This window comes from Pithys albifrons, chromosome 2, assembly GCF_047495875.1.
Source record: "Pithys albifrons albifrons isolate INPA30051 chromosome 2, PitAlb_v1, whole genome shotgun sequence".
Lineage (NCBI taxonomy): Eukaryota > Metazoa > Chordata > Aves > Passeriformes > Thamnophilidae > Pithys > Pithys albifrons.
Window position 1 is genome coordinate 60570766 of NC_092459.1, and position 231408 is coordinate 60802173.

A 231408-nucleotide genomic window follows, 5' to 3' on the forward strand; every position below is an offset into this window, starting at 1 on the left:
CTATAAATAATAAATGTCACACACTAATTGTCTACCTTTACATGCTTACCTTTAAAGAATACAAAAATCTGCTGAAATCTGTCAGATCTGTATTTAAGTCTCTTCACAGAAAATGCACAGAATATGAAGATTTAGCAGTAATATTTTTTACAAAGCATTAAAAAAAAATTCCGTAGGATAAGTGGCATTTATTATTGTGCCTGTGTACGGTCTGTCCACATGTGTCTGTGGACAGTGAACACTACTCTTGAAACTTATGCCTTGAACAGTGTGGGAGGACCCTCTGAGGGAAGGAGCCCGGTTTTTTTTTTTCCAAGTAGGATCTTGGCAGATGCCAAACTTGTAAGGAGTGATTTGCAGCATTTGTGGGTGGATTTATTTTTCTCCTCGTTTCATCACTTTTTAAATACCAAGAACAATTTTATTTTAATCCTCTACTGTTAACAGCTTCCTACTGTAACCCATTGAGTTACATAAAATGCCACTTCATTTTATTGCTTTGAAAGGCTGATCTATAATCAGATACATCTATGTAACCGCAGGGACAACTACTGAGTTACAGGGCAGCAATGTGTCATTCATGGAGTCATTATAAAACTTTTGTGTGCAGTTACTATATATAAAGACTTAAACCAATATATGGGTCAGCAAATTGGGCAAAGTGCTTCGAAGTTAATGTCAGGGAAGTCAATCATGCAAACCAGCCTGCGGAGCAGACATTTCATGCCCAGTGCTCCAGCTGCTGCTATGTCAAGGAGGCTTTCCCCTTCAGCCTCCACTTAGAAGCAGGTCTTTGGTTACTCGATCCATTTAATCTCCAGATCTCCTGGCACCATCATGGCACCTCCATACTCAGGAAAATTGTTTACTGGAGTGATAAGGAAAGGGAAAGTGAAAAAGAAAGAAGAGAAGGAGAAACTGAGAGACAAAGAAGGGGAAGGGTAGTAGTCAAGGCCTGCTCTGCATCTTCTTCTGTTTTCTACAGGATTTCTTGCCCCTTCCCTACAATATGTCACCCTGACCAGCAACGAAGGCAGGCCATTGGAGTAGATGGAGCACACCACCATGGTTATTTGTGCCTCTGTCAGTGTAAACTAATATTTTTGACCCTCCAGCTTTAAGCTCAAAATCTGTCATGGTTCTTCAAGGTGCCAGCTCCAGAATTTCCATGTTTGGAGACTAGCCTAGCATTAATACACTTGTAGCTCAGGAAAAAGCTAATGTCCCTCTGTGATAAGAAAACAGTCTTGAAATAGCTAAATAAATCTCAGGGAAACCTTTGCTGGAAAGATAGTCCTTCCTCAGATACTTCTGCAATGTCAAAGCCAATGCTGCTGTTAGTCTCATTAGATTACGCCCAGAGGAGTGCACATTGTGGTGATGTCCATATGGATAGTATAACCACAGCTATCTGATAGCAGTCTGAGTGAAGTGGTTTTCTTGTGGTCCAATGAGTGATCTACCTTATGGAATAAGTGCCAGCTTCACTCTTTACCATGTAACAGATAGCCTAAACTGGGCACTTTTTGTTCAAACTGTTATAGTAAGGATTCTTAAAAATCATAGCTTTAGGTAAAAAAACAAACAGGTTCTCAAAAATCCCAACTGAATTCCATAAATGAATAGTAGAAGACAGAGGAACTACTGATAACTCTGGTTTGATGTTTTCTTCCACTGCGAGTTTTTTCCCATCCTGGGAGCGCTCCAAAGCGACAGGAAAAAGTGGCCATTGGTAGGGGAGTGCATGCTGCTCTGCCTGGCTGGCAGAGGGCTCCCACTGTCCCTGTCCTGCTGCGTTTCACAGTTTTGCAGTGCCAAGTGTGGTAACTGCAATAATATTACTCATTCACAAAATTACACTCTGGTTTTCTTTTCTGCTCACCTACCTCATGCTTTTCCAGCAGAGGGCAGTGGCATATTTCTAGTTGTAAAGCTATTAAAATTCAGTGAAAAATGCAGAAAGATTCTTCCATATGCACACCAGCACAGAGAGATAAGTCACGGAGTTCATACCAGGTTTGTCTATTATTTAGCAATCGGTTACATCACCGGATAAAGCAAACACTGTGCATTCGGGAAAGTGGGGGAGAGAGCTGTCTGCCTGCATTTGAGTGTACTTAGTGGCAAGAGCAATACAGTGTCTCTCTTCTCTGCTTGTTTCTAGATTTTCTCTTTTTTTGCTCTGAGGGGATGCAGTGGAATAAGCAACTGCTATACTGTTGTCAGCTGAGCAAATAGAACCAGGTCACCGTTTCAGGCTTGTACACTGGCTTATTCCAGTACTGGGCAAATGATTTGACCTGCAGGGGTGCCAGCCTGTGACTCACAAATGCACTGTATGCATAATTGTCCAGGAAGGAAAAAAACCCAGCAACCCTCTGTTGATAGTGGCACGCAGGTCCATACCTCCCTACCACTTTTTCCATCAAGAGCATAGGAGCAGATCTGGTGTCAGCTGGATCCTCTGCTCTACATACTCCCTCCCCACTGCAGGTATTACCCAGTCAGCTCAAGCAAGATACAGAACCATGGGGCTACAGATTCTCTTGTACAGCTGCCCCATGGCCATTCTGCCGTAGGACAGAACTGACCAGAAAACCACTCCATTGAAAAATGGCACTGAGTTTAAATTAAAAACTCTCCTCTGTAACTCTGGACTCTCACTGGCATATCACTCAGATTCCACACCTGGACCAGCACCAAGCTAAAGGAAGAGGGATGGTCTAGGGTAGATGGGCTGGGGAAAGCACATGACCAGCTTTAGCCTCACTTACAACCTGCTCTAGGCTCACTTACTCTTTCTGAAGGCAGCCCACAGGCAGGCTGCTGTGGCTATGGGAAGAAGAAGCAGTAGAAAGGGAGGCCGAGGAGCAGTCAGGACTTGATGTACAGAGCAGGGCACAAGACTAGTATGACAGATGTCATGACACCATCACTTCTTCAAAACACTTGTGGTGTTGTTTCACACGTTCAGTCAAGGCCCAGCTGTGTTACTGGCACATCAACTTTTCGTGACCTTAGACAAGTAAAGTTCTGCACAAGGCAGGTGCCAACAAGAGTTCCCCAAAGTTTCTGTCCTCCCTAAAACCAGTGCTCACTTCCCAGGAAAGCAGACATCCTAGTATGCCTCTCAGTCTGGCTGCAAAAATCTCCTTGCTCAGACATGATAACTTTCTAGAATTGTCCATCATACAGGGTGATCTGGGGATTATGCAGCACTACCCAGGTCACAGAGCTCTAATCAACAGTGTAGGAGAAAATAAGAACGGAGGGCAAGCATAGGAAACCAGCACTTGCAATGCTTTTCAGGAGCACTGGGTGACAAAGGCTGAAATACTGTGGTTTTCCATGCAGAGTGCAACGTAAAGAGCTCTCAAGAAGTTCTTCATGTGTTTGCAGAGGCCTGGGCTGACCTCTGCAGGGGGAGCAGCTCAAGGGTATGCAGCTCCAGCAGCCTTGCTGGACCTCAGCCCATGGGCATCTTCTTCACCCTGTCTGGGGTGTAGCCTAGAGATAGTGGTAACTGTGGAGGAAGATTTGGAGCAATGCAGCTAATGCCTCTTACATGTTAGCAGGATGTATTCAGACAGACAGGGACTTAATAAAATGGTCATCTAAGGCAATCCCCACCTCTTGCTGTAGTTACGTGGCAGTTACGTAGTTACGTGGTAGTTACGTGTAGTTACGTGGTCATCTCTTACTAGAGATGATGAACTTACAGTTATTTTAGTTTAAATAGATCCTCAGATCTTTGCACCAGTTTTAGCCAGAGGCATGGTGATGTAAGTCTGTCATGCTACTCCTGACCTGGCAGGGCAGAACCGAGAGAAAAGCCAAATGCACATTTCATTGCAGACAAGATCAATCGGCAAAAGACCAGCACAGGCAGATGCAGCCTGTATCTGAGAGTGTCACTGTTCCATACTGTTGCTGGGTAACAACCAGCTGATTTTAATGTGTTCCTCTCCTTTATTCTCATTGGTTTTTTGGTATTTTCCAAAGGTGGCTCTTTTCACTTTGCCTGTTACTTTCATCCAAACTGAAGCAAATAGGCAATCCTCTGAGCATATTTTATCCTATCAGATGCTGTATATGAAGTTTCCTACATTCAAGCAAAGAACAGGCTGAACATGGGCTTCCTAAACCCATTCATGTGGGTGCCACCATCAACACCGACAGCAGTATCAGATGACACACAGAGGCAACCTCCTGCCCTGTGATGATCATCTTTAATTTCATGTAGCTATTTTTACTATCTCAGTATGCTGCCTGAGGAGGAAGGTGCTCCCACAAAAAATTCATCAGTACCCTCTCTCCATGGCTTTTCTTCTTCCCTCTCATTTTCTCAGCTGCAAACCCTTTGCCCATAACAACTGCCTCATCAACCAAACAGCCTCATCCTCCCTAAGGAGGACCCCACAGCCATCAGGCTTCCACACTACCATTAATCACTCCAGTCACCAACCCCCTTCCACTGCAGCAACAGCCTATCCCTTCACTTACCAGAATGTCTTGCTGTAGGTTTAAAGCAGAGACAACCACAACGGCAACATCTCCCAGCTCTTTAGCAGCCTGGCACTGGCATGCTGCTGTGGTGCAGCTGGTCAGCAGTAACCTGCACATGAGGAGCAAGTGTAGACACCATTGCCACACAACTTCTGAGTTCTGGTCCCTTTTAGAGGTGGGTTGCAAATCCTCTGGATTAGGGTTAGCTGAACGTATCTCAGCGTTGCTTTTGACAGAGGTAGATTTGTCTTAAACAGGGGCAGGAATTAGACACCCTCCTGAGAACCTTTCTGGTTCCTTTTTCATTATTATTTTGCTCAGATTAACATCCAGTATAGGCTTGTAGGGACTTTTTACACCAGAAACCAGGGCTTGCCTCTGGCACCTTTATGGACTCAGTTAAATATGTGCCAGAAGTTCAGGTATTTGTTTCACTTCTTACCTTTTATGCTAAATTCATGCAGTTGCTTGTGTGAGCTTGTCAGCTGACACCTCCTTTGATTCTGCCAGAAAAATCAACAAGCCCTTTATTTCCCCAGGTAAAAAAAAGAAAATCCATGGCTGAAGATGCTCCAAATGACATTTCTGTGTTTTCTTTTGATTAAACTGAAAAAAGAAGGTGAGAAAGAAGCTTCAGGGGTAATGTTCAGATGAAGTTTGACTCAAAGTGTTGGGTTGACTTAAAAGCTGACATTTGCCAGGGATGGCAAGAAATAACTTCTCAAACACTTGGACATGCAAGGCACAAAATCTGCTGTGGTGCTCCCTGTTAAAGCAGCCATTTCAGCAGGTAATCAACAGGCAGTGGGATGGAAAAGATCGAAGGAACAACACACATTGGTACCACGTGTGTAGACAGGAATACCCCAATACACATACACACATCCCAGACAGGTCTGAAAAATGGGCCATATGTTTGTTCACTGTTTTTTTTCTGAACCACTATATAAACAATCCATTACAAAAGTAAAACACTAGCTGCAATTGTCCCAAAGTCAAGATGCAGAAAGTAACAGGTAGTTTTCCAGGACATTGGCAAATAAATGTATCAACCCAGTTCCACATTTAAACATTTAATCAAAAATGGCTTGATTTTTGTTATTTTTCATACCACAGGAAAAAAAATCTCTTTTTGGCAGAGAGTCCTTCCTCCTTATATTGTAATCTCAGCCTAACAGAGTTTTTTATGCACACAAACCTTGAATTGTCTTAGCGTGTACAAATCATGATGGTTTTGGCCGCCTGATGAGAGGAGCTGCAGGGGTTTATTCTCATAAACCAGATATTTCAATGTGGCTAGAGCAGCCCTGTGATTGTGATTGGCATGTGGTTACTTTCAACCAGCTGGTTTCTTCCTTGACTAGCACAATGCCAAGAGAAGCATTTTAATACTAAGGTGGTTGTGGAAAAGCAGCAGATGCAATAGCTGAGGAACAAAACAAATACTGTTTTATGAAGTGTTTTGGCTCTTTTACCTGTCCTAAATAATTACTGATGACTAAAAACCTAAGTTCAGAAAGCAAAGGTTGTTTGTCTAACACAATTTCCTTTGTCCAGTGTGGGATGGATAGGATCCATTTAACTAACACCCACAAGCAAGATAGAAAACTCACAGAAACAGTTTTCCTTACGTCAGCTGAGACAGGATCAGTGTGCTTTGACTCTTTTGCCATACATTTGGCATTTATTTATTAAAGTATGCTATTAAGCCAGGAGGATGAGGAGCATCAGCTTCACTCAGGTTGATCAGAGCCCTCCTACTTTCCCCAGATGAAGGGCTCAGCCTGAGCCTAGTACTGTGCAGAGCCTCATATATATTTTTTTGTTTTCTACCATGGGTGTCCTTTCAATGTGGCATTAGTGCTGTGGTTCCCTGGAACTTGCTCATGCATTGCAAGAAAAATGCACAAACAATACCTATAGGTTATCTGCTTTAACATTTTATCAGGGTCCATTTAACTGCACAGTGATAACTTTTAAGTTCAGGTAGTTACATGAATATATTTTCACTGTAGAGCAGCAGAAGATTAAAGCCATGGGTGGATGCTTCATGACGTGTTATCTCCTTGGCTGGCCTCTCACATCCACAGTTTGACGTCTTAAGCACTCAGCTTTCCCTTTCCATAAATCTTGGGGCTCAGGTTTACAATGAAGTTATTGCCATTTTAAAAGTTTTCCCTATTCTCCTGAATCATCAAGACTGCCAAGGTGAAAGTCCTTCATCCATTTCTTTTTCTCTCTAACATGTTTCACTTTTCAGTTGCAACAAGTTAAGAACTGAGCTGGCTGTTGCCAGTCCTCACTCAGCTGACACACACTGAATTGCTGTAACAGAGCTATATGCTCCAGACCCAAATGCACTGATTTGTCAAGTGTGACATGCTACTGATGGCTGCTTTTTGTGCCTCTGAATCGGGGTGTAACTAGCTGTATAAAATCAACAACTGATTGCTTGTCTTTGCAATGATTTTGGTCATAAGAATAAATTGTTTCAGAGTGAATGAGTGAAGCAACACTATTTGTAGCCTTTATAGGAGAATAATTTCTAAATGTCAATGAAATTATCATTTTTTAAAAGCAGGAACATCAACTTACAAGTCCATTGGATAAGATACACTTAGTGTTTAAAAGTACCTGAACTTTTTGTGGGGGAGAGAAAAAAAAAAGATATCCTCTGTCCTACTGAATTCAACATCCTTTTGTCAGCAGACGGAATGCTGCTTACAAGTTTATGACAGTGGAGTTTTGGATGAAAACAGATGTCAATATCCTGAGTAAAGAAAAGAGAATTGCAGCTGGTCAGTCACTGCATGAGTGAATGAACAGCACATTTGCACTTCTCTATCTGAAAGGATAAAAAACCATTTGCAAGTATACTTATTGAAATGTAAATCAGCTGTCTCCACTTGTCCTGATAAATCTATCAATTGCAAGAAACTGTCAGATAGCTTAAACTAAAAGCAGATTTATGGTTAAAACTCAGTAATGAGCCAAAACTAAAAATCAAGGCAAAGGGCAGCTTAAATTGTGTCATTTATCTTCTGAAAACATGAAACTCTGAGGTAAAAGCCATTCCAGGTCTGGCCCAAAGACTGCCCCCAGGATGGGCAGTGACTGACCCCTGTGACACTGGGCACCACGTGGATGGCCCTCTGGGTTGCTCTGCTCCAAGAACATCAGATTTACAATGAGTTGTCCAGAGTTGAGCATGGTCCTGTTGGAACAATTTTTATTTAGTGCTCAGTGAGGGGCTAGGTACACAGCCTGGCCTCTGAGGAAGAGACCTGCAGGGCACTCCTCTGAGCTGCTATTCTTCTGAAAAACAGGGATTGAAGGAGAAGAAGGAAGTTGAGCACTCAGTGTGCATCCTAACACAGATACCACATTCATCCTTACTGGGGATATTGGGAGAGCTGCTGCATTCTGCACTGAGACCAAATAGAGTCTGACATCAGACAGGCATCAAGGTATGAGGGCAATAGTGCACTAATAAATCCCGAGTTCTGTGAGCCCAGTTCAACTTAGTCCGTGGGAGTCCTTCTAGAGCAGCACAGAATTTCCCTGCACCAGGAAACTGTATTGCAGTGAGACACCATCTCCCCTTTCCCTCTCATTCCTGGCCCTTTTGTGGTTGCTATGCCACTGAAATAAGACCTTCCTCCTGACTGCAGTGCTAGGCAAAGCTCAGTTTGTGCAAGATCATTATTCCAACTGTTATCTTGTCCTCAAACTTCCCATAGATGTCCTGCTGAGCACTCTGGCACTCGGAGCACACCAGCACTTGGAGGTAGACACAGGCAGAAAGGAGATCATGATATCCAAGTGCCCCACTGGCACCCTTAGAGCCTCATGCTCTTTATCTCAGCCCTAGGCTTTGTGAACCTCAGCACTATCTGTTTTCCTCCAGCCACAGTTTAGAGATAACTCCAGCTAACAGGGCACTATTCTTAGCCAGGAGCCCAGAGGCAGGTGCAGCCGTGGGCACAAAGCTGCATGTGGGAAGGTGGCAGAGCCACAGTGATACCATCCCTGTGAGTAGCCCCAGGGCTTCAGGCAAGCTGGGGGTGCTCGGGCATGAGCAGATGATTAAAAATAAGCTAATTCAGGCCCAGGCTACTGAACAGTTAGAAAAAATCCATGTAGAGGAATAATGAGAGATGAGCAGCCATGGAGTAAGTAGTGATAAGCCATGTGGAAGCCTTTGCCACCAAAAATGCTGCTGGTGGCTGCTGCAGCTGTGCCTGGGCTCACTGTGCTTCTGTAGCCACAGCAGTGTCAGAAATGCAAAAGTAGAAGGTTTGTCTTTCTTTGGAGTGTTTCCTCTCTGTGAAAAGTGCTGGTGGACATGATTGGCTCAATAAAGCCAGTTGAACTTCTGTATGGAGCAGTTCACAAAAAAAAAGCATCAGAGGGGAAACAGGGAAAGGCAAATGTCACCAAGATTCACCTGTGACATTAAAGAGCCCCAGACTCATGACCAAAGATGTTCCTATGAAATCTGTCACATGCCAAATGTTAAACTTCTGTCTGGTATAACTGGCTTTAAATCCAGGTAAAGACACAGAGAAATTGATGCATAAGCTATAAAGCAACAAAGCCATGCAAGAGAAGTAAGAGAAAATGTTGGAAAAGTCTCAAAATTTTTGCTAGAATATGTTAACAAATGATGTATTTTTAATTCTTCAGCATCTTGTTTCAATTTAAAAGAAAAACTGTATGTACAAAAAACCTGCAGACACTGGCAGATGTTTTCTCTTTGTGTATTTATGCTGATAAAAAGAAAACCACTGTGGGAAATAGTGGTCAAAACAAAGTCTTATTTTTGTCAGAAATCACTTTTTATTCCACATTGGTTTCAAACCTGTGCTTTGCTGTCTTCAGAGGAGTTCCTCTCTGCCCAAGCAGTGCCACCTGACTGCTAGCAGCACTGAGGATAACACATTTTTCTCTTACTGTAAAAACATGTAGAATTTTTCCTTCCTAATATAGAGAAAATCCATTGAAATAAGAATTCCCAGCAGGAGATCTTATAACTTAAGGCACTAGCATAAGTTCTTTCTGAACTGATCCAGTGCAGAGATCCAACAACTGAGGACATTGCAGGCTACAGTGTATGGCTAAATTAAAAATAGTTTTACTGTCCTTTGAGTGGGTAAGTAAGGCTACAGTAGCCAGTCTGAGAGCTGTGTCTACCTCCTACCATCCCCTCAGGCAGCTTGATGAATAGCCTTATCTATTTTATAGGGTTTCATGTGGCTCTTCACATGTATGAATTTTGTCTTGCCTCGTGTCTGCAGAATTACTGTTACATGTTGCACATGAAAAACTTAATTCCCAACACATCTGCAAAACCACTGCCTGTATCCAACTTCCACATAGCTCTGGAGTTGCAGGGAAGCCACCTGGATCCTGTAGCAGCATGACCTGCAAGTCACTCTTCAAGCTTGTCACCCAAAAACATGATTTGCCTTGTAGACCATTCTTTCGAACACTGTTCTTTGGTATTGAGGGAGTGAGTCAACCCTCTAAATCCTGCCTGCTGTTGGATACTGTTGGGCTCAGCAGAACTGGGACATCTTCAAGAAAAAGCGAAGGCGGTGGGGATGGGGGGGGAGAAAACCATGTGCTGGGACTGAAAATAAATAGCTGCAGTAGAAGCACCTGATGAGTTACAGCTGTAAGGTCCCCCAGCAATGGAGCAATGAACAATGGCAGAACACCACTAAAGACATCCATAAAAGTAAGAGAAGGTTTGGTAGACTGTAAATGCTTCTTCTGGTTCTGTATCTGTCTGGTGAATGGAGAATTCAATCTCTTGTATGGCCAAACCAGCACACTCTACAGTGTTAAATTGCTTGGGAAACCATCCTTCTGTAAAGAATTAGAAGTTTGCAACTAATTTTTATGTGGCCATGGATTTAAATTCTTTGCTTTCTGGTTGTACAGTCAAAGGAGGTTTCAAAAATTTTGATGTGAAATTATGAGAAAATATATTTGCAAATTCACGAGTCAAAAATTCCTAGAAATTTGTGCAGGATGCAACCAATCAGTTTCTCCAGATAAGCAGACTACTAGATTGGCTTCTGTCAAAATTGCCTAATTTTTATGCTAAGGATTTCTTACCTTAAGTAATGGTTACTGCCTTTTGACACTGTTTGAAAGATGCACTAAAAAAAGAGGGGAAAATACTATTTTTTACAAAACTCCTATCAAGTTCTCAAAATAATCAGAAAAAAAATAGGAATAATTTTGTTTAAGTACCACAAGATTAAGTAATAATACTATTAGACTGTTTTATAATTACATTCTGCTTCTTTCAACAATTAGATACACTTAAGTTTTCAAGCACTTCTCTGCAAACATGAGGATTAGAAATGAATACTTTATTTTTAAATTCAATTAACACAAGCAAACAAACAATCTCAGCTTCAGCTGGCATAAATCAGCATAGTTTACACTGGTGGAATCACAGTCTATACTGAATTGTTTCAGTTAATAATCAAAGGTTCTTACCATACAACTTTTAGTCACTCCATTTGTCTCACATGATGCTTCTTTCCCAGACCTGTATTAAATTCTAAAGAATTATGATATGAATTATTAGAAAGCAATGTGTTTTCACTGGGATAGGCTGAACCCTTTGCTTCAAACCATAAGTGATGCAGCTACAGGCTGAAATGTTTGTCCTGCAAGAGGTCTCATCCTGGGATCTGTAAATACCATCAGTAATTATTCTCAAAACTTAAGCAGTTAACTTAGGGTTTCACTGTGGTCTTGCAACACATCACAGCTGATGGCAGTGTTAACAGCAGTGTCATAAGACATCAGGTAAGGTGGGATTTAGACCCACAGGCTCCAGTAACCTGGTATGCAACTGTATGGGGCAACCAGTTGTAGAGGTGCAAACATGTCCATTTCTGCCTCTCTGCTAAGTCTGCCTTGGTTTTGGTTGTTTTACTCATCTTTCTTCTTTTATTTCCTGAGTCACTTAGAAGGTCAAGGTGGGGAGTTCCAGGCTGGATCCCAGGTTCAGAAAGCTGCAGTTCCTTTGGTGTTTATCTGTGTGGACCTGCTGGTCCTCGACAGGCATTGAGGGACCTGGATGCTGTTTTCTCAATTGAAACTGAGTTATTCCTTCTTCTCTCAAAAACAAAACCAAAAACAAACAAAAAACACACAAAACTGAAAGAAAAAAACAAGCAACCAATGAAACAAACAAACAAAAAAACCCCAAAACAACCTAAACCCAAGAGTTGAAGAACTGAAGATAAACTGAAGTCACAGATTTTTGTGGCCTAGGCACTCTGCTTCTGCTCTCCTTTTAGGGAGCTTGTTCTGTTTTTCCATTCTCTATCACCATTGCAAGCCTAAGTGGTGTAAGAGGACTTCTCAAAAAGTTTATTTTCTCAACTTCATTACACTGTAACATGACTTTCCTTGTAGCATTTTACTGCCACAAATATTAACTTTTCTGGTGCACAGTTGCCAAAGTAGCAGACCATTGCTAAGTGAATGGCCTATTTTACATTAGCCATAATCCCTTTTAAACTGAGTGCTTCAATTAGTAATTTCCTGCCATACACTACTGTTGTTTATTTTTGTTTAAATTCTATGTTGAAAATACCTTATTTCAGATATTTCAGCACAGTAATAACTCTACATGTGTGTAAATATTCCAATTGTAATATAATTTTAGAGTCCAATACTGTTTTATGGTCTGGCTCACTGCACCTTTTTTTTCCTTCTTCTTTTATTCTTTTTTACAAAGCAAATTCCAGTTGTGAGTTCATAAGCTGTAATAAGAAGAAAATACAGATAAAATCTTTGTTCTGGGCTCAATAAACTACAATATATAGTCTATGGAGGGGAATTCTTACCATATTTTTTTCTATTTCACCAGACAGAAACAATTTTCTGATTTATTCTTCCTCCCTTTCCAGAAGTTCTGTTTCAGCAATAGGCTGTGTTCCACTCACTGCCACACAAGGATCGCAAAATGCTGGCAACCCTTGAGCTTATGCTTTACACAAGATAATGCTTTTCAAAGATGTGCAGCACATTCCAGTATAGAAGTGATGAATTTTAGAGGAAAGCACGGAGGAGAAATAAAAATCAAGAAACAGGAGAAAAGATGACCATCTTTTCATGGTACTGCCAGCCAAGAGGGCACAATAAACAGTATCTATTTCACCCTGGCTCTTCATATGCAGATGGTGGTCTAGGGAGAACATAGAAATTCTTTATCTCTGAGGGCAGGTAGGACGTTTTGGTGTCACCTTTCCACCCAATACTGTGCATGGACTACAGCAGAGGAAAAGGAGAGCTAAGACTTTTCTAGAAGACAGCCCTGAGTGAGGACATGGATTTCACGTGGCCAATCTCTCCCACACCCTTGCCCCTTTAACCATCAGTGTTGGTGCATAAAGGCCACAGCCAGACAGATTTTGGTGCATGACAGATTGGGAGCATCAGATTGAAAGGCCCTGAACAGGGCACCGATGATGATGCTTTTCACTCTTGCACTCCAGAGAAGCTTGATCCTTCTCAAAATGGCACAGGAAGGAACCTCTTAAAGCTGGGGGTATATCACAAATTCGAGTGCAATACAGCATCTGTAGAGGAACACAGAAGAGTACTAGGAGGAGAAAAAAAACACACAAAGAAAAAAGTTAAAACTTTATAGTTGCATAAATAGAATATAATCACCCATGACAGATTTAGCCATGCTAGCATTAAAATTCATTTCTTGTCCAAAACATAACATTTTACCTACATTTCACAGGATTAGAAGTGAACTCTCTAGAGATTCAAAGCATGATGTTTTTAGTATTATATAAAACAGAAACACACAGGTATTTACATATGCATTTATTCCCAAATCCTTTTACGTTTGCAACCTCATCTGAGTTTCCTCTGCTTTTTTGATTGTATGGTGAGAATGGCACAATTTGTATGTATTGTCCTATAAGACAGTCAGTATTATGGTAGTAATGGCTCAAACATTCTAAGATAAAATCCATCATCATAGAGGTTAAGAAAGCAGAAAGCATTTAAAGTGGACTCATGAAGTTTGCATCTCTTCCCAATTTTCCCATTAAAATTTCTAATCACAACAAAATGCCATATTGGCTCAGACTTAAAATTCATCAGTCTGTTGTCTGGCAAACAGAAGCAATCTACAGGTACTTTGGTAAAAAGTATAAAAAGCAAACCATATCTGAAGTGAGCGCTGGTAGCTCACCCCTCCCCTGTGCAGTACTTTACGTTACATTTCATCTATAATTTGATTCCCCTGTTGCCCAATACTGTGATATCACACTCCATCTTCTTATTGTCATCTTTCCTCTGAGTATCTCAAATCATCTTCAGACTTCATCAGCTCTCTATTTTCCTCACAAATCATGTATGGGTATATTTAACAGTACAGCCTGTAGTAATGCATCTCTCATGGGGCCACATTAGTAACCTCATTCTATTGCTAAAATGTTCAGTTATTTGCCCCAAAGTGGCTTCTTTCATAGTTGCAGAGTTTTAAGAGTTTTTAGGGTTTTTAAGTCATCTGGCTAATGGTCTTGCTGAAAGCTTTTAGAAAGTCCATATATACTACATGGATCCACATGAATTACGACTCCAACATCTCTGTGAGGCATAACCGCCTTGATAACATCCATATTGTCCATTCCTTTCTTTAATATATTATACAGTATCTGTTTATTCTACTCTTTATGAATTTTTTCAACTAATTTTCCAGAATAAAGAATTAGACCACTCTTCAGTGACTGAAGTTATCTTTATCAGCTTTCCTTTCTTTGGTATTGCTGAAGGTTCAAACTGTGTTAGTGCCATGTGCAATAGTTTAGCAATTTTATGTTTGAGTGTCTTCAGCATCATCTAGACCTGGTGACCTCTAAAGTTTTTCATGCTTCACTCACAAGCCTGAAGTGGAAATACCTGCAAGAAATTCTGTTACGATTTACATGGTAGCCTGACCTGAAAAATACATGTTGTTTCCTACTTTAACAAAGTCTTTCTCATGGTTTATGTGTAAGGCATTCTTCTGCCAGTGAAAGGGAAAAGCAGCATGTCTTTTTCTGGGATCCTCCCAGCTATGCCTCAATACACAGACAGCATCACCCAGACAGTATCTGGCCAAAAGTGCTGCACAAGAGCCGTTCACCTCTGGGCCCCCCACAGTGCCTGAGCAGCCTTCTCTCAGTGGCTATTACCCCACAGCATCACGAGAAGAATGGTTTAATGACCTTCTCTATTGATCTAATTGCTTTTTGTTTGTGGCTACAAGGTACACCAGGCATTTCACCTCTAAAAATCTCTATATAATCTATATATGCTGTTGCTGTAGCTACAGCATTAACTGTAATGTCAATAAAGTCTGTGTCCATCAAGGTCTGCTTCTGCTGCTGTCCCATAGGTATCCCACAGGTAATGGGGTACTGAAGGAATCTTGAAACAACTAATCACAAAAAAACCCATAATTTGTCTTGGGACGGGGTAGGAGCGGCTCCCAGAATAATCCAGACACATGCAGGGGTCGGAATCACACCAAAAGCCTTTCTTTTCAGTGGGGGACTGGATTTAAGGATTAGGATAGGGGCAGGGTTTGGAGGGGATTGTCTGAGGGCAAGATTAGGCTTAGGTACTGGAAGGAACCACACCTGGACATCGAGGGCAGGGTGGGGGAGAAACCATGGGGCTGACTCACGGGAAAAACCTCGGGGAAAAAACACACAGAGAGGGGAAAGGAACATGGAGGGTGTGAGTTTTGGGTGTTGACATCGACAAATTTAGGCTTGTTTTATGGAATCCTTAAGGTACAAGATATCAAGAACAAAGACAGCTGATGGGCAGATGGAAAATAAAACCACCTCATTTTTAAATGAGAAAGGATAAAGGAGCATTCTGCTGGAACTGAGCTATGCATTCTGAGGCAATAAATGTCCACTTCTTAACAGTTAAGCCTGGATTTCCACTTCCTATAATCATGATTCCTAAAAAGCAAGGGCAAGTAACAACCTCATAGATATGAATTCCAGTGAGACTAGATGAGCCACTAGAAAATACCATGAGAGAGCCTTCCTGGAGTGATAAATCTGAATTATACAGGTTAATCAGATCTTTCCATTTCCAGCTTCCATGCCTTGACTAAGATTTTCCACAGTTTACTCAGACTAGTAATTCACAGCTTTCCCCTACATACACACTCTTCTTTAGAAAATCTAATATTAGCTACATGAGGAGAATGGATGTGGGTTTTCCTAAGTCTTTGACCTCATTCAGGTTCATCTACTCCCTCTTCCTCAGAGGTGTGGAGAGCAGTCTGTAACCTGACTATAGATGGTAACCGTGTAATTTTAAACATCATGGAGGAGCACGTTCTGGACTTTTCTCAGCTCTTCTCAATATTTTCTTCAACTTTCTTATCATTCTCAGTCCAAGATAATTTGGCTTTATTTTTAATTGTCCTGCAAACCCCCTTATTCAAGGAGAAGAAATAATTCACAGCTGGCATGTTCCTTAGTGCCTTTGCCAATCAAAACATAAAGTTTGCCTTTTACTGGCAACATGGTTATCGTGGTTCAAGACACTTGGCTCTCTCTGGTGTGTAAAGGAAAATTCACACCAATGAAGAAGAAAACCAGCAAGTCATTAAATATATTTATTTGAATATTTACATCTTTGTCTGCAGAGAAGTGTCTAGGGAGGGTTCCATATTTGTCAAAGGGTCTTACTGAAACTATGGTCACAGCATTTCTGACACCTTTGCTGCACACCCTTCTGTAAAAGAAAGAGGGAACTCTGTGTTGCAAGAGACATTAAAATATGAAAAACAATCCTTTCTAATTTGGGACTGCAAAGTGTTGCTGGTGTAACAGGAAATCCAATTCCTAATCATACTACATGTGGTGTTAAGAAAATTATTATCCTTCCAGTCAGTGACATAAGCTGGATGTCAAGTCCAATGATCCAGGGCTTCACTGAAGTATAGCATGGCCTGTCATGTCTCACACATCACACACTGAACACATTTAGACTTAGACAATCCATGCTCTTTGGGGTCTTTAGCCTTAAACTGAACCTTTCCCATTTTCAAAGAAACTGTTTAGAGCAGAGGATCAGCAGCTGTAGGACCACTGGGCCACAATGTTGAAAAAGTTATAACACAAACTAGAAACTCTACCTATTGCAAGTGCTGCCTGGTAACATGGTCCCTGTTCATTCATCCTCCTTTGTGTAACTGCTTATGAGTCAAGGCAGCATCCTTATGTGTCTTCTTATGGCACTATCTCCTGACACAAAGCAGGTGAAATCTTACAGGTCTATACATAAGATAAAAATAAGAAAGGCAAAATCAAAATCATCTACTAGACATGCAAAGCAAATAAAGCTTTTTTTTTTTTTTTGCTTCATTCAAATGAAATCTGTTGGACCCTAAGAATTATTGCAACATCAAAGAGAGAACGTAGGTAAAATCAAAACCCAGACAGGAAATACAGAAGAGGAATAATTTTTGATTCTTCCAAAAGATTTCATTTTGAATTAGATTTTAAACATAAAAGAACAGGCAAATAATAATTTTGAAGTTGCATTTTTTTAGCAAATCAAATGGGAAAAACTCAAAAAAATAATATTTTCCTAGGGAATAATTAAGTAAATCAGTCAAATGCTTGGGAAAGAAAGCAGAAAATCGGGTGGGTCTTCTTAGGAAAACTTCACTGGTTTGTCTAGATGAGAAAGAATAGTACTGTGATGACATAAAAACCTTTCTTTTCTCCTTCTTTACCCATGTAAGTTTTAAGGGAAAATTTGTTTCTTTTAGGACTCAATGTTATAAATTTATCTATACAAATCTTAACTGACATGAGTGACAGCTATCAAGTTCAAATCCATTTTCCTAATGAGTGTCGTCTTATTAATCATAAGGAAACAAGTCTAGTGGCAGAAACCCACTCCTTAAAACAATCTATCCCTACTGGTTAAAAAGTTCAGTTATTCTTAGAAAGTCAGTCCTGATTTTCCAAGAAAGTAGAACAGATGCTGGTCACTGGCACCACTGAGTTATTGGTCTCTGAGCTGACATTACCAACAGGAGTTGATGGATTTTTGCTAGACTGACTGGTCAAAACAACCCCAAATGCACTATGTTCAAGTACTCATTGCCACACACTTAATCATAACCATAGTGCCACGCTGGCACAGCTGTGTATTAATGCAAATAATGCCTATAGAAAGCTAAAAGTAAAAAAAGCAGAAGAAATATTATTTATTTGTTTTATCTTTGGACAAAGTCTAGCCATTAGCAGGCCATCAAATAAGTAAGTTTAAGTAAGCTTTTAGGATCTATTTATTTTCTTCATCATTAAAGGGCAAAACAAATAAATATTGGAAATATTCCCCTCTGCCCTAAAATATCTCATCAATCACAGACTTGTGTTTGTGTTGACATCTTTTTCTTTTCTCTCTAAAGAAAAGAAGTTGGCTAAACAGAACATCTGCCTAGAGCAAATCATTTCCCCAAAGGTATCTGGTGCTTATTCGAGTGAAATGAAACTACCAGATTTCAACAAATATTTTTGAGAGGGGAACAGGAGTAAAGGCATTAAAAATAATTGCATGGTCAATTTAAGCACTTGCATAAGCAAAACTTGTCTTTCCCCAAAATGGCAATAATTATAATTTTAAGTCTCTTGATAGTAAATCTCTCTTTGCTGCCTCACAATTTAATGTGGGGCTATAGATATGCTTTCTACATGTTCAACATATGTAATAAAAAGCTCCATCCCTTAAAAGAATTTTCTAACAGTGAGGGACCAAGCTTGCAGAAAATGAGAAAAATACACAGGAAGGAGACATCTATGTCATTTCTGTTATCCATTGCACATGAAAGAGAAGTAGATCAATTGGAAAAGGGAAGGGAAGGCTTAGGATAGAATGTATAATAGCATATAGCTGATTCAAAAGACCAAATCCTGCTTCGTGAATCAGGAACCTAAACCTTACTGTATTTTTCTATAATGTGTTTTTAGAGTTAATAAAAAATATAATGTCAAAAATTTAGACAAGGACAATCAGTAATATAATACCTCCATCTTTGTGCATGAAAACATTGGAGAACCAACTAAAAACCTTTTCCAGTTGCCTCCTTTGAGTAAAGAGAGGATATATTCACAGGCAGCATTGAGCACAGGTGAAAGACATGGAGGAACAGAGGCTCTGCTTGTCATTTTGTGTTTCCTTAGCTTTTGCCAGTTACCACCAGAGCTTCTATATATTTGCCTCTGGGCAGTGCAAGGCTCCCCAAGCCTGGGTCATACTGAACTTCCCATCACCCACCTCACCCCCAAGCCTCTTGTGATCCACAAATGGGTGATCCTGGACATGGGTATGCCTGCAGGAAACGTGGTGGCATTCTCTCCACGTTTTACTCAGTTTGGCAGTTAAAGCACATGGGAACTGTGAGGCTGTGCTTCAAGGTCTTCTTGACTTAGACAAAGTGAAGACTAATTGTCTTCATCTAAATTGAGGCCCCATGTGAGCTATCCTCCTGTTGCCCAGGTTGGGAAGTTTGAGGGTTCTATATCTGATCCTGCACCCTCCCCACACAAACCATCAAAGCAGTTTACATCCCCCTGCCTTCGTCCCTTTTTTTTTTTTTTTTAATCTGTCCCCATGGTGCATTTGCCTTGTCTCAGTCTCCTGGCTATCATCATGGGTTACAGCTCTAGTTTCAGCACATGGAGCTGAGGTTTGAACAGGTATGAGGAGGGACAGAGATGTTCTCTGCTGCTGCTGTCAGCAGCGTGGTTCATGCTTTCTTCTTACTCTGCCTGACCACTGCCACCTCCATTCCTACAGGCCTTGCCCTGGATATCCACACCAATGGAACGACTATCAGGTAGCTGAGAGAACATTGTGACTTTCACTTACGAACTGAGTGCCCCATGAATATCTTGTATATATAAAAGTTTTGCCTGCAGATCTCCTAAAGCCTGATGTATAGAAGATTCAGTGACATTTGCTTGCTGTGCACAGTGAGAGCAACCAGTACTGGTCAGGTGCCAGAATTTTGAAAACAAATCTCTGACCACTAATAAGCTTACTGTGAAGTTTCCCTCCACATTTCAGCATATCTCGATAAAAATCTTGTAATTTCTAGGGCCAAGTCTTTGAACAACATTATGCTCTCTTTTTCATTTGCTCACAAATTCACTGCTCTGGGACTTGAGGATGCATGGCATAGCTCAGACCAAAGCATATTATTGTTAGTCTTGCTGAAGAGAGACCCATGGTAGTGGACAAAAATCGTTTCAACCACAAATGAACTGTCCTACCCACAAGCTGCAAGACATCATCATTTTTTGTCTTTTGAAGGCCATACACATTTTGCTATACAGAAAGCACTATCACCTCTCGTGTGGTTTGACCAAGAGGAGATTAGCAAAATGATCACAGATAGCTGAAGGAAATCTGCTGGCACTCAGTTGTACCCTGAATTTCAGAGCTGCTCTGGCATTTGAACACTCATGTCTGTCTCTCTGGGGCGCTCACCAGACCCGTTATCCCTGTTAGGGAGCACATCCAGACAGCTCTCTGTCCAGACAAGCCATCAAGGCAAAAGTATAAGTGGGTTAGTGCCTAAATAACTGTTCCACCATGTGATTTCATACCCTGATCATTTAATTCTGCATAAATAAATGTTTGCTGAGCTGTCTGTGCAGCATATGACCTTTCCAGTGTCAGCAGAGATTTCCATCCTTATGATCTGGAGCAGGTGAAAAGTGGCTGCCTTTCTGGCTCTTCTATTTGGACAAATCCCTTAATTCAAAATTTAACACTGAGTATACCTGCCTGTGCTGCCATTTCTTTAGGCAGTATCTCTTATAACCTCCCAGGATGCGTAGTGACTTTGTTTGGTTTAGTCATGCAATTTGAAAGACCTCTTACAACTGCAAATAATGTTATCATATGACTTTTTTTGGAACAAGTTGAAATGCAGGAAAATAAACCACAAGATAAGAAAACTCCTTTTTTTTTTAACTGTTTGGCTGTCAGAACATGGGAAGATGCCCAGAGAGGTTTTGGCATCTCCACCCTTCCAAATACTCAAAACCTGACTGGTCACGGCCCTGAGACTCCTGCTTCAGCCGACCCTGCTCTGAGAAGGGAATTTAAACTAGATGATCTCCAGAGGTGTGTCCCACCTCAGCTGTTCTGGGATTCTGTTTTGCATGAGTCATTTCATGTAGACAGAACACAAGAAAACCGTGTGATAGCCTTTCACACTCTACAGTGGTCAGTAAGAGTCCCAGTGAAGGCTTTACCTTACTCTTGATGTTGGAGCCAAGGTCTCAGCTGTGGTTAGATGCTAGAAAAAGTTTCTTATGGGGAAGGAAAGGAATGCTCTGTGGCAGCACTGCAATGAAAACATGAAAACATGTGATACAATGATTTTAAAGTCTCCAATGCATCAGAATACAAAGCATATGTGGAAGAAGTTTTAAATTAAAAAAAACTTATGGATATTTACTATTTCCAAAAAAGATTGATTTGTTTTTTTCAGACCAAAAATGTTTCTCCTGCTGCCATCAGTGAAAAATGTGTTAATGAAAATAAAGGTCCAATGGACATTTGATGTCATCTGAAAATAAGAAGAGAAATTGCTGTTCCTATTCAGACTAGTTTTCATGACGCAAACTGTCACTGGCAATGATGTTACACCGCCACTTCCTCAGTGTATATTTTTCCATAACTCACATGTCCGGACCGGGTTGTAAAATTTAATTAATTCCTTCTGCATCCCCCACAAAAATGCCAGTGTCACTTGCATTATGAGAAAACGATGACAATTTCTTGCATGTTGTTTGTACTTCTATAAACAAAATGTGATTCCTAACCTTACCTCTCAAATTGTCTACCAAGGTATTAGATAGTAATTTCATACACTTAATACAATATTTACATTATTCCAGAATATCTTGTCTGATGCTTGTGTTTCAATGAACTGAAATTACTTACAACATATTTTTAATCTTAAGCAATGAAGACTACCATTGCAACGGACAGCAGCAAATTAACCCCATGTATTGCCTTCAAAACAGGAAAATATTTGGTAAGAAATGTACTACTGAGTCAAGTCTGCTTTCAGAGACATTTGTAAGTAATTCATATAACTTCATACTCATTGCAGTAGCATAAAAACTGAGAAAATCTGGTAAAATATACTTTGAGAAAATAAGCACCTTATTTTTCCACAGCTGTAATTTTTTTCTCCTTGCCTACTATTTTTAAATTCTCTGGAAAATATTTCCCTTGCATTTATTTGCATCCACACCAGAATTGATGCTGATATTGGGATAAACTTTGGAACAAGGTTTGTTGAATATTGTTAGCCTAACTCTGTATTTGCTAAATGACTAAAGTTTCTTTTAAAATTAATGTGAGATCACTCTTTAAGAGAACTTACCATAATTATTGTACTGCACTACGCTTCATTGTTCCAGACATCATTAAGCATGGTGCACAAATACATGGTGAAAAACTTTCATGAGGAGCAAGTCCTTGAAAAGCCACAAAAATATTCATTGCTGGTGATGCCTAACTCTACAACTCTAATAATCATTATAATGATAGGTACTGCTTAGGAATGTTGGTGTATAATTTTTATTGCTAGGTTTAGCACACACGTAATCAAGAGTAATTTTTTTTTCCTTCTTAGAGGAAATAATTACAAAAATAAAAGAAAAAAAACAACAAGCAAACCCAAACACCCATATAAAAACCTTCTATTATTTTAGCTATAGAGAGAAATAGTCCTTTGTCTTACTGGAGAACAAAAGGTGGCATGAATGGGGCAGGCTCTTCACAGTATTGTCAGAAGTTGAAATGTGTGGAAGTATGAATGATCTGCTTATACCGTTATCTGGAGTGCTCACAGCCTGCAGCTTGTCTGCTCCAGTGAAGCAGAAACAGAACTTTAGGTAGGTTTCTAGTGATAGGATGCAGCCATTTATACAAACAGCCCATGCAACACCTCAGACAGGATAAGCTTTAAGATCAGATAGTTCTGATCTTTCAAGGCATAAATGCAGTCACCACCTGTGCCAGTAACCTCTCTCTCTGCACACTGCCATTCTACCAGCGATGGTGAGCTTTGGGATGTGCAGCTTCCCAGTGTCAGCCCTTTTGTGGTGCTGCATCTGGCAGGGCCTTTGGAGCTCCAGCTCCTTGGACCACACTCTACAGTCCTTAGTTCCATATAAAAATCTCAGTATCTCTTATACACTTTGCCTTCTGTGCCTCTGTCAGCTGGGGAAGCCCAGCTCGGATTCCAGTGTCACAGCCCCTGCAAGAACAGTGGTTTCATTCTGTGTCCTTTCCCCTGGGATTGAGGTTTCAACTGAATGGATGCTATTTAGGCCTTGGGAATCTGGGCCGCTTTAGTGAGCCATAAATTACATGCTAAGGAGTGCGTAATAGGAAACCAGAATTATTTATCAGAAGAACAACTTGAAGTTTGTTCTCTTTGATGATGTTTTTATGAAATTATATGATTTCATGTTTTAAATAATTATAAGTATTTGAAATACTGAAATTACAGGACCTTTTTTACTTGATATACAATCCTTCTGTTCTAAAATGGATAGACTGAGAATATCTCTAATCTGGACTGGGCTCTTCAGTTCCAGGCATCATGCATTAGAAAGTAGTTCTAAACCAAAAGAATTTGTCCTCCCCATACTAAATTTCCATGAATGTTTGCACAACTCTAGGATTCCTGAATGCCAGACTTTGAGTTAGACAGAAACATTAGTTTCTGAGTCACCATCTTAAGAGACTGTGAAGTATCACAGTGTCACAAAATTTCATATCAGATTTAGACTTGGTTTCTCTCAATAAATTATTTCCAATGTAAAAGTCTAAAGAGTCAATAGACATAGGACTCCATGCCAGTTTTGATAAGAATATCTTCTATTTTAAGAATGTACAGAGAAATCTTCCAGTGACTTACGGACGAAATTTTATCTAGCAACCAATGTTGTTTTGTCTGTATTGTCCACATCCTTCATAATCTACTGATTAATTAAAATTAATTGGATAATAAAAACAAAGGGCAGGGATTTGTTTCTAGAAATTACGTTTGCCATGCAATATGCCTGATTCAATGGGCCTACCACTCGGTCAAAATCTCATAAATCTACACCAAATTAATCCTTAAACAAGAATAACTTAAGGATAAAGCCCTTAAAATTATATAATCTGTAAACTAAAGACAAGGAAGATAGCATAACTTTCTGATTAATCATTTGAGCTTTTGCTTAGTTCAATACTACCACAGATGCTGCTTTATAGTAAATGTCATAATGGATTTCAGACCCTGTTGAAAAGTAAGTAGTTTATTCTGAAATGTCCTCCTAGCAACAAAAGGTACAAGAGAAGGAATTTAGCATTCAATATTTTTCCAAGTAAAAACTCTCAGACTGATTCAGAGTTAGTGAAGACATATGATGTCGTTCCACTGACTGCATAGGAGATTGGATCAGCTTTTAAGAGTGTTATAGAGGCCATCAGAACTAAGACTGCGTTCAACTGAAACATAATAGACTCAGAAGCCTACAATAATTTGATTCTGCAGAGATTTTTTAAATATTTAAATATGAAAATTCTATTAATAAATATTTTCTTTTGTACAATACGTTCACATCATATTACTGTCCTATAGTCTTTTTCACTTGAAAATTTCAAACTGCTTGAAAAACATTAATCAAAGTTAATAGAACAATATGGAATCTCACTGTCTGAATGGGAGTCAAATAACTGATTTTCAGATTGATTGCAAAAATGGGGAGGAAGAGTTGTAAATAATTTTGTTCCAAGTTCTTTAACATGGAACAAAACATTCCAAGTTCTTGAACATGTGCCTAACACATTTTGGACAATGACATTACAGTTTTGAACAGATTTGGTTTTATAATTACATAACTATGTTAAAAAAAAAAAGAAAATGCTGACTCTACAAAAAAGCCTATATATAGGTTGAAATATTGGATTGAAAGTTGCCAAATAATAAAGTCTTGGATCTTTTCTGGTTGTCAAGCTCATACATAATGTAAATTAATTTTTAACTGTTTGAAACAATGTTAGTTATAACCACTTATAAAAATCACTTTACTACAGAAATCAATTTACCAACAGCAAAAGCCACTTGTGTAATGCTCATTCATAAGTAATTTATTTGACCTCATTTTAAAACCTCCTTCTAGCAAGACACCAGTGAACGTCGTTGTATTATGCAGGTACTCTCCAACTCAACCTAATGTGATAAAAAAGTGAATTTCAAGGGTCTGTGGCACTAGGACAACCAGCAATTCCAGGGCCCCCCAGCACTCTGCCATGGAGACAGGTACCTGCAAACCCACAAAGTTTCCTGCTAGCTGGAAAATGCACATTTTTCAGAAAACAGCCCTCTCTTTTTGGCCAACTATTTAAAGTAATGATTGACCACAATCATCAGAAAGCTTTCTGAAGGACATTTCTCTCTAGAGGAATAAAGTTATAGCAGAAAGAGTGAAAAGGAACAGGCCTAAAGACCCAGAAAATCATAGCTGATAAATCCCTTCAAATTCAGAAAATATAATATTACATCTTTACCTGTCCATGTGTTTGGTCTAGTACATCATGATCTGCAATATTATTTCTGATCTGTGATTTGAGGAAAAGTGCATTTGATAAATAGTGGCATTTGATTCAGTGGTTTTGGGGTGGTGTTTAGTTTGTTCAAGGTTTTTTGAAGTGATTGCTGCTGACAAGATATCAATGTCTATTTGGAGGAACTGATTGGAATACTTGTTAGAAAAATTCTTATGTTTCCAAGATAATGAATACCCATCTCTCTCTTTCTTCACAGAAATTAAGATACTGGTAAGGATTGATACCGAAATTATTGATTAGCCAGCAATTGCAGAATCAAATGATTCAGAAGCCATATGGGACAAATAATGGTGATAAAATTACATTTAGCAACCAAACAACCCTCCAAACAACTTTCTGTTTGAGCTGGCTCACTGGAAGAGAATGCAAAAAGAACCCTGCCATTGCCAATGGAAATCTGGCTGGTGGGGGCTTCCCCTTGCTGAGCCTCTCTGGGTATACTCTATCAAAGAGTATCTCCGGAGACCAGAACTCTCTGTGTAACTTCAGAGTGTAAAATCCCACTCTCTACAAAGTCCCTCTTCTGACTTCACTGGAGTTACTGCAGACTTTAAAAAATGTACATGCTAGAAGAAGCCATCTGAGCCTACTGGCATGGGGCTCCACAGATATAATTTTGTGGTTTAAGATGTTTGCTCTAGGAGGATAATCAAAAATAAATATTTAGATAGATAGATAGATAGATAGATAGATAGATAGATAGATAGATAGATAGATAGATAGATTTTAAAAACAAAAACACAAAAGAAAGTGGAAATTACCCGGAGAAAACATAATACAGACCTAAGGATGCCTAGAAAATACCACAGGGTTCTAATGTCTATGAAAAGCAAGTGAAATGTGAGCAACAGATAATTCTTCAGTCTTCCAGAAGATGTAAATGTGCAGTGTTAAATCAGAGAAAGGAAAATAGAAATGTATTTTCTGTTGCCTCATCTGTAATAAGTTAGACTGGCATCCTAGATTGTCAAATAACTTGATGAGAATTTATGCAATGGGCAGTTAAAGTGAGTCTTGAACAGTCACTGCAGTGAGTAACATGTTTTGAGCTGGAACAAAACAGATGTTCTCAAGTAATTTCTAGTGTTCACCTGCCACAATTTCTTATTCCCTTTCCCTTACTCCAGGCAAGCTGTCCAACAGACTCCTTACATTAATGTAGATTAGTGGTAGAATTCTGTCAAATGCCTTGAAAGTTATTGCCCTTCACTTCAAAGTAATTGGAGTTTTCTTCTAGAAGTGATGTTTGGATTACTGCTGAAGCTTGCATTTTTGGGTTTATCTGAGATAGTGGTTCCTTCTTTTTTATGTCAAGGGGAAATATTTGTATTTAAAAATTCTTTCATTTTTATTGAAAGCACATTCTGCATTATTGCTTGCTGAAGTAGTCTTTAATTTCTTTGCATAGCTAGTTGATGAAGGGCACTAGCAAATAGAAATGCAGAAAACCACCATGGTAATGCAGCGTTCTTGTCATAACACTGTATACATAAAGAAGACATCATACAGGGAGATCCCCAGGACACCTGCCCAAATTTGTTCATAACATCAGCTCTGAAGATGTCAGCAGCACTACATGGGAGGCAGTCTGAAGGGAACTGACTGTGCTGCACTCCAAAGCTGTGCAAAGTGAATGGGCCACATCTCCCAGGGTGTATCAACTTCTATGGCTGGGAGAATGCCATGGGAACTGTGCCTCTCATTGCATAGACCTTATAAAGGTGTGATGATCACAGCAGATGTCTTACAAGTCTTACAAATACACTAACCCGAGTGCATGTGTGACTATGTGCATATATGGCAAGAGAGAGGATCAATCAGTCTTTCTGAAGCACTAATTTTTTAAGCAAGCCTGAATGAAGGATCTGCCAGGAAATGTACGGTCCTACATTCAGGCTGTGTCGTTGTGAGCTATGCACATGCTATAACAGAGAGAGAACAGCCTTAGATACTTACTAGAATACCATGAATTGTACTAATGTACTGAATACATTTGTGGAAAAATCCAATCCAAACATCTGACTACCTTCTAATGTAACTGCAACACAGCAGATATCAAGGGAGTTGAACTGAAGCCGAACAGTCCATCTCAGTTGTACCATTTCCTAAATTTTGCATGCTTGACATTACAGTTAGTGTTTCTAATGAAGTTTTCTCATTTGAAATAAATGATTTCCTTAGATAATGTTATGGAGATGATTCATAGCAAAGACCCATCATCTGTATTTGCACTCCACATGTTGCCACAAGTGCTAGTTACAGGCAGGACTCATTGCCTTACACTCCTAAAGGTCAAAAAAGAAGGAAGAGCATTATAATGGTCTTTCTGGGTGAAGTCAGATTTTATACTCTGTAGCTTCATTAGATGGCATTACATCACAGGATACAGACAAGCAAAACCTGAATTGATCCTACTTGACTGAATTCTAAATTAATGGAAAATGACCACATGGTGTGCCAAGGAGCAAGAATAATGGCATGACAAAGTTATGATTTCTATGAAGATTTATGTCTTTATAGCACTTGTTTTCAGTTTATGTGTTTCAGCTGTGGTCATTGGATTTGAAAAATGAAGATCCTTTTGCAAGATGATTTTCCAAGCAAACCAAAAACACACCCTGTTTTTCAGTGTGTAATTTTAGAGTTTTTTCATTTCACTTAAAGAATCATGCCTTATCTCAAGCACAGAAACTTCACAATATTTTGGGCATTTATTTTGTTGCACTGATAATTGCCAGCTATCAAAACACCCTCATTCATCTCCCTCCTGAAAGATACTGGAGCAGAAAAAAACGCTGGCATATATGTTGTAGGAATACCTCTAGAGATGATGAATCCTTTAATTAGCTGTTATTTAGTACAAAGGGTTAGCAATCTGGTCTTGTGGACTGTAGTATGATTCTGAGTAGTTTATCTCACTGATTCTGCACTTCTCCAGAAAATCTCATAAGAAGAATATACTTACAAAAAAAAATCTCCAGAAAACCAAAGACAGCAGCTTATTCAGAGGATGTAGAGATAAAAAGACATCTCAGTCTCTTTCACTTAATGCTATATTATATCAGGCAGATTCTGATCACATGAAGTGAAAACAGTGTCCTGAAAACAGTTTTATTAAATACAGTAACTGGCACGTCCACTTGCAGAGTCATCTAAATACACAGATCTGGGTAGGAAAGGGCAGAAAAACCCTCTCTTTTGACAACACTCATTGTCAGATAAAATCTCATGTTTTTCTCTCAAAGTGAATGGTTTATTTTGGAATACGGGAAGCAATACTTTACAACCACTTGACATGGCAGAGGGTGGTTTGGTAAGAATCAGTCATTAAGGAACCCTTCCACTGCCCAGATTAATGTGCTTTCACATGCTGGGATTTGAAGTTCTACTTTTTTTTTGCTGGTCTCCCTTAGAACATGTTTTGACTAAACAGGGTGAAAAGAAATAACAAGATGTCATTTGGTCATGTCCTATGGATGTATTAAGGCAGTTAAATGCCACCCTGATGCCTGATCCCATCAGATCTCAGAAGCTCAGCGGTTAGTGCTTGGATGGGAGACCTTCTGAGAATACCGGGGGCTGTGGGTTCTAGTCCTGAGGACTTCACTGTCACTATCCAAGCTCACTTGGCCATGGCAGATGAACCTTAGGAGAAAAAGGGTGGTGCCAGTTCCGCATACGCTGTGCAAAATCCATCGCGAAGGCTCAAAGGACGCACACACATGGGGAGAGCCCTTCTCAAATCTTGGTTCATGAAGCCTGGCCATACATACATACATGGATTATTATGAAAAAATCCTTGGCTGTCTATCTATAGGAAACATTTCTCCTGAGCTGCCCTGTAATGCCCCACTGGGCACTAGCCACCTACTCCTTCAATGAGTTCCTTTGAAATCCTGGGAAACAAGGAATGGGGTGTAGAGTCTGTGCCTCATCCTCTGTTGCTCCTGTACTCTGCGTCTTCCTATGAATTCACATACCCTTTCCTTGTGCAGGATACACCGCTCTTGTCTCCGAACATAGAGTACAGCTGAATCCTTATGGAGTACTAAAAATATCTGGCACTACAGTGTGAGTCCATACAATACCTGATCTCATTTTTTTATTTACTTCATTTCTGAATATATAGTGATGTCAAAGCTGAGAGTGAGTCTTTTGGAAATTTTCATCTAAACCATAATCTTTTAAGACAGTGTTTCCCTTGATAGTGTGCTTCTAGTATTTTCCTCTTCTCTCAAAAGGAACTGTCTTGGGCTTGGTAGGCAATGGCCTAATTGCAAATTCTGGACAGAGAATAATGTAGAAATGTCTTGCTGATTTTTGAAAGAATTTTTGAAGGTACAAGTCATTCAATTCTACAGGAAATAAGAAATATTAAGTACAAACAAATGTCCACTTCAAAGGCAGAGGGCTCAAGGTCTAACAGTTCCATCCATCTCAAAATTTTCTGGCAATTCTGGTACAATTATAAGATTCACAGAAGTCAATTCAATAAAAGACTGGTCACATAATGCATAACAACAGCAAAGCCCATATGGCAATTGTCAATATTGATTGATTCAGTGATTACTGCTTCTTTCCTGTCCAGGAAAAAAAATAATCTGTATATACACACTGCAAATTCAAAACCTCCATGATGTAATGGAACTAACCCTGCTGTCTGGTATGAATACAGTCAGGGACTTTCTCACTGAGAAAAATGCAGTAAATAGAGGTCAAAAGAATTACTACGGGAATGCAGCTGGAAAATAAAACCAACAGGGGTGGAGGAGGGAGCACTAAGGAAACTATTTATTGAACCATAACCGGTTCCATATAAGTTAAAAAGAGTTTTACTCTTCCCAAGATTTATAAAGTTTATTGATTCACTGATTAAGGTCAGAAAATATATGGTTAGCTAAAATCTTTATTTAATTTTTATCACACTAAACAGGATGTATGTATTTCTTCTAGCTAGCATGTCTATTTGATCAAAGACTTTTTCTGTGTCACATTAATTTCTGAACGAAATTCCCACTTAATTTATGAATGAAGCACTTCTGTTAACTGGCTTAATGTAACCTTTGTGTGACTTTTGAGCTTATAAAATATTTCTTAAAAAATTTAGCAGCCTTTCCTTGGACTTGTCAGAGATTATTTATGTATTTTACACTTTTACACATATGCTTTTAAAACTTGCCAGGTGAATAACAGTTATGAAGATCTGTTTGTGTCCTGGTCTCAGGTGGGGTAGAGTTAATTACTTCTTAGTAGCTGGTGCAGTGTTGTGTTTTCGATTCAGAATGAGAATAATGTTAATAACACACTGATGTTTTGGTTTTTGCTAAGTCAAGAAATTTTTTATCCTGTCACGGAATTTTTTTCTTTATGTCTCATGTTCTGACAAGGAGCATGCACACAAAAGAGAAAAACTGGGAGCAAGAATAGCCACGACAGGTGACCAAAACTGGCCAGAGGGATATTCCACGTCATAGAATATCATGCCCACTACATAAACTGGGGAGTTACCTGGAGTCAGGGCTGATCTGGGTTTTGGAATAAGGTCCGGCACCAGTCAGCAATTGTGTTGTGCATCACTTATTTGGTTTTTCCTTTCCCTTTTTATTATCATTATTTTTATTATTTACTACTATTATTGTATTTTACTCTCTTATCAATTATTAAACTCATCTTAACCTGCAAGTTTTATTTTTGATTCTCCTCCCCATTCCACTGGGGTGAGGGGAGAGAGGAGGATGTTGAGGGAGCTGCTGCATGGAGCTTAGTTGACAGCTGGGTTTAAGCCATAATAGTGTGTCTGATACTTCAGTACTTCATATAAAATAAGCAGATGAGATTAGCTCCTTTTTATAATGTGCTAAAAGCAAGTGTGGATATAAACATACATACATATATATTCTGAGCCTGCTCAGTTTCCATTTCTAACAATCCAGAAGTCCAGAGCAAGACTTGTCAATGTATACTTAATTTGTTACGGACTTCAGAGACAATCAATAATGCAACTGAGCTGCACAAAGTTAATTTTCTGGGGTTTTCTTCATAGTGGAAATGACAACCAATGTTACAGTGATCATTAGACCACAGCATAACCAGGTTGTAAGAGGTTTCCCCACTGCTGGATAGAGATGTCTTCCTGAAAGAAGAGAAAAAAAGTAAACAAAAATTTGAAAATATTTTAAAGACCATTATAATAGAGGACAAATTTATCACCCACCTTGCTAAACCATCCAAAAGTCTAATCATCTCCACTGATGGAACACATATCCTATTTCAAGACCAAATGTTTCTTCCTTCAGAGTCCTCCTGTGGATCTAAGCCACATTTATGCACTGTAGTGTATGTTTTCAAAATACTGAAACACCTACATTTTTACATGTATAGTCTTCCTGTAAGCAAATATAATGTGTTATTAAGGTTATCTCTCAGCCTTCTCTTCAATCCATTGGTGAATCTGAATAGTTACACTATGCAAAAGGGCACAGTGAAGAGGCCCATGACCAACGACCATTATGGGCACTTGCATGGCATGCACTCTTGATGGAGGTGAGAGCACAAGCTCACAGAAGTCTAGTCACAACTTTGTACCTCTGCTCATTAGTCCAGATGGAAGCAGGAAGTAAGTTATGTCTGTGGGATCTGCATTTGGAAATCTAGATGTAACAGCTAGGTCTGCATTATGACCAGACTTTTACTACTGAAATCACAATAGTAAGTTCCTTTACTACTGGAATCACAGAATATGCTGAGTTGGAAGGGACAAAGATCATTGAGTCCAACTCTTAGCTGTGCACAGAATTGTATAATTTTTCAGATCTTTACAACAGCTCTACAGCATTTCTTAAAAATTGTTAATATCTTGAACTGAATACAATAATTTCCATATAACCTATCATTTGACCAGCAACTGATCCTGGGAAATAGCCTCATATACTGATGTTTATCTCAGGCTATTTTTAAGACTGGGGAAGGTACCAAAGCACAGTGGAGCCCTGCACCTGACCACTGCTGTGGCATCTCAGAGGTACTCAAAGTGACAGAGCACCCAAAAGGAGCAGAACAGAGTGGCAATTTTAAGAAAAGACTGAGCTCAAGTAAGGGGAAAGATAGAGAGTTTTACTTAGTATAATCTTTTGCTCTGCATACATTTAACTCTGAATGTTTTGGTTTAAATGATCTTTGTATGTCACTAGCAGTTTATGGTGACATCTCCTAAACTCAGATCAGTTTTCCATGTAAATAGGGTTCCAAAACTTCTTTTTCAGTTTCCATGCGAAAAAGTATACTGTCACCTGTGCCTTCAACTCAGCGATGAAATTAAGTTAAGAACAGTGTGCAAACATACGAACACAGATCCAGTCTAAAACTCAGATGCCTTCTTCAGTGTTTCATTTCTCCTGCAAAATAAAGAATTTTACAACTGATCATGATCTGTAAAGGTAAGATCCACTACAGAGCATTAATTTTTCAGAACCACAATATAAATGGTCATTTAAATGCAGAGAGTGAAAGGGAAAAAGCAGTGGAAAAATTATATTTAGTGAGGGTGCATTGTTCTGGCACAAAGTTGTATAATTATGCAAACTGAAATACTGGATGGAAAACAAACTTGTCAGGCAGAAGCCCTCTGGGATTGATTTACTCCCAGAGCTAATGCAGCCATGACAGACTTCATACCTAGCTCAGGACTCATTTGAATAGCTATAATTTAATTATGGCTTAATAAATCTACTGGAGAGAACAAATCTTTTTTCATTTACCTGAAAAGATATGTCAACTGAAATAAATCACTTTGTCCTGTTAAACCATTTCACAGTGAATATGTGCAAAGGAGGGTAGAGCCTATTTCAAAGGACTCAGCAGTCAGCCAAAGTGACATCTCTTTGACAGGTGACACATTCCTCCTTGCAAGTTTAGGAAATTTAACACAGTGCGTAGAATGTTGTTCAATAGTTATGTAATGTTCACAGCTCCTAAGGGAAAGACTAGGACATCACACAGAAGGAAAAGTTCTTGTACACATAAACTAAGCCAATATTCAGATTCTGCCAATATAAATGAGTTGGTGTCTGTTTCCTATTCTATTGTAGGAAAGAAAAATTATGCACCCAGCCTCTTCTCTTCATTTCTAGCCTCCCTCCTTTAAGCCAGTCAGCAAGGCAGTACCATACTCAGTGACCTGTACTAAATATTTATTTATGGCAATAGTTCATGAATTGAGCAGTCAGAATGTCTAAACAGTAAGGTTGCCACTTTTAACAAAATGTTTACCATCTGAATTAAATGGATCGTTAAAAAAAAAAAATAAAAAGAAAAGAGATGTAAGCTTACATAACTTCCCAATAAAGCTCTGATTCTCAAAAGGATTTAAGCATTTAACTCCCAGTTTAATAAGTACCTTCCACTATCTTTGGTATAGGTGCCAGAAGCCACATACACCTTTTTTTTCCTCTCAGAGCAGCTTGCATTTTAATGTTTTAGTTAATGGCAATGAAGTAGAGGAATTCTGAAGAGCAGTTTCGATGAATCAAAGAAGGATGTTGGTTAATACAAGCTCAGCAGTTCCTGCTGGAAAGCAAGTTAAGAATAAATAGATTGAAACATTATGTCTCAAAAAAACACTTTCTCTATATGTTCAAATGTTCTCCTTAAGCTCTAATTTGTTTCTCATTTCTGACTTCAGCATGGACACAGGATTACTTCAGTTTTACACTAATTTCGTCTTCCACCTTTCAGTTTACATAATGTGGATTTCATCTCTCTCTTGGCTGAAGTGTCAAGCAGCTAAATAAATAGCAAGTCAGTATTTACCAGGAAAGAGTGAGAAAATAACTGAGAAAGCCATTCTGTATGTAAAGGGAGGAAATACTCTGAAATCTGTGAAGTGTCAATGACTCCTGAAAACACTTTTTTTTCCCCTGAAGTCAGAATAAAACAGAAGGAGTTCAGCCTGTTGTTTGGGCTACTGAAGTCACACTCAGACTATGGTACAAAAGTGATCACCAAACCATAGCATTTTAAAAGGAAGAAAACCACCACTAGGTAATCAGAAGTACTCTAGCGTATTAGGTACAAAATTAGAAGTTCTTTAGTAAGTTTCCATAGGCTTTAGTCAGGCAAGACAACTACTTGAACTGAATTTGGCTGCCTAGAATTATGTTTGACTTCACAAAAGCAAAATGCCTGCAAGACCTAGAGGCATGTGGGATTTCAGGTTGTTTGCAGCTGGTGACTTCAGAGTCATTATTTGCCATTTTTTGAACCATTTCTGCCTGCAGCAGTCATGGATACAGCATTGCACAGAAAATGCTGGATGCTGGCATTTCAAGAATAGAGGCACCAGCTTGAAGCTGTAGAGTTTATTCAGGAGACTGTGCCCTTTTTGCTTAATAAATTAGCATTTCTTATTTCCAGAAATAATAAAAATTTCCCAAGCAGTTGATAAATATTCCCAAGTCAGAAAACTCTGCAATGTGGAAAGGAGATTCATATGCACAGGAAACTCCTCCCTGGAGGCCAGTGACCAGGAGTCCCAGAAAGGAAGGTCTCTGGGGTTAAGATGTGGCTACCCAATTGCTGTTTGACCAAGGCTTACAGGGAGGGTCTCCTGGCTTCCTGAATCCATCAGTTGGTCTTGTTTTTACTGGACTTACCATCTCTGTGCTGGTGTTTGGCTCTGACTGCTCTGTGCTGCTTGGGCAGATGCCTCAGGTCAAAGAGTGACTTCTTGCCATCAGTGCCCAGTTTGGTACAGTTAGGAAGAATAGCTAGAGCTCAGCTTAGTGTTCTTGCAGCTATGGCTTCAAATATATAGTCAATGTAAAAGAGGGCATAACTGCTCAGAAACTGTGGCCTGCAGAGTAAGGATCAGCTGTCCTCTGGTAGGAAATCAGAGAAGCCACCCAGGAAAGGACAACAGCCCACGCTGGGCCGTTGTGCCTTTTTACTCAAGTCATGATACAAATTTTCCATACATACAGACACTATAGTGGTAGCATCTCACTAAATGAATCACAGAATCATCAAAGTTGGAAAAGACCTTGAAGATCATCAAGTCCAACTGTCAAAACCAGCACTGCCACTGTAACCCCTGAACTCCTAAATCACATCACTCAGAGCAATCTAGACGCCTTTTATACACCTCCAGGGATGGTGACTGCAGCACCTCCCAGGGTAACCTATTTTGTTGCCTGACCACCATAACAGTGAAAAAAAAATTCTAATATCTTACCTGAATCTGTCCTGTCTCAGTTTAAGGCTGTTAATCTAGTCTTCTCACAACAGGCACTAGTGCCCACCTCACTACAATCTCCTTTCAGGCAGTTGTAGAGAGTGATAAGATCCCTCCTGAGCTGCCTCTTCTCTTAGACTAAGCAAACCCTGTTCCCTCAGCCATTCCTCAGAAGACATGTTTTCTAGACCCTTCACACAGGCACAAAGCCAGCCCAGCCCAGCCCAGCCTTAAGATCACTGACTAGGACAGTAGGCCAGCTGGTGTGATTGGGGTCATCCAGGGCTCAAACCACACAGATTTCAGCTGTGACAAATAAATACAGTGAATTTAGAAAGAGTGGTTCTCCAGTTCAAAATAATGAGTTCTTACCCAGGAACAAAGGCTGAGATTTTCAGTGATCAAATTGAGTGGATAAATAAGAAAATCATAGAAAACAGCTGTCTGGGCCACTTGATTCATACAACTGACAGTTCAGAACATCCAGAACAGAACAGTTGATGTCAATCTCACAATAAATTGCAATTAACTCAATGCAGGGCAGGCAGATAAGCAGAGAGTCAGACTTGGAAGAGTTAAACCTCAGGAACAGCCAGGCACTGAGAAGATTTACTGTAAATGGAATTTCATTTCACAGAGAAACTCATGGCTAGAATAAGCTGCCAAAGGAAACAATAGACGCTACTACCTTATTTTAAAGACTTAAGAAAATATTTAAAAGAAATAAATATTTGGTAGTACATCTGCCATCTCAAAGGATACCTAGCTTCCTTTCATCCCTACAGTGTTCTCTTTTCCAGCTGTAGGGTATTTTCCTCATTGAACTACTTTCTCCTTTTTTTAGGCTTTAAAGCAGCATCTGCTACATTTTAAGCTGGTTCTCTTGGCTCACCCAAGCTACTGTCGTCCCTATCTCAGCAGAATGGATATTAAAGCAGCTTTATTCTGCCTTTTGACCTCTCCTCAGCTTGAGGATGAAGGAAAATGGCTGTGTCACTCCTGAGGTTATATCCCAACCAGCCCAGAGCTGCTCCACTCTCTGCCTGGGAGCTGTGGAATATATGGCACCCTGAAATCTGCTCCAGGCTGGAGAATACTCTGACACAGCCATTTGTTTCTGCTTGCAATTTGACCTGTAATACTGGAGTCTGGCTCACTTGTTCAGCTGACAAGCTATGCATAAGGCACCATGAAGAAAGACTCTAAATCTCTAATCTCATCTGCAACAGCAAAAAAAGAGTTAAAAAAATTAAGTTCTGAATTTGGAAGTTATGATTAATTTCTGTGTGGGGAAGGAGAATTATATATGTATTAGTTTCACCATGAGAGGAACGTATTTTTGCCATTACCTAAGTAATGAAGCTCCAAGGACAAGGAAAATGAACCTGGAAGCCCTATTTTTCCCATTTTAATCCAACAGCAGCGGGGGTCGATGCCTCTTATGTCAGCTTGTTAAAAAGATGAGTTACTAAGAGGTTTTTCTACTTGTCAGCTTTCTGACAACTCTTGAATGTGGTAAAGGTGGGCTAAGAAATGATTAGTCACCACCTGCCTCTAACAAACAAGTTCTTTTGAGCAACTCATGTGAAATGTTTAACTGTGAATAAACTCATTTAAAGTGCCAGCTCTCACAATATGATCTGATAGCCAACAGGTCCTGTTCCTCTTCCCAGGGAGTGCTTTGAACACCATTCCACAATGTAGATCCACAGCTACATAGTCCAGTTCCGAGTTCATCTGGGTGTCAGCGGGGAGAAAGCCAGGGAACAGGCACAGAGAACAGTTTATGCTTTGTGCATAAAAAGCATTTTACATTTTGCTCCATGTCTCATTAGGCATGTTTAGACACTACAAGAACACCACATGTAGGTCCTGGACACCATTCCTTGATCCTGAATTGCTTGCCCTGCAAATGTGTGCATCCTGACAGCAATACATCAGCTACAGCTGCCTGCATTGGTCCTTTGGTGCTACATCTCACTTCTTGAATGATGCAATGAACTCTAAATGCCCTTCCTGCCAGATATGTTTCATGTATACATATTATGAATAGGAACAGCCTACAAAGTGATACATATTGTTCTATTACTTACTGATTCCATTTTATTCATCATCTCTTCTGCCATCTTTATTGAGTTCTCAGCCTTTTGTTTTCAATCCACAACATTTCTTACCTTCTTTCTCCCATGCCCTTTATTTAGGCTCTCTGGCTCCACTCTGTGTGACATATGTATTCTTCCCAAAGCCTAACATTAAAGTCATAGAGCACCTGCATATATACTCTCTCTCTCACTCGCACATAAAAGCATGGAAAGACATCACAAAAAGAACCTCATGTCTGAAGAACTCAATACGTGTCTTTGGACTTCAACTGTTCTGGCAGAAAATAGTTTTGCTGCAATACTTGTCTAATAGTAGCACACAGTCCAAAATCTAATCCATACATAACACCATAGTCTGGACTGTTTGTACTGAACTAATTCTTTTGCATTTTTTGCCTTAGGCTATATTCAAACAAGTTTGGCATCATTCTTTTATCATTTAATTTGGAGTCTATCATTCCTTTTATCTGCTGGAATGGTATTCTAACATACTTCATAAATACACTGGTCAACAAGGGAAAGTTGGCAGCATTCATGCAAAAGACGTGCTTGAAGAGAGAGTGGAAGATGACTTAAATGATAACTGGTGGCTATGTAAGATGATGAAGAAAAGTCTTGAAGAGCAAACATAAGCAGAGGAATAAGTGGACTTAGGTGAGGATGCTGAACAGAAACTCATCTTTGAGGTGTTCACTTCACAGTTCCCAAGGATCATATGGTTTCATTTGGGCAAAAAGTTTAGGCGATTTATAAAGGACAAGAAAGTACCAAACACGATCATTGCACCAATGCCAATTCCTTTTGAAGCACAAAATGCCACAGCTGCTCTTCTAAGTTTTCACACCTGCTCCAGGATGAGAAAGTGTTCTCAGATCATAAAGGCAAGTGAAACAGCTAAGGAAGAGGAAGTTACATCCTTTGGCAAAGACTACAGGTGCAGGGTGGGTGGAAGCGGGGGCAAGGAGCAGAAAGTGCCATATAAATTTCACCATCAAGGCTGGGGAGATGCCTGTTTTTATGTCAGACCAGTATCTGGAACACTTCTCCATGGAATTCAGTTTGCCATCCATTTTCTAGGGGGCACACTTCTTTGATTCCCACAGAAGTGTATTCTAAAAACTTGATGGTATAATTCTGCCTTTGTGTAAATTATCATCCCTCCATATAAAAAAAATATTTTCAGGATTTTCTGTATTCAGTTCTACTACAGAGTGAGGTTCCTGAACTTTGCTGTCAGTGTTTTAATTCTGCAGCATGATTTATTTGGGAACAATCCATGTCACATCTATTTTATCATACATCAGGGCAGTTATTCATTTTAAAGGCTTTGGTTCCAGGTTTTCTCCCAGATAAGCAGACACAGATGCCACTGAACTGCAAGAACACATGAAAACCAAATGATCCTGACGCCCACTCCTCTGTAATCCATCCCCCCCGCCATCCAACACAGGACAGTCAAACAAGTGTTGGGTTCTACTCTGAGATTAATCCACTCTTGTTCTAACAGGCAGAATACCCCGAGTAGTTTTTTCGGAAGCTGAACTTGGTATTTTCTAATACTAAAAAAAAAATTTAAAAAAAATGTTTTGTTCATAGGAAGTGGATCAAAGAGGTAAAGAAATCTTCTTTGCATTGATTAAAACATTTTAATTTGCTGATTCACTGAAAGATTCACAGACATGCTTTATAACATCCAGGGTCATAGTAAGGGTCTACTGAATTATCTCTGAAAAGGTGTATTAAACAAAAAAATTAGGAACCTCCAGTGCTGGTGAGGTAGAATAATTCATGCTTCTGAAAGCACAAATAGCTTGCAGAGTGAATGAAGATGCCAAAGACAGGAAGGAAGAGATAAATCAAGAAAATCTCAGCTATGCTGAATCCACAAATGCTATGAAGCTTACGAACATGTGATGATTGCTATGGAACTTAAAATTATATTCACTTTACCAATGATGCTTTCAGCTACAAAGCCCCTCAGTCCTGGTGTCAGTGACCTCTTTGTTACAGAAGGCAAAGAATTTTCTCAACACAAATACAAACCATTACATTTTCCTTTTTTACCAATACTTCCAAGAAAAGAAAATAACCCATCAATCTGGATAATGTCTTTGCTCTTCTCTGCCACTAAAAGTGGAAACTGTATGGAAAACATAACAAGCCTTCAGAAAAGCTTGAAAAAGAAACAAAATTTAGAATTTGGGAAGAGAAATGCTATCACTCCAAATGTCCTCCCCTTCCTCCTTCTTCCCCACACTTTATATATTGAACTTGATGTCATATGGTATGGGGATATTCCTTTGGTCAGTTGGGGTCAGATGTCAGAGCTGTCCGTGCTCCCAACTTCCCATGCACCCTCAGTCCCTTCACCACTGTAGGTGTGCTAAAAATAGAAAAGGCCTTGGCTCTGTGTAAGCACTGCTCAGCAATAATGAAAACATCTCCATATTATCAACCCTGTGTTCAGCACAAATTCAAAACACAACTCCATGCTAACCACCATGAAGAAAATTAACTTTAACCTAGCTGAAACAGGTACAATATTCTGTACATTAATTGAACTACCTGAAGAAGAAGAAAAGAGTTTGTTTTATTAAAGGTAAAGGAAGGAAAAGCTCTTGCTCTAAAGTAGTTATACTGTGCTGATCTAAAATCATCTTTTGATGACTTTAAGTAACTTTGAGGTTTCTCGCTTAAACTGATACAGCTCATCTGGTTGACTGAAACCAATACTAACTCAAAGAGAGCTAAAATCTATTACTGCTGTTGTTAATCACTTGGTTTAAAAAGTATGCAATGTGTTTTCCCACTTTCTTTACAGTTAGAATATACAAAGGGATTTTGCGTTTCCATTAGAAATTTAATTTCCTTCAAATGCTTTTCAAGTCTTAAAAGGTATTGCCAGAACATAAAAGTAGTCACTAGATGAGTCCAGGTGTCGCAGCTAATATCTGTGAGCCTACTCCAAAGGCACAGACTTCAGCAATTTTTACATTAGGCTATGTAAAAGGATGGATCAGGATACAAGTACACAAACCTAAAGTAAAAGCTAAAGTTCAATGAATATAACTGCTTCTACAGTCTCATATGCACACTTGTGTTGCCATGCAGAAAAATAAAATATAAACAACAGTAAATGTACAAGAATCTAAATGTCTCTTTAATCTCTAGTACCCCAACATGCTGTTTGCAGTACACAAATGTAATGAACTCCTCATCCTTAATGCTGAGTGTTTTCACAGCATGCTGTTGTGGTTTAGGAATGGTACTCCCCAGTTTAGTGTTCCCAGTGAGACACTCCAAACCATGTGGCTCTTGCTCATTCTTCACTTCTCCTACCTCTCCTCCTGTGGCAGGATGGAAAGAGGAATTGGAGGTAAAAGGCAAAAGGCAAAAGTCACAGGTTGAGATAAGAACAATATACCAGAAACAGCAATGAAATAAGAAAATTAATAGTAACAGCAACAATACTAATTGACAGAGGAACCAGAAATGAGTGATTCACATGTAAGTTCTCACCCCTGACAATACTCAGTCACTCCCTCTGCCATGCTATCCAACCTGGAAGGAACCCCCTTTCCCCAGAAGAAACTCCAATTCCCCATCTCTGGAAAATGAGACAAGATGGTATAGAACAATCTCTGAATCCTAGCCTGTCCCTTCCTGGCTACTGCAAAAAATAACCCTGTAGTGGCCTGAACCAGGACACCTGTCTACATTAAAAGTGTGCTATTTACCTCAGTACTTCCAAAAATAGTCCAAAAAGGACCCAAAGGTGACAAACATGTAGATGAGTTCATTTTATTTCTTTTCGCAGAAAATCTCTGTGAAGTTGATTCAAAATGTGGCTCTTCTCCACAGGGCTAGGTTGCACAACAAAGTGATACAAATTACATATTGAGCAATTCCTAAAGTACCCCTGTTCCAAAAAGAAAGTTACTCTTGTCCTTTTCTGTTTTTTTGCAGGTATGGTCAAGTTGGCAAGGGAAAGATTTCGTGTACTTGTGCTAGGAGTAAGTAGACCTGAGATACAAGCTGACGAGTTTGTGCTAGGCTAAGACATTTTCATGGTATTTCTTTCACTAAAGAAAAAGGAAGATGGATGATTTTTCATTAAAAAATCAAAGTGCCCAACCCATAACAGGCAAATAACTGACGGACCAAGAGACAAGTTCTTGGTGTCTTTAAAATCAATTCAATTCACTATTGTGGACACAGCCTATGCAATTATAGTACAAGAGGCATTGTTGGATCAAAAGCCTGTGTAATGACCCACAAGAGAAACCCATTTAGAGGTGAGTTTCTGGCAGGAGGGAACTGGGAAAAGGAGCTTAGCAGAGACATCTGTTCTTCCTTCTTCCTTGCTACAGCTGTTTTGTGGATCAATGGAAAACCTGTTGCCAGTTTTGCCAGTTTGTAATTTTTTGACCTAAGTAAACAGACCATTGAAAGAAATGTCATTCCATCACAGGAGCCCAGGACTCCTTCTGTTCTGCTAGGTCTCTTCAATGCCAAGTTTAACACCTGCAGTAGGAAAAGTAACATAATCACTAACACTGCAAGTTGCCATTCTCACCAAACCAGAACAGGCTTTCTTTCCCCTCATCTCCTTCCTCCTGGGAAGGAGAGATTTTTGAATATTGAGAGATAGATAAAGAACCTTCAGCTAGTGCAAACTCATGCAGCTTCTCTGACTTGACACAAGCTAAGAAACTGATACCAAGAGCAAAGAGTCGTTTTATGTAGGGAAACAGGACAATATAAATTTAATTATCATGCTGTGTTCCATAGAAGTTGGCATGAGCAGCAACTGCTGAGTGACTGCTGTTTATGTGTCCCACTTCTAGCTGATTGTATGAGCATATGTTTTATCTGCAGGAGATGTATGTAGGGAGCAGAAACAAAGCACTATGGAGGAAACTGTCTTCATCGACTAGAGAAATGTTTTTTAAAAGTACTTTTTACACTTGAAATCAGAACTGCACCAGTGTTGAGGAATGAGTTTTACAGGCAGATTTGAAGACCAAGAGGGCACCACTAGCAGTGAAACCAGAGCAGTTCTGCTTGGAGTGGTGTTGTGGGGCAGGGATGTCCTAAATCTGGCCTGTCAGGAGCCCAAGTTCTTCCATGGAAAAGTCCTCCACATCACTTCAGTAGAAGCAGAAAGGGCCAGAAAGTGTGCAGAAGACCTTGACATTGTAGGATCTGCCAGGGTGGAGACCAGTCTCACCCTGCAGATTGCAGTGGGAGTGTGTTGCCCCCAAAGCCCACGCAAGCATCAGAGCTCAGACAGTGGCTTTAAGCAACCTCCCCAGAGAACCGCAGATGAGCCTGGAAGAAAAAGTAGTTTCACAGTGCCTGTGGTTGTGAGCAGCCAGCAAAGATGAAGATATTCTGCCACTTCCCAAGGTCAAAGCCTGTCTAAAGAAATACTTCAGTCAGACCAATCTGTGACCCTACAGATCATATCAGTCATTTTTCTTTTCCGAGTATTTTGTTACGCTTGCTAGTAACAATATCATCTAAGATTTAATAATGTTTCATGGAAAATGGCAAGTGTTCATTTTCAATGTTATTTGCAATCTGCCAGCAAGTTACTCTTTATTATGAGCATTTGATTTATATTGTGACATCATAAAGCACTAAACAGAAAATAATACCCACTCATGATAGTTAATTTTAGAGGTAAGAGATTCTGCATACCTTGATAAACCCAGATCAGCAGTTTCCATATTTCTTTGGTTCTTTTTCCCCTTAATCAGCTTCACAGGGACACAGAGATAAAACTTGAAGCACAAAATTGTATTTATGTTGTGTTTAAACAGTTGAAGACCACCACTGTGAAGCTTTACTAGAATAAGGACTAAATCCTCCTATCTGATATCTAGCAGAATTTAGGAAGGAGCTTAGCTGAACTTACAGACCCAATAAGCAGCTTTAACATTTTTGAGCAGGCACATAAAGCACATTTTCACTAATTCTCCTCCCTGCCCCCACCAGTGCAAAAGATCTCAAGTGTTTTCTCACACAGAGCTAATTCAAGATTTTGAGGAGAGCTAGTGAAATGATTCATTGGGCAAAAACTCAAATGTAAACGCCTTAGTTTAGGACAGATTTACAAATACAGCCAGGGAACAGTATTCAAATTCCCAAATCAGCTCAGGAAAAGAATGCAAGGCAAGGAGAAGAGGCAGTTGCTGTTTTCTGACCTTGTTTTCCACTTGGGGGGAAATCAAAGCTTCCAAAAGACACAGAACTCCCACACTCTGTTCAGACAATTAACATAAGAGTTCTGACATATGTAGGGAAAACTTGCCAGATTTATCTTTGGAACCTTTCTAGTAACTGCTTCCAGTTATGTAGCATGGCTACAGTATCTGGAAATTGAAGTCAAAACCATCTATCAGTTCAACAAAAATCCATATTTAAAATGGTTTGCTACAGAATCCTCTTGCAGGAAGATTCACATGTTATTTAAAATCAACTCAGGTAAATGAAAACCCTGGTCTAGGACTTGCTTGAAATCCTGTAGTGAGGCCCTTTCAGTCTGAAATGCATTCACATACTCAGGATATTTTCCTTCTTCATAGGAATAACTCCAATATTTCTGTCTACACCTACAATTAACTGAAAAAAAGTTCAACATGGAAAACTCATCTAGAGTATGTGTTTAAAATATCTAACTCAGGTCACTCAAACATGAAATTTACAATCTCTGATATAATTATATAGCCACAGGTGATGAGACTTTTAAGCTACCTTAAGGCGTTTACAGATCAAAAGATCTTTTAGAAGACACCATTTGGCACCCAAATGCCTCTAAAACTGAACTCTGGCATCTACTTTTCAGTGAATATGGAGGTGATGCTTTTGAAAAGCAGTTGGAGAAAGCAGTATCCAAGGGCTTGATTTTCTAGTGCACATAACAGACTTTTTCCAATGAAAGCCATCTGAGCCAGAGATTCTCGGTGGCAGAAACCAGCTATCATCCTTTGATACATCAGCATTAAATCATAGCTCAGAAGAGTTTAACCCTGAAAGACTATACATCTGTTAAACATCTTGGCATTTCTGAAAAGCTGGCTGAGATTACATTCCTTGAATTAACTTCTAGGTATTCATCTTGAGGATTTTTTAACCCAGTTTGGGCAGCACTCTGAATATAGTTCATTTTCAGTAACACATGCTCAGATATTCAGGAATCTGATGGTAAGATGTGAGCCAAGGGAAAATAACATGCATTTGTCAGTAATTACTAAGAGGGAAAAATAAATACCTTGAAACTCTGTAGTATTCATGTACTTCTTCCCTTTTTCTTTTTCACAAACAACTTGCATGTAAAAATGTGAGCTGGCATTCTCTAGTGCTTCAGGACATGAATCCCCTGCTCATAGACTTGGGAAAAAAGTTCTTCTAGGAGTTACGTATAAATATTTCTGATCAGTTTGTTGGGCTTATATTCAGTGGTCTTGTCAAAAAAAGGTGAAGTCAAAACTCAAATAGTAACTGCTCAGCAGAAGTAATTTGTGACCAAGGCCTGGCATGGAGGGCTACAAGACCCAGCTGCAGAATGGGTTGAACTGGAGGAAGCAGGAATGCCAGAGATAGAATGGCCTCATATAGGGGAGTGAGTTTTCCCATAATGTTGGATAAGAAACATCTGCCCCAGTGTTTTGTAGCAGCCTCGAAATGCAAGTGCCAAAGGATCACCTTTGGGTCACTAAGCTGGGCCAGGTGATGGACACAACAGTACCTGTCTGATGCACCTGATGCTGATGCTGGCAGAGTTGGTGCTGGTGCATGTAAATATAAGGTATTGGCTTACATTTAACACATCTTTGCAGACTCCTTGTAGATCCACTTATGGTGGTGGGACTTTTTCCAATGCATTGTTCATCAAATATTTATATTTAAGAAAAACTTGCAACTTACTTTCCTCAAGGCAGAAAATAGAAGTTCCCTAATAGATGGACACAAGACCTGTTCAGTTCAATAGTTCACATCTTGCTCCTCAGCTAATAGCCCTCTGACCCTTCTCTGTACTATCTTTCATATTCTGATGAAAAACTAGTTTTACTCAATCTTTGCATACCTACATATATTGAAACCGTACTCCATTCCAAGTATTTTTATGGTGCTTAGTTAAAGCATGTAACTGGTAAAAAAAATATCTGAATTAAAAATATGGGGAACTCATTAGGTTATGACCATCAACCCATTTCATTTTCCATGTACAACACACTGTATTACTCACTTCTCCAGAACATAACTTGAATTGAGCTGAACTGGTGTCGGTGTCCAATGATGAACTGTTTTTTCTGCCTGAAGTACATACCCCATCCTCGTGGGCTATTGCCTACAATATGGAGGGGTGGAAGACGGCCCTGGAAAGAACAAAGACTGTTTAAGCACGGAAATAAATAGATGTAGACTTATAGAATATAAGTTTGATGTCATTTGGTATGAAATAAGGGATGGAAGTTGTAGTGGTTTTAGCTAGGCCTCAAATTAGCAGGCTCAGAAAATTTATGCAGTTGTTCTGCTCTGTTGGGCCCTGCTCCTGCTGCCCCTACATCATATTTTGTTTTAGTTTCAGGGAAGTAGAAACATTTTGTTGTTATACTTTCTCTTTCAGGGTGTCTTTTAGAGTACTTATGAATCTAGAGTAATAGACTTTGTATTAACTGGGGAGTGGGAGGTTATTTCCTGTTATACATAACTTGTGTAAGTGTGTATTCTATTGTAGTTTTCTTTTAATTTTCTCTTTTCTGTATAAATACATATAGTTAGTTTAAGCATAAACCTAGTTTGGAGGGGATTTTTTTTCCCCTCTCTCTCTTCTTCCCTTTTCACTCTGTCTTGGACAGTTGGCATTTTGCCAGCTCAATCCAAGACAAAGTGAAAATGTGATTCTGCAACATAACCATATACTCTACTGGGGGGCCAGAATATTACCTATTATTTCAGCTTCCATAGAGCCACAAGTGAACAAGTCTTTGTTTTTGTTCCATATTTTTACCCTGATTTTCAGTACTGTGCCTTTAAAATCCAGGGCAGAAAATTATGCTTAAATACAAGAGAGTTACACCACAAGAAAGACTCTGTACTTCCCAATGTCACCTCTCTGAAACCCACCCCAGGAAGAATTTAATACCACAATTACATATGTCCAGTCTGTGGAAAAGACCAAGAACCACAGAGGGAGGTGTCAAAGAAACTGCATAAACACCATAAACGAAGTTACCTAGGGTCAGTCAATAGGAGTCATCAGGCAAGTTTGGTGTTGGAATTTTGGATATCCAAATGTGGCCTGTTGTAGCGTTAAGCTCGAACTTGCACACTTCTCTTTCAAAGGGAGTAAACAAGGAAGACCTAGATCCACAGATCAGCTTGCTCATCTGAATTTTGTGATACAAACAGGCCCTCAGCCTGTGAGAGCTGGGACTAGTAAAAGCTCTGTTATCCATATAGTCCCTCTCAACACCTGACTGTCACATCTGCTCTGTAGCTATGCAGAAGAGCTGGCAGAGTAGCAGGTCTGCCCCCAGCAGGACTATTGCTAGTGTACTGTGCAGGCTTTTTGGAGACAACAAAAGAACTGATGGGTTGATGAGGTGTTAAAGAGGTTTTTAAAAACAAGTGTATAAATCAAAAATGTATGAGTTATAAGTGATTCAAACAAAGTATCTCAAAGCTTTGGAGAAGGCCATCCCCTGAACATCTCCTGTACACAAAAGGATAATTTTGTTTGAATGCTTTACACAAAAGGAACATCTTATGCCTACCACTTGCAACTTTCTACTGGTGACTGTTGCCTCTGTTGCTATGACCATACCTTTATTGCAGAACTAAATTACTTTCCTTGCAGTTTATGCACTGGCCTGGCTGGAGTGAGAGCACACTGTGAAATAACACCTGTACTACACAGTGACTGACTGGCCATGCAGAGAGATTGGATTAGCAACTGGGGAGCTGAGCTAATAAACTGTAGCTAATGTTTCCCTGTGAGCCCACTAATTTGAGTTAAAAATGCCACTCTGCTCTCATTAAGGGGCATATGTGTAGAAGGGATTTGCAATAGTATTAGCATAGAGGTAGCAAAACACTGTAGCAAAAAAAAAAAAACCAAAACAAAAAACCCTATGACAGTTATTATGATCTTTGAAACCCAAAGAAAAAATCTATTATTAAATTTTATAAGCTTATAAAATTATCTAAACTAAAATAGATGATGAGGTATACTTCTAAGAGTGAAGGAGAATGAAGAAGGAAGTGTCTTTACACTCTTGTTAGACCTCTCAAGATGTGCAGTCCTCTTGGGAAAGAAAGGGGTTTGCAGCCTCTGTCAGCGAGGCACATTCCCATCTGCACCAGCCTCCCTGTTCCAAATACTACAGAGCCACCACCTCCTTCTTACATGCCTCAGATAGAAGAAGCCTAAAGATGAGAACAACAGGAGGCCCTTCTGTCTTTTTTCTGCCCTAGAAACCACACACTTAACACACAAGCACAAAGAGGCCCTTTTTAAAAATCTATTTCAACATCTAAGTCTCCTTGTATGTAGAAAAGCCCATTTTTACTCCTGTTCTCTATAATTGTGGCCAGAAATATTTCTGTCTTCTAGGAACAGAAGTGGTTACCAGAAGACATGGGAGTTGCACCTCTGGGATGCATTCACAATTCAAGTTTTGCTTTAAATTAAACCAGCAGACAAAGTCCTATAGGACTAATCGAGTCTACTCAGCACAACAATGCAAAGTACATAGAGCACTAAATTGATGCCAACTGAGTCCACAACAGAAGGGGAGCAGGGTACATGTGGAGGACAGCCACAGCCCTACTTTGACAGCACAGTGCTGCACTACACAGGAGCTTCCAGACCCAACCCAGCAACAACTCCCCACTTTGGTCCAGGAGCAGGACACAAAGGATGCAAAGGATGAAAAGGATGCAGGATCAAGCCCACTGTTTGAGCCACTTTTGGATCATTATACCTGAAACATTCCTTAAAATTCCTGAATAGATTGGTTTTTATCCAGATACAATATCTTGTTACAACTGGAATGGATACTGCACCTGTTTGCAATTAGAAGATTGTGCAAAACTACAAGTTTTACAGAATTAGACTGTGTAAGTGTTTATGATTATGAGTGAGACCTATATTGTTTCTAGGTTGCGATTAAAGTGCAAACCAGCTTAAGAACAGGAAAAAGCTCAGCTGTCTTAGTACATCTGCCTACTTTTGCCTCAATTCCTATTACACTTTATTGCTTTTTAACACATCACTCACCTCATCATAAATAAACCAAGATGATTCTTAACATTATTTATGCTCCTTGCTTCAATTTCCTTTCTTGATAATTTATTCCAAATGCCAACTGAAATTTTTGAAGCAATTTTGAAGCAACAGTTTTTTTGAAGCAATTTATAAATTTTAGTTGTGGCCACAGTAGTGAAAATCTCATCTGAAAAGGGAAAGCAGGATCTGATATCAGAATTTCAAATTATTATTTCCAATTTGACCCAGTTCCCTTTTAGTTCTCCAATATATGAAAATTTTTGCAATAACTATTGGCTATGATGGGCATATGGCTTTTTCTAAAGCCGCATGACCATTCAGAGGAAAAAATACCATTTGGTAATGAGAGACATTATTTAGACACCAGGCCCATATTCATCTCTGCAGACACAGTCTTGAGATATTGTTTATGCTTCCTAGAGTAAAATGTAGGTTCTGGTAATGCTTTTTCATGAAACTGTATATTGTTGAATCAATGTGATTTAGAGGCAGCTTCCTCTAAAGGCAATGTAAGATTAGGAATTGAAAATCTCTTGACTTTCCATTCCTCCAGGTCTAATCTCCTCAAACTGGCTCTTGGGTTCTCAATACAGCTAATCCAAGTATTTTCAGTGATATTTTTTATTTCCAGAATTGACATTCTGCCAAACCTGGAATGTTTTGTTAATCAAAAAACTTTCCTACAGCCTATTGCAGAAGAATGCAGAATAGCTGAAAATGTTATTTATAAGGTCCTCACCTTACCAGGAGTTGTACCAGCTTTTGTTTTCCCATATGTCAGGTTAATGCTAGGTTCATCCTTTGACTATTTTCCTCTCTCCCGATTTTCTCTTAGCAATTTTTTATTGCTAAAAAACTCTGAAATTCCAATTTTCATTTCACCACATGTGGACCAAAACCAAATTTTAAAACCTCACTAAAAGAAACTCCTTTTTTCTGGCCAGGGGTAATCAACAATCTTAACTACAAATACTTTTAGCACAATAACCCAGTAGGAAAGAAGGGGAAAGCTCACAAAGAGTGTAAACGTTCTGATGCTTGCAAAACAGTCCCAAATGTATTTTCAAATATATTCCTTCGTCATTGCTCAGGATGCTGCCTAATGAGTTGACAGTAAGCCAGTGACAGTCTAGCACAGAAAAAGTTTAGGGCTTCCTTTTTTGTACATTCAAGTATTCCCTATTGTTTTGAAACCATTAGTAATGCTGCTGCTTTGCCTTTGCCATCAAAAAAACCCTTCACAAGCAGTGACTCATTCAGGTTCTGGCACTGTGTAGGATACAGGAGAAGTGTTAATAGAAAACTCTTGATAGGAGAAGGGGAGGATAGAAGCAAAACACAGCTCTGGATCTATCTTTTCTCTAATTTGCAGAGTTTTCTACTCTTTTTGGAAACTATAGATGCTGGGGGTCACCATACTACATTCCCCACATATGAAGAATGCTGAAATCCCAAAGAGCATAAGTTAGTGAACACTATGTGACTCCATACTGTTCCTATTAAAAAGATCGTTAATTTCAATGGCCTATGTTTTTGTTTTCTGTGATGCATGTTGGGTTACTTCACTGTCTCCTGTAGCATGAAGCTTCAAAGTTATGGAACTCCTAGGCTGCTAAGCGACACTCTGTTTTTCCAGGGATCTATCAATTTCTAGGCTTTGGTGATTTCACTTGATTGGGATGGGCAAGAACATTACTTCTCAAGTGAGACATGACCATTGCACTCCGTATCATCTGTGGGAAAATGCCAAAATGCACCCCTGAGGAGGGCAGTGCTGAGAAGCAGAGTGGACCTGACCAGATGCACATGCAGGACTTGTTGCTGAAGTTTGGAGTTGATATGATTTCTCTGTGAGGTTTTGTGTTCGGAGAAATTCTGTATCCCCACCCCTCCCTCTGCGGTTTCTACACCCTCCGCGTTCCTTCCCCCTGTGTGTTTCCCCTGCAGTTATTCCCAATGAGCCATGGCACCACGGAGGCACTGGTGCTGACTCTCCTGGGCCAGGCCAGTCCCACCTGGGCACAGTACCCTGCCGCATGTTGCCAACGCAGCTGCCCAACTCCAGCTGCCTCTGCTGCCCTCACTCAGCAACAGTGCCATGGCCCCTCTGTTGTTGTCAGGGAGTGCTGCCGCGCCTGCACCGTGCGGCACAGGTAGCGGGGGCAGCAACCATGGGTGGCGTGCCAGGGCCGTGGCATCCAGGACCCACCAGCAGGTCTGGGCCAGGGCCGCCCCTCCCAGGGATGCTGTCTTTGCTCTGTGCTGCCAGTGATCCACCTGAAATGTGCCCGTCTCTTCTGCCCATTTTGCCCTGATCCCTGAGCCCCTATTGGTCAGTTCTACTGTCACTTGATGGGTGTTTGCCCATTGGCTATTTGGGCGGTCTGTTATCCATTCTGCCCCTCAGATTTCCTCCCTCTTTCCAGGACTCTGTTCTCATTGGCTGTCCCAATCCCTTTTGAGTTTTCACCCCATTCTAAGCACCTCCCCAAACTGAAACCTTATAAGTCGGCTCCTCCACTAATGAAGTGCTTTTTTGTTTCACCCGCATGTTGAGTGTGGTGTGTTTTCCGAGAAGCCATTCCCCCTCGGTTGGTTTCCATTAATCATCTACACTTTACATAAATCCTCTCAAATAAGAGGTAAGAGGTAACTCCTGCTGCCTTTATCTGTGCCAGGATATCACTCTATAAATGTTAGTTTTTTAGAGCTTCACAGCTGGAGCCTGTCCTCTGCCATGTCAGAGCCTTCAGATAAAAGGGTATGACTAAGAACACAAACTGCCTTCAAGAGTTTACCTTCTTTTCTCTTAATATTTTCTCCATGTAATTAAAGAATTTACCCCATTGTCTTCTGTTCCCACTTCAGTTTCATGTAGGACTAACACTTCCATGTTGAAGTGATACCTCTAATCTTCACATTGAAAGGGTCCCCAAAACACTAGTAGGACAGAATTTTTCAGGTAAAATGGATGAGGTTCGCCTTCTTGATATAGTGCCAACATTTTAATGGAGTTCTGTAGTGAGTGGAGTAATACAGCCATGGCATTGTCAATCTAAAATTGATGCAAGAGGAGAGTCAGGTTCTGTATTTTTTATTATCTCTTAAAACTAAAACAGTAAAAGTAGCTTTGAAAAGAGACAGAGATGTGAAGTCAGTCTCCTCTTCAGAGGAAACTAAGTTCAGTTTATTTGTAATGTGTTTCTTGACTGTATGTCACCTTGAACTCCTATGAAAAACATGCTTTTCTGTACTGTTGTAGTTTTTCTCATTTCTGCTCTACAGTCTCTTGGGACACCCAGTAAAAGCATGCCAAAGGGATGGTGGAAGGGTGGGGGCTTAAATATTTTAAATCTATTAAATAAAATAACACTTTTGAAATACTGAAAAACATATGAAAATGTGTTTCCCCTCATGTGGGAATTCAGCTGTTCCCAGGAACAGCCTGGGTGTCAGGAGACCAGAGCAACATATGAGGAATGTATTAAACAAATGATGGAGGGAGGACTGAATAGCTTGGGGAGCTGGAAAAATATTACATAACTTTTCATCTTGAGTCTACCCTGGACTGACATAGCAAATGAAAATCATTAGGCTCTGAAGACAGTTTGGTGGTCCATGTGGAATCACTTGGTGGTTTCTCTGGAGTTACTAATAGACAGCTTTCTACATCACAGAAACTTCCATACATTCATCACCCTTTTCAGCAGTCCTAGTGGAAGCCAAGAACAGGGGTTTAAGAGAGAAAAACATTTAAGCATATGCTTAAAATTAAGCACCTGCTTAAGTACTTTTTTGTATGAGAACCTTAAAATCTGCACTGCTAATACATGCAGAAAAAATATGAAAAGCAGTAAGGGAAGCTGGACTGTTAATGTGGTACCTGTCCTGGAAAAGATTTTATTTTCATTACATAGCTTTTAACAACCTCACACTATATTAAAAAAAAAAGAAAAAAAAAAGAAAAAAAAAAAAAAGAAAAATACTCAAGATTATATTCCAAAGGCCATCTGCAAAGGACAATAAGAAAGAAGCGTGTCAGTATTCTGTGCCCTCTCACCAGGGGCTAAGCATGCTCTCCCCTCATGTGCTTGTATTTCAATGTGGATTTAATGAACCAATATTATCATATTTTCCATTTCTCTGCGCTGGGCAATGTTAGAAATACTGAAATAACTTCCAGGTATGTCAGTAGAAATATACAGCAAGATGCAGTACCAAAGATCTCACTCAAGTCCTACCAACCCACCTGGTTGTGTTAGCACATCTACACTGCTTCTGGTTTCGAAGCCAGCTGAAATATCCTAGATTAGTGCTTCGTTGCATGGGTCCAAGAACCTTCATCTTCTCACAGTTAAGGCGATGAAACTGCTTAGGGGGCAACTGTGCAGGGCCTCACCATAAGTGACAGAAGCAGAGTGCTCACCTGTCTCTTTTTACAGACACCTATTTCTGTTTGTTTATCACATAACTGCGTGGAAGGCTGAATGCAGTGATCCAGCCTCAGCAGGTGAACGCTGAGAAAGGTCAATCGTACTTGCATCCAGTGCAGAGTTTACACTGATGCCAAGCTGAAAAAAGAAATCTAACAATAAATCAAATTGAAAAATGCTGCTCTTCTCATGTCACCTGAAAACTGAACCTAATTACACTCCTGGAAAAAACCTGAAGAAAAATAATTAATTGGCTCTTGATTATTTTTTGACTGCACTGAAGCTGCACTAAGAGTATTTGAAAAATGTAAAAAGTGTTCTGTGGTAAAATGTTTTTTATCTTGCAACTAGATGCAAACTTATTACTAGCAATATTAATTTGGGCAGACCATTCCTCTACCTGAACTCTCTTCTTTCTACAAGTTAACTAGAAACTGAGGAGATGCATTTGCTTCCACCTGACTACCAAGTTCATACATCACATAACATAGCTGAATACACTTGTGATAGGATAACCTTTGGTCACCTTTCCTTACTTTCCCTGACAAAAGGATTTAAGAATCACAGGAGATATCACATTTTTTCATTCTGAAATGCATGGAAAAATTGAAGCATGTCTTGACTGGCTGTTTTCATCTGTGCCAGCTGATAGAAATTACAGTAAGAGAAAAATATCTGTCTCAATTTTAAAATTATTTAAGAATGGTAAAAATAAGACAAAACAAGAGAACATATTAATGTTTATTTAATAATGTGCTATTTTTATATTATACCTTTTTAAAATTAGTCTACTAAAGTATTTGCTGAAATTTATGACCTAATGAATTAATTACATGGAAAATTAAGGAATTGATGACAAATTATCTGGCTATAAAATGTGATTTTTACTTAAAAAAGCATCATGACATGCAGAAAAAAACCCCACAGACTTGTCTGCATAAATGATGCCTGACCTTCCTTACTTCACTTTTCACTCTTCCTAGTAAAGTTATTCTACTCTTCAGCCAAATTCTGAAACACAAAGGAAGTTGAAAGCATGGCCTTGCATCTTGTCTTGAATAACAGGTCTGAAAGGCATTGCAGACTGTATTGGGGTCAATGCACAGTTCTCTTTGTCCCGTTCCAGCTCTGGAGGCTGGACCATGCTTGATGCTTGGGTGGGTGCATGGTCTTCTGTCTCTTTTCTGTCCCAGTACAATGCCCTTCAATTCCTTCCTCCTGCTCTGTTTCCTGACCTCTTCCCTCACCAGTGCCATGGTCTGCTTGCTGGGTTTCTGGACCGTGTCCTCTTCCCAAACCCAAGACAAGCCCAGCCCTAGATTAAGACTTTCTCTCTGGTCTCCATCTAATCTCAGCCTTTGCACACCCTCCCTTTCTGGCTTGTCCTCCCAGTTTCTTTGCCAAGTTCACATATCTCCACCCTGGAGTCCCCAGTGACATTCTTCAGTCCTTAGGTCAGCTTCCCAACCCCGTGAATCCAGCTACTCATTTCATTAGTCTCCGTGTCCTTATCTGCTCCCTTCCTCTCAACTTAAATCACACAGTCCCCTCCTGTCCTACTGCCCGGACTGACCATAGCAGGATATTACAGGGGCAAAGGGCCAATGGTCAGGATTATTCTGTGCACCCTCCTTGGCATGGCGCTGTGGGAAGCTGTCTTTGTGAGGAAAGCCTGGTTTCTTTGCTCCACCAAAGACAAGACCTGTCCCAACTGCTCCCTGCAGCCACAGGCACTGAGATGCTCACACCTGCTTCCTGCAGCTGCAGTTTTCAAAGCACTTGCTTGAATTGTAGAGGTCTGTAATGATCAGGTATACAGAATATTTCTTCCCCCAATCTTGTAGCTTCAATGATTTTCATGGGCGATTTACTTGGCATTGGGAATGAGCACATTGTGACAGGTTAGGCACTACTGACATGAGAGTCATGCAACAGTAGGTGATGCTACTGGTAACTCATGGCTGCTCAAGTTTGCCTGGTTATACTTAGTGCTTGAAAAATGTTTCTTGAATCTAGGAGGGAACTCTACCAACCTGTCTCCTGCTACATGGTTTTGTGTATCCAAGTACTCACATAGGTACACAGCTCCAGTCACCATCATCTTGAAGTTTGTCAAGGAGATACCTAGAATGGAAGTTGTAAGACTATCATCATCATTTTCCACAAACATTGCAACAGAGACTTTATAAATTTAATTATAAAGCCTGAAACAAACTAAATAATGTTTAGCTGTTGCAGAATATTGTGGAAGGACAAGCAGAAGATGGGAAGTTGCAAATATAGAGTAGCATTAGGAAGAGTGTAAGAACACCTTGATTATCAATGTATATCCTCTTGATTCCCTGAAATTACTCCCCATTTATTCCTGGCAGGCATTATGGATCATGCAAGTGTGCTATTGACCTGGCAAGAGCCCCAGCAACATGCAGCACTGCCCTCTCAGCTACAGGTGGTATATGACCAATAGGTCTTCCATCTCCAAGGATTAATAGAAACCATTCACCTTGCTGATAATACACTCATTTTTGCTGGGATCGTTCAGTACAGGGAGGCATATATCCCAACTCCTGCCTCTTCTTCTCCTCCTCTATTTAATGTTAATCTTTGCTGACCTGAACATGCAGAGCATCTGGAAAGCGGACTAGAGTTTTCAGGAGGATGTTGAAAAAAATAAGAAAAATATTTTTATTTACAGGCAGATGTTAAGAGCACTTTAGCTGACAGTCAGGTGCCTACCCTTTCTTTCCTTGCTCCAGGCCTTGCCTAAGGGAACAAAGAGTCAGGGTGAGCCTCAAGTGCATCAGTTATGAAATATCTTCCACCAATTTGGAATTTGCCTCAGCGTCAGCAGCTCTAGTAGGGTCTAGTAGCTCCTGTAGGAAGTTAGTGAAGCTGAGAACCTGGCCTCCACTGCCCCCTCCCTCTTCCTGACCTCCTCAAGCAAATCAAACCACTGGTACACCCCAGAGTTTCAGCAGTGGAAAATCACATTCTAAAAGAGAGAGGAATGCAGTCCTGTATTTACAGAAATACAGGATGGAAATTATAGTCTGTTCAGGAAAGAGTTAAAGACCAAATACAAGAGTACCTCTACCTTCAGCCAGAACACTGTGATTTTATTACACTCTTTTCTGAAAGTTGGCAGACTGTGTGCCAAGCACTTTTTGATCTGGGGTTTTTTTTAATTTTTTTTTACTTTCTCACACACAGAAACTGTCCTCAAAACCTCTTACTTTTTAGCAAAGTGCCAAAAAATTCTCAAGTGCCAGCCAATGACTCATCTTTTAAAAGCCTAGCTTTTGGAAGGTGGTTTTCATTTCAGGAATTTAGGATTGCTTCCTGGATACTAAACATTGTGGGATCAATAATTAGACCAGAAAAATTTTGAGAAAGACGGATTTTAAATATTTAAACATCAGTCATATTTGGGGGTTCTTTTAACTGCAGAGATGTGGGAGTTCCAAGCAAAGGAAAATACAGAAAGGCCAAGAGTCTGGCTGATGACTCAAAATGGCCATCATCCTCATTTTTTTTTAATACTGAAACATATTTTAAATCATTTTAATCTTTTTTTAATAATGGAACCAGACACATACATCATGTTGCCTTGGAAAGAGTAGAAGCACTATCCCTCTTTTTTTTCTCACGTGGGTGCAGATGGAAAGCATATGATGACATTCCATCTCCTCCTCCTCTGTGCTGTGTTTCACCCATTTCTCAACACAAAACGTAGACATACGGCCCATATTAGTGCTGTAGTTACATGTCATCATTTTGCCATCATGCAAGTCAAGCTTCTGAAGTGCTCTTTTGCTTTTAGGCATTTCCTTGTGTACACACCCCATAGAACCTTACTTGCACCACAATAAAGGCATGTGGAAGCACGGAAGCCTGTACACAGGTGTGGGCATTTATCAGGAGTCAGGGTGGAGGAAAAGCACAAATCTACTTTTAAGCCTGGATCATTTCTTTTGGAAGGCAATAGTGTTTATCAACCTCAGCAAGACAGTGGCTGGATGGCTCAAACAGCTGTTTCTCAGGGAATAAACAAAGTGGCAGAAGAAAATTTAGAAAGCTGAGGGGAAAATTAGATATTTATTAAGTCCAAAACTAGATAAGAATTACCACTTCCTATGTTTGCTCCAGCACAGTATTCAGGGTATCTGTCTTTTATTTATATATATGTAATTTTGCTGAGGTCATTCATTCTTTATATATCAAGGCTAGCAACTATGACTTTCAAAAGTTGCTTATAAACACACTTCATATCTTATGCATAGGGCAATCTGACAGCATGCAGGTGCCCTTGTCTATGGGTGTTGGGTGAAATATATATATAGCTATATGGTTATTCTGGGATTGGTAACATCCTGAACTGACACTGCAATCTGTTAAGAAGCAGTTTTGAACAAGTTTAGTGAGGTGGTATAGATTTTCTGGGAATAAGAAAGGCTATCAGAATTCTCTCCCACCTAATCTTTTCTTTTGTGTCAAAGAGGAACTAGTCCCAAATGTTTCAAAGTAACATCAAGGGGCCTTAGTTTAGCTAGTTACAGAAGTAACTGACGCTAGAGAAAAGTATTCCTCACCACTCAGCTGAAGCATATGCATGTTTAGCAGTTACACAGTTCACCACAATTTAAGCCCAACACTGGTGTGTTTTGGAGCAACTGCTAATGGAAACAAAATACTTCTTCTCCTTACACAAATCAGCCACCAAACAGAAATTTCTCTTATCCTGTCGAAACCAAACCAAACAAATCAAAACAAAATCCAAACCCAACCATCCAACTTAACAGTATATCCACTTAGCCATGCTATAGTTTTATTTGCAGGAATAAAAACTCAACTCATGCCATGTAGTGTCAGAATGCAAACATCGCATGCTACCTTCTTTTTCCTAATGTGTTGACAACTGCAAGTTAGATAACTTTAGTCTTTATCAGTTAAAACATGTGAAACCACAGGCTACACAGTTCTCTCTAAAACCTTTCAGAGTGTCATAACACAAACACAGCCAAGCAACAAACATCACTTACTGCCATAGTACCGGAGGCAGGTTTTTACCCACACTGGTGAGATGGTTCATAGAGTGGCAGGCTTCTGACCTCCACTTAATTACCTGCTTAATCACCTCCGGTTGCAGAGCCCAGCCTCTCAGGATGCACAGGTCCCGGAGTTGCTACCAGGATCAGGGAGCTACTCAGCTTCCTACACTAGGTGGCATGGAAGGACCAAGTTTCACCACCCACACCACTGACCGGTGGCCAATGATGCGGCGTCTGTGTCTTGCAACCTCTCTTACTTCTTGCGCTCTGCGGAAATATTTATTTATTAATTTAATCCCCTGGCAGATTTTTGTCGGGATAAATGCTGAAGCTCTTCTTGGAAGAGTTCCCTTGTGACTGGGTAAGAGCTCTTCAAAGTCACTGAATGGGAGCTCTTCAATGTCCTTGTTGACTTTTCTTCTTGACTTTCTAATACTGACTTTCAGCAGCCGTATACTATACACCCGAACTCTGTACCTTACTCAGTTAAGTACCGTGTTTCCCACTAGTTCTCATTTTCCCGTTACTTCATGTTCATACATGTGAAAAAATAGCACTGATATCTTTGAACATTTTGTAATTCACAGGGCAGGAACTTGGTACCCTGTGCCTGAAAACACTTTCAGCTCCTCAGAATCACACCACTTTTGTTGTCTGAAATAGTCAGGATTCTTGAAGAGGTCACTTTGCTTACCTTGCTCAACTACTGAGCTGATTACTGCAACTTATTGACCCTATAAAGCAACCAAGCTAGATCCATCAGTGCTGTCATTGGGAAGGGCAGCATTGCTCAACACTGCGATTGCACTAACAGCACAGCATGTGCAGTTATAGTCCTGCTGCAGCCCTCCCAGTCCTTACTCCCACCCCACTGCAGGTACGCATTTGCAACGAAGAACATCCCAGTCAATTCAGGATGTCCACCTGCGTCTAAATCATTTAGATGAGAAAACTTACAGCATAGCCATTAACCTGTATTATTGCCTCTCCGCTGTCACCAGGAAGTACCTCGTTTCTACCTGGCAGTTTCCAAACCCTCCTGCGTGCAATGCCATTACCTCACCATTCCCCCGACATGCTGCTTCCAGCAAATAAACCCTGCCTATGCACTCAACCCCCCACACCCTAGCCCATACATATGCAATTTGCCTTCCACTGCCTGGGGCAAAACAGGGGTTAGATTATCTCTGGAGGTATTTTCCAACCCTGTTTTAGGTGATTCCCTGGGGACAGGCTTATCTCTAAAATAACATCTTGCAGGACTCCAGGGTTACACTGGTGAACATGTTAAGGCCAGAAACTGGGAGGGAGATGGTTCGCTTTAATGGCAGAGACATGGCTTTTCAAAGTGAAAAATTTTCCCATTATGTGAATGAGGCTCCGTAACTCAGGGTTTTTTTCAGCTTGGGATTCATAAGTTAGATCTCAAGACTATTTACTAATTTTTTAAAAATCTGATTCTCCAGTGCCAGCTGTTTAACTCTGTTTTGCCCTTTTTTCTGCTCTAATCCTTACTGAGGTGATTTTTCCTTCATCTTCTGCCCTGTTGTACTGAGCTGCCTTCCTCTCTGCCTGTCCTGACCCTCCATGGCCCTTGCCAGGATACAAGGAGAACTAGAAAGACCACCTGTGTGAGGAGGAGGAAAAGGAAAATTCAAAAAAAACCCTGGAAGCAGAGTGAAACCAAGGAAGGTTTGAGTCAGGCACAAAGCTCAAGAGTATGTTTAACCCTAGTTTTGGTTCAAGGACATGTCCAACAAATATAGTTGCTGTCATGTTGCAGTGACATAGTTGCTCTCACAGAAACGTGGTGGGATGACTCACATGACTGGAGTGCTGCTATGGGGGGCTACAAGCTCTTCAGAAAGGACAGGCAGGGAAGGAGAGGTGGAGGGGTGGCTTTATATGTTAGAGAGTCTCTTGACTCTGTTGAAGTTGAGGTCAGCAGTGACAAGGTTGAGTGCCTGTGGGCCAGAATCAGGGGCAAGGCCAACAAGGCTGACACCCTTGTGGGTGTCTGCTACAGACCGCCCAACCAGGATGATGAAGGGGATGAATTATTCTACAAGCAGCTGGCAGATGTCTCAAAATCTCCAGCCCTTGTTCTTGTGGGTGACTTTAACCCGCCAGATATCTGCTGGGAGCTTCATACTGCAGAGAAGAGGCAGTCAAGGAGGTTCCTGGAGTGTATAGAGGACAATTTCCTTCATCAACTGGTAAATGAGCCTACCAGGGGGAAGGCCCTGCTAGACCTACTATTTACAAACAGAGAGGGGCTGGTAGATGATGTAGTGGTTGGAGGCCGCCTGGGGCATAGTGACCATGAAATAATAGAATTTTCAGTCCTCAGGGATGTAAGGAGAACCACCATTAAAACCTCTACCTTGGACTTCCGGAGAGCAGATTTTGGCCTATTCAAAGAACTGATTCAGAGTATACCCTGGGAAACAACCCTTAAAGGTAAGGGGGTCCATGAGGGATGGACATGTTTTAAGAGGGAGATTTTGAATGCACAGCAACAGCCTATACCAGTGTGCCGAAAGGCCAGCCGGAGGGGAAGACAGCCAGCTTGGTTAAATAGGGAGATTCTGCAAGAAATCAGGGATAAAAATAAAGTTTACAGACTATGGAAAAAAGGGCTGGCTACTTACGAAGAATTTACAGATAGAGCTAGGTCATGCAGGAAAAAAATTAGGGAAAGAAAAGTGGAATTTGAAGTAAATTTGGCTATTTCAGTTAGGGATAACAAAAAGTCCTTTTATAAATACATTAATAACAAAAGGAGGGGCAAGGAAAACCTCCATTCTCTATTGGACTTGGAGGGAAATATAGTTAAGGAAGATGAGGAGAAGGCTGAAGTACTTAACATGTACTTTGCCTCAGTTTTTACCAGTAAGACAGGTGGCCCTCAAGACAACTGGCCTCTGGAGCTGGTGGACAGGGAGAGGGAGCTGAATACCCCTCCTGTATTCCAGGAGGAAATAGTGACTGACTTACTGAGCCAGCTGGATCCTAACAAGTTTATGGGACCAGATGGGATCCATCCCAGGGTGATGAGGGAGCTGGCAGAAGAGCTTGCCAAACCGCTCTCCATCATCTTCCAACAGTCCTGGCTCTCTGGGGAGGTCCCAGATGATTGGAGGTTGGCGAATGTCACCCCAATCCACAAAAAGGGCTGCAAGCAGGACCCTGGCAACTACAGGCCTGTCAGCCTGACCTCCGTGCCTGGCAGGGTTATGGAGCAGTTCATCCTGAGTGCAATCACACAGCACCTTCAGGGTGGACAAGGGATTAGACCCAGCCAGCATGGGTTTAGGAGGGGCAGGTCCTGTCTGACCAACCTGATCTCTTTCTACGATCAGGTGACCCACCTGGTGGATGAGGGGAAGGCTGTGGATGTGGTCTATCTGGACTTCAGCAAGGCCTTTGATACTGTCTCCCACAATATACTCCTGGAAAAGCTGGTAGCCCATGGCCTGGACAAGTGTACCCTCTCCTGGATTAAGAGCTGGCTGGAGGGTCAGGCCCAGAGAGTGCTGGTGAACGGACCTGCATCCAGCTGGCGGCCAGTCACCAGTGGTGTTCCCCAGGGGTCTGTGTTGGGTCCAGTCCTGTTTAACATCTTTATTGATGATTTAGATGAGGGGATTGAGTCCATCATCAGCAAATTTGCTGATGACACCAAGTTGGGAGGGAGTGTCAACCTGCTGGAGGGCAGGAGGGCTCTGCAGAGGGACCTGGATAGACCTGAGAGATGGGCTGATTCCAATGGGATGAAGTTCAATAAGGCCAAGTGCCGGGTCCTGCACTTTGGCCACAACAACCCCCTGCCGCGCTACAGGCTGGGTACAGAGTGGCTGGAGGCAGAAAGGGACCTTGGAGTACTATTTGACAGGAAGCTCAACATGAGCCAACAGCGTGCCCAGGTGGCCAAAAAGGCCAATGGGATCCTGTCCTGTATCAAAAATAGCATGGCCAGCAGGACCAGGGAAGTGATCCTTCCCCTGGACTCTGCATTGGTGAGGCCACACCTTGAGTACTGTGTTCAGTTCTGGGCCCCTCAGTTCAGAAAGGATATTGAGGTGCTGGAGCGAGTCCGGAGAAGAGCAACAAGGCTGGTGAAGGGACTGGAGCACAAGCCCTATGGGGAGAGGCTGAGGGAGCTGGGGTTGTTTAGCCTGGAGAAGAGGAGGCTCAGAGGTGACCTCATCACTGTCTAGAACTACCTGAAGGGAAGTTCTAGCCAGGTGGGGGTTGGTCTCTTCTCCCAGGCACTCAGCAATAGAACAAGAGGGCACGGGCTCAAGCTCTGCCAGGGGAAATTTAAGTTGGATATCAGAAAAAAATTCTTTCCAGAGAGAGTAATCAGGCATTGGAATGGGCTGCCCAGAGAGGTGGTGGTTTCACCATCCTAGAGATTTTTAAACACAGATTGGACGTGGCGCTGGGTGCCATGATCTAGTAAATGAACTAGAGTTGGACCAAGGGTTGGACTCGATGATCTTGGAGGTCTTTTCCAACCCAATCGATTCTATGATTCTATGATTCTATGATTAATATATTGTGGCCATTATAAACATCAATATTTCATTGCTTGTTATACAGTGATAAGCACCACTGATAAATTTTGGTTTCCATGGTATCTACAAAGTATACTTTCTGGAGGATAAGAGTTCCTATGAAGAGCTGCAGACTACAGCACGGTCAGTGCTTGGCACAGGGTAGACCATTGTGTAGCACAAAAGGAAGCAGGCAATGCTACTGCACGGTTTCTTCCTGGCTGTGTACCACCCTGTGTATCAAAATAGCATGAAAAAAACCAAGTAACTTCAAGGAAGACCTGAGAACAAACTAAACAAGGTCATGCTTCTTGCTTGACTGTATGTCCTCAGTTTCACCAGTGCAGGTGTAAACGAGACAAAAATTACACACAGGGCACAAACACATGACAGTGTGAAACACTAAAGTTTTAATTGCCACTTATTTGTTAAGCCTTACAGAGCTCTCTGTTGGTAAGTATTGAGCAATGTGGTCATTCCATTCTCAGGCTCATAAAAATTTACTGCACGCCTTCACGTGTTCTCCCTCTATAGCTCCGTTTTATTTCACTGGCAAAATACAACCAGCTGGAGCTGCAGCTCTGATTAACTGAATGCTTGGGATGCAGAATGCAGTCTCCAGAATACATCATATTCATGGTAATATTCTGACTGTAAAAAAGGCTCGACTTTTTAAGCTGCTCCAGAGACGTAGATAAATGTAATGTGTCAGAAATGGAGACCACCTACACATCAGATCACACTTACAAGGATAATATATGCAGGCATATAAACTTGCCAAGGACCACGAAGTCACCCAGAAAGGGGTACTTCCCCAGGCTACTGACTAGTTTATTCCACATTTCACATTTATAAGGCAGCTGAGTGACATTTGGTATCAGCAGAGCAACCTGAAGGGATGAAATTGCACTGTTCTTGGACAGCCAGCACCAGGAACATCATGATTTTAAAATATCATGCCAAAAGACAAAGTCAGAAGCAAAGATCATTGCAAATTTGAACCTGCTTATTTCCAAATTATAACCAAAACCAGTGAACATAAACTTTTCAGTAGAGACACTGAGACAGCTCCATTCACTTTTAAGATTCCAGTTCTCAATATTGCCAAAGCCGTTTTAGAGAGAGGGATTTGAAATATTTTTCTAAAAGGAAAGAAAAGAAGGAAGAAATGAGGCTCAGTGACTCAGAGGTGCAATTGAAATAAAAATCTAAACATTGTCACAAGTGGCATCACTGAAGCCCAAAGCCAAACTCCACATCTTGGAAATTTCCAGAGGATCTTGGAAAACTTTAGTCCTTTTATACAAAGAGCAGCAAAATGAAAAGAATGCCAAAAAGAGAACTTAAAGATAAAACAAAAAATGGAGTTGTTAAAGCTAAATTATTACTATTTTTACATTCTAGAGAACAGCAAAAATGGATTGATACACAGCTTGGTATTGCAAACTTGTATTTCATGTTTATTGCTCTTACTATACACAGCTGAAGAGCAGAAGGAAGGAAGAGTATGGGGCTTCCCATGATCAATGTACTTGGCAATCTGTCACTTTTCTTAATAAACCTGAACATTGTTCTTGTTTGGTTTCCCATTGTTCATCTGAAGAGCCCTCAAAAAAAAGTAGCCAGCTTTGCTTAATCCAGTTACGTTCATAGAATCATAGAATCATAGAATCATAGAATCGATTGGGTTGGAAAAGACCTCTGAGATCATCAAGTCCAACCCTTGGTCCAACTCCAGTCCCTTTACCAGATCATGGCACTCAGTGCCACATGCAATCTCAGTTTAAAAACCTCCAGGGGTGGTGAAACCACCACCTCTCTGGGCAGGCCATTCCAATGCCTGATTACTCTCTCTGTAAAGGATTTTTTTTTCTGATATCCAACTTTAATTTCCCCTGACAGAGCTTGAGCCCGTGCCCTCTTGTCCTGTTGCTGACTGCCTGTGGTAAGCCTTTGGAAGAAACAGCAGGAATGGAAAAGGCATTGTGTCACCCCAGTTCCTACCTCAGATACATATGTCCATATGCATGGGCTGTTTTTTTCAGATGCATGGTGTTGTCAAGTTATCATGATGAGTGAAATCTTGGACAGTGCAAGGTGTCACACTGCAGTCTTTCACACACTGCAGTGTCCCTGCACTTCCCAAGGGAGTTTTCCAGCTTCCCTTACCACCTGAAAGTCCTTGCAAAGTGCTGCCTGAGGCACTTGGCTGCTTAATAGCTCAGACCCTCGGCTTCGGAGCATGAAGTGCCCACTCAAAGCTCTGGTGAATCCTTTAGAGGCAGATCTGAATCTAGCATTTTGACCTTGCAGATGAATGTTCTATGAATCCCTGTTCAGTTACCCTAAACTTCACTGTCTCCTTAGATACACCATTTGAAGCCATTCTACTTGGAATAAAATGCTTTTAACAGGAGCTGAAGGAGAAGACAAATGTGAAAATGATTCACGCTCCTAGCAAGGGGTTGTCTGGCTTCGAGAGCATGTGACAGAAATGTAAAATGCTGCACACAGAGTGGATGTCTCATCAGGAGAGACCAAGAAGCAATGCTTCAAGCCTTGAACAGGCACAACCAGCTTGCAGGCTGTTCATGAAAATACTGTCCTAAGTGGTTCATGCTCTCAGAGTTCTTCAGTGATGGAAACTGAACTAGTACTCCTAAAGATTAATGCATGCTTGAGATTACTGAATAATATATCCTCCCATAGCAGCTTTTGTGAATCTAGCATTTCTTGCTTTGGTCTTCAAGGATCTCAATTAAAATCTTTTGAACACTTCAGATATTCTGAGACTTTGCTTCACCAAGAAACAAAGTTTTTATAATTTTTAAAAGGTTTTTTTTCTTAGAATGAGGGCGTGAGTTGGCATCTGAGCCAAAAAAATCAGTGAAATGCACAGCTCTTCTGGTGGCAGATTGTTCCCTGTAGGAGTTCTCTGGTTTTTCTTCACATCTCAGGGGTGTTACAGAAGTCGTTCTCAGGGAACTATGAAAAAAGAGAAAGGAAGCTTGTTTGGCATATTCAGAATAGAGTGTTCATGTAATCAGAAGAAAATATTGCATTGAGTTCTGTGAATGGTACACAGATACTATGGGCAATTGGGGCCTTATACATTTATGTAACTCGTAATTAATTAATTCACTTATTCAAAGAAAATTACTTCACACCCCCACAAAATACCCTGTATCTTACTAAGGAGACAGATATGCCTGGTTTTACACTCAAGTAATGTCACCTCCAGCAGAAGCTCATTTATTAAAATACCAGAATACTGCCGTATGATGCCTATCGTAACACCCACCTCCCACACACACAGGGCAGCATTCGTCTTATAACAAAGGAGGCATTCATAGCTATTATCTTGAAAGGTAGTAGGGGCGATGAATGCTTTAAAGGGACCAGAGAAATGTTCACTTCACCAAAGAAAAGCTGAAATAGCTTAGGGGTGTTTTTACTGGAAGTTGTGGTGCCTCCTTGCTTGCTATCCCAGGACCAACTTTCCCTCGCATTGCCAAAAACTTTATTGAGCTTTGAACTTCACCTGAGAATTGCAGCTACCAAGAACTCCAGCATTAAACACTTCACTCTTTGCTTCTAAAAGGTCTTTGGCTAGGGCCTTTCGGCTAAAGTTTCTTTGCAGCTTCACCTAGACTGGTTACCACTGGGACACCTGCTGCTGGTTCAAGCTCTGCTTCAGGCAGGAGCAGGAGGGGGCTTCTGAGAGGCCCTTTGGTTTGGGTTAGATAAACTTGGTGACTGCATTCACTGCTCCCCTACAGAAGGGTGTTAGCTGCATCACATTTTTATTTTATTATCACTACAACAACTCTCAGTCTATTAATGCGTCTTTTGTGCAAAAAAAGAGTCTGGCACTTTCAAAAAAGAAAAAGTGGTAATGAAGAGGCTCTTAATCTTATAAACTCACTCCAAATTGTTACAAAAAGTATACTGAGAGCTATAAATTCTTGAGACAGAATTAAATAAAAAAATGAAAAAGCAAAACTCAACCTTCGTACTGTCAGGTCACTCTATGCAAAGTGGAATCTCTGATCTTTCCCTCCTCCATTGCCTTTATGGAATATTTTAAAAGCATAATAGATTTCCAGTGAAGCAGCCTGACAAATGACACTTTAGTTTTGGGGTCAACCCTCTGTGCTGGCTACCTGAAGCTGGTGACAACCTGTTTGCCCAGCTGGTAGCTGAGGGTGCTCAGCAGGTTTAACTGCAAAGGGGATGGCTCTGCTTTCTTAGCTCTGACAGTGTTATTCAGAGCAACCAGACATGCCTCTGGTGTTGAAACTCACTAAGGCCCCTGGGACCAGCCTGGGCACAAGTGGGTTACAAGCTGGAGCAGCCAGATTGGTTTTTTTTACATTAGCCACAGGACAGAGATCAGCGGTCACAGGAGTTCATGTAGGTTGCACCTTCATCTTGGTGAATTTAACTCCTCAAGCACAACAGATGCATGCTTCATCTCAATGCCTTGTCCCAGCCAGTGCTTGCAGGAAGCAGGAAAACTTAATGCATGCTATATAAAGCAGCAGAAAGACACACATTGTGTAACAGATGTCTGTTGAAAGGAGATAAAGAGACAGCCTGATTTCTTTCCCTTTTTTTTTTTTTGTTTGTTTGCCTGTGTCCTCATTCCCCTTTGCCTGCCCGCCTTGCTGTCTGGGGAAGGTTTCACATTGCATTAGTGTTACTGCCTGTGCCTGGGCTGGCCGTGGTAGAGGCTTTGCTGCCAAGCCACCGCTTCTGGCCGCCTGGCAGCTGGTGCAGGGACAACCTCCAACAGGCAGGACAGGGACCTCTAAATGACAGACCCTGAGCTTGAGGGCAGGAAAGGGTCTAGAGGCAGATTGGCTGGGGAGCAGAGCAACTACACAGTCTCGCAGCATTTCCCATCACTAGCTGTTACTTCCAGTTGCCATAGGTAGGACAGCTTTAGTAGCTCTCCAAGCTTGCTGTTTTAACACTGATGATCCCCAGCTAGACCTCAATTCTCATCAGTGAAAAGGTATCCTTCTGGATTTTTTTCCTTCAGGGAACTTCATGATACTGCGCAACATCTCTGGTAACTAACCTCATTAAAGGAGCTCATCTTATTCTGCCATACTGAGGAAAGTCTCATCTCCCTCAAAGGCAATAACTTGAGATGCTAATCAGTGCAACAAGGATATCTGAGGGTTTTTCCTTCTACTACTTCAGTCTGGGCTATACTTTTTCTTCCCCCATTATTGTAGCCACAAACACTTCTCAGCTTGCAGAGGAAGACACCCAGCCTCTTGCACAGACTGCCTCAGGTGTATTTAAATTTAACCCAAGTGATAATTAAAATGGGCCCTGAGCACACCCAGAAGAGACTATTTTCTGCCTTTCCATGCTGTTCCCTCTGCTCTCTGTTACTGCTTTCTCTGGTTTCTGTCATTATTTTACCTTTTCAGCCTTTTGAGGTCTGAGAAGAGGAAGATGCCTCTGAAGAAGAAGACCTTTAAAGGAGATATGGCACCTACATTTTGCCCTGAAACATAATCACAGCTGCTGACCATCACAGCTTTATCCCTGGCTGTTGAAGGGATAAGATAGGAACATCCTCAGGATTCAGAAGTATGTCTTAATAAGGCCTGACCCAACAATACCACACTGGTTAAAGTTGCTCTCTTCACATCTCTGGAGATAAGTTGGGAAGTTCTGACCTTGAAGTTATAAGTTATGAAAGAACTGACAGTAGCCACACACAGAATATGGGGATTTTCCAAAACACTGAGGACACTCCCACTTAATTTCCTTGATGGTATCTGTCCCAGTCCTTCAGACCTATGCAGCAAATCCTCAGCAGGACTGGTGAAAGGTCTAGAGAGAGTAAGTCATATGAGGAGCAGCTGAGGGAGCTGGGGTTGTTTTGCCTGGAGAAAAGGAGGCTCAGGAGGGACCTTATCGCTCCCTACAACTACTGAAAGGAGGATATAGCAAGGTGGGGATCAGTTTTTTCTTCCAGGCAACCAGCAATAGGACAAGATGAAATGGTCTCAAGCTGCACCAGGGGAGGTTCAGCTTGGATATCAGGAAGATTCTTAAGTCAAAGGGTGGACAGACATTGAAACAGGCTGTCCAGGAAGCTGGTGGAGTCACCTTCCCTGGAGGTGTTCAAGAAGAGACTGGATGCGGCACTTAGTTCTACAGTTTAGTTGACATGGAGGTGTTTGGTCAAAGGTTGGACTTGATGATCTTGAAGGTCTTTTCCAACCAGGATTCTATGATTCTATGACTCTAGGACTTATTGCTAACAACACTGAACCACCTCCAAAAGGTATTATTATATGTCATTCATTACATTAATTTGCAAGCCTCATTTAACGTCAGCAGACCTTTATCTTTGAGCCTGGGGTGTTATGCTAGCTCCTGCAATTCAAAGCCCAATCATAACAAATGTTTCAGGTTGTAATTACAGGGTGATTTCCAATGATACCAACTGCCTATTTTGCCTCCGTACGTTTTCAAGTCCAAAGGTTACCTCACTATTTCAGTCCCTGTGTGTCTACACAGGAAAAAAATCTTCTAATAAAGAGATAAATTAATGGTAAGAAAAATAATAAATTATGAATAATAAATAAACTGGACAGCCTGTGTTTGTACTCAGCACAGGAGAAAAAATGGAGGCTGGTTGGGGTGAGAGCAGAGAGTGCTCTTGGCAGGCAAGGAGCTCTCTTGAGCAACTGGATGCTCTCTCTTTCCTTAGGAGGGAAAAGGAGAGGCACAATTTCAGAGTTCATTCCTCATTTCTTTGAGGTTGATAAGTTGAAATCAGTTCATATTCCTCCCACATTTCTCCTCCTCCTCCACCGTGGTGAATTAAACCTTCTCAACTCAAAAAATTATGCCTGCTACTCCCCCAGCTCCATCCTGCGCCCTTCAGAGGAGGGGGAAGTTAGCTCAGTGAGCCACTTAGGCAGAGGCTTAAAGCTAAATAAGCAGCTAAGTGTCTGGCCCTCTTAGTTTGGATAAACATACTTTTGAAAGTGGTGTTTTAAGAGAATTAGGTGCCTTGACCATAATTCCCTAGCACAGAGATAGAATCTCTCAAAATAGTATTGCTAGTTTCTTTTTTTTTACTTCCAAAAATAAATTGAGGCGAAATTGTATTTCAAGAAGCAAGCAAAGGAACTGAGGCATATTTATATTCTTATTTACATGATAAGCCAAATAATGAAATCTTAAGTTAATGGAGGAGGGAACAGTTAAGAATATAAACACAGCTGAAACATTTTTTATGTGTTTTCTGATCAGTATGAACAGTTATGTTTAAGCTACGCCAAATTTCAGGAATGCAATAATTTCCATTGAAAATAACATTGTGCTTCACACTATTTTTATGGTTATTGCAATTCTTTGATAAAGACACTTGAAGGACTACAAGAAAGACAATATTTTACCTAGAGAAGGTGTGCTGAGCCTAAGACACAAAAAGAGATAATGAATTACTATGTCAGAGAGTAATTATTGTTTATATACTAAGAATTATTTTTTTCTATGACCTGTCACATATACTCCTGTATTTATATCAACTAAAAAATAAACACCTTTTTTTTAATCCAAGCTCTAAGGAAAAAAAAATATTAAATTCCCTAGAAAGTGGAAATAATTGCAAGAAATTTTTGTTAACTATATTCATAAGGAATGTGGTCAGATGTAAGAAACACACCCGACAAGACAGCCCCAGACTATTTAAAGGTTGTGGAATGCATTTCTCCCTTAAAGAAATTGTTGACAAGCTGCCAAATCTCTGCATTGCAAATCCTCCAACCATGAATAAATCCAAGGAAATTCCAAGAAATAACTAAAGGCAGCTTAAATTACTTATTTTGCTATAGTAACTGCAAATTCTCCATGAAGATATATGGGATCTGCCACAAGTCCAGGGTATTTAAGCCACCCTCGGTGAGTATCATGACTCTGTTGGTAAAGACATGCTGTAAATAAACCATGCATGTCTGCGAGGACCTGATGAGGTTCCTACTGGAGACTGTATTTTGTTGGAGACTGTATTTTGCTGGAGAGTCAATCAGCTAATTAGAGGGAAATGGCCAGTAGGCTGCACTGTTGATCTGGGAACACCATGTACTTTTATTTCAGGGGGTGTTTATGTGTCTGGGGAAAAACTTTTCCTCCTAGGGAAGGGACCTCAGGGGAGTGCACTCAAGGAAACGTATGACTTGGAGTAGCACACTTACTAAGCAGGCTTTAGCAAGTCAACCTACCCTCTTTGCCCTGTGCACTTAGTGCTTGGGGCCATTCAGGGAGCTTCCCTTAGGATGGCTCGCTTGGCGAAAGCCTAGTGTTTCTTGAGCATTATCTCTTTCATTTACAAAGAAGGTGCAAAGACCTGCCTGAATGGGGAGGAAACCGCCTAGAAAGTCTCGCAACTATTGAGAAGTGGGATATGCAAAGTCCCAAAAGCACGGTGCTTCACCATTGAGACATCCAAGCCCCACTGAGCTCTTCCCTCATCCTCTGGGATGTTGGGATAAGTGGACTGCCAATCCCTCATAAACTCACTGAATAACTTGTAGGTTCAAAACTATCTCTGCAAATGCCTTTATCAGATCTGGTCGAAATTTGTATTGCTCTCAGAATCTCTTGCCTCCTTCCTGGAAAAACGTCCATCCATTTTGTAAGCAGTTGGCTCCTGACAGCAAATATTGATTGCCTACTTCTGCCTCAAGCAAAAGCTTACACACATCAAAACCAAAACAAAAGCAAAACCACCATCCATTGATGATCCCATGAGATGCGGCTGCACAAGAGATGCTCTTGTCTTACACAGATCCTTTTCTGTAGCGCAAACATCACCTCTCCTGTGCCAATGCTCTTTAACCTGCCTGCATTTTATGCAGTTCTTTGTGTGATGGGAAATTGCTAAGTGACTGTATCAAGTTTGCTATTGCTGAGGACTTTTTAATCAGGATGCTGAGGGAAGTTGGAGGACAGGGTGAAGTCAGGCCACCTCCTATTTTGAAGAGAGACATTTTCATCTCTTTGAACTTTGTTGCTGTCTTATAAATGATGATTTGTGAAATCTACTGATTCACTTTTTCTTTTGGAGTTGTCATAGTTGTCTTTTATAAAATACATAAAATGTTTGTGTGGATCAAAGGTATTGCAGAAACAACAAGCAGGAGTCCATAACCAGTAAGACTGTCTGATAGTTAAAATTTAAAATTCATCTCTTAACCTGGATTTCAAAATCAGACTCAGATGACTGAGCAGATGACTGGGTTTTTCTTCTTTTTACACTCTTTCATAGAACAATATTACAATATAAAATGTATTATATGTCTTTTCTGAGGCAAGGCCACTTTACCACAGCAGACCATTTGCCTACAAACTATATGCTTTATATGTTCACATAAAAGTATTCTTTTCTGGCATTTATGACATGAATCAACAGCAAAGGAATCTACTTTCACAATCATTCAGAAATTATTGTTCAAAATTCAGAATGCCACTTTCTATATTCCCGTAATTTCCCCAGATCTGAACAGTTGCATGACTCCATGTGACATTCTGTACCCAAGTCTTATTTTCTAGCACTTCTCTGCATGACACTTCTCACTCCAGTTACGTCTTAAGTGAGCCAACACTCATATTCCTGTGCAATTCACAGGTGTTACTACTGCATTTCAGTCCCCAAATTCTCATTCTCAGAGTGTCTTGTGTCTTCCTTCTTTGTCCATTGTACTGGGGTACAATTCCCACAAGAAGCCTTCACTAAGCTTTTGGGATGTTCTGTTGCAAACAGCCCCAACCTCATAGAAGTTCTTTCATGACCTCTTTTTTTCCTCATTGCACTCAATTGATCCATTTGCCTCAAGTTTCTGTAGCATTGTCAATTTTGATGATTTTACTGAAAAAATATAGCTTTAAAAATGAAGTCTTCAAAATATGACAGCCCAATTTTGTATCCTTCTTTCCCCCATGTTTATTTGATAGAAAGTTGCCCTTGCCAAGTTTGCAATGATGGGCTGCTGTCTGAGCAGGGGCTCCTTCCACTTCCACTGGGCTCATTTATGCATTGCACATACTCATGGCACCTCCTCTCATCCTCCTTCTCACTGCCTTTGCTCTAAAAGGCAAAATCTCTTCAATACCGAACAGTTGTCCAGAGTCTGTTTATCCTGCAAATCTATTCTAAAATGGGTAATATTCCATCTAGTACTGTTTCATTAAAAGTGAGACACACAGGAAAATTAGCTGTTCCAAGGGGCCAGACAGAACTCACAGAATATTATTTTCCCAGACTTTTAGGGGAGAAGCAAACATTCTGGTTTATGCATTAACTTGTCAACAACACAAATGTGGTATGTAACCAAACATGCAAAAATTAGTAAATACATACACATTTTTATAAGGGTTTTTTTACCTTTTAAGCTTTAATTGAATTCCAAAGACAAACATTTTCACTGAACAGCTTTTGTCCCTAACTCCTTGGCTCATTCACTGTCTTCAGTGTCCTTGGTAATTCATGTGCATTCAAATGTGCTGGGATTTCCCTTTCTTAATGATTCCCACCTGCAGGCTCTTCCTCAGCTGTATGAGTCAATCAAGGCTTAAAATGATTCAAGAAGGTACATTCTCCATCCTTTGTCAGATCAGTTTCTGATTTATTTCATCTGATGACAACAGTCCCTTGCCAGGTGACAGCATTGCCAAACTGAGTTATGCAGCGATGAACCAGTTTGACTTGACATTGCTCAGCATGAGTGCATTGCAATGGTATACCTAATTAGCATTGCAAGCCCTGTGCCAGGCCCCCTAGGAACTTTAGGCCGAATCAGAGGGGAAAAGGTAGTAGCAACACAAAGATCAGCCTTCTGATACAATGGAGTTTTCCATATCACACAAATTTACAAAATCCATAACCCATAAATTGCCCTTAGACAAACACCCCGAATTATCACTTCTACCATAAACACCAGTTGCCTTCAGCATAACAAAATATTACAGTACTTAATCTCTTTTGTGTCCTGACTAATATACTTTACTTGGCTCACTAGAGTGCCCTGGCTAGTAATGTGCCACAAGTACAATGCAGAGAAGAATCCTGCCAAATACATATTCAATACTATGGAAGTAACCTATCCTCCCATGATATCAAGAAGAATTCCATGGAATAGCAAAGACTTACACCTGTTACCTCTGACATTGCCACTTTAGGATATTCTTTTAAATTAATTCATCTTCTCACTTAGAATTCATAAAACTGAAAGCTGATTTTCTAGTTTGCTCCTATTTCACATATCTCATTTTATCCTTGAGATTTGAATTCTTTCCTTAGTGAGTTATAGTGTTAAATGAAATATTCTAAACAAAGGCTTGGATGTTTTCTTGCTTTTGAGCAGTTGAGTTCTTTATCAGGAACATTCAATATACTCGAAGCTTCCAAAAAGCAATTCAGTACAAGTTAGAAGTTGGTTTCAGATGTTTTACCTGACCTCATTTTCAGCAGCAACCAGCTCCTCACATACAGCTCTTTGTTAAAATGCCTCTTTACAAGTTTGGATATTTGAACTTGGTCTCCACATAGACCTGCTGTACTTCCATTGTTCACGGGAGGGACAGATAGCTGAATGGGAACATCATAAAAAGATCATGTAAAAGGAAATATACCTTGCTATAAGAAAAGATCCTTCCAGCTTTTCTATGGTGTTTTTTTTGCTAGTTCCTTTATTGTTATCTCCCCGTCTTTTGGTTGTCAACTTGCACTTTAAAAATACCAGTGTCTATCCCTGACTCCTGGGAAACAGTGAACTTTGAGGTTTTTTTAGAGCCTTGCTCTGGCCTGGGCATTTGTAGCCTCAGGTTTTGTCTCTCCAGGCCTCCCTAAATGGCTTCCAGATTTCTGTCCTGATGGAACAAACATCCCAAAGCTGGCAGTTTTTCCTTATATGTTATTGTCAGCTGTCAGTAAACTGTCACTAGGCTGGTGATGAAGGGCAACCATGAAAAATTGTACCACTAAGACAACAGGAAACTCTTTAAAAAACTGAAGCTTGCTGTGGCACTGTGAGTTTGCAGCACAGAGAGTTATGACACCAAACACCATCACATTCTTATATTCAGCAAAGTGGAACAAATAGATTTTTAAATACAACTTACTATGGTTTGTTGAAACCACATGTAGTCTAAGGTCAGATATACTTTGTCCACAAAAGTACCAGTTTGGTTTTGGTTATTGTTAATATATTTTGTATTCACCTGGAAACCTCAGAAAGTCAAAGCAAAACTCAGATCCAGGCTTTTTTTTTTTCCCCTCTATCCAGCTACTCATCAAAATTATGTAAAATTAAAACCCAACTTCTCTGTTGAATTAAATCATGGTATCTCTGTTATAGGACCTACATCAGCAGAGATGAGTTGCTGTAGAGGGTTGCCTGTGTATTAGGGACAGGCTTACATCTCCCCAGGGTCTGGGAAGCATGCTCCACAAGGAAATTTGGCCTCCAACATGTGATAGAGAGTTATCTAACCCTAGAGTATGGAAACAACTACTGGGTTTCCTGTTCTAAAGAAATAGGGTTACCCATTACACTGCCACAAGTGTTGTGCTTGGAAGGATGCACTGTCTGAAACAAAATCTTGGCCAAAGAGGCAGACAAAACCTGTGAGTAAAATAGCTTACAAGTTGAGGCACAGACCATACAATGAGTTTAAATATATTTAATGAATGGGGCCTCTTTGGGTGTATTAAGCACATACCTCACTCTTGGTAGGACCAACCCCCTTGAAATTTCTCTCTGTGGGAGTTTGCTGTAGAGACATACTTTTTCCATTTTCTTGGTCTTTTCTTCTTGCAGAGCATTTGCACACAAAACCTCCCACAGTTCTTTCTGAGGTAGGAAGCCTTTGGAGGGTATGCTAGAGAGCTCAGTTTTTCCTTCACAATGAGCAAGACAAATACAATTAATGCACAAAAAGTAAAGCCTTTTCCCCCCAGGAGCTGGAAGCTCCTTTGCTGGCACTCCCAAATCTTCTTAGCAAGCACCAAGCATTAGTCATGAACATGAACTCCCAAAACCTCAGTCCAACTTGGGTGCATTTAATGCTACATAGCACAGCTCTTATTCATGATAATAAACACCCGTTCACTTAAGTAATCCCATTTATGTCATCAGCATGAGCAAGAATTGCAAAATCTATCTGCTTTTAAGTAGCATTGTGTGTTATAGGGTTGGTTTTAGTGCAGGTATAAATTTTTATTTGTTCAGCTTACATAACCTGTCTCATCATCCAGCTGAGCTTTTGGTTCCCAAGGAAGGGGATAGATTTTTGTTCATCCCAGAGGCCAGTGCAGTCTCCTGAATTTCCCTCTACCTTCCCAGAGGATTTCTGTGGCTACAAAGCAACAGCCTTAATAGCAATTCTCTCCTTAGCTTCAGCCCCTGATATCACTTTAAAAATTACTGAGAGCCAACTCTCCTCTATCATGATCCCAGACACCAGCAGAAAACAGGTAAAAAAAAAGAAGGAAATAACATTTCCAACTCAGATATGCAATCTGAATTCCTAAAGTGCAAAAGCTTGTGTGCATGCTGTAATGCAAGCCCTGGGAGGTAATGTTTGCCTGTATTTGACTTTTCACTAAGGAAGGACTAAGCATACGCCTGAGTTATGAGTTGAGCCATTTGCCCCTCTTCAGCTCAGCCAGGCTGCCCATATATCAGATTAGCTCCCAGCTGGGCAGTAGCTTGAACTGCAGTGAGAGAGGATGGAGGTGATATGGCTGTGGCTGGACACTTTGGGTAGGCTATAGCCACACACACAGACTCTGAATGCATTTCCACTCAGAGAAGCAGGTGACTTACTAACCTTGCTGATCAAATAAGGTGAGAGATGCTGCAGGATCAGATAACCACTTAGTCAGTACAACAGCCTTTTTTCCTAAGTACAAAGAATGCCAGCCAAGAAAAGGGCAGTGTTTCAAGCTGTGTTTTAAGCACTAAGGTTTCCAGGTAGGGGACATGAACAAGGCTCTGGGCAGCTCTTATACATCCTACTGGAAGAGGGCACAGCACAAAGTAGATGCCTCACAAATTCTTCAAGGACCTTGCCTACCACTGAGCAGGACTACACCTCTGAGGAGATATGTAAGGGTTGAGCCACATGACAGCCCTGTACTGTGCAAACAGACCCACAGTGGAGGAGCCTTGATAGGTGGGATGCAGGGACAGCCAGGGCTGGGAGGACACATGCAATAGGGTAACATGTTCCAGTGGGGTGTTCACTCTTTACTTGTCATCTGGTGTCCACCACTGAGTGAAGGAGACTGATTTATAGCCTGCCCTATCAATTGGTGTTTACACCTGCACTGTTCGCACTGTGTGGATTGGGTCACCGTTCAAGGGTTCATGACTATTTTCTTCTACAGGAGCATGTAAGACATTCTTTCCTTTTAGACCAGAGCTAGTTAGGCTTTGCCCAGCAGAGAGATTCAACGAAACTGTTTTACCTGTAGTATGAAGGGATTTTATGTGGGAAGGAAGGGAACCTTGATGACTTAAATTTTGACAGTGTCCTTGACATCCTTCTTGTGAAACAGAGAATGAAGGACTGGAGAAGTTAGGAGACAAACAACAGGAACAGGGTGAAATGTAGACACAGGGCTCTGGTAAAAAGAAAATGGTACCTAGGGCTCAAGAGCCAAACTCTTGGAAATGTATGGGCTCCTGTGCTAAAGGCACACCTGTGCTCTGGGTACACAGCACAGCAATGGTTGCACAGGCAGGTAGTTCTTTATGTGGTTGCAGAAAGTCCTTGATGTCCCGCAATGCCAGTAGTCAGCAGGCAAAGAGCTGGGAGCCCTACACTGATGGTGCCGAAATGCACCCAGCCAGCTCACCCCCCAACACTCCTCTGGTTGTCCCTGTTTACCTGTTGCCTCGCTACAGGCAGCCGAAGTTCTTGGCAGAAGACAGCCTTTGATGGCTGCCCTCCCAGTGCTGGTTGTCATTTTCTTGGCATTTGGGTTGGCTGTGTGTGTACAGGCATATGCGCACACGCCCTCCCCGCAGATATGCACAGGGTGTGGTTACAAAGCATCTGTAGGGTTTCTTCCTAGGCAAGGACATACTTCTATTAGTCTGTATTTACATAGGACTTGGAGAACCAACTAAAGGCCAACCCTGCATATGTTAAGAAACACCCTGAAACCAGCAGAGAAACAAACAGTACTGGGAATCATATTTTAATAAGTTGCAAGAAGAAAACAGCTTGTGTAAAATATGAATTAGCTCCACGAGCAGACCTAGTGGACCTATGCCATTGAAGGGCTTTGAAACAGACAGTCCATGCTGGAAAAAAAATGTTCACTAATACACATGTGAAAATTTTTCACAACGAGGTGGAAACATCAGATAACAATAGTGGCATCTGTCTGAGGACAGTTGCTACCTTCTTATAAGCTTTTTTTTTTTTTGCATCTGGTTCCATTTATGACTCATACTTCCCAAACAAGCCATATGTTGCTGCAGAAGGCCTTTAACTTTGCTTGATTCGTATTGAGCTGTATTCCTGGCTGTCAGCCAAGTAAATGTAATAAAACCACTTTTTCCATCAAAAAATAAAAATGAAATCCCATTTGCAGTGAGATTTAATTAGCAGCCAGTAAGTCATTCTGGTGTTGAAAGCATGCACGCTCATATTTTGTTATAGCCTGATTTGCACCTTCAAACTCCATTGTAGCATTTTATTTGTTATAATATAAAAAAAATCTAACTGCAGATCCTATAACATTTGAATGATTGTCATTTTTTGGAAAATGTTGCACCCTTCGAGCTCTTCTTTTCAGATGTCACATTGTTCATAATCTGTTTAGAATACTGGGACATGTATTGGGTCTGCGTGGTAATGTTTTAGTAGCAGGAGGGGCTACAGGGGTGGCTTCTGTGAGAAGCTGCTAGAAACTTTCCCTATGTCCAACAGAGCCAATGCCAGCAGGCTCCAAAATGGCCACACCACCGGCTAAGGCCAAATCCATCAGCAACAGTGGTAGCACTTCTGGGATAACAGATTTAAGGAGGTGAAAAAAACCCCTGTGCAACTGAAGCTGGAGAAGAGCAGAGTCAGAATATGTGAGAGAACTGCAGACATCAAGCTCAATGAAGAAGGAGGGGCAGGAGGTGCTCTAGGTGCCAGAGCAGATATTCCTCTGTCACCCATAGTGAAGACTATGGTGAGACAGGCTGCCCTTCACAGTCCATGGGGTCCATGATGGAGCAGACATCCACCTGCAGTCTGTGGAGGTCCCCATGCTGGACCAGGTGGATGCCTGAACGCAGCTGTAACCCCATGGGAAGCCCATGCTGGAGCAGGCTCCTGGCAGGACCTGTGGCCACATGGAGAAAGGAGCCCACACTGGAGCAGGTTTGTTGGCAGAACTTATGACCCCACAGAAGACCAGCACTGGCACAGTTTGTACCTGAAGGACTGCACCCTGTGGAAGAGATCCTATGCTGGAGCAAGGGAAGAGTGTGAGAAATCCTCTCCCTGAGGAATAACGAGCAGCAGAGGCAACATGTGATGAACCAACTACAGTGCCCATTTCCCACCTCCCTGCACCACCCAGGGAGAGAAGGGAGAGAAAATGGGGAGTAAATTAAGCCTAGGAAGAAGGGAAGGTGTTTTTAAGATTAGATTTTATTTCTCAGTATCTTACTCTGATTTGATTAAAACCAACTTGCCCAAGTTAAGTCTGTTTTGCCCATAACTGCTGAGTGATGTCTCCCTGTCCTTGCCTCGACCCACAAGCCTTTCTTTCTATTTTCTCTCCCCTGCCCAGCTGAGGAGGGGAGTGACAGAGCTGGTGTCCAGCCAGGGTCAACCTACTTCATGACAATGGTAATTTTAACACCCTGAGCACCAAGCTGACAACTGCAATTTCTTCTGGAATAGGCAATCCATCATAAAACTTGTGTATGAAATCAGGAGCTAGCATCCCGTTAAAGCCTGCAGAATACAGATGACTGAATCATCATCACTGCTGATATTTCTGGAACTAACAGGCAAAAGTTAGAGGGGAAAAGAGACTCCATCTACGTATTTAAAACAGTCAGAGACTTTCTTATTCACTGCTCTTTTTAATTTAATGAAATTCTTGGGTGATGTGCATTATGACAATATATTTTTGGTTCCTATCTCATATTCCCCCAGAAAACAGCAATGTTTGACACTCACTGGTATTATTTTGAATACCCCAATTCTAATAAAAAAAGCAAACCAAACCACTGGAGGGTTTAGCTTGTCCCCTTTCCTGGAAAATCAAGACTGCAGAAGCCAGGAAACTTTGCAAGCTCCAGGATACAGAATTTCCAAGTGCTTTTTGGGAGCTTATAGGGCACTGACCAGCCAGAGCAGCCTCAAGCACAGCATACTCCAGGGACAGCAGCCCTGGATCCCCCACCAACTGCCTGATCCGCCCCACGGGACTGAGGCCCCCAGCCAGTGCTTCCCCACCAGTGGCTCTCGTGGCAGTGGCCAAGGCAGTCCACAGCAGCTCAGTAGCAGTCAGAGAGTAAACACAGCCGAAGTTTAGGCTGCCTAAAGCAGCATTAACTCTCACTTGGATTTCTGCATGGAAATCCAGCGGGTTAGTGCAGGGCAGTGCTCTAGACAGTGGCTGATCCTTTGCTCCCACAGCCTGGCAGGAATCCCACTCTGCAGAGAGCCAGAAAAATGTTTCATAGGATCCTGCAGAGCAGGGGCAACACCACGGGGACATTATCCCCCTCAGCTTCACCCCACTGCCAGTGTTAATTGATGGACCTTACAGCAGGAATCCGCTTGTAATATCTCCCAGTCCCCTTCACCGTGCACCCTGAGAGATCAGCTGGATCTGAATCCCTTTTGCTCACAGTAGGGCCAGAGGAACTACAGATGGAAAAAACTATTAGACTATTTAGCTCATCTTTTGCCAGAAAAGGACTGCTCCCTGCAGTAGTCCACTTCTTTGCCTTTTTGATTTTTCTCTTTTTTTTTCTTTTTGTTTTTTAACTTAAAAGACCCCTTCTCTTCTGAGAGTCCAAGGTAAACTTCTGGGAGATTAAAAATGAGTCCAAGATGTCTTGCTGTGCCAGTCCCATGAGTTAAAATGTCCTTAAGAAATACAAAACAGAGAGGAAAATGTTTGTCACAAAACTGGTCAAAGTCTCTGTTTTATCATTTACATTTTTCCTGGCAGTAAAAAGGAATAGGGTATTTCAGACATGAATGTTTGCTCATTGTTTCATTAATTTTGTTTTTTCCTCCTTTCTTTCTGGCTAAATATGGATGTTCTGGAGGGAAGAAAGATTGTGAAAAATAGCAAATGGAAGTTAAGTGCCAGACATCATTGTTAGTCATTAAGAAGTTCTTAAGGGCCAGGTTTTCACATGTGCCCAGAATCCTGCATTTTCTGCTGATAACAAATGCTCAGCACTTCTGAAAACTCTGACCACTTCATCTAAGTGCCTCAGTCAAAGTCCAGCTCTTCTGAAAACCTGGCTTTTCTAATAGTCACTCTTTCAAAGTAACCCTTTGGAGATTAGGAGTGTATATCTACTTAGGAAGGATAAACACACAGTTTCTTCTCTTTGTTTCCTTTGCCTTGCACACTACTGCTTAGGAGGGCCGAGGCTAATGTGCCCTGCAGATTCAAGGCATTTGCACCAGCAACAAGAACATTTAGGTACCACCTCCCTCCATGGCCAAGACCTGTCCCCCAAGGCCCCCTTACCCTGGCAAAGCATAGCTGAACCAGGCTAACACCTTTGCTTCTCTAGGTGCAGATGGGAATGAAAGACGTTGACACGGTGAAATGCCAAGTACTCTGACACTCCCCTGCAACTTTAGCAGCAAGATTTCTCATCACCTCATGGAAACAAGCCTTCAGAGACTGCACCTCCTGCTGTTAAAAGGAATGTGGAAACTCCATTAGTTTCTATGGCAGTGTGTCAGCCTCTTATATTCTGGCAGGAGAAGGGGAAAGGAAATGCAGTTCTTCAGTACTGGGCTGGACCCGCCTCCCCTGGCTTGCTCCACCTCACAGTGTGCTCATGGGGCTGTGTGCCGCCATGCATATTCATCTGGCTGCTTTGCTTTGCAGCACTCCTGTCCTTTCAGAGATGTCACTCATCAGGAAGGTATGCGAAAAGGCAGTTTATGTAGTAATACTGGTTTTGGTTTTGATTCAGCCTGCTGCTGATCAAGCTCCCCTCAACGTGTCAGCTTCATAATGAATATTCATATAATGCAGAAAAGCAGGGAAACTCACCACAGCAGAAAATCTTACTGGTTTTCAAAAAACTGTTGTTTTCTTCCACCACTGCTCCCACCAGCCTGTAGTTCAGCCTGCAAGCAGCCAAGATCTCACAGGCTATTTGAATGCTTAAAAAGACCTCAGAGGTGTTAGGGCCAAGTCCTTTGGCTGCCTTACAGCAGAGGTGCACCAGCACCCCTGGAGCGAGGCTGCTGTGCCTTGGGTGAGAAGCTTTGCCTGTAGGAAATTTTGCAACATACACAGCAATGCACAATGCAATAGGAGACCATTGATTTTTCTTAAAGCTGCAGGGAAAATGATACCAAGGCACCTTGTGCAGATAATTTCCAGCAAGGAGAGGCAGCAGTCCCAGAATGGCAGTTCATCCTTTATGGTCCTATGGTTCATGGTCCTCACAGGGGTCTGCTGCCAAGGATGAGTTTCATCCAGCTCTGCCACCACTTAAGATTATCTTGTATGAAAAGAGACTTTTCTCATTTCCTTAGATTGAATCATATGCCTACTAAAGCCCTCCACATGTGAACCATATGTACAGGCCACAGCTATACTCACAAATTTAAAGAAACTCTTAAGAGTTTTCCACACTAAGCACAATCATTGGGAAAAGACGTATGTATACACAACAAATCAGCTTATTATATCTCACGTAGGCATCCTGTAGGGGCAAAAGCCAAGCATTTCACAATGAAAGCTGTCTCCCACATTCCCAGTGCCACTGGTGGTACTGAATCCAGTTAAAAGCAAGCATGCTAAAGACAGTGCAAACACCCATGACAGATGTAGCATATGTAAAGACCCCAAAAATAATTGCAGAACAAGTGAAGGTCTCCAGCACTTTCATCTTAAATTGAGCCTATAGTAAGCATATGTTCGGGGTCTGTGTTTGGTGCATGTAATCTGCATTTGAGAAAAGGGCACAAGGGCATTGTCACAATAATAAACTCCATTAGTACACAGACTGCAGATTTTTTCATGCAGGCAATTTAATTGGAAAAAAAATCCAACAAACCCACAAAAATAGTGACTAGACTAAAATAGATGATGTGCTGTGCAGGTTTTGCATTGAATATCCTGGATTTACTTTAAGGACATTCTTTAGAGAATATTGATTGAGATTTTCAGGGGTGGCTAAATGACTTAAAAGGATAACTCCCATCGACTTTTTCCACTGTACAATGAAATAAATCAATAAGGCTTGTTGTCTCAGAGCTATTTAGGGCAAAACCCAATAAGGGATTCACACACTGTAGCACCTAACTTTGGGAATTTGTTCCTCACCCTGAAGCCCAGAACTGCGAGTTCTGGTCCATCTCCATTGGACATAGGAGTGTCAGCCAGCTCAGAAAGGAGCTGGATGCTAAGAAGGAAGCATGTTTGGAAACTGCTCTCCAAGCTGTGTAGAAGACTGAAGGCAGGGAGCTGCTTGAGCTCTTGTTCTTTTAAGCTTCTGCCACACCACTCCGCTCACCCACTTTCCTGGTAGCTTTCTCCCTCTACTGAGAAGGGCACATCCAAACAGCTCTTCTTCTTAGGGACAATAGGCTACAGTCTTGATGATCCAGTGCATCTTGAATATTTTGTTTCACAGTTGCAGAACTTTGGCAGGAAAGAAAAGACTTCTACTCTATGTGGGGTGCTTTTGGCACTCTCCTAGGAGACTAGAGATGTTGATCTAGCCAGTTTCAACACAGATTGGGTTTTGGGGTTTTTTTAGATACCCAGAAAGGGGGACCAAATCATTAGACTAATCTGTAAGATGTGGTGACAGTACTTGCAGAAGTATAATTCAAGAAGGTGGTACATTTCATTATATATCAGGTATTTTCAAATACCCACTCAGTAGTGCAGGTCCCATGGAGGATCTAGGGCAAGAAATACGTACTTTCTGGGGTCCAGGTCAATGTGGGAGGGGAAGAAGCATGAAGCAGTTCCAAGAAGAGAAGTTCAAATTGTGCCTAAAAGCAGGAGACAGCCTCACACAAGGGCAGGACACCTTGTAAGTCAAGGTACCACTAGGGTTAAATGGGAGCTGACTGCAGCATTCTGGGATTGGAATTTTTGTACTTAAGTTCCTCAACTACATCTGGGTCTGTTAGAGCTAATGATGTCCTTTATTGGTGCTAATTATTGTCCACTGCTGGCAGCGTGTCCTGCAATGGGAAAGTCCACATATAATATGTGATGGAGTTACCACCCTGAGTCAGAATCTAAAGTTTCCTAAGAGGATTATGCAGGCAGTTATATGAGGTTCATACACTCTCTGTTCTGCTGACACAAATAAATCCTGAAGTGATTCTGGTGACAGTATTCTGAGAGAAGAAAGTAAAGAGAGCCTGCCAGAGCATCTGTATTTCTCTTGTGCTTTACAGGAAAGACATGGATCTTCATAGAAAATTATAACCTTCTCAAACAATATAATAGGTAATTATATTCGTGATGTAGATCTTTTTTAGCACATCGCATATAAGAGTCCTTTAGTTCTGCAGTTTTCTAGAGTGCCCTGTTAAATCTTTTCATCCCTTTTAGAAACACAGAACTTTTACTTCACAGACCTGAGTTACTCTTCTTGGTCCTAAAAGACAAATGTGCATTCACCACACCAAGTATTTTGGAGGGACATCCTCCCCATCACACTCAGAGGGGCTGTCTCACACAGGCAACTCCAGTCTTGCCCTGACACCAACATCACTGGCTGGGAGCCATGCAGCTGCATTGCCCCCACACTGAGGCTGAACTTGTAGGCTCAGCACAGTGAGACAAAAACACAGCCTCACACCATTGTCTCCAAAGGCAGCTTGGAGGGGGCTGCACCAGGGAGCACAGGCAGTGCACTTACGGACTTATCTGCCCCCCAGTCCCAGTTGCTGTGACCACTGTGTTGGTTCTGAACATTGCTCATGCCTGGGAAAATTTTGTCAGATGTGTTTGCCATTCCTTCTCCACACCCCTTCCAAAGCATGAAAAGTCATCATTGATGCCTAGGCCTTGTATGAGCACATATTTTTTTCAAAGCACTGTATAAACATTAACTCATTAAGAAAATACAATCAAGATTGTAAGTACCTGAAACCTCTTTAGGGTTGCTCCATTGTAACCAAAAAATATCGCACATAATTTTAGTGATACTTGCTCACCGATTATCAAAAAAAAAAATTGCCCCAAGGCTGAAAAGATGGATGGCAAATTGCAGCTGCAAACTAATTAAAATAATCAAACAAGCCAGAGGTAACTCCCACAGTAAGAGGGTTGCTTATAAAGGCAATGTTAATCGAGAATTTACCATCGGGGTTGCTTGGTTCCCTTTTAATAAAGTATCTATGATTACCTGATTAGCTGATCATTGTGCAGAGCATTTTGTTCTCAATAGAGCTATGAAGACAAGGAGGAGAGAGGCTTTTATCAGACAGTGCTTGTTTATTTAAAATGTATAATTGACTTTTTTTTTAATGGAAGCATGATCCAACAAGCTGCTCACCTCGAACTGTAAATACTGCTTCTCCTCTCTCCAGTCTGAGATGAGCCAGTTTTCTGGCACATGCTTATCTTGGCAAGGTTACTGTAATGATCTGGAATAAAGGTAGAGAACATTGCAGTACATATGAGAAACTAACCTTGACTGTTTAGAAGCAGTTACTGTCCATTATGGTAGTACAGTAGTCATATGCCATCGTGCTAGAATTACAATGTACCAGCTATGGTTCTGCCCCCACATGATACTCTTGGAGAAATAAGCTGGTTTAGTTTCATAATATATGAGAAAGTCAAAATATGGTCCACATTTTTTACTGCCACTCACATTTTTAAGAATGGTTCTTGTGCAGGATACCACAACACCAATAAACTTGGAAAATTCAAAGAACACATGAAAACTAGACACCTCATGCATGTAACTGTATATTTATTTCTTTTTAAAGAACACTCCTTAAATGGATTTTAAGTCAATATACAAACTTGTTGTTTTCACAGATTTATAATTCACTAAATAGCACAAAATATAATCCAGGTTGTTGGTTTCTTTCATCTGTGCATATGCATGCGTGTGTTTGAGAGTGTGTGTGTGTGTGCGTGCGTGCGTGCACGCATGCTGCTGGTGGTAGTGGTAACCCACCACACATGTTCAAACACAAGCCCGGGCTCCTCCTGACTGTGCTCTGGAGCAAACCTTGCTCAGATGAAGACCCCACTTTGGAAGACTGTGACTCTCTTGCCCATGAATCCCATTTCAGGAGAGGCCGTGGCAGTGGTGCTCTCTGCCTTGCCGGCAGGGCCACACACATCCATCCACAAGACAAGATGGAACAGAACAGAACGGGAGCCTCCCCTGAAGCTGACCCAGGTACTGCAGTTGGGAGTGACCAGCTGTGGAGTTCAAGTGCAAGGAAACACCTTTTTCTCCACTTCAACCCCCACTATGACACTCCGGGGCACTTACTCATGACACCCATGCCCCTTGGTCAGCCCTCATGAGCAGGGGACTGCCAGGGCTTGGCAGGGCACCGTGTGTCCAGCCAGCAGGCTGGCTCTCGCCCAGCCCCATGAGGCCATAGGGGCCTTGCCATCCTGCTGCTGGAGGCTGGGGAGCAGCTCATGATGCTGCTGGACTTTGCCTCCCAGCAGCCAGTGGTGCCCCAGCTCCACTCCTAGAAGCACCAGCATAGGAAAGCTTGCCGGTCCCGGTGAGCTACACAGATGGCACCAGTGATGCACATATTTACATGGGGTGGAATGTTTTCCCATAGCTTTTTAAGGAGTATATAGATCAACATGTTCACATAAGACCAAATACTTTTAATATATTTATAACTGTTTTATAAAGCTTTGAAAAAACTCACAATAGCACATTGTTTTACTTTAATGCTTTACGGTACTATCAGTTTAAAATCACAATCAGCACTTAAGTTATAGTCAATCCGGCAAACAAGAGACAAAAAAAAATTACAAGAGTTAAGAACTGACTGATACATCCTTTATCTTTTTTTTTAACTAATGCATAAGTGCAGAATAAGATAAGATACTCTAGTTTAAATATCTTGTTTTACAATATACATTTTGTTCTAATTACGCAACAGTAAATCCCATGCTTCACATAGAAAAGCAATCCACAACATTAAGAAAAAAATTTACAATTTATGAAACAAAGTAAATAAATATTAGTATTACAGAATCAGAGCTGTACATAAAAGCTGTTCAGTTTTAATCATATAAAAATATGTTTTAGTGCAACCTCACATATATTGATGCTGTTCTGTTTTACATCATTTAGATCCAAGTGTCCAAAAAAGGAAAGAAATTACATTTATTACAAAGCAGATACACAAATTCTAAAATATGTACAAATTACTGCTAAAAAATGCTTATAAGAATATAAGCAAAGTAAAGAAAAGGCACAAACATCTGTACAATTTAAAAGTACCAGACCCAATAAGAATTTCAAATTTAGTTTTGGTCAGGCTCATGATGACTTGTTAATTTACCTAATTCTTTTGATATAACAAAAGTATATATAATAGCAAACTACTGTAACTTAGAACAGGCATGCTGTAAAGTTGAATACTTCTTCTATCTCTAGGAAAAAAAAAGTGGGGTAAAAGTATGGGTGAAAGTCTCCATGCATCTCAGATCAATGTGGCTTGCTCTTCTCAGATGACGGATCTTTTCTCCCCTGTGTGCTTGATGGGGGGTCACTCCTGCTGTGAAAGCCCAACTGCCGGACATCCACAAAGCTCTTGCTGTAAAAGGTGGGATGGGCTAACGCAGTCTGTGATGTACCAAAACTGTCCTGTTCACCACCATGCAAGTCAGGATGGGTGGCTGAGGCACAGGTCTGGCCTGGCTCAGATCCACTAAAGTGTTTAATGCTAAAATGTGCACTTTCTGAGGGCTTCTGGTGAGGCTCAGAAGGACTCTGCAGCTGCTCCGCCCCATGCAGAACGGCTTCTTCTGTGGCGATTCGCAGAGAGGCTATGGCTTTTGTACAAGTCTGTATGTTCTCCTCCTGCTCCCTCTCGGTAGCCACGACACTGTCCTCTGATGTGCTCTGTGTCAGCAACAGCAACGGCGAGGAGGGCGTGCTGGAGGGAGTGCTCGAGTGCAAGCTGTGCAGAGAGGTACGTTTCTCATGGTGCTTAGAAATACTATATGATTCTTTTGTAAGGGTTTCTGCAGTTCCTCTTTGCTTCTCCTCAGAGATCTCCCTCTGCAGGGCCAGAGTGGACGGTGAATGTAAACCTGAAAGGGCCACGGGTACTGAATGAACCATCTGGATACCTCCAATAGGCATCATGGGGATAGGTGCTCGGATCTGTTGCTGGGAGTGTAGTGGAAGATGACTGAAGACATAGTCACTCGGACCTTCAGGGAACAGGCTAGATCTGCGATGCTCCATGCCTCCTTTTTCTCCATATACATTGAAGTAAGGTGCCTGAGACAACCCCCTTCTCTGTAATCAGAAAAAAAAAAAAAAAAGAAAGTAACATCAGAGCTGCTACTAGCAGAATTCTTGTCTGGCTGCCAAACCACCTATCTGCTTTCCTGTCTAGCATAACCTCCCTTTCATGAAGCACCTTTCATCCAGATGAATACCAAAGCATTTGGAAAACTCCACTAATTGCATACCCAAATAACAGAGGAGGTTTTGCTCAGCTCAGCCCTACTGGGCTCATGCCTCTCAGGTGAAAGGCAGTGGCTAGTCAAGAGAGTTCAGCAACAAAATGTAGCAATTTAGGTCAGGAAGTCATGAGTACTACACTCAGCTGAAATTTTGAAGAGAATTTGGGGTAAATAGATTTTCATTCCCCCGGAGAAAACTAGCCTGGAGATCCATCTTAACCTCTCTTTTGGAAAACGGTGTTGGTATCTGCAGCCCACACTGGGTATCTCAAGTCTTCGTTGCAGAGAAATACACACCTGAACACTTCCTGCTCACCACCGCTGCTTAGCATAGCAGGGAAAATCTGACTGTGTATACATATTTCCTGCCTTCTGAAATATTCTGCTCTTGAGCTCCAGAGAAGGCACCTGCTCCCTGTGAGCTTTACCCAAACCCAGATGAAAGAGAGGGGTGGGAAATTTTCATGGAAGTTTAAGTGCCTTTGTGCAATGAAGACACAAATTTTTTTAGTTATTTAGACAATGAAGCACTATTCTGGCCTATCTGCAGTGTAAAAAATAAATAATAACAAAAGAACAGGCTTTGCTGTGAGCTAAAGTGATGATTCTGTCCCAGGGAGACTCACCCACTCATAATGGGATTGAGAAGAATGGGGGATTTTGTGATGGGTAATAAAAGCCAATCTTGTAATATTGACATTTTCAGTGCCTTCCCATTAGTTCCTGCCTTGGAAGAATGAATAGCTCCATCTCCACTCCGTATTAAATATGCCCTGGGCTTTTGGGTTTCTTTTTCATTCTTAGGTTTTAAAATTTGTTTGCTATCTGATGATTAAGTATCATTTATTGCTGACCAGAGGAATAATGATGACAGAAGTGAAGGATGGCATTTTCATTATTATGTGTGGGATTTGGCCACACAACTCTCCGGGACTCTCATAAGAAATTAAATGAACAAAAATGCTCATCTCTTCTTTGTAAATTGACCAAACACTGATCAATGGCCCCAGAGCTCTAACATTACCACAACCTTGGTGTGGCAGCCCAAGCACTGCACTGCTAAATGCCAACACATTAAAGTGGCAACACTTCACTGCTGGGAAATCCTAGCTCTCAAGGCATTAAGCAACCTCTTGATCCCATCCCAGGGAGCTGGTTTAGGGGGCAATTAAAGATTCCATTTCTTTCTACCCAAGGGCTCAATCTCACTGTGCTCAGATGCTTTGTCCTGTTTAATATAAATCAATGTTGAGACAGGAAGGGTGACCCATAATCATCAGACTCAAACTTCAGAGATGTTATTATTCAGAGACTAATCTACATTGGGAATGTTCTTATTCAGAAAGTGAGATGGTTGAGTCTCATAAAAGAGAAACTGTCATAAGAAAGCACATTATACTGCTGAACGGGGAAAATTTTACAAATAAACTGCAGTTGCCAAGCCACAAGATTTAGTTCACCTACCCTGTCAGTCCTTCCTATCACTATCCTTACCTCTGTCCAGCTGCTTGGCCCCTATTCTTTTGTCCATCTTTGGTCTGTCAACCCATTTCTCAGTCACACTGTCCTCTTGGATGCTTCCTAAGCCATGACATTTATCACTATCACATCTGATGTGAACTTGGGCTAAGGGAAATTGAGCAAAAGCAACCAGAAAAAAAAAAATCATCAAAGAACAAACCTAGTCACACAAAACCCTCTAATTAAGAAAGACATTGTCTCCATGCTGTACCCTGCCACCGTTTCAAAACAGAATAGAGCAACAGTCTGTTGTCACATAGAGGTGGCTAGCATGATAGAAACTGCTACACGCTTTAAGATCAGCAGTAGCATCCAATGCATGTCTCATATGCCCAATTTTTACATACACAGTGACAGTCTGTTCATGTCCACTGGATGTCTTCCAAGCCTGGCTGAGTACATATTAGATTATCTTTCTGTAGCTCTGGTAGGTAAGTTTGGAAACGGACAACATATATTATTACAGGCACTAATAACTGTTCCTACCTTGTACTTTGCTTTTATTTCCAGTATCTACCAATTTCATACCTTCAAGCAGACACATTCATGGTGAAAGACTATTTTGTTTCAACAAGCATCCTGAAAATCCAAGGACTTTATTTGGTTGATAGAGTGAGTATAAAATCACAGAGTACAGCTCTGAAAGTCACCGTTATCTTTCTGCAGTGCAGTCAGAAAGGGTTGCTGACAGTGCCGTCAAGTTGCTGCCATGCTCCTCCAGAACAGGTTGCTGCCCTGCTCCTCCCTTTTGTTTCCTAGTAATTCTCATTTGTTACAGATTAGCATATTTCCCTTCAACTCCACCTGACATATAATTCCCAAAGCAACTTTGTAGCAGCTTTTCACCAAATGCTCTGACTTGGTCATGAAGCAAAGTCATAGCCAGTTTCACAGGTCCCCTCTCAGGGATGAGATAGGGTTTACTCTGTATGTGGTACATCACCCAAAACAGGCTGTGGGAGATTCAGGGGAAGATCCCGTTTCAAAGCCAAGCACCTTTCACAGACATTCTCCGGGAAGCCTCAGACCACAGATTGCAAAAAGACATCGGGTGGAAAACAGTCTCTCTTATTACTGTATCATAATGTACTTAAGGTTTTTTAAAGTTAAAAATCAGAAAGTGTTAAGCTCTATAGTGAAGTTCAATATCAGCACATACTACCAACGTGCTTTCTGAAAGGCGTGATGCTTAATAAAGTGACTGTAACTCCATGAAAACTTCAGTTGCAGGATCAGCTCAATTTGCAGTCCTACAGCGAATGCACCACAGTAGACCAGATACACCAGTGGACCTATTCACAGTTTACCTGGACTTCAGAAGTTGCTGTCTGTCTGTACAGGAATGCATTTCACTAAAATTGATAAAGTAGTGGGTATTTGGGAAGGGATTTAATATCCATGTCTGGGATAAACAGAAGACCATAAGTCCTATCAAGTTTATAGTTATAGAGGTGCCTAACTCCCTTCAGCCCATCTGAACATACCAACACAGGCTTTGGACTTCAAAATAAATGAGAGGAGCAACAAAATGGCAATATGAACAAAATCCACTACCTCCTAGAAGCTAGATCAGTTGCTAGAGACAAGTCTGTACCACTCACAGCAAGATATATTCACAAACTCATGGTGTGTAGCCCTGGGGCTGGAAGAAAAGGAAAAAGCTGAGGCCTGCACTTGGAAGTAGCAGGGTGCACTAAGAGTTGGCACAGGCAGTAATGGAGTGAAACTGCTGGTGCTGGATCCCATATTCACAATTCAAGTGTAGTGGCCTTGGAGAGGAAGGTTGCTTCAGATTAGTGCTATGTGGTCTCCTTTCACTCACTTGAATGGCCACTCACAGTTCAAGTGCACCTGCTGCACTCCTGGAGAACATTTTTTCAGTTTAATTTCATCTGACAACAATCCAGGTCACTTATTCCAACACTGATCTGCCATTTGAGCCAAAGCACAATAAATGTGGCAACAGAGATTTATGCCTGATCCAAACTAAAATACTGAGATTCACTCAGGTTGAACAAATGCAGCCTTCATATTCCTTTTCCTTCTCTAAGGACTGGAAGAAAATGAGCCCTTTGATAATGGCATCAACCACTTCAGAAAGGAAAGAAACCTCTGGCACTGACAGAAGAACCCAAATGTATTTAGACAGCAGAGGGTATCTGACTTTAATTTTAAAGACACCAGTTAACTTGTCAAGGCCAAATGTGCCCCAGCATACATCAGAGCCTTAGGCTACTTTGGAAAGAGTATTCTGTTGCTAGAATATATTCTGTTATCACCTCAAAAGGGAAAAAAAAGTGTATTTTTCTGTATTTTTGTACAATCTAAAAAATAGTTACTTCCCCCATGCTATTTTCCACTTCCTAAAGAAATAATTTCAATTGCTTTCTGTGTGGTGCTTTCACTGCCACAGCACTTTACAAGCTCTTTGCACAAGATCACCAAAGCGCGCATGGACATTCAACAGGAAGAAAGATGAAGAGGAACTAGACCAGCACTGGTGAAAGAGACTAGAGCAAATACATTCACTTCAGTGAAGAAGTAAGAAAACTGGCCTTTTCTGGGAACTGTAGGCACCAGAAGCACAAAACAACTCTTATTCCTGCAACAACTAGGAACCCAATGCAGCGCTTAATGCATTTTAAGGTTTGTAAACTGGCACATGCATCTCTGATGCAGCTCCTAATGACATTCTAATTTCATGGATTTCACTACCCTAAAAGTGAAAAACAGCCTTAATTCCTTTTTCTTCTCTGACAGCTTTCATTTGTAGCAGCTTAGGTACTATTTGTCTTCCCACATGCTGAGTATAATAACTTGTGTTTCACTTAAACTCAACTACTATTTGGCTAAAGTACATCTTCCAGAAAGGCATCAAGAGGGGTGGAATCCATCTTTCCTTCCTTGCAATTGTTTGTTGCGATGGGCAATCATCCTTACTTGTAATTTTTCATTTACATTTCCCTGGGCTCTGCTTTCAGTGGTGCCTGTATTAAGGCTACAGTGACTCTTCTGATGTCGGGGCTTCTCTTTCAAAACACTCAACATGCCACTGAGTTACTGATGCTTTCTGTAAGACAACTGATCTTTTATATTGGGTTTTTCACTGTCACATGGCTGATCCTACCTCAAAAATAAGGTAAAGTGTTAGAAGTCCATCTGGCATAGTGGACTTCTCAAAAGAAGGAGCCCTATAGGAGTGCTCAAAGAGTTCTTATAATGTGCTAAACACCTTGCTAGAAAGTGTACATAACACAAAAGGAAAATGTAACAGAAAGAACTGTCAGATGGCCAAGGATGACTGTTATATACCCTTTTGCTGTATCTATACACATTTAAAATCGCCACTGCAGGATGTCAGTGTGTCCCATGCGAGACACAAGGGACTGGGGCACCCTGCTCTATGTCAGCTGTAGCATCCTATATAATCCCATCTATCTGATACTGAGACATCATGACAGGTAAACTGGTGGCTCTTCATCCTCTTGTGCTTCCTTGTTTTGCCAGTAGAACTGCTGGTGGGATTAGTATCCTCTTTCAGCTATGCAGTGATCCCTCCTATGAGAGTGCAGCAGAGTTTCAGTGTGCCCTTCCTCAAGGACCACTTAATTAGCCATCCCTCTTCAGCTTGTTCAGGTTGAATCCACAAATACAGGCTGAGGAGGAGGCAGTGAGAGGGCAGCCACAACACCAAACATGGTGCGGGAAGCATAGTAAATAAATAAGCAAGTGCATTCATAGCAAGGCTGTTCCTTACCTCTAAAGACCCAATCTATTTGTGGATGGAGTGCTTTGTGAATGGTGGAGCTGGTCAAAAATGCCAATCTGACAGTTTCTGAGAGCTGATTTACCAAAAGGGAACAGCACGGGCAGCAGCTGTGCAAGTTTTGCATATTTCCACCCAGACGGTTGCGGGCCTGCTGGAAAAACCAGTTGTGATGGCACTTTCTGTGGGGCAGACAGCTGCTTGCTCCTCTCACACAGTAATATCCTTTGGATTCCAGCTAGAGATCCTGATTTCAATGTGCACTCTGCTTTTCCGAGAAGTTTCATTTATCTTAGCATTTTTATTCCATTAAACAATACTCAGTGATGGGCACTGAACCTAAGAAAGAGGGCCTTAAGCCTTGATCTTGGCTTGATCCTATCTGACAGAAGATTTTTTATTATTTTTTGTTTTGCAGAAACAAGCCTCACACACCATGCAAGCTTCCCGGGCCATTTAAAAAATGACATTTCATTATATATGTATATAATAAATACAATAAATATGGAGACAGAAAATGCAAACCAGCCTAATGTCACTGAAGCTAATGGAGCTACTCAGTACTGTACCAAGTGAAGATTTGACCCCTTAGGCTGACTCGAATGCATCTAACTGAATCAGCATCCTGACTTGGTTCCAGTCTGTTTCAAATTTCTTGCATTTGTTACAGGACTTTCCACCAAGGCTCAAAGTTTATGCCACCTTCTACAAAGCTGCAAAGATTTTTAAAATGCTATGCATAAATTCGGTAAGAGCACTGTTTTTGGTAAGAAGAGTGAAAATATTTTCATACTTACTGAATGTCCCACTGGAATAGATTCAGACTGTAAATATTGACCCATGGACAATGCTGGATTATGGTATAAGCCCCTCCGGGGAGACGCTGCTCTAACAGAGGCCATATATCTCCTCTCTCGCCTAGGAGACAAATCTCTTCGAACAGATGCATCTTTCCCTGGTGACATTGGTCTCCTTGGTGACAGGTGACGTCTTGGTGACACATCCCGTCTTGGTGATAACTCTCTCCTCAGCACAGCCTCCTTCCGTGGGGAAAGGTGCCTCATGGGTGAAATATCTCTTCGGGGTGACAAATGCCTTCTGGGTGACAAATCCCCTTTTGGCATTAAATACCTCTTTGGTGAGTTATCTCTATAGGGTGAAGAGTCATAGCCAGGTGATGATTGTCTACTGGAAGGTGAGAGGTCCCTTGGAGACGAACTGGGGTCTAAGGAAAGTGTGCAATCCTCATCCATGCAGCTAGGTATGTCCAATCTGTCTTTATCGGGCTCTGAATCTGTACTCTTACTCTGGAAAAACCTCTGATATTCTGTCATTTGTGTGTCTTCACAGGAGTCGCTTGGTGTTATAAGCTGAGTAACCTGAATGCTAGGTAAGGTGACCAAGTAACTGATGAGGGAAGAGTGTCCCACTGGAAGGGAGCCCTCGGGGGAAGCCCCCTGTGACGCCCCAGCCGAGTTCACAGACAAGGAGGAGAACCGAGGGGGCTGTGGGCTGGTGCTTCTTGATCTGGTTTTTGGTGTCGAGTCTCCCTGAGTATCATCAAAATCATCCTCATCTTCATCATCATCGTCATTGTCATCGCCATCCTCACCATCTGATTCCTCTGCATCAGAAAACTGGTGCTCTGCTGACAGGCCTGCCAGATTGCTGCTCTTCTCCGCCTCCTGCTGCATGTCCTCCATGTTTTCTGAAACAGCCACAGCAAGTGAAAATGGTGAGCACATGCCTCACATCTTACACCTTACGCCACATTCATCCCCCACCACCCATTGCCATCGCTGGATGCTCTTAATCTGGGATGGCTGCATTAAGCCCTTCCTCATAGTCTGAAACCATCTTTTTTCCAAATACCTTAAAACTCTATGTTTGAACAGAAGCAAAAAAGCAAATTCACACAACACGACCTCACAACTTCACTAAATGTTGCCATCTCTCACATTTTAAGTGGAAAGATTGGGTACTTTGTACGAGACAGATGACAACAGGCCATACTTTTATTTCTAGCTCCTGTTCATGTATCTCAATAAAAACATAACTCAGACAACTGAGTAGGATTTATTTTTTATACTTCCTGTTTATTAAAAAGATACCTCTTAATTAAAAAATGCCCTAAATAGTCTTAATATATTTTCCCATGCCAGTCACTGTGCTAAAGTGCAATGAGTCATTTGCATACTCCAGAGGCCATTCCAACTAAATTAAATCATTCTGACATACCTGCTTCTTCAGTTTCATCTACAGATGTCATTGATACTCCAAGCTCCAGGCATTTTTTCATGTGTGCTTTAGACTTCATATGTTTTGTCAGATTTCCTGTGGATCAGAGATTAATCTAATTAATGGAGAATAGCAAAGCTCACTCTTCAAGTCAGGTTTTGGTACATCTTAATTCCATTATCCTGCAGATGATGGATTTTAAAGGTAAACAACACCTCAACAGATAGGTTTGATGCATCCAACCCATTGCCCTCAGAACCTGTTTTAATGTGAGTGGGTTTTTATACCCTAAGAAAATAAAAAATTCAAATAAAGGCATTCAGGGCTTCAATATCACATGGAAAATTGGAGAGATGTCTAAATAAAGCAATTCAGGGCTCACACTCCTAGTTACATAGTGTAATTTTCAAGATATGGGCTGTCCCATTTACTTCATACATATGTTCCAAACGTTCAGAGTATTTGAAGCATTTTGAAGCAAAAGTATCCCACAGAAAAAAGACAGTTATGGGAAACCTTTCTATGCAAGATTACCATCCAGCTGCAGTCTCTGAATTGAGAGAGGATGTACTTACAGCATTCACCTGGGATGTGGGAAATTCAGGTTGAGCTCCCAGATTTAAAGTACAGATCTGAACCAGACATGGCAGAGATTTGAAATCAGATCTCCCATTCCCCCGAGGGAGCAATCTAACACTAGACTATTGACTTTCCAGAGTGCCTGTCTTGGTCTGTTTTTTCACAGATAAGAAAACTGGGTTAGGACTGGCCCCAAGTGACATTTCATGACAAAGAATCTTGAGCACAAAGCACAAGCTGCAGAACATCACTCTAATCCGTTATCCACTTCAGTCTCACTGGCAACACCCAACAAGAAAACCCAATCCACTACCAAGACATGATGCTTAGCAAAATTGAAGCCCCCTGTGAATGCCTTTATGCTGCTTCTGGGACCCCAAACAGGATCTCCAGACGATATGTGTGGCACATGCAATCTGGGGGAAGGAACATTGCACCACTCTGCTGAGTAGTGAAGGTGTGCTTAGAAGCTCACAAGTCAGGCTCTTCTCTGACTTTCAGTCCCAGCTACTTCAAATAACTCCCTTGTCAACAAGCGTTTCGTATTGTACCTGTGCACTGCATGAAAAGGCTAACTTGGCCATTGATGCTCCTGGATGGCTAAATGCTCAGAGTGTACACTGAAAACCTAAGTACCTCTGAAAGTCTGCTCTCAGTAGAATAGCAACAATGGTTATGAGGCTGACAACTGCACATAAGCAGTAATACACCAGCTAAAATTTCTTACTTAGAAGGCTAACTTAGTCTCTTCCTACTCATGCCCTTCTTGTGAAATAGCATACCACCTCCTCTGTATTTCTTCTTCTCTGCCAGAAATACCAGCCTCAGCAAGCAATTTCACATTTTTTTCCACACCATCTCTTCTTCCTGGAATGTCCTCCCTGAACACAGCTGTAAAACCACAATACTCCTTCAAGTTTCTCCTCAAGACCCGTTCCTCCAGCAATGTCAAATGTAAGCAATGATATGAGAACAGCTCAGCAAATGGTCTATTGGGACTACAAATAAGCAGCTCCTTGCCTTTGTCTCTACATGCCCATGAAAGTTCTCATCTTAAATTAGGTTGATGGGTCTACTACCATTCATCAGCTATTCCCATCTTTGGCACAGGAAGCAGTGCTGGAGTCATGGAAACTATTACAATTCTCAATCCCCAAAACAGCCATGAAGCTGCACTGGGATCTTGGGAGAAATTTCCTCCGTCTTCCTCTCTCCCCCTTCAACTAAGTTCACTGCACTGGGACCAGAATCCATTTCCCTTGTCTGCCAAAGGGAACTTAAGAAACTGAGAATGTAAGGCTCATTTTGGCTGTGCTACAAAGACATGCTACCAAAGAAAAAGACTTTTTCTTTTAAGGAGATGGTTGCATCGCAAATCTGAATTCCAAAGAATATCATTATCAGTGGCCTCAGGGTGACAAATGGAAGCTTTTTTCTCTGCTGATAAATACGTGTGAACAGAAGCTATCAGATCTCTATTCATAATTAATGCCACAGTGGATGGAGTGGCCCATCTGGGAGACATACATTATTTATAAACTTGAAACTGACCCACTGTAAAGCCCATGAAGGCATGTTTCCCTCAGCAGCTGATGCTCTGCTTCTACATTATGTCATAACAAGTGTACTCTCCTGGTAGCATTTAAGTGTTGCTGCAATTAAAATTTGCACTATGCAACAATGTTGGTGGAGTATTATTTTTCAGGGGGTTTCTTGTGCTACTACATTTTCTCTGCAGACAGAAGGGCCAGTCAAGACCTTATAGCTCTTAGTGAAGCCATCCAAGGAGTCTTGGAGTCTCACAAAATCCCTGGATCAATTAAACAGAAGAAAACAAACTCTCTCATACAGTCCTGTACACATAAACATAATAATTTTATTCTGAAGAAAATTCTCTCCTTCGTTGCAGTATCTGCTTGGATCTCAGATGGCAAAATACCCAGAAGTAGCAAGAGTTCAGCAGAAAGGGTCAAGTACCTTTAGTTTTGAAAGCAAAGTTGCACAACTTGCATACGTAAGGCCGTACATCGGTGTGAGTTCGGATATGTTTTTTGAGCATGCTTGGCTTTTTGCAGCGAATGCCACATTCTTCACAAATGTACTTTCCTCGGCCACGACCTCTGACATAGACATAATCCTCATTTGATTTATACCTGTTGGAAGAGAGCAAGTATTTAAATCATACAGACTTTAGGTCTCATACATGTACAAACATCATCTCTATGCATCTGATCCTGATCCAGTATATATCTCATCACAGGAAACCCACAGAAATACAAAAGAACTATGGAATTTTCAGCCAGGAACTCACTAAGTATTTGCCTTTCAATGAATGCACTGGTCCCAGTGTGTTTAAACAATATGAGACCAACAGGTTGCGGTATGAGAATAGTATAAACACCTTGTCAGGAAACCAATGACACTGCACAACTCCACATATAAGCCTTCAGGTTTGATTTACTTCAGCTAACTGTAGTCTCGTACAACACAGACATTTACCCCCACAGAAAACAGTGTGGTTTTGCAGCACAATTGATTTAACTATTTTCACGTATTTATCCCTTGGGATCAGATAAATCACACCCTGGAAATGCCCGTTTCTTCCCATTAAATATAAAGGGAATGCAGACAACAAGCAAGGATGTACATATTTACCCTACAGATGCCTGGTGTTCCCAAAGATAAATCTCTCCCTAAAGGAACACCGAGTTGAGTTCACTCAGGTAGGCGGTACTTTAGAAATAAAATGAGAAACTTCCAACATGGACACTTTGCAGAAAGCTATTAAAGGAATTTTTCTTAGCACAGGCATAAGCTTTCCATGCTATTTTTGCTGATTACACACTGTTTAGTTACAAAATAAGTAAGATATTCAAATCTATGTAAAGCTGTACATTGCCTTTATTATGCTAAATCATTAATACTGAAATCTAAACAGTCAGGGGAATCTGCTCAGGCTGTTCTGAGGTTTGAAGAGTGCTGGGCATTCCTTAGGGGTAGAATTCCATCTTTATTCATCCAAAGTGAAATATAGAATGTGCAAGAACTCAGAAATAATGTATTTTTTGCCCTCTGTCCTCCATTGCCCTCTCCCTAAGCAGCAGAAAGTACTTTCAGTCTTCCTGTGGATGACAAAATATCGTTGGCACTGACAGTCAGTATTTTAAATAAAAAAGGGACTGTGTGAAAGATTCTGTTAACAAGATGACAACTCTACAAGAAACAAGTGGCAATTTTTGGGTTACAGAGCTGAAACATTTTTCAAGTGTGCTTTTCTTGGATGAACACTTCTTCCATATGTTCAGCTATATCACAGGCAATATAAATACTGCAGTTAGGATCTTAGAAAAACATAAAACAGTGTCCTGTTCTAAAGTCCATCTTGTTTTCTATTAAACACATCAGCTCCTCTTTCAAATGTGGATGCCTAAATTCAGGATTTTTTATCTCATTTCCACTAAAGTTGGACCTCTCCCTTTTCCTTCATTGTTCCTGGGACCACGGGCAAAACAGGCATAGTTTAATGTAATTTAATATTTAGTCATCTCTCTAGCAAGTTTTTCTGTATAAAATTTCTGGGATTCTGCTTTTATGTTTGCCCCATTTCCCAGGTTCTCCTTAATATACATGTGCCCTTGACTGCTAGTCATCTCTCTATCCACTGCTTTATCAACTACCTCCAGGCTTTCTCTCACAGACAGAAAAAATGTTCATTATTTTTTGAAATACTGCCATTTTATCTTCATTTCTCCTTACAGTCTGATTTTGCTGGGATGGAGTCTACCATATCATCCCTGATTGATACTGGTAAGATAAATGTTGTGTTATAATGTGCTTTCCTGTTGCTCCATCTCAGCTGTTCTTCTGCTTGACCTCTTTTCATTGGCTTCTGTCACCTGTCAGATCCCATTGGGCACAATGATACAAGATCTGTCTCTTCATCATTCATATGGATGGGTTTTGGCCATAACTGACCTTGACTCTTTAAGTATGCTTCATCATAACAATGACTGTAAGAGAAACGACACGCACAAACTTGACATTTAAAGAAGGCCTGATCCAAAAAGTTAAAGACTAGAATGCTGAGTCTATGGTGATTATCTTTTAGCCTTCAGGAATATTACATCTTACTATTTAACTTGTGTCTCTCTCAAAACTTTGAGCAATTTCCCACTTCCTAGTACATAATGTTCACATAAGGATTTTGGTCACTGTTGCTCTGAGTTTAACTTGAATGAGACTCTTGCATTAAAAAGCATTAAAAAGTCTCAGAGTCCTGCAATTTCTATCCAAAATGTTATTTGATTGGTGTTTTTCAAACAGAATCTATTACTGGTAGATATAAAAAAGCAAACATAAACAAACTGTGAACTCCTGCTGTCAGCTGATAATGTCATTAAGCCAGATGTCAGATGAGCAGGTACGCTTGTCCTATCCCTCCTTTCTTTTCTTGCCATTACTAACTAACTGCACAGCAGCAAGTACTGAACTTCAAATTATTGCTAGAGGAACACTGCTTTATATCCCATCACGGTTTTGCAGTCACAGATGATGGAAAGCAGATTTTGTGATTCAGATAATTTAACCTGAATCAAGTCACCTCTCAGAGGTAATAATATGGTGGTTAGTTTCTTCTGCAGTGATGAGTACAAAATGCTCTTGATGGGCTTTAGTGCAGTGAGGTGGTGATGTGCCGTGACATCTGGAGGTACTAGGTTGATGGTTGTGCTTGATGATCTTAAGGGTCTTTTCCAAACGTAACAATTTATAATTCTATGATCTTACTTTTTGCCTCAACTGCATTGATCCCATTTCTTCAGCCTCTCACTCATCCCAACCCCATCTATTTGCTTTTTGCCCAGTGCTCCATGCCCTGGCACCAGGCAGCTGCAGAGCTGCACTTCTGTGCCAGATGGACAGGCTTTGACACAAACCAAAACCTGACAATGACAGATCTTTCTCAGCTATGGATTCTGAATTATCTTCTTTGCACCTATGAAGCGAAAGCAGTCACAAAGCCTAAGGAAACCCACTCCCCATGACAACTGAAAACCAAAATGAAAATACGCTGTTGAAAGAAGGTATCACCATGCACATTTGTCTGTACAGGAGAGAAAATGTGAAAGGAAGATGGCAGACATTCGCTACATAGTTCATTGCACTACTTGCTGAGAGGAAATGAAGATGAGCTTGATGAGAGAAGAACAAAATAGCTCCACAAGCAGAAAAGAGCAAGCAAGAACTGAAACCCACCCATGTCAAAAACCAGCTTTCAGAAGTCATAAAAAATAACCAGAGAAGGACATATTCAATAACGAGGACAGAAAACAATGCAAGACGTGGCAATAATATCTAAGGTATACAAAGTCTATTTAAAAATAGCTACATTAATGAAAAGAACAAGTCTATTCTTCCACAAATAATTCCTGCAAAATGTACCATAAAATTATGATGCATAAGAAGAATGGACCTACTGACACTGCATCACCTCATTTGCTGTAGTTTTGCAGGTTATATGCTTCTATTGAGGAAGTCCCAATCTATTGCACCGATATTTGTACTCCCCACTTCAGAAATTCATGTGCACATCCAAGTTTCTTATGTTTTGTTTTACGCAAAGGTTATCTAAACACACTCAAGAATTACCAGAAGACACTTCTAGGTGAAGTGTGAAGAGCATGACTTTACTCAAATAGTTTCATAAACCTTATTGGAGTACAGGAAAACTTAGGGTGGTGTAAATAACACACAAAATTTCTTAAAGAAGGTATTAGATAGTAGAGGCTTTTTTTAGAGTGATCTGCTGCAGCTCACACTGATCTCAATCCTCCTTTAAGTTGTTTTTCTTAACACTCTTTTACTTTTCTGACTTCTCATCATACAGCTTACATCAGTGCAGACTGTCTTCAGCTGGGTCATCCAAATTCAGAAAGGATACATAGTGGGAAGCAGGCAAATTTTATACTTGGAAGTGGGTGTGAGTTGAAGCAACAGCTCTTCAAACTTCTCATAAACTTAGGCTGACTGCTGCATTTGGGTCACTCTTGTAAAGCCAATCAGATAGCTAGCTTGGATACTAGGACAAGGTACAACTACAGAGAACAGCCAGGATCAGTGTTTGGGCTGACATACTATAAAAATCTCCCAAATGGCTTTTTCAGTCTTTCAGGCAAGATGTAGACTATACTCTTCAGTGTTGCAGACTACAGAGAAATGCCAATGTTAATTTCATGGAGACTATTCAAGCGCAGCCAAAAACATAACATCAACAAGGGACAACTGAGATTTTAAAGGGTACAAACTGACAGAAGAAGGTATGAATTTCTCACATTTCCCTCTTGAGCTATTATTTAGTTACCCCAATAAAACACTGCTGTGAGATCATCTGAGTTTGGTAAGACTGAAAAACACATCTTGTTCAGCCACCTGACTATTCTCTACTAAAAACTGGCAAATTAATTGCATTGTGTCAGAATTCTATAAAAGAAACTAAACAATATCTTCCATTTCATAGTATACTGCGGACAAGTGTCTAATTTTTTTTCATAATAAGTTTCACAAGCCTCAAAACAATGTTAATGGCTTCCAAGTCTCCTTTTCCCCTCTTCATTCCCATTGTCACTTGAGTGATAGATTGCCACAGCAAAATTAAACATTATTTAATCAACCACACATGACAGATCTATGGCTTAGGCTTAGATACCAGAGATTTCATAAGCATCTTACATTTTACTTCCAAAATTCAACCTCAACAAATAACAAAATACTACAAGAATAAGACTAAGCATGTGTAGTCAATCCACTCAAGCAACCAGAAATACAGTGTCTAAAAATGGAAAGATATCCTCATGAAAGCCATTAAACACAAAGAGAGGGTATAGAAAATATCAAAATGTTAGCAGTTTATCCATTTCTTTATGACCTAAGGAACTAAAGCAACAATTTCGAATGCTCTCCCACAGATGGAAAACATAATTGTCCTAGTAGCAAAGTTGAGCCCAAAGTATACAGGTACACTGCAGTTTGTTTTAAGACTGACAAATACACAAAAAAAGGAGAGGCTTGGGAGCTACAAGACATGGCAGGAACACAGGAGACTGTTCACATCCTAATTCATTCATATTCATTTTCAAATGTCTTTAAAATGACAGGCTGAGCTTGAAATTTCCAGTTATATTTTCTTACCCTCCTTCAAAGATTTTAATTCGTATCGGCTCAGTTTGTTTGGATGTAATGTCTTTATCTCCATGAATGTCTCCTTTTACTCTTTCTTTTAAAATATTCCCCACTACTTTCTTTTCAAGCTTGCTGCCAAACAAGAAGAATGGCTCGTGTTTCATCTGCAGAACAAAGTCAAGGAAGGGTGTTACTGCTGGAGCACACAATAAATGCACACTTCATTTAAAATACTTTTAACATTCCAGGTCAAAGCCAAACTCTCATTTTGGTGCAACTGTATATGAAGAATTAATCTGTTCCATTTAATTTAACAGAGAATAAGTGAAGAGGCAACATGGACAAATTTTTATGAGAATCTTGATAGAAAAGACAATATTGTATCTTTTCTCAGAAAAAAAATCATGGAAATGAGAGATGGAAAAGCCTCAGAAGGTAATTTTATTGCCATTACAGAATTTTCCCTGGCACCATTATCTAATGGTTAATCTATGAGGAAGAGTCAATATGTAAAAGACATTAAATGACTCTGAAAATCCTTACTCAATTTTAGCTTAATCTTTACTTACAAATGTATATGGTGTTTGTGTCTGATACTGTTTGAATTGGGACATGGTAAAAACGAAGGGCAAAATAAAAGGAGATAATGTGTCAGGCTCTGGCACACATGAAGGCAGGGCTTTAAAAGCCTCACTTTTTTCACCTTATTTTGAAAATGGAGACAGAGACAGAAACAGCAGAAGTAGCAGAGCTTGCAGAAGGAAAAACTGAGGCTCAAAAGTTGTCATGGAAAGATGTCACTGTCTGATTTCCCAATAGGGAACATTTTTTTTAAAAAAAAGTCATTAACTTACATTTTAGTTTACTAGAAATTTCTCAAATAAAGATATATGAATTTAATTTTATTAAAATTTCCTATTTACCTGAGCAAACTGCTTCCATGCACTTGATGATGTCAGTTTACCAGCTCCAGGCCTATGCATAGCAGCCAGAGTGTAGATTTCTGTGGTGTTTTTCTGCTTGGACCTTAACAGTGCTAAAGTGGTCTTTGTACTTAACCCAGATGGGTTTGGGTTACATGAACTTATACACCATGAAGCATAAACAGAAGCTTTGAGGGTTGGTTGCTGAGTATAATTTGGTTTTGTATAGTTTAAGAAACACCAGCTCACAGTAGTAGTAGTACGCAGACTTGGGAACTGAAGGATCTGGTGAAAATCTGCTACATCTGTCAGGAGAATGGTTGAGGCTGTGACTTTCCCAACAGTATTAGATGACATCTGGACTAACATCCCAAGAGGCAATTTTTGATGCTTCAGCTGGTCTTCTGTCTGAATTTCTCCTGGTGGCAATGAAGACCTCTGTGGACTCATGCTCATATCTGAAGCTGTTTCATCCACATCCAGTTCTTCTGGTGAGTCTCTCCCTTCAGATGGGCCACTGGACTTCTGCCCTGGTGATGTGGAATCAAAACTGGAGAGCTTTTCTCTGCCCAGTGGGAAAGCATCAGCTGCTGGCATGCTGACAGGTGGGAAATCTTGAGATGATGAGGATGACAGCGAAGAAGAGGATGACAGGTATGGCAGACTTTCTTTTGGCTCGGTAGCACAGCTCTGCCTTACTAGTTGAGGCTTCTGCATTCTTGAAAAATCTTTCTTTATATCGGAGTTAGTTAACTCAACTGCACTTAGTTCCTCAACTATCTGCCCATACATTTTTTCTTCTTTGACCCGTTTCTGCTGCTTGGTCTCCATGAAGAGTTCCAAGCTGCTGGCAGGTGAAAGCATTCGTTTGCTTCCTCCCAAGGTAGAAACCATGTCAGAACTGGAAGGCAAACAGAGGGGAATTGGTGGCTCTAGTCCAAGCGGTAGCGTCTGTGGCACTTTCCACAAAGGATATTTTTCTAGTCCTCCATGCTGACCCAACATCTGAGCTATGTTAAATCCAATTCCTTGCATGGTTGCATTAGTTGCCAATGTTCTTTGAGAAACTGTCTCATCAACTTTACAAATTACAATTGCAGGACTGTTGCTCTGCCCAAGGATCTGGGAAATGCTTGTGTACATGACACTACCGTAAGATGGTACATGGGTTTGAATCCTGACAGGAACAACTGTTCCTGGCAAAGACTGTATAGATCCATCACTTCGGGTGTCAAAATCTGTCGGAAGATGTTGCTCAGAGGAGGTATCTGTTGGTTTAATGCTATGGTCTGACTGGTACTTAGCAAGAATATTTTTTGAATGCTGCCCAGATGTTCCTGAATAATGCTGGTATGTTTGCTCTTTAGCATGCACATAATCAGCTGCTTTCTTTCCAATAAGCTCTGGTGCATGTTCCAAGTGATAACTTGGAGGAATGTCTGTTTGGAAAGGTTGTTTGATATAAGATTTCTGCAGCTGTTGTACAAACTGATGCTGGAAGTGCAGAGGTTCTGTGCATGACTGCCACAAGACAGGCTGCTGAGATGGTGGTAAGTGAACCATGCAGACAGCTGGATAGGGGAACTGAAACAAGGTGCTATGAATAGGGGAAAATGAGACTTTTTCCTGATGTGCAAATAGCTGCTGCTGCTCTGATGGATGTTTGTTGGGAATATAAGGTGCTTGTTGGATCAAGGAAGTCCTTAGCATTTCTGGGCTGTCCACAAGAAGAGCCTGTTGCTGGGCAAGGTGGGATGAGCTAGTACTAAGCTGAGCACAAGAGCCAATAGCCTGTTTTCCAGAGTCATCTACCTGAATGGGCTGAAGTACAGAGGAAGGGGAGTGATGCCAGGCAAGCTGGGAGGAGCGAAGACCAGCCTGTGAGTGTTCCATCTGCTCCTGCTTTATACTTTGCTCTGTGCTCTGATCAGTCTGTGAAATCTCTGGAAAACCACTGAAGGAAGCCTGGCGAACCAAGAAGCATTTCTTCCTTTCTCGGGATGGAGACAGTGCCATAGTAGGTGTCCCAGCTGAAGAGGCATGAGACAGGTTCCCATAATCAAAGGATTTACTTCGGATCTCTGGGATTTCAGCAGCATGAGGGCAGGGCATCTGTTCAGAAGAGCAGCGTCTCATTTCCCTCTGATGGTGATGTCCAGGGACGGAAAGTGAGTAAGCACCAGCTGGAACTGTTAAAAACTCCGATTGTTTTCCAAATTCATCTTGTTTGGGAGGTGTGATGAACTTCATACTCTCTTCTCTTTCAAAAGACATTGAAAAACTTGAACTGTGAGACAAATTACTTTCTTGGCTAGGGCTACGAGAGAGGCTTGTACCTGTGGACTCAAAGCTGGATTCTCCAGAGGAGTGCTCCATGTCAGCCAGTCGTAAACGCTTCTTTTTGGGTGGTAGCTTTTCAGCTGGAAGTTGGGAAAGGGTTTCACTTCTCTGGGGCCACTGAAACTCTTCAGTGGGTCTCTCCTGATCTTTACTTTGCAATTCTTTATCTTTTTCAGGCTTATCTGGCTCCTCCGTGACACGAATTTCAGGTACCTGTATGTTGTGCTGGCGAACCAACCTGGGCTGCATATGACACGGCTGAGGCTGCTGGGGAGACGGCTTACTGGTGTCAGCATTTTCCATCTGCGGAGCTCGGTCTGGGCTCATTGGGGACTCACAAATCTCACTCTCACATGTTTCAGGTGGTGAATAGATCTTTTCCTGCGGGCATGCAATATGCTCTGTAGATTCAGACCTTTCAAATGAGTTTGGCCTACTCAACGAATTTGTGTGCTGAATAACAGAGATGACATTTCCTGGGGGCTTTCTAGCCAGTGATTCTGCAGTCTTTTCTTGCTCTGCAGCTAAGGATGAGTCTTCCAAAGAAGCTGCCGGGCTCCCAGACTGCAAGTAAGGCCTGCAGATTTCAAAGCGCTCCGTATTGCAATGGGGAGCATTTTCCAGGCCTTGAAGGGCAAATCCACTTCTTGGCACTTCCTGCATTTGGGATTTGGGATCAAAGTCCAAAGGTTGAATTCCCGCAGTGGTGCCAGTCGTACTGCTGCAAAGCATGGGACTATCTTCCTCATCTCCAACACTCTCTTCTTTCCTGCGCTTTCTGTTTTCAAAAGTTGTTCCAAGCATGGATGGCACTGACTGAGATTGTCCAAGTGGATCAACAAAAAACTCTCCTCCTTTGTTCATTCCACCTAAGGATGGTGAATCCCTGTAGTTATGCTTCTGAGCTTCAAATTCTTCCCACTTTCTGTAGTGCTTTCCACTGGCATCATAGTCATAAAAGGTCTTGTCTCCTTTCTTCTCTTTTAAGGATGGTCCTTTGTCACCTGTGGTCTGTCTGCTGGAAGCAATAATGATATTTTTCCCTGGTCTTCCATGATAGTCTGAATCTGAGTGTCCCTCCTGTACAGATGGCAGTTCAAAGGCAGCCTGTCTTCTCAACATTCTTTGGTGGGATATTCCCACTGTCCCGGGGTAAAATACATCATCAGAGCCAGTCATCTTCTCATCGAACGAATGGCTTCCTCTCAGAGACGGGGGAATACTTAGGGTGTTTGCAGAAGAGGTTGGCATGGAGTTACTTCTAATAAGAGGAGAGGAATCTACTGGGGGCTCTAGAAGGACAGGCACATCACCCTGCTGACTGACTTGGTACAAGCTAGTTTCACTTTTGATGGATGATGTGGTGATCTGGGATTGTCGACATTCTGTATTGCTGCCTGGATAAACTTGTGCAGATTTAATAGTGCTCAAATTACTGGAGTCAACAAGTTCGTCTTTATTTGGAGTCAGCTGAGAAATATGTTCCTCAAGCATCTTGATATCTAATCTGTTATTTAGAAGAGGTGATGGGTCTGTTTTGCCCTTTTTACCCATTAAACTGTGTTCCTGATTTGCTGTGGCTACAGTAAGTGCTGTCCTTTGATTAATCCTATAGAATTTCCCAAAAATTATTTCTTCATAAGACTTTGCATTAGTATTTGGTGGGCTAATTTGCTGCTCAGCGCTTTCTGAGCGGGAAAAATAACCAGAGTCAGTGCTTCCTTTACTGTGTGGGCTCAGGAGGTTTAATGACTGCTCAGAATCTTGTCCTTTTTTCTCTGACAGTCTTAGTGCAAGTCTCTGTTTAACTGTATGAGAGTCATCAGACTTGGTACTTAAGGATGGAGTTTGCAACATATCAGAGCCAATATATGGTGAACTCTCACTCGGCAATTGAATCCCACTTTTAGGGATTATCAAAATGGGCACTTTCATCGGCCCCACCAAGGACTCTTCCATGGAGGAGTGAAAACCACTCCTGCTAGCAATGTCCAGGGGGAGCTGAGAGACGGGGCTCAGTTTATCAGACCCTTCCACTAGGAGTGAGGTCTCCTCATCAGTGTCTGTGCTCTGCTCACCATCTGAATGTATTTCAGCTTCCACATCGATGTAACTGGCATCAAGGTCCAATTTAGAGACTGCTGAATCTGTAAAAGGTACCAATCCTGCCTTAATTGCATGGGCATGTGACTTTCTGTGTTTGTAAAGGTTGCTTTTTGTCTTGAAGGAGAAACCACAAGGAACACACGGGTACGGTCGCTCACCAGTATGAGATCTAATATGCTTTTTAAGTACACTAGGTTTGGCACAGGCCCGATTACAGTAAGGACAAATGTACTTGCCAGGCTTTTTGGGTTTGTGCTCCTTTTTGTGAGCATCTTCTGATTGTTCTAAAGATTTCTGTGAATATTGGCTGTATGCAGGGTTCAAACTTGAAATCTTCTTCCTGGAGAAACCTCCACTATGGCTATGCATATGAAAAGGAAACAAGTCCTCTGAGGCAACTGATTGCAAGTGGCTAGGAAACTGCCACGGAGGGCCTTCCAAGCTCTGATGTGGCTTTATGTTGTGCAAGAAGCCTTGTGGCAATGAATGTTGTGGGAAAGAAAGTGAATGTTGACATGAGTAAGGACTTGGACGATGCTGTGGATATTGCTTCTCTGTGACTTGCTGTGCAGCTTCATTTGATGATACCAGTTTCCCAGAACTAAAGAGTTGTGCTGATGCCGTGTTTCCTATTTGCTCGTGATCTACTTGTGGTTGCCTCTGTACTTCTTGATTGCTGAAAGTGCTCATCTTAATAACAGCTGTATGTTCTTGCCTCCATCTACTTGGTACTTTAGCAGTTTCTCCAGACCTTGAGGTAGCTTTTTGCCCTATAGCTGTGTCCCCGGAGTCCATTTTGTTACACAAGGTCTTAAGTGCTAGTTCACTTGAAAGCTGTGCAGACACATGGAGAGTGTCCAAAGCTGTGCTTTTTAAAGTTTTGTTGCTCCCATTTTTCCAGGGCTGTAGCAAGTTCACAGACTTTTCTTTCTCTTTGGAACTTTCCACGCAGTAGTCTATAGGCATTAGATTTGTGTCTGTACACTAATGTGAGTATTACACAGTTCTGTTCATGGCATGAACATTCCCAAACAGTTTATTATGCATTTGCAAAGACTTGTTATAGCATTTGGACATTTTCCATTGTTATCAAATACTGAGATGCAGAATGACCCAGAGATATTTGTGATTTCCTAGAGCAAAGTTCTCGTCATCTTTTCTATGGTGACACAGCTACCTGCACAGAGAAAAAAAAAAGAAACCACATACACCAATTAATACAGTCAAACTAAACAACATTGGTGCAGTCAGATGCGCTTTTATTGAGTCTTACATGGAAAGTACTGAGGGACTACATTTCACAAAACTCCCTTTTGTGAGCAGACAAAGTAAGGACTGGCTCTGGAGACTACACACAAGCACAATCACTACTCAGTAACAGCCCTAGGAATAGAAAATAGAGATCTACACTTTCCAAATTAAACAGTAGCTTTGGAAGCCTTTCTGGGGACAGTTTAAAGTCTTGATCTCAGAAAGTCCACCACATACTTCCAAAGCTCTTTCAGCAAATCATTGCTGAAAATAGAGTCCTAACACTGTGGGTGGGAATTACCTTATCCAGCACTACTCACCTACTGTTCAGACATGCACTTTAGTCACCCAGCCTTTCTCTAAAATCAAAGGAGGGTGATCACAGGAGAAATCTTTTTATACTGTGATAGATGCTTCTGACATAGAGGCTGACTATGCACATGACCCTCCACTATGGAGATGCTTGTTTCTCATAGTCAGCTAGGCAGAAATCCTTGGAGCACACCAAATTTTAAGATGGCTAGTCAGGTACTTCTTATCTTAGATCATCTAACTGGTTTTACATGAAGGGGTTGTTTACCTTTTTAAACTACTTTTTAAACAGTCAAAGAAGAGACATCAAAGAAGCATTGCAAACACAGCACTACTGGTACCTTTCCCCATCTTCATCTTCCAATCACTATATTAAATTTCAGTGAGTCTTGATAGATGTAAAGGATGTATTTCAGAAATGAACTACAACTGGGTTTATGTGACCTTAGCATTTTAGATTTCACTGTTGAAACAATTCCATCCAGTTATACATGTAATTTTAACACTTAAATGTGATAGGTTTCCACAGTTGTACTATAAAAAAGAAAAGGTCAGAGGTATGATTTTCATAGAAAAGTACAACATTTGAATTTGAAATACAGTCTTGGCTTTCTCTTTCCATATTATCCAAACACAGGATAAAATAGCCAGATTTATAAAGACAGTCATCATTTAACAATAGTAAGGAAAAGGATAAAAAAATGAGGAATAGAGATACTGGAATATTTTTCATTCCTACAGCGAAGAAACTGAAATAAGGTTGAAGAAACACTAGCAAGGTACAGGAAAACATAGAGGTAATAGGCACATACAATTTTTTCCCAGTATAAAGCAATTACCTGCATCTTCTAGACATCTAATAGGCATGACTATCTTCAAATTTCCTGTAGAAAAAAAATCATAAGAAATTTATTATATCAGGTATAGATGATGAAAAAGTTTTTTATTCTTTACACCAGAGGCATGAAAAATTCACTTATCTATACATTTGAACATTTTATGTTGTGTCTTAGAGGTCTGAGCAACTACATTTGAAGCATATGAGCATGAATAGTTTTAAAGGACTTAGGTTTCTGCTGTGTAGATGAATAACTGCAAGTCTAGACTAATGAAGTCTCACCTTCCTGAATCAGTAAAAAGAAAGCTGCCAATGTACCTCTTCATTCCTATGCCTTTGTTAAGCCCGGATTATCACCGAATCTCCCTGGCAAATCCCTTTTTAATGTCTTTCTCCAGCTAATACGTTTAGACTCCAGGTTTCTCATTCAATGTTTCAGGGACCAGAACAAACTCCTGGTCAGGGTGTCACCACCCAGGGACACAAAAATGTAGTGTCCAAATTAGTTAATGCCAGAGTGATACTGCTAAAGAAGGTATGGCTACCTTCTCAAAGAAGAACCTACAGACCAAAAACATGGCTAAAGACTTCTGCGTCTGCCATGATTTAGCACCTGTCTGACTGTCACCACACTGCAAGCTACTCTCTGTACTGTTGAAAAGACTGGCGCCGAGAACAGGGAGCATGAACATCAATCTCACTGCCTTAAGAATATTTCTCTCACCAAAGGAGGACTCTCTCTTCCAGTGTTCAACAAATATTTCCTTGAAAACAGATTTTGGCTTTTGTTTCACTAAAAAGAGTATTTTTTCAATTGTGATTAACAAAAGCAACAATGATGCCATTTCTTTATGTCTTTTATTTAAGACAAAAGCTAGAGCATCTCTAAAGAACAGATCTTTAAAAACATCTGGAACATTAGCTCCAGAGTATGGGATATAGACTAGTGTCATGATCCTCAGTTAAAAACTGTCAGAAAAAACCTAGAGCACTCATGCTTTCTCCACTGAACAACACCAACAAATGATAAAAAAGTCTATAAAGAAAAAAACACGAAAAATTGAAAAATAGTTTTTAATTCTTTGGAAGTAGTAACACTTTCCAAGAACAAATGGACATTAGTCAAATCTCATGACTTGACACACACAGAATCACTACTATGCCACCTGTAATGAACTATTTATTTAGCAGTAAAAGTAACATATCAGCAGTTAGACCATCAATAAATGATGGATGGTTCATTTAATCAAATATAGGTAACATACTATTTAATTTTAACTATAGAGAAATCCCCTGTACTACAAAATAACAGCAACCTATCAAATACAAACGAGAGTCATTTAATGGAAAAAGAAATCCTTGTGTATGATTTACAATCTATCAGAAGTGGTTACTACAGAGCAGCTCTGCAGTTCCTTATGAGGAAATGGCAGGTAAGTGCCATTTCAGCAGCTGAGCTACACTGAATCGCAGGTCAGTAATGATGCCAATATATGAGTACAAACATAAGGGAAAATATGTGGCTTGAGAAGCAGAAACAGGGACAAGAGTGAATGTTTCTCACTGAAAGAGCATAAAGTTATTAGCCATCTTCAAAGAAAAGTACTTTTCTCCTTATTAGGCAATTTTGCAAATGATGAAGAAGAACCTTCTAAAAAATAGGAGTATTCTTTCTTTTCCATACTCCTTTTACTGAGAGCACCTTTATAGAAGAAATCTTCCAGGCACGGAAATGTGACAGCAACGTTTTTATTTGAGCAAAAGTTTATTCCAATATACGTCCACAAATTTTCTGTTCTGGACTGAGATCTCTGTTACAGAGTTCAAGCCATTTCTGCAGTCTTGCTATTTTCAGAACATTCTATATAATTTTTCAACTTACAGTAGGAAAGAGGTATAGACTAATTACAGGGATTATTGATGGCTTAAGATTGGTCAGAGTCACTCCTCCGGGGAAAATAAATCTCTTTCCAGAACAAACATAATAATTTCTGGTTTGGTTTGAGCTGCCATCCATCCTGTATCAAAGATGGCTTTAATATTATTTCCCTCTTTTTTTTGTCCCCTCCGTAATGGGAGACCGGTGTAATAGAAGAAACACATGACACCACAGAGTGAGTTTGCTTTCTGTCTGTTTTACCCAGTCAAGACTTAAACCAACAACAGATTTCCATTTTTCCAAGTGATTAAAGTTTCTCCTTTAGAAAACATTGTAAAAACACTTTTAAATATTGCTCTTCATTAAACTTATACTGTTCAATAGATGTAAATTCCCTATATTTCAAGCACTCCATATTTAAAACTAAGGAAATAAGGATGATAAAAGTGCACGCTGTCTTTAATACCTTTGGCAGGGTTCAGCTCTGCTGGAGTGACTGGGAGCAGCCCACCTACTCAGATCAGAAGCCATATGGGAGTTGCATTGAGCACATCATTTGACAGGAACTGCAAAGTCCTGCCTGGTTGGGAGCCAAGCCAGGTTTCCTGGTAGGAATGTGGCCTCAGAGCCAGCTACCCCAGTCACACTAACTGTGCTATCTGCCTGCTTCAAACCAGGACATTTCACTTCTGTGAAAACTTTGAACATGAGAAGATTATTGGGAAACCAGGAGCTCTATTTATGTCAGATGCACCTACTAAATCAAGACTTCTAAAACTTTCTAGAAAGTAGTATTATCCTGTTGCTCATTTTTATTACTAGGGTGCCTTTGTGAGCTGTATACAGGGCCTGTATATCTGGTTGACTGCAGACCTTTAAGATTATTCCTTCTTTTCTTTTTTTTTCTTCCTCCTTTTTTTTCCCCTAGACCATTAAAATGGTTATATTCCACAGCTTTAAAATAAAATTTGGCAAAATATGACTTTTCTTGCTTCTCAATTTGTAGCTCATATTACAGTTCTTGAAAGTGAACAAATTGGAAGCTTATGTCTTCCAAGCTAAATCCTGAGTGCACCATAGAGAATAAATATTGATTCTAGCATAAGGACTAAGGGTCAGATCCAGTCCTGTTCTAAACTTTTCTGTCTAGGTCTGGCAGCACAAAGCCAGTCTAAAACCACAGTAACTGGCCCCTGAAGAATTTGTATTCTATAGGGCAAGTGTTAGCACAGACAAGCTGCAGTGGCTCCTATGAAATCCTTACATTCATGCACAGAGCTCTGCCAAGACTCTCATTAGGCAAGTCTACTTTATGTCTGGGATAAGCCCAACACCTTTACAAGAACGAGAGGCCACCTCTGAGCTCTTCTCCACCTGCAAATAAGCAGAAAATAGCCTCTTTCAAGAAGAAAGACAGCATACTTTCAGCTTGCTGTAGTCTTCCTCTGCCCTACTACTGAAATTCTCCAAAGAACTGCTTGGTGTTGACATCACAGTGAAAAAGAAAAAAGACTTGAAAAAAATCCTAGTAAAACATGGAATATAGTGTCCTCCACACAGGCAATGTCATACGTGGGCTAAGTCTGAAGATGACCTCTCAACCAGCATCCCATGTGCACCTCTGAATGAAAGGTTTTAACTGGTATGAAGATAGAGAAGCATCTGTTCATCCTTCTTTGCAAGGTTATAAAGTCATTAAGGGCTGAGGACATTACGTAGCAACATAACAAAAGGAATGTAGTTCCTGGGGTGTATAGTTTTGGCATTTCATGCAAATGAAAAAAACAGATGACCAACTGAGAGCTTTTTTATACTACTTAACATCACACTTGCTGTCTTTGAACTGTACATACGGAAGAGATAAGAAAGAAGAAACACTTTAATTTCCCAGTTTTGTAAAAAAGGCTTCCCATTCTTGACCGGAGAGATTACCTTTGCATTTCCAACAGCCCACAGTTAGGGGGCTAATCTGACCATCTGACTGTGGTTTCATAGCTGGCCTTCTACCTGTCTATTTAAACACCTCTTGGAATGGCTGTAAATTCCTATGTCAACCACTGGCACTTGGCAAAGTCTTGAATTACTAGGGAATACAAGGATGCCTGTGCTCCTGCAGTTTGGAGGAGTCATAAGGCATCATTCTGCACATGCAATTCAAAGAAGGTAGCCCTTTTAAAATATGTTTGATGTATTTATTTTAATCTGCCACTTTCTGTCTTTTAATTGCTGATGTTACCTCTTCACATTTGAAGATACTACTATAATTTGTTCATTTAACTCTGCTCTGGATGTTCTGCCTGTCCTCTGGATTTCAGTGCTTTATTGAATGTACTGCCACTCTCCAAAACCAGTCAGAGAATCATTGTTTTTGAAAACCCCCGAAATATTTAGAATTAAACATATGGTTTTGTTTGTTTGTTTTTAATATGGGCCGCTGAACTAATTATTACAATCTACTTTTTTAAAAAGTCATTTAAAAGTACTGTCCTATACAAAACCAAACACTTCTCAGTGAATACACACAGTACACAATGATCAAACAAACTGTACTACGCTTACTTGAGGAGAAGCTACAGGGCAGGATCTGTTCTCCACTGGTATACTGTGCTCCCAGGAACTGAAGGATCCAGTTACAGATGCATCAAGGGTAGACTGCAGCCTTGCTGTGACCAAATAACCAACTTCAGGCTTTCACTCTGAGGTTTCTATGAATGCACATTTGTGTCCCTGGTAATTGCTGGTTTCAAGGGACAGATTCTGTGCATGTAAAACTAGAAGTGGTATAAAACCTGACATTTTGATTTGTGCAATTCCTATTTCAGTGTTTTCACTAAATCTGGCTTATACTTTGAGAACTGTACTAGAATATCAGCCATTGAGAAATGGCATCTAACATTTTTAGGTAACTGTAGTAGTATCGGGTATTTCATTAATTTTAAGGCTTTTTCAAATTCACCTTGATCTTGATAATTCAAATAATTCAAACTATTGAGACCATTATCAGAGTATGTTGAAGAAAAAATTGGAATCCATCTGCTTAAAAGCACACTGAAACCAACCAAGAAAACAAATAAATAATCAAATCTGTTGCATTCTAACAGCTGATAACCTAAACTGTACGACCTCATATCTGTTTAGACATTTCATATAAATGTCTATGTGTACTTGCTGTGAAGAAGAGCAAGACTCTGAATATGATCTTACTGAGTCAGAGGTCATGGACACACTAACCTCTTGCAGAAAAATCAGGTATGAAACAAGAGCCTCTCATTTGACTTCTAGGAGCTTTGAATAGGTATGAAATTTGACTCAGAGAGACTAAATGGAGACAAATTATTCCAACAGCAATATGGAGAGCCAGATTCAGCTCTACACAATCCTGGTATGAAACTGAAGTAATGAGTTGCAAATCCAAGGACATAATTTCAGATTTATTCCTAATAAAAACAAATAGAATCAGATAGACCACTTAGGTTTAGGCTTTTACATCATAGGTACTAAATATCTGAAGTTATCTGCTACAAGGTGAAAATAAACTCATCCAACACCTCTAAGATGTACACAGAGAAAATTGTAACATATACTGCAATTACCCAGTAGTAAGAAAACAGAGGCAATGATGCTGGTTTATATCATAAATGCTCAGAGCACAGCTGCAGCAAAACACTCAGTTTTTGCTATGTTATGTATGTCAAATACAATTTTAAATTGCCATCCTCTATAGAAAAATAACACCCCCCAAAAGCCTTCAGTTCGAGTTGAGTGTATTTTAAGAAGCAAAAAATGCTTTAACACTGACCTCTTCACCCTAATGACAAGGACTGCTCACTTAAAGTACATCTCTATTTCCTGTTTCAGCATCACATACAATGTACACATTACTATCAGATGGAAAAAAAATATATTAAAAAAGCTTTCACATTACCAAAGTCCTACTGAACACTTATTTCCATAGGATGACTACTAAAAGAAAAAACCCAAAAAACTACACAGGAGTCAAATTCATCTTAAACACTTCCTTTATAGATAGGAATTTGAAAACCAATGACAGTTTTTCACCTTGATTTGAACAAAAACCAGCTATCAAAGAGATGTCAAAACAGTCAACAAGTCAAACAATCTTGACAACTAACTAGCAGTTCATTGACCCCTCTGATCCCACTGCTTTTAACAAATCAGGTAAATATTTTGTTTCTGGTTGTCTAACTTTGCTGTGCACCTGAAGAGTTTGACGGAGGTCCTCGAGCATGTCAGTAACACAAAATCCATCTGTTCTATCTGACTGTCTTGCAACAGGGACATCCTGAATCTGTTGCTATACAAAAGCAAAGGATTGGGATGATTCAGATATGAAACTAAATGAGAGAACTATATAAACTCCTAATCTTCTCACACTGCTACTTAATTCCTTGGGGGACAAGTTAAAATGAAAACGGTTTAATAAAATACCAATCATTTCCCATGTGGACCTTAAAATGTGATAGCAGAGCAATGGTAGAGCCAATGGGCAGTGTTACTAAAATTTCAGAAGGGAACAAAAATGTCACAGTTGTTTTGCTTTCCCCCTCTCCCCCTGCCATTTTCTTTCATATCATACTACACAGTGACTTAGGAGAGTGAGAACAGCTCCCATGCAGAGAACAGTTAGAAACAGATGCCCAGCACTAAGGTCCTCTTTAAACAGCATTTTGATGGCTGAAGCTCAGCTTATATGATGCCTAATCCCATTGGTCCTAACCTGACGAAGAATGAGTATCTCTCAAGGGTGAGTTAAGTAGTAAGTAACAGTATATACATTAACTATGTACAGGAGTATCCAAAACAGTGCTGAGATACAAATGAGCTCTTAATTCTTGGGCTACTCTTTCATCAGCAAAACTCAACTCTATCTCACTTTCTTCTGAACCATAGTAATTGAACATAAGGATACTGTGCCAAACCATAGAATGTCAAATAGTTTGCAATCACTGTTTGTAGGATTACTTTTTCAATGCACACCTGCCATATAGAAAAGGAGCTTTGGGCCTGCTGTTGGCCCCAAAGTCTTATCACGTAAACAAATAGACATGTAGCCCCCAAAGGGGTTAAATACCTAAAATCTCTGCAAACCAAAAGCCCAGGCACTAACCAATGATGCTATGTGATGCCACTGGTACTGCAATGGAAGTTGTACATTTACAAGAAATGGTGACAACAACTGAGATTAAAGAATTTTTTCAATTCAACACAAAGAAACGTGTTAATCAGAAAGGGAAATTTTGCACCTAATAAAGGACAGATTAAGTAAACTATGAATCTAGCAGCATTTGCAAAGGATAAAGTGTATATAAAGAGCAAGATTCCCATGTGGATGTGGTTTCTAGTCATTTCTAGACTTATAAAACATCATGTACAGTAAGAAGGGTAAGAACATTTTCACTGGAGTGTTCAAACTGCTAAAGTTGTCAGATATAACAATTTTCCTAACTGAAATGACAAGTAAAGGCTGAAATGCCTCATCATTTTCACAGTAGAACTGCAAGCCTGGGCAGCCACCTGGGACAGCACAGCTGTACTGGTAAATCCCTGTTAGGATACCATAGAGTTTTCCCCTAACTTTTCCCAGGAAAAAAAAAATCAAAATTTGTGTAAATATTGCAACATTTTTAAGTACAAAGTAATTATTATTCTTGTGCCAAAAGGAAATAGTAGGCAAATATCAGGCCTTTGCCTAGCATTTTCACTTCAGAGGAAAAATATGACTGAATTTTCTGGGCTTTTTTAGTTTAAAAGTTACACAATCCTAATTATGCAACTGCGGCAGATTTTGCGCACAGCCATGCCTCCTTTCACAACATGTCAGAAGAAACCACTTGCATCTCACATGAAAATATCAGTATGTTTCAAACACTTTTTTTGAATGAGCAAATGTACTGCCTCTGACTGACACCCTCACCCTGGGGAAAATTACATAGGAAGACATTTATAGTATCTGAGCCTGTATTTGTTTTTCATTCACACCAATTATTTTACAAGCTTATTTTAAAACCTGTCAGTGTTTACTAAGCCCTGCGGTCATCACATGTCCAAAAAAAAGCAGAAACATTCTAAACACCAGTAGCATGTTCTTACCATTATTTTCCAGTTTTTGTACCCAAAGTAGAACGAATATTCACAGCAGTTTCATTTCAATCCATCCTGAATACTTTGTCAGAGTTCAGCTGAGATCAACTAGGAAGACCCAAATCCTATATATCTCACAGATGTCACGACAGTCACTACTCAGCAGCCAAAATGTTTCATTTTGACTAATGACTCAATGCAGGCATTTTGCTGTAGCAAATGCAGTCACTTAGCATTGCCTAAAGGTTCTGATCACTACAATGGTAATATAAGATATATTAATTAGACTACGTATATAAGGATGCTGCTTTCTTTACAACCCTCAGGATGTCTAAAAGGAGGAAAAAAAAAAAAGAAAAAGAAAAGGTCTTTAAAATTATTTTGGCTGTATTTTACAGTACTTCCTTCTTTTTTACTGTATGAAGCATTGAAAGTATGTATAATATCAATTGCATCAGTACACGTCTTTAAAAATTCAGTAAAATGTGCATAGGCTTTCTGCTGCATTTTGTAGGTATTCATGAAATTTCCTTCTTTTCACTTTGGTTTCTTTCTATAAAACATAAATCAAACTTTTGCATGTATTAACATGAGCATCACTCTCCTGAGCAAACACTTCTGAAGAGATGAAGGTCTACCAAAATGCCTGAGACCACATATAAAATATTATTCCACAGGGCTGTTGATATTTGAGGGGCAGGCCAAGCTGACAGTGAAGTTACAGATTCTCAACAAGGACAACACAATAAAATCCAAAACATTTTTTGGGAAAGACACTGTTCAGGTTTCATGTTGACTTCATATCAGACAATGCTAGACCAGCGTGCATCATTACAGTATCTTAAAGTTTCATATACATATCCCACATCACACTAACTTTTGAAACTACTCCAAGGAAACCTGCAACATGAAACCATTGTCCTGTACTTAATAAGTGGCACAACTGGATACCAAATCACTCCTGCCCAGGAAAAGTTGAAGGAAGAACAGTAAAAATCATAATTTCAACCACCAGGGGAGAGCTCAGCAGGCTCTAAGAGGACATTTTCAGGACTGAAGGTTCATCAAAAGGAACAGCAACTGCTCCTCAGCTTTGAAAAACTCCAGACAACTTCACAAAAAGTTCCCCTTCTCCTGCATCTTGCCTGACCCTTTTCACCAAGTTTAGTTCTCTTTCCATTGTCAGAAGTGGAAGTGAAATCAGCTAAAAATCTCACCCCAAAGACTCTTGGGTGCTTGTGATACACCAACACTTGTACACTACAAACAAAGAGGGCATCACCAACATACAATCACAGAATGGTTTGGGTTGGAACGGACTTTCGAGTTCAACTTGCAAACATCTCCTAGTCCAGCCCCCAGCATCCTCTTTACAGGTAGGGAAATTAACTCACAATATATACACAAGCATAGAGGGCTTCATGTTTCCTAAGCTACCCTTAGAATAATTAATTTCTAATTGTTCCTTGGGATAGCTCCTAACAGTCTGAAGAGCTGCACTGCAAACCAAAAGCAGGTAGATTTTCCTTCAGACTACAGTGCAATGTTTTAGCTCTCAGACTACCTAAAACAATTAATCAACTTGCTTATTCAATTGAACTCTTCCCCCTACTTTTCCCTTCCTCCCCCCTGAGAGGGCTTGAGGACACCCTGTTCGCCTGGAGATGGTGAATCACTCCAAGCCAGCAGGCCCACTCAGTTCCTCAAAAGACACAAAAGGTGTAAAAATAGCTCATACTAATGAAGCAAGTACAGCGTCAGCAGCCAGATGAGCGTGGGTGATCTGATAAGGGTCTGCTGTTGCAAAGGGCAAATTATTAAGAGAATGCTTCTCCCTTTCTCTTTATTAAGCTTTGCTCTTTCTTTGCTGAAACCAGCCCTCTGCAATGCCTGATAAACGACACTGGACAAGGCTGACTCCTCATGTAATTGCCAGTTTCATACCAGTGCAGGAAGTGGTGCCTCACTACAAGCTGAAGGTATGGTGGAGGTGTCACTAAAAAAAAAAAAAACAAAAAACAAAAACAAAAAAAAAAAAAAAAAAAAACAAAACAAAAAAAAAACCAAATAAAGAGAGGCAAAAATAAAGCCTAAAAATACCCAGGACTACCCACTGAGTATGACTGTGTGGGTATATTTAGCCTGCCTAACATCAACTTTTCTTGTTAAAAACACAATCTCACCTTTATGCAAAACAGCTTCCTGTTTCTAAAAATAACTTAAGGGGGCAAATATCAGATTTTGAAATCGTCCCTTTTCACTGAGATTATGACCGGATTAGAGGTGAAAAGACAAACATCTTCGTGGGTTTTGCATCCTGACTTATCATAACAAATAGTTGAAAATTTTCTACTAAGACATCCTAATACAGCCCAGCACACTACAAAAGTGACTCAGGAGCAAAACCAGAGCTGTATAAGGCAAACTTCTCGGGCCCAGGACTGAGGCAAAGGCAGGAGGGCAGGTTCTATGCCCGTGTCCCACTGCCCAGAGGCAGCCACAGGCACCTGCGGGGCAGCAAGACATGATGGCACGCAGGTGCCTGGTCCTGCATGTCCCACCTGCCCTGAGGCCAGTTTACAGCCCTTCACCGGCACAAAGGTGCTTTTCAGGAAGGGTGCAAACATGACTTACTGCCATTTAAGGCTGCAGTCAAGTGACTGCCCCTCGCAGAGGGATAGGAAGGCTCATGCCAACTCTTGCCAGCCTTGCTAGGGGTGTCACACTGATCGTCCTGTGAGCCCACTGCCCACCCTGCCCCATGCTGCCAGGAGACCTGAACCTCCCAAGGGGTTTGACTGCAACAGGACAAGGCACAGCTACACTCAGCAGGGACGTTCAGAGATGTTCATTGAACTCTCTTTCCAGGGTGACTCTGTGCTTCTACAGGCTGTGTATTTTGCTCCCTGCCTCCCAAAGGGAAGGCCAGGACAGTCTGCATCACCCCTTTCAGAACATCTGCATCCATTTAAAGCCTGTCACTGAAAGCAACACACACGCCAGCTTTCTAGTGCTGTCTAGTGCTCCATGGGAGCTGTGCAAGGAAATGGTCTTCTCCACAATTATGGTTTCTCTATTTGATATTGTGACTCCTTTGGCTGATGCTCATAAGAGGGGTTTGTTTCATTAATATGCAGTCTTCCTGTGTGGCTTCAAATACCTCCCATCAGTTGTGCTGGGGCCAGGGTTAAACAAAAATGCAGGGGTTTATACCAGACCTTTTCGCTTGTTTAAGACATTGCCAACTTCACTGCAAGATTCAATCCTAATGATTATTATGACATTACAATTTTTATTTTCCTCTGATTTTAAAATTAAACAAAAAGTAATTGAAGTTAAATAAGATGAAATTTTTAACATTAACTCCTGTGGAAAATTGAGAGCATGCTCTTTTCTTGATATGCTGTTATTAATTCCCATTGATGCAAGCACTCTTTGTTCAGCATCATAGTTTTGTCTTTTCATCCTATGTCTTAGCACTAAATTTAATAATCACTGATTTTTTTACTAGAATTGATAAACATGGCGATGCAAGACAAATCAGTTGATGGTACTATTCCTCAGACAATTTAATTTTCATCTGAAATGAAGAGTAAATGTTATTATATTAGAGGAAATATGCATGTAAAAATAATTATTAATAGGCTTAAATACTTTAGACCATACTCTGGCAGTACATTTTCATAAAGTTAATAGGACACAGGACTACATACCCTCAACCACCGTGTAGTTATTAAGTTATAAAGTTAAAAGTATAGTGATCAGACCCTCAGCCTACTCCTCTACTCAGATTTGGAGCAGAAATTCTGTTAAAGCAACAGTAATACATTATTTATATATTTAAGATTTCACTTATTTAAAGAAACACATACAAAGGAGAAGATTAGATTTTAAAAAATCAAGAAAGTGTGTTAGAAAAATGAAAAATTATCTTTGTAGTGCACTGAAGAAAACACTGGTTATGACATGGTATTTCCCAAAATTGTGCAGAGTAAACTGGTACCTTTCCCCCAAAGCTCTGCACTCCAGGGCTGGCAGTATGCCACAGGCAAAGCCCTGCAACATCCCCCTGGCTTCCCAGAGGCTGAGGCACTGGCAGTGCTGCCATATCATCCCAGAGGAACTGCAACCAAGAGGTGTCATCTCAGCACCTCTGCACACATATGGGCCTTTGGCCTTTCAGTGCCCCCACAAGAGAGTTTTAGCTGTGCACAAATTAAATTTAAAACCAAGAAAAGGTCTGACTTGAAAATAATTTGAGAGAAAGAAATGAGAACTTTTTAGTCAGATCCATCCCCTGGTGGGTTCTCTGTGCAGTAGCACAGCTGGCAAGGCAGTTAAATGCCACTCTGACACCCGATCCTGTCAAATCTCAAAGCTAAGCAGGGTCAGGCCTGGGCAGTACTTGAATGGGAGACCTCCTGGCAATACCGGGGGCTGTAGGTTCCAGTCCTGAGGACTTCACTGTCACCGTCCAAGCTCGCTTGGCCGTGGCAGATGAACCTTAGAAGTTAAAGGGTGGGGCCAGTTCTGCGCACACGTGGGGAGAGCCCTTCCCAAATCTTTGTTTGCGAAGCCCAGCCATGATGATGGAGCACTGCTGGCAGACAGGGCAGGAAAGGGCAGTCACACATGGCAGAGCAGGGCAAGGGGCTGCATGACCACATCCAGTCCAGCCATGTTCAGCGTCATCTCCTTCCTTCCCTGGGTGCTCCACCTTTGCCATTGCACCTTCTTGTCTTCTCTGATGCACAAACCATGATGAGGATCTGCTGGAATGGTATTAATCCCACACCAAAGAGGTTCAAGGGTACATAAACTTTCTGCTTTCAGTGTCAAAATCAATACTTGGTCACGATACAGGCAAGATAATAAGAAGTAAAAAATCCAAGATGGTAACTCTTCTTTTTGGAAAGTTTCCACTACAGCTTTCTCAATTGGCCAGTGTTTAAACTGTGGGTGTTGGAAACTTATTGTCCCAAATGTAGAATCACAGAATCACTTAGCTTGAAAAAGACTTCTAAGATCATTTAGCACAACAATTAACACTGCTAAGTCCATCACTAAACCACGTCCCTAAGTGCCACATACCTTCAAGGATGGTGGCTCTCCACTTGTCTGGGCAGCCTGTTCCAGTGCTTGACCACCCTCTCCATGAAGGAAGTTTTCCTAATATCCAAACTAAACTTCTCCTGGTGCAACTTAAGGTCATATTCCCTTGTTCTAAAGCAAGTCCCTAACTCGTGTCTTCACAAACAAGTGGCAGAGGTGGGGTGGCAGACCGGACATAGTGGTTTCCTGTACCTCAGGTAGGACAGCAGTTCCACAATGTCATTTTCCACAAAATGAAAGTCTACAGTTAGCTATAGAACCACCAGCTTCACACCCTTAGTAGGAGCCCCCCACCAGAGGCAAATCAAAGCAGCAGGTGCCAGCACAGGACATCAGGGAAGGCTGCAACAGGAGCCATGGAAGGCAGTAACAAGATACGGTGTTAAGTAAAGACAGGCTGGGCTGAGCCATCTCACATCTTCCTACATCCTGCCACAGGTCGCTTTTGCTGCTGCAGCCTTCTCCCTCCCACCCCTGCATGGTGTCACTTTCCCCAGTGTGCGCTCCCCTCCCACTCACCAAGGCATATTGCACACCATGATTTATGTCACCTCTCCAATATGGCCCTGCATCTCTGAGGTGCAAGCAACAGATGTAGTCTATGAAAGGTTAGGATTAATGCTTTATTGGCAATTGCAGCAGGCAAGCAGCTCATGATAATTCAATTTTTCCCTCATGAAGACCTGTAGGAGGTGAGAGCAGGTTACCAGGGCCCTGGCACCTGCTGTGCGCTCACACATGTCCTCACTGCTGGGTGAAAGGGCAGGTCAAATTAGGTGTCTTTTATTATTAACGTTCTGCTGCTTCATCTGTGATCATGTATCCTCCTCTCACGCCCTTTGTACCCCAGCCAGTGTAATGCACTGACATCTGCAGAGACATTGCTGTACTTGGGAAAGCTCAGGTGGAAACCTGGTAGAGGAGATTAGGCACCTTCCTTTTGCAGAAGGGGTGGGACAGGCAAGATGAACAGATCACTGTAACTAGGATCCTCAAGCTAAAAAGATGAGAAATTTGAGATATCTGCCCTGCGGGCAGTAATAATTACAACGTATTATTAACAAAACTCAAGTTTCATCATTAGCTTGACTTGGGTTTCAAGAGCTGATCTCGCCTTAATCATCCTCCAAATTACATCCAACCTTTTCCTCAGAGCAGAACTATATCCATCAAGGAAGTCTGCTAGTAACTGTTACATTGAAGAGAAAGCACAGGCAAAAATGAGCTATAAATACCATAATCAACCAAGTGCAAAAAATTACTCATATTTTAAGTTGCCCAAACTCAGGGCAATCTCACCACTGGGATCTGATCCTGCCAGAAAATATCTAACTTCAAAGCAGCTGAGAAGAAAGAGCTCACTGTCAGTGCATGCTGCATACAGCATAGCTGACTTGACCCTGCATCTGCAGAGGGTCGACTCCACTCCTCTCAAAGGTGTCAGTCAAGTCACAGCTCCTCTCTTGGATCTCAAAACATGAGAAAGGTGACCTATGTGTTTGCTATAATGAAGTAGCCAACTGTCTCAGCCACAACCCAACTGCTGCAACAAAAAACCCCTTGTTTTATTTTGTTCCTCTACCAAGCTCATCATGAGGAATGAAGACCTTCAAAAGCTTTTTCTCAGCCTCTAAGTGTGAGATGAAAATGCCATTTTAATTGTGGATCAGTGAGGTCTGCTTGAGTAATACAAACCAAATTGCTTAGATGCAACTGCATAACAGGGAGCCTGATTGCTCTGCTACCATCAACAAAGAGCTGCTGCTTCATTAGAGCAAGCTGGAGGAGCTGCTGTATGCATCTTCACAAGCCGGGAGTATTTGATTGCAAAACCACTATGGATGTTAGATCCAAAATTCAGCCTAGGATTTCTGATCAGCAAAACTTAAAAGCAAAAAAGCTACCAGTCTGGTATTTTTCTTCACAGCTTTCTTCAGGGTAACAATTCATTTTTCTCCTTGATCTGTTCAAGGATGTCAAATCTAATCTTAAGATAGGATTTGAACTTCTATATTCTACACAGACCTGCTTAGAAAAAAAGTAGAAAGAACAGAACTGATGTGAACCACATTGCAGCTTCACATGACAACTGGAAGATGCTGGCAGTTACACTGCTATCCTGCAGTGTGCCTGCACCGGGACCTTGCCAGAAAGAGCAAAGGGCAGAGGAAGGCCAGAAAAAGGCCAGTGGAGGTCAAAGGCAGCCGTGTTTCCTACTGACTGTTCAGAGCAAGTTTGGACAGCAGGCAACCAGGCAGATGGCAGAGGAAGTAAACTTCCATCTTGTCCAACAGGGAAACAATTTGATGAATCACACTAAGGGGAATGTGGCAGCTAGTCCCGCCAAGATGTTCAGGGGCATCCTTCACCAGGGGCAGTACTGCACCCCTTCTGGGAGCCCACACTGCTGTACTCATGTTCATCTGTCCACCCACTCATTCCCTCATCATAAAGCTCAGATAAACCATGGCCCTGCTTTACACTTTAGGAGTATGTATTTCTTTTTCCATCACAACCATCTTTAGACCTAAGATTTTCTGAATGGAAAACACAAATGCAATTTCAGGCAGATACCTGTCTCAGCAAGTCTATTAAGAACACCTTATTTTCTCCAACTCAAACTCTACACATGAATACATCCACATATGGGCTGAGACATACCTGCATACAGAGGTCCATTTGGCTGGGTGTTTGCTAATCAATGATTGGTGGTTAGAGGGACCTCACAAGTGTATCCACTTGCTTTACATATTTTAAAGAAAAGGTTATTTACACCTCTAGGAACAAAGTGTTGATTAAGTTACTTATAAAATGCACCAACCATGGATTCAAATACAGTTCCCCCACCCCCACCCCTTTTTATGCAATCTGAATCTTGTGGGAAAGTTAGTAGACATATTCCACCAGCGAAATGGAAGTAGATTAAACCAGTAAAACATAAGCCCTCAATACAGCAGAAAACTCCACAGGGAGTGCTCTCAGAAAAACCACTCAAATTGAGAGCTACCCACTGTGCTGAGGGCTCAGGTAGGTCAGCTCTTTGCATGGCCAGGCCCATGCTCTTCATCCTTTTCACCCAAGGTGCTCATCAGGAGTGGAAATCAAAACTTTCTTTTCTGACAGGTCATGAATTAAGTAATTATAGCTGGCTTCCAGGCTTTCTTTTCTGCTGCTAGCAATCTCATATAGAAATAATAAAAGTACTGACACTATAAATTATTTCTAGAGGTATGTTTTTGATCACAGAGCTCCTGCAAGGTACCTCTTGTCCAGCAACAGTAACAGTGAGTTCAGGAAGCACAGGATCACCTGTCAGCATTAAAAGAAGACCACATCTGAAATTAGGGGTCCAAGTCGTCAAAATACTACTTGTTACAGGAATTTCATCTATGCTAACACTCTGTCAGGGCAGGCCAGGTAATAACAGCAACAACAAACAACAAGGAAAAAGTTAAAGAACACTATTATATAATCGGACAGTGTTGTTCATGGATATTTTTAAGTCCCAGTAGTGTTGATCCACTCATGAGCAGGTCTAGATGTATAGCAAAGGAAAGAGTAAGTGGATGACTACCCCATGGGAAGTTTCTATTCAAAAAAGTCTCTGCCTTGCCTGAAAATCAAGATCACACCTCTGAAATTTCCACCTGTTGAACACTTTCTGTTTCCTCCTTGTTTTTTTCTTTTCTCTCTACAGTGAACTGAGCTGCTCTACAATTATTTTTCTGTGTTTCTCAGCAGATACAGATGGACCTGTGAACAAGCAATGAGGGCATCAAGCCCAGAGGAGACTTAGCCTTTGTCCCCCTTGAGAAATGGATACAATGATAGCTTGAGTGGACTCTGAATCCAAGTGTTAATTAGACAGAAGATGAAATCAGTCAAACCTACCTCTTGTTCAAACACTACTCTTTCCTTAGTATCCCTCTGTTCTCCAGAAAAAAATGGTCTTCTCCCTGTTGCTGACCATTTATGCAGTTACAGGATCCAAACTCTTTCCCACTCTGTCCTGACTATCTGCAAGTTGTCTACCTCTCTACCAAGAGCCTCCAATAAAAGCCTCCTTTAATAGAGTTGTCCTGACTCACAGGTGGGGAGGGGGAGGGAAGCTGACCTCGCTGCAGCATCAAGAGTCTCTGACGCATTTTGGGAGGCTGTGGTTTCAGGTCTGAAACAATTCAACCTTGTTTTCAATTAGATTTTATAAAATTAACTTCCAAAATATCACCCAATAGCTCCATGTCCATTTGAAACTTGATACCATTTAGTGGTTCTGCTAAGCATTATTCAGGGCTTTAGCCAAACGCTTGGCAAATTAGCAATACTCACCAGCAGAAAGGAGTTTCTCAGAAACGCAGCCACCCAGGCTCCTGACTGGCTCCACCTCTCCTCCACCCACTCCCAGTTTCAGACATTTCACATTCCAAAACTGGAAGTGTCTATGCAACATAAGGTTACATTATTGCACAACATGCTCCACTCCTTCTAAGAGCCACTGCATCCTCAAAAGTGCATCAACTCTAACAGCAAGAAAGCTGTTTACGGTGAATTTTTATCTGAGTGGGAGTATTTTCTCCATGAATCTTGTAACAAGGACATGACGTGTATGACTCTTCACTACATTTAGTAAAATTGTTACTGAGATGGCATTTATTCAATACTTCCACATCAGCATGCCTTCCCCTTTAAGCTGCCTTTTGAAAAATTGAGAATTCATTTTTACACTTCCCCAAAGTATTTTTGTGCTGGATAATTTTAGGACACACTAAACAGAACAATTTCTGCCTATCTTAAATTTAGAACTGAGGCCATTTGTAGCCTTTGCAATGCAACCATGAAATACAACTGATTGTCACAAATGTAGGTTTTGCCAATTGTTTTTTTTCTTGCCAAATAGTGTGAATAATTGCTATGATCTTTCCTTCATTTAGTCTTTAAATTCTAGCAGGTGAATGAAAACTTCAGTTTCAATTATAATTGAGGAATACCTTCCCTTTTAGTATTAAAAGTGAAGTGGGCTTTATTTTTCCCCCAAAGCACAGCACACAGGTAGAAATGGTGGAGTGACATTGTGTTATCTTTGAAACCACAGTCAGCTTTTTGTCATAATTAAGTCTTTGCCGTTAGCATAGAAAGCCTATTTAGTGTTTCCTCAAATGCCAGTGGCTTATGTTGGTATATCCTAAAGGCAACTGTTGACCTATTTAAATAATGAATTAATTACGAGTGCCCTCCCTTTCTTCTATTCAGATCTGTCACCTTTGTCTTCATCACCACTGGAGCAGCTGAGCAGTTGGGAAGCAGAAGGGTTTGGGGCCAGGAGGGCTCCCACCATGGTCTGGTAAGAATGGTGATGCTGGCAGGGCTAAAGGCTAAAGCAGCTTTCAAAAACTTCTCCTGATTTCAGTCAAGCGAGTTCTCCATAAGCCATGACTTTTATCCTCTCCGAAGGAAGAAGGTTCAGCATTCAGAAATCTGATTTAGGCTACGCAGTGAAAATTATGATGGTCAAAACAAACCAGTGACAGAGTGAGAGGGAATGGAAAATAGAATCCTATGAGAGGGGCAGAATATGGGACAGAGGAGGATGCATTAGATCTGCTGGCCCAGTGCTCTGCTGTAGGTAAGGGTAAACCTGGATTCTCACTCTGAGTCATTCATTTGGAAGATATGACTGACAGTCAACTGCCCTTCTTCTGTGGAACAAATGCTCACAATGGAGCCAATGGCTTAAAGTTACTTAGCTCCTCTTTGGTCTGTGAGAAAGTAAAAGGTTAGACTGTAATATTTAACCACAACTCCCATGCCTTTCTGAGCAGCACAGAGGAGGCTGCCTGAAGGAAAGTCAGCCATTGACCATGCTGCTTCCTGTGTGCACCAGGTGAAGAAATCTGCACCTGCATTCAGACTTATGTAGACAGTGAGCTTCCTCTGTTGCAGTGGCTGTCATGCAGTGTGTTTTCTGGTACAGCCCATTTCCTCCTGGGGGACATTTCCCTCAGGGACAGCAGGGACTAGAACTCTGTGCATGCAACCAGTCATGATCCTCAAGATGCCAGCTGGTCACGACCCAATATAGGCAAAGCTTTAGTGCTGTGAGTAGAACTGGCTGCATGTCTAAATGAAAACATGATGAAGAACTGATGAGAGATAGCAAAAGATTCATAAAAGTCTGGAGACAGAGTACCACAAGGAAAGCCCAGTACCTACTACAAATCTGGTGCACTATTCAAACTGATAGTTTAAATAGTAAAAGTGGTATGTGTATTCATTTTTTTTTAACATTCATCCCTAAGAGGTCACTGTGTGATGCAATGAACCTTGGTGTCAGCAGCATTCTTCTCCCTTCCCATATGCTCAGCACCAGGTGTCCAGTCACCTACAGCAAAGTCCCAGCCCTTATCCAGCTGCCCTACCTAGAGACTGTCAGGGCAGGCAATAAAGCAAGATGCGTGTGGGAGTCCTTCACCTTGTCATGTAACCTTAACCAATTTTACAATCACTTAAATGTACTTACCTTTTATTCTTCATTAATGTCAAATGGACTCCAAGAGTTTTACAACCCCCACAGATATTTCAAGTGACTGGTAAAAAATACACAAATGTGGGAAACTAGTTTGAACAGCAAAGGTACAAGCTCACAAATGGGCAAGGATTCTCTGGTTTCCGAGGGTTTGGGGCCTCTACTTTAGAACCTGTTTCACTTTGATGTTGCTTTTTCAGTAGTTAGTAGACTTTTTCACACAAGTGACTACAATACAGTGTGGGACATGAAAGACTGTCAAGGTGACCTGCCCACAGGAACTTCTAAAGCATGAAGTTTTTGTACTGCCATTTGCCATGAGATGAAAGTGAAAATAGGCAGATGCAACTTAATTGCAACTGAAAGAATTTTAACTCAGTAAAGCTAATCAAAGATCTTCATGGAGTGAAGTGACTTAAAGGGAAGTATTTCATTCAGAGATTTCCATGGGAAAAAAAAAAAACAAAAATAGCAATATGGAGATGTTCCAGTGGAAAACTTGTTCTTGTGGAAATTCCGCTTTCAATTGACAAACTGTTTTTATGGGAAATTCCTAAGCAGCTGTAGGTACAGCCCCCATGCTGAGAAGTTTAAAAGCAGCTCATGTCTGACCCAGCGCCCTCAGATTTCCCACATCAGATAAACTGCAAGAGCAGAGTCTTCATCTTTCCCTTACTCCCATGCATGCCCTGCAGCCCATACACAGTTCCACACAGACATGACAATATATTGACTTCAGTGGCAGTATGCACATGGTTACAGATGGGATGCTTGAAGGATTCATTTTTTAATGTCTCAAATCAAGACTAATCACAGGCTCTTCTGTCTGTAATGCTCTGATACTGATAAAGCTGCCATTGACTCCAGCAACAGGTTTACCTGCACTGGGGACTGCAGGCGTGAAAGAATCTTAAATGAAGCTCTTCATAGTAGACTGCATGAGGGAGAGAGAACTTGGGGCTGACTTTTATGTGATTAGGTGAAAGGTCACAAACCATAGATATAATCCATTGTTATTAATTGTTTTACACAAGCTTAAACTTGTCAGTAAGAACTCTACAGCTACCATTACAAAGAGTAAGACAAACATTTTTAGTGAGCTTGCTAAGTGTCTTCTAAACCTGAAGAAGGAGAACTCCTTTACAGAATGGTATTAGGAAAGCATAAACCATTGTAATGCATCATCTATCAACTACTTTAACATGAATCATACTGAGTAAACAGGCTGGAAATCATATTTATGGCAGGGGTCAAAGTATCTGAGAAAGAAGCTATTAGAGTAGGCTGGCTTGTACAACCCCTCACAGTACAGAAAGCTACTGAGCACCTAATTCATTCACCTAAAGATTTTGCAGAGATTTGCAGTATTTCATCAGGCCTGTATTTCCACACCAATGCATTTTTAAGACAAAACAGAATTTAGATCCCTTTGAGTAAAATAATTAATTCTACTGACTATATGGGACTGGCCTTCACAACTTACTCTTAAGACTGATCCTGCCTCTTTCCCAGCCACGTTCTGTTCTCTACAGTCTATTCAACAGTACAGTGGATCCAGCATTCCCCAAACTGAGTCAAGCTGGAGGAGCTCAAGTGCAGTGGAGCTGTGGAAAGAGCCGGAGCGGAAAGGTGCCACTGAGGAGGCTGCCAGCAGTTGGCTGCCTGCCAGGGGCTGCAGGCTAGGAGGTGAAGGAGTGAACAAAGGCCACTGCTCAGCTGCTACTTTGACCTTCAGCTCTGCCGTTCTACGATGGGAATGCACCTCCTGGCCATGCTCGTGTTTCTAAACCACATGCTTCCTTGGCTATCTGCAACACTACATACACATGCATGATACCGAGTTCTCACACACGCACAGCCCGTGTCCGTACTACACACAAGGCCAGTGAGTTCCCCTCTAGCCCTAACCACAAAGTGGCTAGTCAGCTACAGCAGGGCTACTGCTGCTCCACACCCAGGCAGCACAGCAATCACACGGGCTCCCCAAGGAATGCTGCATGCCTACAACAATCAGCTGAGGTCAAATTGCAAGTGACTTGAATTTCAAAGATGGGCTAAAAAAATCCTGCATCTCTCCACCTGAAGGAATTAGTCTTTTGGGACATCACAATAATAAAATAAAATTGAAATGAAAACCTTATTGATGCAATCTTTGTTACTAAAGTGACAAGAAGGGCATTTGTTTTCATAGACACGCGAAGAATACTCCACATGCTAGATAGCATGAGCTGTCTTTTCCAGTATATAACAAAGCAAGTTTTACTATACTGAAGCACATGTGATAAGAGGGCCTGAGCCTTTCTCCATATTCTCTGCATACCTGTTACTATCACACAGCTGCTCTCAAGTCTACAGTTTCCTGTGCAGTACAAACTGCATACCACTTCCCCTACGGAAAAAAAAAAGCCTTGCTTGTTCTTAATTGACGATGGAAATACTGTCATATTTTCCACTAGCCAAGCTTGAAACCATTACTGAACGAACCTTCATTAATTTTTCCACAACATTTTGCAGAAATGTCAGGAAACAGCTGCACCAGAAATGATTAACTGTCCTTAACACTAGGGCTTCATTGGCCAACTTCAAATTATATAGTTTTCAATCTTTCAAACATCTACATTTAGGGATATTTTTTGTTATTCTTTACTTGACAATCTCAGTACGCTACTTTCTCTTCAAAAGTATTCAATTGCACAGGTTCAGTGGCAGACAGACATTTTACAACCAGTGGAAGAATTTGTACAGATTGGAGCTGCATACTTCTAGGAAAAGATTGCTTCCTGCAGCTTTCTCAGCTGTGTCTTTCTTGGATCAAATTCAGTGAAATTCACAACTTGCAGTCAGATTGTATTTTCCAGTTAGACTGAATTCATTACACTGACATAAACTCCTCTTGCTCCATTTTCTTACTCCTTTCCTTCTCTTTGTGTTGTCCTTTTTCTCTCCCCACACTCTCTCATCTCTTCCTTGAGCTACTCCTTGGGTCAAAAGTGATCATACAATACCCTGTACATATTGTGGCAAAAACAAGTGGAACAGTACACATCACCATTCCAAAGATGCTAATGCTAAGGTTCTAGAAGGCTTGGTACCAAATGAAAGTGCAGCCATCTGGAGGTAACTGCTAGTGTGGATCTGAGATTCCCAACGGATGAAACGTTGCAGACTCAGAACTTTCTAACAAAGCATCAGTGAGCAAAAGACTCCACTCATACAGACTGCACAGGGCACTGGATATAATGTCACTTTAAAAAAACGTAATTTCTTCAAGTTTCTGTTAAAACACAGCAAGGTTCATAAGATTACTTTGAAAGACCGCCATAATAGTATAGTCTCCTCTTTATATTTTGAAATACTTAATTTAGGTTATTACAGCATAGCATGTCACAATAATTCTGCAGGTATGTAACTGGCAGAATTAAAACTGCAATTGCTCACTTTATGTCTTCATTGCAGTTGTAAGCTTTGAATCTGTAGCCTTAAGATACTTTTAGACAGAGGAAAATACAGATACAAGTATGCATATACATGTATTAGAAGTTAGATAAAATCAATCCCATCAAGTGGGGGGTTCAGTGGTTCAGTGTTCATGGTGTTATGATCCCCTATACCTAACAAAAGGTAGGTTACTTGAAGAAATGATACAGAAGTGCAACATATATGGAGGTTTATCTGGGTATTATAGAGAAAGAATCCTTCCTGCTGCCTGTAATTCAAATTTTTTGCATCTGTTGCTTTTTAAGAGTCCCTTCCACAGCAGTGAGCACTGCAGTACACAATCCCATGCAAATCCACCCAGGGAGAGCCAGACACTGATGCCCTCACCCTGTGCTGGGTCAGCTTCTGAACATCTTCACTGACTTCAGCATGTATACAGACAGCTACAGCTGGCAGACCTTGGCCCAGCATGCCTACCAGAGAGCAGTGTTGTTACTTAATTGGTGCAATGCTGGCTATGAAAAAACAGTTCTGTTTCTAAATTGTTCTACCAAGATATTTGTTTAGATAGCAGAAATTGCAGTACACTATCTTCTGCTTAAAATACGCATGAATATATATGGGTTCTATTTACAAGATATGAAACACTGCCAAAAGTATGCAGGTTTTTTAAGGATTCAGTTTTGTAATATGCAACGCCAAATTTCTCCTTCACGATATCCTTATCTGTCTCTGCTCTAGTTTGAAAGCAGTAGCTCGAGGTGCCAAAGGATTTCAAGGACCGTGTCCTTCCAATACGCGGCATGCCAATGCGCTGCCAGCTATCGCAGTGCCGTCTGCGGCTGTGCGGGCCACACAGTGTGTACGGGCACAAAGAAAGTTGTTAGATGTCATTAAACAAGCGCTGGTTTTATGGCTTTTGGTGTTGGCTTTCTTGGGGGCTTCGGGGGGAGGTGGGAACGCTCTGAAAGACGCGCTCAGAAGACGAACGCGTCCCCGCAGGCGCAGCCCCTGGGCAGCAGGAGGGGCTCGCAGCTGCCCCAAGGGACACGGGCTGGCAGCAGCAGCAGCAGCCGGCGCGCCAATATAGAGCGGGCTTTCCCATCCCCGCCCCGTCCGACCCGTCCCGCCGCCGGCGCCGCCCCCGTTCCTGCGCCCCGCGGGAAGTGCCGAAGGCTCCGCGCCCGCAGAAATTCCGCTACTACGGCCCCTCGTGCCCGGGAACTAGGAGACCGGAGGGCGTAGTGCCCATTTCAGCCTCCTCTGGACGTTTTCCAGGCTCGTTACCCCTACCCCAGGTGGTCAGGGATCTGGCAAATGGATTTGCTGTCCCGCCACCCTGCTCGGCTGCCTCCGGGACGTGGGAGAGGATACATGTTTTTCCTCTCTCTGCCGAATAGCGGGACCAGAAATGAGTGCTCTCACTTGCCCGAGTTTGCACATCTTGAGCTCAAACCTGCAGGAAGACGAAGCCTCCATCTGTTCACAGTGTCAGCAATGAACAGCAGGATCTACGGACAATGTCAAAACAAAAAGAGAGACCTTGAACTTCCTTCACCCTTTGCATAGTCACTTATATTTGGGCAAAGTGGATAACAGCTCCTTTAGCACTAGGGTTAGTGGCATTTTATGCTCGCTCGGCATTCACTTTACCCAGGTATAAATAGCAAAAGTTTTCAGGCGGTAGAAAATCAGGGACAGCCAGGCAGTCTGGCAGCATTGAATGCTCTGGTCTTCAGAGAAAATGTGCCTTCCTACAACCCCATATCTACCAGTGGAATCAGACTGCAAGCTCTCACCTGTAACGTAGGCAGTGATAGGGTTCAGCTTCTTAATGAGAGCCTTTATTAGCTCACACAGCATATTTACTGCTAGTATTAAGTGTTTGTCTTAATATCCTTAGCACACAAAGTAACGGTACGTATCATCATAGTTACAGTAACAGTGGTTTGAACTAGGTTTATGTTAATTGAGAGCATCTATCCTAAAATTCAGTTGTTACAAACAAAAAGTAAAACATGCCATTACTCAACTGACACATCATCCGGGAGAGTTCTCAGCATACAAGAGAGCCACAGCAATAAGGGCCCAATGCACACAAGTCCCATTAAGTTACACAGCAACAAAACCTAAAAAATTTATGCTAAAACCCAATTTCAGAGGATGATTGCCATGCCCTTGTATACCAAATTTCTCAGTTTTCCACTTAAATCCTGCCTGGTGAGTCAGGCCGTGGCTAGGTTTCCATACTACAGCAGTATTCCATTACTCCTTCTTATAAATTTCACACGCTGTTAATGCTTTCCAGTCAGGCAACAGAGCTCAGGGATGCATGAGGACAGTTTGTTTTCCTGCTGAACTTTAAACAGAAATTCCACAGGATTCCAAAGGACCTCTGGTGAGGGCGATGCCTGCCTTTTTGCTGACATGTTCATTGGTAACAGCCCTGCTGACAGCCATCAGTTTGCACCCTCTCGCCTACCTCTGATTCCAGGCCGTGGAGAAACATCTCTTTTGGCAATTAGAGACTGCAGAGAGGAAAGAGAAAAACACAGATACCCATGGCTTCCATTCCAGGGACCTTGAGAGGGATCCATAAGAAGAGATACTCATATGGTATCCCCCTGGACTGCTGAATATTTGGGATCAATTCCAGGGTTGAGGAAAGGTTCAAGGGATTGCCCATCTCAATTAACCCCTTCTTTCCTTCAGTTCATATATAGAATGAAACATAGATCCAACACTATTTACATAATTCTGAAAAGCCTGGGGGGGTTATCTCAAGATATGTTCTGTATTTGCTTTGAACACCTTCTCCTGTGGTCATGATATCACATGAGAATCTCCAGTGCCTACCTTATATACCCTAGCTCCCAAGGCTACAGACAAATACTCGATAACAATAAAAAAAAAGTAAATAAGAGATATGAAACTTTTTCTTAACTTTACACTATTTCAAGCTAGTCTGAAGGCTTACAATTCTCTGACCATCCAGGATGTGTCTGTACAGAGAAGAGGAGAGAAGAGGACTTTCTCGATACTTCAGCAAAAAAAGTAACTCTACATATTGCACAGCTTTTGAGACAAAGTCAATGTGAAACCTGTCCAACCTGTGACTACCAAGCCAAATAAACATGGTGTGCTGCAATCAGTACCTGAAAATGGACCTTTTCTTGATGTGATAAACTGCCTTCTGAACTATCTGATGCCACAGTACAACTGCTGTTGGGCACCCACTAACTTTAAGCTAGCTTGGGTGTTATTGTATATAGCAGTGTCAGCACTTTCATAACTACAGTTTCTGTTTGCCCAAGTGCTCAAGACTGAGAGGAAAAATTAAACCTTGAACAGTATTGTCAATGGTGCACTTGAAATGGCAAGATGGTCAAGCAGAAATCACCAAGTTAAATTTTAGGACAACGTAAATAAAAAACCCCAAACATTTCAAATATAAAAGCCTCACCCACCATTTCTTCTTGTATTTCTACAAGCACATTTTTCTATTTGGTTAAAAAGTGTTCTTTCTGGATACTTCATGCAAAACTGTGTGAGAGAAGGGAAAGTGGCAAACCAAGTATGTGGACAAAGAAAAGACAGCACTGCCAAATGAACACACATAACCTGTCCCAAAAGAGAAATCCTTCTGATTTCAGCGAGAGCTGACTTCAGTTGTAACAAAAAGACACACTTGAAGGCTTCTGAGAATGGAAAACTATGCACTCAGACCTGTTCCCTCAGTTCATGCAAAAAATCGCCTTCCTCTGCTCTCCTACCTGGCTACTGCCAGCAATGGTGCAAGTGAGTAATGGTTCCAGTCAAGGCAATTTGGTTCACTACTCCAGCGAATATGGCTGTTGACTCTCTCTTCCACCTATTTGGAAAACAAATTGTAAAGACTTTTAAGGACTATGGTTAATCCGGCCTGCTGTTTGATATTATAACCTAAATGACATTATAACACTGGCTACATCAAAACATGTAAGAACTTCAAAGATTCAGTCACAATCCTCCTTTTTACCTTCAGAGCAATGTGGCATGAGCAATCAGTAGCCCTCCTGTGGTTTCCAACTTGCTGTGGGGTAGAATACACATCAACTAACATATGCAAAAGTGAAAACAATAGACATACAAGACCAACAGGTGCATATAATGATGTATTCTCAAACATGATGTATACAACAAGCAGTGTAAACACACAAAGCATGAAGTGTCTTTGAAGTCTATTTACTTTCAGGCCTTGCAGTTCCAAGTGCCCTGCCTAATTTCTATCTAATTTTGAAAAAATCATACCCAAATCAGAATTTTAGAGCACATATTTTTTAATAAATGCAAATACTTTCCTGTTATTAACTGGAGCATTGTGACTGTTTTTTATTCTGCTTCTTTCCCATTTAGTACTGTGCTTTAAATGTGAGATATCTAGAAATTCCCTTTTCCATATGATACTATCTGTTTTAGAAAGTAAGTTACTAGTATACACTGTGATAATCAGCCATAAACCTCACATCTCTGGGAAAGACCACCAAAAAAGTACTTTCTGCATACAAAAGACCTGCTGTAGGCATGTATGCAGCAGTGTATGTCTGTGCATCCAAGGCACAGAGCACCAGGAGATATGTTAGATGCATTACACAGCTACAGGCTGCCCTGCTTACACCTGCAGGGAGTGGGTTATGAAATACATAGAGGCTACCCATCAGGGTATACAGACAATGCACCAGGAACTGGAGACTCATATCTAACTGGTACACAACAGAGATGACTGAAATGCCCTCCTCATTAATACTGAGGCAACAAACCTTCAGTGATACTCTAGTGACAGCACATTCCAGCAGGCCTGGCTGTTCTGATTTTGTGAAGACCCATGTGAACACACAGACAACCACAGTGTGTGTTTTGCCCAGAGCACTTTCTCTCAGGCTTCCCTGTGTCCTTGAATGCCCACATGTGAGTTGTCAGGTGATGTGACAAGGGATAGGCAACAAGTGTGGGCATCCCAGATTAAAGTACTCCTGGACAATGCAGCATCCCAAGGGAGCACAGGGTCCCAGCAAGAAGCGCAGCTCATGTCATCCCTTCTCCTGCTTCTTTGCTCTCACTGTGTCACTGAGCCCTGGCTGGCCACTGTCTCAGGTGATCAGGCCACCGCAGCAGGAGAATGTACATGCCTCTCAAAGGCTAACAAGTCATCATAGAGGAGCATGCCAGAGGACTTGGACAGCAAAATCTCCAAGACAGCACATTGAATTTGCAGATTTGTGCCCGTGGCCTGACCATACGGGCACTGAAGCCAACAACAAACTTCCCTTTGCTTCCAGCGAGTGCTTCCAGCGGGAGCTGCTGCCTACACTGCCCCATACAGAGGACAAAGCCGGTCCTCCATGGGATGGCACGGCACTTCCACTGTTAGCAGAGCACAGATGTGAGCTAGTGAAAACAGGGTGCCAAAAGCTGAAGGATAAAGCAGGCCTGGAACTGGTTAGCAATAAAAGGGATATGCTAATGCTTTTTTCCCTGTAATGTTTGCTACCAGCAACAAAACCAAATATCAGTGATAATGAGTTACTGACCAGCAATGTCAACAGTGGTCTACACAAGCATCAAGTATGTAAAATAACATGCTCTGGCTGCAGCCACTGATGCTTTATCACACTAATCTACAGCTTTCTAGGAAATTATCTGTGTGTGAAGCCAGGAACCACTTTTGAACCTTTGAACAAACAGGGCCCAATACGGTTTTAATCTGTGGATAAAACCTTGGCACTGCTCTACTCAAGGACAAAACTGTATTTACCAGGGCCGGTATTTCAATTGCTACTTTTACAATTGACTTGAAAAACGTTCCAGCCAAAAAACCAAAGCAAAGCAATAAAAAAGCCATGAGTCTTTATTCTCCCATCCTTCAGTAGGAGCTAGGTGTGCTCTGGATTGTAGCATCCTCTCCCTGGTGCGACATGGATATCTTCCAGCCCTTAAGCAGATCAGCCTGTGCTTCCAGAAGCCTAACTGTTTTTAGTGATGCTGGCTATGCTTGCACACAGCTATTTTTAATTAATTAATTGCATTGTGAACTGGTTTGTCTAATCTGCAACATAAACATTAAATCCTGTGGCAGGAGCAGAGGGGACTATCACAAAACAAAGAATAAAGCCGTAAGTGAAAGCTATCATTTATAGAACAAAAGCACACTACTGCTGCTCCAGCTTTGTAAGGAGTGTTTAAATTGAAATCCATGAGGAACATTATATTCCATTTTTCTTAATTTCTTTTTTTATCTCATAACTGATGGAAGCAAATGTCTTCCCCTTTTGCTGTGGTAACTTCACTGTCTTCAATGGCATTCCTCAAAGGATACCCTAACATCTGATCCAAGTGTGAAACTTCAATGAAGCCTGGATCAGTTTCTGAGTCTTTAGGAAGCTTAATCATTACTTACAATTAGGCAAAATATTATCCAAAGCAAGATCTGGTTAAGGACAGCGGAATTTTGTCCTGTCTGTACTAGTGCACCTCCTTACTAACCTACCATCTCACAGCAGCACTGGTTCTGGCAAACAGGACATGGTCTGAGGGAACAGCCAACCTGCAGAGTCTCTAACAACCCCAGAAAATGCATGTGTCATCAAACAGGATTTTGGTGCCAAATTAAAGCTCCCAGAGGCATTGTTCTGATAGTAAACCCAGGAACTTTTAATTTGTTTTTATCACTGCATTAGTGAAAATTTGAGTGGTACTCTGTTCTTTGCAACAGAAGTAAATGAGTGTGCCTTCAATGCCTGCCCACCAAAGACAAACAGCAACGTAACCACCATTGCTGAGCATTTTCCAGTACTTCAAGTATTGCTAGGTCTCTTCTCCCAACTAACAAGTGACAGGACAAGAGGAAATGACCTTAAGTTGCGTCAGAGGAGGTTTAGATTGGGTATCAGGAAAAATTCCATTATGGAAAGGGTTGTCAAGCACTGGAACAGGCTGACCAGGGAGATGGTTGAGTCACCATCCCTGGAGGTATTTAAAAGTTGTGTAGATGTGGCATTTGGGGACATGGCTTAGTCTTGGACTTGGCAGTGCTGGGTTAACGGTTGGACTTCCAACCTAAATGATACTGTGATTCTATTTGTTCATATCTGGTCATGACTTTCCTAATCTGCTGCAGTTGTTTGCCAGCCGTTGGGACTATGAAAAAACAAGCTCATCAGAAAGGAAATGAGAATATGAAAATCACAGCATGTCTTACTGCTTGGTGGAGGTTTTTTTCAATTTGAACTTTGCAGCTCAGATACTCAGGGAACAGCTTTTTATACAGGACCTGGAAACAGAGGTAGAAGTGCTCTGCTAATGACTCTTACACCATCTGCTTTTGAAAGACTGCTAGCAGCCTTGGCAACCTCTGTAATTATTTTCTAGTTGCACACCATCAGTGGTGAAACAAAAATATAATAGCAGACATTGGCATTATCTGACCATAAAGATTAATTCATTTCATGGATCAACAAGATGGCCTTTGTTTTATATTACTTCTTATATATCTGCTCCACTGACACTGTAAGGTCAGTTGAGGGTAGGGGGGTGACATAGAGAGCCCTGTGCACCAAGCTAAGAAAGTCAGAAATCTCATGTGTATTTAAAAAAAAAGTACAAGAGAAAAAAAACCTAAAATTTTAGTAAAACAACTGGGTAATATTTATTTTACTGTTAATTATTTGAAGATTCTGAAATAGTACAGTAAATGGGTGAAATTGCATCGAGTACAAAGGGCAAATAAAGCCATGCCTGTGTTACTCCTTAACTGGCTTGCAGCAGATAGCAAACTTACCATGGTTTGGGAATTTACCTAAAGCCTCAGTTTGGCCAGGTGTGTAAGAATGCCAGGCACCATTTAAATTGCAGGCAGATTCTGGGTTTGTATGGAGTAATTTGTACTAAACAAGAGCCAGGCAGAAAAATGTGCATGCTTCCGTGGTGCATCACCAAAAAACTTGAACTTAGGGCCAGTAACTCAAAACAGTGAGGCTATATGCAAATCTTCCACTCCAAGCCATCTCTCATGAGTTCAAGTCTCCTTCTTTAGATGTTTGCTTACTTAATGCAATTAATTGACCATGAAAGCTTCTGTATGATAATATGTAGAGACCGTCAAGCCAGCCTGTGTGGATTTTCTAATACTGTTTTTGCTTCCTTTTTCCTTTTCAAACAGAGAAAGTCTGGAGAACTCTGTGAATTATGGTCTGTAATGGGAGAAATAAGAAGTTTAAAATTTGCTTGATTGCAGCTATGATGCATTAAGCTCCAGGCATGAATCTCAGTTTCAGTACTTTTTCTCCAAATGGGCAATATTTTACAGTTATCGCTCTCTAAACAAAACACAATTTATTATACACACAATTTGATCGCTACAGCAGTTAAGACTAGAAGCAAAAAAGTCTTCCTACATAAGGAAGGTAAAAGCAATGTCATATTTCAAATTGACTTCATATGATCAATGGCAGAAGACAATCATCTGTGAAATGATGTTCATGTCCTGATCAAATGCAATCATACCATATGCAATTGAATTTGGAAAAAGTGCAAGAAAATTATTCCCATTACTTTAGTGGTGTTCTTAATGTGTTCACACAAATCATCTTTGAATAGATGAGTCAAATACAGCAACTCTACCTTTGCCCTCTCAATTCCAGGTCATTCTGGCAGCTCTTGATACTGCAGAAATATGTTTTCCTACAAACAGTTTGGTGCAATTAATGGATCAAATATTGAACTACCTCCAAAGTTAAAGGGATATAATTTATTTTTTGAATCAAATGTCTCTGTGCTGTAAAGATTTTTGTCTTCGTTACTAGAACAGCAAGACATTTGAAGCCTGCTTTATTTTTTCAGTATTTATGCTTTTTTGTTTTTCACATTTTTCTCAACAGGAATGTGATATCCCATTTAAATTTGGTTTATTGACAGCTTTTCCTCATTTTGGTATCCTGCATGCTAGCACCATGTTGCAGATCTAGGCGCAAAGAGCACAAAGAAAGCTTTGCAAAATTTCAATTTGTTCAAACTTATACATGCATAAATTTATGTGCATACATACATATGTGTGTATATACACATAAATATATTTATCCATATGTGCATATGTATACATTTTATATAAATAAAACCAGTCATATTTACTAACACATGTGCGTTAGTGGAGCCGGTTTTATTGTCTCTCAGGCTCTGCAATCTGAACAAAATTTAACTAAAAGGAACACCACTTAAGAACTTTGTTTACTTTACACATAGGTGATTCATTTAATTAAAATCAAGCACATAATTTCTTCTTGGGAGTCTCCCTACGTTATCTCTATCCTCAGAGCTCACTCAGCACAGGAGCTTATTTTCCTGCCACCACTGGTACTATGATTTTGGGTTACTTTTTTTTCACTTCAGCCAGGAGCTAAATTAGCAAGAGCACATCTCCCTAAGTATAGGTCCATAATCTCACTGCAAATAACAGTTTAGACACTGCCAGCTGAGACCAGTGCCCTCACTAACCAGGCTTGATGCTTTTAGACAATGGTCAATCTGACAATTGACACAGTGTCCTCATAGACACATTTCTCAACCCATTTGCCTAGCCTGCTGTTGCTAAGAGGGCTGTTTGTGCAGGCAGCTGGCAGCAAGATGGGAGTACATCTGGCGATCCTCCAAGAGTGGGCAGAGGAAGCAAAAACACGAGATCTCAGCCAAGCCTGAGATAGGACTCTAGGTAAAGCTCATGCTCTACACAATCCAGACTTCAGCAAAATCATCATGAGGAACCTCCCACGCTGAGTGTCTTGGCTTTCCTTTCCTCTTTGAATGACTACCCTGCTGTGACACCCATGCACTGGGGAAAACCAGTGCAGCCAGGGGCACAAAAAAGAAACCAAGGCAGGACCACTTGTGGTCACTAAGCAGGCAGGCTGCAACGTGGCAGGTGTCCCACTAGACCATGGCAATCACTCGAGCTGCTGAAACTATCTCCATCTCCATGGCAAGACCATTGCAAGTTCAAACCCATGGCAGAGTGATGGCAGTAGTGCTGGACAAGCTCAGCAGTAGATGAAAGCTAACTTGCTCCTGAAAAGAAGCAGCTAGTCAGTCGTGCAGGACACCAGGATGGAAGTGTGATGCCTGGGAGCAACAGAAGTTTGTCAGCAAGGAAAATAATCTAAAGACTTGGGGTCTGTTTAGAGTTTTGGTTGTTGCTACCTGCAAGATCAAGGTTACCTGTAAAATATAACAAAATGCTCACTGAGTCTGGTATTAAGTCAAAGTATAGTCCTCAAAGTCAAAGTATAGTCCTCACTCAAGGCATTCTGGATGTACACCAGATAAGCTGAGATCAGTCTCAGACAGTATGCTACTGGTTGCAAAGACAGCCTGTACAGCACAGGATTGCACAACTATTGTTGGTCAGCAGTTCCAATGAAACACCATCACTATCAGCTGATCGTTAGTCTTGAAAATCTGAATGGGCCACCAAAGCACCCCCGAGCACGTTTTTAGCATTTCTGCTGGATGCCGTGTGACTTCTTTAAAAGGATATGAGTGCTCTACTCAACTATCCCTTGTTATTGCCACATCTATAGAGGAATTGTTTAAAGTGTCCTCCCAGTACCTCCACACTGGTCCTGAAGGTCTTAAGACAGACAAAAGAAAGGCAGCAATGGAGACCTTGGTCCTCCTCCATGAGGCAGGATCCCTCTGCACTGATGTCACTCTGCTCTTGTTGTGTGCTCAGTAAGTCAGTAATTTGTCATGAGCGTGGGCCCTATCCATACATGGCAGGCTGGAGGAGGAATGACCTCAAACTCCGCTTCTAATCCAGGGGGCGTTGCCAAAGCACAGTGTTTGAGTTTGATGCATGAAGTGAAGAGATATTTTCAGCTCCTGAATCACACTTTTGGCTCCACAGCTAACTTGAACTTCTCCTTAGTTTTGTTTGCAGTTTTTCACCTTCTGCCATCACCACTGACTCTCAGAAAAAGAAAACGAACTGGTGTATTAAAGTAAAAAGAACCCCACATGATCATAAATGTGAAGATTTTAAAAAATCTTTATTATTTTGTTTCAGTAACTTCTATTTTATTCTCTTGCAAGTGTGGAGGAGTGGAGTTGAAAAAATTATTAGTAAATTATGGTGCATCACCAATGTTTGGTTTCTTTATTTCACGTTCAAAATATATGCTAATAAATGCTGCAAGTGAATGCTTTCTAATGATTTTGGTGCCCAACACAAGAATGAAACAGCCTAACAAATGAGGCAGTGCAACAGCAGTTAGCTTGGACACAGCTACAGGAGAGCTGTTAGCTGTATATACCTAATGCTGAAGCAAAAATATTGCTATACTTGCCCCATGAAACCATATTGACTTGACCACAATTCACAATCATGATTTGAAACTGGCAGTAATGAAAAAGCAAAACCTCATTTTACAATACAAAGTGCATAAATCTTAATTGTAATTATCCTGCCCATTACAACTGCATCACCTCTCTGTCACTATGGCCTGAGCCTACTCGCACTAACTTTGAGGAGAAAGGTCCAGCAGACAAATTATGCAACCTTAATCACAGCTAAGCAAGTCATTTTAGCATATGCTTAGTTCCATCTCTAATCAGTAAAGTCAATTCAGCAAAGCAAAGCACGTGCTCAAGTCAAAAGTGAATAGGTAGCATGCATCTTCCTGAACATCAGTTTTTCATAGTCTGAGGATGTTGCACAAAACTTCCCTTCCTTTAGAGCTCATCAGGCTGGAAGAAGGCAGAATTCAGCTGTTAATCAAACTGTCACACATGCATGCAAAGTACTAGTATTTTTATCTCACCCATAGATTGCAAAAAGCAAATTTTAAAAAAGCCATGGGATATATCTCTGGAGTGGTCAGACAGATATACACACCTCAGGGACCAGAGGCAGATAGAGATAACACAAAAAAGATGAAGTGAGAAGCTATGATAGGAAATTCTGTACATGCAGAACTGCTGCTGAGCCTCGCTCAGCCTTTTCACAGAGTGAATTGGGAGTTTTTCTTATCCACTGAAAGAAGAGCGGAAAAGAATGGGCATTTCAACTCCATTTACATTTCCCTCACATGGGAATGAGGAGATTTTGGATAATGAACATAGGGCTATAATAAGGAATATGTCTCTTCCCTTGATGGGCTGAAGTAACTGGGCAGCCACTAACATAATGTGAAACCTTTTCTTTTCCTTTAAATTCCCTTTAATCTTATCAAGCAACATTAATCTAACAGAGGCAACTTCCAGGCAAGCATGGATCGCGAGGAGCATTCCTCGACTGCAGACAAGTGGGAAAGAAAAGCCTGTTGCAAAGAGCAGGGCTGGAACCAGTCACAGGGAATTTATGCCCAGCAGCATGCTGCACTACTCACCTGCCTCTGCCCTCCTCCTCAAATGAAGGAGCCTTATCTACCTATACATTTTGTCTCAGAGATCAGGAATAAATTACAAACACTGTGGGGCTGCCCTAAGGTATGCTCTGCTGCCCGGGGCTGCTTTCTCCCAAGCAGGTGCCCCCAGACAAGGCTGTGGGGGATGTGGGGAAGGAAGTTCTGAGGGCCAGTGTCTACATGTTCTTCATCTCCTCCAGCTGCTGTCAACCCACTGATTTGTTCTCTGTTTGAGATTGCAATCTGTCACTGCCCCAATGTGCTGCCAGCTGTAGAATATAAATGTTTGCAGAAATTAAACAACTCCAGCAAAATACACATTATGCAAATATCTCATCTCTTCCCAGATGACACAACATGGGGCACCAAGCACAAACAAAAATGGACCAAACAAAGCACACAGGCATTGTGGGAAAAAACTCATTTAGTGAAGAGCTTCTCTGCTCTCCTTACAGTCATTAGGACAGTGATAATGCTGAACCGGCTGGCCAGCCATGAAAATTGGATAAACCGAGACACAGAAGAGACAATTGAAAGCAAGAAGACAGACAGCAAAAATAAGTGAGAGAACAGATGGAAAGCAGAAATGCAATGTCTAAACTGCAGCTCTAATTCTGCTGGTAACAGTCACATTCAAGGGTAGTTTGATTTGCTTTCCAATTTTGGAGAGGACAAGAGTTTTCTTTTTAAAAAGACCCAGCTTGTTAGACAAACTGCTGTGGGTTATCCTCAGATAGTCTGTGGGACAGGAAAATTATTTCTCTCCATACCTAGGAGAGCTAAAACACTTCTAAGAAAGTGCCCCAGTTGTCCTAGTACTGTTGGGAGTAGAGAGAAGGGTCACATCATTCAAATCTATATACACAAGTGCAAGAGCTGTGTTTTATTTGCTTCTGGCCCGGGTTAATCCCTGGTGTTGTTCAGAGCTCTCCCATGGCATCACCACTTCCTTAGCCTCTCTCCTTTTCTAGCACGACTGTTACAAATAGGCAGGAAAAGGGTAGTTATTGTTGTAGCAATGTTTTTATAGATTAATTTGGCAGCTTTTCTAGCAGGATTTTAGTGTAGTTTTGATAACCTGCAAGTATGGGAAAGGATTTCCACATTGGCCAAAGAAACAGTTGTGGCAAGACTACCTATTTTTAACACAGTTTATTCCTAGCACTATTTCAGACAGTATTTTCTCTCCCATCTGTTGACACAGTTATTTTGTTTCTCTAAAGAAATAGTTGTCTGTCTCTTGGAGAAAAAAACCACCACCAACACCACGAATAATTGCAGAGAAAAACACGACACCGAAACCCAATCAAACAGTGATCTGGTCAAAAGGTAATGCTGGCAAAGCTTTATGATTGAAATATAGAGCAATTCTTCAGATGCCTCTTAAAATTTACATCAGGTTTTGCCCTCTGTGGTATTTTAAGTGTGACTGTGCATTTTTAAAATTCAGATCTGATATATTCAACAACTAACTAAGATGGTTTATTGATCTAAGGAGTCTGCCTGCAAACCTGCCATCAGAGCAGAGTACCAATCTGTTTGGGAGAAATGCAGACACAGAACAAGATGCAAACACTTTCTTTAATAAAGGAAGGAAAATCTAATGAGAGCACCAAGGGGGCAAAAATAAACCCCAAACACTGATAAAAACTAAACTGGTATAACAGGACTAACATTAAGCAATCCTTCTCATACTTAGGTTACTAGAGTGTTTTCTCTGATTTTTGATGATAATTCTTTTTCCTCGTTGGACTGCTGGAGTTCATGGTTATGATCTCCCAGGCAATCTGAAAACCTTATCTCCTCTCAAAGGCATTTCAGGCAGCTTGAGAGATTTTAGGTGGAAGCAAATAAAACTGAAGCATGGCTAAGATAGGACCTCGGCAGATCACAAAAGCACCTCTGTTCTTCTAGGGCAGCCTATTTGCTGGGAAAGTTGCAATATGAAAACCTGATATATTACAGGTCAAGACTCCAATACAGAGCAGATTCATCCGTATTGTGTTTTAATTTCTTTTATGCTCAGAGGTGCCTAGGGTCCTGAAGAGGTGACAGAAAGATAAATCATGCATGACAAACTGGAACAGGAGACAAGGCTGTATCCAGAAAAGGATAGCTCTGCTAGTGCAGCTGTCCTAGCAAACTGTACTGACAGTGTTCCCAGCACAGCCTTCCTTCGTACCAGCAAAATCATGTTATTTGCTGGCACAGCTTTTTCCTGAGGTCCCTCTTCCCTCATCCAACAAGCTACAAGTGTTTCAGTAAAAGTGCAGGTTTGTCCACAGTGAGAGCTTCTCTGTGTGTCTGTTAGAGATCAAGTCAAGGATCACGCCTCTTTACATCTTTGGCCAAGACAGTTGTGACAGCAAAGGTCTGTAAAAAAGGCATGTTTTTGCTTTGACTGGAGTGAAAAGTCCTTTGTAAAGACTTAAACATTGGCTTCTGCCCCTGTTGGGAATATTACATTCTCATGCACTTTTGGAAAAACACAAAGATAAAACGCCTCCTGAGGCGCACCCTGATCAGAAAGGTTATGGTATTTGCACAAGGAACAGAAGTCTCCAGCACACCTATGACTGACCCCAGCTCCTGCTCCATCCCTCTTTTGTAGAAGGCTCATCCACCTGGCTATGCCCATGCCCATGTCAGCCAGGCTCAGGCCAGGCTGACCACCCTTCCGAGAGCCACAGGAAGGGGGAAGCAGAACGCAGACACTGGGCATGGTGCTGCTGCCTGCTGCAAGCACAGCCTTCTCCCAGGATGCAGAAAGGAGGACTATGATGTAAAGTGACATGGGGGACTTGTATGCCAAACCTAGTGCCTGGGACTATGGGGACAGTTTAAGAAAACAACAAAATTCACCATAATGATGAAAACCACAGCTGATTTAAGATGCATTTAAAAATAATTTTAAAGTTTTAAAAAAGTTTCAGTAGCTGTATGAAAAGATATTTTCCAGGTGTACTATAGAACCTACTGGCCACAATCACCCATGTAATTTAAGACTGTTGACTATGATTTTTATAAGAGAACGGGCAGTGATTTTAACATGCCCTTGAGAAAATTAAGATCAGCAAAGGCTCTGGTAATATATTCACACATGGTTTTCAGCCTGTTAAAAGGGCTTACCTGCTTACCTGCCTTTGTTTTGGCAATGTCTACAGCTGTGGTCATTGGTCACTCAGCATTACCTAATTTTTTTACAAGTCATACAGTACCTATTTCTGGAAAGCTGGACCTCATCCAGGCTACTATGGTTTCCACAGACAGGAAGCTTGAAGGTTTGGAATTAAAACAGCAGGAGGTTGAAAAGAAAATTGAGGACCTGGAAATAACAACCGATAGTCCTGACGTAATCATCACTGAGAATGCTGCAGCTCTGAAAAATGTAATCAACAGCCTGGAGAATAACCTCAGATAAAAGGCTAGGGTTTGGAGGCCAGTGGAAAGGTTCTGCAAGGACAGTTTCAAGACAGGTTCTCGTACACTTCTGCATACAAGTTTCAAACACTTCTCAGCATCATGTAGGGAAACTCACAAAGCAAAAGCTTGTAGCTATCCAAGCTACCCCAGTGTGTCTCATTTAAAGGAAAATTGTTGTTGGTTGAGAGCTATGACAGCTCTTCTTCCTCTAGCTATGGAAGTGCTCCACACTGGCTGAAGGCTCACATTTCCTACCTCATTCAGTGTGAGCCCTCCACTGACCTTCAACCAAAGCCAACGCAGACGGCCTTGACTGAAGTAAGAAACAGAGCACTCCCACAGCTCTTTTGAGACGTAGTGTGGTGGGACAGTAATTTCCAGCTATCCATGGGCAGAGGGTCATCTTTACCCTTTGCAGCCCCTTGCAGAGGCAACTCGTGTCCAGTATCTGAGATATGAAGCATACATGAAGTAACAAAAAAGGCAAGATGGACAGTTTAATTTGCTGTATTACTACAGTACTAGCTGAAGAAATAACTTACCATCATTGCTACTGAACTTTAAGCACTAAGTAACAATTATCCATGATGTGTTACTTGACAGAAGGCTCATTACTTCAGAGCAGACACACAGGTTTTATCCTGAATTTTCAGAATTCATGAGTGTTGTTGTAGACAAAGTACCACCTTGACTATCTTTTTTTGATAGGCAGGACAAGAAAGTCAGAGTAAAATAAAGACTCCAAACAGTGCACTAAACAATTCCCTCTCTCAACAGCCTTCATTTACTATCCCCAAAAAACTCAGTAAAAAGCAATGTATTTAAAAGAAGAAAATTACTGACCTTTGAAACACAAATAACAATGCAGGTGAACAGAGCCTCCACTAAATTTGTTGATGCCTGTGTCCAAAAGCCAGGTGCCAGCTCAGACAGATATCATATCACTAAATGGCAGAAAGAGACTGGCTAACTTAAAGAGACTGGCAGGGATTAGCTAAACCTGGTTTCTGAGGTCATTTCATATTAACATACGGTATCTTCAAGGCCTGGTTGCCCCAGGAACCAGACAAATGGAACAACTGGGTTTTAAGTTGTCTTTGCTTTCTCTGCTGTGTTCAGCTGGGCTTTGGTGCAGCTGCAAGAAAAAGACTAAGGACCCCAATGTGGCAATTTCACTGAGACTTGTCCCCTTAAACCATCAAGATTTGATTCTATGTTAGGACTTCTGCTCAAAAATTAGTAAAAACAGAAAAATGGTTAGAGGCCACACTGACTGTAGAAAGAAGCTCCAACCAAGGAAAATCTGCCCTAGGAAAGGAGCCAAGAAAAGTGCATGAGAATTAAAAATGCTTTCAGGTACAGACTCAACACATTAGGCCCCAAAAATTTTTCTACCAGGAAAACATAATGCTCCTACTAAGTCATGTAAGAAAGCAAGTTAAAGAATAAAAGACACAACAAACCACAGTGAACACTCAGAAACTCAGCTATAAAGAATTATTAAGAAAGGTGATAAGGGAGAAAAAAAAGAACAAAATAGATTTCTACTGAATTCTACATCTCCGAAGAGTTATTCAGATTCCTACTTGAGTGTTTCCAGAGATTAATACCGCCAATTCTGATTCAGGAAGTTAAAACAGATATATTAAAATTCAGTCAATTATATCCCAAACTGTTATTGCACTGTTCTAGAACCTTTGTGACCACCAGAAACGACTTGCATGATAAAAGAGCAAGCACTCAAAGAAAAGAAGGTGTTTTTTTTCTGTCGGGACTGCTTCATGGGAGGCAAGCAGAACTAGAAGACCTCAGGAAGAGTCTCCAGGCAGGCTCATTATACCTGATAAACCCTGCATGCCCTTAGGACAGATAAAGCTCTTCCTGCTTCTCTAAGGATTGCTTACTAGTACACCAGTCCTATAGTAGTTTCAAATGTGATTTAAAAAGAACAAACAAATGGCATCAGAATTAACCTTGCTAGGGATACTCAATTTCTTTTATTCTAATAAGTAAAAGAAATCCTTAGCTTGAACTGCAGATGTAGGTTTTGGCACTTATGTTCCAATGTCCTTCATACCATTTCATTATGACCAGTCCTGGCAATGACCAATGAAATCCCCAGTGGGTTTGCAGATCATCACAGAAACATGACTAGAAAACTTGGTCCAAATATAATAAAAGTCAATGGAACCTGGATTGAGCCCAAAGAGAAATGATTTTCCCTGCTGTGGATGATTAGCTATACATTATGTTGTTTCTGTTGATAAAAGTGAATCTTTGCCCATGTTCCAAATTCAATTATTTAACAACAGAAGCTCCTTTTGAACAATATAGTGTCATAAAATAAAACATAAACTGGAATAGAGAAAATATGTCTTCTGTGCCCTGGTATGAATTAAAAATTCCACTGGCTACAGTCACTATTGAGTAAGACTATCACACTATTACCTAAAGGTATGCACATACATACACACACACACACATGCATTGGCTTACTGATCTGTAGGTTCTCTAAGCCTTTCTCTGGGAACCAACACTGTGACAGACATTTGTAGGAAGAGAGATATAGTTCATGTAGTCATGGGGACACAGATTGTATCGCACCTTTTGTATAATATTATGCTCTAAAACTTTATACATTTCCTAACTTTAAAAGATGGAGATATTTCTGTCAAAAAGGCACAAGTTTTATTCTAAGGAAGAAAACAAAATGTTTTAAGAATAGGCTTAACATTTAGAAGATATTTCAATTTTAACAGCAATTTCAAGAGATTATTCATAAACACAAACACACTATTGAATTTTAATAGTTATTTGGTATTTTACATCTGCTATAACATGCAAAGCAATATTGGCAGTATTTCTAGCTTACATGCTATTCTTAGCACAGAGGGGTTATTTATCAATAGGGCTGTAATAATTCACATACTAACTGGAAGAACAAGTCAATCTGACAAGAGCTGTACCTGAAGAGAACAAAAATCACAGAAACATTTCGGTTGGAAGCCAAATGCTCTAAATGGGTCATCCTAGGTCATCTATAATAGTCACTTATCTAGTCTAGCCATGACCGACTCCACACCCTCCAATGGCAGTTTGCTCCACTGACCTAAATGTTGTATAGTAGTAACCCCTTTCCAATATCAAATGGTCTAACCAAGTATTCCCTGTTTCTGCTTAACCACTGTATTTCCCCTCCTTTTCTCTTCAGTAACATATGAAAATACCTTGCCCTGTTCATTCCAACCCTTTTGCACCTATGTGCACCTAAAGCTCTCACTTAGGCTCTCTCCAGACACAATGTACCTAGGTTTCTTCTCTCAAATACTCTTTCATCTTGACTTTGGGATATTCTATCTTCCTGAAGAGTCCTGTGAATTGAGGTTACCTTTTGGCTCTTTGATTTTGTAGGCTGAAGAGGTCTTGAAATGTTGGCACCAAGTCTAGTTACGTATTTAATTTATGAGGCTTGAAACTGCAAATATGTCATTGTACGTCTCCCTGCTATAGAGTGGCATTTGTTCTTTCAAATTTAATATTATTCTCCCAAGAAACACCTCAAGCAAATCCCACATACAATATCAATATTCACATTAATGACATATACGGAATTTAATAATACTGTTCATCAGGATGTGCTCTGTAATTCCAGAGAAAGTCCACCCAAACACGAACAAGGAGTGTTATCTCCTGCATAAATGTATTGCACCTTCATTAGGCATTGCTCAGAGTGAAGCCACATCAGCACCAAGAATACTTGAGCATTTACACAGAGCATCTGGAGGCTGTTGAGGCCACAGGAAGTTTCAGTAGCAGGAACTTAAAAGCTACTTCTGACATGCCTGGTTTGCAATCATGGTCCATAGACTTTGATTTATAAGTAACACACTTCAGCTGGTAAATGTGATACACCTATGCTCCCAATACAGAGGTCCAGAAGCACAAGAGAAGCTGGTGGCCTCCTGATGCTTATAGGCTGAGCACCCTGGAGTCACACAATGAGTGTTCAAGGCATGTGCCACCAAATACCCACCTGTCCTAACTCTGCCACTGCCTAACACAGGCCCCTCTGAGCACCCCATAAAGACAGACTGGGGTAATCAAGGTCTCAGTCTGTGACAGAACACCCATGCCAGTTTCATGGGCAAATATTTCTACAGCTGTGGTTTTAAAATACAGTACTCATTTGGTGTACCATCATATCATAATGGTATCTGGGACTTAAAATCAATGAAACAAGTAACATGAAACAAGTCCATTTTCCCAATGAAAATAGATGCCTAAAGAAAGTAGTAAATATGGGGCTCTCTCTTGTGAAGAGGAGACTTACTTTCCTCTGTTTTGACAAAAAAGAGACTGGGAGAACATATCTGAATGGCTCACTCCACTTAACTTCAAATAGCTGCTATATTATACTCATCCAACTTGTTTTCAGAATCAATACAAGGAAGGTTTAGGTTTCCTAGTTTTTCACTGTTTCAACAAAGAGAGGACACTGCTGCTGGGACTGCCTTTGCCTAATGTCAGTATGAGAAGCTGAAAATACAGATTACAATAGCATGGCATGAACAATTTCTGTATTAAAGAGAGAGCTGTAAAGTCTGATACAAATAGACAAGCGTTATGTTTTCCAACATGCAGCTCAGAAGACAGGCTTATTGACCATAAAATGAATTATGTAACCCAACTTGTATGATGTCATCTAAGACCTTGGTTACACCACTACTTTTTATATATATATACATATATATGAAATTTTTTCCCTAGATCACTGTAAAGTTATATTCGTTATATAATGCTGCTGCAGTGCTAACCTGAAGCATAATGACTGTGCTCATTACAGGGTTATTATGAGTTCTGGGATGAAGAGCTGTCAATAATTTCATTTTCTCCATATAAGGTAAAACATCATCTTTGTTGCAAAGGGAATCCCAGTTATATCTGTTTGAAACATTAATTACAGTAACAAACAGATTAAGAGCGGTAACCACAGGTCTCCCTCTAGCAAAGCATTCAAGGCTGTATCTCAGGGGGTGTGCAAGACAGGGAAAAGGGATGCTGCAATCTCAGCTGTTGGATGAGGCCTTAGTGTACAATGCTCTTCATTCTTGTACTAAAGAAGATGGTACACAATACTGCACTGCTCATGGCCAAATAGATTCAATGTTTCTGTATAAAACATGTAATACCTATACACCGTAAATTTTCTTGATTGTTCAATCTAGCTTTTCTCTTTTTTTGTCATTTTTCTGTCAATTCAGTGCAGCCTATTAAAAACTGCGAAAAGAAATGGCCTTCAGCAGGGATTTATATTCCAATCACACAATCTCAATTTCTTCCAGGAAAAGAGCTATTGAACTGGTACTCCAGTTTTCAGATAAGTCAGGTCCAACTTTCAGATGCTGCCCTTATGTTGTGATTATGTTTTGCCAATGACTTCCTATTTAATATACTGCAAGAGAAACTGATACCTGTGCAGTTATGTTTCAAATACGTTACATCAACTTGATAATGATAGAGCAAGGAGGTAAGTAGCTAACTTCTTCCTGTCCACGTATATAGAAGATTTTTTTTGTGTGCCTTTCTTTTAAAGACCTCTGATCTAAAAGTCTTTTAAAGGCCTCACCTCTAATGAACCAGAAGAGTGGCTTTTGTTTCTACAAGTTCTTGTAGGAAAAAAGCATAGTTATCCCTTTCCCAGGATTCCAGTTTATCGCTTACTGCCAATATCCAGGTGAGTTGCGAAGTATACAGTGGATTCTACTCAAAACCTTTACTGGTGTTTGTTCTGCTTTGTTACTAAGGTTTGCCTGTATTTGGATTCCCAAACATAAGCCAGGCCACGTTCCCTGCAGGTTGATGTATCAGTAGGAGATCACAAACCACTGCAATGCTCCCAGCTGCTGCCCCTTTACCAGCTTAGTCTCTCCCTCCCACTAAAGCCTGTGGACTACTTTGGTGCAGCCAGGGCTCAGGGCCCAGGCTGATGGATCAGACCCCACTGCTATCTAAAAGAGAGGATTTGATGACTAATGTGCAGGTGTAAAGGTCACTGAGGCTGAAATGAAAATCCCAGAAACAACATGGAACATATGTGAGTATATTTCAGTGTGTATGTTATCCGAGCTTTTAATTTTTCAACAAACCAGGAAAAAAGAAATTCTAACTGCTTCTGCTCCATCCAGTTCATCTGCCTGCTCCAGGCAGTTCATCTAATGCAGCAAAATACAAACCAGACATAATGAGATAGCCCTGTTTCACAAGCTCACTAATATAATTCACTCCCATTTCTTAGGCTGCAGCCCACAGCTTGCCACCTTGCAGAGTCTCCTCCTGACCCTAGTCCCACAGGGTGAGCCACCATTTCATACCCTCCACTGTCAGACAACACAGATTTACAGCTGGAGGTGGAAGAAGAGCTGCAAAGAAAGATGTTCACACTGTCCCTACATATCCCTGCAGCTCTCCTAGTGCCATGCACAGCCTCCCCTTTTGGGCTCCCCTTTTGGGCACTACCTCCACTGGCCCCCAAGTCCTTTTTCTGGAACCAGCACAGGACCCACTCCCCACCCGAGACACTGAGGAGTGACAATGAAGAGTCTGCTGCTGCACGATCCACCCCAGAGCGTAATTCTAAATGTATCTTCCAATTCGACTCATGTATTTATAGGCCTCTGCATGGGAACAAATTATACTTTCAAAAATATTACAGGAAAATTCAGCAAGTGATTGTCATAAAAAACTTCCATCATAATTTCATTAAAAATTAACAAAAAGAAAGCATTAGTGTTGTCCTCCCAACATGGGGCTGGGGGTGTCTCACATTATAAAATTGAGAAGGGCAGCAATGGAAAGCCTTTTTAGATTGGTGTTTCCATTCCTTCCTCTTTTGCTTGGTTCAAAAGTCCTGCATAATTAATACTGTAGTACTTAATAAATGCTTATGAACCTACTATCTCTCTGCTCTTTCCATTTAATTAGGTGATTGACTTCAGGCATACTATAAATTATAATGACAATTTAATTACTTTTTTAATGTGCACACTTAAAAGATTTATAAACAGGAATAGAGTACTACAGTGGACTGAAAATTAGAAATACCATGAACTGGAGAACAGCACAAAGTAATGCTATCTAAAGTATCTCCTCAGTGTCTGAGCACCTGAAATGACTGGGAGATAAGAGTATTTAAAGTTGTGGTACTAACACAGAAAACTTTGTATTTCCATCTGAACACTAATGTACATCTCTTTTAACTTTTTCTTCCAGCATTTGTGTATCTCACGTGGCTTCATGGCAGGAACATAAAAGCATTCCAATGAAAAGTCAAGCTATGAACTCCAGCATCTCTTAGGTAAAGTGTTCACAAAAAGTGGAAAACCCTTTCTCTTCTTTTAAACAAATCATGAAACTTCTGCATCATTTCATCATAACACAGTCATTGTTAAAATTTAAAGGGGGCCAAAATCTCCTACAATATTCCAGCTGGCACAAGCAAAACACCTAAACCCATAGATTTCATCATCTCATGAACAGACCCTTCCTTAGTCAGGAGACCAGAATGCCTGAGAATATTTTCCACCATCAGCACCACACACTATAACAATCCAAGTTAACTCTTCTGATATTGTTATGCCATCTAGGATTCATTCTCCTGTTACTTACAGGAATGTAAAAGCTGAGAGAATTGCATATAACAAAGCGAATAAGAATTAGACACTGGTTTTCACTTCAAAATAGTGCACAAAAAAGTACATTTGCTAAACTAAAAATTATCTTTTTAAATTTAAATAGCTTAAGACAGTAAAAGAGGAGTTAACCTTCCTAGTTAACTGACCAAAATGACCAGACATGTCCAACCTGCCACTGAAAACAAAGAAATCATCTCTCTTTTCTACAAGTTACCTGTCATCAACAGAGAAAGATGACAGCATTTATTTTAAATCACGCTGTATGTTATATTGGTGAAAATTACTCATGTTAAAAAGTCATTAAAATTCGGTCTAGAGTTCCCATCTGGGAGCTGAATCTGGTATGGTGTGACTATTCCTGTCTGTTAATTTAGCAGTATAAAGTATAACTCTACATTCTTAGCATACTTGCTGGGGATGCTGGCATCTCTGTAACCAGAACAGCTTACAGAGAGGGGAAAAAAAAAAGACTGGGCAATTCACAGTGTGCTAGAAAAATTATGGACAATTCATCATTTTAAGCATCATCTATCAACAGTGTTGAATAGTCAAAAGGGAAATAAATTTAAATATATCACCAAGGCAAATGCTGTGATAATTTTATCTAGTTCTCCTTTATAATACAGGAAAAATAATCCCAGATGCTCATCTCATTCACTCCCAGTGAAGCTGAGTGGAAAGCAAATCAATCCCACAGCTTCTTCATGTGCCTGCTCACCTTGGCCAGCACAGAGCAGGGCCAGAAAAAGCACAGGTAAAAGAGAAAACACCAGGAGGCTGAGCAGAGCAGTGAATCACAGGGAGCCACTTTGTCTGCAGCTTCCGGTCTCTGAGGAGCTGTGCAGGGCTGAAACAATGGCTCTCCTACGGTGCTGCATCTCATCTACCTCATCTGCAGCCAGCGATGAATGATGGGTCAAGAGGGCAGCAGACTTTGGGTGCACAACCCTTAAATACTGTATCAAAAATGGCAAAAGGCCATGTGCTTCAATAATACAGCAAATACTTCCTTTTGCTGTATAGCAGACAAATTCCTTCCTCTCTGCTGGCTCAGTCTTTTGGTTCACGGCTCAGTGCGTGTGCAAGTCCTATATTCACAAAACATATGTGTAAAAAAGCTGTGGTTTTATTCCTGAGACCATTTAACTGTAAACATTCTCACAGAAATGACAAGTCAGCCCTATCTGTGCTGAAATCCTATGTTTTCATAAATATGTAGTTCTAGGGATTTACGGGGTTTATAGACAATAAAAGAGGGCACAGTTCACTTATTTTAAAAACTGAAACTGCATGGTAAGAATTGTAAAACTCTGTAACTCATCCAAACTTTTCATACTGGGGGCTCCTGAAAGAAAAACTTACTGACTTGACAGAAATGAAAAGTAGAAATTTTGTCCCTGGTTTAAATGAAGATCAATGACAGTAATAAGCCTTGTGATATAACACGATGCTTCAATACTAACAGTTTGACAGTATTGTGCTACCCACTGAATTACAATTTAACAAGACATAGAAGCTGAGTTGGAATGCACTCATAACATCAAAATACCTTTATGCAAAGTAAAATTGAAGGAACATTTAAAATGTTCTGAGTAAGATGTTGTACTGCCTAGGAGTTGACAAGTGGTTGTTTCAGTTTAGAGAAGAGGTAAAGTACTTTAGAATCTTCTGCCATTTAAATTTTCTCCCAACCAGTTTTGTCTTCTGTCGCTCCTTAGCCGTTTCTCTGTCTATTTCTCTAAATATCCGCATTTGACAACGTAACTTAATGCTCTAACAGGACATAAAACCATGGGCTCAAAAAAAACCCCAAAACCTCCAAATCATCTGCGACCATTAAAGCTCCCTTACCAGCTGACCAGAGCATCTGCAACAGAAGACCACTTAGGTGCCCACCACCCCACTAAGCACCAGAAGCGGAGTAACCCTGTAATTTTGGAATCCTGTTTTTAATGGCAATGACATTTAATACATTCATAACTTTCCCATTTTGGAGACTTAGAGGATTTGGTTAACATCAGAATGTTGAAGCGGGTTTTCCTGCAGTGCCATGTGGACAGCTGTGCCATCCCACTGCCCATCTTGCATTAGTGACATGGGAAACCTGCACCTCTCTCCTTCAGACGTGTTAGAGCAAGAGATTTGTGTGGTTTCCCTCCCAAAGATCTCACATTATTTTACACTACAGCAATGGATTTGCATAATTTCAATCACATTATGTATTACAAATCCCACCATAGATTTTGAACTTAAACACTTCAGAACTGAGCGAAATAAATGGTGCTTATGCTCAGGAAATGGATAGTCTCGGGGTGGAGGTTATCTCAGCTTTCTTATAACCCTATTGAACAGCTTACAAGCAGGCCTGTCATCTCTACTTCAATCAAGTATAAATTTCAGATTAAAATTAAGTGATTTTAATTGATAGCCATGTCTACTGAAAAGCTTCTAGAGCAGTAATAGCTTATACACAACCGTTGCCACCCAGAAAGCAAATCAACATGTAAATAACTCACTCTCTGAGTATTTTCATTCCTTTTTCAGAGTTTTTAACTAAGAGTGGCACCAAAATGCATCACCTTTTTAATGCATTTTCCATCTAAACCAAAAGGCACTTGAGGACCCACAGTGATGTCCCGGAGAAAAACATATTCAATATAACTTCTCTGCTACACCCACCTTCACTTCATGGCCCAGCACTCTGCTCCCTTTCACTCATGCAGGTGAGGAGAAGCTGACAGCTGGGGGAGGGAAGAGATTGGGAGCCATATGGAGCTAGAATCAATTTTTGGTATGCATTTGTGAATAGACAAAAGAGATAAATGCTGGCATGCATAAATTCATATTTTATGGATACCTATTTTGGTACTTACTGCCAGAGTAATTTATTCCATAAAAAGGCTTTTAAAGGCAAACAGCAGTTTAAAGAAAATTCCAATCCTGACTTATTTCTTGCCACAACAAATCCAGGATGCCAATGGCAGGAAGCAGGAGGCAGGAGCCCACTCACTCGGTTTATCTCCCAAAGCCAAAGGGAAAACCAGTGCAAACAAGCAAGAATCCAAGAGACTGTCCAAGTCACTGCCCAAAACAAGCCCCTCGGGAGCAGAGCTGCTCAAGCAGGGTGGGCAACCAGCCTGTTACACAGAAGCATTGAAGGTCCACGTTCAAGCTGTTCATGCAGACGGCAAGCAGAGCTGACAGTTTCGCATACAGCATCTTGCAATAACAAAGATTATCAAAATTACAATATTCACAAGATTGGCTGCCTGTAATTGCTGCATCTACAAATGTTCAGTTTCACTTCTCAGCCTTATTCAAATAATCCAGGCCCCACGGGCCAGCAAACCTGAGCTGCAAGTATGAATGTGAAAGGGGATTTATTAAAAGACTGCTGGTGCATCTGACCATGATGAAGTGCTAAAAAATAAAAAAGTAATGAAACGCACTGAACATTTCTGAACCCTAGATTATGTGTGGCCTGGATCCAGTGGACATGGTTGATTTCCACTGGCTCCTCCATTGCAGACTGTTATCTCCCCAAACTGTGATCTAAGGCTATCACAAGAGCAGGAGGGCAACAGAGCAAAAGTATCTGTGAGAGTCACTTATTCCATTAGTCAGAAATCAAAAATCAAAAGAGCCACTTGAAACACTAACAGAATGCACAAACTCATCACTTCCTTCCAGAGAAGGGCAAAAGACCTTATTTGTAATTGCTGATCAGAACACATGCCGTGGCAGAAAATTTCCAGAGTCTATTCAAGGCTTTTAAATAGCTCCATGCCTGGACTTGGGCAAACGGTTTGAATTTTCCGAGCTTTTTCAAAATCGTAATAAAAAACACATACCCACCTCACAGAATAGAGGCTTCATCAATGTTTCTAACTCACTCTCAGCTTCTTAAGTAGACAGTCCTGCAAAAGTGCAGAGTATCATTATTTAAATTTGATTTCTTTAAAAAGAATTAATCTCGTCTTCCTGTCTATTATTTGGTTGGATTTTTTTATTTTATTTTTCAGGTAGGAACAACTGTGGATGCAAAATCAGACTCTCTGCCTGGAGAATGTTCTCAGACTTCTGCCTCATGCCTATATGTACATTATATTTCTACATCTTCCACAATACATATCATGAGTCTATGAACAGGTCAGTGGGAAACAAGGCAAGCAATGCACATCCAAATCTGAAAGCAGAACAAACAAAAAAATGGGTATTTTTAAACAAAACTTTTTCCTAAGAACCTTGTTTCTCCTCGGTCACACAGTCTGGGTGCAACGTGTAAGGAAACGCCTTTCTGAGGCACTGTGTTGTCTTCTGAATCACAGCCATTACCCGAGAAAACCCTGGGAAGTGGTTTGGATGAGAAGCTGGACCCGACTTGCGTAGGTATCAGCTGATGTCAGAATACACAAAGCACAAAGCCCTAATAATGCAGACATTGTGAAACCAGGAATAACCTTCTCTTATCTCCTGCAGTTTGGGAAATGATTTCTAACCCAGGGACTACGGAGCTTAGGAACAAGTAAAACAGTTAATTCTTCACTATACTTCCTAATTAATCTCCATTTCAGGCCAAATCTTTGTATGCCCATAATAACATGAAGATCTCCAGTGAGGGAAACAACAGCATGAGCTTTTGGACCTCCTTCTGCAAAGCAATTCATTTTTCCATAAACAGTTACTATTAAGCAAGGACAAAGCAACAAACCAGACAGCCATCTGTGTAAACCAATTTAAAAGGATAGTGACCTCATAAAATTTTTCAAACTAATGCTCTCCCTTTAACTTCTGCCACCCCATCCTGCCCCAGCAGATGCTGGGTTTGAGCAGGTCCTCGGGTGAGCGCAGTGCTTCTGCCTTAGGGAAAGCTGGTACTTTAAAGCCATAATGACTTCAAACTTGTGAAAAGAGCATGTCAATGAAAATACCTTGGCATATATGGAAGCAGGATAACCTTAGTGGCTGCCCATGCTCCCAGAGGGTGTTGCCACAAAGGTCTGTGCTATGTTTGCCAGCTGAGCTTCCTAGAGGTATGAGGTCAAGCGAGCACAAAGGTTCAGGCCACTGATGGTAACACAATCCCTGCTGAAGTGTGTTCTTTCTTACAGCCCAGAGAGAAGCCGGAACAAGCACAGATGGCAACCACATTAGAAAAGAAGACAAACTTGGTAGCGTTAAAGCAAACTTATGAATCCACATACAGCACAGCTATCCTGTATGCACTCAAGATGGCCACAGCATGCCCAGAGCCTTCTACCTCTTTAGACTTGAATCCAATGAAGCTTCAGGCAAAATATCCAAAATAAAATACCAAGTAGAACACCTAAAAACAGGTGCAAGTGACACCCAAGGACATCTCTTGCACAAGTTCACTTGCAGAACTGCCCTTTATTCCCTTTACTAAAGGCAATCAGAGCCACACAAGAACTGAGATCAGAGTGAATCAGAGGATGGTGACAACAAACCATTCACAGCACAACAGAAGGAAGGGCACAAACTTATTTACAAGGGTGCATGGACTACAAACATTTCAGTATCAAAGAAGGTAAGTGAAACAAATGTATATTCTCCTTGCATTTCCAAGCATCAGAACAACATAACAGTATATAAACTGTATTTAAGTGATGGAAGAAAGTATTTGTTTCTCCATTACACAAAGATTATGTTTTTAATTCAGATACTGGAGACATGGGAAAAGTTACCTCCCACAATACCAAGGCTTGTTTCATGGACTCTTTTTAGTTTAGCCTGCATTTTCAAACAGTCATTACATTATTCTTCCCCTGCCACAACACTTGATGTTTGTGTGCCTGGTAGTTGTGTTTCCTTTAAAACAATGGCTATGAGGTGAAGGTAATTTGCCCTTCTGACCCAGCGCGTAATTGTGCAAGTGTTTGTGCAGTAATAACCCACTGTACACATAATGTGACATTTCTCTAATTGGCATGTGCTGAACGCAAGGGCACCCTCTGTAAATAGAGTGGCTCTTTTATTGGCAACCTCTTCAATTATTTCACTCTTCCTAACACAGAATCTCTTTTCCGTCATTAGAGAAGAACAAACCACTCCTCACCACAGCCACAGTAATATTATATACTTTTTATTACTTATCAGTGAATACTATTAAAGATTAGCCCTAAAAGGCAGAGTAGTATTAACAGCTGTCCTGGGAATTTGTTCCAGAAAAGGGAACACTTCTGACCTTTGAGTCCATGTTTTAATGCCTTTTCAAGATGCTTCAGAACAAAAGTTCAAGCAACATCTCCTTTCAGTTTATCTCATCTTGTTGCATGAAAAACTGAGGACAGAAATTCAAGAGAAACTAGGCTGGTGCTGCTTTCTCTTTTCTTCAGTTCTGCTGTGTCAGCTGATACTGGCACATGCAGCATATTTCTCTGCTTCCTTTGGTTTTGTCTTTCCTTGGTCACTGCTTTGAGTTCCTACCCAGCCATCTCCACAGCTCTCCTGTGGCTGCCATGTTACGCAAAAACTCAGAAATGGCTTAGGAAACATTTAAATCTGTGCTATCTTGGCAAGCAGCTAATCCTTGAAGCAAATGCTACTTACACAACAGAATGCCTGCGTTTCCTAGCCCATCGTGGAGATGTCATGCCTCATCTCCTAAGGCTGGAAGGAATGCACAGTGCTTCATAAAATAGCTCTGACTTTCCATTTCTACTATATAAGCATCTTGTTATCTGTTTTTATAGGGAGGGAAAATGGGAAAGGGAATTCCTGGAAGAGATTACAATTGTCAAACTAACTTTTGACATCTTTTAAACAGCTGAAGAATTAATTTTTGGCGGCAGTGTCCAAAGTCTATGAGGGTTTCCTGACTGCAGTGGAAGAAATAGTACATTTAGTTCAACTACAAGCTGTACGTTTTTAAAAATCCGTATGGAAACACTCATTATTCACTTTTCTCTTAATATGTGGTTTTGCCCTGCAGTTTCAGTAATCTTTTTTGCAAGATCTTGCAGTCTCAAGAAAGAACTACAACTTAGAGCTAATGTTTTAATAAACTCTTGTTTATACTATTAGTCAAACCAGAACAAACAAAATAGAACGACAAATGACATTTTTATAGGAAGTCAAGAAAAAGATTCATGTCTGAATATTTTAGTTACAGTATGGCAGGCATGATTATTATTTCCTGTAAAGCCAAATTGTAGCTTTAAAGAACTGAAAGAAGGCTACCCTGGGAATAGAGCATGGATATGATTAGGACCTCTAAAGAGCAGCTAGATACAAATACCTTACAATTTCAATGCAAAACTCCCATCAAGTACTCTGAGAATTGTACAATGGAGCAACTGAAAGATAGGGCATGAGAACCTGTTTGGAGTCTTCAAAATATCACCATGTTGGATTATTGTGGAAAAAGACCCAAAAATTTTCATGAAGAATGCTTGCAGTGGGATAGGCAAGAAAATGACCTTTTATAAAAAAGCAATCTTAGAATTCCAGAAATTAGATCAAAAAAGGAAATTATCAAAGTCTATTAGATCATCTCGTATTCAAGGAAGAAAAATCTATATAGTATATTTTACAGTGGTTTTTTTTCCAGGTCACTTTTGAGTTGCTCAAATTCATCAACTCCTCTGGTTTCCATCAGGAGAAGAGACCTTCACCCTAACAATTTTTTTCCTGGTAATTAAACAATACTCCTTTTGTTTATTTGCACCATTTTACTACATTACACCTCTTTGAGTCAGCTATTCCCTTCTAGGTGATCTTGGCTCTGATGCTTCTACCACTCTGATATATAATTTAATAGCGATCAAAGTATAAAATGCTGAACTAAAAAAAGCAACTGACCTTCTGATTTGCAGCCTTGCTCCCTCTGTAACCAGGGGCAAGCTTCTGGTGGAATGAGACCTGAGCTCCTGGTCAAGAGTCAACAGGGTGAAAAATCACCACCTCGCATCCAAAGACAGGCTGTATTTCATCAGTCCATGGCCCTGAGCTTTATGAAAGATGGAGATCTACTAGTAAAGCAGCCTCAAAGATTCCTATTTTCTTTACTCAATGTGATGCTCCATGATTAGGTTAGATTGAGAAAATTTGGTTACTATGACTTTTCCCTACACCTTAGTAGAAGGGGGTTTATTTAGTTTTCTGTCTCCTAGTTGTAATAATCCCATTTTTTTTCATTCACAAATTACAGACTTCCAGATTAGGATTTCTGGCTGGCCTTTGTATATGGAAATAGAATTCCCTGGAGGTAAAAAAGGAGTTTCACACTGTGGATTGATATCCTACCTCCCAATCAAGGGATAGCAGATGTCATTACCTCATGGATAGATTTTGTATCTCCTCTGTCCCTGAACAAAGATGGTCACAGGCAGCACACAGAGCAATCTGCAAACATACATTCACTTCACAGCCTAAAAGGATAAGAAAGTGTACAAGAAGGAAAGCTGCAGAGAGTCCATCCTTGAGGATGTTGGAATAAGTTTGTGAAAACAAAATGACTACTTGACAAGGAATTTCATTTTTTAATTTAGTTGCTATTATTTCTAACTAGCAGGGTAGCAACTGACTATTGTACTTGAGAAAAAAAAAGGGTGGATGAGTTTCTGGAAAACTCCTCAATGCTAAAGGCCTGTCTGCAGAGGGGCAAAGTCATGTCATGAAAGTACAGACACTTGGCAAAGTCCTCAGCAAACTTGAATTAGTACCTTGTACTGCACTCATCTTGTTAGTTGTTGCAGTATCATGTAAATCCTTCAGGACAGTGCCATTTTTGAAGTACTGCTGTACTGTCAGGTGTCCTGACATTATCAAGGCTCCTGGGGATGTCAGAGTGTGGCATTTCTTTTTTGCTCCTTTACTGCAAGTTTCCAAGCCAATCTGAACATCATGCAAAAGGCCAGGATCTGCCTCAGGAAAAATTTAACTTGGGCTGGAAGGGAGCCTCTTCCCTTGCTGTCTCCTTGGAATACAGGGCCTTTTTACCCAGGATAACCCTGTCCCTTACCCACTCCTGTCTCAGAATTCACGTATGGCTTTGCATCTGGAAACAGGCAGCTGGTAGGGAGTGCTGGTGGCTGCAAGCAGATGGACAGGGACGCTGAGCTGAGTCACTGGCAGAACACCACTTGTTGAGCTGTTTGAGGTCCTGCAGGAAAAATGGTCACTTTGTGGCACTAAAGAGTATTACCAAGAGAAAAAGTCACTACAAGAAGTACTATGCTGTGTCGATAAATGAAACAAAACAGGAGATGAAGAAAAGACTTTGCCACAGTTTACAGGAGCTGGTGCTGTACTACTGACATTAAAGGAGGTACCTTCCCATCTGTCACAGTCCACAGGCTTCACTTGCAGTACATTCCCTCTTTCTTCTTCCCCATATGTAAACAAATGGGTGGATTCCTTTCAAAACTAACTCAATGCCACATTTACAAATATATGAACTTACTGGCAACCTGGGCCTGGATCTTCACAGTCTCATGAAAGTCACTGACTGCTTGCAGGAAGGACTGAGCTGATGACTAAAGGTTTCAGGATGAAGGTCATCAAGTACAGAATGTACAGAAAGAGCTGAAGTGCTATGTGACTCCATTCATTCACATTACTGTACACAGTAGCATCTAAAAGATGGAAGACTTTTCATTCATCACATAAATTGGATTTAAAAAATAATATATGACAAAAATGAAATAATAACTTTTTTTCACTGTTCCAACTTTTCCTTACACTGTACTTTCACTGCATTACTTTTCCTCCTCTTCACTCTTTGTTACTCGGCCCACTACAAACATCAGCTACGTTTGTGAGTAATTCCTTATTATTCCATACAGAAAAGTAGTGCCTAAATGAAGTGACAGCTAATCCTTATTTCCTCCACAATACTTGAAGGAAAAAAACCCCAACCAAACCAATGAAACTATCCAAGCTCTTCCTCACGTAAGCTGACCAAAACTGCAGTTTCCAAGTATCTGGGAATTGGCTCAATGATTTCAATGGGACTTTAGGGAAACACAAAAATCAGCATGAGAGATCAAGTATTTCTGACTATAATAAGATTATTTTGAACAAAAACAAACAAAAGGTATCATGTGCCTTGAAGATGTGAAATCATTACTTTGCCTCATATATCAGCATATTTTTACAATGTATAGCCAGCTCACAGTAGCAACATATAATTACTTGGGTTTATGATTCATTAATGAGTGAATGGCACTGCCTGTTCCATACAGTCACTCTTCAAACAAAATAGTGCTGTCAAAAGGGGGGGAGCATGGCAAGGTGAGCTTTCTATTTTTTTTTTACTCTTCCTTCCATCCCAGGGTACCTCTTTACTCTCAGGAGTATTTAAGCAGCAAGAGTACTTTGTCAGAATGATAGAAAACTATTAGATACCAATTCATTTTTATGACCCTCAACAAATACTCAACACTACAGCAGGTGTACAGAATGTGTAGTCATAGATTTAACAGATGGGAGAGAAATGAATTGTATTTATTTTTTTTTTAAATTTCAAAATTAAGACCCTGATATTCCCATGTCAGTTCAGCCTCCGTTTTCACCTCTCAAGTATGGTAATTACAGTCCTGTGCCCACTGGGAACTACTTGCACACTACAACACCAACACACTTTCCTGGAGGAGGGAGAGGTTTGCTGATGGAGTTATTACAAGATGCAACAGTGAATACTTTTACTATTAGTGAATGTGCAATATCCCTTGCTCACAACATCTAGTTATTTTAAAAAACAAATGAGGTATCTGGCTAGCCTGTGTGCAGGGTGACTTTCAAGATTTTAAAGGCAGCCATTTAATAGGTGAAGGCTCTTCTGAAAAAACAAGGCTTTACCCACTGCAGTCATTGTTCCTCGATTCAAGCTGCGCTAGCAGAACTTGGTGCCTGCACTCAGTCACTGAAGGCAACAGGGTGTAGGCATACAGATCCAGGCATCCACAGGGCGTGACTTCACTGCAGGGTCAGCACCTAAATTAAGTTTGTCCCCAGAGTGACATCTCTGTCACAGCACATGGGGAGGTACCTACACACACTGCTACGTGTCAGTTTGGATTTCATCCCTTTGCCTTGGCCTCAGTGCCAAGCATCAGGAAACATTAGGCGAGTTGCCAACACTTTTTCTTAGAAAACGACGACCCTTTCTGGAAATGTTTTGAAGGCCTGTGGAGTCTTTCTGGAAAGGTAATAATGCTGAGCTTTTGCACAAACACTGTAAATGAAAGCTACTCTAAAATACTATCGCTGCCCTAAAACATAATACCCCTAAAAATGAGGGAAAATTAAATCAAAATTAGCCAAAAGATATTACTGAGTAGCCAGGCATAATGATTCCTAGAAAGCTGAGGTAAATCATACACACAGCAGTGCCAACCAGTTAGCAATCTTTACATTTTCAAAGGACACCCCAGGAAAATTCACTGCTTTTTAATGCAAATGACTCAAGATTCATCAAACATTTTTGTGCTTAACCTTATACAGATTTTGAGTTATATAAGCAGTCTGTCATGAATCACAAAATCTTACTGAAGTGACTGAAAAAAACCATAGAAATAAAGGAAATATACAGGAATTCTATAATGACTTATAAAGTAAACCACAGTTCATTGAAAACCTTTCCATTCCCTCCTTTCCCTTGATTTTCCAAGACTCTTTTTAAATCACTGCTTGTCTTCCTACTACTTCTGCCAAATGCAATTCTTAACCAGCACTCAACAGCACAGATCAGATGAGGAAACTCACTTCAGACCCAGTGCATGTGTTGGACCAGGCACCTGTCTGAAAGCAGCAGAAAGGTATACACAACCTGTACAGCTCAGAGCGAGGCCATCCACACTGTGACAGCACACACCTGTAAGCACTGTGTCAACAAAGGCACAGACATGGGTTAACTGGCTCCTGCAGGCAGCCTGGTTTCATTCATTAACTCCAGCCTCTGGGCGAGTACATGCGGAGGAGGAGACATACATACAGCCGAGTTAAAAAGAAGCTCCTGTTTTCCCTCTGACGCTTTTCAAGTCTCAAAATCTTGCACAAAGTCCAACACGCTGTCACCTCAATGAAAAACAATGGTAGGCACTCAAATAAGTAAGACCCACATGAGAGCTCGCAAGCCCAGCCTGTCCGGAAGGCCACCTGCCAACAGGAAGGAGTGGTGAGGAGGAATTTGGATCCAGCTGCTATCCTCCCTCAGCCAAACAATGCCGCACAATAAACAGCATTAAGGATTTTTTTTTTAATCATCAATCACACTGAGAGCATCCATGTCTGTCATTTTTTCTCCCTGGTTGCCAGGAGAAGGGCTTGAGATACTTCTGAGCATGAGTTCCCAGAGAGCTGATCTCCTGTTTCCTATCACAACTCCATCAAAGGAATTGAGACAGGAAAAACAAAAGGGGAAAGAAGAAGAAATGACAAAATGCCTTGCCATGAGGCTGACTCAAGCTGCTAAATTCATCACAGGTAACACAAAAAATCTTGCAGCTGTTTTGCAGCCCCATTTCGCCTGTCAGCTTTGACAGAAGGGCAGAGTGGACAGAAAAAGAGGGGATAAGTCAGTGTCTACTGTCCTTATTTTCTTAATATGAAGTACCAAACATCAGGAAATTAACTACGATGCATGCTCTGTGGGTCACTGTGGCAGGTGCAACTTAACCTTAAGACCACATAACCTACTGCACCGTCAGATTTAGCCCAGGCAGCACCTGGGTGAAGCAGTCCAATAAATCCACTCGCCGCTGACGGTCGGTATCAAAAAGGGTTAAAAAAGCAACCAGACTGCAGCTGAAAATTCCACAGCATATCCCTCCACAGAGCTGCAAACAGCGTGTCTCCCTGGGATAAAATGAACCGACAAACTGCCCTAAAGATCAGCTGGTTAAACACATTGAAACGCCACTGCCGCCGGCGGACACGGGTGGCTGGAGAGCTCGGGAGAGTGAGAGCATCACGGTGGCTCAGCGGTCCTCCGGCGCGGCCACTTCCCGGCGTCCGGGAAGCGCACCTTACGGCTACACGTCGGCGCCGGATTCACCGCCTTGCAGCAGAGGAACCCCCCTCTCTATCCTCCCCGACTCAGTCCCCCGGTGAACACCCAGCATCTGGGTACTACCTGCATTTATCAGCAGAGCCATCCCGTGTCTTCAGTCACTCAAGGAATTTAACAGCCTGGAAATTCCTGTTGTCCATTATTTGAGGTCACAGATAAAAGCTGAACAGCAGCCGTGACTCCCATCAATCATAAGTCACTCACTGATAGATCGTATGGTAGGAGACCTACTGATGTAAGCTAGTCACCAGAGAAAATACCCACTGATGACGCATATCCAGGCACAAAAATAGTTACAGGGCCCCCAAAGGGATTATTCAACAGCCTACATTTGGATATTCCTTCAAGAGACCCGCAGTCAATTTGCTGCTATTAGATGGCTGAGGAACATTGAAGTTTAAGTTTCCTCAGCAGACATAACCACAAATAGCTCGTTTAAATAAGCTACTGCAATTACAAGTTGTTTTGTAAATTTTAACACTGCATTATACCAATTAAATCTAAACAGAACCTCTGGCTAAAAAATGCTGTGAGCCCTTTGCTCTTATTATTTATCAATTCTTCTCGCATATTAGCCAGCAATAAAAAGAATCATTTAAAATTCATTCAAAAATGCTTCAACTAAGTCCCTTGTGCTACCCTAAAGCAATTTTTTTCTGAAAAGAACCCCTTATATATGTGGGGTATTTTGGTGATGCTTCAATGCTATCTGGATGAACTTTTGCCTTAATTTTTATGCTTCTTTGCTATTTGCCTCTGTACTATACACAAAGAAAAATACCTAAACAGTTAATCTTTCTTGCACAAATCAAGGGAAGTTACTTACCTTGCAAGGCAGGTTACTGACTATGCAAAAGCACATACCATGCACCTGCTTTGAGCAGGGGCTAGAAAAAGAATCCCCAGAAATCCCTTCTAGCTTAAATTACTTTCCAATTCTGTGCAACAGGATTTTTTTGGCTTTAAAAACATAATCCTCTAAATTAACCAATCAACTCGTAATCCTACAATACTCCTGCCCCCTTCAACAGTTTCAGTGTCCTTCTCATGCCTTCACAGCAATAAAACTTACTAGGCTATAGCTGAGCCTACTAACACCACTGATTGCAAAACACTGTGCATTTTTGGCAACATTAAAAACTTAGTTTCATTAAATATCTGATTTTAACATCCAAGCCCCCTTTTCAGAAACAATTTTGGGGCTTGGGTCTAAAAATGAATGACTTTTTATTCCATTTTTAAAATCTAAATATAGGGAAGTATTTTATGTTTCTGATGCCTACTTCATTGATATACTTCTGGAAAGCATTACCTAGCCAAACAGGCAAGGATTTATAGAGTGTACCCTGTAAAGCAGGAGAAAGAAATATCCCAAGCTATGAACTTCTACCTCACTTTCTTCATCTGTGATAACATTATTAAAAATAACACACAAAATTATTTTTAGCACAACTGTTTCGTAAAGCCCTCATGTTTCTCTCATGCACCCATATGCTGGCAGTCCACATGGCCTCATTTAAGGGCCCTAAGAAGAAATATTGGTGCCCTCTAGCTGATTATCCTCACCAATTTCCTGCAGACATCTAGCACCAGTCTCTTTTCTCTCTTGACATTCCCAGGTCTTTCACTGGTGCCCACACAATGCAATGCTCAGGAATAAAACAATCTGCTTTCTACAGAAGATGCAGGAGTCGAAACATTGAAATCCCTTACCACTCTCCACTCTAGGAACTTTTACAATGGTATGACTATTATGAAAAATAGAGGAGGTGTAACTGCGTATGATACCACCTTACCAAGCACCAGTGAAGCACCTAAATATACTTCATAGCAAGTCTGAAAATTCCATGGGAAAACACAACCAGCAATTTCACATGAAATGTGGGAAGCCCCTCACTTGTTCAGAAGTATTGTAATTCCCCCTTCATCAAGAACATTTAAAAAAGCTTATAAACCATCTATTATGCTTTACCACACATCCTGAAGTTGTAACATTAGTCAGTGATGGATCCATTGTGCAACCCAGAGCCCAGTGCCTCCCTTCTGCCATCACACAAGCCTGAGAGAGTGGGGAGAGCCTGCTGTACCAGGTACCACTGAGGCACAGGGCCACATCACCTCACCGCTGCATGGCTATCACAGGGACACACACCTGGAGCATTGCTACACTTAAAAGCCATGACAGCTACGAGGTTGGGATGCCAACATGTACTTCGGACACCATCACAAGTGTGACAGGTGAGGTCAATGAAACAGTGCCCAAACTCCAAACAGGAGATCTCTGGGCTGGAGGAAAATCCCTGCTGAGGAGGAGCTGGCCCAGGAAATGCTGTGCCTGTGGTGGCAGACAGCTGCCAGAACAGCTCTTTGGCACATTTACCAGTGAGTGCATCTGCTCTAAGCTACGCTAGTGGCTACTGGCTGCTCAGAGGATGCAGGGGAAGGGAAGCCTGTGTGGAAAGCAGGGATAAAACTCTGTTCTTCCTCCTTGTCCAGGAGGCTGAGACAGAGAGTGGTTGAAGGTGGCTGGCTGTGCATTTAAAGCCATAAACATATGGACATCTCTAGATGGCCCAATCAACCATTAATTAAATTAAACATAGAATGGAGATCAGGATCTGAAGCTCAATATAAATACTGTGAGAGAGACTAACTTCTAGGGTTGCATTCATAATCCTCAAAAGGTCTGTTTAAACCTTGATGGGGAAAAAGCACATACTCTCTTATTTCTGTGTTTGAACAACAATTGTAAAGCAGACACTGCTCAAATGTTTGGGAAGCATCAGGCTGATCCTGCAACACCCAGCTGTGTTTGAAGTTAACTTCCCATGTGCCATCTGCCTGTTGAAAGACAGAATGGTTTAATGACAGTGGCCAGGCATTTTGTAAGGGTCCTAGGGCTCCGTTTCTCTAATACTTTACTACAGCATTACAGCTAATGCTCCTTTCATACAGCCCTCCAGGAAATGGCTATCACAGACTTGGTCAATACTCATTAAGGGGTTGCAATCCAAATCTCCACATCAATTAAAGATGAAGGGCTTATTTGAACAAGGAATAGTCAAAATCCTTTGTTCACATGAAACAGGCATTTTACTCCATTTGTAAAGTGAAATTTTTGGCACAGTTCATTTTTCTGCTCGCATTTTTTTTTTTTTTACAACCAGCTGTCAGTTCTCATACAGGAGACCTAGAACAAAGCTGATTTGTGCAATTTTTTTTCTGGAAGTCAACAACTTTTCTAAAGTCTGGTTTCTTAGAACATCAAGGAACCCCAAATCCTTGCACAGAATATGTACAGATGTGGGAATGTGACAGGTGGACAGTGGTCTGTGGGGTAAAAGGAGATACAGTGGAAAAATGAGGATCTGCTAGGAGCAGCTTTTGCTGTTTCCAGTAGTAAAAATGTGTCAATTTTCAATACAGAAAAAAATAATGAAAACAGATAAAGCACAGAACAGGAATCATGATGGTAACTAAATATACCCATCTAAATAAATATTAAAGAATACAGAGATGTCCTGTTACAACAAAGCTTCGTGGTAGTTTTAAAAATGCTGTATTTGAGGTAGGAAGCTGATGAATTATCTCTTACTAGCCCAGGAACATTCAGTTTGGGATACACATTAATGTGGTGCAGGAATATTATGAAAAGTAAAGAGACTATGAGCTTTCCCAACAGACAGTAAGAGAAAATCTCAAATTACCAAATTATTAGTTAAAATTCCTACAATTTTTTTTAAAAAAGGGCAGTATTAGAAAATACTGGCTCACTAAGGATGGAACAGTATGGAGAATTTAGTCACTGTATCATGCAACATTAGATAAACCAGAACACTGATATCAGAAACATCTTAAATACAGTTATGCTAGTCTCACTCTGTGAGCACATCAATCTCTTAGGACTTTTTTCCCACTGCTAGCATTGACAAAACAGGTAATACTGATTATAAGTGAGAAACAAAATTAAAATATTATAGAAGTACAGGCTTCTGGGACTACATAATGATTTTTCTCTATTTGGAAGTAGGATTCTGATACCTCCTCTTGTATTCAAACACCCCTGAAGAAATCTAAGATGGATAACAGTGAATGGTGGTGGTGGGACTTGTGCTTATTTTAGATAGTTAACATGAAAATCAGTATTTTTATTTTTTGGAAATAAGTACACTTGAAGTTAAATTTCAAATTATCACTACCTATTATATAGTCTAAACTGGACACATTTGGTAGCATAGTTAACAGTAAATTACAGGGTTTATGTCAAAATTTTAAAGCAAATCAAACCATAAAACTAAATAAAGCTGTTGCCTGAGCACCTAGAACAAGGTTTTCTTGAAGTAAGAAACTAGTGTTTGACAGCAATAGCCTCTTTGGTGTACTATCCTATTCCAAGATATTAACTAAAAATACTTTTAGGATCGTTTGTTACCAAAATTCCTGCTAAGTATTTCTAGAATATCGTGATGAAAAATAATTAGTCTCAGTGGTCTGTTCATATCATATGTATGCCACTTGACTTGAAGGGACCAAATAAAGTTGGCAATAAAAACATGACATTTTATTCTATGTATTATCCTACAGCACCCACGTTGGTGGATAAGGAAAGAGAAACTGATGTCATCTATCGGTCTCTGACACAGTCTCACACAACATCTCTGTCTCTGCATAGGAGAAACAGAGATTTGATGGATGGACCATTCAATGGATAAGGAATTGGCTGGATGGCCATATCCAGAGAGTCACAGTCAATGTCTCAATGTCCAAATGGATCTATATCAAGCGGTGTTCCTCAGGGATCCTTACTGGGATTGACTCCATTCAATATCTTCATTAATGACATAGTAGAATTGAGTGCAACCTCAGCAAGTTTGCAGGACAAGGAATGGGGTTGTGTTCAGACAGGTCATCTCTGCCACATCTTCCTCATCGGGGGGATAACTCCTCACACTCCTTATCCTGTTCCAGGGCAGGGTTCATCCCACAGGAGACAGCACAGGCTTCCCATGGGGTCACAGCCTCTTTCAGGCATCCATATGCTTCATCATGGGGTCCTGCACGGGCTGCAGGTGGATATCTGATGCACTGTGGACCTGCATGGGCTTACCATGTGTTGCCGCAGTCTGCACCATGGGCTGCAGGGGAATCTGTACCAGTGCCTGGAGCAGCCTACTGCCCCTCCTTCATCGACCTTGGTGTCTGTGGAGTCACTGCTCTCAAGTATTCTCACTTCTCCCTTTGTCTGCAAATACTATTGTGCAGCAACTTTTTTTCCTTCTTAAATCCATTATCCCATAGGTGCTATCACTGTTGCTGATGGACTCAGCCTCAGCCAGTGGTGGGTCCATATTGTTTCCATCTGGCATGGACATGGGGGAAGCTTCTATAAGCTTCTCACAGAAGCCATGTCGGTAGCCCCCCACTACCAAAACCTTGCTACACAAACCCAATACATATTGGTAGACGAAAAATTGGGTATGACCCATTATTAGATATGACTGGGCTGCATTAAAAGGAGTGTAGTCAGCAGGTCAAGGGAGGTGATATTGCCCCTCTACTGGACTCCTGTGAGACCCCACGTGGATACCATACCCAGGTCTGATGACAGCCACAAGTCAAACAAAGACCTGTTGGAGTGGGTCCAGAGGAGGGCCACAAAAATTATCAGAGGGCTGAAGTCTATCTGCTATGAAGACAGGCTGAGAGCTTTAGGGTTGTTCAGATTCGAGAAGAAAGAGAAGGCTCTGGGGAGGCCTTATAGCAGCCTTCCAAGTACCTAAAGGAAGCTGGAGAGGGGCTTTTTACCAGGGCCTGTAGTGACATGAAAAGGGGCAACAGTTTTGAACTGAAAGAGGGTAACCTTAGACTGGATATAAAAAAGAAATTCTTTACTGTGAGGGTGGTGAGACATTGGAACAGGTTGCCCAGAAAAGCTGTGGATGCCCCTCCCTGGAAGTGTTCTAGGCAAGGTTGGATGGGGCTCTGAACAACCTAGTTTAGTGGAAGGGGGGGTTGGAACTAGATCTTTAGAAGTCCCTTGCAACCCAAATAATTCTTTGACTCTGTAATTCCAGTGAACAGAACTAGGTGTATCTCAGAGATACTGTAAAGCAAAAATAAAAATAGTGACTGCAAACAGACTATTCTGAAATGACATTCAGTTCAGTTTGATACTTGATTGCAAATCTGCAAAAGCAATCTTCCATCACTCACAGGTACAACCAATAAAAAACACATTCGGAATGTACACCCATTTCTAATTCCATCTGGAAAGAGAAACACAGAGAGAGTGACTTGGGGTCACCAAGAACTGTGGAGTGGAAAAGGGCAGCATAGGAAACTCCACTGTCTTCACTTTTAGTTTCTCCATTCCTGTCATCATGTAACATTGTATTTAAGTGTTAACGACCTCACTGTGCAAGACTTGATCTGCATGTTGAGGATGAAGTTTCATGCTTCAACAAGGTCAGTCCAGTGGCAAGCTGCCACCCAAGAGGGGAAGATGCCACTTTGCTTCTTCCTCTAAACGCCAGCTGTGTGCTCCTGCCAGCTCTAGAGTCTACCTGTGCCCATGGGGGGCCAATCCAAGGTGCTCACCCCTCAGAAATCCCTGGCTGCCCAACACCTCTCTGCCTGCCCAGCTGCCCAAACCAGCCCACCACGGGCTCAGGAAAGTGGCTGCAGAGGACACGTAGTAGGAGTAGACCCTCTGGGACATGAAACTACATCCAGGACAGCAGGAAACCTTTCCTCAAACCCCGATCACCTGCTGACTCGCTTCAAGCTTTGGCAGCACTAGAGAATTCAGGTCAAGTAAAAGAAAAGCCGACCTCTCAAAAGTGAGACATTGATGCTGACAGCTTCAGCAAGGACCACGAGAGAGCCAGTAGGGCCTTGGATGAAGTGAAGGGGGAAAAGAGGGGAAGGTCCAAACCACCCTATCCAAAGGAGAGAGCCTCAGCTTGGCTGCAGGCAGCCTGCTGGCTGGCCTGCACCATCAGTGCTTGCCAAAAAGGGAGAGCACCCTGGAAGGCGTATTTAGCTCTATGTTCATTTGCTTACTAGGCCTGTCAAAAACCAGATATGTCAGATGTTTCAGAAATGCCCATTTGTGATATTTTCCAAAACTTTTATCCATTTTATTCCCTTCATGCCAAAATAAGCAACCTAAATCCATGAGTAGTTTCCTCGAAAAGAGGTGGCTTCTTTTCCTTTTGCAAGGTTTTTTCATATTGCAAGCAAAGAAAGCAAGGATCAAACGCAAAAAGTATTCTCAAAAATCAAATTTATTGAAAAAAGTTCAATTACCAAATCACATTGCTTCATCTTTATTTTTTTAAACAACATAGACAAAAATATGAAATCTTGTAGACAGTCTTCAGGGATTTCTCTCCTCAAATGACAATTTCTCTTGTTAGTTATACTCAAATTCCTCTCTTCCTGGACTCACTCTAACCACCAGCTTTATCTCTTATCTCTGGAATATGTTAAAACTAAGAAAAAAGCACTATCTTGCCAACTTGGCATAAGAAGAGGGGGATTTCTCTCTCTGGTCTTATGGGAATGCCTACTGAAATAAAAGCTTTTGGGTTGCTCAGGCTTATGCACTCATAAACTTGACTCTTCTCTTACTGACATTTCCTTTTCCTATGAAAAGTTCAAAAATTCAGCTAGCAACAGTCTGATGTCTTAGCTTGCCTGCATAAGCCTCCATGTTACTAAATCAAGAAATTAGATACCTACAATGCATGGTAGTACATTCACTGGATTCATTATTATGCACTGTTCCTAATAAACAAAAATGCCTACATTTATTTATAATTTTAATTATTTAAAATATATATTTAAGCAGCCTATCTGTAAGAAGTTAGATGCCATGTCTATTGGACTTCCTGCTGCTGTGCTGCCAGTCTCTCAGAACAACTGTAGCCATTCTTAATTAAATAAATAATTTACCCTGGAAGACTTTATTGAACACCAAGCCTGCGTGAAAATAAATCACTCCCGGTGGCATGCCAGTACTCCTTCCTAGAATCTTCAGAAAATGGCTATTTTCCCAATAGTGAATACTTTGCATAACCATTCTGCAGTTTTAGTGATCTCTGATATAGCATGGTAGCAAAACTCCGTTCATTTCTGTGCATTTTAAGACAGTCCTTCATGTTCTCTTGATTTAATTCTCCCCATATTTGGGTGGCTTTTTGCATCAGTTGTGTAGCTTCTTGTATAGAATCATCTTTTTAAAAATTTATTTATTTAGGGCTAAAGTCTTCCTCAATACCACCTCTTGTTATGTTGCTGACCCAAACGCATCCTTTAAAGTTGGCATGTTATTGCTTTGAGTCTACAACCATTCCCTACTTTGATTTCCCCCATACTCCTATCAAACTCAAGTTATTTCCTCCTGTACCAACCTCCTCTTGTCAGTACACATAAGCCTTGCTTTTAATGTTTAACATTTAATGCACTACACTGCTATTTAAGCATTTTCAAAACTGCAGAAAAAATGAGGAAAATTCCCACTTCGTGTTGTGATGTTAAACTATTTTAAAACCTATTGCAAGATTCCACAATAAATATTATGGTGTGACTTCAATACCTGACAGCAGTGTAAACATCAGCAGATTTTCACAGGCATCTCAATTGTCTGAATACTGTCTCAGTTAGCAAGAGGGCAGCCTGCCTTACTGTATGGTCAATGTCTATGCGCTAGTGATTTTAGAAAACCTAGACAGGAAAAAGAAAGTCCTTGGGTACTCCTTCAAAGAAAATTTCTCCATATATTTTTGCATTAAAAATGAAAGATGTGAAGTGTTTGTCCCTGGTCAGAAGAGCTCAGGCAGTTTGGGGGTCCGTGCTCAGCACTGCCTGCCCCATTCACCACAACCAAAAGGTGAGCTTCTGGTCTCCCTGCCAGGTCAGGTTTCAGTTGCTATTCCCCAGTGTTTCAATGAATTTGTTTTATCTCATTAAGTTTGGCAGTCAGCATGTAACACTTCTAACACAAAAAACACGCCAATATTTCAAGAAAAAGCCAACCACCTTGAGGGGGTTGCTCCACTGAGGAAACAACAAAGGAAACACATTCTTCTCTGCATACAATTTACACTAAGGCACATAACTTCCCAAGTGCTACCAGTGTTTCACAGCTCCCAAAACTCTGCTTGACCACCTACCCACTTTTTGGCCAACTGGCTGACCCAGAAAAGCAAAACAGAAATGGCAACTGCTGCAGCGAGGAAGAGACAAGAACAGCTTGCAAACTGGCACACCATCTCGTGGGAAGGAGTCACTCACTGGGCACAAAGAGGGTCAGCCATGGCTTGCCCTGGAATGAGCAATGCAATAAGGATCAGACCACAGAGGTCAGGAGAAGAAAAGACAGAGAAGAAAGAGCACACTAAGGGAAAAACTTTTCTTCTTCTACTGCAGTTAACTCCCCTAAATTTCATCCCTCCTCCTGGTTCCCCAGTTTCCAAAAATAACCTATACAAAGACAAGAACTGCAGAGTCAGGGAGCCTTAAAAGAGCTGCAGTTGGAAAATACAAAAAGATGGCAAGGGAAATAAAAAAAAAAAAGAAAAAAAAAAGATGACATGTTCTTTTTGGAAAAGAACAGTGACATCTTTTAGTGTGGAAGCCTATCAGCGGGGATGTAGGTCAATAGCCGGAACCAGCATCTGTGGGGCGTCAGGTCCTGGAGCAGCCAGAGGGGCCAGTAGGCTGGCGAAGGCTTGGGCTGGTCTATGTCCCTTCTGCCCTCACATGTTGCAGCTTCAGCAAATGGTTCCTCTTTAGGCAACCACACATTTTGTGTATCTGACATCAGAGGATGCCTGACATTTTCCCTTAAAAGTAAAGGCACCTTAATGTGGAAAACATCTCTTAGTGACTAAGAGAGTCAACAGCAAATATTTGCACCCAAAGAATTCAGTTCCTCCCACATCAAAGCAACATCTTGGGAAACTGATTATAAACAAATTAACAACCAACCAGTGTGCCTATCCAAAATAATTGTTTTGCTGCTGGAAAAGAATTAAAGACTCACAGGTACTGAAAGAAACACTGAGAGTTAAATTTGATTCCTAATTGCAGGACTGGTGAGACCAGGACCAAGGTAAAAGAAGGGAAAAAACATCCCCCTGTCATGCAGAAATCGCTGTCCTGTTGACGTGGCATTGTGGGAAGGGTGATTTTTCTCTAACATCTGAGAAGTAAATTCAGATACAGGTTGAGACATTTTGGGTTACACACACATCAGCTGTCATAATTTCCACACCAAGCTGGCTTTAATTTCAGGTATATTATAGCACCCCAAAGTCATGTGCAATTTTTTGCTTCTGCTTTTCAGCACTGATCATAATAAGCAAGTATCAGCACATCTCAGCATCACTACAGTGAGATACAGGAACGTCCGTACTCCACCAAAAGCAGCAAGACAGTGCTCACTGTCAAAAGGTCTGTTTTCACCAACATTTCCTTCTTGTGCCTCTTTACCACTTGCTTTCTCTATAGTAGGAAAAATTATTAGGGTCTCCAGATAAGTTCATGTCCCCATGCCTTCACCATGAAATACTACCACATACCATAAAGTATCTCAGACACAAGTGACCAGAGAAGCATTCCACTTCTTGTACAACAAACCCACTGTTTGATTGCACATTTCTCCACAACTGTAGATATTCATTATCTTGTCACTGCACTTCATTAATGACATTCTAAAAAGTCTGGAGAAAATTGGCAGCTGGCTCTGAGGATGAAATCCAGATTGATGCTCCAAGCTCAGCCTTGGGTGTTGCATGGCCACTGTGGTGGTGAGCCACAGTGCCAGCCTCAGCCTGGACGGGTGGCCTGAAGCCACCTGCCTGCTGGCAGCAACATACACGAGGTGGGTGAAAAGTCCTAGGGGGAAAAGGGCCACAGACAACACATACTAGTACTCCTGCCCACAAAACAACCTGTTTCAGAAGAAGAATGTTTCTCACCTTGGTGGTTCTGGAGAAAAGTTTAAAAACATAATGCACATACAGCCCAAGTGTTTAGAAAAGAAGAAGCAGAAATGGCAGAAATTATTTGGAGGTATGGAGCTTTGCACAGGCTTTAAATCTTGTAATTCCAGATCTTTTTCTTCTCTTTCATGCTTAAGTAACCATTTTCAAATGGCATAACTAGCAATGCCCATGATTTGTCCCACAGCAATCTTCTTCAGCCTCCTATCATGATGAAAGTCACCACCATCTAAGAAAACATCCCTGGCAAGTGATGGCACTATGTGGGCCAAGCCGTGCCTCCTTCAGAGAAGCAGTAAAGCCACTGAGGGAGCAGCATTTTTAGGAGTGAAGTTTAGGAGAGTGGGAAGAAGACAGTTTCACACAACCTTAGCTGCTTTTCCCTGTGGAGCAGAGATTGAGAAGGAAAAACACCACAAGCCTCTCATCTTCTCTGGCTTGGCACAAAAGAGGGGTGTATTTTTCAGCAGAATCCTGTGAGTCTGACACCAAACTTAGCTCAAGCGACATGAAATGTTAATGTTTAGGAACAAGGTAGGTGGAGAGGAGGAGGAAAGAAGACATTCATTATTTGATGTAGAATTCATTCAAAAGCTTCTTTTCACAGCAAGAACTAAAATTTCCATTCAGTTCTTTATTTCTGGTAGCCTAGATAGCTTGAACAACTGGAAGAGGAATCTAGAAGGAGCTCTTATCCCTGCCTGCATGGCAACAGCCCTTCCCCAGATACCTTCAGAGAGAAGTGGTCACATTTTTACGACTGTCAGCCTTCAAACACAGAATGGGCAATGGTCCTTGGGGATATTCATACTGGCTCTAGGCTTCCAGCCATGGTGTACAAAAGAGATCTGCCTCCAATCACCCATTCTGGTGCCTGCAGCAGCCTTTCAGCATGGCCCCACTGCTCCCCACCAGCCCCCATACTTCATCATGAAGGTCACAAGCTCTTGATGCTACAAACATAAGAGTTACTATTTAAAATTGGCTGGACAAGGGTATGAAATTCAACTATGTATTTTATGTATTTTTTTCTTCTTCATGTCAATCTGAATTCTCTCTCTGAAATCTTCTCCTACTTTATGTATTTTAATTTTCTTGTTCTTTTTTTTTTGTTTGTTTTGTTTACTTTACATCTGAAAACCTTTCCCTCATAGGCACCAGAGCAACATCTCTTTCCTGTGTTGTGCTCTTCCTAGTCCCCTGTTTTTTCTCTGAATGCCCTTCTGTCTTCGCTCTGTTTCCTCACTCTCCCCATCCTTGATTTCTCTCCTCCTTTTTTCCTTTCTTTGATGTTCCTCTTGGTGCTTTCTCTTCATGTTTCCTGCCAAGCTGAATGAGGTGTTCCCCTGGGAAGGTGCTTACAAATAGCAGCTGGCCTGTTCGGATGGTTATATCAGGTTGGAACACCTACACAGGAATCTTTCATCTCCCTTACTACATTGTTGGCTGGAGTGGTTCCTGCTCTTCATTGAGGGCTGTATCCACAGTTCCTTTGTCAAAAGGCGGGAAAATGAACGTGCCACGTAATTTGGGAATGATATGCTAGTATTTAATAAGTTACATCTGCTTCATTGTTTTGGGGGGCTGTGCAGAAATCCGAAGCCACAAGAACAACAAAATTGAGAGAGTGTCAAATGCAGCATTAACAAGAGGCCTAAGCTTACCAGTGCTGCTCTCCCTAAGAAAGAGACAGTTTAAGAAACACTTTCTTACTTTGCAGCTCTGCTGTCTTGAGGGTGAAATCCTCCCCTTTGTGGAATGCCAAGGCAGGGTCATTTCATGATTTCCATGCTATTTATACCCTTAGAAAAGATCACCTACATTGCACTGGTCTCCTTAACAGGAATCTCTAGAATCTCAAAGGGCTCCCACTGCAATGGAACCAAGCCTTGATTTTAAGAAAAAATATATTCCTGCTGCTACTAAAAACAAACAAACAAAACCCACCCAAATCAACCAACCAACCCCAAAACAGACAAAAAAAGCCCCCCCAAAAAACAAAAAAAATACCCAACAAAAAAAGGAAGGAAGAAAAGAACATAGATTAAGAGAGACATGAATTTTATTCCTCCTGCAGCTGGAAGCTGGTTAACCTCTCTCCTGTTGCACAGCAACTTCCAACTATAGCACTATATTCTTCCCCTAGTTAAACACAGAAACCTTGCTGAAATCTATAGGCTAGATCCGCTGATATACTCTGGCTGCTTTGACTGTTTCAGCATTGCAAAGTAGCTGTAAATCCAGCTCAACTTTCCACTTCTGTCAGCTTTACCATGCCAGACTAGTGCTGCTGTTAGCTTCAGAAATACCAACATCTGGAGGTTCCCCTGCTGCCCAGTCTGACTTTAAACCTTGCATTCAGCCATCAGCACAGCTGGCAGGATCAGCCTGAGGTAGTTAGCTCTTCACCCTGAGCAAAATACATTTGTCACAATTCCCCATTCTAGGTTTGGGCAGTCAGCTGAGCAGATAAAACAAAATTCACGTAAGGACCAGCTCTCAGTTACTCCTTGGCCGATTTCCCAGTTGTTCTGGAAGGTGACTCCTGACCCTGTCTGGGAGCAGGTGCCTTTCTAGTGCAGGTCTGTGAATCCAAGTTGGCTGGCAAAACAAAACACACTGTCTGTTTCCTTGTACTTTCAAATTTCTTTGGATGTCAGGAAACAGAGCTAAGTCTTGTTTCCTGCTCCTCAGCCAGGCGAGGTGGGGGAAACTGGAGGTAGATTTAGAGAAAGACAGAAAGAGGGCAGATCAAAAAGATCAAGGAAAATAATAATAATAATAATAACATACCAAAGAAGTAAAAACAAACCAAACAACCACTGCTTTACTTTGCTCTGTAAGGCAGTACATCTTGGAAACATTATGCCCTCCCCCCATCCCAAGTCTTTCTCTCCAGGGACATACAACCGTCTCAGGAATTAATAGCATTTTCTTGCAACATTCAAGTCCTGCTGCACTTACAGTCTTATAAAAAAACCTCAACAAAACAGCCTCTTCATTTGCTTTTTGCCTGAGAAAAATGTATGCAAAAAAGAATCAGAGAGCATTGGGGGAGAAGGAGGGGGGCAGGTGTATTCATGTTAGATTTTCTAAGAACAATGGTTTTGATTTATATATAAATAAATAAACAGGAAATATTTTGGCATGTTTTATTTTCCCCCAGCTCACTCCCAACCCCTCAGTCTGAATGCATTAATACATACACCTTCAGCGCAGTCAGGCTCTTCATGTTGCCATGGAACTAAAACCTTTGCAGTTTGGATGGTGATACACGCCAGGAAGCATACTGTTCTTACACTTCCTATAACAGAAGCAAAATCACTGCATAGCATTAACTCCTTTAGTATTTAAGGCATTCAGTGTCTTTCTTGCCTGCTCATCTTCACACACAGTTTGCTTTTTCTATCGTGCCACATTCGAAGGAAACACATTTGACATAGCTATTCTCATTTTCATGAAGTCAATAGCTCACATGCTGAGCACATTATGGAAGGTCCACAAGACTATGGTCTTCCCCCTTTTAATAAGAGGCTGTTTGCAGGCATGTAGCAGCTGAGACAAGGGCTGCAGAATGCATATGGATATAAAATATATGGGGATTCAGAAAAGTATTATATTTCAAGGCAGCATTTAAGCAGGATTTTTGAAACCAAGTTAATATATATATTGCTAACACTTTTGACACTACTTCTGAATATTACTTTTTACTCGTTTGTCTGGACAATCAAATTACAGCATAAAGCTCCTGCAGCAGGCACCAAATCTTTCAACACTTTTGTTTCACAGCTGGGCTGGGCTATCAGTGGTGGGCAGAGTTTTGGGCACTTCAGTTAGGAAAAAAAGTCAACACAATTGTGTGTCATCCTAAAGATACACCCGGCAATGATTATCTTCAGCAAATCAGAGACTTTTGACAAGGATTCTGAAAATGCCTGTACACAAATTGCAAATACATAGATTTTTATGTTCGAAGCAAAAACAGGGTACACAAACATCCAAGTTCATTATAAAAAGATTACCATAGTAAATAAATAAGTAAATTAACAAATAGCCATCCGTGTATGTAAACATGGGATCTGTACCTGCAGAAACAGCTGGAAGCCAGTCTGTGGTCTGAAGCCAACTTTTGTCCCAAGTTAAATATTTGCATAGTATTAAACTTAAAATTAAAGTGTTTGCTGAAGAAACTTGCTGACTTGTGTGTATGAAAAAACAAGAGGGAATTTACTGTCCCCACACACTGGGGCAGATTCTTGGGATGCCTTCTCCTTCCAGTGAATTCCTGGACAGCAGAGAGACAGACAGACTACCAACTGGGGAATTCCCCTCTTGGTTTCCGGAGGATTTTGTGCGTGGGCTGGACAGAGAGGCAAAAACCCAGGTAGTGATTTTATGAAGGCAGCATTTGTTGCTTTGGTGCCTGCCCCTTGACCACTTGGTAACACTCCTTCCTTTTAGCATTGTCCACAGCACAGAAAAGATCCATTCACCGAGCAGCTCCATCCATGCACATCCGACTGGTCCCTGTGCCGCTCCTGGTCCCCAGTTCCTGGTGCCTGTGCCAGCATGCTGGCCACTGGCAAGCTCTGACCACTCACTGCCCTGGGGATCCCGGCTGGGGGCTGCTCATAGAGGGGCTTTCTGAGACAGTATTGGCCCGTGGCACCCTCATACTTGGTTAGCAGCATAAGACACAAAAGCATTGCTGTCTTTCGGTCTGTCTGTGTGGATCAGACCAAAGTGGATGGTCCTGTTTTTTCAGGTGTCAATGGGTGCACATGAGACCCTGTGAGTGCCTGTGCTTTCAGATTCCCTCTCCTGCCCTCTGCCAAGGGAAGAGCTGTGCTGGCAGCAGAAGTTCCCTCTCTCCCTTTCATCATCAGCAAGCATCTGACAGTCGCATGTCCCCAGTGCTGCATCCAGTACCTCAGGTTTACATAAGACTTTCACCATCAGTTTTCTAGTCACAGGAAAATGTATATTGTGCTGTGATGAAAGGCCAGTGCAATGTCAAGGACATTAAAAGGACTCCAGGGACTGATTAGAGTCAAAAAGGAAAGGATTTACGATAGTTAATAAAGTTAAATCTGCCAAAGTCATGCTTATTCTTTCCAACTGTAGGTAACCAGATCTTATAGGAAAAATTATTAAAGTGTTGCAAGTTATTACTGTCCCCTTTGAAAGAATAGCTTTGTTTTTCTGTGAAGCACCTGGCCAGGAGGGAGCTGGGCTCACCACAGCACCTACACTGATCCTGAGGAGGAGAGAAGAGGAAAAGGAGACATCCTGTGCCTTGGGTGCGCAGCAAGGACCTCAGTACCAACTCTATGTTACTTGAACAGTCCCCAGCAGGTCCCCAGCAGGTCCCTCCCACATTGTGCCACCAGCCTCTACTCAGCAGCTGGGATAAGGCTAGGACTTCCACACATCATGGAGCACCACACTGTGCCTTAGCAAGGGATGTGGGCAGAGAGGGAAGGAAAGCTTCCTCCTCTGTCAGCACTGCACGTCCAGATTGAAAAAGGACGAAACAAAGAAAGAAGCTCTTGCCTCTCATTCGCTGTTGGTGTCATGTATGCACCTTCTGCTGAAGAATGTAATACATCTGGACACCATAGCACCATTGCTCTAAAAATTGATTTAAATGCTTTATAATCTAACATGCCCAAAAGTCAACATAATTTTACAAGACACTGGAACAGGTTGCCCAGAGCAGCTGTGGATGCCCCATCCCTGTAAATGTTCAGGAACAGGTCGGATGGGACTCTGAGCAACCTGGTCTAGTGGAAAGTGTCCCTGCCCCCATGGCAGGGAGGTTGGAACTAGATGGTCTTTAAAGGTCCCTTCCAACCCAAGTAATTCTATGACTAAGACATTAATGATATTCCACATTGAAATAACAACACTGAGAGAAAGCAAACCAAAGTGGAGGGCCAAATTTTAAAAAACCTATTGGGAATTTGTATCCATATCTAAATTACATGCACTTTATTGAATCTCAAGTTTTCATTTTTCTACCACTTAATAATCAGAAATCAGTTATATATACCCTTTGCATTTTGTCATTCTTTCACTATATTACATCAAATTTAATTTCCTGTGGAAGTGTGTAATCTTTTCAGCTGTCTCTGTCTCAGAAGCTTTTCTGCAATAAGCAGAGCCTCGTCCTCTGGCAGGTTGATCTTTTATGAGCTGTGCTCCTGCAGATTAGTTTCCTGAAATGTTTGCAACACTATATAAGAACTGGTAAATGAGGAAAACAAAATAACACTCAAAAGGAAAAACTAACATGAAAACCTTCACTTCCTTATGACTTGTGTGTTCATTGGTCAAAGGAAATTTCGTTTTGATTTGGGTAGATGGCAAATCCTTGAAGGTTATTATCTTGTGTCAGAAACTTCACAAGGTGCAAGACACAACCTTGCCCTACAGCTTATTAAGAGCACAGCTGTGAGATGGCTGCTTGTTCTTTGTGCCTAGGGAACATGGAGATCTGCAAGCAGTCACCACTCTGACGGCTGCCTCTCCCTGCCACCTGCCCTCAGCTCTGTAAGAGGTTCCCTCCACCAGCAAAAAGCTGCATTCCACCAGAAAAGTGAAAATGTCAAGCAAGACGCATTCATGCTTTTCATGATGAGATACCTTTGATGGCAGGAAAGCAGACCAGCTGGTCTGTTGGGCCCTTTCCAGACCTCTGCCCCTGCAGGACTTGAAAATCACATTCTTCAAACCAGTTTTCCATTACCAATGCTCACACACACACCAAAACAACTTGCTCATAAAAACATGTGCCAAAAAATAATTCTGAATGTTTAAAAATTAATCCATTCAGAAGAAAGATAAGCAACAGAGAACCTTAATCCTAGATCCCTTCTGAAAAGGTGCTTAGATATGGATGACAGAGGAGACATCTGAACAAATACAAAAGGTCTGCAAAGGGTCATATTAATGGTATTTGGCCAGCACAGATTACTGAGGGTGGCTACAAAGGCATGCTAGAAGCCCCACTAGCATAAGCAGATGCAAAGCTCTCTCACTTCAGTGGGAGACATCTCCTCTGGGAGCTTCTCTTTGAAATGTTCAGCCAGATTTGGAAATCTTAACCGTCCAGCACACAGGCTAACCCAAATTGTGAATTGCTCTCCAAAAACCCACTACACTGACCAATGAAGCATGATCTTTCCCTTTCTGTTCCCTGTAAGACTTTATCTTGCTTTTGCCCTATAACATCACTGCTGCAGCAACAGATCATCCATATTTCTGACAAACATTGTCTTCAAATTTGCATATAAAACCACAGTGCATTAAACTCAGACAAATACTTTCAGAGCAAACAGTCATCTCCTCTCATCACTTTTTAACTTTTGAAGCTAGACAAGTACTTCAGTAATTGAGTCCTCTTCTGGCTATTTTGCCATTTCCTTGTAATTCTGTTTCACGCTTGTATCTTTTAATACTTAATCTCTATGAAGTGGCTAATTGGTAAAAAAAAAATCCATGCAGGGAACATTATTTTAACAGAAGTCTCAGGTGTTACATGCAGCGCAATTCAACTCCCATCAGCATGAAGAAACTTTTTTCCACAAGCTTCAGGGGGAGTTGCATTGGGGCCATAAATCAGATGAAGATGCTCCATGCTAACAGCTACGTGGTGTGCTATGAACTGCTTTAGAACATAAAACAATGATGTACCTACTCTCATAAAACCATATTGCCATGGTTTTACACAACCTGAGTGTGTGTTAACGATTTCAAGCCAGAACAGTAGAAAAGAAAAACATGCCAGCTATCACTGACCTTAGATTTTTGGCCTTGTAGGCCATAAATTGAATGGCTTCATTTCACCAGATGCAGATCTCAGTCTCCATTTCCTTATACAGTGTGAGGAAAAAAGGGTCAATATATGGATTTAATTCCTATTGAAATCTTGGTCAAAGATGGTGGGGGATGTAAAGATAAACATCAAGGGAATAACTGCCATCATCTGGCTGAGTTTGGTAAAATGGAGTCAATTTACACTTCTTTAGGGATTCACTGGTGTGTGACATTAATCTAATTTAGACTGACCAGAAACTGAAAATGGAATGAAGAAGGAAAGCAATTAAAGACATTTCCTAAATGCAAAAATAATACTGCTAAAAGTGCAGCAATACAGTTAAAGTACAGAACCCTTCTCGCTACTGCTACCACTCTCTCCTGTCTGAGGGAGAGAATAATCATCCATACATCAACATATCATCACTGTACCAGTATAACTTTATCCAAAGGAAACATTGGTAGAATGTTTCTACCAATACCTGTAAACAAATACATGTTCAAGTTAAAACAGTTCACTATTCTGCTTACAGACCAGGCCTAACAGATAAACACCTGCTGGAACAGCTCAGTGTAACTGGTTGTACATGTGGCTTAACATTTACTTAAATGACTTTTAGCACCTTTGCATTATTGTTTGTGTTATTCCAACAACCAATGGGTAATGTAAGATGCAGACATTCACATACCATATACTTATGAACAACTGGTTCCCAGAGATGTGGCAGTGATAACATTGTCATCGTATGATTCAGAGTAGCTCACTGTAGATCACATATCAGAAGAGGGTCCTTCCTGAAAAGATAACAAATCCTGATAGTAAGTTTATCATATGCAGAGTTTTACATCAAGCTCTGGTAACACATTTGTGCATTTTCGCATATTCCTCCTGTGCATTAGTAACAGGTCTGTGCTCTTTCCAGGCTCACAGAAAACACTATGCTGTTCACAATGGCAAGCAAAAGTGCCCTGCTGTAACCAAACTACTTTGGCCCACTGCTTCAGATCAGATTTCAGGCATGCTATCAAAGCAATGAAAACTAGTTTTCAATGTTAAACCAGAAGCTGTTACTGTCTGGTTGACAGATACAGAATTTCAGATTTCCCATTTGTCAGGTCCTTGGAAAGCATGTAATTCCTTTCACCATTGCATTGCCAGTTTGGCTTTACCTTTCTTCTTTTTTTCCCTTGTTTTTCTTTTTCTTTTTTTCCTTAACATTGAAAATCACTGATTTGGAGGAAGATGCATCAAGCTCTCTCATGAACTATTCTCTTGAGATTAAGGGGTCTTAAGTTATTTCCCTACTGAAGACTACAATCACCTTATTTATAATCATTTGATAATTTCAAATCACTTGCTGGCTGAGTCTGTTTTTAAATATTTTGGGAGGTAAACAATGCAGATATCAAAAATGAGCTTGCACTAGCAGCGTTGTCTTCAGTGACAGGACACATTGCAGCAAACAAACTTTCCAGTTTAAGAGCTGAAGAAGATTTTTTAGTAAAACTATTGGTAAAATCACAACTCATTGAAATAAATGTAGGTTCAGACAACCTAAACCTCTACAGCATTACATAAAGAAAACTCATTGGACTGTGCATCCCCATAAATAAGTGTTTGAAAAAAGAATTAAGAAAATCCTGCTTGTTAATTGTATTGACTCATGCTGTGAAGCATGAGGATGTGGATGAAGTTATAAAACACAGTTATTGATTCAAAAGGCAAATTAATTTGGTTCTCTTGATTTTGAAAATGTAAGTAATATGATTTACAGAATACTCAGAAATATACCAACACATGCAGGTACAGACACACCCAGAGAGATAAGAAGTCATACAAGAGATACAGCTGGGGCCTTATCTTTTTTAATCAAGCCTCCACAAAGAGAAGCTGAGCTTCCTCTACAAGCTGCATCTCATCCTACAGAAAGAGGTTTCCAAGAGGAAAGTCTAGTAAATAACAAAGAATTTTCAAGAAATTATTGGGTTTCAGCCACAGTTTACATATTTTAAATTACTCTAATGCTTCTCTGACTCTTCGTTCCTCCAAAGTGGCTTGGCTATGGCCTTTATTATGCTGCACTGACCAGCTACAACAACCTGCAGTTCACTAGCACATCTTCATTTGCTGCCACCTAAGTAAATCAGCGTCTCCTATATTTCATTGACAATTATAAGCACAAAACCATGTGAAGACTAACTTACAAAGAACACACTCCATCCAAAATAACAACAGAAAATTATTGGTGAAGGGTGCACTGCCCATACATGTGATGTTAAAATGTACTATCTAGCCTGCTCTGAAACAGTATAAATACAAGTAAACACACACAATCAGCATAGAGTAGTAGAGTAGTGCACATATAAGTCTCAGTATACACATACTTAAATGTCAGACTCTGAGGTGAGTTGCTGAGCCATAGCATAGGACCCAGCAGCAGTGAGGAAGACCGCGGAGCAGTGACTGCCAGCAGTGCCCAGAGGCAGCCCTGGTTGCACAGGGTTCTGCCATACCCCACTGCCAGGATTTCAGCTGCGCTCTCCTTCACTGGGAAGAGCCCCATCCCCACTGGGCAGGCAGGCAGCTTCCCTGGCCCTGTTGCCCTAGGCTGCTCCATTGGAATAGGCTGGCTGAGGATCAGGCTCTGTTTCATTCATTCACTCGCCTCTCCCTTCCAAGGCCAGCAGGAGCTCCTTCCTTCCCTTTCACTGACAGCCACCTCTGACTGCTCAAGCAACAGATGGTCACCAGGAAACTCCTGGAGGTCTGACATATGTGAATCCAGTGTTAACTGACATAGGGAAGACAGAGCAAAGGCATGTTGGCAGGGCTGCACCACAGGATGGGCAGGGGACTGAGTGTCAGATAGATCTGTTCTATTGAACTGCTTAAATTTTGTTTCCTAATAACTTTATTTCACCTACAAAAGCAATTTTTTCTCAACCCTTTGAAGGCTTAGAAAGAATCTTCCTTCCCAGAAAAATTATTTGTAGTGTCCTCCTCACAGAAGGATTAACATAGCCAACTGTCTTCAACAGAAAAATCCAGTAAGATGTGCAACACATTGTTTTTCTGCTTGTAGACTTATTGGGAGTAATTTAAATAATGTATCCCTAATGTTTGCACCTAATCATTTACCTTGTAAACTACTAGAACTTTTCAGTGAATAATTTATTTTAACATTTTTCCTTCTTTTTTTCTTGCTGCCTGTAACAGTACTGTTGGAAAATCAATTCATTTTAAGTCCTAAATCACACCATGAACTGAAAAGAATGATCATCAAGTAGCTACATTATGAACTGAAATATACAGCAACACATGGAACCAAGTGAAATGCAGTCTTTATCTCTAATGAATCAGTTCAAATCTAATTCAGGTTTGTAGCTGTCACCAGCTACTACTGCCTTCCTGCTGCTCAATGTCCTGTAGGAAATTAGTTTGTAATTCTCCCTTTGATTCCCTTTTGCTCAGATTCCTTCACTGAGTGTTTATCCTCTTCCTTGGCCAGGTCAAAGTCATGGTCCAGATTTTCAAGGCCACAAGTCATGCCCCATTTCAGAGCTTATTGCCTCTCTGCTCACAGTTGAGATGGAGGGATCTCAGAGACCATATAGGAGAAAGCCAAAACTGCTCAAAACAAAGTACTTCTGGTGGAGCAGGAGGCTCTAAGGAGCAACTGATACAAGTTGATCTAATTACTTGTGACTAACAACTTTCAAGACCTTTCACAAAGATCCAAACACTAAAGTCCCCAAAATACATATAAAAATTGCAAACAAATTCTAGAAGTACCTCTTTAAGGCAAAGTCTTTCTAGGTGAAGCAGAAGCATAGAAGCCATTGTGAAATTTCAAATTGGAAATTATAGGGGAGGTATTTAAGGATGTGGTTCTGGAAATTATGGAAATAACTAGTGTTGACTGGAATACACTGGGGACCCAGCAATTAAAATCTAAGTGGGAGAAAGACTGGGAACTAAATATACAGATCAATATAGTTGCTACAGAAAGAGAGAATGGTAAGAAAATACAAACAGTTCTTGTCCAAACCATTAATTTCCTATAGCCAGACAGTGGTAATCTCCAGCACTGTCAATTAAGACCTTCATTTTAAAAAGCAATGTTTTAAGGAAATACAATATTAGGCACTGTTAGAAAAATTAATGAAAGGTGAAATGAATTTTTTGCTCTCAACCTAACTCCATATATTTATGCTATCACTTCTTAAAACTGAGTCTACATGTTAGGGTTAGGGTTAGGGTCCTAAAGTTGCATTTATACATACTAAACTACAAATAAGTTACCTCTTACCCTAAGAACTCCTTTATTACAACAAAATACAGCACTGAAGAAGCATATATGCAATCTTTTGTATTGTAATATTCATATCAATGCACACAGCATAGTCACATCAACAGAGCTACAGTGGCATAACAAACAGGTATTTAGAAAGTCGCTATAAAAGCACTGCTTTGCTCCAGGATGTCTCTGGGTTTTATCAATTCTTTATCCAACTTCAATATATACTATTTGCTCATTTGAAAAATGAACAAGGACTTATGAAATGGACAAAGCAGCTAAAACAAAGGCTTATATTGATTATACACAAGCATCAAATAGTTTAATAAAATCAGGTCAGGAGGTCTTAAGCCTCAAAAGCTCTGCAGATACGTATAATAGAATGTATTTCATTATTAATTTTTTTAGAAACTATAGCTTCTAATTTCAAAAAAATGTACCTGTTAATAGCTATCAATTAATCTGAGTCTCAAGTATTACTTTCCTGGCACCTTTTTCTCTGTTTTACAACTTCAGTATTGTTTCAGTAAAAGTGAGAAAGTTGGTATTTATTTCTCTCTGGCATCAGAAGCTACATTACAGTTACAAGTGCACTTGTATATTTTCCTATGCAACACAAAGAACGGATTGCTGAATTAACTGCCTGAAAAATACATCAGACTGACATCCATGCAGACTGAAACCCTTCTCTCTGTACAGAACAAGCACAGTGCATGCTGATGATGCAAGCCTCTTCTCAAATCATCTCTCCCCATACACTCCAGCTATTCTTTGAAGGAATATGAGCAATAGTTTCTCAGTAACTGGGAATTACATTGCTGATAACGACAATTAACTTCTGCATTTGTAAGGTCTAAATACAAATGAGTCACATCAACAAGTGGGAGGGCAATCAGGAAGAGAACGAGAGAAAGAAAATGCAGCTGCAAACAGGGGGTAAGCTGCAGCAGGAGATTCCACAGTGATGCACAACAATCTGTCACCTAACAGCATCAGGGAATTTAGAAACAGGAAATTGAAGGCGCTCCCTGGCAAAAAGCTGCACAAAGGGAATGAAGGACATGCCAGAGCTCTACAGAAAATAAAGCATGAAAATCTCCAGATGAACTATTTTTTCTTTTACTTTCTTTGACAAACTGCACAAAGAGCATTTAAAATAAATACTAGTTAGATTGTCCCTGACATGATAGATTCCACAAGCACCACCTAATTAATCAAATATATTGTTCTTTGTCATTCTATGACTTGCTCTGACCTCTCTTTTTTGACTGATCCTTTTTTTTTTAATTCTGCCCCTTATTTTCATAAACGTTTGTGATCACAAAATATATTGAGAGTGACAGACAGTAAACATTACTGGAGGCTGTTGCACTTGGACTGTGATGTGGAGGATCATTCCGAGGCGGGTATATGAGCTCAGAGTTAGAAGGTCACTCCAATAACCATCCCTGCAAAGATCAACGCTTTTTAAAAACAACCTCCAACAATATCAAGATCCAACACCAGGACAATTTCACAGTAATTTCTATTTCTATTCTAGCCACAGTAATGAAACCTGAATTTCAGAGAACAAGTCATTAAACAGAGAATATTGTCAAATGCAACAAGTAGATGCTGCGGATATGAAAGCACAGGAAAAAACACCCCATTCCCTAACATCCCAAGTACAGGTGAGAGACAGAAGACAGACAGCCAATCTAGAAAAGCACAAAGAGATTTGATCCCTAATCAGAGACAGAAAACCATCTGAGACTCTGAAAGACAGAATTAAATTGGCTTAGTACTATATTCAAAAATGAATTTAATTAGCTGACATTAAGCAGGATAAGTTTGCAGTACCATGTTGCTCTGACAAGCTGTCTCCAGTAGGGTAAGTGGAAGGTAAAATCTTATTTTTCAGGATGAGATTACGGCTGTGCACTGAGACAGAAGGTAATGGCACGTCTGCTGAGGGCAGCTGAAACTTGGAGCTGGACATTTCATCTCACACTATAAAAGGATGGTATGTGATAGACAAGCCAGAAATGCGAGTTTCAGATTCTGCACATTTATTCATATGGCTGTGCAGCTTCATCTCTTTCTGCTGTTGCCACTGATATGAAGAGAAGAGCCTCGGTGTATAATGTCTGCCAGGACCACTTTCTTCAGTTTCTCTGTGAGAGGGGTCCCCTGGAAAGACTACAATACCTTAGGTGCAATTTATTTATTTTTGTTTATAAGAGAGTATGTTGGTCCTTGGTTGGAAAAATAAGGTCTGTGCAGGAGATGGTTTCTGTGCTAATCAGGCAGGTTGCCACATCTGTCAGCTGCTGCACATCCACTGAGTATTTTATAGGGTCACCCAAGCACCCCTGCTCTGCTAGCAACATCTATCAAGATTTCTGCTGCCTTCTCTACATGGAATACAACCTGCACACCACAGTACAGTCTGCAAGCAGAGAGGTGGTGTTTGACAGAGAATAAAAGTAAACACAAAATATGGTCAAAATCTAGAAGCAGATAATGACAACTGAAAAATCAATGGTAAAACACATAGCAAATACAAATTGTTTCCACAAGGAAGACTTGGAGAGAGTAACACATTTCAAAGCAAGAGCCCTGTACATATGAAACTTAACAAGCCTTGCCTTCTCATGCCTCTTTCCATATACCTATAAATTTAGGTCCAGGGAAAGGAATCTCACTGTCAGTGCTAGAAATTCTGCTTATTTGCAAAGCAGCCACATGCATCTCAGGCTGTGACCAGGAAAGCCATTGCCCACATCACTTATACTAATATCTCAGCTCCATCACACCAGAACTAAGCTAGAGTTACCAGAAAAGACAGAAAGACTTTGTCCATTCCCATTAGCAAGTCATTAAGGAGGTGTTCCTCCATCACATTACATAACTGCACAGCAATATAAGCTCTCAATTTAGGCTGGCAGTGCTCTTCTTCCTCCTGCGACTCCTCTCACCAGGACTGTATTTAGTCTGTATGACCTTGTGTAGCAGTTCATAGATTTTAAGTGCAAGCACAACACACCGCGTGCCCTTCTCTGGCACCACATTAATCACCCTATTTTAATGACTTCTACTGATAAACCACCCTATGTACCTAACTCTCCTCCCCAGCGGCTGCATCCACAGCAATAAATGAAACGTGTCCTTTCCCATACACTGCCACCATGTAATGCACCAGTAGAGACAAAGCCACTGAGAACCTCACCTGACAGCTAGAGGTGAAAGCCAGCAGGGATCAAGAGACCCCAGCTTTACTGGCCATTTGACAGGTGATCCTGAATCTCTCCATGTTTTTTCATACAGAACAATCCTATTTATTTTCAACTATAATAAGAACCACAGATACAAAATACCACTTTTTACTGGTATATATCTACACCATCTATTACTATACATAACTACAGAGCAGAACTACCTTCAACTAAACAAACATAGCTACAAACAGAGAACATATGATTTTGTAGTATTATTTCTTAATTATTTCACTCCCTTCAAGGAAACTCAAGTCCACAGCTGAGCACAAATAAAGACACAAGATCTTTATGATAAGCAAAACAATGGCCTCACATGACCGAACGAAAGCACAGGATACTACCCCCCTAAGGGTAGAAATCTCCGTATTCCAAAACTTCCTTTCAAGTGCTCTGAATACATTACTAAACAAAGAAACAAGAAATTCACTTTTGCAAGGCAGTAACATTTTTTAAAATAGTGGCATCTGACATTATTCCATAAATCTTCCCCAAAATCAATGTGCTTTATGTCAGATGGGACCTTTAAACTTGAGAATAAAACAAATTTAGGTCTGAATCGTAACACAAAGATGCATGTAATAAACTAAATATGTCAAAATCTTCAGTGGGAAAAGGTTTGCTGAAGGTTTAACATGGAGCTAAAGGCACACACAGCTTTGCAAGATTGACCTCTGTGATGGTAAGTGATGTATGGTGCTGGGAGTGCCACCAACTCATAGTACTTGAGAAACAGACTGAGTTCTTAGCTGCCACAGATTTCATATCTGACCATGGAGGGCATCCCACAATCTGTCTCTGTCTTTGATCCCTGTGATAACAATTTTTTCCTCTCTTCATCTGTCAGATACTTAAATTGTAAATGCAGAGTGTCTGAATACGTAAATGCAAGGAAGTCTACATCTTCATAGAAGCCTTTATATGCTAGCACATGAAAAATAATAGTCATAGTAACAAAAAATCACTTACATCACAAAATTCCAACATTTTCACATAGCTTCTTATCCAGAAAGTCTTCTCAAAGGAATTAATTCTGCCTTCCTCACAAGATGCCTTTTGTAACCTTGTTTCGTACATTAAAAAAAAAACAACCTGCAATCACATACTGTGTGTAATGTCACGCCTGTGTCTGTCTTCCCTTAATAATTCTCTAAAGATATTCAACAAAGAGGTAGCAGTCTCAAAATTACTCAGTTGCCAGAAGTTCCTTCCAATTCTGACTTGTGCTCAGGACAAGAGAGAGATGGTCAGCATTTGCATTAAGGGAAAAACCTTCCATATTGAGTCAGAGTGCAGAATCTGCAGATAAAACAGATGTACTGAGATGCAAAACCATGTAAAAAGCTGAAGTTCACAACTACAGGTGCACCCATATGGCTAAATAAAAATGGGATAGGAAGCAAGTTTGAGCACTGGAACGCACTGCTCAGTAACTTGCCTTCTCTATGTTCTTGGACTGCTCCAACTGCTTCCTCACAGGACAAGCCTGCTGTCAGAAGGGCTGGCTGAGCAGCATGGATATGACCTAGGCATGGTGACCTGGCTGTCAGTTCAAGTGCTAGACTTTTGCCTACTTCTACACAGCAGCTCAAACACAGCCAGGGACTGCATTAAAAAGACAGGCACCAACAGGAAGCTGAGGTTCATGATTTCTGACGCACACTGAAAAATCAGAGGCATTTTCATAGTGCATCTGGTGCATGCAGTACTGAAGCAAAAAACAGGGGTGTGGGAAGGTTCTCAAACATACACACATAGCATTGCCTCACAGTGATGCCTCGATGACCCTCTGTGCTGCCACTCTTCCATCTTTGACTTGAATTTGAAAGTCAGTGCCGTAAGTCAAGATTTAGAAGCAAGCGGGTGGTATCTCCACTAGAGCTCTTAATGGAGCTAAGCTTTGCTGCCTGGCATGTGGCTGCTTCAGACTGAGTGCCCAGTCCTCCCCACAGCCCTTTGCCATCATTCATGTCCCTCCAGGATGGGTAATCCCAAATAGTCTCTTCCAAGTCTTGTATTATTGCCACAAAAATTTGCAGACTGCAGACATCAGTTAGTTCCCTACACTCCCTATCCCCACTACTCTACTCATACATTTAAAAATAGCAACCTGTGCATACTTCCAAACTTTAGCACCTTTACATTCAGGGGACAAATCAATAAACAGTACATACAGTTACAGAAATATGTATCACCCAGAAAGGGTTATGAAAATGCTCACTCCTTTACAGTCCTCTACTCACAAATGTCCAAGATTGAAATTGGGTAACAGAAAGATCTATGACATCTTTAAGCTTCTTTGAAAATATCAAGTAAATACTGGACAATGTACTACTGACTCTACCAGAACTCCATAGCTATATTAATCATAGCTTCCTTTTAGTGGTCCTTTCATTCACTGTTTCCAGCAGTGCTTTACCCTGAGACTTTCTTCTCACATTCCAGCAACATTGCAACAGGGGTCTTACCACCTGCTTCTAGATTCACAACTGCACTACTTTTATTTAATGACCTGACAAACAGAGGAAACCAGCGTTGCCCTCTGATCCAAGTATTTAAGTTCAGGAGCTAGTTATTTCCTTGTCAAATTCTGGAATTTGTCAGTTGTTCTCTGTGGGATTATCCCTAGCCAAAATCTTGTCCTCAAAATACTTCTATATGGGGAGAAACCTGCTATATCAGGACTTTCCTCTGAGTGATTCACCTCCTTTACCCAATCTCAGAAAGAGATATCTGTAGGACTGGGAATCTGTGCACAGGTATTCATGGAATCATCGGGGTCACAAAATGATCTGTTAAGGAATGGTCACCTAACAAATGCTCCCATGCCAGGGACCTTCAGTTTCCAAGGAGATGGTTTAAAGATTCAAGTGAATCTTTGGAAATGCTAAATTGCTGAAAAGAGACTGGGATAAAAGCCTAGGGTTCAGGGAGAGGAAACAGAAGTAAACTCAGCTGCTCAGCAGGTAACTACCTGTGCTAAACGCTTTTCTGTTCATACTGAACAGGACTGGTCACTGCTTATAGGAGCTACTCTAATGCAGGGCATGAACCCTTACAGGGGAGTGATGAGGAATAAAGACAGATGTCAGCACTGAATTTCTCATCAACAAAGATCTATGTCCCAGCTATCTGACCATAATGAGATGGACAGTTTGTATTTGTGATCTCTATCTCACTGGGAAAAGGCTACAAAGCTCACATTGCCTGAGTGTTTCCCATGGAGTTTTCCAGAGAGGATACAGTGCAGCATATGAAAAATCCTGAAGCCCTCAATGAGAAGACACTGCTTTGAAAATGATGGGAGAAAAGCCTGAAAGCTGTAACAGTTGTAAATACACATACACACACCACCCTGAGTACCCATTACAACTACAAAGACAAATTTCCAAACCTGAAATGATATGATATTGTCTCTCTAGTTCTGTCACAATTGGCTGTTTTAGCAAAATGTAGCAATGAAACTAAAATAAACAACACCGATGAACTTCACTGCTATCCTGTGGAAAAGTAGTGTGCCTGTCAGTAAATACGTTTGTGCTACTGCCACTGCAACACATGAAAGTCTGATCAAGCAGGTGAATTATAACCAGCAGCATTGGAATTATAATCTTATTTTGCTGTAAAAACTAAAAAAAAAATTAAAAAATAAAGGCTGTATTTTGTTATACAACACATATTTGTGTCATAAATTATATCCAAACACATCTAGATGTTGATGATACTTCAAATATACTGTGTAATGAAAAATACGATGAAATGACTTTTGAACTAATTTATTACTTATTATCATATTTGATAAGAAAAAAGATACTATATTATCAAGGGTATTGTATTTTGAAAGCAGTCATTTCTTTCCACTACCAGTTTCTAGCATCCTGCTTCCATTTCTGCAGTTTAGGTAACTCAGAGTTTCATCTGTTGGTGGGAGGGGAAAGATTTGAGTAGCTACAAGTGCAACTATACAAAATGGCTTATAGTTGAAAGACAGATGACAGCGTGAAGCAACACATAACCAGAATATTTCAGAAGTCTAAAATTCTTCTTCCTATTGATATAATATGGACAACAGATGGGTTTTTAAATGCAGCTCTTGATACAACTTTGCATGTGAGAAGGAAAATAATTTGGAGTTCACAGGAACAGGAGCAGATTGTTCTGTGGATCCAGTTGGTGTCATACTAAACCCATAAATTCTCCTGCAAAATACTGTAAGCAGAACAGCAGGAGTCCCAAATTTCCCCACACTGGCTCCAGCTCAATAAGCCATTTCTATTTGCAAAGTATATAAGCATATACTTAACTTCAGGAGCACGTGTAAGACCCAGTGATTTCATTATGACTTAGGAATCTGCATGAAATTAAAGTTTCACTTAAGGGTTTTGCTAATCAAGTACCAGATTCATCTGGCAGTTATTAACAGGCTTTATTTTTCACTGGGTCCGTATGTTATGTTTTCCCCTCACCACAGCACTTCTTTCATTTGCTCAGTGATGCACTCACCCAATGGGCCAAGACCGGCCTAAGCACCTGTGCTGGTTTGAAGGTGAACCAGCAAGGGAAAATGAACTCACCACGAGAGAGATTTTAAGTCAGAGCTAAAATTTAATAATAATATTACAATAACAACACTGATACACAAGGGAAATTGCTTTCAACTCACAATACCCCAGCAGTATAACCCAGTGTCCTGGGGCACAAACCCAAGGGGGGTTTGTTTGCCCTTGTGCTGAGACCCCTGTGGCTCCCCCAAGTCCAGAGCAAAAGGAAAAGAAAAACCTGTTGGTGCAGGCGAGGGCTGTGGTCTGGGCGAGAGTGGTGATCTCCTGCTGTCGAGGTCCTGCTGCTGCTCTGGATCCGACGAGAAGGTTCCCGAGGTCTTCTTACCCACCACTTATGTACCCTCAGGGAGCACTCAGTCCCTCCCCCTGGGCAGGGACTCACACAATGGGTGATTAACTCTGGGAGCCAGGGGTTGTTGAGCTGTTGATGGCCCATTGGCAGCTCCGCCCCCCTCAGGCTGGGTGTGAAGTGATAATGGCTCCCTGGGCAGCTGCTGCTAATGGCCCATTGTCCTTGGGGAATGAATAGAGGGGGTGGAATACACAGGTTTGATCACCACCACACAGGGTTAGCTGGTCCCTCCAGCTGAACTAGGACAGCACCACACAGGAGGCATCCAAGCAATGAAGGACAAGATGAGCAGACAGGACTTCAAACATGCAGGAGAACGACCCACGTGCACCAGAAACACCATTTTCAACACAGAGAAAAGCAAGACAGGACAGTATCAAAAGCTTATTAATCACTTTAATTACTCTTCCTGCTTAAGTCTGAAACTAGCAAACCAAGGGAGGGGAAAAACCCATAGGGGAGAGAAGACAAGGCTGCTCATGACCTGCCTTCTCTATAAGGTCCAAGCCTGACCACTGGGACCCAGATAGCTGAAAACAGTGAGGCATCACACTGTCATGGCATCGCCCACTCTGACCTACCAGAGCAAGATAGTGAAAGACTATCAGCTCTGTGCATGTAGCAACAAAAATTAACATTTTTCTAAACACAGCATTTAAACACCTGGACCCAGGTCTATGCATGCTGCTCTTCTCTCATGCCTTAGAATCTTAGTCAGACTATTTTCTCTCTACTTAAGTAAAGAAGACAGAACTGACATCAAAGCCACATGTAGCCTGACTTTTGTGATGACTTCTATGTTTAATAGCAAAAATACTCCAAGCAGAGGTGCTCATAGTAAATTGCACAACTATCAATCACTCTAAGAATGGTCATTTTAAAGCAGACAAAACAAAACAAAACATTAAGGTTCAAATCCCATAATCAGTTTTAGCACAACACCCCTATTGGCTCCCTATGGCAGAGTACAGCATCTGTCTACAAGACATCTCTGTAAAATAAGGAAGTGGAATTGGCACAACGAGAATACTGCACAACACTGATATTGTTGTGCCTCACTCATATTCTTGAATATAATTCACATGAAAATCAGTGTAATGTGTTGTGAATCTTAGCCCAAACTCATGAATTGTGTAGCAGAACCAGGAATTGAACCTATGGGTACCGAGTTCCTGCCTAGCCTGCTAGTCACCAGACCATACTTCCTTAGCTAGAGAACTAAAGTAAATATATATAGTCAGCGATGTACTGCTGAGCTTGAGTGGTCACACATCAGACAGTAAAACATGCCACCATATACTCAAACGTGTATTCCATGCAGATGACACTGTAATTTCTAGTTCTGATGCAAAGCATTCCAGTGTCAAGTGCAAACACATGGATTAAGAGCAGTTTTACAGATGGATAAAGATACATTGAAGCACTGAGTGTTATTTTAGTTTTCAGAGTATCTTTACAAAATGCTTGCAAAAAGTTGTCCTTACCATTTTGAATCTACAAGAATGACATGTTAGAGGAAATTAAAAACTTGCTTTCTTGCTAATGCAACCAGGCAACTTACTGCATGCAGTACGCCAGCAAAAGGGACTTGCTGCAGAAGGAATTGAACTGGCACAACCACAACAGAAAGGATTTTAATCTACAAGTACTGCCCTGTGGAAAGCAACTGCACAAGCAAGCATGCTTCACGCAGATAAACCAAATCTTTCATGTTACACACAGAAAAACAATTCCATTCACAAAGAAAACCTTGCTATAAACATCTCCAAAGTTTGGGAAGGTTCAAAGCCAGGGCCAGCTGAGGCAAAGTCAGTACACATATTTTTGTATGGTAAAATCACTTCTCTGCAACAGAAAAGGGTGTTGTATTTGTGATACAAAAAACCTCAAGCAACATGTTTCTTTACCATGTCATGGCAACAACCACTCCAACGTTGAACTCACCTTCGTAAGACTGATGGTGCAATCAACACAATCCCATGGCTGGCTAGCCTTGTCTACAACTGAACGAAACCTTTTGCTTCTCATCCCCACAGAGAGCAGAGCCATTATGACTCGTGATCTGTCTGTCCCAAAGCAGTGGCACGTTCACTGAGGGACTGGCTGAGCGGTAGCAGGACTGCAACAAGCACAATCACAGGAACCAGGCAAATGCTTTCAAATCCATTCCTGTGACAAGGAGCTAAGACCACACAGGTCAAGTTACATATAATACAATTTTCAGTATTACCTAGGGGCCAATTTCACACACTAAACAACCTGAGGAGGCCACAAAAAGGTTGTGCTTCAGCAACACAACCTGTAAAAAGGGTGGCCATTGCATGGCTCCATACCAAGGCACACAGTACAACCAGAGTGAAAAGAAAATAAGCCTGCAGTAAAGAGAAGATTTTGTTAAAACTCTCACATCCTAATCTTTATTCTATCAGTCTTACTGTAAATTTATTTGGTTTTTGTTGTTTTGAGTTTTTATTTTTAATGCTTCAATCTGCTAAGAAAAGTCTTCTTGCAGATGGACTGGTAATGAAATACAAATAAAATCCTTAACATGAAAAATATAATGCACAGCATATTTTTGTCCTTTACTTATTTAATCTTAATTTGCACCTAGTCATCTTCATGCTGAGTATCTCATTTGATAAAATAATTAGTGTAAATTAAATTTCACCTTTTTTAACAGGCAAAAATGGCAAAACTGAGTTGGTAATTGTTTCCAGCTTTGCCACAATATGAGAACAACTTGATAACCTGACAACACTTAAGGGTATGAATGGACAAGATGCATGGGCTTTTAACAAAAGCAAGGAAAATGGAACTGTGTACAGCAACTTGCAGGGCAAGAAATCCCTCTCCGCAGAGCCTTATGACATGGGCCAGTAACCTCTGAAGATCTATTCAAAGACCTCAGAACGTGAGAGTTTACTCCTGAGCAAGTAGCTGTCTGCTCATACACAGAAATACACCTCCTCCTTGCCTGTGCATCAGCTCCACTCAAGGCAAGTAACTTTCTTTCACCCAGCAGCCACATGCTTACCCTATTCTGGTTGCAACAGAAATTGCACCAGAATCAAGACCAGCCCACCCCTCCCACGGCAGATGGTTAACAATCCTTGCTTTTCAGGAGCTCCAATCCCAACTGTTCATTCGCTGTGGCACTGTCCCATTCCCACACAGCCCCAGCTCACCCCCAATCTCATTCTCCAGCTCAACCCCTGGCAGCCCTCAGCCCACCTGTGGTCACCCCCAGCAAAGGCCAGCAGGCAGAGGGTCTCACTTGACAAGGCAAGGCAGCAGGCAGCCACAACCACCCACTCTGCAGCTATGCTCATCTCATCAACTCTATGAAAACATGGGATGAAAACTCACATGATGCTCTCTTTGACCCTTCTGGCTTTACAAGCTTGTCACAAAGCCACAAGAACTTCTCATCCAAAAGAGTAAGGGAAACTCAAATAAAGGACACTCAAACCCTCCTAAGCAAGCACATCAGAAAAGTGCGCTCATGCTACCAGCAATTGCGTGAACAAAAATTTCAACCACTTTGTATGATGTCCCTACATAATGTTCATCTGCATTAAGAAACTCATGGAGTTGCAAAAAGGACATATCTAAAGTCAGACAAAATCCACTACAGAGTCAAAAGTAAAAAGTATTGGAGTTGATACAAACAGAAAGTATTTGATGAACTCTAATTTTGGTTGTCATCATGAAGATTCAGGAAAACATCTTCCTTCACCTACAAGGTCTTCGGCATCCTTACATGCTGCTATTTAGATTTCCAGCTTTAAGCTTCTGCTGCTGTAACATGTGATTACACACAATTAAGTGAATTCAGTACAATAAATGAAATTACTCCTGAAGACTGAGATTTATTGGAAATTTTCATTAGGAAAAGCAAGTTTCTTCTGAAGAATGTTACACTGACAGTCCAAGAGAAATCCTGCATTTGCTTGGAAAAAGGACATAACAAGAGCAACATGGTCCACTTCCTTATAGGGCCTTTTTGACATTCCTGGGCCATGACCCGAATGGCCTCCTGTGTGAGAAAATACATGTTTCCGTCTGTTCACCTCCTCCTCCTCTCCATGCTGAGGTTATCAGCAGTGGTACTACAGCAGTGGCACACAGATGCAACTCTTTGTCACTGCAACATCTCAGCTGCTGTCCCTACCAACTGTGTTCATATGCACATACAGGAGTGTAGAAGACCATTAATACCAGCACTCATTTATGACCATTTGTTGTAAATAACAATAAAATATCAAAATACAGGAGTTAATAACCCTATGCCACAGTGTACAGCTATTTCATTTTATTGACAAAAAAAGCAAAATACAGAATTATTTGGTCAAAATGAGAGGGAGAAGGAGAGTTTGAAGGTAACTTCAGGAGCACTAAACCATTCCTTTCCAAAAAAGCCATTATTCCCATTCCTTACCTAGAGATCTCTTATTCTTGCACCTTTATCTCCTGACATTATTATTACTTAATATTTGTATCCATGCCACTAAAGTAAAAAGTCATCCAAGGCTTAACAACTCAGCATGACTTTGATGATCAAACCTAAGTAACAGCAGAGAAAATTGTCAAGGAAATATTATTAAAGGAAAAATTAACTAAAAATCAATTGCTTTTATTCTAATGCATTCATATAATCACTTGCCTCCCTTTTCCATAAACTGGTTTTAAAATCTCCTGAGACAGAGGACTGTTGTGTTGCACACATGCCTAACAATCCTATAGGGGTATATTTAAAAGATTTATATAACTTGATGAGCTGTGATTACCCCTATAAATGTTGGGTTTTTTCTTTTACATGTGAAATCACCCCATTTAAGGGATTTCCCTCACTTGTTATTTTACAATGCTTTTCTGGAGGAAAGACACGAGCAGGGTGGGGGGAATTTGGCATGCATGTATACAAAACCCTCAAGAACTACTCATGCCTGAGCAAATTCACCCTTCTGTCTGTTAAACACTCCCATCCCAAGGCTTTGCTTCAGGATGCATCCTTATAACAAATAGCTGGACCTTGTGTGTACAGCTGAGAGTACCAACACACAGCATTTAATTTCAAAACCCAGTCATATCCTATTCCACAAAAGGTTGAGCACCATTATTTCTTTGTCTGTCTTGCTTTTTCCTCCTTGCAAGCATCTCACCAGGCATGATTCATGTTACGTAACTCCAGCTTGTTAAAAACAACAGTTATGTAGCTAGGTAGTATGATAGATTAATGAGGTAAATGCTGAAGTTGCTTATTACTGAACCAGACAAAAGCTGTTCCTTAAATAATACGCCTATGCAACATTAAACAAAAGAACAAGCAACTGCACCAGCACTGTTTACATTCAAAGTTAAATAAATCTTTCAAATTCAGGATACCATCCTCTAGACTAGTCAGTGCCTCCTTTCATGCCACAATATGCAAACTCCCTATGGCATATGTGCTTTATTTTTTAAAAGTGACCCACCCCCCCAATCATTATAAAATAGCAGTTGTATATTGAATCAGTTAATTTCACTGACAAGAATGCTGTATTGCTTTAATGTTCTGGCTGACTGTGCTGAGATAAAATCCTCCTCCCTGAGCTAGCTGCAAAATGCTTGTGTTTTGCAAATAACCATTTTTACTCATAACCCTGTTTTGGTTACGCAGTGTAAAAGCAGCAGCTGGAGAGGGTTAAACAGGCTTCCTTTCAATGCTCTGCAAGAAGCAAGCCTCTGTATTCCAGCACGACAAAGAAATTTGTTCAGGCCCCTTATATTTAGCATTATTCAGCACTATTGGGACCATATTCCAGGATCCCTCAATGCCCACCTGACAGTGTGTCCTCTGCATTACAGAAGTGATATGGTTTCCCCAAGGCAAATCATCACCTGACCATCCTGGCCTTTGCAGCTGAGCTGTGTCTAGTGACATGCTCTATGGAGCAAGCCATTGCCACATAGCTGTATTCTCTTCTCAGTCACTTCTCCGGGAGACTTAAAAAAACAAAAACAAAAAAAAAAACAAAACCAAAGCCTGTATTTGTAGCATCACCACGACAGCAGAGCAATAGCAGGTGACTGGCTGTCCCAGGGAGGAGGCAGCAGCAGTGGGGCCCTGTGTGAGCACCAGCTAGCTGCAGAGCCCAGACCTGAAACTAGGTCTCAGCCCACTCGACTGCAGGGGAAGGGAAGGGAAAAAAAAAAAAAAAAAAAAAAAAAAAAGGCAGCAGCACTTTCTCAGCGCAGGAAGAAGGGGAGGCCACGAGCGTTTCCTGTTGTGCAGCTGAAACAAGCAAAGACGTCATTACACTTACGCTCCCTCAGGGTGTCAGCAGATTGAGGGCCAAAGTTCAGTCATTTCCAATGCACCGCAAGGAGGGAGGCTTTGGAGGAGAAACCAGCAGTGGCTTTATTGCTAACAGTGTTCTCTGCACTTGCATAGCAAAACAGCTAAGCAGCATGTTACCAGGCTCAGCTGCAAAGTATCCTATGTGACTAGAAACAATATTTGCTCAGGAGCCGTGCTGCTCGTGTTTTTCTTGTACAGCTTGTGTAAGAATATTACTGCAATATAGAAGTAGAATAAAATATTACTACAATATCAAAATGCACAAAGCTCTCGCTCCAGCCCATACTTCTGCAAGCACCTGGAAATCAAGCCTTACATAGCTTTGGATCACATGGTATAAAACATGTTTTATGAATCCATCTGGGGCAAAACTAATGTGTACAGCTCCAGGATTCCCTTGTCAAATATGACTGATAACCCAGCAGACCAAGTGCAGATGCTTCTTTTCAGTTTATTCCTCTCTTTCTGAAGCAAGTAAGGGCCAGCTCAAGGAAAGAGGTGAAGGCATGGGAGTTGGGTAGTGGCATGTGGATATTCAACATTTGGTAACTGTTTCCCAAGCTGCCCATCTAAACTTAAGTAAAGCATTAGTATACCTGGCAAGCATAGGGAGAATCTAAATTGCAGTCCTACCCACCACTGCTACCTTCTTAAATTAGAAATTAGAAAGACTTTTAAATTGAAAGCATCATTAAGACTCTGTTTCAGTCTCCATTCACAACTGGAAGCTTTAAAGTACAGTCTGAACAACCACTCCTAGGAAATGCTGATCCTCTCCTGAGGCAGAGGGGATGCATAGGCTTACAGTATGCTCTGATGCATGAGACACATTCTAGACCCATTTTTAATAAGCCTCTGAGCAACATGTCAAAATACAGTGATAAATACAGTCATTCCACAAGTATGTCCCAGCAACAACCTCTGGTGTCTGGGACACTGGGCTTTTCCTCTGTACACTGAATGGAACAGATTTGGTTGTCAGTGCTCCACTTGAGAGAAGTAGATTTTCAGAGGCACTTAACAAACCTCAGTGAAAAAGGTTACAAAGAGTTTGGAAAATGCTCTTTTGAATTCTCATACTACCATCACGAGCTGAAGAGAGTATTTTTGCTGCATTTCTGCAAAAACCACCCTGTGGTCACACCGGGAACTGAAGCCAGTCTTTCAGCCCCTGTAGTTTTCAATGTATTAGAGGGCAGTTAAATGCCTCCCTGGCATCCGATCCCGTCAGATCTCGGAAGCTAAGCAGGGTCAGCCCCAGATTAGTACTTGGATGGGAGACTCCTGGGAAATGCTGGGTGCTGTAGGTTCTAGTCCTGAGGACTTCACTGGCACTGTCCAAGCTCACTCGGCCGTGGCAGATGAACTGCAGGACTTAAACGGTGGGGCCAGTTCTGCGCACGCTGAGCCTCACCTAAAATCCACTGCGCAGGCTGGTAGGGCACACCCACGTGGGGACAGCCCTTCCCAAATCTTCGTTCGCGAAGCCGAGCCACACACACACAGAGCTGAAACTAGGGAATCACCAGCCTGTAGAGGTCATAATATATTGCATCTTTTGTGGGAGATATGCAGTGTCACTGGCTAACCAAAACAGTTCATTTTACTAAAAGGTCAAAGATAGTATCTTAATTATTTATAAACTACATATTTTGTGTATACTTTCAAAAACATTTTTCTACCTAGGTATGAACTGGCTTGGTTGTTTTCTACCCTTTCCTTTACAGATAAATTTTTCAAAGATAGTGTATCTTTAGAATTTGCTGCCCCATCACGATGAAGAAACTTCTACTGCTTCTTGTTCTGACTTTAGCTTAAAGAGTTAATCCTGAAGGTTGTAGATTTGGCATTAATCATCAGGATCCTTTTCAATATAAAAAATAAGCAGACAAGTTAGTCTTTGTTGTTGGCAATGATTTGCAGTACACAAGCATTAACTGTAGCAAAGACAGTTTGGATTAGTTCAATCAGAGTAAAGGGATCAGAATCTCGCCCTTAAAAATGTGGGTGCTGGAACAGAATCCAGCCACGTCCTGTAACACAGTGGGTGTAAGTAGTGACATTCTTCTGAGAGAAGGAAAAAAGGGACAACACCCTCAAAAGCACTGTAAGAAAGCTTCCCCTGTGCACAGCCAGGGAGCCATTCAATTTTCTGAAATCTGACCATTTAGTACCACACTCACTCAGAATAAATTTGGTCAACTATTTTTAGACCTATATCCAAGAATGAAGGAACTGCACCAACAGTTTGCACTTTTGACCATATTGAGACAATTGCCACACGGCACAGTGGCAGCAGCCGCACACAGACAGGCTGTGTAACCACTAGACACTGGCATGCCAAATCACAAATACGCATTTTTCACGCATATATGGTTTCCTGTTGCAATACAGTGTCTGCTAAAGAACATAGAATATAACAAGGAACAACTATGTGCTCACATACACGTCCATGTCCTGAGAGTTAATTTTCATGTAATTACATCTTACTGTTCCCTTAGTTGACAAATGGTATTAAACCATGGTTTCAGGTGAGAAAGTGCAATATGCAGTATAACTTGCATCCAAATAGGACCCTAATATTTTTAAAAGAATTGTTATCTGTTGCCTTGGTTTTACTCATTTAAAGTTTGAAACTTAAGGCAGATGCAAACTGTGACCTTTACTCAATACCAGTGCCCTTGGTATGCTGATGAAAACGTGCCATTCCAGTTGGTTGTGGTAAGTATGAATACATATGGAAAATAAGCAAAATATCTACAAAATATCTAGCACCTTTTACCGTTCACAACTCATCTGTGCAATACTTAAAACAAACCCACTACACTGCATCACTTCAGAATTCAAAGTATGTTTTTATAACTGTCACTTCCATTTGAAGGCATATTTGAGAAGTGCAAGTGGAAAAGCCACTGAGATTTTTTTGTTGAACTGTCTCATCACTAAGGGAATTCTCTCAAACAATTCTCTAAGCAGATAATTAAAATATCCTGCACCAATTTTATGAGGAAAACAAGGCAAAGAAAGATGACAAAGTCCAAGCTGGCAAACACCTGACAGCAGGTAATTATTTATCTTCAAATTGTATATGGCAAAAAACAGAAGTGGGGGGCTTGTTTTTCACTGTGAACCGTGTGTGCAACCCTAAGTACTGCAGTACACAGGATTCAGCATGAGACTGCCCACTGCCGAAGGGTACAATCCAACCACCACTGAAGTGGCAGCAATCAGAAATTCCTGAAATATTCCCTATCATTTTGTCTTCTCATTGACTGCATTCAGTTCTCCCAGAGCATGCTCTCCTAGCCCAGGAGGGCTCTGCCATCAGAACTGGTCTCTCCCCCCATATAACCTCAGACATCTTCTGGAACAGGGATGTATGTGCAGACTCCCATTCAGAAGCTACTGGGAAAATGTTACATTGCCAAGAGAAAAGTTCCGGTTATGGGGTAAGGATTGGTTTTAGGATGAAAACATTAAATTTCAAATGGGATGATCCCATGTAGTGCGGATGTGTGTGAATGTTCATAGAGATATAGCGTGAGAGTGTATATGTGTCTGTGGTGTGTGTACACATATTTACACACATACACTCATGTGTGTCAGTGTACAGATAAAAGTAATAAACACCCATGCATATATGTATAATAATATATATATTCACATAAGAAATAAAAGTTAATATATTAAAGTGATTTGACCAAGTGGTACCAAAATCCTATGCCTGTAACTATCTTTTATAAGTAATGACTTATGGAGATTCTTCAGACAAAACACCTTCAAGTCCTGGAAGCTAAGTGGGGAAAAGGCAAGACCTTATTTGGGGGTTTGCTCAAATATTTATATTTTATTTCAAATGTCTAATGAAGACAAAGCAGATTTGAAACTTGTGTTTAAGAACCTGAAATTTTCAACAATAGGTAACCTAACTTCAAGATACCAAAAGCAATTGTTAAAACACTAATTTAAATTGCTTTCATGGAAATAAGGAGAAAACACTTTAAAATGTTAAAAATATTAAATCAACTTCACTGCTTCTGTATGTCATGAATTCAACAAGATCCTAGGCAACAATAATATTTAGAATAAATATTTTTCTTACAAGAATAGCACTTTCTCTCAAATTGACCAGATGATATCAATTAAAAAAACAAAGATTACATACAAAAACCACATCTACTGACTTAAAAACTAAACTGTACTCCAGTGAGGACAAAGCTTGTTTAAGAAGGTATTTACTTTTCCTTTCAAAGATCTTCTTAATAGGAAAATGCTTTTTTTCCTGTACCATAATCTGAACTAAAGTCAATCCAAATCGTGAAAATCACTAAAACTTCAGAAAGCACACACTACTCAGTGTAAAATACTTCATGCATACACAGAATTGAATACATCAAAGGCAAATCCAATACTGATTCCAAGTTCTGCACTTATCCTATATGCCCACCTTAAAAAAAAAATGAACAGTGAAATAAATAAAATACTAACCAGTGATACAAAAATACAGTAACTTTCTACGTAATACACCATCTGTTCCTCCAGAAAAGCATGCTGCATCAAGCCACAGGGGCTACAGCTATGAAAAACCCTTGTAGAAGAGCCAAGTTCTGTAATGAGCAGTTTCAGGAGCTTTGGAAAACTGTACCAGCCACCACAGTAAGGAGGCAGACTGTGATACATTCAGTGGGAACTCACCACCCCACCATTCTGTGGGCTGGGGTTACCTGGCCTGCCTGGCCTGTCCTCAGAGAGCTCCCCGGATTGTGCAAACCCAGGATCAGAGGTTTACAGCATATCAGGAGAGGCAGACAGCACTGCAGAGCAAGTGCTAGTTGTTTGAGGATGTGGTGTTTTGCCATGGCTTTTTATGGGAAAGTTTTGTCTCCAGAGTTACAGACACAGTAAATTGGATTTCCCCAACAACTCCACAGACCACACCTCTACTGATGCTGCTCCCTGCTCATGTGCTGCGGATCTGGTATCCACATAAAGAAATAGTTTCCAGAACATGGGAGTAGGCAACCTACTACGTCTGCTACCCCTGAGGCACATGAAAACTGGGAGCTGCTGCTGCATGCCAGATGCTTGCTCACTGTTGTGTGCCTTACAGCAAATGAAGTCAGAGTCTTCCAGCCACTCGGGTAGAGAGGCAGGCAGGAGAGACCCAGATCAAAGAAATACTAAGGGGTGCTCTGTTATGGTTAGGAAGGGCAATTAAGGTGTGCAGCCCTCTCCTTCCAGCTGGCAAAGTCTCAGGTACTCAGGATTATGTAGTAAAAATTTACTTCTGCCACTTCTATTATTATTCATTAGGTGTGTGTTAAACAGGTATCTGGCCTTTACAGCCTTTGGTTGCATTATCACACCAAGCACAGGCTTTAGGGTAAGGTCTGAGATGTATGAACCATGCTTGGAAAGACTTTGCTTTTGCTCTCTATCACCATCTCCAGAACAAACGACAGAATCGCAGAATCCTGGGCAATTAGGAGACTACACCTGGACTGGAGGGAATTCACGAGCCAACACATTATCACAGCTCTCATTAATAAAATAATAAACTGTGCAATTACACTGTGTTGTACACATACCTCAGGGTATGCAGTAAGGCACAAACTTAGAAATGGAATGTTTCCAACAACCAACAACAATTTAAACAGGCAAGGATCCTTATCAAACAATTAGGTTACTCAAGAACTACTCCAATAACTGGCCCTTTTTGCCCAGGGTTATGCATTCTAGAATCTTGTGAAAAGCTTTCGTTGAACTGGGCTTTTTCCTCTTCCTTTTTCATTTTGTTTGTAGTATCCAAAGAAAGAGAATAACTCAGCTGCCCTCTAATCCACCCACCAGGTGAGGTACAAAACTATTTTTAAATTACATCTGAAAATGGGGAAGTGCAAAGAAAAACCTTATCAGTGATAAGCTAATTCAATTTGGTGCTACTGGGCTACAATGGAGAACTAGATAGGACAGGTAGGTTACACTAGAACCTTGCAAACCTTCTGTGTATGTTGTTTCATCTCTTTTAACATTGAACCATACCAAAAACAGGCAAAAAACCCAAACCAAACAAAAAAAATAATGCCAGTTGAAATAAGACGGTATCAGACCTCATTAAAAAAACAAACAAACAAAAAACACAAAGACACCATACACAAACTGAAATGAAATGCAAGCTTCTCACATCTTAAAAATTCCAAACCCAGATAATGGGATTTCAGTTGGGAGAGAAGCATACAGAACAAGTCAGATACAGCTCTAGCTCCAAACAAGTTCCTTTTTCAGCTGAGTTATAACTACAAATAATAATTAAAAAAAAAACCTAAAACCACAGCTCTAAGCCACTGTCAGTTCCAACACTTGCACCTAAAACTTCACACATTTTATATTCAAAGCACAATGAAAGCACCTTGGGGTACACAATGCATGTTTTTCTTTTCAAATTACCTTATACCGTACAGATAATTTCTTTTGAGAGTGCCTTTTTTTGTAGACCTTCTCTGCCTGAAGTATCCAGAGGCTATTTCCACGTAGACAGTTTCTCCAACATTCTCACCTAATGTTACTAACTCCAATGAAAAGCAAACGTCACACACCAAAGGTTTCCATTTATAGGCCGAGAGAGTCATGAGGAGCACTATTTCAGCAGTACAAGTCCTGTCTACAGCCAATGGCAAAATCCTGGCCTCATGGGGAAAAAAAATTGGTAACAACTTCCCATTCTGCACTTTTATTGATCATGATATGACCCAAAATGACAAAATTTTCATTTTATTCGTAAGAGACAAGGCAGTTCACATGGTGTCACAAGCTGTGTCGGGCAGAGTTTAGTGTCATCTTCTCAGCTATGGGGCACTGATTAGAAAACTGTCAGATGAGGGCAAGATGGTTTTGTGCTTGACACCAGAAAACGGGAAGGTCAAGCAACAAGATAAGTGTTGACATGATGCAAGTTCTCTTTATGATAGCTTTCATTTCCATCATCTATTTACACAGGTAGTCTGCTCATGGATTGACTTCCTGGTCACATTTCTACATCCACAAGACCTGGCACCACCAGTTCAGCCATGGGGTGGACATGGGTGTCCTACAGAGGAGCAAGGGTTAATGAGCACCATGCACAGAGTGTCAGGCAACATCAACCACTGGGCCTCAGGAATGATCCTTTAACCTTCCAAATAGACTGAGAGTGATATGACTAGAGCATGTAAAAGAAATTCAAAGTGCTCCAATTCAGAGGGTAAACATCTTCATGGTCCAACAAGACATGACCTTGGCTGAGTCAGTCACAGGCAATTAAATGGGCCATGGTCAGTTACTGACCCTGCTGGCATCCTCCTATCAGCAGAGGACTCAAAACACTGAATAACATTTTAGAAAGGTCACCTCGGCATATTCTGATACCCACTGTACCAAAGTGAGACCACAGCAGTTCACTAAAGAGAACTAATAGCTTTTTTTTTAGCTGTTTAACAAAATGTGGCTATGTATATGCATCTATGTATACCCCTGTGAAATAAATGCTAATACATGGAAATAATGCAAATATGTTTATTTATTTAAAATATCTTCTTTGCTATTTAAATAACAGCAAAGGTTGAACCCACATTGAATCTAGGATAAATCTTCCTCTCAGTGACAAACAAGCTAGACCTCCAACCATGTGCTCTCAGGAAATTATTCCAGGTTTACTATACTATGAAGAAGACAGCACATGACTAAAGGGAAAAGCTATGATAACACATATGTGTATATGTATATACTTAGACATGACTTCTTAAATATTTCTTCATACAATGGGACAACTCCCCTCAATTTTCTGCTGTAATTTGTCTATTTCTATGGGAAATCATCAAAGTAGAAATCAAAAAATCCTTTTTTGGCTGAAAGAAAAACACAGGTGTATTCTCATCATCTGGATGTAACACTGTTTGAATTATGTAATGAGACTGTGAAACACAGCTCTCTGTTGCTAGTGTGTGAATCTGTAAATAGCCACCAAATCTATTTATTACACTCTTGGCTCGCCAGACAATCCACTTAACTGAGAAAAAGGTAGTCAAAATTGGTTTCATTTATTCCCCTGCTTCCTAGTTAAGTGGGTCAAACTATTGACCAGGACCAAATGATACTGCAAATAAATTAAATCAAGAGCATGCATAAGCAAATGTAAAGAGAAATACCTTCAACCACTGAGCAAGATAAGAATGCATTGTATTCTGTGTGTAAGCTATCTGTGGCGATGTCAAACAAGTTAAGATTGTGCTTTTTGTAGGATCTTAGTTCTCATCAACACATGATTGTAAAACTTGTGATTGGGCAGGGATTTTAAAGACTATAATACCAAAATTCTTCAGGTTGAGGACAATGTTAGAGGGAAACTTGATCTGATAAAAATAACTTCCTTTAAGCAATTATAATCCACTATCAGTCACATTCAAACCTCCAGTCCCCATTTTACTGATCTTCCACTCTAAGCCTCATCCTCAACCACCATACATCCAAAATAGTGTATTTAACATCCGTGTTTTCTTCTTTAATTACTAAAGCTGTGAGTGACAAAGAGGAAGCAAATTAAAAGGTTTCTCTCTTTGTTACTCCATTTGTGGAAAATATGCTGCACTGAAGTTTTGGAGAAGTGTGCGTAAAGGAACTCCATCATCCCAAGTGCCTTTCTCTTTCCTGCCATGCAGAGGGTGATCTGAGGAGCAAGGGAAGTAAAGTCGGGTATATCTACTCAAAGCTACTTTGCTGTTACTACAGAGGAATGAACAAAGACCCCAGACACACCACAAAACATTACATAGAGGACACAGACCAAAACTAAACCAAAGGTTCCTCTCACTGTACACTTGCCTTTTACAAGTGAATGTGGCCACTTCGGCCTATCATGGAAGGTTCAGGTCTATCAACCCTGGATGATGAAATCTATACAATCCAGAAGCAAAACAGGTATTTTCAAGGTACCCTGTAAAAGCACCTTGTCCTTGCTCCAAAAGAAAAATTGGGAGGACCTGATATGCTTTCATTTCCCTCTCTATTGTCTCATCTCTCTTCCAAGTCTGTTCATAAAGATAACATACTGAGTGACTAAATTTTGTCCACAAAGAAATCACTAACTAATTTAATGGAATCACTGGACAACTACATGGTAAGAGTTTTCAACTATTAATGAGATACACTAAAACCAATGCAGAGAAAATTAATGTGTTATATGTCATCCTTTTGCTGCTCAGAATTTCAAAGACCAAAGTCCTGTCAGTCCAAAAAAAGGTGCTATGGCAATCTTCATACTACTGTGTATCAGTTCCAATTTACAATCTTACTTGTTTACAAAAAAAATTACTGTTACAAAAAAATTGCCCTACTAATTACTTCAAATCATGTAGCAGTTTTTCTAATGCATGGCTGACTCTGAAGGTTTTTTACCAATAATTAACATTACTTACCATATTAAATTAGGTCAAAGATGAATATAATTTGTGTATTTTTAACTAGTAATTAAGCAAATCAGGTATTAAAAATATAAGATATATTAAACATGACAGATAACTTACTAGACCAACTTCACTGCCCTCTCCATCCCAACGTTTTGCCATCATACCAACCAACTGCAGAGGTAGCAGCACTGTATTTGGCATGACTCTAGCTCTAAAAACACCTTCCTGTGAGTTTGTGTTTCACTAACATCATTTCCCCTTCAAGCATATTATACAAATGACTGCTACCCCTACATTTATAACAAATTTCTGCAGATGTTATTGGTAACATCTTGTTAAGCCTGTATTAAAATTCAACCGTACCTCACAAAATTAAATACATGTAGCATACCCGTTATTTAACCCTTATGAAATCAATTCTAGCCAAGCAACACTGTGAAAATATCCACTGACACTTAGATTTTGCTACTGTTGTAGGACCAAGCACAAAATAATGGAACAAACGGTAAGTTCTGTTTGACACAATTTTACTGAGAATGTTGGAAGAAATTATATTCACAGAGCTTTGTAGAGATTTTGAAGCAAAATCTCTTTACTCAAAGAGCCTAATACCACAGCCTCGTCTGGTGATCAAAACAGGCTATCATATCACACAGTGTCAGGATGTCCAACTTTATGGTCTCCATAGTTCATAGTTTAATCCCATTTTTTAGTAAACTGTAGAAACTTTTATTGACTTAAACCGAATAGGGAATTTGGCTACAGGAGTCTATGAATGTCCTGCCAAAGATAAGTAACTTTTTCACTAAAGAACTATTTTATCTCACACATATGCAGTTAAAAAGACTTTCCATAAGCAGCTTCAGAAATTGTGTTCATAAACATAACTGATTTTAAAAGAAAAAAGTCAAAATTAGTCCATCTGTATTGTTACAGAAAATCATGAAGTATACTTGAATTTATTTTCTAAAACATTAACTAAATAGTTTTAGAAATTCAACTCTCAAGATGAATCAGTGTTTCACAGGTGTCACAGAGGATGCAAACACCATCAGCATACATGGATGTCAGTCAACCATGGACCTGCACTACTCTCTAGAGCATCTTTTTCATTGCTAATGCTTGTGCAGAAAGAAAAGCACATTGGGACCTAAAAAAAATTGACAACGGTTATAGCAAATAAAAATATTATTTTTCAGCTAACTGAACTATTTATTTTAGCTGTCTTTGAAAGACAAGGAACATAAAACTCCACATACTTTTAGAACTTTTGTAAGCAGACTACACTCAAAATGAACTACGCTGACTTACAAAGACTGTTAATAGCTGCCAGCAACATAGTCTCTGTTGAATACTAACTTTGGTATAAACTAAATAGTTTTTGCTTTAACTAAATACTGTCACATCTTGTTGTCAAGGAAGGGTAACCTCAGTTATTATTTCAAACTATTCTTTCTTGACACACTACACATGTTTTGTTTAAATGCAAACCACAAACACAAAACACACAAATACAGAGATTAGGCCACTTATCTTATTTAAACAAACAACAGAAACAACAAACAATGAGCAAGACAATCCCACTGTCTAATCAAACTAATTTTGATAATCCTGATTCTGTGCCATTAGATGTTTCTTAAACATAAAGTTTCTTTCTGCCTAAGCACAGCTATTATCATATGGAAAAACTGCTTACTAAATAATGTTTCAACAAAATTCTCTGGCATTATATTCTACACTGTGCAATTAGACTTTTCTTTCAGCTTCTTACACTTCTTTCTAGAAAACACCCAGTATTACTCCATATTCATAAATCACTTGATAAGGAGTACACCCAAGCTTCAACCGTCCACCCAGCAAGCCCAGCAGAGGAAAATTCCAGACATGCTTGGGTGTTGGGACGTTGGGAGGACTAAGTTAGGACAGCCAGCCCAGCAGTGATATTAACCTCTGTAGCCACAGAAGTCTAAACTTCACTATCAATTACAGAAAATAATCTGGAGATTTTCTGTTTAATTTTTTTCAGGACTATTTTCTTATGAAGAGGGTCAAACTCTACTTTATTGCATTACCTTTTAAAATGTCACCCAACACTGTAATTTCAATTCCCTTTAGCTCCTCTAGTTTTCACTTTTCTATTAAACTGAACTGTACATGCAAATTATCTAACTGCTTTTCTTTGTATGGAATTTCCAATAAACTACTATCCAAAAAAGCAAACTTTTTGTAGCAATCAAACCTTGAATTTCTCCTATATGACACAACAGCAACTAAAGCACAGCCTTAAAAAAATACATCCTTCGTCCCACACTTTTGCAGCTTACATAAATCATAGATTTTAGCCAGATCTGCATCAGTCTTATTACAATTTATATATGTTGCAATGAACGTAAATCTTTAAGAACAAATACATTCTTTTACAATGGTGGGGGGGTTGTTTTTGCTTTTTTTGGGGGGGAGGGTGGGGCAGGGATCAAGTTTCTTGTATATGAGTTATATATTAGGGCAGAACTGTCAATTACAAGAAAAAAACAAAACAAACAAATTTTCTGTTACACAAACACAAATTGAGGTGCAACAAAACAAACCCCAGGGTGCATAAAGTGGCCATAAACTCATTACCTACTACATTATTATATCACTTGTGGTTTCTGTGTCATTTTTAGAAAGAACTTTTCTGTTGAGACCAAGTCTACACTGACAGAGATAGAACGTGCATAAACAAACACAGAAAAAAGAATATTATCACTCTACAAACTAGTCGTATCAGCACAACCATGTCACCAGGGAATTTACATCAGATAATTAAATCCACATTTGTGCACTGTATTTCTTTAAGAAAACTGCCATTTAAGTGGTACATTTTTGGGTAGGTATGCCCTGAGACCCCCATCCAGAGAAAGTGGAGGGGGAAAAAGCATACACAGTTTATTCTTAATTCATATAAAAGGCAATATTCAGGTTCAAAAACAGTAGAAGACACATATCCAGGACAGAATAAGGAAATACAAAAACATGAGCAATAACATGACCAAAACCAGTGTGTCCACATTGCTGCTAATGCCCTGGCATACAGAGCACAGAGAGAGCATTTTGCAGATGTAAGAAAAGTACCTGAAAGAGAAATGAAAATAAGCACCCAGAATCCACAATACTTCCTCAGAGCAAGAAGAAACTCTTATGTTCAGACCATATCAATGACAGCAAGAAATTAATCACAAGACAATAAAACAAGACAAGAAGCTTAATTTGCCGGCAAAATTGCACACCTGATTATTCTACATTGAGGATTTAGAAACACTGTATCAGATTATTTCCTCTACCCATACCCTCTCACACCTTCTCCATGCCCATAGCTTTGTGAGAGACATTTCTCAGAGACTAATCTTACTGGCAACAGCCTACTACAACTGAGTAGTTAGGGCAAACTCAATTGTTTAATCCATGAACAAAGGTCCAAAATGCTAAAAAATATGATGTACATGGTGTCAGCCACTTGCTATTTCAGTAAAAAAAAATTATATTTTTACAGACATTAAAATATTTTTTAATGTCACTAATTATTTCTTAAGGTCCAAATAGGGGCTTGCTAGTTGGTTGTCATGGAAAAATTTCTAGTACTTCTATTTACAATAGATTTTTTTCTCTCAGGCTGTCAGATCAGCACTTTTACAAGTCCAAATTTCACTGGAGAATAAAGAATATGGCCCCGGTGAACTGTTTTTTAATATTTCCTGCTGAAATAGGGCAGTTGCTGCAAATCCTATAAAAGCTGTTTAAGCACCCAAAAGAGAAACAAAACTGTACAGACTTGCTATTTCCTATCAAAATGGCACAGTCAGCTCGAAATTTTCATTCTTCTGAGATAATTCTGTGTTACTTTCTTTAAAGGTAGCATCCAAAATTACTGATTGAAACATGTAAAAAATATTATTCTCCCTTTTCCATCCAGCTTATGCTTCCCCTTGTTGTTTCTTCACTTCTTTAGGAACTGCTAGATAGTTCCTTTCATTGAACTGGTAAAAACCAAAAAAACCCAACAAATAACTAAGCTACAAGAGAAAGCCAAATAACTTTAAAAAAATATTTGATCTGTAACATACTACTTCAGAGATGCTGTTTAAGAAATCATAAGGAAAAACAACCTGTCCCTTTAAAAGAAAAAAAAACATTTAAGGTGGTTTCCTCATAACGTATAAGACCTTTTTCAAACAACAAAGGTATGCAGCCTCTGCACTCAACACTCCTGTTCAACTCCCAAAAGTATTATCAATGAACTCCTTCTGAAGCCTTTAACCCATCACACTAATAATAATTATGCATTCCTCCTGCTCAGAGGACCAAAAATTTAAAACCAAGCACTGACAGACTCAGCTCTTCTTAATGTCTGAGGTAAAATGTGTGAAGGGCACTGACATGAAGAAACAACTTTTGATGGGACCTAAGACAGAGAGAGTTAGTGCTCAGCTACCTGCAATTCTTAGGCAGACTCATGTAAGAACTACATGGAAGTACTACTTGCTGAGCTCTACTTACAGAGCTGGGTAGGTAACTATCAATATAACTACAGCTTATTACAAAGCCCCACCATATTCAAATGTGAAAGATGGCGTGCCGTATTTCATAACCCAGGTCACATTACTGTGACTTATACATTACTGTGACTTTTATAGTCTACAGTAATATTCTTAAATAACAAGCATTCTTCTCTTTGATGGGTAAATATTGCAGTATTTCTCTAAGCAAACCACTTCTGCCAGGCACATTGCTCTTATATTCTCACTACCTTACCCAATATGATTAAATTACAAAAGCAGTAGCTGCTTTGGACCCGAAAATGATGAGCAGAGGGACATGCAAAACTGTATTCATTACTTTCACTTCTGCTCAAACCCAATACATCTTAATTCTTTTAAAAACCAGCACCTAAATAAACAAATAAACAAAGAAGTTTGATAAAATGCTCAACAACAAGTGTCCTGCTTTAAAAACATCCAGCTTAGTTACAAACATGCAAACCAGTGCCGTCAGTTTCCTCGCATAACTGAGTACAACCAATGGTATTAGAAATAGTTAAAAGTCAAAAAAGAATAGCCTTGTAGGGTGCCACCACATAAACTAAACATGATATACTGCCAAACACTCAAGTAGACACATGTACCATAATTCAGCAAGGACCACATGAATGCATATGGCTCTCTGTTTTGTCTTCATAGTAACAAGGAGGTTTGTAAACAGATCTCACATATGAGGCAATCTAGTCACTTGAGAACCTACAAATCTGCCTTTATAAAGAAGCATTCTGCACTGTTGCCACACAATTGGAGTTAGATACACAATTAAAAGTCCTCTACATTTGTGCTTTGGGACAAGTGCTGCTCAGTTTTATTCTAATCCATAGAAGGGAGGTTTTAACACATCACTTAAGCCAGGATGTATAAGACTGTTATGCCAAATAGCCATTGGAAAACAGTATCAACACAACAGACTATAAAACATAAAACATGCTGATTGTTCCATCAATCATACCACTGCTACCTTTGCACAGCTGAAAACCACAGTAATCTTAAATGCCTTTGCAGATGACAGCAGAAACTTTGTAAAACTCACATGGAAAAAAGCCTCTCAGCCTATTATACAATACTAATTTTTTTCAAAACATGAAATAAAGGGGGAAAAAAAGAAAGTTTCTGATAATCGATACCTGAAGTTTCAGAAGTATCTCCTGACAAGAAGGATAAGGAAAGATTTAGCATCTAACTGTAAATATATATAATCGCCAGGTTATACTCCATCTATCTAAATATGTCCATGTGCTGCAAACCTTAGAGGCAGAGACTGTCCTATCTTTAAAAAACAGATGCACTTTTTTAGCATGTCTGCATATCATTTCCACTATCAAAATTTTGAGGATTCCGCACCACATCCCGATATCCTGAGGATCAAATTCCTCTGGTAGTCAGTGGTAATCCACAACAACAACAGAATTTAAAACTGGGCCCACTGAATTTGTACCTCGTTAGACTAGTAGTTCTTTTAATTTAGTAATTACTATAATTACCCGGTGTCCCCAGAACTCCTGATGACGATGACCGGAGCCCCCTTGCGCTGGGAGCTGCACGAACACACGCCTGCACCCACCAGCGCCAGGGAGCAGAGAAGCACACATCTACTAGCCAGCAACGCATCTCTTTGGCCACCCTGGCCACTTCATTAACTTCTTTCATAACAATACTCAGTATAAACTCAGCAGAAGGAAAGATAAAAAAAGTAACACCTTTGAATAAGTCGGTATGAAGTGTTTTAAGCCCCCTCTATTATTAATAATGCACAACACCAAACAGGTTTTGTATTAAAGTTCATTTGAAATGAACTTGATTTTGAAATTAAAGAAGGGAAACTATTTAGCTAAGTATTTCTGCTGAAACTCATTAGTATGTCTACGAGTTTAATTTTAAAAAGCATTTAAGAAATACCGTCTACAAAAATCCCCAACTTTAATGTTTGAGTAGAAATTTCATTTCTTCAACTACCATATAAAAACAAAAAAAAACCAAAAACACCTAAAAAAAAAAAAAAAAAACAAAACTTTGACCATTAGTGCCAACTAATAAGAAAAACAGAACCCTTTTCCGGGAAATTAAGCTCTGATGAGTTTTATCGTTGTCCCGGGGCGAGTCCCGGCCGACTGCCCATGGAGACAAGGCGTTCTGGCCAGCGGCCGGCGGGACCCCAGGCAGGCGGGCTGGGGCTTCCCGCCGGCTTCCCCACCCGCGGAACGGAGCACTTCGGGGCACGCATTAGCTGGAGCACAGACATCATCACCTTCCTTCCCCTGCGCTCCTTGAGGAGGGGGAAGGCCGTGCCGCCCGCCAGTCCCCGGCAGGAAGGTCGGAGCGGGCTACGGGGCATCACCCGGGATAACCCGGGGCTTTCCCCCGCCCCGCCCCCCCCCTCCCCCTCCCCCTCCCCCTCCCGGCGCCGCTTGACCCCGACGGCGGGGACACAGTGGGGACACGGCGGGGATGCGGAAGGGCAGCCCGCAGGTCCAGCCGCCTCCCGGCGCGGAGCCGGGGTGCGGTGGTGTATCCTATGCGATATCCTATGCGACAGGCGCGGACGTGCCGCTTACATAATCGCCGCCGGCCGCACACGTACCCCGCATTACATAAGGGATCGTGCCCCCGCCGGCCCCCGCGGCAGCCCCGCCGGCGGGCGGGGGAACAGAGGGAGGGAGGGAGGGACCCGGCAGCGGCCCCGGCCGAGCCCCTCGTTAACCCCCTTCCTGTGGCGTTTACACGTCATGGAACATTCCCGGAACGGGCCAACGTCCCACCCACTTCAGGGAACAGTCACCGCGGCGCAGCGCGCACACGCACTCACACACACGCACCGCCGGCGCGGTGCCGGGTCTCCCCGCACACACACACACACGCACACCCCAGTGTCCGGCGCCCCCCGCGGGGACGCGCTGGCAGCCGCAGGAAGACCCCCTCCCTCCCTCCGGCGCCCTGCCCGCCACCGCCGCGCCGGGTGGCCCCGGGCGGCCCCCCCCGCATGGAGCCCCCCCGGCTCCCGGAGCGCCGGAGGCCGCGGAGAGACCCCCGTCGGGGCGGCCCCCCCGCGGGCGCCTCTCCCCGGCGGTGACCATGCCCATTCCCCGCCGCAGGAGGGGATTACGCAAGGCAGCCTGCTCCTCATCTGCATACACTTACAAGCCGGGTATTCCCCACATTTCCTAACGGCGTGTCACCGCACCGACAAAGGCCTGTCCCCGCCGCGTCCCCCTCCTGCGCCGGCTCAGCGGGAAGGGCCGCCGGCCGTGGTGCCCCGGGGACGGTGCCGGTGCTTGCCAGCGCCCAGAGCCGCCGCCACAGAGGTGACTTACCGGTCCGGCGGTTTTACAGCCCCGCCGGCTTCCCCCGCCGCCTTGCCCTCCATTTACCCCCGCAGCCCCGGGCGCCCAGGGCGGCGCTCGGAGCGCCGGCCACAGACCCCACGGCTCAGCCAAGCGTCCCCTCTTCCGTGGCCCGACCCGCAGCCTCGCGGCGCCCCGCGACGCCCCGCACCCAAGCCCCGCAGCAGCCCCGCAACCATACCGGCTGTCAGCTGATGCCGCTGACAGGGGGCGAGTGGCGGGCAGGGAGGAGGGGGCTGCCCGCAGCAGCCGCTGCTGCTCACCTGGGAAGTCACCGAGGAAGGAAGGAGGGAAGCCCTCCCGGTGCCCTTGTTGTTGTTGTTGTTGTTGCTGCTGCTGCTGTCGATCTCGCCGGGCGCTCGTGTTGCTCCTTTGCTAAGGGCTCGCCCGGAGTGAGGCGGCTCGCGGTGCTTCTTTATATATAAAGACAGACAAGAGATATTCCAGCGGCCAAGGGGCGCCCGCTTCACGCGTTTATCTTAAGGCAGGTCATTCCTCTCCCTCTTTTTGGAAAGGCTCATCACCATCTCCCTGACAGTGGCGGAGGGGCTGGTGTTGCACGGGGGAGAGGCGGAGGCCCGGGAGGCGCAGCCCGCCCTGGCCGCGGCGGGAGGGAGCGCTCGGCGCTGCAGGCGGCTCCGCCGGGCTATTCCTGGCACCACTTCCCAGAACAGAAGTTACAGGGCGGCGAGCGCGGAGCGAGCGCGGGGAGCGCGCCGCCCGTGACGTCACTGGGTCCCCCCGCGCGGCGGTGGGGAGCGATCCCGGGAGCGGGCGGTGGGCGCTGCCCGCCCGCTGTGCCCCTGCCCGTATCCGGCGGAGAGGGGCCGACAGCGCCGTGCGCCCGGGCAGGGCACGGAGGCAGGGCCTCGGAGGGCGAAGTGGCGGCCTCACCCCGCCGGCGGAGATCGCCGCTCCCCTCCCCCTCCCCGCCGAGGGAACTCCCAGGAGAGCCAGTCCCGGCTTGCCGTGCGCAAGCCGCGCGTCCTCCCGGCCTGAGAATTTCCTCCGAGAACGCGGGATCCTCCTGCCCCCTCCCCTCCCTCCGCTTCCTTTTTCTCCCTCCCCCGGCCCCTCCGCCCCCTCGCTCTTCCCTGGCCGGGATCACGTTATCTGTCAGGGAGAACAATACACCGCCGGGGCTCCCCGTGCCGGCTGCCAGCCCCAGCTTCACAGCCGCGCCCGGGTTTCCCGGGGCGGGGACCACCCGACCCTCGCTCACCCCGCACTCAGCACATGGCCAGGAGCAGGGGGCGCGCAGCAGCCCGGCCCGGCGGGGCTCGCTGCCGCCGCGGAGCGCAAGGAGCCCGCCCGCCGCGCCGCCCCGGGCCGTGCCGCAGACACACGCATGTATTGCAACACCCGCTCGCCGCCAGCGCCGCGGCCGAGCCGCGCATAGCGAAGCGGAGCGCAGCAGCTGCCCTGGGAGCGCGGGCGCAGGCGAGGGCGGCCGCCGCCCCGCACCGGGTAACGGAGCTCTCCTGTCCCCGCCGCCGCTCACGGGGCCGCTCGCGGCCAATGGGGGCCCGCAACGCCCGGCGGCGGCGGGCGGGGCTCGACCGGGTCAGGCCAGGGCCGGTGGTGGGGCCGTTCTCCCGCAGCGTCGCCGGCCCCGGAGCCTGCCCACCCACGCCAGGAGAAAGGCGCCGCAGGCAGAATACCCGCCCCGGCGGGGCGACGCGGTGCTCGCGCTTCCTGGGAGCATCCCAGCGCCCGCCCGTGGCGGTCGGGAGCCCCACCACCGGTGGTTGGAGCTGCCGCTGAAGCAGGACCCGACTCGGGTCCCGTACCGACACACGCACCGGGTCCTGCCGCTGACATCGGCTTTGAATTAGTTAAGACTGGGCGCGGTTACGGGGAACAGCATTTGTATTTCTGGGATTTGCTACGGCTGGTCGGAGAGTGAAGCTCAACCGGCTGGTTCCCTCTCCCGGCCGTTCCGGCAGCGCGGGGGTCCCTTCCCTGGCCTCGCCTGGTTTGTTTTTGCTGTGGCACCGGCGCCGGTTGAGTTTTTGATAGCAGATTTTCATTTAATTTTCAGAGCAAAATAATTTTCTTTTGGGGAAGCCATTCAGCCGCATTTGCAGGTTACCATAAGTTGATTGGAAGTGATGCCAACTCGCAGCTCCGTCACTGTGACATTGGAAGTCATACTAGCACCTGAGATTATTCCTTTTATTGAGATCAAGAAAAAAAAATGAGCCTCCTGGATAAAAACAAATAAGTTTACACATAAATCCTGAAAGCAGTTGTTCTTATTACAGATGCCAGGGCAAATAAAATTATTTCATAATTTTAGTAGCTAAGAATTTAAAGTCGTTCCTGGGCTTTCATTAGGGACTAATAAAAATGCAGTGCTCAGAGTTGGCAATACAGGGCCATAGAATCTATTAATAAAAATCCTCTCATGCTACTGTGATCCTTGGCCCCTGTTGACTTTGGTGGCCTCCAAGTCAGGACCACAGTGCTCAATCCAGGACATGCAGGAGAGTCTTGGGGCTTCCTGGGACTCACCTCAAGTGATATGGGCACACGTATCTCCTGTGATCACAATTTTATGATAAATTATGGCTTCTGTTAAATAAATGGCTCGCTACTGCAAGCATGCTCAATACTAAGAGGACTGAACAAAGAATTACTTGCTGCTTGTTAAGTCTGTGAGCATGTCTGTCTTTGTTTTCCTGATTTTGGTGGGTTGCTGTCATTCCTGATACTGAGTATTGTTTGACTGAAATTAGTCTGTTTGAGCAAACATATTGACTTCAGGTTTGTGATCTTTATTTGATGTCATATCAGAATAAGTCAATGGGAGATGGGAGTGCTTAGGATTTGTTTTGCATAGAGGTTTGCCCATCCTGCTGCTTTTCACAACAGCTGCGTTTACCTCTGCCCTGAAGTGATGGCTGCCAGTTATTTCCCTCTGAGAGGCTGCAGACTCCTGAGCTGCACCTTTGACTTCTTGCTGTATGCCCAGCATTGTCAGCGTCTCTCCTCCCTCTCACAAGGCTTCAGAAGTTCATTTTTCTTGTCACAGGGACCAGCCCACAGCAGGTGTGCAACAAGGTTCAGTGTTCAAAATAAGGACTTAATTGACAGTCATATGCTGGAGCTACAACTCTTCAGCACTTTGGTGTTCCCAGCGAAGAGTGTGCTCAGAAACCCTGGCTGTTGTATGAAATTTGTTTGGCTCAAGCCCCAGAGCAGGTTTTGACAGGCTGCACAACTTGCTGCTGCAAGGGTCCTTAGCCTGGAGGAGATCCCCCAGCCAAAGAGGCAGGGAGGTCTTTGCATGGTTCTGTCAGCCCACTCCCTCTTTGTGCACAATTGTAGGGGAATGGGTGTAACTGAGTACAAACTGACCTTCATCCCTGACCAACGCCCCTTTCCCCTCCCATAGGGAGCATGAAGCAGGAGCACTGTCCCTCAGAGGGACTGCAGCTGGGACGCCTGGGGAGTTTTCCTCCCAAACTCCCGCTAGTGACTCCACAGAGAGGCAGCAGACATCTGAATCACTTTCTCTCGCCTACTCGTGGCAAAAACATAACTTAATAATGATGTTCTTGCGTTATACAATCCTGCCATTTCCCTTTAGATTTTTTTTTTTACATTTACACCCAGCACTTAATAAAACTATCACTCTAACAAATTAGGAAGAGAACTAAGGGAGCTCTCAGATATGAGATCTATAGCTGCTATTTAAATATAGATTTTGCACATTCATCAAAAAAGAAGTCATCCTTGCTGCTTGGATAGCACCTTGTCCATCACAGCTGCTGCTCACAGCAAACACAATACAGAACCATAATATTCAGCAAGGATGTTCACAGATTAGTAAGCACTATAAATTATTATGAAAACTTGGTTTGATCTCAGAACATACACAATCCATCGGTTTGGTAAATTGTGCTGCTCCTAAAGTAGATAATAGAAAGCATTACGTAATTTTTCTATAATAGAGCAGTTGAATTGGAATGTTAAATAACCATTCCTAAAATAGCTAACAATTTTAAAGCAATTTGTCCTTTCTTTCGTGGGAAAAAATTACTTGGTCCCCAAACCTGTACCCACAAAATCTTTACTATTCTTCACAAAGTTGGTATAGATAGAGCTGCAGAAAAAGGGACAATGCCTTTATACAAGGCATTGACACTATCTATTGATTTCAGTGTTAGTAGTGTAAAGCAAAATGGACCAAATGTATCCAATTTTCTTAAAGTCTCAGAGAGTAGGAGCGCATAACAAGACTAGTGGTGTTATTTTGCTGTTTAGATCCTCTTTCTTAAGGCTTGAGTAAATGCGAAAATCTATGGGAAACTGGGAATGGCTTTCTTTATAAATAAACAAATACTAATAGTTTCCTATCAATATTGCTTAAAACACATTGTGCTTATTTATGTAGGAGCTTTCTCCCATGTTCCATTACTTGTTTTTCTGACTGCCTGGACTGCAATGTCTCTTGCTGCCTTTGCCCTTTCTGCCCTCACCACTGCCTTTTCTAACTCCCTTGTTACATTCAGTGATCTTAGCATTTATTAATAAACCCACAAGATTCTCAGGGCTGGCTTTCCAGTCCTCCTCTTTAGAAGACCTGCTCTTTCTCCTCTCATCAGGGAGAGAAGGGCCCTGAGCTGAATGCTGGGTGATGAACAGCCAGCGAGGGTGAGTGTCCCTCTCACCAGCTCTTCCTCAGGGGCTCACAGGGTGCTTGAAGGGGTACACCCAGTGGCTCTGGGGATGGGAAGGAGGATGAGAAGGGAGACCAAGATGAATCTGAAGAGTTGGCAAGAGTCATGAAAGGGCTGAATTTGTCTCCTGCTTTACTTTGGATGTTAAATGCATTACAAAATCCACTTGAAGAGCAGTATTAATGCAGGTAAGTGATTTTATTTTGAAAGATGCCTACCTTCTACTGACCATT

General features: G+C 41.2%; 1 protein-coding gene and 2 long non-coding RNA genes across 12 annotated transcripts; all 3 read right to left on the reverse strand.

Annotated features, from left to right (window-relative positions):
• Window positions 1-45844: 45844 nt before the first annotated feature.
• Window positions 45845-58373, reverse strand: LOC139668375 (uncharacterized). Its single transcript, XR_011697040.1, has 3 exons — window positions 58332-58373; window positions 55366-55416; window positions 45845-45944 (listed from the first exon to the last, which is right to left on the reverse strand). It is a non-coding gene; the product is annotated as an uncharacterized lncRNA (long non-coding RNA).
• Window positions 58374-80406: 22033 nt separating this feature from the next.
• Window positions 80407-82347, reverse strand: LOC139668376 (uncharacterized). Its single transcript, XR_011697041.1, has 3 exons — window positions 82203-82347; window positions 81666-81836; window positions 80407-81046 (listed from the first exon to the last, which is right to left on the reverse strand). It is a non-coding gene; the product is annotated as an uncharacterized lncRNA (long non-coding RNA).
• Window positions 82348-86975: 4628 nt separating this feature from the next.
• Window positions 86976-227926, reverse strand: HIVEP2 (HIVEP zinc finger 2). 10 transcript variants are annotated; one of them, XM_071549204.1, is made up of 12 exons: window positions 227713-227926; window positions 226754-226903; window positions 191016-191121; window positions 162322-162383; window positions 138695-138792; window positions 111869-111913; window positions 105021-110643; window positions 104107-104261; window positions 98899-99074; window positions 96343-96438; window positions 94902-95812; window positions 86976-88647 (listed from the first exon to the last, which is right to left on the reverse strand). In XM_071549204.1, exons 7-12 carry the CDS (start codon window positions 110430-110432, stop codon window positions 87829-87831), a joined length of 7569 nt encoding a protein of 2522 aa, XP_071405305.1. In that variant the 5' UTR covers window positions 110433-110643; window positions 111869-111913; window positions 138695-138792; window positions 162322-162383; window positions 191016-191121; window positions 226754-226903; window positions 227713-227926; the 3' UTR covers window positions 86976-87828. The 10 variants fall into 10 exon arrangements, with proteins under 10 accessions (XP_071405305.1, XP_071405304.1, XP_071405312.1 ...); XM_071549203.1 differs by lacking the exon at window positions 227713-227926 and having other exon boundaries at window positions 226754-227425; XM_071549211.1 differs by lacking the exons at window positions 226754-226903; window positions 227713-227926 and adding an exon at window positions 226288-226375.
• Between the last annotated feature and the right edge of the window lie 3482 nt (window positions 227927-231408).

What these genes read in the sequence shown, in the direction of transcription:
- HIVEP2 (XM_071549204.1), bottom strand. Translation starts at nt 110,432, where the DNA reads ATGCCTATAGACTACTGCGTGGAAAGTTCCAAAGAGAAAGAAAAGTCT. An exon ending in AGATGAAACTGAAGAAGCAG is followed by an intron (nt 95,813 to 96,342) that starts GTATGTCAGAAT and finishes TGGCTGTTTCAG; the next exon opens with AAAACATGGAGGACATGCAG. An exon ending in CTATTCCAGTGGGACATTCA is followed by an intron (nt 88,648 to 94,901) that starts GTAAGTATGAAA and finishes TTCTGATTACAG; the next exon opens with AGAAGGGGGTTGTCTCAGGC.